The following is a 227,740-nucleotide window of genomic DNA, read 5'->3' as shown; positions in this document are numbered from 1 at the left end:
GAAATGTCTGTTCTCATGATGCCTGTTGATGTGGCTACAGCCTAGGCCTTAATGCAAGCCCGGCTCTAAGAAGCAAATTGTCCCGATTTTTTTTTTTTTTTTTTTTTTTTTTTTTAAGATGGGATCTTGCTCTGTTACCCAGGATGGAGTGCAGTGGCGCGATCTCGGCTCACTGCAACCTCTGCCTCCCGGGTTCAAGCAATTCTCCTGCCTCAGCCTCCCAAGTAGCTGGGATTACAGGCACCCACTAACACGCCCAGGTAATTTTTGTAGTAGAGACGGGGTTTCACCATGTTGGCCAGGCGGGTCCCAAACTTCTGACCTCAGGTAATCCATCTGCCTAGGCCTCCCAAAGTGCTGGATTATAGGCGTGAGCCACCGTGCCCAGCCCTGATTGTTTCTGTTTGTTTGTTTTGAGACAGGATCTTGCTCTGTCACCCAGGCTGGAGTGCAGTGGCATGCTCACAGCTCACTGCAGTCTTGATCTCCTGGGCTCAAGCAATCCTCCCGCTTCAGTTTTCTGAGTAGCTGAGACTATAGGTGTGTGCCACTGCACCTGGCTAGTTATTTTTTATTTTTTTGTAGAGACGGGTTCTATGTTGTGTAGGCTGGTCTCAAGCTCCAGGGCTCAAATGATCCACCCTCCCCAGCCTCCCAAAGTGCTGAGATTACAGGAGTGAGCCACCATGCCCAACCTCAAGTATTTCATGGTTTATATATGATATCATTGTCTCTAAAGTCCTCTAAATTCTACAACATTCATTCATAATCACCCACATCCCATAATAAATAGTAGATGGGAGGCTTTAGTGACATTCCATTGACTAAAGCAAAGGTGAGCAAACCATGCTCTCCACCAGCCAGGCCAGATCTGGCCCACTGCTTGTTTTTATCAATAAAGATTTATTGGAACACAGCCATGTTCATTTGTTTACCTATCATCTCTGGCTTTTTGTGCAACAATGGTAGAGCTGAATACTTGTGACAGAGATCACATGGCCTGCAAAGCCTAAAATATTTACTACCTGGCCCTTTACAGAAAATACTGCCCTTTGACCCATAGCATCTCCCTGTGAGGTACCGTCTCCAGAGTCGAGGGAACTGGAAGGAAAAACTCTTCCTTAGCTGACAGATCACCTAAGGTCGGAAGTTCGAGACCAGCCTGGTCAACATGGAGAAACCCATTTCTACTAAAAATGCAAAATTAGCTATTGCACTCCAGCCTGGGCAACAAGAGTGAAACTCTGTCAAACAAACAAACAAACAAACAAAAAACCAAAAAAAACAAAATAATTTTGCCAAGGGAAGAAGCCAAACAAAAAGTATATACTCTATGATTCCATTTACATACAAATCTAGAATCTGGGAACAAATTTCTTGTGATGGATATATGCTTGTCTGGGGATGGGACAGGCAGGATGGAGGGGTCACATAGAGGAAGAAGGAAATTTCTGGGAGAGATGCTGATATGGTCTGGCTGTGTCCCCACCCAAATCTCATCTTGAATTAGTAGCTCCCATAATTCCCATGTGTTGTGGGAGGGACCTGGGGGGAGATAATGGAATCTTGGGGGGCGGTTTCCCCCATACTGTTCTCGAGGTGAATAAGTCTCACGAGACCTGAGGATTTTTTAATGGGTTCCCCCTTTCACTGGGTTCTCATTCTCTCTTTGCCAGCCACCATGTAAGGCATTTCTGTGGTCTTCTGCCATGATTGTGAGGCCTCTCCAGCTATGTGGAACTGTGAGTCCATTAAACCTGCTTCCTTTATAAACTACCCAGTCTTGGGTATGTCTTTATCAGTAGTGTGCAAATGGACTAATACAGATGGGTATGTTCGTTCTCTTGTAATGGTTTCATTGGTTATCCCTGTGTCAAAACTCTTCAAATTATACATGTATGTGTAGTTTATCATGTAATTTCTACCTCAACAAAGTTGTTTTAAAGAATCATAAAAGTCTTTATATAAATGGGTTCTTATGGAAAAACATGGACCAACATCACAGGAAAGAAGCCATGGTTGAAGTTGGGATGGAGGATTAGTGGCTGGAGGGAAATGCTTGGCTTCTGAGGGCTTCCATGAACTAGTGAATGCACTGCTGATTATAACGGTGTGGCAGTATTTGAGTGTCTTGGTTCTGCTTATAAGTCCTTTTTTTTTTTTTTTTTTTTTTTTTTTTTTTTTTTAAGAGCCAGGGTCTTGCTCTGCTGCCCAGGCTGTAGTGCAGTGGCACAATCATAGCTCACTGCAGCCTTGACCTCCCAGGCTCAAGCCATCCTCCCACCTCAACCTCCCAAGTATCTTGGACTATAGGTGTGCACCACCACATCTGGCTAATTTTTGTAATTTTTGTAGAGATGGGGATCTCACTGTGTTGCCCAGGCTGATCTCTAATAAGTCCTGGACTCAAGTAATCCTCCTGCCTTGGCCTCCTGAAGTGCTGGAATTACAGGTGTGAGCCACTGTGCCCAGCTTCAAGTACATTCCTATATTTAAAGGGTATTTCTTCATGGAGCAAAACATCAGCACTCTGTTTCTGCTATTCAGAGTTAAAATGTCTGGAATGTATTCATTCCTGGATTCAGCCATTCAACAGATATTTCTTAAGTGCACATGTGTGCCAGGCAGTGTTCTAAGCTCTGGGGGGTTAAACAGAAAGTGTGGCAGGTCTAGCCTTACTCTTGGGTCTTCATTCTCACTCTCTCTAGGGGCTTATTCTCCCAGCCTAAGATCACGATGCTGCAGTGTTTCTCAAATTAAGAGCTACACACAAAGGCTTTTCTGACCTCTGTCTCCCTCTAGCTGCTGCACTGGCTCTTCTTTCCCTCCACAGATCAGTTCCTGATAGTCTACACTTGCCAGTCCCTCTGGGATGCACCCGACCTCCCTGCAGGGTGGAGGCATTCACTGCATGTCTACCGGGACAGTGTGGCAGCTGGCTCCCAGCTGAGTCTCCCCAAAAGGAATTGTCCTTAGCCAGAGGAAGAACAATTCCCAAATCCACAGTCTAAATCCAGTGCTTGGTCAGTGGGGAGGTCCCTGTCCTTCCTTGGGTGCAGAGCATATCTGAGGGGCATCCCAGCTGCACAGTTCCCCGAGAGGTTGGCTGAGGCCTCTGTTGCAGCCTTACTGCAGCTCAACTTCTCCCTCTGCCCTGTCCTGCCTCCCTTCCTCCCTCACCAATGTATTCTGAGCATATTTTCCAATAAGCCACCTCCACTCAGATCTGCATCTCAGAATGTGATTCTGGGGAAATCCAACCTACACCACCATCTTCACCTCCATCATCCATTAACCCCTCATTCCACTGGGATCCAGCATCTGCCTCTACCCCAAAAATGATCTCCACTGTCACAGATCCATGCATGGCTTTCGCCTAAGATTTTATTTCTTGACAGGCAGCATTTCAGACTGTGACTTTCTCCTTCCCTGAAATATCCCCTCCCCCCAGATCTGAGACTCCACTTTCTCATGGTGTCCATGCCCAACGCTCACCTCATCAATGCCTCTTTGAATCTTTGACTCTTCCTGCTCAGATCTCTAGTCTCCTTTCTTCTTCTCAAATGATATTTCCTGAGCCCTCATTCTACATGCTTACGTGTTTCCATGCCTCAGCCATCACCTGTGATTTACAAATGTGATTTACCTGTGATTTACAAATCCCAAATTGATATCTCTATTATTGGTTTCTTCCTTAAACATGCATCTGTCTATCCATCCATTTATCCATCCATCCGTCAATCCGTGCATCCGTCCAACCATCCAGCCATCTATCCATTCCTCCATCCATCCATCCATGCATCCATCCATCCATGCATCCATGCATCCATCCATCCATGCATCTATCTATCCATCCATCCATGCATCCATCCATCCATCCATCCATGCATCCATCCATCCATGCATCCATCCATGCATCCATCCATGCATCCATCCATGCATCCATCCATCCATCCATGCATCCATCCATGCATCCATCCATGCATCCATCCATCCATGCATCCATGCATCCATCCATGCATCCATCCATCCATGCATCCATCCATCCATGCATCCATCCATGCATCCATCCATCCATCCATCCATCCATGCATCCATGCATCCATCCATGCATCCATCCATGCATCCATCCATCCATGCATCCATCCATGCATCCATCCATCCATCCATCCATCCATCCATCCATCCATCCATGCATCCATCCATCCATCCATCCATCCATGCATCCATCCATGCATCCATGCATCCATCCATGCATCCATCCATGCATCCATCCATGCATCCATGCATCCATCCATCCATCCATCCATCCATGCATCCATCCATGCATCCATCCATGCATCCATGCATCCATCCATGCATCCATCCATGCATCCATCCATCCATGCATCCATCCATGCATCCATCCATGCATCCATGCATCCATCCATGCATCCATCCATCCATGCATCCATCCATGCATCCATCCATGCATCCATCCATGCATCCATGCATGCATCCATGCATCCATCCATCCATGCATCCATGCATCCATCCATCCATGCATCCATGCATCCATCCATCCATGCATCCATGCATGCATCCATCCATCCATCCATCCATCCATGCATCCATCCATCCATCCATCCATGCATCCATCCATCCATCCATGCATCCATCCATCCATCCATGCATCCATCCATCCATCCATCCATGCATCCATCCATCCATCCATCCATGCATCTATCTATCCATCCATCCATGCATCCATGCATCCATCCATCCATGCATCCATGCATCCATCCATCCATGCATCCATCCATCCATGCATCCATCCATCCATCCATCCATGCATCCATCCATCCATCCATCCATGCATCCATCCATCCATCCATGCATGCATCCATCCATCCATCCATGCATCCATGCATCCATGCATCCATCCATCCATGCATCCATCCATCCATGCATGCATGCATCCATCCATCCATCCATCCATCCATGCATCCATGCATCCATCCATGCATCTATCTATGCATCCATCCATGCATCCATCCATCCATCCATGCATCCATGCATGCATCCATCCATCCATGCATCCATCCATGCATCCATCCATCCATCCATGCATCCATCCATCCATGCATCCATCCATGCATCCATCCATCCATGCATCCATCCATCCATCCATCCATCCATGCATCCATGCATCCATCCATCCATCCATCCATCCATGCATCCATGCATCCATCCATGCATCCATCCATGCATCCATCCATCCATCCATCCATGCATCCATCCATGCATCCATCCATCCATGCATCCATGCATCCATCCATCCATCCATCCATCCATGCATCCATCCATGCATCTATCTATCCATCCGTCCATCTGTCCATCCACCTGTTCATCTGTCTGTCCATCCATCCATTCATCCATGCATCCAACAAATATTTTCAGAGTACATTCTATGTACTCTGAGCTAGGTGCTAAGGATACAGTGGTGAAAAAATATAGTGTCCTCACCACTTAAACGCAGCTACCAACTGGACAGCTCCACTGGGCTGTTTCCCAGGCTCCTTGACACATCATATTGCACACCCAACTGCCACTCCCTGCACCAGGAAACTCACTCTTATCCTCCAGGGTCCTCTCCCTTGGCTAGTACTGGTTCACCAAGTCAGAAACGCGAGATGGTCCTAGACTCCTCTTCTTCACTCTCCACAGACCCCAGCATCCATCTCATTGGCTCTTCACGCATTCAGCTCTTCCTTGCATCTCTATGCTACAGCCCTGATTCCGGCTTTTATAAATTCTTGCCTCAACTTCCAAATTAGTTTCCCAGCTAGCCTCAAGGCCCAGACCCTTCCGGTTCCTGCTCCACACCCTCCTAGAGGGGATGGTTAATATTCACTCTTGAAGCACGTCACCCACCTTGGATCCCTTTTCTACCCTTCCTGACTGTGCTTGGGTGCCCCATGAAGCCGATTGCTGTGGTTTTTAGGTGATATCACCTGGCTCTCCTTGCTTCCTGGCATCTAATTAGGTTTGACCAATAAGAGGTTCAAGCAGGCTGGGCGTGGTGCCTCATGCCTGTAATCCCAGCACTTTGGGAGGCTAAGGTGGGAGGATCACTTGAGCCTGGGAGGGTGAGGTTGCAGTGAGCTGAGACTACACCACTGCACTCCAGCTTAGGTGACAGAGTGAGACCCTGTCTCAGGAAAAAAAAAAAAAAAAGACACCTCTTGATAGTCTTGATAGCAGTTTATATAGATCTCATTGTCTTGGTGGCTAAACATTCCGACTTCCGGATGAATATAGTTTATTTAACTGTTCCCTTCTTAGAACCAACACTACTAGTTGTTCCCCAATATCCTGTCTCTCCTTCCCCAACAGCAGAAGCGTCACATCTAAGCTGGGGACAAGACATTCAGGATAAAGACTACGAGTTGCAGCCTCCCTGCTCGTGTGATTTTCTGCCCAGTGGGATGTGAGCATAGCTGGGGGTCACGCCCTTAGTGGGGAGAAGCATGCTCTCCCCATCCCTCTGTCTCTCTCCCCACTGGCTGGGATGTGATTGTGGAAGTGAGATATCTGTGCCTATGCAGATTAAGACAGTATTGCAGGGATGGAAGGCGTCTTAGGTCCTTAAGTAGAGCTAGGATACCAGCCCTGGACTCCTGACAGCTAGACAGTACATGACAACAGGTTGGTCTAACTCCAAAGACCACATTAACCAATAACCAGTAGCAACGCCCAAGGTAAAGAAAGGCATGTGGAAAGAGCTCAACCTCTGTCATGCTCCCTGACCTCCAACACTCACAACTTTTGCTGTGTCTGCACATTGCCTCAACTCTTATTTACCTAACAGCTTCTTTCAATGTAGCCCTCTTGTAAAATACAACAGAAATGTATTTATTTAAAAGGAAAACTAGCTGGGCACAATAGCTCATATCTAATCCCAGCACTTTGGGAGGCCAAGGTGGAAGGATCTCTTGAGCCCAGGAGTTTGAGAGCAGCCTGGGAAACATAGTAAGATCTCATTTCTACAGGAAAAAAAAAAAAAAAAAAAAAATTAGCTGGGCATGGTGGTGTGAGTCTGTGGTCCCAGCTACTCAGGAGGCTGAGGTGAGAGGACCTCCTGACCCCAGGAGGTCGAAGCTACAGTGAGCCATGATCGTGCCACTGCACTCCAGCCTGGGGAACAGAGACCCTGTCTCTAAACAAACAAACAAATAAAAGGAAACCTTGGCCAAGCATGGTGGCTCATGCCTGTAATCCCAACACTTTGGGAGGCCAAGGTGAGTGGATCACGAGGTCAGGAGTTCAAGACCAGCCTGGCCAAGATGGTGAAACCCCATCTCTACTAAAAATACAAAAACTAGCCAGGTGCCTGTAATCCCAGCTACTTGGGAGGCTGAGGCAGGACAGATGCTTGAACCCTGGGGACAGAGGTTGCAATGGGCCGAGATCACACCATTGCACTCCAGCCTGGGCGACAGAGAAGACTCCATCTCAAAAAAAAAAAAAAAAAGAAAGAAACCTTAGCAGACCATTGCCGTTTGCCATATCCAACAGGAGGTGAAGAAAAACCCAATAAAACCAAACAATGTTATTAAATCAAAAATTAAAAACAAAATGAAATACAGGTACATGAAAAACAAGTTCCCAAAGAGAAGAATGGGCCTTTTGTTGCTTATGCAATAAGGACCTGTAGTCATTGCTAGTACCCATAACCTTTAACTTTATGCCTGAAAAGTCTCATTTTAATCACTTAGGATTTAATCACGTGATCTCATTTTCATCACAGTGACTCTAGAAAGTGCAATGATGGCAAGGGGCTTGGGTTCTGGTGTCACAGCAGAACCCGGGGAAGCCTGCACCTCGGGCCTCCAGAGATCAATGGCCAGGCACTGGGGACTGGAAGCCCCGGCACCAGCAAACTTCACTACAGCACTGGGTCCTAAAGGGTCTTGGGGTCACTTGCTGAGATGACTTTTTTTTTTTTTTAACCTTTTTGTTGTCAACTTATTTACTCCTTTGCCAATATTCAAATGGGTAGGCATTCATAAAACAGCGAAAAAAAAAAAAAAAAAAAAGGAAAAATCCTCTAAAACGGCCAAAGAATCTGTTGTACTTTACTTTTTAGAAACCTGGAAACCAGGAGCTCTGACATCTGTGGAAGAGCAGCATTAAAAATATCTACGATAGGCCGGGCTCAGTGGCTCATGCCTGTAATCCCAGCACTTTGGGAGACTGAGGTGGGCGGATCACTTGAGGTCAGGAGTTTGGGACCAGCCTGGCCAACACGGTGAAACCCCGTCTTTAATAAAAATACAAAAATTAGCTGGGTGTGGTGGTACATGCTTGTAATCCCAGCTACTCAGGAGGCTGAGGCAGAATTGCTTGAACTGGGGAGGTGGAGGTTATAGTGAGCCGAGATGGAGCCAATGCACTCCAGCCTGGGAGAGAGAGCGAGACTTCCTCAACCCAGTTCCCCTCAATAGTCACATCTTGAAAAAACTGTAATAGTACAATATCACAACCAGAAGATTGACAGTCATCTGTTTCACTGCATTCAGATGTCCCAGGTTTTACTTGTATTCGTGTGTGTGTGTGTGTGTGTGTGCATGTGAGAACATGTGCATTTAGACATAAAGCAGGAAAACAAAGTGATAGCAAATTGTAATATGCTATAAAAAAGTAAAGGTTTTAAAACATGCTGGGGCCCTATTAAATTAGACTGTCTGGGGTGGGGCCTGAGCTTTGGGATACTTACAAGTGATTTTAACAGGCAGCCAGGCCTGGGAAGCATGGTCTTAGCCTTGGAGCCCTGCCCTCATTCATTCTCTGGGGGTCTCACTATATTGCCCAGGCTGGTCTCTAACTCCTGGGCTCAAGTGATTCTCCTCGCTGCCTCCCAAAGTGCTGGATTACAGCAGAGGGCCACCGCACCTGACCCAGTGGCCGCCTTTCACTGTCCCCCTTGCCCAGTCTGTCTCAGACACCCTGGGCTCCGGGCTGTTACCTGAATTGTCCTTTCCCCAAGCTGGGCTGCTGCTTCCCATCTTTCAGGTGTCTGCTTGGACACCACCTCCTCAAAAAGGAGTATTTTACTCCAATGCTCAGGCCATCTTTGGTGGGTTCTGAGCAGCGGTGACCAGGGATTGCCAGTGTGCTGCGGGGTCCCACTGCCCCCATCCATCTCCCAGCCTCGTCTTCACAGCCGTTCTCTGTAGAGATGGGGACAGTGGTTGAGGGGTGCTTTCCATAGAATACAGAGCCAAAGCCCTAAACAAGAGTCCCCCCACCCCCGAACCTCCCAAAGCCAGGGCTCAGCACTCCTGGGGGAGGGAGGGGTCTGTAGAGTACAGGAGAGGATTAGATAAGGCAGAATCACAAATGCATAGAACTCTCCCTCTAGTCTCAGCGTCCCTGGGGCACATCTGACCCCATCAGGCAGGAAGTCTCCACATGGTGAGAGCACACCTTTAACCTCTCCTGAACCCTTTCTAACCTCTCTTCTCACCTTTGATAAGTAAATCTACCCAGAATGGAATACATTTTACTTCTTGTATAGCTCTCTTTTATATATGGACACTGATTTTCTGTATAAGGCAATGATATCCACTTCCCTTTGTAAAGAAATTGGAGAAGTTGATTAAACAATTTTTTTAAAATTTATTTTTGATCTGGGTGTCTCAGGTGGAACATGTTGCCCAGGTTGGTCTCAGATGCCTGGGCTCAAGCAATCCTCCTGCTTCAGCCTCAGGGACTACAGGTTCATGCCTCTATGCCCAGCAGAAGTTGATTTTATGACTATGAAACTGATAGAAACCCGGGTGGTTCAGGGATGCGGCAATATTAGAACAAAGTCTATGTACTGGGTTCAGGTCTGCAGATTAGGTCCTGGCATCACTTGGTTGGAACTGCACACTGCAGTCCTGCTCTCCCCACAGGCTGGAGCGACCTGGGGTCAACTGTTAGCCAGTGGGGCTCACTCTCTTGCCTCTTTGCCAGGGCTCAGCCAATGACTCCCTGCCACCTGTGATCTGTCAACACAGCTCTGAGGAACCTCTTCAGTCCTGCTTCTTAGAGTGGAACTGGGTCCTGACTGCACCCTGCTGTGGGGTGGTTCACCTTCCGAAAGCACCAGACTTTTTGAAGAAAAGCAATTTAAGTGGCTATTTAAAGCAGTATTTTTAGATGAAAAGATGTGGAGCAGAATGCAACATTTACATGCAGCTTAACCTAAAATTCCAAGCTTTAAACTCTGCCCCTGGATCCCAGGGGGGTCCACATGCTGTGTCCTCTAGCTTTGGGGATATGTTGGTGGACAACTTGAGACACTGTCCACCAGTGCAAATGGCGCTGTGGTTTTCTATTCCTAGGGCCAGGCTGGAAAACTCTGAAAATAACAAATGCATAAAGCACTTGGCAGAGCCGGGCACGGTAGCTCACACCTACAATCCCGGCACTTTGGGAGGCCGAGGCAGGCGGATCACTTGAGCCCAGGAGTGTGAGACCATCCTGGGTGACATGGTGACACCCCATCTCTACTAACAACAACAACAACAACAAAACCTTAGCTGGGCATGGTTGCTCACACCTGTAATCCCAGAACATTGGGAGACTGAGGCGGGAGGATCACTTGAGTCCAGCAATTCAAGACCAGCCTGGGCAACATGATGAAACCCCATCTTTAATAACAAAAAACAAAAACAAAAACAACAAAAAAAACTTAGCTGGGCATGGTGGCTCACGCCTGTAATCCCAGCACTTTGGGAGGCCAAGGCAGGTGGATCACTTGAGCCCAGCAGCTCGAGACCAGCCTGGGCCACATGGTGAAATACTCTGACAACAACAACAACAACAACAACAAAATAGCTGGGCATGGTGGTGCACGCCTGTAGTTCTAGCTACTTGGGAGGCTGAGGTAGATCACTTGAGCCTGGGAAGTTGAGGCTGCAGTGAGCTGAGATTAAGCCACTGTACTCCAACCTGGGCGACAGAGTGACACTGTCTTAAAGCAGAATAAAGCTTTTTTAAAAAGTGCCTGGCATGTAGAGAACCCTTAGCACACCAATGTCATTACTCTCCCTTCCCTTGGACCGTGTAAATACCTATTCAGGTCAAGTTCCACCCGGGTTGAAGGCCTGGTCTCTGTCAACATCCATGTGGGTTCCAGTTCAGACTCTTGTTCAGAGACACCCCTCTCTGCACATTTGGAATCAAAGGATCAGCAGGAAAAGATCTGAACTTTGGAGAAGAGGGAAAACCAATTAAGTCCCAACGCATGGAAATGATGCCTTAGCCAAAAGTTAAGACGGCTTGCTCAGTGCAACCTCGATTTGTCATCCTCCCAACTTTCTGAGACTGGGTCTCAGTATATTGCCCAGGCTGGTCTCTAACTCCTGAGCTCAAGTGATCCTCCCACCTCAGCCTCCCAAAGTGCTAGGATGACATGCATGAGACCATCATGCCTGGCCATCCCTCAGTCTTGATGCAAATACTCCTTCATCTCAGTCCCTACCTTCATGCTGTTCAACCTGAATCTGATCCTCTGGGTCAAGGATCCCACTTTGACCTTAGCATCATTCCCCGGTTCATCCACCTGCACAAGCCAACAGCATGGCCCTACCACAGTCTCCTGTCCTCAGGTGTCAACAGGTGACAGCTCAGCTATTATTCCTTGCAATATTCAGCCACTATCATCGATCTGAGAAGGTGGATTACAAAGACTAGTGAGAGCCTATTCAGCATGTGGTGGCCTAGCACAGTTCCTTGAAATGGCGGAAGGAGCTATTTAACTCTTGACTGGGGAAGGAAGTCCAGGGCAAGCTATCCTCCTGCCTTTGAGGGTGGAAAGCATAGCACTGTGGAGAAGCTGAGGTTCATCAGAGCTGGGAACACACCCAGGGGAGCAGAACAAGGAGGGATATTTGAAAATGTATAAATGCCTGTGAGGCCAGGCGCAGCGGCTCATGCCTGTAATCCCAGTACTTTGGGAGGCTGAGATGGGCAGATCGCTTGAGCTTAGGAGTTTGAGACCAGCCTGAGCAACACGGTGAAACCCCATCTCTATTAAAAATACAAAACTTAGCCGGATTCAGTGGTAGGCGCCTGTAATCCCAGCTACTTGAAAGGCTGAGGGACGAGAATCCTTTGAGCCTGGGAGGAGGCGGAGGTTACAGTGAGCCGAGATCCAGAGTGAAACCCTGTTGAAAGAAAAAGAAAGAAAGAAAGAAAAAACACAGAAAGAAAAAGGAAGAAAGGAGAAAGAGAAAAGGGAGAAAGAGAAAAGGGAGAAAGAGAAAAGGAAGAAAGAAAAAACGCGTTAAGTGCGTGTTAAAAAGTTTACCCCGACTCTTGGTGGCCCTGAGTGACTAGAAAGCCCCGAGTCAGGGGCACAGCATGGTCAGCTGCACGTCTGTGCCAGACAAAGGGCAGCACCCAGGAACTGGCAGTCGGGATTAAGAACGAGAAGTAATGGTGGCTTAGGGAACAGAGCTGTATTTATTTAAGGACTAGGCAAAGATCCAAACCACTTTAAAAAATTTTAAATCAAACACTTTATTTCCACATAACAAGCGCAAAAAACTCCCAAACACTTTAACAATACAAGTAACGCAGTTATGAATTATATACTACTCAAAGCCCCAAGGTCAGAAGGTCAATCAGCTTAACGCTCCAAACATTTCCAGACATGGTTTTTCAAAGCTACCTTTGGTTTTTGGAAAAACCAGTATGGAAGTCAATATACATTGAACGCACTGAATAACATTTGCTTATAGTAAGGTGTCCGACAACATTAGCTTACACCTGGCAAGTTGGAGCATGATCTGAAGTCATACACTGAAATCCATACACAGGTTTCGCCCCCGAGCTCCTGCAGGGAGAAGCGAGGGCCGTGAAGGGGGAAGAAAAGGCCAGTCCGGGTGTGGCGTTTCTCGCTTTGTAACAGAGGTATGAAAGTTTAACACTAGTACACTGTCAAGTCATTAAGCTTCATGTTCCACATGGTTTCTTGCTGAGGCTTGAGATGGGCACAAATGGTGGGGAAGATGAAGTCACAGAAGAGTTTTGAGCAACAAGATCCCAAAGATGCTCAGAGAGGGTGGGAAGGAGCAAGCTACAGTTTCCCATTGTTCTCACATTATTTCAGGGTGAAATTGTGATGAGTTCAGATAAAATGTTCAAATATTTGCTTAAATTTTTAATCGGTTGCTCTATGAGAACCCTCATACATAGCAACTTTGAAACTTTCATTATAAAAAAGAGCCTACAAATAAATTCACAAAAAGGAGACAATTAATGTTGAGCAGCCAAAAAGTCATGGTTTATTATATCCGAAGAAATTTCATAATTCAAACACAACCAAACTGTACATTTTACAATCACATTCTATTTGTAAACAGTTAAAAGCCACTGACTTCTTTTGCATCTTAGGACACAAACAGTTAGAATCAAGGCAATGAAATGATGGCAAATTCTGTACTGTTAAAATTTTTACCCTTGTTTAGTCTCTCTTCTTTGACTAAGCAAGCATTATAATACCATTTGTGGGCAAAAAAAGGGGGGGAGGAAAGAAAGTTTAAAATGGTGTAACTCGTTAGTTTGCAACAACATTTAAAATTTTCTTTATACAACAAACAACTCTGTAAGCCCAATACCTTGGTTACAGTATGCATAGTTACTGATTTCGGCTTTAAGGTACAACAGTTAAACATTAACACAGTCACAAGAGAGCAGAAACATATGGAGCCACTTGATGGGATTACAAAAAATTATTACCTACTGATTATTAGCAAACCATCATCACTCACTAATAAAAAGACAGCATCTGAAAGCAGAATGTCAAACTCCAGCTTTAAGCGTTTTTTTGTTTTTTCTTTTTTCTTTTTTGGCAGAGAAAATTCTTTAACAGAGCAATATGTAGGATCAGTGCTAAAAGTTGGGGTTTTTGTTTTTTCCTATAAGAAACTACAAGGAGTTTTTTTTTTTTTTTTTTTTTTTTTTTTTAACTGGGGAACTGGTTTTCCTGAGAACCATGCTCTTTGATTTGGGACAGGAATAGAAAAACAAAAGAACATGGCCAAATGCTGCTCCTTTTTCCCAGAGATAGAAAGCATCTTTTAAATCATCCTCCATTTTTTTTTTGTCTTTTACATTTTTTTTAAATGATGGAAGAGTAAACATTTTTTTCTCAAAAAACAAACAAAAAAATCTGTAAACAAGAAGGTTCAACGTGGGAACCTCCAAAACAAAATGGAAAGCCTATTCAAAGTGCAGGGCCCGTCCTGGGTGGCAGGTGGGCTGCAAGTCACAGCTGTGGCCACAGTTTTTCAAACTGCAGAGCGAAATTCTTTAGTTTTACAACATGAAAAAACTGGTGCAACACTTTCATTAATAATCCTAAGTCAGTCCTAACTTGATCTTTTAAACTCCACGATACCACAATAAGGTAGGCAACATCAAGGCATAGTAGAGAGCGCACGCCTCCTAAGAACACCCTTGAGTAAACATTGACACTGGGACAGCTGCCCCCATACTGCCGATGAGACGGAGAGAACATCATTCAGTGCAAAGGGAAAAGCTCATACGGTATCAGCCCAAAAAATGGTTTTGCAAGAGAGAAAAAAAGGGGAGGGGAGGAGGAATAGAAGAAAAAAAAAAAAAAAAAAAGAATCCAAAGGCTAAACATGATGAATAGACACAAGCGAGCTCATTCTCTACGGTTTAGCATGTATGGCGCTATTTGGGAGTGTAAATAGAGTAGATACCTTTTCACATTATAATATTGGCCTGCATGATTCAAGTATTCAAACTGATATGTTTTGGGGAAAACAAAGTGGAAAATGTGCAGAGAATAGCTGTTCCCACAGGCGGCCCCTGGCTGCAGGCGGCGAGCCCCACTTAGTGCTCCTTTCCCTCGCGTCTGAGGTCCCGGTCGGTGAGTCTGCATCTACACTGTTACATGGACTCTCCACCCCCACCCAGGTGGTCAACAGAAAGAAAAGCGTTAATGGGAGATGGGCTGCTAATTCCTCGGGGGTCGCTGCTGCTTGGAGGACCCCACAGGCTTGTGGAATAATGCGGGGTCCCCCAGAGTGAAGTGCCGTGAAGGTCTCCACAGTTAGTTCCCGACAGCCCAGCACCATTCCAGTGATTGAGATCGGTCCGGCTGGAGAATGAGTGGGAACAGTCGAGGGAGCCCAGCCGGCTCTGGCTGGACCCGAGAGACTGCCAGCCGGGAGAAGGGGTCAGAGACTGGCTTTGTGCAAAGAAACGACTGATCTCCTCTTCACTGGCAAACTCAGCAAGAATAGTAGTGTTCCCCAGTACACACCTAGAGGAGAGAGGCACCGCAGACACATGAGGACAGCGCGCCAGGCGGGCTTCATTCACTCACAAGTGAGGGTGCAACTTGTCTCTGCTAGAAAAGCCACAGAAGGCGCAGAGGGAGAGACCACACCACATAACCTGAGCGCCCTCCCTTCACCCGAGCGTGTGCGCACAGCTCTTCAGGACCGTGCCTTGACCAGAGTGAACTTCCTGTGTCTCCCATGGGCAATGTAAAGCACTTTCTAGGGCCATTTGGCCAGGTCCGATTCCCCGCTTAGGAGTGCTGACCTTGGAATCAGGGCACTACTGCAGCCCACAGGAGCCACCCACACAGGACCCCGTGCGCTGCCCCGGGCCAGGCTGTGCTCCCACACAACTCCTTTCCCTAGACTCTTCCAACTGGGAGCCCAACAGCCAACTTACATGTGCAGAGACTTTTGTGCCTTCACTACCTCTTCTTTTGAACTGTAGCGGACCAGAGCATTTCCGTGAGGGAGGTTCAGGTGGAATGTGATCAGTGGGCCATGCTGCATGCACAGAGTGCGCAGAGTTGAGCCATCGATCTAGGAAACAGTGTGGAAACCACCAGTGAGAGGCATCACCGCGGGCCCTCCAGGAGGCCGTTCCAGGCTGCACTGCTGCCCCTCCTCTCTTCCCTGAGGCTCTGTGCTCCTGGTACCACTCTTCATTGACACTCTGATGTTGCTCTGACGATGTACAGAGCCACCTTCCCCACCTCCACTGCTCTCAGAGTCATACTGCTCCGGCCTCTAGACTCCTGGACACTCCCCAGAACCCCAATTCCTTATGAAGCACTGCCCCTGCTGTGTGGCTCCACGTCATCTCTCTTCCCTGCCCTGAGGACAGCAACCATCAAGGTTATGCTTCCTGGGGGAGGAGGGAGGTGGGAGCTCAACACCCAGCCTCCAGAGGAGGGGGCGGGCCAGGGGCTAAGAAAATGCTCTCAACTCGGGGACAGACCAGGGTTTCTCCACGTGCCAACAAGGATCACCTGTGTCAAATTCATCTGCAGGCCCTCATACAAATGCAGAGTCCCAGCTCCTAGCCCAGATCTACTGACTCAATCTCTGGATGAGGCCTGGGAATCTGTATTTTTGTTTGCTTCCTAGGCACATTACAGCGTGAACCACCAGATTTGACCACATCCTGCCTGAGGTCTACAGACCACTCCTCTGCCAGGCCTCCCTCGTCTCACACCCAGACCTGAACCTCTGTTCCCATGCTCCCTGGCGTAGCCAGGGTTTATAACATATAAACCAGTGTTATCTGATATCCTTACCTGAGGTGTAAGGTTTTTTAGAACAAGCCAATTTGTTATTCTCCCTGAGCTGCTCTCACCCCAGCTGGAACCTAAGCAAGGAAAAAAAGGACAAGTCAGTTTTCCAGGACTGAAAGAGTCCAACTATAGTTACTCAGCAGATCACTTGGTCTCTTGGCTTCCTTCACATCCTTGCACCTCTACACTGGAGGCTTTCTCCCTAGGCCCAGAATTTGAGTTTGCCCTAGCCATGGCGAGGCATTAACTCCCACGGCAGGGGGCTCTGCCTCTGGGGAGAGTGAGCTCAGAATGGCTCCCAGCTCACCACACAGGAGGGCAGTGAGCCACAAAAGGCTGCATCTCTTTGAGATCTTCTCATTGATAGGAGCTAAAATCATCTCAAACGGTACCATCTGGGGAAGACTTCAGTAATGTCTGGTCACTCTGCATGTGTGTCCTTCAGGGCATGAAGCTTTAAGGGGATTCCAGAGCTTGCGATCGCACAGACGCTCCTTGTTTTCACCTGGGTTACCGCAGGGGCTCCCCATCTGGTCTCTACTCTGGATGAGTACAGCCCTCATCCCCGACCCCATCTACAACCCAAGGCACCTCACAAATGCTTCAGGTGCTGGGAAAGACCGTTCCATGACACAGCTCAGGCCTATCCACCTCTCACATGGAATCCTCCCCACGCCCTGCAATCCTCTCCTCATTCCATCGGGAGCCTTTGTGCTTTCTCAGGTGTCTGGGCCTTGGCAGAGGCTGCCCCTTGGACTGCTTGGCTTACTCCTACAGGTTTGCTGATTCCACTCAACTGCACCAAGCCTCTCTGGGGTGGGCTCCTGGGCCACGTTCACTAGCACCCCTCGCTGTGTGCTGCCAGTCTCTTAGCTGGCATCCAGACAGACGTCTGTGGCCTGCAAAGACCACTCACACCACACCAATTACGTTAACTTACATTCAGTAGCTTGGCATGTACTTTAGTGTTCTTTTCCTATAATTAACCCCCACCCAAAGGAAAAGCTGCAAGTTTTCCTACAGCCAGTCACTTGTCTAAAGATCAGAAATTACACATTTAATCAGAAATATCAACGAGGTTTTATTACTCATTTTCAGCTTGAAGATGGGAACGTTTGGTACAGTTTGCATGCAAGGTAGAGTGAAGGATAAGACTGTATTTACCGGGGAAACTGCTAGGCTCATCTGGGGCTGTGTGTGTATATGTATGGTGTGGGAACGGCACAGGCAGGAAATGATGCCAGTACAAATCCAATGTTAGTCATTTATAGAATGAGGAGAGGCAGAGGAACCAGTTTGCCGGGGCCTTCTGGCTTATGCCTGTTGGCTGCGTATGATTAGTCTTTCACTCTAATGCTATGATTAGCACCCTCTTTCACTCTCAGATGTCCTCGTTTAATACAGGCCAAGCTACTCCCCTACTCTTCAAGGCCCAGATGACCTGTTCCCATGTTCCCAGACTTGCCCAACACTGCTTCTGCTCCATGTTATGTGTTTTTTTTCTGCCACGAGCAGGAAGTTACTACACATTTTAAGATGTAGTCTTGAGGAACTTCTGAGACAATGGAGCTTCCCAATGCATTAACGTTACTGCGGCCTGTTGTTTACCTTTGGGTGGATAATTTGTTTACTGAAGTTCTCATTCCCCCTGATGGAGGTGAGGCAATAGTTTACTGTTCAGGTCTCTGTTAAACTCGACTGTTGGCACTGTTAGCGTTTCACAAATAAACCACAGAAAACCACCTTAGGTACTGCATCTTACCTGGGGTATATCTGGCGTCAGAATTTCCCCATCCTCCACCTACACGAAGGGGAGAATTATCCCACGTAGACAAGGGTGGCTTCTGACCAGTCAGTCCCGGAGGTGGACGGGACGGAGCAGTGATGTTTTTAGGTGGCAAAGGGACCTTCCACAGCTCATGAGCCAGAGAGGTGTTTGTAACTGAACCAGGAGACCATGTCAATTTGGAATCACTATTTCTGGCTACTCAAAGGGGGAAAAAAATGGAGAGGGGAGGAATAATGTTTAAGAAATGAGGAAATTTAAATAATGACATCTATTCTCCCACAAAAAGCAAATCTAACAAACAAAAGAAACTATTAAAACCCCCAAATCAACTAAACTGCCAAAAAAGAAAATCAGCCCAAAGGAAACTGCTTTCCATCCCTCCAAACACTCAAGCCACTGATCTGTTATTAACAGCTGTAAAGACCTATGAAATTCTTACGCCAGTGTCCAAAACTGTACTCGAACTGAGATGGGAAACAATCTGAATTGCTCTAAAACTGCAATTGTGAACTTCTTACTAACCATAATTGAGTCACTCAAGAAAGTCAGGTAGGCCATTTAATTGAATTTTAGAACTCTGTTGTTTACTCAAGGAAAAAAGGACTGCAAAAGAGCCCCAACTTGGGAGCTGCCAAAGGAGATCTTCACAGGGTGCCTGCCTCTCTGTGCTGAGCATTGGCTGCTGGGCATCTGGCATGCGCTGTCTGTGGTCCTGACACAGTCTACTGAGGACAGACTGGGTAAGTAATTTGCCTATGGGTCTAATGTAGAGCCAGGATTCAAAACTAAGCCTGTAGGGCAAAAAAAAAAAAAAAAAAAAAAAAAGAAAAGAAAAGAAAAGAAAGAAAAAGAAAGGGAGGAAGAAAGGAAAGGAAGGAAAGAGAGAGACAGAGAAAGGAAGGAAGGAAGAAATAAAAAGACAGCAGGCCCAGATCCTGACGCATACTGCCTCGCAGCAATGGAGACATGAGTGGGTATGCAGGGACCAGGTATACAGTAAACTACATCAACTATCATGCTAAAAGCCTGAGGGGGACAGCAAGGAGTGGAACCATTCCTATCTTCCATCACTATCAACTGTTTTTCTTACTTCACTTACAAAGTGCGTGTGCATCAGGTCAGTGCTACTCAGGGTATGGCTGGAAGAACACCACAACACAGTTTCATACTAATCTGCTGCAGGATGAGTCCAGAAATCCAGAGTGCGCATGTATAGACACACAGCAACCTGACATTCCTGTAGCTCTAAAGTGTGCCATTATTTTCCTAGCAATTCAGAATTCATGTTTACCGTATTTTACAAAAGTATCAGTCTATGAGGATGGGCAATTTTTTTTTTTTTTTTTTAAAAAGATCCTTCGCTGCAGATAGTCTGACAACTAGTTTGGATTAAATTACATTTAATTACAGAGGTGCTGGGGCTCTGATATGAGTGAAAGCTGTTAAGTAAAAACTGATTTTAGTAGGTGACCGCTGGGTACAGTAAGTTTAAAAAGGAACAAGTGATGTTAAAAATAATTTCCCAGGCTCACAAACAGAATCTCCTAACTCCCTGAGAAGACTGGACAAAAGAAGAGAGCATTAAAACAACAGCCACGGCTCTGGCTGTGACCAACCCTCCCTTCTGAGCGAAGGCGAGGCCCACCTGAAGTGCTTTGTGCTGTACTGCTGAGGGGAACGTTGTAGTTGGAGGCACGAATGGATGACCAGGCACTAGTTGAAGGCAGCGTGGTGTTCAAGGATGAGGATGACCCTGTGTCGGGGAAGAGTCCAATCAGCCACCAGAGCAAGGGACGTGGAGGTTAAGAAAAAGCAAAAGCTTCCAGAGAAATCGAAGCCTAACAGTATGCCACAAGAAAGGAAACAGGCCCACTCAGGGTAAGATGGTGCCCGAGACATCTTCCTTCTTGCCTTCAAAAGAGCATGCTGGGCAAGCTTGCCAACTGTCTCTGCCTTGGCTCAGCACAGGCATTTTCCCTCTGATTTTGTCCTCACTGGCTGTGAGGATGTGCTCTAGCAATGAGGTCCAGCCACCATGACAGCACTCGGCTCTGCTTCCCAGCACTGGGTCTAAAAGGAGGTTCGAGTCTTGGTATTCCTAACTCACCCCTGAGCTCCAGTGACTTCTTACTGGCTATCCTGCTCTCCAAGGCGCCCCATCACAGACACTACCAGTGAACAGGCCCTTCAGTCTTCTCCATTATGCAATATATTCAGGCTCCCAAACCTGGTGTGCCTTCCCATTTTCAAAACCCCCTTGACCATTACTAGTTGAACTCTAGACCCCAACCACCATCTGGATTACTACAGCAGTTCCCTGACTAGTCTCCCAATCTAATCCACTCTGCTCACCACAGCCAGATTACCCCATCTTAGAGATTCTTCCACTCAAAGCCTTCAATGCTCTATTTCCTTTAACATCAAATCCAAACTCTCCTGACTTTCAAAGCCATCGGATCCTTCCATTAACTCCCACACCACGAGAATTTATGCTTGGCTTAGTATCCCCCACAGGGGGCAGAGCTGTCTGTGAAACTCAGCCACTTCACAATGCTGAGGACTCTTCTCCGCTGGTGCAGAGAATTACACGTCTAATGCAACATGGTGGCTGCTTCACATCTGCTTTATAAACTGTGTAAAGGGATAGACGGTATTTTAAAAAGACAGGAAATATTTTTTAATATTTAAAAAATTCATTTCATTAACACTCTTCTGGTACAAAATCATGGATGAAACACATGTAAATGCCTTGAGGTGAAAAGTAACCCTGTGGCAGGTAATAGGATGGTTTTATTTGCTAACCAATTAAAAAGTACATCTGGACTGCAGGGATCCTTAAACTGGTCTTATTCTTACTCTCTGAAAGACAGCCTAATTTGCTCTTCCTGGTGAAAGTCCTTCAATATTCAGAGTATATAAGCTTTTTTTTTTTTTTTTTTTTTTTTTTTTGAGACGGAGTCTCGCTCTGTCGCCCAGGTTGGAGTGCTGTGGCCGGATCTCAGCTCACTGCAAGCTCCGCCTCCCGGGTTCACGCCATTCTCCTGCCTCAGCCTCCCGAGTAGCTGGGACTACAGGCGCCCGCCACGGCGCCCGGAGTATATAAGCTTATATAATAATAATGTCTGTTATAAGAAACACCGATTTTAAAAATAACTATCTTGTAACTCAGTATAAAGTTAGTAACAACCTTCATTTGTTGTTTTTTCATTCCGTTAATACAACCACTGGAAAGCAAAGGTTTGCTGGTCCTTTGTGTTAACTTATTAAATTAATACACATATTTGCCATACTAAGGGATGATAAAATCCTCATCATTTAAAAAGTAGCCAAATTAAAGAGCCACCTATGGGAACAGAGAGAATTCTGTCTGCCATTCTTCTTCTTCTTCTTTCTTTTTTAAAGAGACAGGGTCCCACACTGTGTTGCCCAGGCTAGTCTCAAGCTCCTGGGCTCAAGTGACCCTCCTGCCTCAGTCTCCCAGAGTAGCTGGGTACTACATGAGCCATTCTTAAACTGTGTTGTTAAGTGTCACTCAGAAATTGATTTGCACCTCCTACGTACCACTGTTCCTGTCCCTGAGGTGGTCAACTTCCCGCACAGTATTAATTGAAAGATTGTTTATGACACTGCCAGGAGTGACGTAAGGGTCAGTTTCAGGGTCAATGTTTGGATAACCTTTCCATGGCTCACCAGGACGAAATTCTGGAAATGGAAATTTAAAATTAGTTCAAAGCTTAATCATTACTTTAAAATCCATTAAAAAATATCCAAAACCTTTATTCCTAAATCCTATGTAACTCTCAAAAACTTTCCAATTTATACTAACACTCTTTTTTTTTTTTTTTTTTTTTTTTGAGACGGAGTCTCGCTCTGTCGCCCAGGCTGGAGTGCAGTGGCCGGATCTCAGCTCACTGCAAGCTCCGCCTCCCGGGTTTACGCCATTCTCCTGCCTCAGCCTCCCAAGTAGCTGGGACTACAGGCGCCTGCCACCTCGCCCGGCTAGTTTTTTGTATTTTTTTTTTAGTAGAGACGGGGTTTCACGGTGTTAGCCAGGATGGTCTCGATCTCCTGACCTCGTGATCCACCCGTCTTGGCCTCCCAAAGTGCTGGGATTACAGGCTTGAGCCACCGTGCCCGGCCTATACTAACACTTAAGAGGAAGGTTCAATTAGTATCATAGAAGCTATTCTTTACAAATAACTTGCAAGTTTTAAAAACTGAAATCATCTCTCATGTGAATATACACACCCACACATATAATATATACACATATATGTGTGTGTGTAAAAAATCATATATGTATGTATGCATGTTTGAGACAGAGTCTTGCTCTATCACCCAGGTTGGAGTGCAGTGGTGCAATCATAGCTCACTGCAGCTTTGAACTCCTGGATTCAAGTGATCTCCCACCTCAGCCTCCCAAAGTGATGGGATTACAGGCATAAGCCACCGTGCTTGGCTGTGATTCGTGTATTTTTTATTTATTTATTTTTTTGAGACAAAGTCTCACTCTGTCGCCCAAGCTGGAGTGCAGTGGCGTTATCCTGGCTCACTGCAAGCTCCACCTCCTGGGTTCACGCCATTCTCCTGCCTCAGCCTCCTGAGTAGCTAGGACTACAGGTGCACGCTGCCACGCCTGGCTAGGTTTTTTTTTTTGTATTTTTAGTAGAGATAGTGTTTCACCATGTTAGCCAGGATGGTCTTGATCTACTGAGACCTCGTGACCTGCCCGCCGCAGCCTCCCAAAGTGCTGGGATTACAGGCGTGAGCCACTGCACCCGGCCAGATTCATGTATTTTTAAACAGTACCATTTAAAAGTGCTTTAAGCTTTAAGACAAATCACAAAGCTACTGCAACTCAGGTAGGAGAAAGCAGGCCACAGAAGCACTTCTGGTAACTCCATGTATGAATGAAAATACTGTAAGTTACTCCCTGACACAATTTAAGAGAAGCAGTGAATTAAAGTTTTTGTTGCTGTTGTTTTTTTTGAGATGAAGTCTTGCTCAGTTGCCCAGGCTGGAGTGCAGTGGCACAATCTCAGCTCACTGCAAGCCCCGTCTCCCAGATTCACGCCATTCTCCTGTCTCAGCCTCCCGAGTAGCTGGAACTACAGGCGCCTGCCACCACGCCTGGCTAATTTTTTGTAGTTTTAGTACAGACGGGGTTTCACTGTGTTAGCCAGGATGGTCTCGATCTCCTGACCTCGTGATCCTTGCCTCGGCCTCCCAAAGTGCTGGGATTACTGGCGTGAGCCACTGTGCCCGGCCTAAAGTTTTTAATATAATTCTTCATGCTGGTCAATGGGACTCACTTGTACCTCTGCTGCTTGAGCATAAAGGTATAGGTGACAGGCTGACACACTCACTTGCCCAAGACTTCATGCTTAACTTTTCCTCTATCACTTCTGCATTCCTTCTCATCCACACACGTCAGTCTAAGAACGCCAATCTGGGCTACATCAGTATTAAGTCCAGATGTAACAAAACCTTAATGGAAACACAGTCTCATGAAAGAAAGTGTTAGAAAAAATTTTACCTGGTGGCCAATTAACACTGCTAGAGCCGTTAGGCGATTTGGCACGTGGCCAGCCATCTCCTATTGAACCTGGAGGACTGGCTGGTGAAGTACTGCTGTTCATAAAGTCATAGGGAACAAATGGAGACTCTTCCAGCCTGAAACCACTTGAAATAGCACCTAACAAGGGAAGAATAATAGAGAAATGTGAGCAGAATACACAAAGGTTTACTTCTTATAGCTTCTCAAATGTAACACGAACACTTTCCATTAGATCTGTGGGCTCTAGGCTGTGTTCTCTAGAGTAACTCTTTTATATTGAGATTCTAACATCTCATTTGAAGAATGTCTGAAAATGATCATTGTGAATTTCAAGTTTATGAGGGGCATAAACATCATTAAGTGACCAGAATATGAGCACAAACTTATTTCCAAATCATTAAAACAGTTGTATGGTGGAGGGCTCTGATAACTCAGGGGTTTTTTAAGGCAACAAAAATGTTTAAAAATGGATTGCGGTGATGGCTACACAACACCGTGAATATACTAAAAGCCACTGAATTATAAATAAATTATACCTCAATAAACTGTTAAAAAAGAAAGAATGGGGCCAGGTGTGGTGGCTCGCACCTGTAATCCCAGCACTTTAGGAGGCCGAGGTGGGTGGATCACAAGGTCAAGAGATTGAGACCACCCTGGCTAACATGATGAAACCCTGTCTCTACTAAAAATACAAAAATTAGTTGGGCGTGGTGGCAGGCACCTGTAGTCCCAGCTACAGCTACTCAGGAGGCTGAGGCAGGAGAATCGCTTGAACCCAGGAGGCAGAGGTTGCAGTCAGCTGAGATCATGCCACTGCACTCTAGCCTGGGAACAGGGCAAGATTCCATCTCAAAAGAAAAAAAAATAATAATGTCTTGTTTTCTAGCTTTGATCATTTCATGGGCGGAGGTACAACCCACTGACACTGGAAGGACTGAGTCTGGAAGGGAAAACCAAGTCTCTTCCATTCAAGTTGAGTTTGAGGTCGATGTAAATAGAACCTGGCTTGCAACTCCAGCCGGCCCCCACTATGAACATCCATAACACACAGCCGGGCCCTACATGCCACTCCAGCCCCCATTCTTTCCTCTGGCTTCAAGGCACAATGTGCCAGCATGCACATGGGTAACTCAGGGATGATGGAGCTGGTTCCCGACAGGGCCTCGCACCTCTCACTGGTGGGCACTGACCTATCCCTGACTCAGTGCGTCTCCACAGCTTCCATTTCCCCTTTGGCTCTGGCGTCCTCAATCTTGTCACTCTGATCTGTGTCAACTATGTATCTGTTCTATAAGCGGAATTAAAGCCACTTGGGAGTGAAATGGGACATAAATGAAGTAATGGCTGTACAGGATACATGAGGCAAGCACAACTGCCATATTTCAAGTGATTAATTCTTATACCTGAGATGATAAACATAATTATGTACTTTTTTCTAGTAAGAACAATTTCTACTTATGAAAACTTCATTTAATCAAAGGCAAATAGATATAACGAGGCAGCAAGGGTGCAATTTTATTTCATTAATCAATACAAGGGGAACATCAGGAAAATGAAATGTAAAACCTATGTGATAGGTTCAGTTTAAGCAAACGGAACTAAATGTACAGTGGAGAAATATATTTGTCTTGGAGGCAGGGCACCTGATGAGATAGTGATAAAGGCAGTAACGGCAATGATGGCTATGATCTGCTGACCACTGATGTGTCTAACCCGGTTCCAGCACCTAAGTGCCTGAGATGCATTGTCTCATTCATCCTTAAAACATCCCAAGAGGGCCACCATAAAAAAGAATGAAATCATGTCTTTTGCAGCAATATGGGTGGAGGTGGGAGCCACTACCCTACGTGAACTAAAGAGAAAATAAAATATTGTATGTTCTCACGTTTAAGTAGGAGCTAACCAATGGATACCCAAAGATGGAAATTATTAATAGACACTCGGGATTCCACAAGTGGGGAGGGTGGCAAGGGTTGAAAAACTACTTATCGGGTAAAATGTTCACTATTTGGATAATGGGCTCATTGGAAGCCCAATCTCCACCAGCATGCAATATACCTGTGTAAAAATATGAACATGCACTCCCTGAATCTAAAATAAAATTAGGCCGGGCACGGTGGCTCACATCTGTAATCCCAGCACTTTGGGAGGCTGAGGCAGGGGGATCACTTGAGGTCAGGAGTTTGAGACCAGCTTGGGCAACATGGCAAAACCCCATCTCTAGTAAAAATACAAACAACTAGCCAGGCGTGGTGGTGCACGCTTGTAATCCCAGATGCTCGGGAGGCTGAGGTGGAGGCGGATCACCTGAGTACGGGAGGTCAAGGCGGCAGTGACCTGAGACTGTGCCACTGCACTCCGGCCTTGGCAATTGGGGTGAGATCCTGTCTCAAAAAAAAAAAAAAAAAAAAAAGCCCAAGAGGTACTATTAATTCCATTTGGCAGATGAGGGACCTGAAGTTCAGAAAGGTTAAGTTACTTGCCAAGTACCTAATTACAACCACGTGTCAATTAACAGGGCTACATTTGGAGAAACTAGGCAATTTCATTTTTGTGTGAACATCAGAGTGCCCTTACACAAACCTAGATGGTACAGCCCACTACACAGCAAAGCCCTGTGGCCTCGCCTACTGCTCCTAGGCTACATGTGTGTTAGAATAATTTCTACTTATGAAAACTTCATTTTCTACTTATGAAAACTTCCTAGTGTTAACACACTAGGCTACTGCTCCTAGTGTGTTACTGTACTGAGTAATGTAAGCAACCGTAACAGAAGGGTGTACCTAAACATAGCTAAACAGGAAAGGAACAATAAAAATATGGTATTACAAGCTCAATGGACCCACTGTTGGATACATGGCCCATTGTTTACTGTAACATTGCCACTAAGTGGTGCACGACTGAAATAGCAGAGTCAATTAGTAGCAGAGCTAAGTCTCAAACCTAGGATTCATATTTATTTTGCCATTTCCCCATTGTCTCAACTCCCTGTTCTCACTCTTCAGGTCAGAAAAATTCCCAGCTGGGCCTGGTGGCTCACGCCTATAATCTCAGCACTTTGGCAGGCCGAGGCAGGCAGATCACCTGAGTTCAGGAGTTTGAGACCAGCCTGGCGAACATGGTAAACCCCGTCTCTACTAAAATTACAAAAATTAGCCGGGTGTGGTGACACACACCTGTAATCCCAGCTATACTCAGGAGGCTGAGGCACAAGAACCACTTGAACCCCGGAGACGAGGGTTGCAGTGAGTAGAGACTGCATCACTGAACTCCAGCCTGGGTGACCGAGTGAGACTCTGTCAAAAAAAAAAAAAATCCCAAAGTGATATTCCTCTGAATGGCAAACCAACTTAGAATCAAAGGTCTGTTTGGTTTATGGGCTAATGGTTCCTTCTATTACACGACAATTTTAATTTCTGAAAATCATTAGTCCAATGTGTACAATCTAGAAATCTGACCCTAAAGTTTAGTTAATAAACTTTCAAAGTATAATTCAACAGACAAAAAAAGGAATGTCACAAAAATATTTAAATAGCAATCATAGATTTGAGGCTGCTTAAGCTGGAATCACCAAGTCCTGTCAATTCCACTTCCTCCACAGCTCCTGGATATTGACTCTACTAGATCTACTCCAATTCTCCACACTGCACCTAGAGGCATCATTCAAAAGTGCAAATCTGATCATGTCATCTCCTGGCTTAATTCTCTCCAACACACAAAAGACAATGTTCAAACTCTTCAATAGTTTCAACAGTTTACAATAGTCTTCAATAGTTTACAGTAGTCCAGCCTCGCCCCAGCACTCATGGTTTCCCCTCCCTTCACCCCTGCCTGCCTAACTTCTGTTTATCTTTCATATCTCAGCTTCAGAGATCATAAGCCTCCTAGAAGCCTTGCCCAACTGTCTCCAACCAAGGCTAAAATAAAAAATCTCCTTCTATACATGTCACCAAATTCATCTGGGTGCTGAGGTGAAGGGATTTTATAAACTGCCTGGAAGTCACAGAATCTCAGGGCCATAGGGTATCTCAGATATCCAGTTTAACCCTTCTGTAATGCAGAATTTCCTAGTCAAATGTGCTTGCCTCCACTCCCCTTAACAAATCAGACTTTTCTTACTGTAGGTGTGCAGCCAAGGGTTAGTGTGGCAGACTGGACTGCACATTCCAAAGTGTGCTAGGACTGTCGCTTGTTCAGCTCCTGTGTTTCTCCAAGCTCATGGACTACTCTGCCAGTTAAGAGTGCCTCTGCATGCCTTACACCTAGGCCACTCTAATGATATGATTTACGGTGAACGCCTATTCTTTTCTGCCTGAGACTCGGGTCCATCCTGTATTTGTCTGACCTCTGAGGGGTCTGTCTGGAGGGGGCTGGAGACAGACTAGCTGATCAGTTATGCAAGTGTTTCAGGCTTACACTGCTGAATGAAAGAATGAGTTAAGTGAATTATCAAGCTTTTCTGCTTTTAATTTTTGAAACTCTCTTCAGTGCACTCCCTCTCATGTCCACTGACCTCTCTCTTATCTAGACTACTTTAAGTCTTAACTGCCTCTAGGCACCCATCACTTTCATGTTTAAAATCATTCATGGCACGAAAGTTTTCCATGATTTCCACCACACCTACCATTCCATCTTCATCTACCTCCTTTCTGTCATTTTCATCTTCACCCCCAGATATGCCCAGATACAGAAAGAATTCACCTGGCAGTCCTCTTTGAACCCTGCATGTGCTATTCTCTCTTGGTTGCTCTTCCTGTTTGTTTGGTAAACTTACTCTTCTCAAGGTAAGTCTTTCTCACCTTTCCAGACCCACCACACCTGCAGTTATTCCTGACTCATTGCTCCTAAAGAACTTTATATTATTAAACTATTATAAATATTAACTTTGATATTACCTATTGCATTGTACCAAAGCTGCTGATATACTTTCATTCACAATGAACAATTTCAGGGCAAGGATTTTTACATACATACATACATACATTCAACTATGAACATGTTATGTACATATGTGTCTATGTATTCCAGGTGCTAACACAGCCTTGGAAAGCAGAAGATAATCAATTAATATTTGCTGGGTGAATGGATAATACTAAATAACATGAAAATGGCATTTCTAAAAAAAAAATGTAACTGCTGAAAGACAATACTGTTAAATCAATGACTTACACATAGCAATAAGATATATAAAGAAAATTTGTCCGTATATAAGGAATTGATAGAAATAAAATTTATGGGCCAGGTGCAGTAGTTCATGCCTGTAATCGCAGCACTTTGTGAGAGCAAGGCGGGTAGATCACCTGAGGTCAGGAGTTTGAGACCAGCTGGGCCAACACGATGAAACCCCATCTCTACTAAAAACACAAAAATTAGCCGGGCGTGGTGGCTCAGGCCTGTAGTTCCAGTTACTCCAGAAGCTGAGGCAGGAGAACTGCTTGAACCCAGGAGCAGAGGTTTCAGTGAGCTAAGATCACACCACTGCATTCCAGCCTGGGTGACAGAATGGGACTCTGGTAGAAGTTTTAAATGTACTACTAAGATATATATCAAATTAAATCCAGTAAATGTTAATAAGTGTAGTAATATAAGAATAAAATCACTTAGAAAAATTTAAAAAGCCAAAGGGAAAATAATTTTTAAAAATGCATCATCTGATCTCTCCTTTATAAAACAGAGTAGAGGTAAATTTTGCTTTTCATCTGAAAGTCTCTTATTTTAACTGACTTAATAATAACTTTTTTAAAATGAGGAAACGTTCTAAGATAATTTGGCTTTGAAAACATATTTAAAATAAAATAAAGGCCTAAATCTAGTATTCTGCAGGTGTGCTTTGTGTTTTTTTGGGTAAGATTGTTTAACAATCTTTTGTACCATGTTTGCTGGAGTTTTGATCCAAAGATGTGTTCACAGAAATGCTGTCCACTGTCGTCCATTTCCTTAGTCTTGACTGTGGCTCTTTAATACTGTTCATATCCATATTTACATTCAAGTTTGAGTTCAAGCCTGAAAAATTAAAAAACAAAACAAAACCTTAGAAAATACAGCACATTTTCTTTCTAGTAGCACAACTTTTATTTCCTAGAAAAACATGTAACTACTCTAATGTTTTCAAATCATATAACTGTTAATACTATAATTTAGTTATATGTAGAAAATATTTCTCCATAAAATTTTGATGATTTTAAAACTCCTTGGCAAAATAAGAGGGAGAAAAGTTTTAAGGAAGCCAGATGTGTAAGTTTACTTGGAATACAATGTATCTGTTTAGCTATTTCCCAAGTGTACCATGCATGAAGATCTGTGGTCACTTTCAGTTGCTATCTTTTGCTTGCAAATTCTAAAGTAAAAATGTCCTGCACTAGCAATTACACCTAAGTGGGGGACTGATATATCTTAAGGCACAATTTATTTGACCTTTGCTGATGAGGTCCCTCAGACTTGGATACTCTCTTGGAACAACAATGGAAATTTCAACCTTAGATACAGTGGTTACAAAACTATTAAGCTAGTTTTTCTTAAAATAGTAATCTAGGGACTATTAATATTAGAATCACCTAAAACGCTTATTTAAAAATGAAGACTTTCCAGTGGGAGCCAGAATCTCTATTTCACAAATTCCCAGGAGGTTCTTATTCTAAAGTTCCAAATTAAATTGTTTTAAATTCTCTGGTCTGATGAGTCCATGTGATGTTAAGGTCTGTCAAACCTGAAAACTTTAATAATATGAATTCTCTAATACTATACCTATTTTCGCAGAGAGCAATTAAATTTGCTACTCTTGGACCCATCGATCAGATCAGGAGTTGACAATTTTTTTCTGCAGAGGTTTAGCCGGTATCTCAGGCTCTGTGGGCCACATGGTCCCGGTGTCTCCATGCAACTCTGCTGGTGCAGCACAAAAGCAGCCACAGACCCCATGTTAGAGAAAATGTGGCTGTGTCCAACAAAACCTTACAATAGCAGGCAGTGGGCCAAATTAGGCCAACAGGCCGTAGACTGTTGCTCAACTTAGATAACTGTATCGGTGTTTGCATGGGCTAAGCAGACTTTCTTAATCAAGAAGTATCCCTCACTGAAAAGCCGGCCAGGGCAGGAAATCCTATACTTAGAACTCACATGGTCCAATTTATATGTCAAGTGTATAGTCAAATAGGAAGAGCCAGTTCCCTTTACTGGTGAGACAGAAACTTCTCCCTGTACTTGGGTATCATTCTTTTAGTACTAACTGTTGTCTCTGACATCACCTGGCCACCAATAAATGGCTTCTAGAGTATTTACCCACAGTAGTAACTGACAAGGGAACTGTTTTTGGAAATGCACAGAGATTACTAACAATCCTAAGGACTCAAAGTGCAATTTATGTCCCAGGTGAGATTCTGTGGTAATACCGGGGTGAGCCAAACCAGTTCAGTCACAGAGTGAGGCAGCAGCAGGGGCAACAGCATGCCCCAGCCTCTGCCCACAGCCCGGAACACGCTAGTTAACTGATGGTCTTCAAATACTCTGGCTAACAACCAACAAAGCTGGTTTACAAGAAACCACTGTATGGGAAAAGAGAGAGAAAAAAAGCAAAATGAACAGGGCATGATCAATCAAGGGTCAACATATAATCAAGGGTACAAGAAAAAAAGAGACCTAGGAAAGAGAAAACATGCAAGCCCAAAATCTCCATCCAGTGAATAAAAGCCTGGAGGTAACATAGAAAAAAAGGAGTGGGTGGGGGTGGGGAGTTGCATGTATAAGAAAGGCAATCCCCTTTCTTACCTCCATTTTCTTATTTGTATCAGTAATCATTTATACACAGACAATAGTTAAAACTTTAAGTTCTGAGAGCTAGCAAATGTGACTGTGACCCTTCCCAGCTGTTTCACCAAAACAGCACTGCTCAAAAATTCTCTGGTGTACTGTTTCTAATAAGAATATCAGCCTTCTCACCCTTAATATCCTACGATTAAGACAACTAGTCCTTTAAAAAGTGAAATGTTTCCTTTATTCTAATGCACTTTAAATGAGTGTGGAGTTTTTGAAATAGTGTGATTTTCAAGGCTGGGCATGGTGGTTCATGCCTGTAATCCCAGCACTTTGGGAGGCCAAGGCAGGCAGATCACCTGAGGTTAGGAGTTCCAGACAAGCCTGGCCAACATGGTGAAACCCCAACTCTACTAAAAATACAAAAATTAGCTGGGTGTGGTGGTGCGCGCCTGTAATCCCAGCTACTCGGGAGGCTGAGGCGTGAGAATCCCTTGAACCCAGGAGGCAGAGGTTGCAGTGAGCCGAGATCTCACCACTGCACTCCAGTCTGGGGGACAGAGCAAGACACTGTCTGTAAAAATAAAATAAAAAATAAAAAAAAAAACAAACAAACAGTGTGATTTTCTTGAATGGAGAGAGAACTTCCTGAACATGGAGCAGGTTAAAACTAGGAAAGGGGATGGCAACTCTCTGAGAGGGAACAGCTAAGAGATCAATGTAGCTTTCACGAAGGAACAGAGCTGTAAGGGTACATGTGAAGGAGGCATGCTTGTGATACCTAAGCATCAGTCCAATGCTTGGACCAAGGAGAAACCCACCTATAGGGAAGTTGCTGAAAGCATTTATTGGTGATGGCCCTTTTTGCAGCTCAGGTGTAGTGTGGGGCATGACATTGTCAAGGAAAGACTTCATGGCTGGCTGATGGAGTGGCTGCTGCTGAGATGGTGGAGTCTGCTGCTTCACCAACAGGTTTGGATCAAGTTGACGAGATTGTTGCATCATTTGCTGCTGCACGGTAAGAGGTCGACCCTTAAAACAATGAAATGATTGGAAAAAATTATTGGGGGAAAAAGTCTTTACAGAAAACTACATATTTCCTCTTCACTTTTGAATTCACTTTCTTCACAGCAGAAAGGTGAATAATCACTGTATAATGTTCACATAACTCATGGGCAACCAGCAGACTCAATGCACAACATACTTCATTATATCTTAGTAAGATTGTTTTAAGAAAGACACTTCTGAATCTCTTGCTAGAATGGAGATAAGCAGAGTTTATTAACACAAAGACAGCACCACGAGTTGGAGGGCTGGCTCTACCTGCTGGTCTTGCTGCGGCCGGTTCCCAGAAGGCACGCTTCTCTGACTCTGCGCCCTTTGCTGCTGCGCTAACAATCGCTAGAGGAAAGATGGCGAGAAGGTTGTTACTATCACACTATTACAAAGTCGTGTGCTTCCAAATTACGACAGCAGATGGACCTACAGAGGCATGATGTGATCTAGCCAATGCCAACACGTCTAGCCTAACAGTCTCTTCCTTGGACTCTCTGGCTTCTAGTCACTGCTGAAATTCAGTTTTTAGTTCAATCTAAACTTCCACTTCAATCAGAGAAACTTTTCCTAAACATCCAACTCTCACTAGCACCCCAGACTTGGCTGAGGCCTCCTCTCACAGCATTTTGCACTTCTTCAAAACATTCTTCACAGATGTTCATGATCTGTCTTCCCTGATAGACTGTAAGCTCCATGAGGGCTATGACTATGCCTGTTTTGTTTAGTGCACTATGTCCTGCACAGAGTCTAGTGTTTGGTATACAGAAGATGCTCCATAAATATGTACTAAGAAAGACTATGACTCTGCTTACCTGTAATTGGGAGATCTGAGAAAGCTGGTTTAGCTGGGATAGCTGGTTCAGCATGGCTACCTGTTGAGGGCCAAAGAGTGGATTCAGGCCACCGTTGTTTGGTGCATACTTCAGCAATGAAACTGGAACCTTAGGATCACAATGGTAAGTTAATGATCTTGATAAAGTAACTCCCACGCGCTACATGTACTGTGTGTTTTAAGCTGCCAATAGAGCAGTTAAATCTGTGGACTATTCATTGGCTTCATAGTCTTTGTCTCTGCCTTACTCACTGACCACTTGTACTTTTTCGTGGGTTAGGTAAAAGATGACAGAGATGCATCTTAAACTAGCCAATTTTACTTTGCTTTTGTACTCAAGAATGTTTTATAGAAGAAAATGGTAAATTTCAGATTTAAATTATCCTTGACTTATCCTTAATACAACCTTTTGTAATATTTAGAACTAGCTAAATCTCGAAGATGCCAATAAACATGATAATGATTAGTTAGCCATTTCATTCAAACATAAAATCACGCAAGATCCTTTTTGCAGGTAAACAGGAGAACGTAAGGAAAGCTTATTTACCTGAGGGGAGAGTAATGGAGGAGGCACTTGAGCACGGAGATTAGGCTGAGATGAACTAAGAGGTTGTGCTGGAGGCTGCTGCATGCCCCGGGGTTGTGCTGCTGTGTTTCCAACACCAAACATACTGGGATTGCCATTCTACAAAAACAAACAGCAACAAGTAACAGTGGGATTCTTTAGGGACAAACATCTCATTACCACATTGTACTATGATTTAAACACAGTAACTACATGTAAGAGAGATCTTATTACTAATACAAATCATTCAACTGAGAGCCTAAAATACACATCTGGACTTACCTGTCTAACAGAATTCAAGTTTTGCATACCCAGCCCTGCTATGGAGCCAAGGGCCTGGTTAGGTAGTGCACTATTTGAAGGGGGAAGCTTCATGCTTTGACTGGACATAAACTGCATGTTTTGGGATTCATCTGCTACAATGCCATCCTGATTGGACAGACAGAAAGATGTGCAACACCAGCCAAGCAAACAAGTGGAAGGGAGAAATCATTGCAGGAACAGAAGAGAAGTCACATGACATTCCAGCATCAACAGGAAACAGGTAGAAAACAGAAGAGATCAGATTAGTGTTAATTCTAGAGCACACAAAAAGAGCCAAACATATTTCATGGGATTAAGAAGAAAAATATAAATGCAACCTCTATGCTAAATTGAGACATAAAAAGACAGTGAACTTCAAAATCCAGTAATAAGATTTGGCACTGGATTGCAACACTTTATATTATATAAAATGTTTTAAAATATTAGTGTGAAAATTATGCTATTAAGTGTACTGGTTCATCAAGTCAGAGGTAAAAGTAAAACACCTTACCTTATCAAAATAAGGATTGCGCTCCATGGAAGACTCTTTGGAAATCTGAGGCCGAGAACCAGGGCCTTTCCCGACCGTTCGATTGTAATCACCAATATTTAGGCTATGTTTATCTATCTCCATTCGTTTGTCTTGTAACATTCCTAATAAATGCAGGAGACTATGTTATCAAACAGGAAGACAACCCAATTGGTTTCAGATAAATTTAAAACAAAAGCAAAACACTCATTTGGCTGAAATGACTTCAGCCAAGACAAAGATATGTGAAAAATACACCTGTATTTCATAAATTTTGCATTCCTCACAAGTCAAGTCGCAATTAGGAGATATTATTTTATTGAAATAATTAACTTGAAATAGACTAGTAAACAGAAGGTGGCTGGCTGATAACCTCACCTTTTTTTTTTTGAGACAGTCTCACTCTATGGCCCAGGCTGGAGTACAGTGGTGGGATCTCGGCTCACTGTAATCTCCACCTCCCAGATTCAAGCGATTCTCATGCCTCAGCCTCTCAAGTAGCTGGGATTACAGGAGTGTACCACCACACCCGGCTAATTTTTGTATTATTAGTAGAGACGTAGGTTTCTCCCTGTTGCCCAGGTTGGTCTTGAACCCCTGACCTCAAGTGATCCAGCTGCCTCGGCCTCCCGAGGAAGTGCTAGGATTACAGGTATGAGCCACTGGGCCTGGACTCGTTTTAAAAGGACTCTTAGGCTACATAACTTAAGACAACTTTAGCCATCTCTAATCTGCTGAGTCTTATAATACAGGTAAGTTTCCATTAACAAGTAATAAAAACAATCAGCACCCACTGTGATAAACCACCATTTAATAAACGCTTGCTTTATGTCAGTCCTCATTATAAGCGCTTTTTTTTTTTTTTTTTTTTGAGAAGGGGTCTCACTCTGTCACCCAGGCTGGAGTGCAGTGGTGTGACCTCGGCTCACTGGAACCTCTGCCTCCCGGGTTCAAGCGATTCTCCTGCCTCAGCCTCCCGAGCAGCTGGGACTACAGGTACCCACCACCACGCCCAGCTAATTTTTGTATTTTCAGTAGAGACGGGGTTTCACCATGTTGGCCAGGCTGGTCTCAAACTCCTGACCTCAGGTGATCTGCCTGCCTTGGCCTCCCAAAGTGCTGGGTTTACAAGTGTGAGCCACCGCGCCCGGCCTATAGGTGCTTTATGTGTACTAATTTAATGCGTGTAACTATACTGTTATCGCCCGTTTAGCAGATGAGGAAATTGGATGCCAGACAGGGTAACATCTTCCCCTCTCTTAGGCTTTGCTCTGCCTGCTCCTCTCCTCATTCTGACTGCTGTGCAACAAAACATGAATTCTCTCATGGAAACTTTTTTCCTGCAAAATCTTCTTTGCTGGACATAGCCAGCTCCAGCCCAAAAGCTACTGTTCTATTTCAACAAATCTTTTAAAAGTGGACAATGTTCTCTACCACCCATCCTCACCACCTGCCCATTCTGGTTTCTCTTCCTCTATCCATGCTGAGCTCACCTGGGGTGCTTCTTCAATGCTGGAATACTCTGAGGCCGACACAGTAGACTCAGGGTCTCAGTCTTTTGACTCTCTCTGTAAACTTGCTTTCCTTAGACTTCATTCACTATCAAGGTATCAGCAGTCACTCCCATTCAAGTGATGCCCACATATAAACATGTAGCTTAGACTTCACAACTGAGCTTAGTCCCACATTTTTACCTGACTGCCATATCCACTTTGATGTCCCACTGTCACCTTTTTTTTTTTTTTTTGAGACAGTGTGTGGCTCTGTTGCCCAGGCTGGAGCGTAGTGGCACAATCTTGGCTCACTGTAGCCTGTGCCTCCCCGGCCCAAGCGATCCTCTCACCTCAGGCTCCCGAGTAGCTGGGCCTAGAGGCATGCACCACCATGCCCAGCTAATTTTTTTATTTTTTGTAGAGACAAGGCTTCACCATGTTGCCCGAGGGGTCTCCAACTCCTGACCTCAAGTAAACTGTCCACCTCGGCCTCATGAAGTGCTGGGATCACAGGCATGAGCCACTGTGCCCGGCCTCATTGTCACTGTTAACACAGGTTTTCATCTCCCTATTTCTCATTCTCAACGTTTTCTCAATCCGCAAATCTCATCCATCATTTCTCTGCAACTGCTGTTCTTTGAGACGTCTGCCACCACCATAATACTTACCTTTACTACTCTCATTCCAGGTAAGTGGAAAAGGAAAACATTTTAAGAGAAGGAAAACAATTCTTAAAGTAGCTAAAAAGTACTGTTCCAGTCATGAATCTGGTATCTGAAAAATCCACCTTTCACACTTGTTTAAGAGCCCTCTCCTGAATGTCAATAATCCTTACCACAGCTCCCTCCTCTGTTCTCTCTCCCTGTTAAGATGTCATAATTCACTGATAACACCCAAGCTAGCCATTGTGAACTCTTTCCCCCACTCTCTCCATCTAATCCTGTAACCAATTCCAACCAGTTCTCCTAAGTCTCTCTCCAAGCTGTTCCTTCTTGATAATTCACATTATTTTTGCCTATGCAATTATCTTTTGAAAGACTAATAGCGGCTGAGCATGGTGGCTCACGCTTGTAATCTCAGCGTTTTGGGAGGCCAAGGTGGGCAGGTGTTCGCGACCAGTCTGCCAACATGGTGAAACCCCGTCTCTACTAAAAATACAAAAAATTAGCTAGGCGCGGTGGGGGGCGCCTATAATCCCAGCTAATCAGGAGGCAGAGGCAGAAGAATCGCTTGAACCTGGGAGGCAGAGGTTGCAGTGAGCCAAGATCACGCCACAAGACTCCAGCCTAGATGACAGTGCAACACTCCATCCCAAAAACAAAACAAAACAAAACAAAACAAAACAAACACCATTCCCCAACACTTCTGCATCCCTTTATAAAGAAAATGTCAAATGTGGCAATCTCCCCTTAGTCCACCAGTCCTCTAGTAAGGTCCATTAGTTACCAATGACTACCCCTGAGCTCCATTGTCAAATCCATTCCCTGACAACCAGTTTTCTCTTTTCAAAACTCTGTACTCACTTGGAATCTGAAAAATTATTCTACTCTAACTTGTCCCACTTCTGCTTAGGATCACTCCCCTAAATATCATTATTTCCCAGGACTGTCTTCGATCCATTATCCTCCAACTCTCTCTAGTCAAACTATTCCTATAGCTTTCACTATCACCCACATCTAATTAATTACACTTCATATCTCCAGCCCCATCTATTCTGAGCTTCACATCCGGATTTTCGACTGTCTACTGGACGTAATGTCAGATGGTTTTCAGAGCACCTTCAAACTTAGTATCTATCAAGCCTGCTATTCCTGTATTTCTCACCTCAAATAACGACCATTTATTGATTTATTGTCTCTCAGCTCCAAATTCACCCTTTTGACTGCTCTATGAAAATATATCTGGACCCTTTACAATTTTTTCCTTAGCCAGCTGGTACTGAGGCTTTGTCAGAAGAGGGCGCTGGAGAGACAGGGCAAGAGGAAAGGTGTTGCTTCCTGGGCCAGCATGTGCTCTTGGTAGGCATGAGCAGCCTTTGCAGCTTCTCCATTGCCTGGTGGGTCAGCAGCACTCAGTGGGAGCTTCTCCCAGCATTCCCAGCATTCCCCTCCCTCTCACATCACAGTTGTGCTGCAGTGTCTCCCATGAGACACCTCTCCATGAATGCCTTTTCCCAGCACCCTAGAGGGCGTATTTCCCACAGGTTCCACCAGCATGACACCATAGCAACTTCCACACCATGCAGTGAGCCATGAAGGAGGCAGAAACTTGTCCTAACAGGAAGAGGCTCACATTCTGGACATGGATTTTTCTTGCCTGTAAAGCTTCTGTCATCCACAGCCTCACAGAATACCTTCTCCACTATCGTGGCACTCCTCACAGCCATCATGTCTTACCAAGAAACTCATGTCACAGCAGAGGAAATACAGGACTGTGTTCATGCCCATGGAATTAACTGGTCTTAACATATATGCCATTGCCTGAAAGTAGCTAATCAATTAACAGGCTTACTAAAGAATCAGTTACAAAGCAAGTAGAGAGACAACATACTAAAAAGGTGGGCATCTGTCTTAGGAGGATGCAGTATGTGTCTCCCCAACTACCAGAATTTGTAGGTCTTGAGAATCAAAAGGTGAAAGTGGGAGCAGCTTCTCTCACAATTATGCCTAATGGGCCACTTACAGAACACTCGTTTCCTGTTCTGACAACTGCTGATTTAGAGAACTTAGTCCTTGAGAGAGAAAACGCTTCCAACAAAAACCACAACAATGGTTCCACTGCCCTGGAAGATAAAGACTGCTACAGGGACATTCTGCGCTCCTTGAGATATGAACTAGCAGGCAAAAAACAAACAAACAAACAAACAAAAAACGACTCTACTGGCTGGGGTAACTGATGTGATTACAAAATGATGGCAGTGAAGACTGTCTGGAATCCAGGGGATTCTCTGGGATGCTTCTCAGTATATCCATACCAAGTAGTGACAGCCAATGAAGAACAACGGTAACCATAAAAGGCAAGGACAACTGGGGGCTCAGATTCTTTGGGAATGAAGGTTTGGGTTACTTAACTCCAGCAGCTAGAGAACCAAGAGCAGCTGAGGTTCAACCTGAAAGTGAGGTAAGTACAGAATATGCAGTGAAGGGAGGAAGGCACAGATACCAATGATGGCTTACGAGCAATTATGGAAATAACAAAGGTAGTAGATTTGCATATTTTCCTATTGTTTGTCATATGGATGTGTTAATTTGTATAGGCCAAGCATTTTCTTTCCTGCTTTTACCTTATTCAGAAGTTATTAGATGTTAAGTTTTATTATTCAGTCTTTAGGTAACAAACTGTGACTGAATTTCTGGGGTGATTATATAGCCAGTGATGAATACAATGACCCTTGGGGCTGTTCATCTCCTCAGTTTAGAGAGAGGATGAACACTTCTTCACTTGCAAGAAAGTAAGTTGTATCTTGTTAAGCAGAAATGCAGAGTTGCATTGCCATTGTACTGGACAAATGTGTGTAGAAGAGTACATATGGAAGGTGAGCAGTCAAAGGGTTGGGATGAACTGTGCTGATTACTGACTTATTTCCTCTAGCTCCAATTTCACCCTTTTTGATTGCTCTGTGAAAAAAAAGGGACTTAGGCCCTTTACAGATTTTTTTCCTTTGCCAGCTAGCACTGACCTTTTTTAAGTAGAAGGTGCAAGAGGAGAGGTTTGGTTTCCTAGTTCTGGTCTGCTCTCTCCTGCAGCACGGCAGCTTTGCCAGCACCTACAACGCTCAACTCACCAGTGGCTGGCAGCATCTATCAGCATGCCCTCTGGTAGCTCCGTAGTGAGTGCCTCCCATGAGACACCGCTCCTGTGCCCTGCCTTCACTGGTATCTTAGAGGGTGGATCTCCTGCACTCCTACTGACATGGCACCATAGTGAGAGGAAGGCGGCTCTTTCTTGGGCATGCTACGTCAGTCCTCACTGAGTGACTTCCCCTTGTAACTGCTACTCCAATTCCTTGTTAAGGTCTTGTATATTACATTTTTCCTGTTAGCAAATTACTGCATAGTTTCTTCTGACTGGACTCTGATTAACACAATAGCACTACCATCTATTAAACCATCCAGGTAAGTTTTCATCACCCTCTCTCCCTCAACCTGCCTAACAAATTGGTTCAAACTGGTTATCAACTTTTATTGATTCCAATTCCTACGTCTCCATGGAATTAAGATCATTCGTATCTACTCTCTTGGTTTGGAGCTTTGAAAATAATTACTGGCTACTGCAGCAAGTATCTACCTGGTTTTGCTATCTTTAGTATCTTTTCTCTATCTCCTGCTGCCAATGTTTTCTATCCTAAGATATTTTCAATCTATAACCAAGATGATTTTTCTAAAACATAAGTCCAAACCATGTCATTACCCTGCTTCACTTTAATCTCATATTTTAAGAATGAAGTTCAAATTCCCAAGCTCCTCATGACTCAGCACCAACCTGGTTTTCTAGCATCTTTATCCAGGTGATCTTTCACCACCACCACCACGGCTGCCCCCACCAAAACTGTTTTTCTTGACTTGTTCTATGGAACTACTTACCATTCCTCCAGTATAGTTTTAAGAGTCTGTCATACGTCTAGGCCCTTCTACATGCTGTTCCTTAATCAAGAAGACCAAACCCTCCAATCTGAGTAAATCCCTCTTGGCAGGATTATGTGTAAAGTAATCAGACTAATAACACCACTGTAATCAGACTAATAACACCACTGATGTGCACAGTGGTCTGCACTTCCAAGGCACATGCACTCATTTAACCACAGCATGTATACGTCTATTGGAGAGCACAGCCTCACCACCATCCTGATCTACGTCAGGGCTCTTTCAGCAGAATCATGTCATGGATGTGCTTGTCCCTCAATAAGGAATACAAACAGATTTAATTTTCTCTTACCTCCAGAAAGGTCCATTTTATTGCTTTGTACATTTTCCTCTGGTGAGTCTCTCTGAAGAAAGAAAATGCAGCATGTTAGCAGACCTTAATTTATCAATGAAAACAAATAAAAAATGAAGAATTTTACTGTATTTCATTATCTGAAAAATTCAAGTGGATCATAAAATTCATTTTTCACTGCCTAATGTAATTTTTTAAATGTTTTAAAATAAAACATGTGACTGAAGTTCTTAGCTAAAACCATAAAAATAAAGGTTTAAAGGCCAATTTTACTCCAACATCAAGCACATTCCTAAGGACTCGAAGATGAAAAATAATTCTTGAAAAGAGTGAAATCGAGATAAACCATGGAGCACCATTAAAAGAGGAAGGAGCTGCTAAGAAAACATACTTACCGAAAAACTGATATTTGAAAACTGTTTAACAAATGGATTTATCCACGCTTCTTCTTGTTTGTTTCCACCTTTCATCATTCCCTTTGTAAAATAAAAGAGTAGAAAAGATGCCATGGCCATCTCTGTTTATCTGGGTATAGTGACGGGTTAATAAAACTTAAGACAATCCCCAATTCTCATTTTTAGCCAATAATTTCTCCTCCAATCAACTCTTATCAGAGTTGTTAATAATTAAAAATCAACTTATTTGATTTTCAACTTCCTTTGCTCCAGTCCTCTGGTATAGCTGTAATGTACAGAGAAATCTCTAAAGGCAAGCAGTCAGAAGGAAAAAACAGAAGCAAAAGGCCTCGATGACCCAAAAATACGAAAACAGGGCCTCTGAGTAACGGAGAACTGTTAAGAGTAGTTATAATTTAGATTTCTGGAATTCTCACTCCAAACCAAAGTAAAAAAATAGTGACTAGGTCCTCAGGTTAGTCCCAAGAAGCCAATTTAACCCATAATTTAATTATGCTATGTGCATCCTACTGAAAACACACCATGTTTTCCACAGGAAAAGTATTTTAAAATTTCAATTTGTGTTGCCAAGAACACAACATCTCTAGCAGAATTGAACCTGGGATTCCTCCTGCTTAGGGCTGGCTGGCTCTCTGCAGCTGGTTGGGGTATGAGTGGTATGGAAACTCCATTGAGACCTGAGTTAAGAGGATGAAGGGTCTGTGATTAGCAGTCTGGTAGACAAGGAGGCTGGAAGCCATAGAGACCTATGTCTCTCATATGGTCTCACAGAACCATCCTCAGTTTGTTGCCTTCATCACCCTTTCCCATTGCTACTGTCTATTCCTTCTGACTGTGAAACAGAACACAGCTTCACAACTTCCCCCAAATGCAGGTCTCTGAAGCAAGCACCTAACTCTCTCCACAGATTCTGAAGTTGCCTTTGATCCCTTTTCCTTTCACCCCATCCATCCCCATACCTAATTAGTTGCCAAGTTCTTCTGTCCTTTCTATTCTGACTGAAATGCCTCTCAAATTAGTCCCTTCCACTATATATCCAGTCTCATTTCCCAACTCAAGCCCTCCTTTCTAGCTTGAATTAACACAGATGCTCCCTGAGATCCCTAACTGTGGTCTCCCCTCTGTGCCAATTTATATTTCATACTATCATTGACTAAAATTAATAATTTAAAAACCCCACTGATGTTGTTTTCTACTCAATTTCATTGGTTCCATATTTTACACAAAATAAAGTTCAAATTCTTGGCATGCTATTGAAGACACTACAATCTGCCTTAACTACAGAGCCAGATCTCCTGTCACTTCTTCCTAAAAATTCTACATTTTAGTTATGTTGGGCTACTATGTTCCTTAACACATCCCATCCCAAGCATCTTCCAAATTCAAGCTGACACTTCTATGAAGCTCTCCTAATGCCCCGTACTAGACTGTGAGCTCCCGAAAGGTGAAGCTCGTATCTTAGTGTATTTGAATCCCCAGCACCAAGCACAGTACCTGGCACACAGCAGAGGCTAAATAAATGTTTGCAGTTGCTTTCTAAAGATTTTTACTAGTAGAAACAAAGGAGAAAGAGTAAAAAGGCTACACACCCTTTCCCTTCTCCTTTTTTTGCCACTCAGACCCTGTAAGGAAAGACAAAGTCACAAAACAGCACGGTCCAGTGGGAAGAACACAGGGTTTGGAATTGGAAGACCTAAACTTAAGTCCTTACTCTGTCACTTACTAGTTATTGCAACTTTGGGCAAGTCACCACCTTTTCCAGTCTCAAATTCCTCATTAGTATCCTATCTTAGAAGGTTGTGAGGATCAAATGACTTATGTAAAACATGTAAAAGCATTTCATAAGCTATATGGCAAGGCAATAGGCAAATTCAGCCAAATGAAAAATTTTAAAAATGAAAATGGCAGGTCCTAGACTTAGAATCCCAGGATTAAAAGTGAGGAACCTTGGCAGTTACCTAGTCCAACTATCCACTGGTATTTGCCTTCTAAGGTCTCTCAAAAGGTAATCATTCTCAAGTTGGGTGGGATAGGATGTTATGTCAGAACCACCTGGGAGACTGGGCACCTATTTTGAAAATGGTAGTTCCCAGGAAGATCTGACGCCAGCCCCCAGTGCCACCTCTTACGAACCAGTGCTCTAAATCAGTGCTTCCCAAACCTGGCTCTGCATCAGAGACATTTGGGGAGTTTCTTCAGGATAAGAAACCTGGTCCAATTTCCAAAACTTCAGTAGACCTGAGGTACAGGAAGCTGCACTTTTAACAAATGCCATGGGATTCCGATGTACAGCCAGCTTTAGGAATATGATTTGTCCACACATAAAAGCCAAATCAAGCTCAGATCATTCCTAGGGATTTCTGTCACAGGACCTTTTGGGATGGGATAGGGACAAAGATGACAGGTGAATAAGGAGGATGGTGACTCTGGGTAAGGGGGTGGCGGGGGACTCCAGGTGAGGAGGTGAGATGGGAGATGAACTGGCAGTGGGATGGAGAGTCAACATGGAGATTTGCTCTTCTCTTCATCCTCACCGCTGCAGGCACCACCCTAGGATGAGGGGTTGTCCCAGGCAGCACTGGTGGAGGGGGAGGAGGAGAGAAATCCCAAGCTGTAGCAGTGGGGAGAAAGGAAGTTCCTGTGGTCTTATGTTTCTCTAGGTGGCTGCCCATACAAGTGGCTATACCTAAGGTGGGGGCTGCCTGGACTGTACTGACTGCCAGAAATGGGCAGGCAAAAAATTAATTTTCTGTGGGTAAACTACCTTTGGAATTTAAAGTTTCAAGGGCTTTGCCCTTGAAATGTTTACCTTCGATGACATTTTCTTTGTATATGGTGGCCAATTTAAAGATGAGTTAAGCTCTTGAGACGAATTACTATTCCACATTCCAATCTCTACATCCTCTTCCTCTTCCCAGCCAGTGGGGCGATTTCCAGGCAATGGCATATCATCACCACACCAGCCATCTTGCATAGATTTTGGCCCTGATTGTGGATTTGTGATATAAAGAGAAACATACTTTAATAAAAGAATTCCTTCTGGAGAATAAGCATACATTAAAAATTGGGTAGAGAACCTAAGAAAACACACACGTACACACTTATTTCCCTTCCTGCATCTGCACAGAAGGAATGTATGTTTTATATTGAGCTAAAAGTTCCACGAAAAAGAATACATTCTTGGCCAGGCACGGTGGCTCACGCCTGTAATCCCAGCACTTTGGGAGGCCGAGACGGGCGGATCACAAGGTCAGGAGATCGAGACCATCCTGGCTAACACGGTGAAACCCTGTCTCTACTAAAAATACAAAAAATTAGCCGGGCGTCGTGGCGGGCGCCTGTAGTCCCAGCTACTCGGGAGTTGGGAGGCTGAGGCAAGAGAATGGTGTGAACCCTGGAAGCAGAGCTTGCAGTGAGCCGAGATCACGCCACTACACTCTAGCTTGGGCAACAGAGCAAGACTCCGTCTCAAAAAAAAAAAGATAAAGAAAAAGAACATATTCTTATTTTAAAATCTAATAAAACTCCTCCATGCCTTTAACAAATTATGGTTCTTAAACATGGACAATGGTAGCACTCTTGTTTGTACCCACTTAATAATCTGCATAGTGACACACAGGACGAAGATGATGAATGAAATTTGAAATAATCAGTTTTTGTATATATTTTCAGGGAGAAGGGCCAAAGAGTATTTCAAAGTCATAAGCAGAAAGCATCTTATCTTCACACATGGCCCTTGGGATTCCTATAGGGTACTTTGTACATAACCTATAGGATAATGACAATGTTAATTTGAATCTTGGGTCTTTTCTGAACTATGCTAATTGTCTGTAACTTTCAGGGAATCATCTGACAGTCTGAATATGTGTCCTCATGGCTACACTATTTAGCCTCTCAGGCTGGATGGCATGAAAGTTGCTAGTAGACTCTTCCTAGATAACCTAATTTGGTAAAATATAATTTAGATTTGATGAAGTATATGCAAATTAACAGTTACAATTCTAAGAAATATGAGAAAAGAGGAAAATTCAGAAAGAGAATAAACCATGTTACAAAATCAAAGAGCAAAATACTGAACATCATCTATCGTGCCATATTATATGATTATAAATAACACAGAAACCTTATCTAATTATTTAATTATAGTCAGTGAGTGATCACCACTGCTACACAACAGCTACCAGGCATTGTCAATAACTTACCAGATTTGCTTAATGCTTGTGGACCAACAGAGCTGGAGCCCCACGTGGATGTGCTGGATGCCGCAGCAATGGGTTCCCCCCAGCTGGGACCACTGTCTATGGGCTTACCCCATGCTGAAGTACCATTATCCACAGTTGTGGCTGGAGTAGAAGGCTCCCCCCAGGGCTCACCCCAGCCTTTAGAAAGTGTGGGAAAAGAAGTCATCAGCATAGAAGGTAAGGAGGTGCAGTGGAATAAGGGACAATAAAGAATACTTAGGGACCAAGGATGAAGAACCTCATGTTTATGTACAGAATAATGATACTGTGATAGGCAAAAAGATGGCATCGTTTTATGTTAAAAAAAAAAAAAAAAGACAAACTATTTCCCATTAATATAACTATAAGGTGAGAATTTTTTAAACTTTTTTCATAATTACCCTCTAGGCATAGAGCTGATTTTTGCATAGTTATGGGAAACCACTCTCCTTTGAGCATCAATTTAATTCCTGAAAAAGTCAAGTCATTCTAAACCAAACCTTGTGAACTGGAGCAGGTGATAAGCTGGGTGACAGTGTATGTATAACATTTGTACCAGCTGGGTACAGTAGCTGATGCCTGTAATCCCAGCACTTTGGGAGGCCGAGGCAGGTGGATCAGCTGAGGTCAGGATTTTGAGACCAGCCTGGGCAACATGGCAAAACCTGGTCTCTACTAAAAATACAAAGATTAGCTGGGCATAGTGGCACACATCTGTAGTCCCAGCTACTCAGGAAGCTGAGACAGAAGAATTGCTTGAACCTGGGAGGTGGAGGCTGCAGTGAGCCAAGATCATGCCACTGCACTCCAGCCTAGGTGACAGAGCAAGACTCCATCTCCCCCCACCCAAAAAAAAAAAAAATTGTGGCACAAGTGTACCCCTTCCACACCACATACACTGGAAAAACAACGTACTACCCAGCTAACAATAATGGGTCACCTACTTTTAACACATGCTGAACAATCCTTATTTTAAAATCTGAAGCATTAGGCTGAGGTTGTCCAAAGCAAAAAAAAAAAAAAAAAAAAACACCACTACCACAACAAAAACAAAGCCATAAACGTTTCATTAAGAAAAAATAAAAGCCAACAGGCTTCATCTTAGATACATACTTCTTCCTTTTAAGAATCAAACCTAAATTAATCCAACAAACTATACTTAGACTGAAAAAAAAAAAAAAAAATTAGGCGCCGAAAAGTTAGCTCATGAAAGCACTCCCATATCCACTTCCAATGAGACTATTAAGTCAATAAAATTTTTATTAACAAAGACAATGTAGCCAATCACACTTAATGAAAATGTTGTCGGGATAATTTGCAGAGATAGGAATTAGTTCATTGTAAGAGAGGAAAGTAAGGATATACTAGAAAGGTATTATCAAACATTTTTAATACACAAACATATATACTGTATCTAAGTAGAGCTGGATTTCTCACCTACTTAAAAAAAATCCCTTCTAGAGCCAAATATAGTACCTAACGTTTAGAGAGTACTGTATTTATGAGATACCTGTTTTATTTCTGGAGATATTTTAGTCAAATAATAAAACCACAAGGCCTAACTCAAAACAACTTAGAGAAGTGTACAGCATTTCCACTTGACCGCCCTTGTCCAATTCACCTTCTGTTGCATTTCTAATAGAGAATGAAGTGTGCAGGACTCAAACAACACTGCCAAAAGTGGAGCTCTGTTCTCTGGTGGTAAACATCACCCCTATAATTTTCTTCAAGTTGCTTCTGGATTACAGTAAGGAACAGCCTTTATGTACATATCCAAGCACTTTGTTATACAAATCTTATAACAACAGTAAGTTAAAATAAGGCTTGATTTCATAAAATAGAAACTTACCAGAGCCACTGCTTGCCTCTTTGTTTGAGATGGCACTTGCAGGCGTTAGCAGCTGATGTACCTGTGCTTGCTGGTCTGAACGGCTGTTGCCATTTGGGACGTTTTTGTTCCACATGTTCACATTTTTGTAGTTGTATTTGCTTGGATCTCCCCAAGCTGAAGTTCCATCATCAATCTCCATTTTGCGACGTATAGATTCTGGGGATGGTTCCTCCCAGCCTGTGGGTTCTTCTTCTTTTGTTGGGGCTGGTATAGGTCCCCCCAGCCAGCCTGTACCAGGAGGTTTGCCTGTAGCTGGTGGGATTCCCCAAGATCCAACAATGTCTTGTTGCTTGTTCCAGTCTGGAGAACTGACTGGCTTTGACGAATCTCCCCAACCTAGAGACTGATTAGACTTTGGAGGGTCTCCCCATCCCTGGGAAGGAGTAGGTTTAGAAGATTCATCCCATCCTGATGAATTATTTGGATTTATGTTGTTTCCCCAAGTAAAAGAACTAGTTTTACCAAGTTCGTTCCAACCGGAAACGGACCTGTCGCTGTCACTACCTCCTGAGCTGGATTTCTTATTGGCCTCACCCCAATGGTTACTCCTTGAAGTTTCTCCCCAGTTATCACTGGCAGAAACAGACCACCCTTGGCTTGATTTCTGTCCATCACCCCATCCCTGTTTGTTCTTTTGCGAGTCATTCCATGCAGCCTTCTCCTCTTTGCAATTCCCCCACTGATTGCTCTTGACCATTCCTGTAGCAGCAGAATCATCTTCCCACCCCCCCTGGCAGTTTGAGCCTTTGGAATCTCCCCACCTCAGAGCAGGTTTGGGATCGCCCCACCCTGATACAGATGAGGTATCATTACTATTAGGGCTAGTCTTATCTATACATGCCCCTGAGTTAAAAGTCTGTGTTGCAGAGCTTCCCCAGGCCTCTGTCCCATTGTCAGTCTTTCGTTCCCCTCTAGGTGATGTTTCTGTATCCCAGGCAGTATTCTGCTTAATAGGAGTCTGTCCCCAACCAGAGTTGGACAGGACACGTGGATCTAAGTCAGTTCTGTTTACAATGCTTTGGAGTAATGTGTGCTGATCAATTTTTCTTCTGTCTCTACTCTGACTTTCTCCAGTTCCTTTTTCCTCAAGGCGTCCAGTGCTTTCTGTACTACCATCGCTCTCCACTGTACCTCCTGTTTTGGCCCACACACTGCTTTGCTCATTTGTCTGAGATGTGGCAGAACCCTGATCCTCTTCCTCAGTAGATTTCCATCCATTTGTAAACTTCTTACCATTGCCATTTGCACTGTCATTGGAATGCTGATTGCTAGGCAGTTTGTTCCACTCACCGCTGGGTAAATTAGTGCCAGTGTTTTGTGCAGGGGTTCCCCATCCTCTTCGACTTCCTCCAGAATTCGCGCCATTTCCACTTCCCCATGATGCACTCTGGGAATTTGCTGCACCAGATTCCCACACACCACCTCCTTTGTTTGTGTTAACTTGAAAGTTAGTGCCCATAGGCCCATTTACGCCAGGCTGCATTAGAGTTGCATTCACAGTGTCACCATTAGCTTGGCCATTAGGGCCTGAACATTTGTCTCCAGAGTAATTAGAACCATAGGCACCCCATGTAGTACCATAAGAGCCTCCACTTTTTGACTCTCCATTGCTAAGGTGAGAAAGGGAAGTGCCATTCATACCTGATGGAGCCTGCATCTGAGGATGATTCATTGTGCTCACACGCCAGGCCCCTGTATTACTACTAGGCAGCTCATTATTCTGCACTGAACCGGAGTTTGGTAAACTAGAGGTCATAAAGTTAGTAGTGTTATTTGGTCCAGTCATTTCAGTGGTAATATTCTGAGGTTGACCACTGAATGAAACCTTCTGTGTACCACTTACTTCAGATTCACAAGTTTCCTGAAGGCTTCCCCAGGTACCATGGGTAGAACCACCACTCACTTTAGAGTTAATACTCTGATTGTTAGGCATCTGGCCTATAGTACTGCACTGAATATTGATGCCAGAACTACCACTCCCTACAGGCCCTTTTAGGGCAAGTCCATTGTTCTCTAATACTGGCCAGGCACCATGGTTGCTAGCTGAATTCAAAGTGCTTGGATTTAACCCTCCATTTGATGAAGAACTTACAGTGCCCCAAGCATTCATTCTATTGTTGCTACTTTCAGATTTGCTTTCAGGAGCATCCACAGAGACCTGACATGTGCTTATTATGGCTCCATGGGAAAAACCCCATGGCCCAGTACTACTTCCATGGCCCACATTATTGCTGCTGCTACCAACTACAAACTTGTTTTGGGAACCAAGTCCAGTGCTATTCCGAAGGCCATCTTTTTCACCACCTGTGTTCCCTGAAGCCATGATAGTGATGTTTCTTTCCGACTCAGAACTGCAGGCAGAATCAGCATCCATACATTCTGAAGCCAACTCCGAATCACTGCCAGGGACTGAGGGCCATGCTTCTTTTTCCGACAAGTCACTTACAACAGCATTCTTACAGTTTGTGCTAGAATCGCTTGTAGAAGACACAAGTCCCCGCTGGGAATTTTCATAATGGGATCCTGAAGTACTGTGGTTTATATCTAGGATAAAGGAGAAGTACAACTATTTATAAAAAGTGTTAGGCCATTTCAAAATGACACTAAAATTTAAGAAAAATGACGAATATGTTATAAATAAACGTGGCTCCTCAAATTTAACAATGGTAGAATGGTTACAAGGGCACTGGTTATCTTCTAGCCACCAACTTTCCATGTTCAACTGATATTATCCCAAGATCCTAGAGGACACAACAGCCCCTTGATAAATACTTGCTGAATGAATACACTGTTAACATGTCAGCAAATAAAAGAATTTTGGAGTCAAGAAGGTCTAGGAGGCAGCTACACATTAGGATAACAGAACAACCCAGGTGTAGAAGCCTGACATGGAAAGATGGGTAAGGAGAAGTGAATAGCCAAAATTTGATAAAATGTATCAGAAATATTTTTCCACCCTGTTTTCTACTATAGCTTTTCCAAACAACTGTTTTGGGCATTGTAACAAGTTTATAATTTTTTTGTTGCTGTTGTTGAGAAAGAGTCTCGCTTTGTCACTCAGACTGGAGTGCAGTGGCCGGATCTCAGCTCACTGCAAGCTCCGCCTCCTGGGTTCACGCCATTCTCCTGCCTCAGCCTCCCGAGTAGATGGGACTACAGGCACCCGCCACCTCGCCCGGCTAGGTTTTTGTATTTTTTAGTAGAGACGGGGTTTCACCGTGTTAGCCAGGATGGTCTCGATCTCCTGACCTTGTGATCCGCCCGTCTCAGCCTCCCAAAGTGCTGGGATTACAGGCTTGAGCCACCGCGCCCGGCAATTTTTTTTTTTTTTTTTTTTTGAGATGGAGTCTCACTCTGTGCCCAGGCTGGAGTGCAGTGGTGCAATCTCAGTTCACTGCGAGCTTCGCCTCCCGGGTTCATGCCATTCTCCTGCCTCAGCCTCCCGAGTAGCTGGGACTACAGGCGCCGCTATCATGTCCGGCTAATTTTTTTTTTGTATTTTTAGTAGAGACGGGGTTTCATCGTGTTAGCCAGGATGGTCTCGATCTCCTGACCTCATGATCTGCCCGCCTTGGCCTCCCAAAGTGCTGGGATTACAGGCGTGAGCCACTGTGCCCAGCCACAAGTTTATAAAAATTTTTAAGAATGGTAAGAATTTGAAAGCTTTTATCATTACATTCCATTTCATTAGTATCCATCTTCAACCTGAAATATTACATCCAAGTAACAGTATTTTCAGTTCAACTTCCTCTCATAAAATTTTCTTAATTTACCTTCCTAACCACATTTATATAAAAGGACAGAAAAGTAATGGTTGTTATGCTGAAGATCACAGAATTATTATGATCTCAAAAAATCAACTGCTGACACTGGAGCCATTTGATGACCAGTCATACAATCCTATAATCTTGGACTTCCTGCTATGTATTACTATCTAGCTATTTTACCACAGGTAGGGTGGTTCTAGCGCTTCTGATAGTTCCCCATATTCTTAACTCTCACTTGGTTTAAGGATCTAGTAGGTAGACATTCCTCAGAGGCATTAACCTGCATAAGCCATGTGCATTTCAACTGCCTTGAGGGGCAGGTTATATTGCAGTTTTCTACTAAAGTACCAATCAGAATCACATGTAGTGCTTTTAAATATACATGTTCAAGGCAATGTCCCAGACCTAATGAGCCAACCTTCAGGGGTTGTAGGCCTAGGAGATAAACAGAAGTCACTATTAAGGTGATTTGCTAAAATGGAAAATCAGATTCAATTTGCATCATTTTCTCTCAAAGCACAATCATTAAGCAGCAAAAGATGATGAGCTGGAAAGAGTCTGGAAAAGTGACTGGAGAGAGACCAGAAATGATATAAATTCATCAAATAATATACTTTAAAGTTCCATAGATGACTCTAATTTCCACTCCCTGTTTAAGAATCATTTCTTTAATGATTCCTAAAGCTGCCAAAGAAGATTTGCCATCTTTCAGTGCCCATGAGAATTTCTCATGAAATAAAGGGTAACAGTAAGTCAGACTCACTGGGTATAAGCAAATCAACACACTAACATCTGCACTGGCACCATCAACAAATGTTTGGCATTCAGGACTATGTCTGACAACTTTCTGTGCACTTTTATCACCGAATCCTTATAGCTACCCTAGAGGATAGGCATTACCTTCACTTGCAGATGACAAAACTGAGGTTCACAGGTTAATTTATGGAAAATTAAGTGAGAAAGGCAGGATTCATCAGAATCCTTCATAAAGCAAGGTGCCTAAGAACGTAGACAGGACTCTAGAGACACCCAGATTCAAGTCTGAACTCTGTATGACCAAATCTGCAAAACCAGAATATAAACAATACTTCTTAACCTGGTTCTTTTGTTAATTGTATCATATGTAAAGCATTAAGCTCAGTGCTGGCTGCAAATAGGTACCTTGTTAGGGTCAATTTGACATAGTGATTAACAGCACAGATTGGGTAGCCAGAATGCACGGGTTTAAGAGACACTCCTACCATTTACTAGCTGTGTGACCACAGTAAGATCCTCAATCTCTGTGCCTAGTTTCATCTCTGAAGTAGAAATAGTATTAGTACCAGGCCAGGCACAATGGCTCACCCCTGTAATCCCAGCACTTTGGGAGGCCACGGTGGGTGGATCGCGAGGTCTGGAGTTCGAGACCATCCTGGCCAACATGGTGAAACCCTGTCTCTACTAAAACTACAAAAAATGAGCCGGATGTAGTGGTGGGCCCCTGTAGTCCCAGCTACTCGGGAGGCTGAGGCAGGAGAATCGCTTGAACGGCGGAGGTGGCAGAAGTTGTTGCAGTGAGCCGAGATGGCGCCACTGCACTCCAGCCTAACGACAGAGTGAGACTCCGTCTCAAAAAAAAAAAAAAAAAGAAACAGTATTAGTATCAATCTCACACAACTGTGGTGTGGATTATTAAAACTGTACTGGCCAGGCGCGGTGGCTCACGCCTATAATCCCAGCACTTTAGGGGGCCAAGGTAGGTGGATCACAAAGTCAGGCGATGTTAATCATCCTGGCTAACATGGTGAAACCCCGTCTCTACTAAAAATACAAAAAAATTAGCCGGGTGTGGTGGTGGGTGCCTGCAGTCCCAGCTACTCAGGAGGCTGAGGCAGAATGGCGTGAACCTGGGAGGCAGAGCTTGCAGTGAGCCAAGATCGCCCTACTGCACTCCAGCCTGGGCAATAGAGCATGGCTCTGTCTCAACAACAACAACAACAACAACAACAAAAAAAGGTACTCTGTACTATATCTGATCCATATTAGGTGCTTAATAAATGAGGTCTATTATCACTGATAAATGCATGCTAATGATTATCATCTTTTAGTCCTATCTCCAAAGCATGTTTTTCATTCCACCACGACTCCCTTATGAAGAACAAAGTGAGAAATCATATAACTTCCTTACTTAAAATTTCCACTTAGATACCTAAATATTCTACCTTAGATACCTTATCTTAGATATCTTAGATATTCTGAAAGCAGAATCTTCTAATTCTGGATTTACACTCCAACAGAGTGTAAACTCCTCTCCTCCCAAAGGGGGCAAAAACTGCTTCTTTAAAAGTTTTTCTCATCTCAGTAAGTTTCCTAAAACCTAGAATTTATCTTCTATTCCTCCCTGTGCACAGCAAATCCAAAACAACATCAAGTTTAAAATCTATACACCTTTTCTCCAAATCTAAGACAGTCCAGCCCTTGTCACTTTCTTTTCCTGAACTACTGCAAACGTATTTCTGCTGCCACTATTTGCATGCATAAGAGTGTGTGTGTGTGTGTGGCCACTTTCATAAAGCAGCAGTAAGAAAACAAGATTGGCCATCGAAAACAAAACTACCCAAATGGAAAATAAGAAATGGATCCAGAATTCAAGAGTGAAACACCAGAAGCATTCCCATAATGACAAGAAAAAGACAAAAATACTAGTCATCAATACTACTATTCGGTCCAGTGTTAGAACTACTAACTGAAAAAATATGACTCAAAAATGGGAGGTAAAGATAATAGAGGCAAAAAAGATCAACATGAAAAAACAATTTCCTTTCTACATGCCAAAAATAATCCAGGAGAAAATGTTGATGGGGAAAGATCTTAATCATTAAGAGCCATAAAGTAACTGGAATAAAGCTAGCAAAAATATTTAAAGTTGTATATGATTATATTTTATTGCAGGCCATAGAAGACACTTGAAAGTAAAGACACTTGTTACTGGATATGAAGATGTAACAATGCTCTAAGTTTAATTCAATTATAAGAAATTGCTAACAAGAGTCTGTAAAAAATGATTATAAGTGATTTAAAAATTCTGTAAAGCAAATGGGAGAGTAATCCTCTAAAAGATTTCAAAAAGAAGAGGTTGTGAAGAAGAGAATCTGCATTATCAGGAAATAGTTGAACAGCACTGTACTGCCAGACAGCACTTTGACTGAACAGAAAAAGTAACCCAGAAACAGATCCAAGTATATGTCAAAGATACTATTTCAAGGATTAGCATTTTAAATCAGTGGGGAAAGGGGATATTCAGTACTTGAAAACTTTTTAAAATGAGATAATATATTTTAAAGAATCCCAAATGATTAAAACATTAAAAGATGAAACCATGAAGCTATCAATGAATAAGTATTTTTTATACATAAACCATATGTGACAGATTTCACTGTTAATGTTAGAATACATCAAAAGTAAAGCAAAAAAGCAAACACTTGAATATATTCTGGAAATGAGTTCTATCACCTTTAATGTTAGTGAAAAATGTTCTCAGATTCTGGTCATGACCTGGTTTGGTGGCTAAGTTTGTCTTTTAAAATATTATTAACTAAAATCCCATTTTTAATCTAGAAGCCACTTGATCAAAACCTAAATTAAAGATTATTTTAAAAATTGGGTTACCAATGGTGAGTTACAAGGCATTCTGGGTTATAAAAAAGGTTTTAGTTTAGGGAAAAAAAATTCGTTTGGCATTCTAGCTCATGCCTGTAATCCCAGCACTTTGGTAGGCCGAGGCGGCAGTACTGGTTGGGTCCAGGAGTGAGACCATCCTGGGCAACCTAGCAATATCCCATCTCTACAAAAAATAAAAAAATCAGCTGGGCGTGGTGGCATACACCTGGAGTCCCAGCTCCTTGAGAGGCTGAGGCAGAAGGATCGCTTGAGCCTGGGAGGTTGAGGCTGTAGTGAGTTGTGACTATGCCACTGCACTCAGCCTAGGTGACAGAGCTAGAGTCTGTCTCAAAATGAATAAATAAATAAAAATAAATAAAAGGTGTTGGCTGGGCACAGTGGCTCACTCCTGTAATCTCAGCACTTTGAGAGGCTGAGGCAGGTGGATCAACTGAGGTCAAGAGCCTGGGGCCAGCCAGGCCAACAGAGTGAAACCCCATCTCTACTAAAAATATAAAAATTAGCCGGGCATGCAGCAGGCACCTATAATCCCAGCTACTCAGGAGGCTGAGGAAGGAGAATCACTTGAACCCAGGAGGCGGTGGTTGCAGTGAGTCGAGATCATGCCACTGCACTCCAGCCTGGGCATTATATAAGAGTGAAACTCCATCTCAAAACAACAACAACAACAACAAAAACAAAATGTATTGCAGGGGATGGGAACAGACACTATTATAACGGAAAGGGTAAAAAGAACAGGATTCCTCAGGAATCATTACTAATATGTTTCAGAGTCAGAGATTATTTCAGATTTGGAAGAAGTCAGATAATTTATTTTGCTTATAGACACACAAGACCCAGTGCTGTAAATGATCTGGAAGATAAACATAGAGAAGCATCATTAAGTAGAGTATTATCACTCAGCTTTTCCAGGAAATAATGAGAAATAGTAAATCTCTGTGCTAGTGGGAAGAAAGGGGGCGGCTGAGTTTTACTGAGTGTAATGTAAAATGTTTATACACTGCAATGCTGTAGGCAAACTTAGATTTGGAAGGTTGCGCGTTATTTAGAAATATTTGAAATCCAAAGTATCATTAACATCCTACTTTCATACAAAATGCCCACAGAAGTGTGATCACCAACAGTACCACACTAAAAAAACATAAATAAATAATCGTACATAATAGAACATCTATCCAAAAAAAAAATCAAAGAGGTTATGTGGGGGCTGAACAAAGACTGGTGATAATTCTAGTGACATAAAAAAACAGCATCGGCTGGGCGTGGCAGCTCAGGCCTGTGATCCCAGCACTTTGGGAGGCCTAGGTGGGCAGATCACCTGAGGTCAGGAGTTCGAGACCAGCCTGGCCAACATGGTGAAACCCCGTCTCTACTAAAAATACAAAAATTAGCTGGGCATGGTGGTGGGCGCTTGTAATCTCAGCTACTTAGGAGGCCAAAGCAGGAGAATTGCTTGAACCCGGGAGGCGGAGGTTGCAGTGAGCCGAGATCGTGCCACTGCACTCCAGCCTGGGCAACAGAGCGAGACTCTGTTTCAAAAGAAAAGAAAAGAAAAAAGAAAAGAAACAGCATCACTTATTCAGGAAGAATTTAGATCCATGGACATTCAAATATTTTTCTTCTAAATATACAGCATCTAACAAACAAAACAGTTAAATATTTATTTTCTACCTTAAAGACTTTCAATTTCACCAGAAAGGGAAGAGCTTCAAAAGTAAATATTTATGTTTTACAATGTTTCCAAGGAGTATGAGAGAGATGGTACCACTGGGAATACGAGAAAACCTTAGATGCACAATTTCAAATCACTCTTTTTTTTTTAAATGGAGTCTGGCTCTGTCACCCAGGCTGGAGTGCAGTGGTGCGATCTTGGCTCACTGTAAGCTCTACCTCCTAGGTTCACGCCACTCTCCTGCCTCAGCCTCCCGAGTAGCTGGGACTACAGGCGCCTGCCACCGTGCCTGGCTAATTTTGTTCTTTGTATTTTTAGTAGAGACGGGGTTTCACCATGTTAGCCACAATGGTCTCGATCTCCTGACCTCGTGATCTGCCTGCCTTGGCCTCCCAAAGTGCTGGGATTACAGGTGTGAGCCACCACGCCTGGCCTCAGATCACTCTTAAGTACAAAATTCAACATGTCTCTTCTGGTTATTCTTGCCTTTGATTCAGGGTTTGGCAAACTTGTTCTACACTGGTCCAGTTAAACATTTCAGGCCTTGCAGGCCAGATGGTCTGTGAAAACTATTTAACTCTGCCATTGTAGCTTGAAAGCAGCCCACAGACGATATGTAAATGAATGGGTGTGGGTATCTCCCAATAAAGCTGGACTAAAATAGGCCCAAATCTCTGTTCCAGAATAAAAAAGACAAATGTAATATCACAACCAAATGCAATGCATGAATCATGACTGGCTTCTGGTTTGAGAGATGGGGTGAAGGTGACAGGGAGATGGATACAAAAGACTTTCTTGGGGATGTTGCTCTAGACCAGATGGTGAACACCTCAACCAGGGCAACTGGTAGCAGCAGTATCAAGGGGGGAGACGGAAAAGTGGAAGGTATTTAAGAGTTAAAATTGGCTGGGCGCGGTGGCTCACGTCTGTTATCCCAGCACTTTGGGAGGCTGAGGTAGGCGGATCACGAGGTCAGGAGATCGAGACCATCCTGGCTAACATGGTGAAACCCTGTCTCTACTAAAAATACAAAAAATTAGCCAGGCGTAGTGGCACGCGCCTGTAATCCCAGTTACTCGGGAGGCTGAGGCAGGAAAATGGCGTGAACCCAGGAGTCAGAGCTTGCAGTGAGCCGAGATCGCGCCACTGCACTCCAGCCTGGGCGACAGAGTGAGACTCCATCTCAAAAAAAAAAAAAAAAAAAAAAAAAAAAAGAGTTAAAATCAGCAGAGTACAGTAACCCTGTGAGACATACAGGAGAGGGAAGAGTAAAGCATGATTTCAAGGTTTCTAGATGGGCGACTGGATGAATGGAGCGGCAACTATTTGAGCAAAGGAATGCAGGAGGAGGAAGTGGTATGGGGGCAACACAAAGAGTTCAAGTTTGGACATAATGAGTTTTGAGGGGCCCAACGTCAACTGAAGACTTCCAGAAGAGGACCTAAAATATGGAGAGATCTGAAACAAGGCCTTGGGAGGGAACAAAAAGGTTTGCATTTGACATTCAGAAGATCAGTGACTTCAGCAATAGAGTTATTTTAGTCAAGTGAGCAGAAGCCAGATTATGAGACACTGAGGTGATACATTAAAGACTGCAAGTACAGACCATTCCTTCAATAATACTGAAAGGCGGGAGGGAGAAATTCTGTAATAGCCTCAAAAGACTATGGGGATTTTGCCAGGCATGGTGGCTCACGCCTCTAATCCCAGCAGTTTCGGAGGCCAAGGCAGGCAGACAGCTTGAGCTCAGGAGTTCAAGATCAGCCTGGGCAACATGGCAAAATCCTGTCTCTCTACAAACCACACAAAAATTCACCAGGCGTGGTGGCAAACGTCTGTAGTCCCAGCTACTCAGGGAGACTGACTGAAGTGGGAGGATCATTTGAGCTGGGAGGTTGAGGCTGTAGTGAGCCGTGTTCATGCCACTGCACTCCAGCCTGGGTGACAAAGTGAGACCCTGTCTCCTCAAAAAAAAAAAAAAAAAAAAAAGAAAGAAAGAAAGAAAGAAAAAAAAAAAGAGTATGGAGACTTAACGAAATTTTTTTTTAAGGATAGAGAAGATATGAGTTTGTTTATCATCCAAGGGGAAGGTGCAAGTTCCAAGCAAGCAGAAGCTGCAAGACAGCAAGGATGTACACCGTGCTAAAAGCCCAATGCAAGAGCACAGATGGATGGAATGGACAGCATTTTAACCTTTAAACATTTCCAGAAACTTTAATGTTAACATTTTTGGTTAAAACATCCCAATTACTGGTCATTCACCATTATGCCTCAAATGTCTTCTTCTTTAAAAAAAATAACTATTTCAAAAATAGAAAAGTCCATAAAAGAGTAATATAAAATATACCCATACACCTTAAAAAATACATTACTAGTATGGCAGAAAAAACTCGTATTCTCTCTCTTTCCTTCCCCAGTGGGTATACCAGTGGTAATCATTCATGTAAATCTTTATATCTTACTACATTTGAATTCATCCCCTAAGCAATACATAGTGTTCTATATGCTTTATATTTTACATAAACGCTAGCATACTCTGAACAAGCAAGCAATACATTCTTGGGACCACTAGCAAAAATGTGGACACAAACTATTAGAAGATATTGTTGTTGTTCTTTTACTTAGTGATAATGGTATTGTGGTTGTACAGGAGACTATGCTTATTCTTAGGATAATTACCTGTGAAGTATTAAAGTTGAAGTGTCAGTGTTTGCAACTTACTTTTAAGTGGTTCAACAATAATGTGCACATGTATGCATACATGAGACAGAGAAAGAGATGTATGTCAAGATGGGACAATGTTAACCACCACCAGATTTGGGTGGAGGGTATATGAGTGTTCACGATTCTAGTCTTCTTAACTTTTCTGTATGGATCATGTCAGGTGGATAAAAAATGGGATATAACACTTTGGCCTATAAGAACAATATTGCTCCTGTTGAGCCTACTGGTCCCCCCAAAGCCTTCACTCTCACTACATGGTTTGTGGGCCCCCATATTAAAGAGTTATTTCACCCCTTTGGGTTCTAAGTGGTCAACTGCAAAAAAGAGGTCTCAAGTCTCAAATTAAACCATCAATAAATGTCTAAGGCACAGCCCCAAACTGGCAGCCCAGGGCTAGTCTGCAGAGTTGTCTAGTTTGACTAGCACAGGATTCTAAAAAAATTAAAAACGAGAACATAAAAAAGCCAAATACAAATTGATCAAACAAAACAAAACAAAACAAAAAACCAAGCTAACATTACGCTTCCCCAATTCTGAACTACATGTAGTTCACAACAAAGAATGCTCATGTTTCTGGGCTACTGTGCACGCTGTTTATACTATCTAGTACCCGGTTCTTCACTGGCCTCTAGGCTACTTCCTAATCTGTAAAATGAAGATGATACTATCTACTCTGTAAAAGAAGCATTAAGTAAGTTAGCAGTGTGTGGGCACAGTAAGCACTCCATAAGGATTAGCCACTATATCGTTATTAATATTAATAACTTGGTAGGAGCTGGATATACCTAACTCATAAGAAGCCTTCACTGACTCTCCTGGTCTATTTTGCAAGCTAAAGTTTCTATTACCAATCCTAGTAACACCTAGAAAGATGTTTTAATGTAAATATGTAAAATATGCTGGTAAGTGGGGATTCACAAATTTTTTGAGAGAAAAAAATACAAATCTGGCTCTTCTTTGGAATGCCTTGGCTTCATCATCTGCATTTTCTAGTTGTTTTTTGAGATTGAATCCAGGCTTCAGTTAGATTGCTGCACCCTCCTCACTTCCAACTTAGCCTCCACATCAATGCAGTCCACCCTGGTAAAATTCTTTTAGAAACAGGCAGGATGTTTTTCCTTCTCAGCCTTTTTTTGAAGACTTCTTCCTATGCCCACACCTGAGGCCTTCTTCTCATCTGAACGCACACTTGTAACACTTTTGATATTTTTGACTCAGAGTTATTTTTGAGAAGCAAGATTCTTACACTTTTGTTGTTTCCATTTCAAAAACAGGTACCTTTCATTTCCCCAAGTGAAAAGGCATATTTGACATATTTTCTAAATATACTATCCCACTTCACTGTTTTGTTCAGTGCCATTCCACCTTGCTTAGCTCACAGCAGGTACTCCATCATTTGTTGTATAACTAACCTCTCCCAAAGTTTTTAACTGCATTTTTCATCATGCTGATGACCAATACATTTACTTCCAACCTGATTTCCCAGGTGAACTTCAAATTACTAATTGCCTACTACTTGGCACTAGATCTAGTATGTCTAAACCAAACTCTTCTTGAGAAGTGCAGGTCCTTCTATAAGAGTTATTAGGAAGATAATTTATTCGGTACCTAGATATCAGACATTAATCTAGCTCCTTTAATAACATGCCATATAATTAAGTCCCCACAGCAACCTTATAGGGTTGGGTACTACTGTTTTACAGATTAGCAAAGAAGGTCAGATGTGTTATGTGGCTAAGCTCACACAGGTAATAAGGTGCTGGGAAATTAAGGAGTAAATATTAACTCAGGACAATGACTTAAATTTGTATCCTTTCCAATAACAATGTGCCTATGCTAGAAAACTCACATTTGTGTCCTCTTCCTCATTACCTATCACATCTTGTATGGTGCCAAAGCACAGCATGGTGGTTACGAGCACGGCTTTGGAGTCAGACATATCTTGATGTGAGTCCAGGATCTGCTACTTATTCACTGTGAATACCATAATATATTACAATGTACAGAGTAGCTCTTGGTATATAAAAGAGAGCACAGGTGTAGAAAGTGAGTACAACCTGGGACAGTTAGGAAAGACTGCTCAGGCACATGGAGCAATTAAGTAACCTGCCCAAAGTCACACACACTGGGATATGGGGGCACCAGGATGCAAGGCCACAGACTGATTCTAGACTTCCTTCTTTATCAGTATGCTATACTGCCTCTAGAATTGTATTTTTGTATGGGCACCTTGATTCCCCCCTCAACCCTAGCACCTAATTCTCTATCTGGCTTGTGGTAGAACTTTAAAATAGTTGGATAAATGAATGAATGGACAGACTAATAGACCATCAAAACTTTCCAGAACATGTTGAAACAAACTGGGCTTTGAGAAAACTTGTAATCACATACTAGATTTATTTTCTGCCTCACAATCACTACCAAGCTCAGAGAAGTCACTCTGAGGCAAATAACTGAATGCATTTCCTCTGTTTGAATATAATTTCCATGAGTGCCAGTCTTTTTATGGCATGTGGTAACTGAGTGAGCTTGGGCAAGTTATTTAATGTCTTGGTGTGTCAGCTGCTTCTACTGAAAGTGGAGGTTAAGAACTCTGTCCACAACGTTGTTGAACATTAAATTGTAATAATATGTACAACTGCTCAGCACATGGCCTGGGGGGAAGGGTGCTCAATTTTAGCTACAGTCTTACAGTCAACTTTAGCTATAAGCTCCTTATTAAAATGGGCAGAACCTGAAGGGAGAATAAGTAAAATAATCATTTTAAAGTAGGTAACTTACAGGAAATATTTTAAGATTCCCCATTCATAACTCCCTATAAGGAACTCTTATATTAAAATCCAGATACTGATGAATACCAATACATCACCAAAAAGCTACAAATTTATTAACTTGCTATACAGCTAATGATGATAAGGTGTGAGTCTCGTAAGAAATGCCTTCTCTCACCTGACTGGTTTTTGCTGTTCTGCACCTCTCCGTTATTTTGTGGCTGTTGATTTGTTAAAGCACTGCTTTCTGACTGGCTGTTTAACACTTTAACAGCAGATCCAAGGTTTGCTGCTATGACAGGAAAATGCTGACCCCTCTTTAGAAGCTGTTTGTGTTCCTGGTGGCGAAATCGTGGAGGTACTTCACGAGGATACCGAGGCAAGGCCTGTGGCTGCTGCTGTGGCTGCTGCTGCTGTGGCTGCTGCGGCTGTGGCTGCTGCTGCTGCTGCTGCTGCGGCTGCTGCGGCTGCTGCTGTGGCTGCTGATTGTTGGCTGTAGCTCGCTTGGCATTATTATTAGTGCTGGTTGCTGTGGAAGTGCCGTTATTAGAGTTGGCAGGCTGAGGCTGGCTTACACTGGGCTTTATCTGTTCTGGCACTAATCCCAACAAAAGAAAAGGGGTGGAAAACATTAGCCAGTAAAGTGTACCTCCAAAGTAAGCCATCTAAATTCAAAGGCACTAAGAAAAATAATCCTAAAAAAACCCAGAAGCTTTCCGTGAGCAGGGATATCCTCATTTACAGGCTCAAATTTTGTTAGGAGATATCACCGCCAAGAGTCAAATTTCACTTCTGCTAACTACCTATCCAATAAGGGCCCAAGGACTTTTGGCCAAGACAACAACTCATGTTCACTACCCCTTTTCCCACATTATACTCTGGTCAAAGACATCATCTGATCATTACAAAACCAGCGAACTTGCAATGACTCAAAGAACAAATGTGGCCAATTTTCAGTAGTCCTAAGAGAATCCTCTATTCCCTGGCAACTGTTCTTATTCTGCCTCATGGTTAATGTGTTTGGTCTCTATTTTTCATCTTTGGAAGACAACACAAGAACAACACAAGGTTAGAAAACAACCTGCTGGTTTTCTTACAAAAAGCCAAAGTTAACAATGTAAAAATGTAAAATCTGAATCGTATAAGACAAACTCAGAACGTGGAAGTAAAGACAAAGATAACGTATCTATGAGATGAATCAAAATGAGAGAAATAATCTGGATGCTTTATCTTAAATCTGAAAACAAATCAGAAACTGCAAATAGGGAAACTGTTGACTCATAAAAGAGTGTAAAGAAAGAAAACAGATGGAAATGCCTGAAGTCAGTGTAAGTAAACCCAGCTGGAGAAGTACAGAGATGCATGGTGTATGAGCTTTTGGTGCCAGGTTTCAACCCCAGCTCTGCCTTTACAAGCTTTGTGTCTTTGGGCAAGTTGTATAAACCTAACTGAGCCTGCTGTTTTCCTGGTAAAATGGAGATAGTACCTACACCTTGCAGAGCTATCCTAAGGTTAAATGTCTTCATATTTATAAAACACAGAACATAAGGCTATATAAACAGTGGCTATTCGTTAATGACTGACATAATACCACCTTATACTTTGGTAGCAGTTGAATGTTTCTATGAAATTTTTAAATGTATCCTCACAGATACCACTGTCAGATAAGTGAAGTGAAACACCCCCATGTTACTGGTGAGGACACTCAAAAAAAATCTCCATTCAAGCTCCCACCCTGGAATTAAAACAGCCCACCATTCACCATCTGAGTTACCTCTGTGTCTTTCTCCTCTATAAAGTAGGAACAGTCTTGGTCAAGTGCCCAGGGTGTTGTAACCACTCAGTAAACAGAAGTGAAGTTATTAATTGTGTCCAAAAGAAATCTTTATCAAATGCCTACAATAGATATGATGACGTCATTAAACCCTTGGTCACCTGAGTTTATAATGACCACCAACTTCCTCTTCCACATTCTCAGCTCTAGCCCCCCCTCCACCTAAGAAACTGGTCTCCCCATTATCTTCTTTCTCTGAACATCTGGTAAATTTACTCTATGTCATTTATACTTTTTAAACATAATATATGATCTTGGCCTTTTATTTTTTTTGTGTCACTTCAATTTTTCTAAAGTAATATGAACTGTAGTTCAGGAAGAATTACAGTGAAAAATTACAAACATTCCATCTACTGTTTATAATGTTTTCATTCTTGATGCTCACTGACAAGTCTCTTACTCATAATTGGGGCAAAGTGCTTTCTAGGCCTAATTATGGGTGAAAATTTTGTCTCCCAGACAACATAATGCTTCTAATATGTAACAATAACATATATTCCTTTGTGTGCCTCATGCAGTAACAAGCAGATACTGGCTATCAAAAACACTTCATGAGGACAATACGGCACTAGAATATTCTAAAGTACCTCTGAAACCTAAGGAAGATAAAGTACAGGCAGCCCTCCACATCCATGTGTGCCCCACCCACAGATTCAATCAACCATGGATCAAAAATACTAAGCAAACAAACCAAAAATAAAAATACAAACAAACACCAATGCAACTATTTACATAGCATTTACATTATATTTGGCATTGTAAGTAATCTAGAGATGATTCAAAGTATGTAGGAGAATGTGTGTAGGTTATATGCAAATACTACACCATTTTATATACGGGACTTGAACATCCATGGATTTTGGTATCTGTTGGGGGTCCTGGAACCAATGCGTCACAGATACCAAGGGACAACTGTACATGTAACATTATAAGGAACATAAAAATGTTTACTTAGCTTTTACATGCTTGGTACTGGACTCAGCGTGGCATTTGGCAATTGAACACCAACTTAAGGTGGTAGCTACCTGCTGCTGCAATACAGGTTTGTTGCCACTTCATTACTTTAAAAATCTAAATATTAAAAAATAACATTGTGACAATTTTATGCCCAAACAAGGTGTGTGAGAATGGAGCAGGAAGATGCTTTTTATCAAAGAACCAGAAGATAACCTATATACAAAAACTGTGAATGATCTATATGAAGGCATGTATAAGAACCCTAACACTAAATCAAAGGTGACCAGAAGTTCAGAAGCAACATCAATATTGGTCACCCAGCAACTTCACCTCTACCTCAAACTCAAGTAACTGCTGTATTTCTCATCAGTAAAGTACCACGTGGAAAACAAAGCTGAGATAGGTATTCATTTCTGGGGCCAGAAAACTTCATTAAAACTACTAAAGACATCAAGATAATGTAACTATTGATTATTAAATAAAGCTAATCTGAAGTACAATCTTAGATATAAAATAAGACACAGAAGTAATGAGTGAAGGATTAAAAAGTGAACATAGGTGGGGGTTGCTAAGTAACAAATACCAACACTGACTAATACTGGCTATGGTGTATGTGTAGTTAAAATGTTAATTATGTTCATAATCACCCAAACCATTGGAAGGGGGGGAAAAGGAAAATTAGAAAACTTCATCTATTCAGCAGACATGTAAAATGGAATTTAAAAAAATTTCAAAGTTCTGGTTAATGCAAACTAGGATGCTAAACAGAAGCCCCAAAATACCTGTGTCACAATAAATGTGAATGGGTTAAGTGCACTTGCTAAAAGATAAAGCTTCTTAAACTAAGTTAAGAAAGGAAAAACAAACTCAATAAACTTTGCAAAAAGCACTCTTAAACAAAACAACTCAGCAAGGTTTAAAAAAACAGTAGAGAGGAAGATACACAACCAAGAAAGGCTAAGAAAATTAAAATGAAAACAATACTGATATCAGACAAAATAAAATTCAAAGAGAAAAGCATTATAAAGGATAAGAGAAATTTCATATTCATAAGAAACAACTAAAAAGACATGATTAAGCACTTTTATATGCCAAGTCTCATAATATCAAAACATGTAAAGTAAATGGAGACAGAATAAACCAGAAAAAAGCAAAGCCATGTACCTTGAAAACAAGTAACATCTTTTTGACAAATACCCATGAAACAATCATAAGAAGTTAACATGCACATACATGCCATACAGCAGCAAAGAAAACATCAATAAATTGCAAAGGCTAGAAACAATACAGTGGATATTTCAGGATTACAATGTAATGTCACTAACATCATAAAACTAGCAAATAAAAATCTGCCTTAAATTTCAATTGCATAACACAAATTTTTCAGCTAAAAACAGAAAAGAAAAAGAAAAAAGTACATTTCAAGACGAAGAATAAACACGAAACTACAGGGTTACCAAGAAAATAATACTGAAAACACTGCATACAATACATTTTGAGATCCAGCTAAACCAGAGCTCAAAAAAAAATTCATAGCCTTATTTCCAACAAGAACATAATGCATCCAACTCAAGAAGGGGGAAGACACCCACACACACTAAAATAAACAGAAACAATTAGTAAACATAATAGAGAGATCAATGACTTTAAAAGTAAATCAATAAATCCAAGGCATGCTTCTATGAAAAATAGTTAACTTTATTAAAAAATGAAAATGGAAAAAAATAACCTTCTGAAATTAATATATTTCTTTATGTTCAAGTCTATAAATATGAAAAGCTGGAGGAGGGAGTAATTTAACATTGACCATAGAAGAGGCAGGAAATCTAAATAGATTAACTAGTTTACATAGAAGAAATAAGAGAAATTTATGAAAGTGTCTATCATGATCAGATAATTTCCCTGATTAATACTACCATACTTTTTTCTTTTTCACTAGTGTATACTTATTTTTGGAGACAAGAGTCTCGCTCTGTTGCCCAGGCTGGAATGCTGTGGTGCAATCTTGGCTTACTGCAACCTCCACCTCCCTGGTTCAAGTGATTCTCATGCCTCAGCCTGAGGAGTAGCTGGGATTACAGGTGTGTGCCACCACGCCCAGCTAATTTTTGTAGTTTTAGTAGAGATGGGGTTTTGCCATGTTGGCCAGGCTGGTCTCGAACTCCCGATCTCAGGTGATCCTCCTGCCTCAGCCTCCCAAAGTGCTGGGAGACACTGCACCCAGCCTTTAATAGTTTTTTTTTTTTAAAGACAGGGTTTTGCACCTGTTGCCCAGGCTGCAGTGCAATGGTGTGATCTTGGCTCACTGCAACCTCTGACTCCAGAGTCTTGCAACAGTAAGACCCTCTTTCAAGAAAAGAAAAAAGAAAAAGAAACATGTATCTCTAAACCTAATGGCATTTAAATTACTGCAGAGCACAGTAAAAGATGGAACACCAACATAACACTGTTACCAATAAGTCAGGCTAAATTTTGGTCATCCCAAACAACGTGAATAAAAACAAGAGATATAAATAGCACTGGGAGTGAAAAAGACACAAATTCAAATGTGGAGATTATCAAAAGACAAGAAAATACTATGCACAATCTATCCCAGTAAAACAAAATCCAACTAAATTGAACTATGTTGTACAACAGGGGTTGGCAAGTTCTTTCTGTAAAGATGAGACAGTAAATATTTTGGCCTTTGCAGACCATAGAGTCTGTGACAACCACTCAACTCTGCCACTGTAGCACCAGAGCAGCCACAGACAACAGGTAAACGCAAACAAATGGATGTGACTATATTCCATAACACTGCATATGCAAAACCAGGCAATGGGCCAGATTTCACCTGCAGACTGTAGTTTTCCAAACCCTGCTTTATCAAATGTAATTTACCAAAATAGGCTCACAGAAGAATAGAAGGTCCTACAGTGTAACAGCAGAAACTCTGAAAGGGTCTCCCAAGATTTATCCCTCCAAAACACACCAGGCATACAAAAATACAAAAGCCAGGCACAGCAGCACACGCCTGTAGTACTGAGGCAGGAGGATTGCTTGAGCCAAAAAGTTCAAGTCAGGCATGGGCAACATGGTAAGGCCACAACTCCTGAATGAACGAATGAATAACATAACATAACATAACGTAACATAACATAACATAACATAACATAACACAACACAACACAACATAAAATGCACCAGGCTCAGATAACAGGGGGTGTGTGTGGATGGGTGTGTATCCCCAAGAAACATGTAATATTAATCTTACCTAAACTGTCCCAGGACAAGAAGTATAGGTTCAAAAGACTGGATGGAATCAAATCTCAGCTCTGCAACTTACTAGTTATATGACCATGGGCAAGGCACTTAACCACACTGCCTCCACTGACTCACATATCAAATGTTTTGGTCTCAAGGTCCTTTATACTCTGAAACACTGAGAACTCCAAAAGGTTTCGTTTGTGGGTGTTGTATATACATTTACCATAATAAAAGTTTAAACAAATATTTTAAGTGAGTTAAAAATAAATTTATTACATATGAACATAGATACATTTTAAAAAAATTATTGTATTTTCCAAAACAAAATTAGTGAGAAGCGTGGCACTGTTTTACATTTCTGTAAGTCTCTTTAACATCTGGCTTAACAGAAGGCAGGTGGATTATCACATAAGCACCTGTATCCAATTTGTTGTGATATCCCATACTGCATCACCTCTGGAAAACTCCACTATATACTCATAATAAAAGTGAAACAGACAAATAAAGTCTTCCTGTTATTATGAAAATTGATTTGACCTCATAGATCTCATGAAAGAGTTTCGAGGAGCCTCCTAGGGATCCTGTCCTCAGGTAAACTTTGAGAACCACTGCTACAGGATATGCACACACGGGATGCAACTGAATTTATGGTTCTGGAGTTCAGAAAGTTTGGATTAAAAATATGGATTTAAGATTCAACATACAGGTGAGAAAACAGTTGTAGGAGAAGAAATGACAAAACCTCAAGAATGGGTTTAAGCAGCAGACAGAAGGAGCAAAGTAAAGGCAAGAACAAGTTATAACTGTCAGTGACGGGAGAGAAACCGTTCATTTTAGGTAATGGCTTAACTATCTATGCAGTTACTCAAGCAGGAATTTCTTCCTCAATTTTTCCCTACCCCGCTGTACCTAGTCAGTCAACAGGCCCAACAGATTACCTCCTTGATAAAATTCAAATGCATCCTGTGTCTCCAATGCCACTCCTGTGATTTAGGCCCTCAACAATTTACTCTTTCAAAAACCTCGTAATGGGACTGCCAGCCTGACTCAAGTCTTGATGCCTGCCCCAACCACTTTCACGTCTCCCCAAATCTATCATCTATCTGCCCCAAATTATCTGTACCATAAAACCACTTTTGGAACTCCTTTCTGAACTCCTTGGCATGGCCCCTCTCTACCTTTTTCCAGATTCATATCCTGCTATGTCCACATTCATTGCATTCTCTTCTACCACATCAAATACCTGCAATTCCCCAAAAGGTATCACGCTCTTTCATGCTATTTCTTTTGCCCAAAATGCCTTGATACCTTTCTTGCAAATATTTTTGTCCATTTTGCCTAGGAAACAACTAATCTCCCCCACCCCCAGACTGGGCGTATCTTAGAAGCATGTTATGTTATGACAACCAGATTGCCCTCCTCTATTCTGATGAAACTCTTACATATCCCTTACAATGCAGTCAATGTGCTCTGTAAGTGCTGGTTTCTTATTTCTCCTTCACTTTATCACTAGCATTTCCTGAACCAAGCAAAGCAAATGCTGGTTGAATAAATAATCCAGGAATTGCCAGGCATACACAAAGTGACTGGATCTATACAAAGTAAGATAGAACAGTACTGAGGATTAAACACTGTGGAATATCAACATTCAAGAGGTGGAATAATGAAGAACCAGTAAACAAAAGAAAGAATGATCAAGAGAAGGAGTAAGAATGATGGTCACTGGTTAGTATGCTTCTGAATGCATCAATAGTTTTAAATAAATCTCTGCTCTAAAAAACACCTGCAGCCAGCATGTAGAGAGCAGGACAGGTCCAGCCATTGAGATCATTAATGTGAGAAGGTTCTCTAATTAGCCGTGAGATTGCACTGGTCCATAATATCAGAAAAAGATTTTAATGGAAAGGAATTTCATTTTGCTAGGATAAAACATATTTATCTAGTAAAGAGTTCTATTTTTTTTTTTTTTTTTTTTTTTGGTCATACTGTGACGCCACCCATCTATTTCACAGTTTTAAAGAAATGGGAAAAAATTTTAACTGGTCCAAAAATGAACAAGTTTAACTTTTAAGAATGGAAAAATTATCTATTCAAAGAATTCACCCTACATTTTCCAAGTTTGTGTTCCAAATCAGGACCCCCCACTTTGTGAAACAATGAAATCAACCAACAAGACAAAGAAATTAATTTTTGCTATGCTTTGCTATTCTACAAGCTTTCTTGATATTTCTTATATAAAAACATATCATTCTGTAAGTCTAAAACTTTTTAAAAACAGCTTCTTAATTGAAAAAAATAGATAGCAATTGTCTCATATTCACATGAAAACCTAAGAATAGACAATATAACCAAAGTTCTAAATATACCAAGTTCTAAGTTTGTAATACCATTTTAATTGCTTCTTTAAATGTCTAAAATACTTTGTCACCTTAATACATTGATTTCAGAAAATATTTAATGAACTTCACTTTGACTATCTACAAGTTTAACAGAAAGAATTTAAATGTGGACCAGCCAACAATCATCTTTGAATACTACCAACCCCCAAAACATCAATTTCCATGCCTTAATACCTGAAGCCCTTACATTACTCCTATCCATCAAAGTCTACTATTTAACTTTGTATAATAGTTTTCATATTGGCTACATTGTAAATCTTCTAAAATACTGGCAGAAATACAGTACACAAAATGCTGCTTTAACACTTGATGTCACTTTAACAGACTGGAGTGCTAAGTTGACCTCTAGAAAATATAACTTAGTGAATACCTACAAAATATAAAGTGCTTTTTAATACTTCTCTTGGCAAACTTTAACTTTACCTAGAATTACTATTTCTAAATGTGTCGTTATATAGGAAAACAAAAAACCATCAGCTTAAGCTCCTAGAAGACAAGATGGAGTGTACCAACAAAAGCTCTTCGGTTAGAAAATGTTATTCTCAAATAAGAGCAAAAACATAGGATTTTCCTAAGTATCTTTCACTGTAATTAAGAATTTTTTTTTTTTTTTTTGAGACAGAGTCTCGCTCTGTCGCCCCAGGCTGGAGTGCAGTGGGGCGATCTCAGCTCACTGCCAGCTGCGCATCCCAGGTTCACACCATTATCGTGTGTCAGCCTCCCGAGTAGCTGGGACTACAGGTGCCTGCCACCATGCGGCTAATTTTTTGTGTTTTTAGTAGAGACGGGGTTTCACCGTGTTAGCCAGGGTGGTCTGGATCTCCTGATCTTGTGATCCGCCCACCTTGGCCTCCCAAAGTGCTGGGATTATAGGCCTGAGCCACCGCGCCCGGCTAAGAAAATTTTTTTTACCTTCTCAAATGAGATTAGGCATTACCACCAAGACAAAGGTGTACTCAAACAATTCACTAACAAATCAAGGAGGGTTTTTAAAAATCACAAGACAAACTTTCTACCGCTCAGTCAGGTTAACTCTGAATGCCTGATGCTTAAAAAATCCTTAAAGTACCAACTGTTCAAATATTTTTAAAAGTGTCATCTACAGATTTTTTTAACAAGAATTCTTTAAAATCTTACAGGCAAGTATTTTACATTCTTAGGAGCCAGAAAATAAAAGCCTTATAGATAGAAGTTAATATATAACCTAGGACATTTAAAATTTAACTATTTATCAGGCAACATCACTTATTTTTCTTCCCTATTGTTAATTTCTAATATCTAATTGTATTCTCTTTAATCTTAAACTCTGAAATCAATGATTCTAGCTGTTCCACTAAAATACTAAGGTAGCTTTCAATAATTTTTCACATGAAAGAATCTGCCTAATCCTCAGAGGGAGAGCAAACAAGTTTGGGTGCCATCACTTCTTCCAGCTTTCCTGAACAGCAGCAGCATTATCACACTGCGACAGATTTTCAAAAGTCACAAACCTGATGAAACTTCAAAGTAGATTAGAAAATTCCTACATCAAGAAAATTCCAAAGAAAGGTGTTTCCAACTTCTGTTGCTTTCCCACTCTGCAGCTTTCAGGAGAAAATGGAGGAAAAGCATAGTGTCATTTTACTGCTCTGAAAGTACTGCTTGCCAGCTTCTTCCAACCTGTATTTGAGGCCCAATAACTTGAATTCTATCTCATTATATTTTAAGGAATTGCAAGGGACAGAGAAGTAGCTGAACAATGCAAAGTGCAGTTCTATTCAATAAAAATGAGTTCATAAATCAAACTTATTTAAAACATGGCCAAACACTGTACTACTATAAAAAATCTTCTTGCTCATTAATAAGCATACTGGATGATTTATAACATACTTCCTCTGTATAATATACATCCCCTGACCAGTACTAACTTCGGTCGGTTGTGGAATGCTGAGAGGCACAGAGGGGAATTCTAGTTTTTAAGGTGATACATGTAACATGTAATGTTAGAATTTCTGTTGCAGTACATGGCTGCAGCTTTTTTTTTTTTTTGAGACGGAGTCTCGCTCTGTCGCCCAGGCTGGAGTGCAGTGGCCAGATCTCAGCTCACTGCAAGCTCCGCCTCCCGGGTTTACGCCATTCTCCTGCCTCAGCCTCCGGAGTAGCTGGGACTACAGGCGCCTGCCACCTCGCCCGGCTAGTTTTTTTTGTATTTTTAGTAGAGACGGGGTTTCACCGTGTTAGCCAGGATGGTCTCGATCTCCTGACCTCGTGATCCGCCCGTCTCGGCCTCCCACAGTGCTGGGATTACAGGCTTGAGCCACCGCGCCCGGCCAGCTGCAGCTTTAAGTGCTAGTAGTTGATCTGGAAATACTAAATGTTTGCCAATCCATTAACTTTTGCCAATTCTTAGCAAGTCATTTGAATTAAATGGCTAAAAACTAAGGTTTAAAAACTGATATCAAATATAACTGTATTTATATTTTACACAAACAAGTCTTAATATTTCTGTTGAAAAGTTCCTAAGAAAAAAATGCCAAACTGCAAGATATCTTAATCAGTTAAAAATTAGATACCAAATTTAAAACAAATATTAAATTGAAATGACTTAGTTTTAATTCACTTCAGAAATGCTAGAAAATCAGGAAGTATATATTTTCCTGAGCCTCAGGGAAGCACCTAGCTCTGCTTCCTCAAGGGACTCTATCTTTTTTTTTTTGAGACGGAGTCCTGTTGAGTCAACCAGACTGTAGTGGAATGGCGCGTTGCAGTCTCTGCCTCCTGGGTTCAAGCGATTCTCGAGCCTCAGACCTCCTGAGTAGCTAGGACTACAGCCGCAAGCCACCAAGCCCAGCTAATTTTTTTTATTTTTAGTAGAGATGGGGTTTCACCATGTTGGCCAGGCTGGTCTCCAACTCCTGACCTCAAGGGATCCACCCACCTCTGCCTCCCAAAGTGTTGGGATCACAGGCGGCCAGCGGGACTCTATCTTCTACCCAAATACTAACCACCTTAAATTACCAACACAAAGAGAAACTCAGCTGATTTGTCTTGATACACTCCTCCAGGTCAAGATCATTGAATAACATATTTCCCAGAGCTTTTTCACTAATGAAATTCCAGATGAAATGGCCCAACTACAAAAATTCTGCTCTTCAACAAAATGAGCAAGTTACGTCTGCTGTAAAGCACTGAGATGGAGGATACCCACAATATTCACAATGTGCTATTTTCAAAATCTTTGGTTTACGGAGTCATTGAGTCTTGCCCAAATATGTAATTCAGAAAACTGTGATGATCAAAGGTCTCTTTCCCAGGTTGAGGCACACTTTTTTCTTTTTCTTTTTTTTTTTTTTTTTGGGACGGACGAAGTCTTGCTCTGTTGCCCAGGCTGGAGTACAGTGCCACAATCTTGGCTCACTGCAAGCTCTGCCTCCTGGTTCACGCCATTCTCCCGCTTCAGCCTCCTGAGTAGCTGGGACTACAGGTGCCCACCACCATGACTGAATAATTTTGTTTTTTGTATTTTTAGTAGAGATGGGGTTTCACCGTGTTAGCCAGGATGGTCTCAATCTCCTGACCTCATGATCTGCCTGCCTGGACCTCCCAAAGTGTTGGGATTACAGGCGTGAGCCACCATGCCTGGCCCAGGCACACCTTTTAAAAGAAAAAAATTCAGACTGCCTATTAATCTCTCCTCCATAACATAAAAGTACAGAATGGCCCTCTTCAAATTTGCTTATTTGAACTGTTTAGAAGCAAAAGATTCTTCAGTCTTACACTTACTAATCAGAATCCATATATTTAAAAACAAGTATCACATGGGGTTCCCATGTCTGAGTAAGTCTGGAAAACGGTTCTCGAAGACACTGTAGCAACCTCTAGAGAGCTTCAGCTTCCATTTGTGACTCAAAATTTAAAAATAAGAAAAAACATAAACATAATACCTGAACATTCAAGTAGAAGTTAGTTCCCACTGAGTTTTTAATTCCCTAAAGTTATATAATAAAGGAGCTGTCATTAAATCACTGAAGATATTAATTAGTTAAGAAATACAGAATGGTTAGTTGATTTTTTTAAATTAGGAAAAACGTCCCAAATATACAGTATAAAAATAAAGTTCAGCTAAATTAAACAATACTGGCCAGGTGCGGTGGCTCACACCTGTAATCCCAGCACTTTGGGAGGTCCAGGAGGGTGGATCACGAGGTCAGGAGATCAAGACCATCCTGGCTAACACGGTGAAACCCCATCTCTACTAAAAATACAAAAAAAATTAGCCAGGAACAGTGGTGGGCGTCTGTAGTCCCAGCTAATCGGAAGGCTGAGGCAGGAGAATGGCATGAACTCCGGAGGCGGAGCTTACAGTGAGCAGAGATCACGCCACTGCACTCCAGCCTGGGCAAAAGAGCGAGACTCCATCTCAAAACAAAACAAAACAAAACAAAAATACTATAAAATGCTACAGATTTTAAAAGCTTTTACAAAACATGGGCAAACTATTTTCTAAATCTGGAAAAATGGCATGTTTTCTCAGCGTAGAAATTAGTCAAGAACTCTAAAAATAAAAAGTACGTTTGATAAAATAGAGAAAACACTGATGTGTATTTTTTCAAGTGTGTATATTCCAATTTAAAAGGCAAACTGGAAAATACTTGCCCTTTAGAACAAATTAAAGGGATCCATTCTGTTTCTTCCCAACCCTCCTCACCTCGACTTTCCCTAATCTAACGAAAGATATGTTTTAGTTTAAGGATACTAAACCTAATGCAGAGAAGCATTCAACACACTAGCGTTTAGGACTGAAGTCTAAGCTAACAGTATAAATGTGATTTAATTGTGCTTTCCTCCTTCTGAACATGTATTTGCATCTTCAGCGTATGTATTCCTGATAGGGTGCCTGGGATTAGGCAAAATTTAGATATTCTTGCCTCGTACCTCATCCTCAGAATGACTTCATATATACAATATGGTCCATAATGTGGGAAATATTTGCATCAAATACATCTGATGAAATGCTAATGAACTTATTATAGAAAGAGCTCACGTAAATTGTTAACAAAAACGCTAGGCCAAAGAACTAAACAGGCAAATAATAAGGATGGGCAATTCATAAAAAGAAAAAAGCGTGGCTAGGCACGGTGGCTCACACCTGTAATCCCAGCACTTTGGGAGGCTGAGGCAGTTGGATCACTTGAGGTCAGGAGTTCGAGACCAGCCTGGTCAACATACTGAAATCCCATCTCTACTAAAAGTACAAAAATTAGCTGGGCATGGTGGTAGGCACTTGTAATCCCAGCTACTCAGGAGACTGAGGCAAGAGAATCACTTGAACCTGGGAGGTGGAAGTTGCAATGAGTTGAGGTCGCGCCATTGCACTCCAGCCTGGGTGACAGAGTGAGACTACATCTCAAAAAAAACAAAAAAAGAAAAAGAAAAAAAGAAAAAAGTACAAGTGATTATGCATGGTAAACAAATACATACACGTCAAAGAAAACACACCAATTTTGGCCTGCCAAATTTATGAAGCTGATAGATCCCATCCTTATGTTTTAAGACATATTCCTTGCACTGCACTGTGATTCACCTTTGTTGGGCTGGGTTCTACTTTAATGAGAAGAAAAAGCAAATCACTTCTGGGTGTGGAGGAACCCTGAATTAACTGGAGAAACTGCTAGCATGTCATTTCAAGCGGCTGAAAGGTTGCTACGATATTGCAAAACCACAGTGGTGGATATTAAAATTTACCAAGTATCAGCTAGGTGCCAGGCAATGTATCTGTTATCTCTTAATTTTCATCATGATTCTATAAATTTGAAATATTCTTCCCATTTTACAGATGAGGAAAATACAGTTCAGAAAGCTATTCATGCTCAAACGTCTAGTAAATGGCAGAGGTGAAATTTAAAACCCAATCTGACCCCCAAACAAGTGTTCCTTCTAGTATATATTATTTTCATCTTAATTATAAGGGCAAAAACAAACTCTCTAAAAATAAAGGGCTAACTACAGATTAACCACTTTAAAAATTATTTCACAGCCATTCAACTAATTTTTTTTCATATCTACTTCCTGTTTCCTTTGTACTGCAGATTAGTCTCATCACACATGTGAAGGTATAAAATCTTTCTTTTCTACCAAATTTAATAGTTTATTAGTATTTAAAAGCAACAAATCTACATTTGTTAGAAATAATCCTTGCCTAAAGCCAAAAGGGATCTCCTTAGCATTCTTCATAGCTCCCTGAGTACCTAAGTCTAGACTTACATGTATAAATCTATGGAAATCATTTTCCTTTCACAATAGTAGGAAAGAAAAAATGGTGACTTTGTTACATGATCTACCTAAAAATAATCATTTTATGAACTATTTCCCATGAAAGTAGAAGGCCATTTTTTTTCATCCTGCTAGTGCAGAGCTACAAATCTTATTTGTTACATAGCTTAAAGGCATCTTCCACAGGAAGAAAAACACCTGCCATTAGTAAATTTTTAATTGGTATGAACCTATGCTTCTATTTTAAAGAGGTTAGTGTACATGTGCCTTCTAAATATCTCATAAAAAACTACTGTAGCACATTTAGAATCCTGGTATTATTACTTAATACCACCCAACACCACAAAAATCATTTCTACTACGTAGACTGTGGAGAACAACAGTGAACTAAGCCCCAATCCTAACAGCAGAACCACCCAACCTGTGTGATGCAGGCTATGGGGAAATGGGTGACTAGACTCGACTCTCTGGGATTGCCATCTTCAGTTGTGAGTGGCCTCTTCTGTTTATCCTAATGGCCTCACAAGTATCATCTTCTCTGTGTATCATTAGGTTATGTGCTTGAAGTTACAAACTACTTGAGCCTCAGTTTTCTCCTCTGAGAATCTAGGCAGTACAGTAACCCCAATGAAGCCATCAAAGTTCCTGAAATTCATTATAATAGAAGGCCTTATGATTGGGAAACTTAAAGTCTTATGGATTCCCACAAAAAATTAAAACTCAAACTACCATATGACTCAACAATTCCTCTTCTAGGTATACAGTAGTCCCCCCTCCTTTTCCAAGATTTCACTTTCCAAAGTCTTACTTACTCCATGGTCAGCCACAGTACAAAAATAGGTGAGAACAGTACAATAAGGTATTTTTGAGAGAGGGACCAAAATCTGATAACTATTACAATATATCGTTATAATTGTTCTATTATTTTATTATTAGTTGTTGTTAATCTCTTAATATACCTAATTTATAAATTAAACTTTATCATAGGCATGTTGTATAGGAAAAAGCATATTATTAATAGTATATATGAGGTTCAGCACTATCTGAGGTTTCAAGTATCCACTGGAGTCTTGGAACGGATTCTCTATGGATACAGGGGGATTGCTATATACCCAAAGGAAATGAAATCAGCACCATGTAGAAATATCTGTACTCCCATGTTCATGCCAGCATTATTCACAATGGCCAAGATATGGAAACAACCTATGGATGAATAAAGATGAATAAAGAAATTGTGGGCCAGGCGCAGTAGCTCAAGTCTGTAATCCCAGCACTTTGGGAGGCTGAGGTGGGTGGATCATTTGAGGTCTGGAGTTCGAGACCAGCCTGGCCAACACGGTGAAACTAGTTTGTGTCTGTACTAAAAATACAAAAATTAGGTGTGGTGGTACATGCCTGTAATCCCAGCTACCCAGGAGGCTGAGGCACAAGAATCATTTGAACCTGGGAAGTGGAGGTTGTAGTGAGCGGAGATCATGCCACTGCACTCCAGCCTGGGCGACAGAGCAATACTCTGTCTCAAAAAAAAAAAAAAAAAAAAAGAAGAAGAAATTGTGGCAAATATACACAAAGGAATATTATTCAGCCTTTAAATAGGAGAGTCTGCCATTTGCCACAACATGGATGAACCTGGAAGACATTATGCTGAGTGATGTAAGCCAGACACAGAAATAAAAATACTGCCAAGATCTCACTTACAAGTGGAATCTTAAAAAAAAAAAAAAGTCAAATACACAGAAAGAGAGAGTAGAATAGTGGTTAGGGAGGGCAGATATAGGTCAAAGGGTACAAAGTTGCAGTTATGTGGGTAAGTCTAAGTATCTGATGTATAGTTAATAATATTGTATTGTATATTGGAAATTCGCTGACAGTAGATTTTAGGCACTTCTACCAAAAAAACAGGGTAACTGTGAGGTGATGAGTATATTAATTTGCTTGACTGTAGTATTCATTGCACATGCATATGCATACCAAAACATTATGTTGCACACCTTAAATATATATAATAAGATCTTATGGAGAAAATGGAGTGATAAGTTCAGATCACAGGTAAATGATAAAGGCCTTTAATCATATATTTACTTTTACCAAAATAAAGATGAGAATGGAAGTGCAGTGGGAACAGGAACTTGGGGGTTGTTTTGTTCATGCTTATTATCAGTGACCATAACATTGCATAAAACAGGGTTGGCAAACAGTTAAGTATTTCATGAATTATGAATGAAGGAAACAATGTCACTTTATGAAACCTGAGTTTAGAATAATGGATTATTACATAAGTATTTTTTGTTTCCTTTGTTTCTCAAGATGACCTCATGAGATAGTGAAACATGGATGATACTGGCAGTGATGACTGAAAGAAAAAGTAAAGAGGTGCTCTGTTTATTAATGAGAAGGGGACAAACTGAACACTTCTTTCATCAACACAAACTTAGCCATCTCAGTCACATTCCAGAAGCTAAACTGTGTGCTATGACTTTAACAAATGTATTGGTCAAGAGGCACACTGGAAAGGGATTTCACTGTTTTCCAAGTCCCTCAGAAAGGGTCCTCCACCCTTTGAAGAATGATGAAATGAAGGGTTCTTTTTTAGCAAAACTGTCATTACATCTCCCTTACAGTTGTAGCAAAAAAACACTTCAAACATAATTTAGTACTCTGGTTTTGCTCCACAGAAGGATCAGTGTTTACTGCATAGAGATCAAAGCATGCAGGAGGTTTCAGAATCAGCTGCTTGCTTGGCTCTCAAAACTCTTGTTCATTTTCATCAACAACCAAAGATGTAACAAACAATTTAAGAGCCAATGCCTCACCCATCACAAAGCTGTCAAATTCCCCCTAATTCACAAAATTATACTGGTGCTACAATTTTTTTAAAAAAAATTCTATATGCTTAATCAATAGAGAAATACTATAAAATCTGTTCCAAGATCTTTCTGGATTCCTTTTAAAAGATGAGTTGTTTTAGTTCCCTCAGTGACTATTGTTGCAGCATGAGCAATAGTGTGTCCTTCACATCTTGTCTTCCATGTAACTGTAGCCGCTGTTTTTAAAGAAACAGAAGCGGCAGAGCCCAGTCAAGTTCGTAGTCAAATTCTGGCTCAGGCACTTGTTAGCTGCATAACCTGAGCAAGTTAGTTAACTTTTCCTAGCCTCAATTTCACCTGTAAGTGGTGCTAATATCTACTTTCAAAGGGCTGCTGAGAGGATTAAACGTAAACTTACCTTGTGCTAGTATACACTGAAGGCCTACTCCCATATCAATTTTTAAATATAGACTACATGAGTCCCAGAGTACCCAACCTGCTGCCATGGACCCTGCCCTGGATCCCACAGATTCCCAAAATTCAGTAACTAAAGTAACTCTTAGCACATTAAGAAGCTTTTAGGACCTTGTTCTGAATTGCTGATACCCATTCATTATTAGTGGTTAAATATTTAGAATATTTTCCTTGATTAAATGAAATAAAGCACAGTGCCTGGCACATAGAAAGGGCTCTAAGTCAGCTCTCTAATGTCTACAATATGATTTGACATGCAGCTGATTTATTTTTATCATCCAGATGTAATAACAGTGTTTGATAGAAAAACAAATATTAAGGCTAGAACTGATAAAAATAACTGTGCCAACTGTGGCAGGAAAAAAAATGCGTAAATGTTGATTCAATTTCATGAGTTTTTAATTAACCCAGAAAGAGAACGGCAGTAATAAACTAAACTTCACTATTTATCACCCAAAAAATAAAATCTTAATCCTTTTTTCTCCATTGCTGTTTCCCACCAGGATCTCCCCGGGCTTCCCACAACTCCCTTAGGAGCTCAGGGGTTTGTTATTCTTTGGAAGATACCTTGCTCATGAAATCACTCAAAAAAAGCACTGGCACTGATATGAAGGAGACAGGGAGCGGAAGAGACAGAGGAAAAAGAGAGGAGAGAGAAAGAAAATTAGCTGTCAAAAATCAACAGTGCTTACTTACTCTTTTGAAAGGAATGTATAATCAACATGCTTCCCAAGAAAGCCAGTGTCAGCCAGCTGTGGTGGCTCATGCCTATACTCCCAAGTACTCAGGAGCCTGAGGCAGGAAGATCATGTGAGTCCAAGAGTTTGAGACCAGCCTGGGTAACACAGCATCATCACATTTAAAAAAAGAAAAAAAAAAAAAAAAAAAATAGCCTGCTCCTGTAATCCCAGCTACTCAGGAGGCAGAAGGATTGCTTGAGCCCAGAAGTTCAGGGCCGCAGTGAGCTATGATTGTGCACTACACTCCAGAGCGAGACCTTGTCTCCTTAAAAAAGAAAAAGTCAATGTCAGAGTTGAAAAACTTTTTAAAAAATTTTCTTATTCTCAACCAAGTTCCCAAGGACACTCTGAAGAGGGACATTAGCTCTTTCCTTGCCTTTACATTATATATACCACAGGGCATCTTAAAATGTATCCATCTATCCCTATACCTCACCAGAAGTTTTTTAGCACTTCACTCTCCTGGTGTTTCAAGGACATACTCGTAAGATACATATTTTAAAAGATTTTTTGAATATTCAAATATTTATGTTCTTCACAGTTTTTCAAAGTTGAAGTCACAAGAATAAAACTTTCAAGAATGTCATTATGTTGCCCATTATACTTCAGAGCTATGTTGCCCTGTAAGATTAAAAATTTAGTTCCTCAGTCACATTAGCCTCATTTCAAGTACTTGACGGCCACATATGGCTAAACTTGGTCTTTACACAGACTCTACAATACAGAAAGAGAAAAAATCATATTGACAGTACAAACTGCAAGAGAAGCAGCAATTCTGGAATAGGCAGACTCTTCTGATTTTTAAATGTTGGCAGTCATTTTAAAATGTACAGGATTATAATAAAAACAGTGCAGAAACCAGAGACTGGGGAGACCTGACAACTAAATGCAAGGTAGCATTATGCATCGGATCCTAGAATGGAAAGTCATTAATGGAAAAACTGGTGAGGTTAGCATCACTGTTGGTTTTTCAGTTTTGACAAATGTACCATGCTAATGTAAGATGTTAATAATGGAGGAAGCTGAATGAAGTGTGTATGAGAAGTCTCTGTACTATCTTTCCAACATTTCTGTAAATCTAAAATTATTTCAAAATACAGTTTAGTAAACACCACCACCACCAAGTGGGCCACATTTGCCCCTCAAGTCTCCAGTTTGTAATCTCTAACCACTGTGTGAACCTCAAACTATAAATACTACCTAGACAAATACATAGCACAGAAATAAAACAACACATTTCCATGAATCAGAAAAAATGTGAACAACTATGAAGAGAGACACCGTGAAAAGAAGGATGACGTGAGTGAAATCACTGGCAAAACAACAAAATGTATTCTGAAGTGACTTTCATATACTCAGCCTATCATTCTCAAGAGTTGTGGAAATATCTAAAACAAAAACAAGAAGACTAAAAATGTTCATATTTTATGTAAGGCTAGAAAAAAAGTACTTACATTTACAAATGATATAAACACTAGGTACTCAAAGATGTTGAAGAAACAAATATCCATGGATCAGTCAAAAATCTAAGAATATAAGCAAGTGCCCAAATTTGAGATTATAAAAGCCTAAGAAACTGGAAAGGGAGATATCTATGGTAGTTGGAGAGACCCATTCGAGGATGAACTCTGAGAGGTTTAGGAAACCTGAAAGGCCTGATAAAGACATCCTTGGCTGAGAAACTGGATAAAAAAGAAACAAGAACGAACATGAAAGAGATAAGAATGCTCTAAAAAGTATAAAGAGTGATGAGAAACAGGCTGGTTAGGTCAAGGGAGGTTAGATTAATGAGGGCCTTGAAAGCTAAGCAAAGGAGTTTGGTCTTGAAGCAAGAATAACTAGGGACAACTTACCATTGCTATGTGGGGGAGAGGGGTGGGGAAAATAGAGTTTTAGGAAAATTAATTTGGTAACATTCCTACTAATTTGGCAATGTTGCTCCCTACATTCCACATCCTTGTAACTATCTTAGACATTCCAAGTTCAAAGCCACAACAGCACCTTCAATTCCTCTTCTGATCTCATCACAGTTGCCAGTCCTGTCAATTATACCTCACACATCTGTCACCCACCTTCTACCTCTTCTGCCAAGACCTCAGTTCAAACCCTCATGACCCTCTCTAATCTCGCTTCTATTGGTGACTCTAGGCACTACTGGCAAAGTTAAGTTTCTAAAGCACAGCTTATGAACATGACATTCCAAATCCAAACACCTTTGCTGGCTTAACCAGCCTGAAACCCTGTGGCTCCCTCTATCTCCAAGCCTATATTCGGTCGCTTCCTCCCCAACTCTAGAGACAAAAGATGCATGTTGTATTCCCCATGCTGTCTACCTGCCTCCTCTGCTCATAATGCCTTTCTTCTCTTAGCTCTACCTTTCAAATCCCTACCTGTCTTCTAACCAATACTTTCCATGTACAATAGTTGATAGCTTTAAAAAATGGAAAGCAAAGTGAAACAAAGCACCATGTCACTCTGCTTAAGTCTTGAATGCCTCCTAACTGCCTGTCACATAAAAAGTCCAAGCTTGTTGGTACAAACAGCAAATAAATTAACCCACTTTTACCTGGCCATACCTATCTTTTCAGCCTCAACCCTGCCCACTTATCACTGAGTATTTAACACTCTAGGAATACCACCACTGCGTACCACATCATGTTATGGAATACCACTACTGTAAGCCACATCATGTTATTTCTTATCTCTTTGCTTGAATCATGCTTGAACCATTTCATTCCTCTTTGAACCATTTCATTCCTTCCTTCATCTTTTTTTTGAGGGGTAAGATTATACTTTTGATAGAGTTTAAAATAAAAATTCAGAATCCTAAGGCCCAACAAGTTCAGCATCTGAGAGCTTTACACCTTTCATTACCAAGTAGTCAACTCCTGGGAGGGTGAAGAACTCCTGATTCAGGATCTGAGAGGAATTACTCTCCTGTTTCCTGCGAGGAAGTAGTCTCCTGTTTCCTCATCACTCCAGTGTCTTTTCCTTGGGGTCTAATGGGTGCTGTTCAACCCGACACAATGTATAAGGTTTGCAATCTACTATTCTAAGTGATAACACAGAGATGGATGTCACTAGCTGCCTATAAGAAGGAATGGGGGACATTCTTCAGAGAACAAGATATAAATGAGGCAGAACTCCCAAGGGATAGAGTGGGGTCCTAGAGGTTACCCCACACAAGAAGACTTTTAGAAGGAAGACTGAAGGAAAGGTGCCTGTGCCCCAAGAGTCAAAACAAGGGAGTACATTAGGAAGCAGTGCTTACTCTTATCCTATGAGACAGCTTTAAGGCAGCTCTGAGGCAGTGCACTGTAACTGTGGTGACATACACCACAATAACCATGAAACCCCAAAGGACGACCCCAAGGTATGTCACTGAAGAAGTCTGAGCCCACCCGTTTCTTTCATGCTCTTCTCTCTCCCATCCTTGAGATGAATAAAAATGCATATAAACAACCTTGCTTTAATGAAAAAAGGGATAAAAAATAGCTTTAAACAACGTACCTTTGATTTTTTGTTCAGTGGCCTAAAATAAAAACAAACAAACAAAAAACAATGTAAATATGAAACTGAAAGAAATGGACTGTTATGACAAAATGTTCATATATTACTATAAGACATATATACCTTTATTAAATGAGGAATTTCTCAAACAGATGAACTGCACAGGAAAAGATATGCAAGGAAAGCATGCTTTTCCCACAGATGTGCCCCATTATCCCTGATACTGTGTTTATTAATTTTAAAAACCTACTTTTTGTGACACTAAGCATAGAAGACATCACTGTATGACAGTATATAATTTTTTAAATGAGAGGTGCACTTTTCTCATGTCCTTTAAAAATGATTTTTATATAAACTGTCACCTTTACATTTAATGGATTTAATATATTTTGTATGTTTAAATGGCTTCAAAAATTGTTGCAAGTGATAAAAAGATGAATTAAGTTTTCTGTAAGAAAAGCTGTATGTAATCACTTTAGCCAAATTAATAATAAAATTAACTCCTGGAGGTTAGGCTGCTATTGCAATTAAACTTAGTCAACTTTTAAGTACCTATGTATTTCTGAGTGGAAAAAAATTTCAAACTAATTTATCACTTCTGACACATCTGACAATCCGTTAAAATTACTGTGATCAGAAGCTGAACTGACATGAACTCTGCTTTCACTGCCTTCCAATGTCTGCTCTTCATTTTCTGACACCAAAACTGAGGAGAGGGGCTTGAGGACAGCAGGGTTGCCTCGAGGTGACTAGCTCAAACTCCCAAGGGCCTCAAAAAGAACCAGACAGAAAAGCCCAAGCAAAAAATCAACCTGTTGATCAAAATCAATATTATAGGAATCCTGAAAATAACAGATACAAGAACAGGAAGGCAGGTGAGAAATGACTATGTAACTGAATAACCAGGAGTTGTTTCTAAATGGCGATAAAGCTTTTCTTAGCTGCCATGGGGCATAATTCATTTTGCTTAGTTATATGAAATTACTGTTATCAAAGATACCATTTTAAATTATACTATTATAGGTATATATGGTAAAAGCTATAGTAATTACCCTAATATTGAAGCCACACCAAACATTAATCTTTCCCCAGAAAGCCAGGGAGTCTTAATCCACCACCTAAGTGCTTTGCTAAGTTTTAGAGCACTAGTGAAATACAAAATAATGGAGGCTCATCTTTTACTCTATGGATCAAAATTTAAATTAAAAAAAAATTTTTTTTGATGGAAAGACAATGCCAAACAACCAGTCAACTAGCTAACAACACTTTCTTTGTTTCTGGAAAAATCATTTTTAAAATCTGAGAGTAGAAAAACAAGTCTTATTAGACAGAAATTAGTATATGAACACTTTTAGGTATCAGAAATGTCTGTCAAACAATAAGATGCATAATCTTCTGAAGCCAAAGAATTAGCAGAAAATTTCTTTTACATGTTGAAAGGCTTAAAAAAAAAAAATTCAGATCATAGAAACAATAACCACATGAAAACCCAAAGTAGGCCAGGTGCAACTCACGCCTGTAATCCCAGCACTTTGAGAGGCAGAAGACAGGCAGATGCCTGAGGCCAGGAGTTTGAGACCAGCTTGGCCAATATGGCGAAACCCCGTCTCTACCAAAAAAACAAAACAAAACAAAGTATACAGTGTTGCTCTTTTAGGCCTTACAACATAAAGGATATATGCTACAAAACTTCTTTGGAAAAAGTTGCTTCAAAACAATGGTCAGCCTCATTCAGTATTCTGTCATCTACAGAGAATGGCCCCATAGAGACACCTAAGGTGTGTCTCCCCCTAAGAATCGGATTTAATGTACAGAAGGAATGAAAGTAATATTACAGAAACCAAGAGCTCTTCAGGGAATAGGAAGAAACAGAACTAAGAGTTCCACTTCTTTAAAACAGGTTTTTGCGGGCTGGTCTAGAGACCTAGTACATTACTCAAATTATTAAAAAGAATTTTCGAGGTAGGGTCAGTCATTTTAAGAGTAATTGTCTGCACTATCCAAAACAATAGCCACTAGCCACATGTGGCTACCGACCACTGACTGAAATATGGCCAGTCTGAACTGAGATGAGCAAATTACACACCAAATTTCTAATATTTGGTATTTTTAAAAGAAAAAAAATGCCTTATTAATAATATTTTATACTGACTACATGTCAAAATAGTAACTTTTTAGCTATATTAGGTTACATAAAATATATTAAAATTAATCTTGACTGGTTGTTTTCACTTTGAAATGATCTGATCATTTAAACCCTCTGGGTCTCAGTTTCCTAATCTCTCAAATGGACAAAATAATTGTCCTGCTTACCTTTCAGGGTTATTAGGAGGGTCAAATAATAAAATGTGAAAGTTTTTTTTGAAAAACTATACAATACCACTTCAAATGTGAAGTATCACTGTAAATCCTCTCACACGGATAATTAAAAGATTCTGGCCAATCTAGAAGCAAAATGATTTCCATTTTTAATATATTATTCTTTAAAAAAAAAATCTGAGCCATGGTTCCACAAGCAATGATCACAACTGCCTCCTTCATTACTGAAGAGAGCAGTGCAGTGGCAGAGCACAACACTCCACTTGCTTTGCCTGTCAGGCACTGCTTGTCCCAACAACATGGTCCTGAAGCACACTTCAGTGGTTAAGACCTCAGGATCTAAAGCCTGACCGCCTACCTGGCTCTGCCACTTACACTGTGTGACCATGGTCAAGTGTGTTAACTTCTCTAAAGCTCAGTTTCCTCATCTATAGAACTGTGGCAAAAACACCCGCCTCAGAGTTGTAAGGTTAAAGGGATTTAACTCATATAAAAGCACTTAGGACAAAGCCTGACATATAGAAAGCATCCAGCAGACATCAGCTGCTGCTGTGGCGCTGGTGGTTGCTACCTTCAGCCCTACCTGCCGGTGCTCTGGCTCAGTACCGGCTCTCACTGTTGGAAACAAGCTGACTCTACATTCATCCCGTGTCCAGGTCTTGTTTTTCTTTTTTTCTAATCATCTACAATGTCTTAACAGTGCCAAGTATTATAACCTGATATTAAGAATAAATAAATAATCTAGTTCAATTCACTGATTTTAAATGAGATACCTAGTGCTCAGAGAGTTTTCCTATGACTTAGCAATCACCACTCAGTCTAGAATCCAGATCTGTTGGCTAAAATGCGTTTTAAAAAAGAGGAAAAGAGAAGTGTAAGGTGCAACAAGGGGCAAGACTGTAAGAGAACACCTAACTGCCCTTGACGAGAGCACAACTCAGGCCTGGTCATGTTACCACCAAGGTTACTGAGAAAATTTACTAATGAAGCTGCTGAATATGATCCTCAAAAATGGCAATAAAGCTGGAAGCTCTCTAAAACCTAGGTCTCATTTAAACTTGAATTTAGTATATTTAAGTCAAGTCAATAACACCTGTAAAAATCCCTTCAGCTCTTAACACAGTAACAGCAAAAAGTCCATGGATGTTGAAACATTCTCAACACCAAAAGATCCCAACTTGTATTGTTGGTTCCCCTTGGCCCTCAACCATTACATGCTTTCTAGGAACTACAACAGCATGCTTAAAGTAAAGGCTACACTAAACTATCCCTCTATAATTAACCTATTTCTCAATCTCCATTTCCCTCCTCATTACATTTCCCTTAAGATCCCTTCAAGAAATTTCTTCTAAAAACAGAACCTGGAGAGAAATCCATGGTAACCTACTGCTACTACTGTCACCCCTCTCCTTTTTTTAAAGTATAGAACCTACATTTCCATGCTCTATCAAATTATTTTCTAAGCCCAAGAATCAGAAAATAACAACCCTGATTCTTAGATATGAAACAGAAAAGAGTGTTATACATAATCTTTGATTAAAAGGCTTTTCAAAAAACTTTAAAAACAAAAGTCATAGGTCTCCATGTTAATTACAAATGTATTGGGGTTGAAATATAATAAAAATCACCGTTTTTAACGTGAAAAAGCTCTTTTAAAGAATCTAAATATTTAAATTAATATTTAAATGATAGGATAATAAAAACTATCATAATGAAAATACTGTTGAAGGCCTTGATGGTGTCTAATTGTTTTTATAGGAAGTTATGTTATCTGGCTTTTTATTTAAAATAGAAAATAACCCATGGTGTTAATTTAAAAAAAAAAAACCACAGTGGCTACTGGGGACTATTAAATGTATGCATTTTCAGTACTCATGGCATAAGAACCTATTTTATGCCCTATTATAAAAATTATCACAATATATTATTTCCCAATTTTAAAGTTCACCTTTATATGACAAAAAACAAAGCAACGTATAAGCTAATGTTCTGCATGAAAAGGATAAAGTCATGGCACAGGGTTTTGGCAAAGCACCAGCTGGAGGAGAGAAATTTCAATTATATTCCTGGTTCTGTCACCATGATGAAACCAAGGTCAATCACTTAATTCATTCTAATGCTTAGGTTCCTTATATTAAAGATGAACAAATGTATTAGAACAGATAATATCTGGCCTTTTCAAAAATAAGAAAATATAAATTACATAAAATAGACTTTTTACTGTAGTGAGTTTATATGCCAACATTTATATAAATGGGCCTGCCCACCTGGCTCATGTAGATATCTGCCTGGATACACCTGCTGGCTCCTACTAGAGACAAAAAAAACAGTTCCAGGAAACCTGTCTTAAAAACCCTATGACTCACAATTCCTCATATGGGCTATAAAGTGTGCCATTTGGGGGTTTTCTTTTCTTTTCAAGAGCTATCTGGTAACACTCTAAGGAAATACCAGCTGTCCTCACTTCACCAACAGGTTGCATTCAAATTCAGTTGTAAGCTGATTATTTGAAATTTGGAGAACAGTCTAATTTACAGTAGTGGCCTAGCCTGCTAAACTTAACATTTATTAGAGGTATTAAACCTTCCTTTATATTGTGTTCATTGGGCAGATACTATTGATGTGTCTATGACACACACAGGAATACCCTATCAGTGCCGAAGATCTGGCAAAAGAAGGAAAAACTTCTTATATCCCTAAGCTTCTGAATGATGGTTCTAGTAAGGACATGGTTGAGGTGAGAGACTGGAACCACGGGGTGAGACAGGAATGAAGTGGGCAACAGTAAGAAAAGCTGTCACTTCAGATTTGGTGAGAAGTCAAATGGCACAATAATCACCATTCATGTGTTAGAGGCTTATTTATAAGCTGCCTACACATAAGTGACCACCTATACTGACTTAGTGATTTAGAGATTTAATTTATACAAGAATGTAAGGACGTACTTGTAACAAGTAGAGCCATTGCTGTATATGTTACAACTTTAAAATTATATTCGCAAAAACACAATATTTAAAGATATCATTCAAGTGACCCCTTTCTTAAAATTTCTCAGTAAATAGAATAAATTCCAAACAAATACACTTATATATTGTCTTAGGCCTCTTCTCTAGCCATTTCACATACATTCTGACTTATCAGCTAATTCTTGAACTCCTTAGACACAGGGACCAACAGAGCCTAATTCAACACTCAGATGCTTGCCAAACTACTGAATCTACATAAAGTATACCGAAGCATCCTTTTCAATAAACCTCTTAAGTTTCTTAGAAGCTCTTTTCATTGGACGAATGGCCTTTCACACCATGGAACAAGAGTCTGATAAGCCTTACCCCTTTACCTTTACTCAGATTTACAGAGGACACAACTTTCTCATAAGAAATCCCGAGCAATGACCAACCAGACTGCAAAGACTGTCCTACATAAACAGCCTCTGACAGAGGCCCAAGGCATCAGTCAATGCCAAACCATGAGAAGCCTACCAAAACCCTAACCATTTCATATACCTATGCATCCCTTCCCAGGCACCCCTAAGAGCAACCAAAAGGTAGGTGTCTAGGGCCACATTATCTCCTCTCATCTCATACTTAATTCCCCTCCCTAATACTTGCTGATGACACTCCTAGGCTCAGGACATGTAGAAATGAATTATTTATCATTTACCCTTTCCTTGTATCCTCCAGCCTGATTAACTCCTCTCAAATGTAGTCACTCATCTGGAACCTGCGAATCAATGTAAGTTGACTCTCCCTCTATATCCTTTAAACAAAGTCTGGGGGTTACTTTAATAGTCCCTTCACCAGTATTTCACACTCTGGTATCTACCCCTTCTAATCCAATTCCACAATTTTCCAAGGTAAACATACTAAAATACAAACTTTTATGTCACTCTACTAAAACATTTTCAGCATTTTCCCCAAAGCCCTGAGAAAACCTCCTAGCCTTTCCTAGCTCAACTCTTCAGAGTTCTACCCTTGGTACCCTCCCTTTCCCCCAAGCAAAACCCATCCTTTAACACATACAGGCTACCATGTATTTCTGAGTTTTCACTGTTTGGAATCCTTTTCTATTCTGCTCCTTATTCTCCTAATTTCAACTCTAAGGAAATTTCTCTGCTCTGCCCCATCTCAGCCTGAGTTATGCACCTCTCTCTCTGTACTGCAACAGTTCCCCATAAATGCCTCACCTGCCACTTTTATAGCCTGTGTTTTCCCCTATTAAATAATGTGGACATTATTATTTAAGATACTATAGTATCTTGCTATAGTCTACATTCAATTCCTAGCACAATGCGTGGCTCAAAAGAGGCATATATAAGAAATCAAAATAATTTTTCGTTAGAATAGAGAATTAAAACAGTAATTTCACTAGGTCTTTTAGAACATTTTAATGTCTTGAAACCTTGACATAGTAGGAGATGAGTGCCCATTTAGTTAACTATTATCAGCTTTTAGTATTAACAATTTGGAAAATTTTTAATAATTACAGATTTAAAAAAATTTTTTAACTTACTTTGCATTTAGTTATAGTTTCCTATACTACATTAGCTAGTTTAGAATTCCCTTGCAGTAAACAATGTCCTAGGTTTATTTTAAGGTTAATGTACACTGCAAACTTTAAAAATCAGCCCAGGTACTAAATAAAGAGGGAAAAAGAAACTGACACTTTACTTCCTATTATGTCTATTATGTTTTCCTTTAATACTCTATTTCTATATTACATATAATAACACTTAATTCAACCCTCATTTAACAACACACAAGGAAACTAAGGCCCAGAGAGGCTAAATAAAATTTAAGGTCACACCATTCTATGTGCTATGTGGGAGAGTGAGATTTCAAATCCTCTCAACTTGGCTACAAATTCCATGCTCTTCCCACTTATAAAACGATATTACTATGAAACACCTAGGAACAGCTATTTGAAAGATAAAGATCTATAAAATGTACTTACCTTTGAAAAACTATTGGCAAGATTAATAACTATGCATTACATTGTACAAACTCAGCAAGTTACTTTGTATGCATATTCAAAGACATTAAATATTAAAATGAATCTCCATTAAAACTAAAACATTAAATCAAATAAATGCCTTAAAAATCTGTAAGAGTAATTTTCTTTTTATGTTTAAACTGCTTAATATAAATAGTTTACACACATACTACCTTCTTTTGAGCAGCTTCCTTCTTTTTCTTGTCGTCTTTTTTCTTTTTCTTTTCTTCCATCAACTGTTCTTCTTCTTGCACTAAATCCCTGAACCACACAGTTGCAATTAACTTTCCCAAAATGTATTGAGAGATAAAAATAATGTTGCATACAGGTTCATTTTCACTTTTTCACTCTTATTAGAAGACATGGCAAATTATTATTTTATCATTCACTGAAATAAAACGCAACTTGCAACCTAACCCTAACTATATAGCCACTATATGGTACAATTCACTTTAATAAGCCACAATTAGTACAACTTTTATCTCAATATCATATCAAGGAAGAAAACCTAAAATTAGCAAATTTTACATTGGGAAACAAGCAATTTCCTCCAATCCTAGAATGTAAACTTCATTTAAGCTGGAGTTACCTTGCTTACTGGCCCCAAGTATCGATTAGTAGCTAATGGCAACGCCTGAGACCTCCTCACAATCCCCTCTCACCTAGGTTTCTGGAAGCTACCTTTAGTTTTCCTTGCCCTAAATAGCTCTGTAAATATTTTTAGAACATAACTTAATAATCTTAATAATAAATAGGTGACTTGTATTTCAGCATTACAACAATTTCATATTCCACAAACATTACAAAGTATTCTATCAATTCTTAGGGAACAATAATGTACTCTTGTTTGTTTTGAGACGGAGTCTTGCTTGTCACCCAGGCTGTAATGCAGTGGCGTGATCTCTGTTCACTGCAGCCTCCGCCTCCCGAGTTCAAGCGATTCTCCTGCCTCAGCCTCCCAAGTAGCTGGGACTTTACAGGCGCCCGCCACCAAGCCTGGCTAATTTTTGTATTTTTAGTACAGACGGGGTTTCATCAAGTTGGCCAGGCTGGTCTCAAACTCCTGACCTCAAGTGATCCGCCCACCTCGGCCTCCCAAAGTGTTGGGATTACAAGTGTGAGCCACCGCGCCCGACCTATTAATGTATTCTTCATATTAGTTTGTTTAAATTTTTAAAATCTCAAATGGTTAAAGTTGTCAACAGAACATCTGGTTCAGGATTTCAAAGTGACAGACTGGGCAAATGTGTTTCAGGAGACAAGTTATTACCTTTCAGGGAAAAAGGTTATTACTTTTTTATTCTATTCAAAGCTGATAAGCAAAAGCAAAAGCCACCCCACCCAAGAATAAACACAAGAGCAGTCTGAAATGGATGTTTTAGGTACCATCCTTTCTGGTGGAGCTCTAGAGAGGTTCCAGAAGATCAGAGCAAGCAAGCATGAGGCAAAAAGACTGTCTAAGGAATAGAAAAGCCATAGCTACTCAACCCCACCCACCCACTTTCCATTCAGATGCCTACACAGCCAACAGGTAGTAGCTGCTTCTAAATGCAGCCTAAAGCCAAATAAATACTCTCTAAAGAAACAAAACCTTCCACAGGAGTCTGTTAGGTGCTTGAATGGGTTTGGTTGTCCCAGAATAAAGCCCATCTTATTGGAGGCTGCTGCCACTCCCTCCATCACACAGTAAAGTAAAGCCTGCCAATCAACACCCTTCACACAGATCAGCCTTCCCATTCACGGAAGGAGTCAACTGGGCAAAGAAACCTTTGCAAAGGTGGAAGAAATTCACTCCAGCTACCTATAGTCATCACCCTAAAGTCTAGACCCTAAACCTTCATTCACAGTATCAACAACCAAAATCACCAGTTACCTAAAGAAAAGCATCACACAAAATGAAAATACCTAACTCTGCCCTGAGGAAGTTTTCCAGAGAGGACACTAAGAATATCAGGCAGACAAGGAGAGGTTTGGAGATATGAACTAGACATTTGGGAAGCTGCACATTATTTATCCAGGCTGGAATGCATATGGCAGTAGGGATGTCGAAGAAGACAAAAGGAGAAAGATAGGCAAGTGTCTAAAAAACTGGAAGGGTGCCACAGGTGCACTGCAATGAGATTAAACAAAATTTAAGTTGGCTCTGCTGATGGAACGGACTGAAAGGAGATGCAGACACTGAAAAATGAAATGAATGACATTATGCACAATTGATAAAAATTTAGTAAAGTATAGGACTACTAAAATCAGCTAAAAGGATAACTGGAAGAAGAGTATGATAACTGTTGCTATATTTCGCTGTCATTTTGTTACAAGCAGAACTGTCATGTGGCTAATGGAGTAACATAACAGATTCCTGCCAACTGTGGCCGTGACTCACTCTCTTTTGAATTCTGTGTGCAGGAGGTAGTAAGACTGAACAAGCTCACTCACATTACAAACCCAGGGAAGGCAAGGAGCAACACGGCCACAGCATACGAGAGCAGAAGAGTAAAATCAGTAAACAACGGCAACTAGGTTACACCACTGTCATGTTACCTACCCCGAGACATGCAGAAGTCAAGATTAAAAGCTGATTACTAGCTCAAAATACTTAATCTTCTTCAGTCTCTTGTTTCTTCATGAAAAAACTGGGGACAAATGACCATACATGTCAATGTCTTAGTATTTTTACAAGAATTAGGACTGCTTACTTAGCACAAAGCTTATCTAGTAAGCACTCGATTGCCTAGTCATGAACCCAACTCACCAGTCCTTAGTGGCACCCAAAAGGTTGTCTTTACCCTACTTGTGTCAAAATATCACAGGTACTTATTCAGAAACATCTAGCATCTGCAGCATTTGTTCTTCATGTTCTGCTGTGAATTACAGACATGTCCTTTTCTGATCTTCTATGTCACTATAATTTTACTCCATCTATTGGTCTCTATCTGGAGTATTTTGTCCTTTCTCAAACTTCATTTTCAAGACTTTCTGATGAGGTTACTAGCAAGTGTTTTCCTGGCCAAAAATATCCCCCTTAGTACTTAAAAGATGTACCACACATTTCTTCTCGAGGAAATATCACAGTATCAGTTGATACTGTAAGCACAGAGGGGAGTAAGTTCTGTTCTTCAACACCATCATCACAGCCAACCAGTCATACCTTTTCCCATATCTCCTCCTTCAGAAAGCCAACTGAAAAACAAACAAACAAACAAACAAACAAAACTTGTGCCCAAACACATCAGCTTCCAGGAGTTAAATGTTCATAGAGACTCAATTAAGACTATATCATTTACCACAACTATCAAGAGGAGTAAGGGCTGATGGATCTGAAAGGCCTAAGTGGGCCACTCTGTTTGATGCATTTGCCACCAAGACAACACTCCAATTAGCAATCATTCATGCCCTGAAGGCTACTTTGCAGGATACCTCACATCTGTAAGTTCTATGAATCTACCTCGTCTGTAAAAACGAGACTCCCCTTTTATCAGAACTTGACTTATGTCCTGCATCTCATGTATAAAACCTTTGAGGTGGCTGTAAAAGTCAATGACACTGAGGGAACTTTCTAGGAAGATGGAAATGTTTTCTAACTTGATTGGAGTTGTAGTTACAAGGGTGTATACATTTCTCAAATCATTCACCTATACACTCAGCGTTTAAATGTTACTGTATGTAAATTGTATATTAAAGTTGATTTCATACATTGACTAGGGGAAATGCAATATCTGGATCTGAAAAAACAAACAGATCAAGATTAGGATGGTACATTACACACAACAAATCAAGCTAAGCTTCAAATTTTGCCCACATCTTCCAGTAGCCACTACAAATGATTTACTTGTACTGTTCAAGAATGCGTTTCTGGCTGGGTATGGTGGCTCAGGCCTGTCATCCCAGCAGTCTGGGAGGCCAGGAGTTTGCGAACGGAATGGGCAACCTAGTGAGAGTCTGTCTCTATTTAAAAGGCCTGTCAAGGCGGCAGGGTACACCTGGGGGTGAGAATGCCCCTTCCTATTCTTGTGCTTCCTGACACTTGCTGGTCAATTTTTCCGACATTCCCAGCACTGAATATCATTAAAATTAATCCCTTCTGAAGGGTACTCTTGTACACACTATTGGATATGTATGAACTAGCACTAAGCTTCTAGTGAGCAATTTGGAAATATCTATTCACAACGAATTTTTAAATGTCACTATCTTATAATCCATCAATTCAAATCTAAGCCTCTGAAAAAGGAACTGTGCAAAGATAGACACTGCAGCATAAAATCATAACCAAAAACCAATCAATAGGGAAAAGTTAGATCATCCTGTAATCACACCAAGGAATATTACACAGTAATTTTAAAGTGGGGCAGGGGGTAGATTTCCATGGTGTACAGAACCAGCTCCCAATAGAAACCTCAAGCACTAAACTTATTTATTTACTTAAGAGATGAAGTCTCACTCTGTTGCCCCGAGCTGGAGTGAGGTGGTGCTGGTCTCAAACTCCTGGGCTCAAGCAACCTTCCTACCTTGGCCTACCAAAGTACTGGGATTACAGGGGTGAGCCACTGTACTCAGCCAGGAAACATGATTTTTTTGTAGGAAAAAAATTTCTACAATTTTGTAGGAACAACTGAACACATTTGAAGAAAACAAGCAAATATTTGGTACAGGTTGTAAACAAGAGTAGTGAAATAAGACAGATGTAAGAGCTGTTTCAACTGTGGAAGGCTTTATGGAGCAGTAAGAAGTTGATCTGGCTCTTGCAAAAGAGGCAAGATTTTTTAGGAGCACAGAAAGGTGTGGGCACAAGTGAAGTATGGAGACTTGTCAGCATGACAACTGCAGGGGCCAGCATTGACTGGAATTGAAAAAGGGAGGGAAAATGTTGGGTAAGAATAGACAATAAATTGGCAAAAACAGGGTGAGAAGACTGTTGCGAAAATCTAAGTGAATGTGTAGTTCCCCAAACTACCACGGTGGCAGTGAAAAAAGAAAGCAAAGAATAAATCTGAGATAATTCAAAATATCCTAACAATTAGCTGGGGGTGGTGGTGCGTACCTGTAGTCTCAGCTACACGGGAAGCTGAGGCCCAAGAATCAACTGAGCCTAGGAGTTGGAAGCTGCAGTGAGCTATGATTGTGGCACTGCATGCCACCCTGGGCAACAGAGGGAGAAATGACAATAATAGGACAAGGGGTTAGGTGTCTCTATTTTGCTATAGGAGACAGAAAACAGAAGGCAACTTTCCTGAGGGCCTATCAGTCAGCAACACACCACAAGCCAGCCCATCCTCACACACAAGTCAGTCCATCCTCACACAGAAGCCAGCCCATCCTCACACAGACGCCAAATGTACGTTACAAGCTAGAAATAAAAATACACTTCACATCTTCTGCCAAAAAACATTCTGTTCTCCTACTTTCTCCCCTGCAGATCCCACCTTCTTCTATTTCCTTCCAGTCTTCCTCTTTTCCCATTTGATTGCCACCCCCTATTCCTTTTCTCATTTTTATCCTCCTACCTAAATTAATCACCAAAACCAGTCTAGCACTACACAACAGGAAGTCACTGGTAACCTTCAAAACTATAGAATTCACCAGACAGTAGAGATGAAAACTGAACTGGAGTAAAAATAGGTAAGGCAGTTGGAGATTTGGATCAGTTTTTCAAAAGCTTCAGCTGTAAAATGAACAGAATAGGATAAAATGAAGTTTTGTATATTTTTTTAAAGTAAGGAAAACTAATAGTTATCTGGAAGTGGAAAGGGGTCATCGTATCGAAGGGTGGGGAACATGCTATTTACAATAACTGACAATTATCTGCAAATACAGTAGTTAAATAAAATGGATACATCCTTAAAATGGAATATTATGCAGCTACAAAAGAAAGGTCTCCTCTACATCCAGATGTGAAAGGATCAGGAAGGCTTAAAGTTAACTGGAAAAAACAAAATCTAAGGCTCAGTGTGCTATCTTTTTGTGTTGGGAGGGACACTAATATATATATTTACATGTCCTTGTATGTACATAAAGAAATTCTGGAGATGTATACACATACAAATTAACAAAAAATATGTATTTGTGACAGAGTATGACGAGAAAAGAGGACAACAGACAGAGTAGCAGTAATGTTGTATATTTCTTAGCTTAGATTTAGCTGGCATATCTTCCCCTTAGGAAGGAACGAGACTAGCATACAAACAGATAGCAGTAAGGATCCAGATGACAGTATGGATCTCAAAAAGTGGGAAGTTGCGCTTGAAAGGGGCTTCTACTAGCACCATAATTTGAGCAATAAATTATGTTAACATAAAATTACAAACAACTGAATAAAATAAGAACCCATGGGTCCATACTGATATGAATGAATGACTGAGTGAGTGAATGGGGAGAAGTACCAAATCTTACAGTAAAATATCAACTAATGTAAGAAGAATGGTTGACTTTAAAAATCACTATTTGGCCCTACTGGTTAAGGCAAGCACATTGACGAGAAACAAGACATGTACATACTCTCACTAAAGTATCTCCCAACAATACTGTTATTAATTACAAGGGGAAAAATACTAACTTAACAGAGATGAAACCTGACAGAGACCACCTTACCGAAGCAGTTGAAGTTAACCATCACCAATAATGGGATAAAAGGATATCAGGCAGCTCCTGACATGATGTACTGAGAACACCACATCAGTTCTGCACTATTCCTGCCAAAACAGCATAACCTGATCAGGTCATAAGGAAATATCAGACAAATACAGACTGAGTGACATTCTACAAAGTAACTAGCCTGTATTCTTCAAAAATATCAAGGTCCTGAAGAACAGAAACTAAGAAACTTCCAGAATGCAGGAAACTAAACAAACATGAAAACTAAATGCTACTTGTGATCTTGGATTGAAGACCTGACCAGGAAAAAATAAATTTTGTTTGGCTCTAAAGGGAATTATTGAGACAACTGGCAAAATTTGAGTAAGATCTGTAGATCTGCTATTAAGACCGTGCCAATGTTACCGTGCCCATTTTCATAATGGTACTGTAGTTACCAAGAAAATAACTTTGACTAAGTGTTTAGGAGTAAAGGGGTATCATGTCTGTAAGTTACTCTTAAATGGTAAAAATTAGTATATATAAAAAACAGAGGGAATAAAGTAAATGTGATTAAATGTTAATATGTGAGAATTAAGGGTTAAGGATATTCAGAAGTTCTTTGTTCTATTCTTGCATTTCTCTACATCTGAAATTAATTCAAAATAAAAAGCTCTGCAGGGCACAGTGGCTCATGCCTGCAATTCTAGCACTTTGGGAGGCCAAGGCAGATTGCTTGGGCCCAGGAGTTCAAGACCAGCCTGGGCAACATGGCAAAACCCTCTCTCTACAAATATAAAAAAATTAAGTGGGTGTGGTGGTGCATGCCTGTAGTCCCAACTACTCAAGAGAATGAGGCGGGAAGATCATTTGAGCCTGGGAAGCAGAGGTTGCACAGTGAGTTAAGATCATTCCACACTGCGCTCCAGCCTGGGTGACAGAGTAAAGCCCTTTCTCAAAAATAATAATAATAAATTAATTAAAAGCTCAGATTGAGGAAAGTTAGTGAGTTTAGAAACTTAGAAAGTAATAGATACTCCACCATAAGGACAAAAACACTTACAATTTACAAAGGATTCTGAGATATTACCCATTTTGAACTCACAACCTTGAAACTTGGCACTGGTATTATTCCCCTTTGACAGTTAAAGAAACTGAGGATCAGAAAGTCCTAATGCCTTGTTAGATGGTACAAGACTGTGGTAAGGTTGACCCAAAACTCAGTCTGCTAAATCTACCCACCCAAATCCTACTTTCTTTTAAGGCTTAATTACTAGTTCCTTCATGATTCTTTCCAATCCAAACAAATCTCACCCTTGACCTCTAATTAAACAATACTCATTTTCTAATTATTTTATTTGACACAGCATCTTGCTTTGTCACCCAGGCTGGAATGCAATGGCTCGATCTCCGCTCACTGCCACCTCCACCTCCCTGGTTCCAGTGATTCTCCTGCCTACTTGTACAATACTCCTGAGCAGCTAGGACTACAGGTACCTGCCACCACACCCAGCTAATTTTTGAATTTTTAGTAGAGACAGGATTTCACTATGTTAGACAGGCTGGTCTCAAACTTCTGACCTCAGGTGATCCACCTGCCTCGGCCTCCTAAAGTGCTGGGATTACAGGTGTGAGCCGCTGTGCCCGGACATTTTCTAATTATTTTAGATGTTAATCTCACTCTTCCAAATAGGACTAATTACTGCTCTGGGGACAAAAAACAGTCCTACTTGTACAATACTCCCTGTCGCTGGGCATTCTAATTCCAATTCCTGCTTCCTTGCCTTTACTAACACTGTAACCCCAACACGACTGCCAAAAATGCACTCTTTTAATTCTTACTCTTACCCATATGTTACTTCTCCTTTAAGGACCAGTTTAATTCCAATCTATTCAAACAAGCATTTCCTAGGCAGCATAGCATGCAGTGAAAACCCCTAGGTCCAAATGTCAAATAGAAGTGGTCTTAACCTCAATTCCACCATCTATGTGTGTAACCTTAAGCAATTTGTTTTATTTCTCTGAAGCCTTCATCATCTAATTTATGAGACGTCTCAAATTGGACCTCCCTCAATGGGTGGTTGTGAAGATTTAATTGGGTAACGCAGATGAAGTACTTAACAGATGCACATAAAAAGTGTACACTGGGACTAGGTGTGGTGGCTCACACCTGTAATCCCAGTGCTTTGGAAGGCCAAGGTGTGGTAGGATCACTTGAGGCCAGGAATCTGAGACAAACCTGGGCAACACAGCAAGACCCTCTCTCTACAAAAATTAAAAAATTAGCCAGGTACAGTGGCACATGCCTGTAGTCCCAGTTACTCAGGAGGCTGAAGCACAAGGATCACCTGAGCCCAAGAATTCAATGCTATAATGAGCCACAATCACGCCACTGTATTCCAGCCTAGGCAACAGAGCAAGAACATGTCTCCAAAAAAATAAATAAATAAAATGTAAAATGTGTACACTAATAGCTAGCCATGAGAGACTAGGTGCATAGCACTGCACTAAACTAAGGTTAGGATGCAAAGAAGGTTGCAACCAAAGGAGGAAGTGTATACAGTAGAAAATAAAACTGAATACATAAAAACAATTATTATAGCACAATGCAGAATTAGGTGGATGCAAAACCAACAGCTAAAGGTCCCAGATTGCAAACCAGAGCAAATCAGGTACCATGTACCAAAAGAGAACCAAGGTATCAAAAGATAAATCTATAGACCAATAACCCTTATGAATACAAACATAAAACTCCTCAACAAAAGACTAACAAACCAAATCTAGCAACATACAAACAGGACTACACAAAGTAGATTTATCCCAGGAATGCAAGGTTGGTTTAACATGAAAATCAACGAAATACACCATGTTAACAGAATAAAGGACAAAGCTACATGATGATTTCAAGAGACACAGAAAAAGCATCTGACAAAATCCAGTATCGTTTTGTGAGACATAAACACTCAAAATAGAAATAAAAGAAAACTTCCTTAACCTGGTAAAGGCTCACAGCTCACAATATACATAATGATAAAGACTGCATACTTTTCCTCAAGATTAGGAACAAGACAAGGATGTCTGATTTTGCTACTTCCTATTCAACACTGACCTGGAGGTTCCAGTCAGAAAAAAGAGAGTGCATGTGTGAGTAAGTATGCACCAAAATTGGAAAAGATGTAAAACTATCTCTATTCACAGATGACAGGCTCTTGTACACAGAAAGTCCGAATGAATCCATGTAAAGACTACTAGAACTAATGAACATATTCAGCACAGCTGCAGGACACAGTATCAACACGCAAAAATCAATTGGCTGACACACATTATAATATGGACAAATCTTGAGGACACCATGCTAAGTGAAATAAACCAGTCACAAAAGGACAAAAACTCTGTGACTCCACTAATGAGGATCTAGAATAATCAAATGCATAGAGACAGAAGGTGGAATGGTGGCTGCCAAGAGCTGAAGGCAATAGGGAGTTATGATTTAATGGGTACAGAGTTTCCATTTTACAAGATGAAGAGATGCAGAGATGGATGGTGGTGATGGCTGCACAACAATGTGAATGGACTTAATGCCACCAAACTACATCATTTAAAATGGATAAGATGGTAAATTTTACGTGTTTTACAATTTTTAAAAAACATTTTAAAAACTATTGTATTTCTATACAGTAGCAGTGGACAACCCAGAAAGTAAATCAAGAAAACAATTCCATCTACAATAGCATCAAAAAGTCTTAGGAATAAATTTCACAAAAGCACAATTAAACACTGAAAACTACCTAACATCTTTGAACGCAATTAAAGACCTAAATAAATAGACAAAGATTCCATGTTCGAGAACTGGAAGACTTAATATCATAAAATGCAATACCGTCCACACTGGCCTACATATTCAACACTGTTCCTATCAAAATCTCAGATGCCTTTTTGCTGAAATTGACAAGCTTATCCAAAAATTCACACAGAAATCCAACCAGAATAGTCAATGCAATCTTTAAAAAAAATTTTTTTTAAATAATTAGTCTCTGGTTATCCAGTCAATGCAGTCTTGAAGGAAGGCTCATACTGATTCCAAACTTATTACAAAGCTGAAGTAATCAAGACAGTGTGAAAGTGGCATGATGAACACATAGTATCAACAGAATAGAACTGAGAATCCAGAAATCATTTTTCATTTTATGATCAAGTGACCTGACTTTCAACAGGGTGCCAAGATGAAAGTCTTTCCAACAAATGAAGCTGGAATAACTGGATAGTTATGTAACAAGAATGAAGTTGGAGCCCTCATGCCATATGCAAAACTTAACTCAAAATGAATTACAGAACTAAACGTAAGAACTAACACTATAAAATTATTAGAATACAAGTAAATCTTTGTGTCCTCGGATTTGTTGCCAACACCAGTAACAGAAAAAAAAAATGGTAAACTGCATTTACAAAATAAAAAATTTCTGTGCTTCAAGGGACTCCATCAAGAAAGTGAAAAGCGACTGCGTGCAGTGGCTCATGCCTGGGATCCTAGCACTTTGGGAGGCAGAGGTGGGTGGATCATTTAAGCCCAGGAGTTCAAGGCCAGCCTGGCCAACATGGTGAAATCCTGTCTCTATTAAAAATACAAAAATTAGTCGGGTGTGGTGGTGGGTGCCTGTAATCCCAGCTACTCAGGAGGCTGAAGGAGGAGAAATGCTTGAACCTGGCAGGTGGAGTTTGCGGTGAGCTGAGATCATGCCACTGCACTCCAGCCTGGGCAACAGGGCGAGACTCTGTCTCAAAAAACAAACAAACAAACAAAACATAATAAGTAAAAAGAAAAGCCACAAAATAGGAAAAAATACCTGTAAATCATGTATCTAATAAGAGACTTGTACCTAAGCCATATAAAGACCTTTTTCAATGACAAAAAATATCACCTAATTTAAAAATGGGAGAAGAATCTGAATGGCCATTTCTCAGATCAGATGTACGAATGGCCAATAAGGACATGAAAAGATTCTAATCATAAGCCATTAGGAAAAAGTAAATCAAAACCACAATGAGATACCACTTTACATCCATTAGGATGGCTAAAATCAGAAACAAGAACCCTAACAAATGCTGGCAATGGAAAGGATGTGGAGAAACCAGCGCCTCCATACATTGCTGATGAGAATATAAAACTGTGCAGCTGCTTTGCAAACAGTCTGGCAGTTCCTCAAAAAGTTAAATAGAGGCTGAGCAACACAGTGAAACCTAGTCTCTACAAAATATACAAAAAATGAGCCAGGTGCGGTGGCATGCGCCTGCAGTCCCAGCTACCTGGGAGGCAGAGGTGGGAGGATGGCTTGAGCCTGGGAGGTGGGAGGTTGCAGTGAGCTGAGATTGCACCACTGAAATTCAGCCTGGGCAACAGAGGGAGTCCGTCTCAAAAAACAAAACGAAACAAAACAACACAAACAAAAAGTTAAACAGAGTTACCACATGACCCAGCAATTCCACCCCTAGGTACATAACCAATAGAATTGAAAATATATGTACACACAAACATTTGTACATGAATGTTCATAGCAATATTATTCATAAAAGCCCCAAAGTAAAAAACAGCTCAAATGCCCATTAACTGACAAATGGACTAACAAAATGGGCAATAGCTATACAACGAAATTTATTTGCCCATAAAAAGGAATAAAGGATATATGCGATGTGATGGACGAATCTTCAAAACATTACACTAAATAAGACAAGTCAGGTACAAAAGAATCATATAGTATGATTCCACTTAAATGAAAATAGGCAAATCCATAGAGTTACAATAGGATGTAGATTAGCGGTTGCCAGAGGCTGGAGGGAAGGGACAAATGGGGAGTGGCTGCTATTATGGGGTTTTTGGGTGAAGAGGTGAAAATTACAGAATTAGATGGTGGTGTTGACTGCACAACTCTGTGAATAAACTAAAAACCATTAAATCATACACTTTGTGGACTTTAAAGGGGTGAATTTTATCGTATGGGAATTTTATCTGAATAAAGCTGTTATTTAAAAATTGAGAGAGAAATTGAAGGGCATATTCAGAGAAGGAAGAATTGGGGACAGGGTAAAAGGTGGAAGGGATAGTGCAAAATTGATAAGCTGAGAGTCACTGGGGAAGAGCTACCAAAGGTTTCTAAGAAATAGTGACAGACAGGCCTCATAAACATGGCTTGAGGACGATTAACCTGCAGCAGTGTAAAGAATGCACATTTTAAGACTCTATCTTTAAAAGGTAAGATTTTCACTATATGCCTCACATTGCAAAGGGATTCACAAGTGGAATAACATACAAAACAGATTTCTCTTACATCATTTATATAGTCAATGATCAAGGAATAAATGATATTTAGAAGGACATTTAAAATCAGCACATACTTAACTACCATTTTCTCTTGTCTGTGCACACATGTGTTTTAGGGAAACTTCAAAAGAATGGGAGAAAGAAAGGACCAAAGTCAACAAAACACAGACGTCATAACTCTAAAAATATTCAATATTATTTCAGCAAACAGCTCAATAAATGCTCCCTGACTGAAAACCACTAATAAGAACAACAAAACAACTGAGTTGGTTTAATCTTGTTTGTTATTATACAAAATCCAATCAGTCACTGTTTGCAGAAAATATCTTGTAAGGTTCAAAGTATAAAATTCCTCAACCAGGTTTCAATCTGTTTTGAACATTCCATTTAAAATGGGAAGTCAGCTGAGTCATCATCACATAATATACTACTGCTAAAAATTCAAAATGCTTTTCCCTAGTTACAAGAGTGGAAATGCTAGGATTCCTGCTTCATAGCCAACTCAAACACACAGAGTATGCAAATCATTTTTAAAATAAGACATCTTAAATAGGAAATTTAAACTATATTTATTTTCATGGGTGGCTTTTTTGTAAGATGGAAAGAAGCTATGCCTTAGTCGAATATTACTTCCTTTTGAATCTCAAACATCTTCCTCTTATTGATACTATTCAGCTCCTCTGACAACCTCCTCATAACGAAGCAGTTTCTTAATCTTTGAGGAGTAATGACCCTTTGAGATCCAATGAGCACTAAGGACTGTATCTGCTTTTGTTGTGTTTTTTTTTAATTTTTATTTTAGCATACATTAAATTTTGCGAAATACTTCATTATACCTGTGGTCCCTCTGTGGAATCGGGATGAGAACCCTTGGTCTGGTGGCACCGTGCCCCTCTAATTTCAATGAGGCATTCTTTCAAGAAAGTGTATTACAAGCCCAGCCCCAATGTTTCATTTTCCTACCAGGGTTATCAGTTCATCACTGGTCAAAGCTGAAAACAAGCAACTTTTATGTCCCACAGTAAGGGAGCTACCTTCAGCATAAATCTTCATAAAAGCAGTAATCATTATGGTCGATCGATTTAAATACAAAGGCTTGTAATTACTGTATCCTCAAATACTTAAAATTACACCTCAGTTTAAACCAACTGTTTGGCATTTCCTAAAATGAAAGCAACACCAAGTCAGTGTAGAAGTGAGAGTACTGGATAACCTTTCGGTTAATTTACTTCAAAATGCTGTGGTGAGGGAATACTGAATCATCATCACCTATGGGATACTCCTGCCAAAAAGGGTCAACCTGAACCTTATCATACAGACAAGACCCAAAAAATGCAAATTTCAGTCTGCAAAAACTACTAGACTGGACTATTTCAAAATGGCATTGTCATGAGAGAAGCAAAAAAGGGCAGGAAAATGCTCCTAATGTAAGAGAAACTTCAGACACAACTAAATGCAACCCAGGATGCAGGAACTGAGTGACAGAACAAATATAACTTAAAAAAAAAAAATTGAGAAAATTGGGAAACTCTGAATAGGGACCAGACAGTATTGTAAAGTTAAACTTCCTGTGGGTGATCACTTGATTGCTGTTAGGATGCCCTTATTCTGTGAGATACCTACCGCCATATTTTGGTGTGCAATGTCATGATAGAACAAATGTAGCAAAATACTAATAATCATTAAAACTAGGTAAAGAGACACAGGTATTTGTTGCAACATTTTTGCAATTCTGCTTAAGGTTAGAATGATTATTTATTTATTTATTTGAGACAGAGTTTTGCTTTTGGGCCCAGGTTAGGCTGGAGTGCAATGGCGCAATTTTGGCTCACTGCAACCCCTGCCTCCCAGGTTCAAGTGATTCTCCTCCCTCACCCTCCCAAGTAGCTGGGATTACAGGCATGTGTCACCATGCCAGGCTAATTTTTGTATTTTTAGTAAAGATGGGGTTTCACCATGTTGGTCAGGCTGGTGTCGAACTAACTCCTGACCTCCAGTGATCCGCTCACCTCGGCCTCCCAAAGTGCTGGGATTACAGGCATGAGTCACCGTGCCGCGCCAATTTTTTAAAATTTTTAAATGAGATAGGGATTTCTGTTTTTTCAGTGAAAGACTTAATCATGCATTAGTCTGAACAGAATACATACAATGCATACTATTTTAGTCTTTCCAATCACAGGCAGTATTTTTGCAGTTATCGCTAAAATTGTAAAGATGTTTTGCAATTTATACTTTCAGACATTTCAGATGCCAGAAATCAAAAGAGCTTACAGAATGGCATTCTTTTTATGTTTATATTCAAATTTTCCACAGAGGGTTATTATACATTTTTAAATTAAGCTTACAGTTTGAGATTAATTTATTCTATCAAGTGATTTACCACCTATTTGCCAAATTAAGCTAGGAAAAAACCATATTAGGTTTGTGCATTAAAAATGGGCAAAAACTACAACTAACTTTTGCACTAACCGACAGCAATATGCATGTGCTGGCCTGCAAACCATATCACAGCAAAGCAAAAGAAAAGCTTAACCAAATCAGATTTTTTTTTTCAGACAAAGGTTGATGAATTGCATGAGTGGGATCCACCTTAGCTACAGAGACCTAATGCCTTGGGGTTTTACTCCTGCTGTCCTAGTTATTTGTTTTCTTTCGAAACGGAGTTTCACTCTGTCACAGAGGCTGGAGTGCAATGGCACAATCTTGGCTCACTGCAACCTCCACCACTCAGGTTCAGATTCTCCTGTCTTAGCCTCCCAAGTAGCTGGGATTACAGGTGCATGCCACCACACCTGGCTAATTTTTGTATTTTTAGTAGAGATAGGGTCTCACCATGTTGGCCAAGCTGGTCTTGAATTCCTGACCTCAAATGATCCACCTGCCTCGGCTCCCAAAGTGCTGGGACCGCACATGGCCTGTCCTAGTCATTTCTAATATAGCATTTGTCCCAGGCAAAAGCATCTCAGACAAGTGTCCCAGTTTAGATGCAACATTATATGGTATATAGCACCTTTAACAACTTTTGTTGTATGATGACATACAGTTGGTTTATGGGGGGGACAAATCAGTATAACGTGAAGTTAACTTCTACTTTAAACACATTTAGTACATGATAGTAAAGTCACCGCAATGGACATAACATATTGAGATAATGGCTTTCACTCTTTTAGGAAAAAAAAGGACAAAACAAAATTATATTTTATCTATTGTGCAATATAAAATAAAATACTGCACAATGGGAATAATGCTAGAATTAGAGTCAAAAGGCCTGTTTAAATCCCAGCTCTGTCACTTGATAGAGAATATAAACTTGTGTTAAGTTACTGAATCTGTTTCAACCATAGCTTTCTCACTTGAGAAATGAAGAAGTGAGAATGCTGGCTGATCTCCATCTAAAGTCACAGTCCAGCTCTAAATATTCAATGATTCTATGATTCTGGCCTCCAAAATATTTTTTCAGACTAGACCAGTTGAGTTCTACTGGTCTAGACCAGTACTGACAGATTTTTTTTTTACAATTGCAAAATGCAACTTAGCATCTTCTCTCCCCGAACTCCTATTTCTGCTCAGACTTCTATTCTGTTCAGAGGTTGGGTCAAACTCTCATTCACCCAAGATGAAGGTCCCTATGTATTTTTAACTCCTCTGACACGTAATCAGCTGTCAAATCCCAGATTCTTAACTTCCTCAGTATCTTATACACTCATCTTTTTTTCCTTTCTCTCTTTTTTTTTTTCCCTTTATTTTTAGACAGAGTTTCACTCTGTTGCCCAGGCTAGAATGCAGTGGCACAAACTCAGCTCACTGCAGCCTCAAACTCCTGGGCTCAAGCAACTTCCCACCTCAGCCTCCCAAGTAGCTGGGACTACAGGTGCACACCACCACACCCAGTTAATTTTTAAAAATTTTTTTGTAGAGGCAGGGTCTATCATGTTGCACAGGCTGGTCTCAAACTCCTGGGCTCAATCCTCCTGCTTTGGCCTCCCGAAGTGCTGGGATTACAGGTGTCAGCCACTGGGTCCAGCCTCACTCACCTCTCTTTGCCACCACTTCAATTCAGGCCTCCATTGCCTCTTGCCTAGATCACTAGTTTTCTCCAATAAATACACCTGGTTAGTAATTCCAGACGAGAAGATTATTCTATCACATCAGTACCCAACAAAAAGCATGCAATAGCTCCCATACCTAAAAATTTATGCACAAGTTCCTCAACCTGACATTCAAGAACCTCTACATCTGGCCTCAACCAGTTTGCTACAAATACCTTATATAACCTGAACTACACACTGCAATATCAAAATCTCCTATAGTTTCTGGATTTTTGTGTCTTTACTTCTTCTGTTGTTCTTACAATGCCCTTTTATCTGCCTTTCAAAATTGATTCTTCAAAGTTCAGTTATAATGGTATCGCCCTCACGTAGACATTATGGCTCCCATGATACTAACAGAATGTGACAATTTTAATGGCCAACTGTGAATTTTAAAATACAGTTTACCTATGATAGTAAACTACATTTATTACTTGTGCCAATGTTTAACTGGCACTTGCTACCAGCAGGCACACGGTCTTGAGGATTTGCAGCTTAGCAGAGTAAAAGGAGAATGGCAACATATCTTTGACATTCAGAAACCAGAGCTTCCAAACTGAGGATCTAGATAATAGGGTCTGGGCTTCCATGTTAATAAAAGATTTTTTTTCTTTTTTCAGACAGTTTCATTCTGTCCAGCAGGCTGGAGCGCAGTGGCACGATCTAGGCTCTCTGCCTCCCGGGTTCAAGTGATTCTCCTGCCTCAGCCTCCCGAGTAGATGGGATTACAGGCGCACGCCACCATGCCCAACTAATTTTTGTATTTTTAGTAGAAATGGGGTTTCACTATGTTGGCCAGGCTGGTCTCAAACTCCTGACCTCAAGCGATCCAACTGCCTCAGCCTCCCAAAGTGCTGGGATTATAGGTGCGAGCCACAGCATTTGGCCAAAAGATGTTTAAATTAACTCAACATCTGAAAGTCGGGGGCTTTCACATTACAATTCCTAATGAAGATCTAGAGCAGTGCTTCTCAGCCAGGGTCGATTTTTGCGCCACACCCAGGGACATCTAGCAATATCTGAAAGCATTTTTGATTGTCACAATTGGGCAGGGTGTGCTACTGCGGATGCTGAACATCCTGTGATGCACAGAACAACCCTCACAATAGTAAATTATCTGGTCCAAAATGTCAAGTGCCCAGATTAAGAAACGGATCTAGAAGTACTGCATGCATCTGTGGGTTCTGCCTACCAAAAGAAATTTTCCAATTTTTCAAGTTCAAAGCCTAAAAAGTTACTCCAATTACCAGTGATATGGTCTCCTCCAAGTTACTTAACCACCTTATACCTCAAATTCTACGTCTGTAAAATGGAAATAATACTACTACCTACCTCACAGGGTTTTTCAAGGATCAGATGAGTCCATGTAAAATCTTAGGAAAACTGTGCCAGGCACATAGTAAGCAATCAATAAATTTAACTACTTACTTCCCTGGCTTAGTGCCCAGTCCCGCATTTGAAATATCGAAAATGCTCAAAAAATGGTTACTCAATGAATACAATGCCTTGATTTCCTGGGGAGAGCACTAATGGGTAAAGACAGATACATACTTTTTTTGTGAAAAAGCAAACATAGCAAAAGATGGAGTTGAAGGAAGCATCTGCTCACTTAATCACTTCTCTCCTTCCTCAGAACACTTTTAACCTGCACGAAATGCACCCCCTCATTGGATCCTTAGTACACATTGCCTTACAATCTCTTTGATATTTGTTTTTCCTTTCATGCCTTCTGACCAATAGAATATCCTCAAGCACATGAATGGGATGGTATCTTTTGATTCCTACGTCATCTACCTAGTATTACTGTTATTTATGCACTTACGATAGTCTTTCTATTAGACTGTACACGCCCTCTGTGGACATGGACAGCACTTTACTCCTTTTTATGTAACCCAAAGGGCCTAACAGACCTCAGCAACTGGCTGGCCCAAGCCGCTCGTTTTATAGATTGGACAGAGAGAGGCTAAGTGACTTGCCAAGAGTCAAGGTCATATTGCAAGTAGCAGAGCTGGAATTCAAACTCTGATAAATAGCCAACCTAGAGACTCGAGTTCTACCTAATATTAAAATTATACCTGTGGTACAGACAATTTTTAATCAAGTACTAGAGCACCTTCATAGGAATTAAACTGATATAGTTACCTGACAAAACAAAAATGGAAGGGGAAATAGACCTCTAAGCTCTGTTCTGCTGATACTACACTTTAATGGCTCAACCTGTTTTCTTTAATGTTTCCATATCTTAACATTTCCTTACTAGATTTTGACAATAAAATTTATGTAAATATACCACAAATAGTCAGTGATGTCAGACTTAATTTCCTTTAAATGATCCCATAATTATTTTGAGTAACAGAGAATCCCTTACTGGGTAAACCAATGATGCCTATCCTTCACCATTTGAATATATTCTTTAACGATCACCTGAACAGATTAGTATCTTATGAAACTCAATAGGCCAGCAATTTGGAACAATTCTACACAGTGCAAAATATTCAGACGATTTGAAATGTGAGTGTTAAAAACCCCAACGTAAACCTAAAACCTGCAATAATCAAGAGCAAACTACATTAAAACCTGAGATAACAAATTTTATTTTATTCTCAACAAGTGAAAAAAAAATAAGAAAAAAAAAAGCTATTCACGGATTTGGTTAACTGGCTAAGTTTCCCTGAGTGTCCCAATATGATGCAAAAGAAAAAGGTGAATAAGAAAGGAAAAGACGGCAGGAAAGAAAATGAATGTGAAAAGGAGATAAATACAGTACAATTCCTTGATGCTTAAGCAATTACAGCTCAATGAAGCTAAATATTTCCATTCCATAAAGACATCGTTTAAAAAAAAAAAAAACAAAAATCCTCCCTCAGCGGTGATGCAAAAGCAGCAGGGCCCAAGAGGGCCCAACAAGAACGATAACCTCTTCTGGAGAAAAGATTTTTAATTATTTTACCAGCTGATAAAAAGAGCACACACCGAACACTGACAGAAATGGAGTTTCAAAGGAAAACAAAACGCAGCTTATGCTTGGTAAAGTTCAAGGACAAAACTGTTTCCAATGCAACAGAAAACGCCTGACTACAATGTGTTGGGGGGGGGGGGGGCGGGGGAAGAAAATGCGAACACATAGTATCTTTTTATAAAGGCAACAATTTGAACTACAAAGTAATAACGGGGAAGCCAAAACAGTTTGACAGCCCGCCATAAGGGCCGTCTCAATCATGAGTCACACAATGCCTGCAACCATTTACAATAGTAATTAATGCACAAGTCCCCTAATTAAATTCTAAAAGGGTGAGAATGCTTTAACTAAGTTTACAAGAATTGCTTTGCGCTTTTTTTTTTTTTTAAAGAAAGAAACACGCGTAATTACGCATCTCCCCGCAATCCCTCCAGTATTCCCCCCAGGCCGCTTCTCCCGAATGTCTGCTCTCTGGGTGCGGAAGAAAATGACACGGGGGAACTTCTCAACCCAGAAAGGGCGAATCGGAGTAGAAATACACGATTATCATGGGGCGGGAGATGGAAAGCTCGCCCATCTTACCTGCTAAGATTTCTTTCTACGTCTTTGGTAGCTTTAGCTTCCAATTCTCTGAAACAAAAAACAAAAACAAAAACAAAACAAAAACACACACACAAAAACGAGATGCGCGTGAAAACGGAGCTGCTGCGGCAGAGGCTCGCGCCGGGGCCGGATGGGGGAGGGGAGGAGACGGGGGGAGGGGGACTCACAAAGCTGCGGGGCTGCAGCCCGGACTGCGGTCCGGCGGCGCGGGCGAGGCGCAAAACCCGGCCCGGCCCCTGCGGCGCGGCGCGGCGCAGTGAGGCTCCCCCGGGCCGCCCGCCCGGCCTCCGCAGCAACGTAGCCTGCGCCCTCCCGCCGAGGCCCGAAGTCTCGGGGACGCCCGGCGCCGCCGCCTCCGCCGCCACCACCGCGGTTGCGGGCCCTGCGGCAGCGCCCGCGGCTCCTCTCGCCCGCAGGGAGGCCCTCGTTCCGCTCACCTCATGTGTGTAAAGTGCACGAGCAAGTGGGGCGCGGCGAAGGAGGCTCGCGAGCCTCAAGCCCTCCGCAGCGCCGCGGGGAGAGGCCCGAGCCGCTGCACCAGCGCCATTTTCTACACCGACCCGCTGCCGCCGCCGCCGACACCGCCGCCGCCGCAGGCCCCAGACCGGAAGTGAATGCCCCACTCGGCAACCCCTTCCGGGGGCGCCGCGGCCACTGGCCCCCAAGATGGAGGCCCTAGCAACTGGACCCGCAGACGGGCAGGTCCTTGGCAACCGCCCCGGCGTGGCACGCTGCACCCAGCCGGACCTCCCTGGGGGTCACAGCCTCCGAGGCGCCCCGCGGAGTGGCTGGGGGCCCTGCGGAGCCCCGAGCCCAACCTTTTTTGGTGCGGCCGGCTCCGGTCTGACCGAGAAGGAGGGGAGTCCCTCCCCTCCTCCTCCTTTGCTGCGACACAAGTTTCCTACCCGCCGCCCGGCCCCTCCCCCACTGACACACGCCAAAAAAAAAAAAAAAAAAAATGCCTAAAACGCAAATCCTACCCCAACCTCAGCCTGATGAGCCCGCGCTGCTTTTGAATTCAGCCACTTATAATTATTTTTGACCTTGGGTCAGTTATTTAACCTCTCTGCTTCTCTTTTCCTCCTCAGGTAAAGAATGCATACCTGAGGCGGGTTGTGAGGCTTAAAAGCGATTTTTATCCACCGACCTTTGACTCAGCAGTTCCGCCTGCACGGATTTTCTGCTCAGGAAATAATTCTGGGTATCTGCAAATATTTCACCCTCGAGATACTAAGCTGTGGTATTGATGATGGTGAAAAATTGTAAACAGCCAAAATGTCCAGCGCTACTAGATGGCTTCGAAGACAGCTACTGGCATGTATTAGGACACTGTAAAAATGATGTGGAGGAATAATCCCGGCATGAGGGAAATGGTTGCAATAGAATAAGTGAAAAAGCAGGTTCCAAAGTAGCTCACACAGTAAGAAACACCTTAGTGCAGACACAGTAAGATACATACATGTGGATACACTATGATATGTATATATGTAGACGCAGATGCATATGTGTACATTAAAAGTATACATGTATACCTACATGTAGATAAAATAAGACATACATATCTGCAGGTAGATACAATATATAATACATGTAGATACCGTAAGATACATATTTTCACTTGCATGTGTTCTTTCCAACCTTTCATCATGCTTTTTCTTCTAATTTAAAGATAATTCCTCCTCTGTGCTTAAAATCTATAACCTTTATACTTCCTCAGAAACCCCACTCTGTGGATCATCCTATTCTCCTTTTTCTAACCTAAGTCCTTCAACTGGCTTTATTTTTTTTATTTTTATTTTATTATTATTATTATTATTATTTTTTAAGTCAGAGTCTCCCTCTGTCTCTCAGGCTGGAGTGCAGTGGCGCGATCTCTGCTCACCGCAACCTCCGCCTCCCGGGTTCAAGCAATTCTGCCTCAGCCTCCTGAGTAGCTGGGATTACAGACGCTCACCACTGCACCGGGCTAATTTTTGTATTTTTAGTGATAACGGGGTTTTGCGATGTTGGCCAGGCTGGTCTTGAACTCCTGACCTCGGGTGATCGCCCAGCCTCAACTGGCTTTACGACATGCTTGAATCTCTCCCATTAAAACAAACAAAACTTCCTTAGACATACTGGGTTCCTATCCTCTCCGAGAGGATAAGCTAGTAAGTGAATGCACAGTCATGAAACATATGCAGCAAAATGTTCACTGATGATGCCTTTTTTATTTTCTTCTTTTACTGTATCTGTTTTGTTGTTTTTTGCAATGAGCATATAAAAAACACTTTTTTAAAAAAAATCAGGTTTACAAAATGTAAAACGTAGTGGGCACCGAATAAATGCTAGTGACTTTCCTTTTCCCGCTATCATCCCTGAGGTTCACTTACCTATCCTCATATTTGTTTTTCTTTCGTAATCCTTTCCACTTAAAATGTTTAAAAAGTTACTACGGTATTTCATTAGGAGTTTAAAAATATGAACATATACTTATGGCACAATATGCTTTCGTACCAGGTTTAGGAATAATTTTTCACAACAGCATAAGGCAATGAAAACAGTCATATTTATCAACATTTGCACAGCTGTTGAGATTGGCTGATTTTTTTATTGGACTTTTTTAGGTTTTAATAACTCAGTGATTCTTAACTGGGACAATGTTGCCCCCATCCCTACCCCTGGAGACATTTAGCAATGAACTTTTTGGTTGTCACACTGGCCGCTACCGATTGGTATCTAATAGCTACAGACCAGGGATTCTGTTAAATATTCTACGATGCGTAGGACAGTCCCCTACAACACTGGAGTATCTGAACCAAAATGCCAATAGCACCAAGGTTGAGGAAGCCTGGAACTAATTCCCAGCTCCAGAGAAGCTAATAAGATGTGACTTCTTGGCCTGGTGCAGTGGCTCACGCCTGTAATCCCAGCACTTTGGGAGGCCAAAGTGGGCGGATCATCTGAGACCAGCCTGGCCAACATGATGAAACCTGGCCTCTACTAAAAATAAAATCTTAGCCAGGCATAGTGGCGCATGCCTGTAATCCCAGCTAATCGGGAGGCTGAGGCAGGAGAATCGCTTGAACCCAGGAGGCAGAGGTTGCAGTGAGCTGAGATCACGCCATTGCACTCCAGCCTGGGCAACAAGAGTGAAACTCCATCTTGGGGGGAAAAAAAAAAGATGTGATTTCCAGAAGGTTTGTCGACAGTGATTGGACGTCGCATCTGAGCCTTCCTGGGCTGCGGTGTAGAGTGTTCTGTATGAGGTCATGCTAGTCACTTTTAAATTATCTCTTTCTTAAACTTGGTGCATACATCAAAAAAAAAAAAAAAAAAAAAAAATGACAATATGAGATCAGCACTGATTCCTTATGTGGGACCCATTAAGGGATCTTTTCCTGTTACTATCTTTTCTTTTTACTAAGTAATCATTCTCTCTACTATTTCCCATCACCATACAAACTCATTAAAAAGCAAAAAGCCCAAACCTCCCTTGATGCATCATTCCTCTCCAGCTCCATTTTTCTGCTCTTGTTCCCAACAATGCTTTCTTGGGAAAGTGTTCAACACAAGCACCTTCACTGGCTCTCCTCCGTCTCCCAGCAATCTTTAACCTGATATCCCCATCCCTCCTCCAAAACTGCTCTTATGAAGGCTGCAAGTGACTTTGAGGGTGCCAGACTCAATGGAAATAGGTCTGTCTTCATCTTGATTTACTTCTTAGCTACATTTGCCACAACCTAACCCTCCCTCCTTCTTAAGAGAATCTCTTTGCTAGGACATCTTAACATTATATTCTTCTGGAGTTCTTTTTACCTTTCTAGCCTTTTCTTTTCTTTTCTTTTTTTGGTATGTTTTGCTAGCATCTTCTGTTTTATATCAAATAAATATTGGAGATCCCCCCACTCCCAAGGCTTTGTTCCAGACTTCTGTCCTTCCCTCTTCTCTACTGTCTCTTTAGGATAGGTAATCTCATTTATTCTGTTGTATTTAAGTACTCTCTGAATGCAGATGACTTGAAAATGTAAACCTTAAATTAACCCTTGTCTCACCTGTGTACCCTTGAATGCCAAAATGACAATTCATTCACACAATATTTATTGAGCACCTACTATGTGCGTGCCAGGCACTGTGCTAGGACTGCCTTCAACGCAGACAGATTTTTTTTTTTTTTTTTTTTTTTTTTTTGAGACGAAGTCTCGCTCTGTCGCCCAGGCAGGAGTGCAGTGGTGCAATCTCGGCTCACTGCAAGCTCTGCCTCCTGAGTTCACACCATTCTCCTGCCTCAATCTCCGGAGTAGCTGGGACTACGGGTGCCCGCCACCATGCCCGGCTGATTTTTTGTATTTTCGGTAGAGAAAGGGTTTCACCGTGTTAGCCAGGATGGTCTCGATCTCCTGATCTTGTGATTCGCCCGCCTCGGCCTCCCAAAGTGCTGGGATTACAGGTGTGAGCCACCACGCCCAGTCTTTTTTTTTTTTTTTTTTAGACATAGTCTCATTCCATCACCCAGGCTGGAGTGCAGTGGCATGATCTCAGATCACTGCAATCTCTGCCCCCTGGGTTCAAGCGACTCCCTTGCTTCAGCCTCTCCAGTAGCTAGGATTACAGACTGTGCAACCACATCTGGCTAATTTTTGTATTTTTAGTAGAGACGGGGTTTTTACCATGTTGGCTAGGTTGGTCTCGAACTCCTGACCTCAAGTGATTCATCTGCTTTGGCCTCCCAAAGTGCTGGGATTACAGGCATGAGCCACTGTGCCTGGCCGATTTTTTTTTTTTCTTAAGCAAACAAAAAGTGTATAACTACAAACTATGGCAAGTGCACCGAAGGATAGGAATGTTGCTCTAAGAAAGTGTAAAACAAGGGAACACAACATTGACTATGCAACAAAGAACGTTTCTTTGAAAATGTAAAGCTTCACCTGAGAATGGAGAGAGGAGCTGGGGAGCAGGAGAGGAGCGGGTCTCCGGCTGGAGGGTTACATTTATGGTTACATTTGTGGGTTATCAGTGCAGAGGGAAACAGGCTTCATACTGTATTTGGCTTTGAATCTGCCAGACCGAGGCAAATGGATTGCTGGAGCGCAGGAGTTCGAGATCAGCCTGGGCAACATGGCAAAACCTCATCAATTTAGCCAGGTGTGGTGGTGTCCATCTGTAATCCCAGCTGCTGGGATTACAGAGCCTGGGCCGAGGGGTAGGTTGCAGTAAGCCAAGATAATGCCACTGTACTCCAGTCTGGGTGACAGAGTGAGACCTTTTCTCAATAAATAAATGAATCTGCTAATGTTGTCATTTTCATTTTACTTGCATCAATCCATTAGGAATGGAACCAGAAACAAGGTCCTATAAAGAGAAACAGGCTGTACAAATTTAATTTTAAATAAGCCCTTTTTCTCCGTTTGTCTTTGTTCCTATGGCTTTTGAAGTTATCAGGACATAAATGTTCTCTAACTTCTCCTCCTTCTCTTACTAAGAAGGGCAAATGATGAGCCTAACACTTTGGAAATTACGTACTTGAAAGAAATGATTTTGTTTTCCTCCCAAGGCTTTACCAAACACCATTGTGAGATATATAAGTATATTTTTAGGCAAGGTTTGTGCATAATATTTTTAAATTTTAAATTTTTTTCACAATAATGTATAAATATGAACATGGATATGAGTTCCTGGAGAGAATGTATTTATTTATTTATTTATTTATTTATTTATTTATTTATTTTAACAAGGTCTCGTTCTGTTGCCCTGGCTGGAGTGCGGTGGCACAATCTCAGCTCACTGCAACCTCCACCTCCTGGGCTTAAGCGATCTTCCCACCTCAGCCTCAAGTAACTGAGGCTACAGGTGCAAACCACTGCACCTGGCTACTTTTTGTATTTTTTGTAGAGATAGGATTTCACCATGTTGCCCAGGCTGGCCTCGAACTCCTGAGCTCAGGTGATCCACCTGCCTCGGCCTCCCAAAGTGCTGGGATTACAGGCGTGAGCCACCGTGGACAGCCAAGAGTATTTATCTTATTTAACTAAAATGTATTTGGAAGTTAACATATGCCAGTCAGGCTCTGTTCTAAGTGCTTCACAAATATTAATTAATTATTAATTGTTGTTTTCACATAGCCATGTGAGATAGAAATATTACCCCCACTTAGCAGATGAGGGTAATTAACTTACTCAATGTCATATTAAAATAGTAAATGATAAAACAAGCAACCAACCAAGTGATTTGCTTCCAGAGTCCGCTACATTGCAGAACTGTTTTTCTTAACCATATTAGATCCTACACCCCTTTTGATAACAAATGTTTTGTAACACCACCTCTTTCTATCCCAACATGATAATCATGGATAATTATGTCTTAATTTACCTAAGACATAATTTTAAAATACATGCATATTGACATCTCTGACATAAAATAGAAATAAAAGTAACCATAATAAAATAAAATGTCTTTCATTATGTAAATGTTTGGAAATGGTCTACACTAGAAGACACAGTGGGATAACTAGGTATAGACACCTATGTGTAGTATCATTACTATAAATAGTCACAGCAGTGATTAATTGATTACTCACACACCAAGAACTGTAGTTATGCTGGAGGTATAATTTTTCTGCAATGGAGAACAACTCTCAGTCAAGTTCTGAACAAATAGAAAACAGTTCTCTCTCAATGTATGTGATAATTGCATTACTGGAAATTTTGCAATAATTAAAATGGAACAACAAAAAAAGTTAGGTACTCAGATAATTATAAACATCTCTTTTACCTATGTGAATGTCCAGTGTGAGGGGAATTCCTCATTTTGTGGAATTAAGTCTGTCCAGCATCCACAATTCCTAGCCACCGACTGTCTTTTTTTTTTTTTTCTTGACAGAGTCTTGCTCTGTCACCCAGGCTGGAGTGCAGTGGCGTGATCTCGGCTCACTGCAACCTCCACCTTCCGAGTTCAAGCGATTCTCTTATCTCAGCCCCCCAAGTAGTTGAGATTACAAGTGCATGCCACCACACCCAGCTAATTTTTGTATTTTTAGTAGAGACAGGGTTTCGCCATGTTGGCTAGGCTTGTCTTGAACCCCTGACCTCAGGTGATCCTCCTGCCTCAGCCTCCCAAAGTGCTAGGATTACAGGCGTGAGCCACTGCACCCTGCCGCCATGGACTCTTAATAGCACACATCTCCCCTCAACCAAAAACGCTTCAGCCATTTCCCCCAAACCCTCTGGGGAGTGGAGGTGAAGTGTTACTTACTGAGAACCATTGCTGTGGAGGATAAGAAGAGCCAAGGAATGAATCCTGGAAAATCTGATACTGTAATGAAGAAACCAGCAAGGCAAGAGAGAAACAGGATGATTGTGGCATAATGGGCCCACGTAATATCTCCTGGGTATTTCAGGCTGACACGTCAAAATTTAGCCTCCTCATTCCTCCCCTGATGCAACCAATATCCTACATGGACCTGACCCTTTCCCAGTTTTCCCCCAGTTCGGTAATAACACCACTAGTCACTTAGCTGCCCCAGCCAGAAACCTAAGCATTAGTTCTGACTCTTCCCTGCCTCTCATGCAATGTATCAGCAAGTCATCTGGTCTCTAATCTGCTTTCTTTGTCTTCTCTCCCTCTGTTTCTCCACTGCCATCCCATAGAACACCCTGAAAATTCCAAAGATTCATTCTCTTTGCCTCTTTTTTGTTGTTGTGGTATAATTCGTATACAATAAAAGTCACACTTTATTTAAGAGTTGGGTCTTGGCAAGGCAGAGTGGCTCACACCTGTAATCCCAGTACTTTGGGAGGCCGAGCCAGGTGGATCATTTGGGGTCAGGAGTTCAAAGCCAGCCTGGCCAACATGATGAGACCCCGTCTCCAATAAAAATACAAAAATTAGCTGGATGTGGTGGCGGGTGCCTGTAATCCCAGCTACCTGGGAGGCTGACGTAGGAGAATCACTTGAACTTGAGAGGTGGAGGTTGCAGTGAGCCAAGATTGTGCCACTGCACTCCAGCCTGAGTGACAGAGACTCTGTTTCTAAATAAATAAATATTTGGGGTCTTGCTCTGTCACCCAGGCTAGAGTGTAGTGGCACAATCATAGCTCGTTGCAGCCTCAAACTCCTGGGCTCAAGGGATCCTCCCATCTCAGCTTCCCAAAGAGCAAGAATGACAGGTATGTATCACCACACTCAGCTAATTTTTTATTACTTTTTATAGAGATGGGGTCTCGCTATGTTGCTCAGGCTGGTCTTCAATGCCTGGCCTGTAATGATCCTCCCACCTTGGCCTCCCAAAGCACTGGGGTTACAAATATACTTACACATTTAAAGTGAAAAATGTAATGTATTTTGACCAATAAATATACCCACGTAGCCATTACCACAGTCACTATATAGAACACTTTTAGCACTCTAGAAAATTCCCTTGTGCCCCTTCTCAGTGACTCACCTGTTCTCCTCCCACATACACCTACCACCAGGAAACCACTTTTCTGATTCACATCACCACAAATTAGTGCTGTCTGTTTTAGATCCTCACATAAATGAAGTCATACTGTGTATATTCTTTTGGGCTTGACTTCTCTTGCTCAACATGCCTGTGAGAGTCATTCATACGATTGCAGGTATTAAGTTCGTTCCTCTTTATTGCTGCCAAGTATTCTATTGAATGGATATACCACAGTTTGTTTACTCATCCTCTTGTTTTAAAATAATAATAATAATAATAGTTGTTTTTATTATCATTTTGATACAGGGTCTCACTCTGTCACCCAGATTGTAGTGCAGTGGTGCCATCCAGCTCACTGTACCTCCACTTTCCAGGCTGAAGCCATCCTCCCACCTCAGCCTCATGAGTAGCTGGGACCAAAGGCATGTGCCACCAGGCCGGGCTAATTTTGTACTTTTTGTAGAGTTGGGTTTTTGCCATGTTGTCCAGGCTGGTCTCAAACTCTTTGAGTTCAAGCAGTCCACCTGCCTCAGCCTCCCAATGTGCTGGGATTACAGGCATGAGCCACCACACCCAGCCTCTTCCTTGTGTTAATTGACATTTGGGTTGTTTCCAGTTTGGGGCTATTATGAGTAAATCTGGTATGAACAGTTCTTGTACAAGTCTATTTTTGTGGACAGTGGGCATGTGTTTCTATTTCCCTTGGATAAATACCCAGAAATAGAATTACTGGATCACAAGGTAAGTGTATATTTGACTATATAAGAAACTAGAAAACATGTCTAAAATAGTTGTACCCAGTTGCATCTCAACCTCGTCAAGAGTTCTAGTTGCTGCCCCTCCTCAGCAGCTTTGCAGCTGTTCATTCTTAGCCCATCAAAACCATTCTCCATACAGCAGCCTTAATTCTTTGCTCTTCTTGCCCAGGCTGGAGTGCAAAGTGCAATGGCATGATCTTGGCGCACTACAACCTCCGCCTCCCGCGTTCAAGCAATTCTCCCTGCCTCAGCCTCCTGAGTAGCTGGGATTATAGGAGCCTGCCACCATTACAGGAGCCTGCCACCACGCTTGGCTAATTTTTTTTTTTTTTTTTTTGTATTTTCTGTAGGGACGGGCTTTCACCATGTTGGCCAGGCTGGTCTCGAACTCCTGACTTCAGGCGATCCACCAGCCTTGGCCTCCCAAAGTGCTGGGATTACAAGTGTGAGCCACCACACCTGGCCTCTTTTTCTTTTTTTGAGACAGGGTCTAGCTGTGTAACCCAGACGGGAGTACGGTGGTGTGATCACAGCTCAGTGCAGCCTCCAACTCCCAGGCTTAAGTGATCCTCCTGCCTCAGCCTCCTGAGTAGCTGGGACTACAGATGTGAGCTGCCATGCCTGGCTAATGTTTATTATTATTATTATTATTGTTATTATTTGTAGAGAGGGCCTTGCTATGTTGGCCACACTGTTAATTTTTCTGAAAATGAAAGCTGGATCATCTTCTTTTCTGCTTAAAATAGCAGAAAGGATTTCCAGGGTTCTCTGTTTAAAGCCTGAAACCTTTCACATGTTCTATAACATCTCCCTGATGTTATCTTATCGTCATTCTCTCTTGCCTGCCATGCCTCAGACGTGCTTGCTCCTCCCCATCTTTCCCCTCTCAACCCAGACGTAACTTCCCCAGGACTTTCCTGACCAGCACCTGCCTTGACTCAAAAGTTCTCCCTCCCAGTTACATATTCTAAAGACATCCTCTACACCCTCATAGCATTAATCACATTTCTAATGAAATGTTACTGTTGCTTGTTTAAAGGCTCCGCCTCCCGGGTTCACGCCATTCTCCTGCCTCAGCCTCCCGAGTAGCTGGGACTACAGGCGCCCGCCACCTCGCCCGGCTAGGTTTTTGTATTTTTTTTAGTAGAGACGGGGTTTCACTGTGTTAGCCAGGATGGTCTTGATCTCCTGACCTCGTGATCCGCCCATCTCGGCCTCCCAAAGTGCTGGGATTACAGGCTTGAGCCACCGCGCCCGGCCTGTTGTTGTTTTTTAAGACAAGATCTTACTCTGTTGCCTGAGCTGGAGTGCAATGGTGCAATTATAGCTCACTGCAGCCTTGAACTCCTGGGCTCAAGTGATCCTCCTGCCCCAGTCTCCTGAGGTGCTGGGACTACAGACTCACACCATCACACTCAACTAATTTTTACTTTTATTTTATTTATTTATTTTTTGAGACAGGGTCGCATTCTATCACGCAGGCTAGACTGCAGCGGCATGATCGCAGCTCACTGCAACCTCTGCCTCCCAGGTTCAAGTGATTCTCACATCTCAGCCTCCTGAGTAGCTGGGATTACAGGGATCTGCCACTATGCTTGGCTGATTTTTATATTTTTAGTAAAGATGGGGTTTCGCTATGTTGGCCAGGCTGGTCTTGAACTCCTGACCTCAGGTGATCTACCCACCTCCCAAAGTGTTGGGATTACAAGTGTGAGCCACCATACCTGGCACCAACTAATTTTTAAAATTTTTCGTAGAGATAGGATCTCCCTATCTTGCCCAGTCTCAAACTCCTGAACTCCTCAGCCTAAATGATCTCACCTTGGCCTTCCTAAGTCCTATGATTACAAGTGTCTGTCACTGCCCCGGCTTTATTTAATCTTTGGTTCTCCTGATTTTTTTGTAAGCGCCAGGAGAGCAAAGGCCACATCTGCCTGTTCATCAGTACATTTCCACCTCTAGCACAATGCCTAGTACATATTAGGCCCTCAATAATACTTATTAAATGAATAAATAATTTTCCACAGTCTGCTTATCTCTTTTTCTTTTCCTTTCCTTTATTTATTTATTTATTTATTTATTTTTGAGACAGAGTCTTGCTCTGTCATCCAGGCTGGAGTGCAGTGATGCAATCTTGGCTCACTGCAACCTCCGCCTCCTGGGTTCAAGCGATTCTGCCTGCCTCAGACTCCCAAGTAGCTGGGATTACAGGCGCCCACCACCATGCCCGGCTAATTTTTGTATTTTTAGTAGATACAGGGTTTCACCATATTGGACAGGCTGGTCTCAAACTCCTGACCTCAGGTGATCCACCCACCTCAGCCTCCCAAAGTGCTGGGATTATAGGTGTGAGCTACTGCACCCAGCCTGCTTATCTCTCTCTATCCAGAAATCCACATCACCACCAAAGAGGTCTTTCTAACTAGTTAATCTGTTAAGGTCCTGCTGGTGCTATGAATTCTTTTTTTTTTCTTTCTTTTTTTTTTTTTTTTTGAGACAGAGTCTCGCTCTGTAGCCCAGGCTGGAGTGCAGTGGTGCGATCTCTGCTCATGGCAAGCTCCGCCTCCTATGTTCATGCCATTCTCCTGCCTCAGCGTCCCGAGTAGCTGGGACTACAGGTGCCCGCTAATACAAAATTACCACGCCCAGCTAATTTTTTTGCATTTTTAGTAGAGACGGGGTTTCACCGTGTTAACCAGGATGGTCTCAATCTCCTGACCTCGTGATCCGCCCGCCTCGACCTCCCAAAGTGCTGGGATTACACGTGTGAGCCAACGCGCCCGGCCTATGAATTCTTGAATGGCTATATTCTATAGAATTCTACCTGAAACTCCTTGTGTAGCGTAAAAGATTCTTCAAGAACTCTTGCTACCTAGCCTGCCATATTTCTCACAATCCCTATATTGTGCTTCAGCAATAGTGAATTATTACTAGTTTATTGTGTTTTTCAAAGCCTCTATGACTTGAACATGTTATTTCCTCTGAATGGAAGTCCTCTCCTATTATGTCTACCTAACTCCTGCTTCAAAGCTCAGTTCAAATGCTACCTCCCTTGGTAAGCCTGCCCTGAAATGCTCTGGATCTTGTAAGAATATAGATGTGAGTCAAGTACCAATAGTAATGTAGCTATCATTCTTGCCCCCTCGATTCAGGTGGAAACATAGCCCTCTGAAAAGAACGCCTTGAGCATTTAGGGCTGGAATCTCTCTCACGCGGTAACTCATTTTATCCAGGCAGTGCCAGCAGAGAATGCTTCCGGGAGTGGAGACTTGTCTGCTGCATTCAGTGTTGTATTCTCCAGTACCTAGAGTAGTGCCTGGGAAATATTAAGCTTGGAATTCATATTTGTTGAATACGAAGAATGAACGGGCTGACCGTGGGGGCACATGCCTGTAGTCCCAGCACTTTGGGAGGCTGAGGTGGGCAGATCATCAGAGGTCAGGAGTTCGAGACCAGTCTGGCCAACATGGAAAACCCTGTCTCTACTAAAAATACAAAATTAGCTGGGCGTGGTAGCACACGCCTATAATCCAGCTACTTGGGAGGCTGAGGCTGAGGCAGGAGAATTGCTTGAACCCAGGAGGCGGAGGTTGCAGTGAGCTGAGGTGGCACCATTGCACTCCAGCCTGGGTGACAGAGCAAAACTCCCTCTCAAAAAAAAAAAAAAAAAAAAAGGATGAACATTATCTTTCTTTCTTCCAAGAAGTTTAATGACATGACAACAAGCATCACTGCTCTCTAGTTTGTTAACCTGTTCGTTAACATCATGACTGCCAGCAAGAGTTGGATTCTCCTAGACTTCTGCATGGTCTCTGGGATCTCCTGGGTTTTGCTTTATCTGACGAATGCAAACAACATTCTTTCCATGATGCTCTGGCCTGCCGCCAGATCCAGCAGACATATTCATTGTTTCACTGAGGATAAAGTGGGTACTTCTGCCTCTTATTAGGTCCTTCGGATATTCATTGCTAAAATAATCATTTGTTGCTTCCCTATTTTTTCTGATAATGGTGCCCAGCTTTTCCTTAGAGGCTGTCCTCCTTGCTCTCAGCCTATGAACTTTGGTGGAGAAATGCTACATTAAGCATTCTTGTATTTAATGATTCTTATACTCACTGACTAAGTTAAAATAACTTGGACATTAAAATAAATAATGAGGCCAGGGGCAGTGACTCATGCCTGTAGTCCTAGCTACTCAGGAGGCTGGTCAGGGGGTTCACTTGAGTCCAGGAGATCAAGGCTGCAGGGAGCCGTGAATGTACCACTGCACTCCAGCCCTGGGCAATATTGTGAGGCCCTGTTTCAATAAATAAATAAATAATAGCAATTATTACAATAACGTAGGAAACTGTGTCTATACAGACAGAGATAAATGTATTTATTTATTAATTCATTCAAGTTTTCTTTTTCTTTTCTTTCTTTTTTTTTTTTGAGATGGAGTCTTGCTCTGTCGCCAGGCTGGAGTGCAATGGCACGATCTTGGCTCACTGCAACCTCTGATCCCGGGTTCAAGTGATCCTCCTGCCTCAGCCTCCCGAGTAGCTGGACTGCAGGTGTGCACCATTGTGCTGAGCAAATTTTTGGTATTTTTCATAGAGACAGGGTTTCACCATGTCTGCCAGGATGGTCTCTTATCGCTTGACCTTGTGATCCACCCGTCTCAGCCTCCCAAAGTGCTGGGATTCCAGGTGTGAGCCACTGCGCCCAGCCCATTCATTATATGTTTGATGAGGAGTAAGAGCTTCTGTTTCCAGCCACCATGAAGTAACTGGAACTGTATTTACCCCTCCCTCCTGAAATAGCTAAAAATACAGACAAAATTTATGAAACAACTGTTTTCAAAACGTTAGACATCAAGCAAAGGAGGACAGTGAACCCCAAGAGATGGGGAAGAAATGAGGTGGACCCAATGGTTGCCCTAGATTATTGCTTGAGGAGAGTTTCCAGGCACTGGTACGGTGGTACAGGAAGGGAAAACCCAAGCACAGCGGACTTCTTGAGTTGAAGCAATGTAGCTCAGTGTCTGTAGAGACCAAGGTGACTAGAGTTTGCAGGTCAGAGTACCAAAGAGGAGAGAACCACACAAATAGAGAACTCCAGAGATCTGTGGATGGTCATGCTTGGGTCTTTAGCTAAAAACTGTGTAGTACATACATGTCATAAAACTAATCAGGAATAGGCCAGGCACAGTGGCTCACGCCTATAATCTCAGCACTTTGGGAGGCTGAGGTGGGCAGATCACTTGAGGCCAAGAGTTTGAGACCAGCCTGGCCAACATGGGGAAACCCTGTCTCTACTAAAAATACTAAAAAATTTAGCCGAGCCTGGTGGCATGTGCCTGTAGTCCCAGCTACTTGGGAGGCAGAGGCAGAAGAATCACTTGAATCCGGGAGGTAAATGTTGCAGTGAGCCAAGATCATGCCACTGCACTCCAGCCTGAGAGACAGAGTGAGACTCTGTCTTAATTAAAAAACAAAAGAAAAAGAAAAAGAAACTGCTCAAGAATAGAAAAGAACCACCCAAAATGGTTAGAAGGAACAATATCTGGGACTCACAGAGAGCTTGGAATAGTTTCTGATCCCATCAGCCAGGGAAGAAAACCTTGTAATTCACAGGGCATTAGATATAGTACTCAGGAGGGTTTGCATCAGTGGTGGGACAAAGTTAACTCTTAACAAAGGTTGCTGTAGTTGTGCCCAACAAAGCTTAAAAGGAATTTCTGGCCAGGTATGGTGGCTCATGCCTGTAATCGCAGAATTTGGGAGGCTGAGGCAGGAGCATCGCCTGAGTTCAGAAGTTTAAGATCAGCCTGGACAATAAAGTGAGATTTGTCTCTACAAAAAATTTAAAAAATAAAAATTTTAAAAGGAAGGAATTTCTAAAAGGTTCGTTCTACATTCAAGTATTTAAGTGTATTCCAGAACAAATCTGTAGAACATTTATATAAATATAAAAACTACAATGTACCAGATAAGCAAAAAAGTAGGAAAATATGAAACGAGGAGAAAATTTTGCTATTTGAAACTGACCCAGAAATGACACAGGTGCTAAAATTAGAAGAAAAAGACATCAAAACAGTTATTAGAGCTGTATTTCATATATCCTAAAAGTTAAGCAGAGCCCTGAAAGATACTTTAGAAAGAAGACAAACTTCTAGAGGTAAAAACTACAATGTCTGAGAGGAAAAAAGCACAGAATTGGATAAGATTAACAGCAGGCCGGGCATGGTGGCTCACGCCTATAATCCCAGCACTTTGGGAGGCTGAGGCAGGTGGATCACGAGGTCAGGAGATCGAGACCATCCTGGCTAACACGGTGAAACCCTGTCTTTACTAAAAATACAAAAGAATTAGCCAGGCATGGTGGTGGGAGCCTGTAGTCCCATCTACTCGGGAGGCTGAGGCAAGAGAATGGCGTGAGCCCGGGAGGCGGAGCTTGTAGTGAGCTGAGATTGCACCACTGCACTCCAGTATGGGCAACAGAGCGAGACTCCGTCTCAAAAAAAAAAAAAAAGATTAACAGCAAATCAGGCACTGAAGAAGAAAAGATCTGTGAATCTGATGACATAGCAGAAGAAACTATCTAAAGCGAAGAAGATAGGGAAAAAAGACACAACACGAAATGAACAGATTACCAGTGAGCTGTGGAACAGCTTATGTGGGTTATAGGCGACCCTAAATGAGAGAACAAGGGACTAGAAGAAGAATTTAAAGAAACAATAGTGCAATTTTCTCCAAGTTTCATGAAAACTATAAACCACAGATCCAACAATGTCAGCAAGCCCCAAACGGATACACACATACCCACACAATGTGAAGAAAATGACACCAAGGCACATAATAATTGAATCGTTTAAAAACAATGATTAATGACTGACTGCACTGGCTCATGCCTGTAATCCCAGCACTTTGGGAGGCTGAGGTGGGCGGATCACCTGAGGTCAGGAGTTCAAGAGCAGCCTGGCCAGCATGGCAAAATCCCGTCTCTACTAAAAATACAAACATTAGCCAGGAGTTGTAGCACACACCTGTAGTCCCAGCTACTCAGGAGGCTGAGGCAGAAGAATTGCTTGAACCTGGGAGGCAGAGGTTGCAGTAAGCCGAGATCATGCCACGGCACTCCAACCTGGGTGACAGAGTGAGACTCTGTCTCAAAAAAATAAAATAAAGCGAAACTAAACTAAACTAAAATAAAAACAGTGATTAAGAGAAAATCTTAAAAGTAGCCAGAGACAAGGCATGTTATAGACCAAAAAGTAAAGGTAAGGATGACAGCAGACTTCCCATTAGAAACACTGCAAGTGAGTAAACAGTACAGCAACATATTTCAAGCATTAAAAGAAAAAAAAGGTAACATGTGTGTGTGTGTGTGTGTGTATATATATATATATATATATTTTAGACAGAGTCTCACTTTGTCACCCAGGCTAGAGTGCAGTGGCATGATCGCTGCTCACTGCAACCTCCGCCTCCCAGGTTCAAGTGATTCTTGTGCTTCAGCCATCCGAGTAGCTGGTACTACAGGCACCTGCCACGACGCTCAGCTAATTTTTGTATTTTTAGTAGAGACAGGGTTTTGCCATGTTGCCCAGGCTGGTCTCGAACTTCTGGCCTCAAGTGATCCAGCCACCTCGGCCTCCCAAAGTGCTGAGACTACAGGCATGAGCCACTGTGCCCAGTTGAGATATTTTATTACCTGCAAAAGTACTTTCAAAATTGAAATTGAAACATAGACTCTTGGGCTGGCACAGTGGCTTACACCTGTAATCCCAACTCTTTGGGAGGCTGAAATGGGAGCATTGCTCAAACCCAGGAGTTCAAGACCAGCCTGGGCAACATAACGAGAACCTCACCTCTACACACACACACACACACACACACACACACACACACACGGTGGCACATGACTGTGACCCCAACTTCTCAAGAGGCTGAGCTGGGAGGAGCCCTTGAGCCCAGGAGATTGAGGCTGCAGTGAGCCATGTTTGTGCCACTGCACTCTAGCCTGGGTGACAGAGTGAGACCCTTTCTTGAAACAAAATAAAACAGAATAAAAATAAAGATTCTTCAAGCATAGAGAATCTGAAGAAACGATCACCAGCAGATTGTATTACCAACAATAAAGGTAAAATGAACTTCTTCAGAGAGAAGGAAAACGATATGAGTTGGAAATCTAGGTATACATGAAAGAATGTTATCTACACAGGTAAATATGAAACATTTTTCTTATTATCTAAATGTCATTAAAGAGAATTGGCTGTTTTAACAAAAATAATACAAATGTACTGAGGAGTTTACAACATATACAGAGTTAAAATGTAAGATAGTAACAGCACAAAAACTAGAATGAGAGAAATGGAAATCTTGTCATATGATCTGTTTACCAAGGGGTATGCTATTGTTTAAGAGTAGACTATGATAAGCTAAGAATGTATATATAAACCCCACCACAACCAGCAAAATAACACAATATGAATTACAGCTGCTGGGTGCAGTGACTCATGCCTGCAATCCCAGCCCTTTGGGAGGCTGAGGCAGGAGGATTGCTTGAGCCCAGGATTGCTTGACGTTGCAGTGGGCTGTGATCATGCTACTTGCACTTCAGCCTTGAAGACAGAGGAACACCCAGTCTCTCTTAAAAACAAAAAAAGTTACAGTTAATAAACTAACAAAGGAATAAAATGGTATTAGCTAAGGATCCAACTTCATTCTTCTGCATGTGGATATTTAGTTTTTGCAGGACCATTTGTTGAGATTTTTTCCCCCCCATTGAATGGTCTTGGCACTCGTCAAAGGAATAAAATTGAATCATAAAAATTACTCGACTAAAAATATTAAGAAAGAAGCCAGGTGTAGCAGCTCATCCCTGCAATCCCAGCAATTTGGGAGGCTGAGGCAGGAGGATTGCTTGAGCCCAGGAGTTTGAGACCAGCCTGGGCAATATAGTGTGATCCCATCTCTATTTTTAAAAATTATAAAATAAAATAAAATGAAAAGTATGCAGAAACAAAAAAAGAAAAATAGAAATGAAGAACAAATGGGACAAACAGACAACAATAGCCAGAATGTTAGTTTAAAGTCAACTAAGTCACATAAAATGAAAGGTTCATGTAATGGAATACTACTCAGCAATAAAAAATGAACTATTTAAATACATGACATGGATGAATTTCAAAATAATAATACTGAGAGAAGGAACTCAGACTCCCCCAAAAGGATGGATTGCATGATTCAATGTATACAAAAGTCTAGAAAATGCAAATTATTCTGTAGTCATAGAAAGAATGTCAGTGGTGCCTGGGGATGGGGAGATTGCAGGGGAAGGGCGAGAGGAAAAGATTACAAAAAGAGAGGAAAATACTTTTGGGGATGATGGATATGTTTGTTTTCTTTATTGTGACGATGGTTTCACAGCTCTCTCTATGTATGTCGAAACTTATTAAATTACACACTTTAAATATGTGAATCAATAAAGCTGTTTCAAAAAAAGTCTGATGAGGGCCAGGTGAGGTGGCTCATGCCTGTAATCCCAGTAATTTGGGAGGCCGAGGCGTGGGGATCATTTGAGGTCAGGAGTTCGAGACCAGCCTGGCCAACCAGGTGAAACCCTACCTCTACTAAAAATACAAAAGTTTGGCCTTGTGCAGTGGCTTGCGCCTGTAATCCCAGCAGTTTGGGAGGCCGAGGCAGGCAGGATCACGAGGTCAGGAGATTGAGACCATCCTGGCTAACACAGTGAAACCCAGTCTCTACTAAAAATACAAAAAATTAGCTGGGTGTGGTGGCACATGCCTGTAGTCCCAGCTACTCGGGAGGCTAAAGCAGGAGAATCCCTTGAACCCGGGAGGTGGAGGTTGCAGTGAGCCGAGATCACACCACTACACTCCAGCCTGGGCGGCAGAGCGAGACTCCATCAAAGAAAAAGAAAAAAATTAGCCGGGCATGGTGGTGGGCGCCTGTAATCTCAGCTACTCAGCAGGCTGAGGCATGAGAATCTCTTGAACCTGGGATGCGGAGGTTGTAGTGAACTGAGATTGCACCAGCCTGGGCGACAGAGTGAGACTTCATCTCAAAAAAAAAAAAAAAAAGTTTGATGAGAAGCAAAAATATTTATGTGATTTCAAAACACCTCCCACAAAATGCTTCCAAATTAAAAGGGAAAAACAGATACCACCTTAATGAGTGATCAAAGCGAATGTCATCAGGACTAAAACAAATGAAATCTAGCACTGCTTAGTAGGACGCAATAAGAAGAGCACAGCATTAGCCCTGTGCCATTCTTGTCAAAGATGAAGAAATCTCACACAAACTACACTGCAGGACTACAGGCGTGCACCACGATATCTAGCCAATTTTTCTTTTTTTTCCTTTTTTTTTTGAGACAGAGTCTCGCTCTGTCACCCAGGCTAGAGTGCAGTGGCCAGATCTCAGCTCACTGCAAGCTCCGCCTCCCAGGTTTACGCCATTCTCCTGCCCCAACCTCCCAAGTAGCTGGGACTACAGGTGCCCGCCACCTCGCCCGGCTAGTTTTTTGTATTTTTTAGTAGAGACGGGGTTTCACTGTGTTAGCCAGGATGGTCTTCATCTCCTGACCTCGTGATCTGCCCGCCTCGGCCTCCCAAAGTGCTGGGATTACAGGCTTGAGCCACCGTGCCTGGCCCAATTTTTCTATTAGGGAGGGCACCTTTCTATGTTGCCAGGCTGGTCTTGAACTCCTGGGCTCCAGTGATCCTCCTGCCTCAGCCTCCCAAAGTGCTGGGACTACAGGTGTGAGCTACCATGCCTTGCCTAGCCGACAATGAGCTCTTATTTTGTTGAGGAAAAAAGTTATTTTTTTCTGTGCTTTGAACTTTCTTGTTAGTTTGTGTTTACAATTTTTTTTTTTTTTTTTTTTTTTGAGATGAAGTTTCGCTCTTGTTACCCAGGCTGGAGTGCAATGTCGCGACCTCAGCTCACTGCAACCTCCACCTCCTCGGTTCAAGCGATTCTCTTGACTCAGCCTCCCGAGTAGCTGGAATTACAGGCATGCGCTACTGCACCCGGCTAATTTTGTATTTTTAGTAGAGACAGGGTTTTTCCATATTGGTCAAGCTGGTCTTGAACCCCTGACCTTAGGTGATCCGCCTGCCTCGGACTCCCAAAGTGCTGGGATTACAGGTGTGAGCCACCACGCCCAGCATATTTACAATTTTTTAAAAAAATGTATGCCTTTGTTCATGTATTTAAGACACCTGTGGCAGAGATTCATAGAAGTGGAATAGCTGGGTCAAAGAATATAAACTTTTTTTTTTTTTTGAGACAAGGTCTCGCTCTATTGTCCAGGCTGGTGTGCAACAGTGCAATCATAGCTCACTGCAGGCTCAACCTCCTGTGTTTAAGTGATCCTCCTGCCTCCGCCTCCCGCATAGCAGGGACTACAGGCTTGTGCCACCATGTCCAGCTAATTTTTGTATTTTTGGTAGAGATGGGGTCTTTCTATGTTGCCCAGGCTGGACTGGAACTCCTGGCCTCTAAGTGATCCGCCTGCCTCAGCCTCCCAAAGTGCTAAGATTACAGTGTGAGCCGCCAGGCCCGGCCAACATAAACATTTTATTTATTTTTCCTCACTTAACCTTGACCTGAAACTCAATGAACATTTTAAAATGTGATTAAAAATGTTAATTTGCCTTTCAAATAGAGTGCGTCACTGCTGGTGAGAATGTAAATTAGTAAAACCACAATGAAAAACAGTATGGCGATTCCTTAAATTAGAAGTAAAAGCAGATTGACCATTTAATCCAGCAATCTCAATACCGGATATCCACCCAAAAGAAAAGAAGTCATTATATGAAAAAGGCACATGCACACTTTTTTTTTTTTTTTTTTTTTTTTGAGACAGAGTTTCGCTCTTCTTGCCCAGGCTGGAGTGCAATGGTGCAATCTCGGCTCACTGCAACCTCCACCTTCCAGGTTCAAGCGATTCTCCTGCCTCAGCCTCCTGAGTAGCTGGGATTACAGGCATACACCACCATGCCCAGCTAATCGTTATATTTTTAGTAGAGATGGGGTTTCTCCATGTTGGTCAGGCTGGTCTCGAACTCCTGACCTCAGGTGATTGCCCGCCTCAGCCTCCCAAAGTGCTGGGATTACAGGTGTGCCCAGCCGACACATGCACGCTTATGTTTATTGCAGCACAATTCACAGTTGCAAGGATATGGAACTAACCTAAGTGCCCACTGACCAATGAGTGGATAAAGAAAATATGGCATATGGGTATCATGGAATACTACTGAGCCATGAAGAGAAACAAAATACTGTCTTTTGCAGCAACTTGGATGGAACTGAAGGCCATTATTCTAAGTGAAGAAAGTCAGAAATGGAAAACCAAATGCTGTATGTTCTCAATTATAAATGGGAGCTAAGCTATGAGGACGCAAAAACATACAGAGCCATATAATGGACTGTGGGGACTCGAAGGGGGAGGTTGGAAGGTGGGTGAGAGATAAGACTACATATTGGGGACTGTGTACACTGTGCACTGCTAGGGTGACGGGTGCACCAAAGTTGCAGAATTCACCATTAAAGAACTCATCTGTGTAACCAAAAACCACCTGTACCCCAAAAACTGTTGAAAAAAGTTACAGGAACCCAAAACCCCCAAAAACAAACAAACAAAAACAAAGAGCATGTCAGTTTTCATCCTCACCAGCAATTTATGAAAGCACCTGCTTGCTCCACTCTCATTGTGTTTTTTTTTTTCTTTTTTTTTTTTTTTTTCTGCGGAGTCTCACTTGGTCACCCAGGCTGCAGTGCAGTGGCACGATCTTGGCTCACTACAATCTCCACCTCCCAGACTCAAGCAGTCCTCCCACCTCAGCCTCCTGAGTAGCTGGGATTACAGGCACGTGTCACTATGCTGGGCTAATTTTTGTATTTTTTTGTAGAGAAAAGGTTTCGTCATGTTGGCCAGGCTGGTCTCGAACTCCTGGCCTTAAGCCATCTACCCACCTTGGCCTCTCAGAGTGCTGGGATTACAGGCGAAAGCCACTGCGTGGGCCCATTGTGGCCATTATTTAACACTCTCTTTGCCAACTTATTATCTCACTTTAATTTGTATGTCTTTAGTCACTAGTAAGGTTGAGAAATTTTTTGTGTGTTTTTATGTATTTATGAGCAATTTATATTTTTTTGTGTGAGCTACATCATTCTTTAACCAATTTAAAAACTATTCATAGTTTTTCTTTTTAATTATAAGAGCTCTTTGTATATTAAGAACATTTATTCTTCGCCTGTTGGATGAATCATAAAAACATTTCTCCTAACTTGTTACCTACATTTTAATTTAGCTTATGGTATTTTTATACTGTGCAGCTATTTCGAATCTTATGGAGCCAATTTTTTCTTTTTAGCATCTGAGTTTTGTGTCTTGCTTAGAAAGATTTTCTTTTATTTAAGATGTGTGTGTGTGTGTGTGTGCGCGCGCGCGTGCGCGTGCGCGTTCATGTTCCCCTTTCATCCTGTTTTATTTATTTACATTTAAATTGTTTATCTGGCCGGGTGCGGTGGTGGCACATACCTGTAATCCTAGCACTTTGGGGGGCCAAAGCAGGTGGATCACTTGAGGTCAGGAGTTCAAGACCTGCCTGGCCAACATGTTGAAACCCTGTCTCTACTAAAAATTAACAAAATTATATACAAAAATTAGCCAAGTGGGTGGCATGCACCTGTGGTCCTACCTACTCAGCACGGTGAGGCTTGCATCCTGGAGACAAAGATTGCAATGAGTTGAGATCATGCTACTGCACTCCAGCCTGGGTGACAGAGTAACCTTGTCTAAAAATAAATAAATAAAAATAAGTAAATAAATAAAAAAATAAATTGTTTATCTGTCTGGAATTTATCTGGTGTAAGGAATTAGGTAGGCATCCAGCTCTAGCCAACTACTCTAACAGCAATTACTGCACTGCCTAATTTTATTTTTTTCTCTCTGACCATTTAGTAGCTTCTCAACTGTATTTGGGTCTATTTCTAGATTCTAGTCTGCTTCATTAATCTGCTTTTCTTTTCATGCACAAGTACCAAACTTTTTTTTTTTTTTTTTTTTTTTTTGAGACGGAGTCTCGCTCTGTCGCCCAGGCTGGAGTGCAGTAACGCGATGTCAGCTCACTGCAAGCTCCGCCTCCCAGGTTCACGCCATTCTCCTGCCTCAGCCTCCCGAGTAGCTGGGACTCCAGGCACCTGCCACCACGCCTTGCTAATTTTTTGTATTTTTAGTAGAGATGGGATTTCACCGTGTTGGCCAGGATAGTCTCGACCTCATGACCTCGTGATCCACCTTCCTCAGCCTCCCAAAGTGCTGGGATTACAGGCGTGAGCCACTACGCCTGGCCAAGTACCAAACTTTTGAAAATATAAATGTAACTTTATAATGTGCTTCAGTGCCTAGGAGGGTTAATTCTTTTTTTATTACTTTCCTTTTTCAAAATTTTCCTGGCTAGCCTCGCTTGTTTATTTTTCCATTTGAACTTTAGACTCAATGAGTCTACTTCCAAAAAAACCTCATTATGTATTTTTATTGATCTAAAATTAAAGGTTAAGTTTAATTTAGGGAGAATATGCATCTTTACATCATGAAACCTTCTAATTGATGAACAAAGTGTATTTTCATTTATTTCTTCTTTCATTTTCCTACGTTTTTGTTTTGTTGCTGATGTCGTAAGTGTGGGCGTTGGTGCTATTTTAAGTACAAGGTTTTCTTCCATTTTGTTTCCTAGCTTTTTTCCTGAAACAGAGAAGTGCTGTTGATTGTGTAACCAACTACGTTATTGACTTAACTCATTATTTACGAGACTTTCCAGGAGTACTCTTGGATTGGCTAGATATGCAATCATATTACCTGCAAATAGTCATTATGTTGTCTCCACTTTGTAATTCTTAAAATTCGTATTTTTTATCTTTATATACCTAGAATAATATTAAATAACAGCGGAAATATTATTGCTCTTACTTTGTTCCTGACTTTTATGGAAAATGCTTCTAGTGTGCAACATTAAATAAGACGCTGTTTTTTAACTTAAATATGTTTTTATCATATCAGTACTGGATACTGAATTTTGTTAAATATTCTTGTAGTCTCTAAGAAAGGTCATGTAGTTATTCTCATTTAACCAGTATTCAGAATTCACCTAAGACTGGGTGTGGTGACTCATGCCTATAATCCCAGCACTTTGGGAGGCCGAGGTGGGTGGATCACCAGAGGTCGGGAGTTCGAGACCAGCCTGGCCAACATGGTGAAACCCCATCTCTACTAAAAATACAAAAATTAGTTGGGCATGCTGGCATGTGCCTGTAATCCCAGACACTCGGGAGGCTGAGGCAGGAGAATCACTGAAACCCGGGAATTGGAGACTGCAGTGAGCTGAGATCGTACCACTGCACTCCAGCCTGGGTGACAGAAAAAGAATTCACTGAATGTCAATAGATAGTCTGTATAAGACAGAGTTTGAGAGGCCATCCTGGCTGGTTCTAGACTCTAGAAATTCTAGATGTGCCATGCATTAACTGTGTGATCTGGGCAAGTTTCTTGGCCTCTCTGTGCCTTGGTTGCTTCCTCTGTAAAACAAAATTAATAATAGCATCTAACTCAAGGGGTTGTTTCTGGATTTAAGTGAATAAATGTAAATAAGGTGTTTTGAACAGTGCTTGGTTCATAGTAAATGCTATGTAAGTACTAATCATTAGCATCACCTTTCTAGAATGACTCCACTTGTGCTAAGCTTTTTAAAAATTAAAAAAAATTTAAGTTCATTTTAAATTTTTTTGTAGAGAGACGGGGTCTCGTTATGTTGCTCATGCTGGTCTTAAACTCCTGGCCTCAAGTGATCCTCTTGCCTCAGCCTCCCAAAGTGCTGGGACAGGTGTGAACCACCTGTCCCAGCCCTAGTGTGCTGAGATTTTCTGTTATTATTGTTTTAAATAAAGGTATTTATTTGCTTGTGAAAGTATTACATGCACCCAGAAAAGTGCACAACTGGGGGGTTTGCTACAAAAGTGAGTACATAAATAATATAGCCCCTTATACTCAATGTCATAATTTTCTTTTTCTTTCTTTCTTTTTTTTTTTTTTGAGACGGAGTCTTCTTCTGTCACCCAGGCTGGAGTGCCGTGGTGTGATCTCGGCTCACTGCAACCTCCACCTCCCAGGTTCAAGCGATTCTCCTGCCTCAACCTTCTGAGTAGCTGGGATTACAGGTGTGTACCACCACACCCAGCTACTTTTTGTATTTTTAGTAGAGATGGGGTTTCACCATGTTGGTCAGGCTGACTGCAGGTGATCTGCCCACCTTGGCCTCCCAAAGTGCTGGATTATAGGCGTGAGTCACCATGCCCGGCCTTAATGATATAATTTTCAAAAGCATTTTATTTCACTGAAATATGTCACAGAATAATGTCACAATTTACGTTAAAAAATATGAATACACACATGCAATGCCCTCCCTCCCCCCACCAGTGTCTACCAAATACAAAAATTAGCCAGGTGCGGTGGTGCACACCTGTAATCCCAGCTACTTGGAGACTGAGTAGCTGGAGACCGAGGAGAATTGCTTGAACCCAGGAGGCGAAGGTTATAGTGAGCTGAGATTGTGCCACTGCACTTCAGCCTGGGCAACAGAGTGAGACTCTGTCTCCAAAAAATTTTTTTTTTTTTTGGATACACGGTGTCATGCTGTCACTCAGTCTGGGTCCAGTGGTGTGAACACATTTCACTGCAGGTTTGACCTCCTGGGCTCAAGTGATCCTCCTGCCTCAGCCTCCCAAGTAGCTGGGACTACAAGTATGCATCACCACGCCCAGTTGATCTTTCTGTCTTTTATAGAGGTGGGGTTTCGCCATGATGCCCAGGCTGGTCTTGAACTCCTGACCTCAGGTGATCTGCCCTTGGCCTCCCAAAGTGCTGGGATTACAGGTGTGAGCCACCACGCCCGGTCAAAAAAATTTTTTTAACATAGAATTTACATATGACCCATCAACTCTAAATCTAGGTGTACACCCAAGAGACATGAAAGCGTATATACACACAAAAAACTTGCATGTAAATGCTTATAACAGTTTTATTCATAATAGTGAAAAAGTAGAAGTAACTCAAATGTCCATCAACGAATGAAGGTATAAATAAAATTTATTTTTTCATTGGAATTGTCTCTCCAGAGATGATGTTTGTTTTTATATATTAATTTATTTTTTGAGATGGGATCTTACTATATTGCCTAGGCTGGTCTCAACCTCCTGGGCTCAAGTGATCCTCTTACCTCAGCCTCCTGAGTAGCAGACTACAGATGTGCACCACCATATCTAGCTAATGAAATTTAGCACATCCATTCAATGGACTAATATGTGGCATAAAAAGGAGTTGAATACTGACACATGCTATGACATGGATGGCCCTTGAAAACATTAAGGTAAGTGAAAGAAATCAGACACAAAGAACAACATATAATGTCATTCCATTTATATGAAATGTCTAGAATAGGTAAAGCCATAGAGAGAGGAAGTAGATTAGTGGTTACTGAGGGCCGGGAGTGAGTGATCTGGAGATGGGGGTGATAGTTAAAGAATGTGGGCTTTGCCGGGCGCAGTGGCTCATGCTTGTAATCCCAGCACTTTGGGAGGCTGAGGCGGGCGGATCACGAGGTCAGGAGATCGAGACCATCCTGGCTAACACGGTGAAACCCCGTCTCTACTAAAAATACAAAAAATTAGCCAGGCGTGGTGGTGCATGCCTATAGTCCCAGCTACTCTGGAGGCTGAGGCAGGAGAATGGAGTGAACCCGGAAGGCAGAGCTTGCAGTGAGCCGAGATCGCGCCACTGCACTCCAGCCTGGGCGACAAAGCGAGACTCCGTCTCAAAAAAAAAAAAAAAAGAATGTGGGCTTTTTAGGGGATGACTAAAATATTCTAAAATTGATTGTGGTGATGGTTGTACAACTCTGTGAATGTATTAAACACCAATGAATTGTGTGCTTTATTTTTTTAGAGTTAGCATCTTGCTCTGTCACCTGGGCTAAAGTGCAGTGGGATGATCGTAGCTCACTGCAGCCTCGAACTCCTGGTTTCAAGAGATGCCACCGTGTCCAGCCAAATTGTATACTTTAAGTGTGTGAATTGTAGGGTATGTGAATTATGTCTCCAAAAAGCTGTTACTGAAAAAACGACAATTTCATATGGTCCAATCTAATCTGCAATAGCTTAAATAGCATTGGTATACTATGATAAGCTTTGAAGATTTGATAGAGCCAGGCATGGTGGCTCATGCCTGTAATCCTAGCACTTTGGGAGGCTGAAGTGAGTGACTTGCTTTAGCCCAGGAGTTCAAGACAAGCCTAGGCAACATGGCAAGATCTCATCTCTACAATAAATACAAAAATTAGCTGGGCATGGTGGCACGTGCCTGAAGTCCCAGCTACTTGGGAGGCTGAACTGGGAAGATCACTTGAGCTCCAGAGGCAGAGGCTGCAGTGAGGAAAGATTGCGCCACTGCACTCCAGCCTGGGTGACAGAGCGAGACCCTGCCTCAAAAAAAAAAAAAAAAAAAAAAAAAAAAAAAAAAAAAAAAATAGACTGTACATGTGAAATGTGGACCCTGCCTCAAAAAAAAAAAAAAAAAAAAAAAAAGTTTACATGTGAAATGTGAAAGAGAAGACACATGGTCCCTACATATAGAAGAGGCAATCAGTGGGGTTTTTGAGAGGCTTGTTGGGTTTTTTTACTATAGGAAAGACTTGGGCTTCTTAATAGGAGTGTGAGATGTGGAAGAAATAGGAACAAAGTTGATGGATGGACTCCAAAGTCCATGTGGAAGAATTAACCTTGGAAGGAGTCCAGTCTCTCTTCCATAAGACCAGAAGGAAGGAGGAAAAGATGGGTTCAGATACCAATTAATGGATGGTGCAGAGAATATTTTTCTTACTGGCCTCAATTTGCTGAGGAAAGAGGCAGAATCACTTGTGAAAAGGACAGAAGGGGTAGCAGGGCCATGGGTTCCAGAAACCAGGAGGTTAGAAAAGTTAGTAAGTGACTGGGCACTGTGGCTCACGCCTGGAATCCCAGTACTTTGGGAGTCTGAGACGGGCAGATCGCCTGAGGTCAGGAGTTCCAGACTGGCATGACCAACACGGTGAAACCCTATCTCTATTAAAAATACAAAAATTAGCTGGTCATGGTGGGATGCGCCTGTAGTCCCAGCTACTCAGGAGGTTGAGGCAGGAGAATCGCTTGAACCCAGAAGGTGGAGGTTGTAGTGAGCTGAGATCGTGGCCAATGTACTCCAGCCTGAGCGACAGAGCGAGACTGTCTCAAAAAAAAAAAAAAAGTAAGTTGGGTGGGAGAAGGAACTCAGACTCAGAGACGCTTGGGAGCATTGAAGAACCAGATGCCAGTAGAGGAGTGAATTCTGAGTGGCAGTGAGCCCCAGCTCCTGAAGCTCCTCCTGCAGTCTCCTACAGCCTCATTTGGGAACAGTCTCCGCCTGAGTCATCTCTGCTTCAGTCCACATAACCCCAATTCTTTCAATGTTACTCATACATTTTGGCTTTGAGCCTCGTGCTCTCTGGATAAGTGCCTCTGAACTTAACTGCCTTTTGGCACCCTTCCTCCCAGAACTGAATGTTCTTCCCTGGTGAGGACTGACCCAAGTCCACCTCCCCGGTTCTGGGCCCTATACTCTCATTAATTCAGCCTGGGATAACCAGAGCACATTTGGCAGCCTCATTGCATTGGGTCAGTGACAGACAAATCCAAAGAGTGAGAGAAACCTGTCTGTGAATGCGTCAGACCACGTGGTGGGCATGGCAGAACAAGGGGTGGCAGGGGACCGGTGGTTTGCTATAAAGAAGCGAGAGAAAAGATGTTCAATCTGTTGGCTAGTGGAGAACGTCTACAGCTGTGGGGTCAGGGATGGGCTGAAACACACAGGTAGGCTATTGCCTAAGGACAGCATCTCACTGGCTAAGACAGCCAGACAGGCACAGCTGTCAGGCATTTTGAGCCTAGTTACTGAGCACAGCCAATATGGCACCTCTACCCCAAAGATCCATAGGTCATTAGGGTTCAGGGGTGCAGCAAGAGAAAGAGAAAAGTATGAGGGAACCCCATGGAGCACCATTTACTTATTTATTTAATATTCAGACATAGGCTGGGCACAGTGGCTCATGCCTATAATCCCAAAACTTTGAGAGATCGAGGGGGGAGGCTCATCTGAGGTTAGGAGTTCAAGACCAGCCTGGTCAACATGGTGAAACCTGTCTCTACTAAAAATACACAAATTAGCTGGGCATGGTGGCATGCGTCTGTAGTCCCCTCTACTTGGGAAGCTGAGGCAGGAGAATCGCTGGAACTCGGGAAGCAGAGATTGCAGTAAGCCAAGATTGCACCACTGCACTCCAGAGTGCAGAGTGAGACTCCGTCTCAAAAAAAAAAAGAAAGAAAGAAAAAGAAATTCAGACATAGAGTCTCACTATGTTGCCCAGGCTGGTCTCGAACTCCTGGCCTTTGAGTGATCCTCCCATCTCAGTTTCCCAAAGTGCTAAGATGACAGGTATGAGTCACCTCAACCAGCCTCTGGGGCACATTTTGATCCGAGGTATTACCAGATACTAGAGTTACTGTGGGTCAAAAACTCTGGGCACCTGGAACCACAGGGTCCCTGATTCTGGAAGGGGCAGATCAAACGTGGTGGAAGGAACATAGCCTTTGGCATCAGGGCTAGATTTAAAGCCTGTCTCTTCTACTCATTTGCTGTGTAACACTAGCACTTGGCACATTGCTGAGCCTCTTAGAGCTTCAGTGTCCACATCTGTAAAATGGAAATTAATAATTCTTACCCCTCAACTCCTCAGGGTTGACTGTTGAAGAAATGTTATCTGTGGCCCTTCAGCTCAGTGCTGTCTTGTCCATCTCTGGGCTTCTGTATTTGTTATCTTCTCAGAAGCTTTTTTTTTTTGATAGAGACAGGATTCCATTCTGTTGCCTGGGCTGGAGTGCAGTGGTGCAATCACAGCTCACTGCAGCCTTGGAATCCTAGCCTCAGGTGATTCTCCCACCTCAGCCTCTCAAGTATCTGGGATGACAGGTGCACTCCACTATGCCCAGCCCATTTTTAAAATTTTTTTGTAGAAACGGGATCTCACTGTGTTGCCCAGGCTTGTCTGGTACTCCTGGCCTCAAGCAATTCTCCCACCTTGGCCTCCCAAACTGCCGGGATTACAGGTGTGAGACATCGTGCCTGGTCTAAGAGCACATTTTACTCAACCCAGCTTTGCCTGAATATCTCCTAGTCATCCTTTTGGTCTTGTCTGGCTCTTTTCTTCCTCCTGAAAGTCCTTCTGGATTGATTGTCTCTCTTCTGGGCTCCCATAGCTGCCCACTTTCATACCACGTGAGAATTCTTTGCCTGTCGCTCTCCTCACTAAGTCTGTGGAGGCACGAGCAGGACCTAGTTCATCAGTGTATCCCCAGTTCATGGCACACACACACTGGTGCTCAACAGATATGATTTGATGGAATGAAGTTTTAAAGATTAAATGAGATAATGAATGTTTAACCCATGCTTCCCAAATCACACTGACTAGGTGGGTAAAAAACAGAAACATGAAACGGTTATCAATTCAATACCTCTCTGTAGGTTCTTCAGCTCCCTTAAAATTCTCCCCAGAGGGCCAGGAGTGGTGGCTCACCCCTGTAATCCCAGCACTTTGGGAGGCCAAGGTCGGCAGATCACCTGAGGTCAGGAATTCAAGACCAGCCTGGCCAAGATAGTGAAACCTCATCTCTACTAAAAATACAAAAGTAGCCAGGTGTGATGGCACATGCCCATAATTCCAGCTACTTGGGAGGCTGAGGCAGAATCGTTTGAACCCAGCGGGCAGAGGTTGCAATGAGCTGAGATCACGCCACTGCGCCTGGCAACAGAGCAAGACTCTGACTCAAAAAAACAAAACAAAACAAAAAACAGAACAACAAAAACAAAAACAAAAACAAAAACACTTCCCCAAAGACCCTGGGGAAACCTCCGGGAAGGGAGCACAGGCTCTGGAAATAGATGGCATAGGTTTCAATCTTGGCTCGGCACTTACCAGCTTTGTGACTTACTCTATCCACGCCTCAGTTTATGCACCTGTGAAATGATTCCTAAGGCTGCCAAAGAGACTAAATGTGCTAATATTTGCACAGTGCTGGTAATGGTGCCTGGAACACAGTAAAGAATGTACGGGCGTTTAGTATATCTCCAAGTGCACCACATACCAGTCTTCCTGGCTACTGTGCCGTGTTCCTTGTCTCTCACTCCAACTGCCTATGATCATTTCCCACTACTGCTGGTGCCTCAAATGGCATTTAATCCAATCTTGGGGAGTTCAGGTAGCCTATGTATATTGCTTGGACTGCATTCAACCACACTCCTGTAATACCCAAACCACCGCTTCTTCCACATGAATGTGCTTGTGAATCCATTGAGGACCTTGTAGATTCTGATTTGGAATCTGGGGCAGGCCTGAGATTCTGCATTTTTTGTTTTCTTTTAAAATTTTTTGTAGAGTCGGGGTCTCACTATATTGCCTAGGCTGGTCTCAAACTTCTGGGCTCAAGTAGTCCTCCTGCCTCGGCCCCTCAGAGTGCTGGGATTATGGGCATGAACCACAGGGCCTGGCCTGCATTTTTTTTTTGAGACAGAGTCTCGCTCTGTCACCAGGCTGGAGTGCAATGGCACGATCTCGGCTCACTGCAACCTCTACCTCCCAGGTTCAAGCGATTCTCCTGCCTCAGCCTCCCGAATAGCTGGGATTACAGGTGCCTGCCACCACACGCAGCTAATTTTTGTATTTTTAGTAGAGACAGGGTTTCACCATGTTGCTCAGGATAGTCTCAATCTCTTGACCTTGTGATCTGCTTCAGGCTCCCAAAGTGCTGGGATTACAGGCGTGAGTCACCATGCCCCACCCCATTCTGTATTTCTAATAAGCTCCTAGGTAATGCTGATATTGAATGTTTATGGACCGTATTTTTACTTGTTTTTGAGACAGGGTCTCGCGCTGTCGCCCAGGCTGGAGTACAGTGGTGCTATCTTGGCTCACTGCAACCTTCACCTCCTGGGCTTAAGTGATCATTCCACCTCAGCCTCCCAAGTAGCTGCGACTACAGGTGCATGCCACCATGCCTAGCAAATTTTTGTATTTTTAGTAGAGACAGAGTTTTACCATGTTGGCCAGGCTGGTCTCGAACTCCTGGCCTCAAATGGTCTGCCCACCTTGGCCTCCCATAGTGCTGGGATTACAGGTGTGAGCCACTGTGCCTGGCCTACATTGTTACTTAACAAAGACCTAAACAGTAAACATTTGTTTTTCTCGCCAATCTTTGTACTGAGGTGAAGAGAGACACAAGAGACATAACGATTCAGAAGAGGATTAGACAGAAAGATATCAAAAGATACCCAGACATAGGTAGTTTCTGTCATTGCTTCAGCATTTTTTCCTTTTATTTTTAGTTGATATGTAATAGTCGTACATATTTATAGAAGACAGTGATATTTCAATATGTGTATACAATGTGCAATGATCAAATTAGCATATTCATCACCTCAAACTATCATGCCTCAGTGTTATGAACATTCAAAATCCTCCTAGCTTTCTGAAAATATACAATAAGCTACAGTGAACCACATTCACTCATTAGTGCTGTGGAACAACAGAACTCATCTCTCCTATCTAGCTGGTGTCAGCATTTTAATGCTATCAGTTCTTGTGTCTCTGTGATATTCTGGGCCACAAAATGACTGCTTTGGCTCCGGTCATCACATCCATGACCAACGCAAAAAGAAAGGGAATGGCTAAAGGGAAGAGCCAGTTCTGAGTGTGCCCTTCTAATATGAAAGCCCTTCTTTCTTCCCTCCATCCCTCCCCCTCCCCTCTTCCCTTCCACCCTCCCCACCCTCCTTCCCTCCCTTCCCCCTCCCTCTCCCCCTTCCCTTCCTTTCTCTTGCCCCTCCCCCTTCCCTTCCTTTCCTTCCCTTTCCCTCTTTTTTTTGAGACAGGGTCTCTCTGTGTTACCAAGGCTGTACTGCAGTGGTGCAATCGTAGCTCTCTGCAGCCTTGACCTCCTAGTCTCAAGCAATCCTCCCACCTCAGCCTTCTGAGTAGCTGGAACCACAGGTGTGAGCCACCATGCGTGGCTAATTTTTAAAATTTTTCTAGAGACAGTCTCACTATGTTGCCTAGGCTGGTAGCAAACTCCTGGCCTTAAGCAATCCTCCCACCTTAGCCTCCCAATGTACTGGGATTACAGGGGTAAGTCACCTTGCCTGGCCACCCCTCATTTCTGACCCACTGTCTTTGAGCTGAACAAGCACCTTTTAGCACGAATTCTTTTCCAGGGAGTTCTCATACTTTCTTTTTTCTTTTCTTTTTTTGAGACGGAGTCTCGCTCTGTTGCCCAGGCTGGAGTGCAGTGGCGTGATCTCGGCTCACTGCAAGCTCTGCCTCCTGGGTTCACGTTATTCTGCCTCAGCCTCCCGAGTAGCTGGGACTACAGGCGCCGCCACCACGTCTGGCTAATTTTTTGTATGTTCAGTAGAGATGAGGTTTCACCATGTTAGCCAGGATGGTCTCGATCTCCTGACCTCATGATCCAACCACCTCGGCTTCCCAAAGTGCTGGGATTACAGGCGCGAGCCACTGCGCCCGGCCCTCATACTTTCAACCACATAAAAAGAGCAGTGGAATTTTTTTCTCCCCATCATTAGCTGTTCCCTTCTTGAGTCAATAACGTAGTAATCCTATCTTGAGGGACAGAATCTCGGCCAAATGCTAGGGGGAATCCGATTAATTCCCTGCTCGAGGGGGTTGAGCCTAGAACTGAGGGTGAGCCCATCAGTGCATTCCTTCTCCCTAGGCAACTAGTGACTGGTTCCGGCATGGTGATGTGGCCAAATCAATCATCAGGGATGAAAAGACTCAATCCCGTGTTTTGCTTGACACACTGGTGAAACAGACTTGCTTTTCCATGCTGAATGTCCACAAACACCGCCACAGCTGTAAAAGCTTTTGAAGGCCAGGCGGGGGTGGCTCACGCCTGTAACCCCAGCACTTTGAGAGGTCGAGGCAGGCAGATCACGAGGTCAGGAGTTCGAGACCAGCCTGACCAACATGGTGAAACCCCATCTCTACTAAAAATACAAAAATTAGCCAGGCATGGTGGCACACGCCTGTAATCCCAGCTATTCAGGATGCTGAGGCAGGAGAATCACTTGAACCTGGGAGGCGGAGGTTGCAGTGAGCTGAGGTCCCGCTACTGCACTCCAGCCTGGGTGACAGAGAGAGACTCTGTCTCCAAAAAAAAAATATATATATATATACATATATGTGTGTGTGTGTGTGTGTGTGTGTATGTATGTATACAAAGTAAAAACATAAAAGCTTCTGGGCTTTTATGCACTGGGCTTCTGTGACTTGCAGCTGGAAGGCACCATAGCTGACACAGGTGGCCATCATAACTTGGGATAATTTTATACACACCCTTCCATCAGTATCACATACCCTTGGAGTACAATTTCCTTTCACCACTGGCTCACTGCCTGACCTCACTTCCCAGAGTTTCTGTTTCTTCAGCTACCAGAGGAGGAAAACAGAAACACCTTTATTATGGGATTAAAGGAGATGGTGCACATGAAGAACTTAGCACAGGGCCCACCCAGTGCACTCCAGTGCCAGCGAGCAATGTCACATTATCCGATGTGGGTTTTCTGAAACAAATTAAAGCTGAGGGGCCCCAACAGCCCAACAGGTCTGGAGAAAGTTTCAGCTCAGCCATCAGAGGGCAGTGGCCCAGAGATGGCTCACAATTATTCCAAATTTGTTTTAAGAGGGTCTCGCTCTGTCGCTCAGGCTGGAGTGCAGTGGTGTGATCATAGCTCACTGCAGGCTTGACCTCCTGGGCTCAAATGATCCTCCTGCCTCAGCCTCCCATGTAGCTGGGGTTATAGGTGCACAGCACCACACCCAGCTAATTTTTACATTTTTGTAGAGATAGGGTCTTCCTGCATTGCCCAGGCTGATCTCGAGCTCCTGGCCTCAAGGGATCCTCCTGACTGGGCTTCCCTTGGCTCACTAGCCTTTTTTTTTTTTTTTTTTTTTTTGAGACGGAGTCTTGCTCTGTCACCCAAGCTGGAGTGGTGCAGTGGCGCGATCTCGGCTCACTGCAACTCTGCCTCCCGGGTTCAAGTGATTCTCCTGCCTCAGCCTCCTGAGTAGCTAGGACTACAGGCACATGCTGCCACACCCAGCTAATTTTTTGTATTTTTAGTAGAGACAAGGTTTCATCATGTTAGTCAGGATGGTGTCGATCTCCTGACCTCGTGATTCACCTGCCTCGGCCTCCCAAAGTGCTGGGATTACAAGCGTGAGCCACCGCGCCCAGCAAGGCTCACTAGTCTTATACTTGGATCACTGCAGTTAGGGTCATTGTGTCCACGTGTTGGGTTTTTGGAAATAGGGGACTTGGCTGCTATTGTGCTACGGGTCGGACACAGGAGCCTGGCTATGCTGGGAGCCTCAGGCAAGAGACCAAGTGTCCGCCATGAGGTCCTTTCCCTCTAAAGCACTGTCACTTTCCCAGGGTGTTATAAGAGGAGAGATGTGGATCCTCTATTCTTGTGGGGTCTGCCAGTCTCTGGCCCATTTCTAGTCCTGGGGACTCTTCTGCTCCCCCTGGCTGTCACTGCTCTGCCCTTCCTTCCTTTGAGATACTTGTGTTTCTCCTCTTGTCCTTGGGGATGACCCCATATATGTCCCAGAACAATAATATGTTGAAAAATAAAGCCAGAAATAAGCGTTGTTTTCGGGGTTACTTCTGCTTTCTTCCATGTTAATCAACCCTCTTTTTATTTTTTTTTTTTATTTTTATTTTTTTTTTTTTTTTTTTTTTTTTTTTTTTTGAGACGGAGTCTTGCTCTGTCGCCCGGGCTGGAGTGCAGTGGCCGGATCTCAGCTCACTGCAAGCTCCGCCTCCCGGGTTTACGCCATTCTCCTGCCTCAGCCTCCCGAGTAGCGGGGACTACAGGCGCCCGCCACTTCGCCCGGCTAGTTTTTTGTGTTTTTAGTAGAGATGGGGTTTCACCGTGTTAGCCAGGATGGTCTCGATCTCCTGACCTCGTGATCCGCCCATCTCGGCCTCCCAAAGTGCTGGGATTACAGGCTTGAGCCACCGCGCCCGGCCTTCAACCCTCTTTTTAAAAAATTTTTTCGAGATAGGGTTCCACTCTGTCACCCACGCTGGAGTGCAGTGGCGGTCTTGGCTCACTACAGCCGCGACATCCTGGGCTCAACTGATCTTCCCATCTCAGCCCCCTGAGTAGCTAGGACTATAGGCACATGCTACCATATCCAGATAATGTTTGTATTTTTGGTAGAGATGGGGTTTTGCCATGTTGCCCAGGCTTGTCTTGACCTCCTGGGCTCAATCAATCCTTCCATCTCAGTCTCCTGAGTAGCTAGGATGACAGGTGCATGACACCATGCCTGGATACTTTTATATTTTATTTGTTTATGTATTTTGAGATGCAGTCTTGCTCTGTCACCCAGGCTGGAGTGCAGTGGTGCTATCTTGGCTCACTGCAACTTCTGCCTCCCGGATTCAAACGATTCTCCTGCCTCAGCCTCCCGAGTAGCTGGGATTACAGATGTGCACCACCATGCTGGGCTAATTTTTATATTTTTAGTAGAGATGGGGTTTCACCATCTTGGCCAGGCTGGTCTTGAACTCCTGACCTCAAGTGATCTGCCTGCCTCGGCCTCCCAAAGTGCTGGGATTACAGGCATGAGCTACTGCGCCTGGCCTAATTTTTTATTTTTTGTAGAGACTGGATCTCACTTTGCTTAGGCTGGTCTTGAACTCCTGGACTCAAGCGATCTTCCCACCTCGGCCTCCCAAAGTACTGGAATTGCAGGTGTGAGCCACTGCAACCCTCTTCTGGTGAGAGAACACAAAGTTTGGTTTCCTTCTTAGAGCAGGGGAGGGAAATCCACTGGAAATAAAATGAGTCAATATCTCACTACATCATCTTAATAGTATGAATGTATTTATTATTATTTTTTATAGGATCATTCTGCTTATTAAATTATTATTTTAAGTATACTACAGTAAGGAATACATTACCAGTTTACCCGAATGTAAATATGACTTTGGCTCAAATCTGAGACCTCTGAGATTTGTGATAAGTAGTTTAGTGCAGTGTCTAGTGCCTACAGGAACTGTGATAAATATTAGTGTACCTGTTTTTCCTCCCGTAGTTTTCACTAAGAACAGCTCCTGGTGAGGTGTTAGATGTCTAGAATTGACTGCCTCTTAGACAAAGAGTGTAAATTTCAGAGTTACATGTATAGCATGAAACCATACACACACACACACACACACACACACACACACACACACACATAATTAAGACAGGGTCTTGCTCTGTCGCCCAGGCGGGAATGCAGTGGCACAGTCACAGCTCACTGCCACCTCTTTTCTATTTTATTTTACTTATCTCCCCTTTTCTATTTAATTTAATTTTATTTTATTTTATTTTATTTTATTTTATTTTATTTTATTTTTTTGAGATGGAGGCTCGTACTGTCACCCAGGCTGGAGTGCAGTGGTGCGATCTCAGCTCACTGCAATCTCCATCTCCCGGGTTCAAGTGATTCTCTTGCCTCAGCCTCCTGAGTAGCTGGGACTACAGGTGCCTACCACCATACCCAGCTAGTTTTTGTAGTTTTAGTAGAGATGGGTTTCACCATGTTGACCAGGCTGGTTTCGAACTCCTGGCCTCAAGTGATCCACCCACCTCAGCCTCCCAAAGTGTTGGGATTACAGGCGCAAGCCACCACTCCCGGCCTCCCTTTTGTATTTTAAAATTACAATCTCCAGAGGTTCCCTAAGGTTTGTTGGAGGCCTGAAATAGACCAAGAAGGGTAAAGATCTTTGCTACTTAGAGCCACGACTCAACCAGATTTCAGAGAAATGACTCCCTGTCTCTTTCTTGTACAAAAGAAACCCTGTAGCATGGAAACCCCATGTTAGAGACCCAAAGGTCGAAAAGCAAAGCCAAGTATACTTTGTGGACACCGTGACTTGGTGTTGCCTTGCTCCTCTCCTATTCACTCATTCTTTATTTTAAATTGTAAGTTAACTTGCTAGAAAATTATTTTATTTTATTTTATTTTAGTTTAGTTTAGTTTAGTTTGAGACGGAGTCTCACTCTATCACCCAGGCTGGAGTGTGTCATCTTAGGTGACTTTCTTTACATCACTGACTTTTGTTTCCTTTATCTATGAAATGGAGATGAAGTAAAATAATACTTGTGAACAGATTGGAACAATGCTTTTTGTTTTCATGTAGTAGGCACCCATTTTTGTGCATCTGATTTGTCATAGAATACAGAAAGATACCATCCCTTGAAGCTTTTTATTAAAAAGAAAAACAACAACTCTACTTTTGAAGACCATATACTGGGAACTTCTGGCTAAATAATTTCCCTTCCTTGTTATTTCCTATTCATTTTCCATTAAAATTTTCTTTTTCTTGGCCAGGCACGGTGGCTTACGCCTGTAATCTCAGCATGGTGGGAGACTGAGGTGGGAGGATCACTTAAGGTCAGGAGTTTGAGACCAGCCTGGGCATCCCATTAGTTGCAATTTTTAGAGGCAATTTTTTTTTTTAAACCAAAACATACCTCTGACTGGCTTAATCAATGTGGAAATTCACTGTATCCATAAAGTCCTGATTCTGAGTAGAGTTCAAGTCTGATGTGGCCCAGTGGTTCTGGCTGCACTTCCCTTGGTTCATTCCTATATAGGTCGCATTCCTAGGCTCGTAGAGAGATCTCATCTCTACAAATAAAACAACAATTAGCTGGGCGTGGTGGCGTGTGCCTGTAGTTTCAGCTACTCAAGAGGCTGAGACAAGAAGATCGCTTGAGCCCAGGAGTTTGAGACTTCAGTGAGCCATGTGCTCCAGCCTGGGTGACAGAATGAGACCCTATCTCAAAAAAAAAAAAATTTTTTTTTTACTTTGAGCCTAGGAGTTTGAGACCAGCCTAGGCAACATAATGAGACCCAGTCTCTACAAAATTTTTAAAAATTAGCCAGGCATGGTGGTAGGCGCCTATAGTCTCAGCTAACTGGGAGGTTGAGGAAGGAGGATCGCTTGTGCCCAGGGGTTTGAGCCTTCAGTGAGCTATGATTGCCCCGCTGCATTTTAGCCTAGGCAACAGACTGTCTCAAAAAACTTTTTTTCTCATAGCGTGTATCACCATATAACTGACTTTATATGTGTACTTATTCATTTTGTTTATTGTCTGTTCCTTCACTAAAATGTGCACTCTATAAGGGCAGCAATTTTTATCTGTCTTGTTCATTGCTGTATCCCTAGTGGCTAGCCCAGTGCCAGCACATAGGAGCTCGGTGAAAATGTGCTGAATAGATAAATGAATGAATAAATGAATGAATGAACGAATGAATGAATATTCCTAAATTTTCTCCAGGCCTGTCATGTGGTTTCATGGACTAAGAACATTTGGAGTCTGAGGAAGAACTCTCATCAATGTGTGGATTTCAGCCTCTACTCCTAAATGTCTTCTTCAATCTGTCCTTGATCCATGTCCATACCAGACATCCTCTTGCTGCATGGCCAAGCCTCCGGTCTCAAATCCTGTTCACCTTCCTGGCTGCCACCAGAGGGCTCTTCCTAAAGCGTTGGCTCTGATCGTGTCACTCTTCTCTGGAAGAACCTATGTTGCTTGCTTGTTTGTGTCTGTGTTGCGGCTTGATGGTTAGTTATCTCCAAGTGGTTGGATGCCAACCCTCTGTCCAGGTCAGATTCCCACGTTTATATCAGTTACGATAGTTCGTTACGTTGATATCAATTAGCATAGTTAGGATGTTCCCGGCTTTTTGTTTGTTTGTGTTTCTTTTTTGTTTGTTGATTTTGTCTTTTAGAGATAGGGTCTTGGCTCCGTTGCACAGGCTAGAGTGCAGTTACATGATTACAGACCATGACGGTCCTGAACTCCTGGGCTCAAGCGATCCTCCAGCGTCGGCCTCCCAGAATGCTGGGTTACAGGCATGAGCCACTGTGCCTGGCCGTGACAATTTTTTTTTTTTAAACCAAAACATACTTCTAACTGGCTTAACCAATGTGGAAATTCACTGTATCCATAAAGTCCTGATTCTGAGCAGAATTCAAGTCTCATTTGACCCAGTGGCTCTGGGTGCATTTCCCTTGGTTCATTCCTATATAGGTTGCATTCCTAGGCTGGTAGAGAGAAAGCAGCCACAGTGCTGGCCTCACTTCTACACTTAGCGAAGTCCGGAAGGGGAGAGATGTGTGCATCTTGAGGTTTCTTCTTAAGGATCAGGAGCCCCTTGTCTGACTTCCCTCTGGACCTCACTGGACCTAGTTGGGTCATTGCCCAGTCTTAAAATCAATCTTTATCTCCAGGCAAATGCCATTGACTTAAGCCTGGATTTCTGAATCAATCGCTGACACGGAGGATGAAATAGAATTGGTTTTATCTATCAGGCTCCACACTTTTCCTGCTTCCCTGGGGGTGAGGGTCAATGCCTCAAGTGGCTCCAGAAGGGTGGAGAGGAGGTGGAAAGGGTCCTGGTGAGAGGACACCATCTCATTCACAGTGTAGCTTGTAGAAGCCTGCACAGCATCCCTTCAATTATCACAATTGCTATTTTGATACAATGTGAGTATATGAATACAAGAATGAGTAGGGTTTCACCTACTAGCTAAGAAAAGAAGGATGTCCAAGAAAGTTGAAATAGCCTTCTCTTTCTCCTTCTCCTTCTCCTTTTTCTTCTCCTTCTTCTTCTTCTTCCTCTTTTTCTCTTCTTCCTTTTCCTCTCCTTCTCCTTCTCTTTCTCTCGCTCTATCACCCAGACTGGAGTGTAGTAACATGACCATAGCTCATTGCAGCCTGGATTCCCCAGGGCTCAAGTGATCTTCCTGCCTCAGGCTCTAGACTAGCTGGGACTACAAGTGCACATCACTACACCCGGCTAATTTTAAAAATATTTTTGTAGAGATGGGAGGGGGGGTCTCACTATGTTGCTCAGGCTGATGTTGAACTTCTGGACTCAAGAGATCCTCCTGCTTTGGCCTCTCAAAGTGTTGGGATTACAGGCATGAGCCACTTACCTGGCCATGCATGGCTTATTAAGGTTTGTTACAATTAGAGCCCAAGGCAGTAGGGCCAAGAAGAATTTCCAGAAATTAGACTAAGAGGATCTTACCCAAATTGTGAAAGACCTTAAGGGCCATGATAAAGAGGCCAGAATTCATCCTTTAGTCATTCATCATCCGCACATCCGTTGAGTTCCACCTGCTTGGGCTTTACTAGGAGGTGGAGATAAGATGGAGAAAGGAGGCAGACAAGATCTCTATCATCACTCAAGTCGGGGAGATGTAGACATTGAACGGATGCTATGTAAGTAGCTAATTATCTAGATTCTGCCTCCTCTGGTAGGGCCCATCCTCTAATTCCCCAGGGAGACCTAGTATCTCCCTCCTATGGGCTCACAGGGTTCCTTGAGGTAGCGGTAGTTAAGACAGGCAAGTCTAAAAGCATTGTTCTAAGTGCATGCATTCACTTATTTAAACCTCAAAAAGCTCTGTGAAGTGGGCACTAGGACAGTCCCCATTTAACAGAGAGGATAAGTAACTTGCCCAAGGACACGAGTTAGTAAGTGGTAGAGCTGAAATCTGAATGTCTGTCCCACTCCAAATGCAGACTCCCAACCATCCAAGTAGGTGCCATCATTACCCCCATTTTACAGATGAGAATACTGAGGCTCAGGGTAAGATTTACCTAAGGCCATGGGGTTTAGGAGGGGAATCCAAATGCAGGCAGGAAGCAGAGATCAGGCTTCCCATGGTGACGTCATATCACCCCTGCAGAGACCTCTGTCACGGCACTGATCCTATTGTGTAGTGCTTAGTTATTTACACGCCTGTCTCCATTTACCAAGTAGAATCTCTTTGAGAGAAAAGACAGATCTGTTTTCTGCCTCTTCAGCTCCAGCATCATTTTGGCGCTTAATCTACTATGCAAATGTTTGTTGAATGAATCAAATGACTGACAAATGAAAGAAAGAATGAGTAAATAATTATTTATGAAGCGCCCAGACACAGGGGATGGCCTGTGATGAGAAGGGTTTAGAAATATTCTTAGCAAATTGGGGATGTGCGTGAGCCTCTGTTTCTGCAGCCTCAAGAAGAAACAAAACCCTTGGAAAGGAAGAAAGAAAGAAAATGGGGCGTAACAAGGATTCCAGGCTGGATTCCATGATGTCATCCTAAATTGGATGTCTGGACTTGGTGAACAAAGGCTCTGGTGACACGGGCCCCGGCCAGGCCGGCCTCTCAGCTCGCGTCGGGGAAGCAGTTAAAGTGAACTGCCCCAGAGCCCGTCTCCACCCCAAGCTTTTGCCCAGACGCCTCTGCATTCAGCAGGTATCTCATCCAAGAGAAAACCAGGACAGGAAATCGCGTTGCCATGGAGACCAGAGAGGCCCTTCCAGACACAGGGGAAAATAAACACATTCTGGTTGGACTTAACCCCCACGAAGCCAGGTCCAAGAGGTCCTGGTTTTCACTAGAAATGTCAGTGAGCTCTCCTCCAAGGCCCCTCGACATCCTCAGCACTAAGGGCTGAATGGCAATGCTAGCCCACAAAGAGTTCTAGGGGTCGTGTCAATCCAGGGCCCAGGGCTGAAGGATGAATCCATTTTGTGCCCAGACCTAAGACCTCTGTCTCCTTCAGAGCTGGGAACTGAATAGACAACTGTTGTTGGGTCAGGTACATTTCTACACATTTTGGATCTAGAACTCATTTAATCCTCATAACAACTCAATAGAGAACACCTAGTTATTACTATCATACGCATTTTACTGATGAGCAAACTGAGGCACAGAGAGATGGAGTGACTCGCCCAAGGGCACCAGATAGTTGGTAGTGGCACCATAATTTAAGACATTTTCAGAGTACCTGGGCAATAGATCATTGTGCTGAAGAATACAATATGGCTGGGCACAGTGGTTCACGCCCATAATCCCAGCACTTTGGGAGGCCAAGGCGGGCAGATCGCTTGAGTCCAGGAGTTGGAGATCAGCTTGGGCAACAAAGTGAGGCTTCATTTCTATCAAAAAATAAACAAAATTCGCTGGGCATTGTGGTGCTGAGGATATCAAGGGGCCTTGGAGGAGAGCCCACTCACATTTCTAGTGAAAACCAGTACCTCCTGGACCTGGTTTGTGGGGGTTAAGTCCAATCAGAACTTACGCATGTGTGTGGCTACTTGGGAGGCTGAGGCAGTAGGATCACTTGAGCCCGGGAGGCGGAGGTTGCAGTGAGCCAAGATGGTGCCACTGCACTCCAACCTGGGCAACAGAGCAAGGCCTTGTCTCTCCCTTTCTGCCAAAAAAGAATACAATATGGCCTTGGGTAAGTTAGTCTTTCTGAGCCTCAGTTTCCCCACTGGTGTATACGCCACTACCTTGAAAGATTGTTGTGAGGTTAAATTTCCTGTACATTTTTTGAGCACTTGCCCTATGCTAAGCACTATGTTGGGCCCCGGAAGCATCATGGAAAAGAAGACAAACACAATTCCAGGATTACACAGCCTGTGGATGGGCAGGTGCTTCCGGTTCAGAGAGAGAGAGAGGACTCTCTGGAAGCCCTGAGTTTGAAGGATTTGGCCTGTTGGAAGAAGTGCAAGAAGGCCCGAGGGGCTGAAGTTCCCAGGAACATGGAGACAAGTGTCAGAAGCTGGATTCCGTAGGGACCAGGGCAGTTTTTATCTCTAAAAGGTCTTCCCAGGCCTGACTCAGAGTGAGTTCAGAAGAAAGTAAAGTTTCATGTGCATTGTTAGAGGGTCCGTCCTGCCTGACACTGGCTGCTTTTGTATGGGCCTCGAACTAAAAATGGTTTTAGTTTTTATTTTTATTAGAGACACAGTCTCGCTCTGTTGTCCAGGCTGGAGTGCAGTGATGTGATCACAGTTCACTGTAACCTTGAACTCCTGGGCTCTGGTTATCCTCCCACCTCAGCCTTCTGAGTAAGCGGGACTAAAGACATCTGTCACTTCACCCAGCCAATTTTTAAATTTTTTTGGAGTTGGGGGGTCTCACTATATTGCCCAGTCTGGTCTTGCACTCTTGGCCTCAAGTGATCCTTCTACCTTGGTTTCCCAAAGCACTGGGATTACAGGTGTGAGCTACTGTGCCCAGCCCTACATTTTAAATCACTGAAAAAGAATCAAAAGAAAAATACTATTTTGTGACATGTAAAAATTAGGTAAAATTCAAATTTCAGCATCTATAAATAAAATGGTTTTATGTTTTCGTTTTAAGACAGGGTCTTGCTCTGTTGCCCAAGCTGAAATGCGGTGGCTCAATCTCAGCTCACTGCAGCGTTGACCTCCTGGGGGTCAAGTGATCCTCCCACCTCAGCCCCCCAAGTAGCTGGGACCACACGCGCCACCACCACACCTAGCTAATATTGTTTATTTATTTATTTTTGTAGAGATGAGGTCTCATTATGTTGCCCAGGCTGGTCTTGAACTCCTGGGCTCAAGCAATCCTCCTATCTCAGTCTCCCAAAGTGCCGGGATTACAGGCGTAAGCCATTGTGCCCAGTCATATAAATAAAGTTTAACTGACACGCAGCAATCCTCCCACTTCTGTCTCCCAAAGTGCTGGGATTACAGGCATAAGCCATTGTGCCCAGCCATATAAATAAAGTTTTATTGACATACAGCCACACTCATTCATTAAGGATTGTAGGTGGGTGCTTTTGCACCACAATGGCAGAGTTGAATAGTGGTGACAAAGATGTATGATTCACAAAGACTAAACTATTTACTACTACTCTGTACAGAAGCTCACTGAGGCTTGGACAAGACACTCCTGGCTTTAGTGTGCACCGTCTAATTAGGGAGAGCTCATACATCAGCACCTTTGAAGGGGAAGAGAGACTGGGAAGCAACAGTTCCTTGCGAGTGAGTGTTGATGCCTATAATACCTTTATACCTACTAGGGCTCACTAGGTGCAGGGCACTCTCCTTATTTTAACTCATTAAGTCCTGAGGCCTATGGTTGTCCTTACTTTACAGATGAGGAAACTGAGGAACTGAGGACAGAGAGAAGAGCTAAGGAACTTGCCCAACGTTGCACAGCTAGTCGGCGGCCGAGACAGGACTTGAACTCGGGCAGTTTGCCTCCAGAATCTGGGCTGTTAGCATGGTGCTATGCCACCTCCCATGGGGAAGAGGGTGATTTATGTTGGAGATGAACACAGCTGTGGCTTGTCTGCTGAGCCTTGCCTGAGCTACCATCTCACATGTCATGAAAACCACAGGATAAGGGCTGGGCACGGTGGCTCATGCCTGCAATCCAAGCACTTTGGGAGGCCAAGGTGGGCAAATCGCTTGAGCACAGGTGTTCAAAACCAACCTGGGCAACATAGCAAGACTCCATCTCTACAAAATAATTTAAAAAATTGCTGGGCATGGTGGTGTGTGCCTGTAATCCCACCTACTTGGGAGGCTGAGGTAGGAGGATTGCTTGAGCCCAGGAGGTTGAGGCTGAAGTAAACTATGATTGTGCCACTGCACTCCAGTGAGTGATAGAGTGAGAACTTGTCTCAAAAACAATAGTAACAGCAATAAAAAAACACCAAAACTCAAAAAAACTGCAGGAGAGCCTTTTCCTGCCACCAGAGCTGTGCTGGGGGCTTCCAGTATCTGATAAGAGTTTGTGCTCATCATAGGGTCTCCTTGCTTTCAGTTCCAAGCTTCACAGCACATATGAGCCCAGGGCATTGGGGCCTCCAAAACTAGCCTGTGACCTTGGGCAAGTTAATGAATCTCTCTGAGCCTCAGTTTTCCAGTAGAACGTAAACAACTATCTTGAAGGATTATCGCGAGGGTTAAATTCAATGACGTATTTATTGAACACTGGTGTATGCCTTGTGTGTTGGGAGGCTGAGTGTATACACTGTTCAAAGGGCCCCCTTGTCTTCTGGCTTCCCATCGGTTTTGACCAATAGGGGGCCCCAGAAGATGATTGAGGGAGGGAGGAGACTGGGCTTGGGGCATTTATTCTCTGGCTGCTTCTCTGCGGTGATTCTGGGTGCTGGCTGCCTTAAAGTCACATTTCCCACCGTGGCGGCCCTCGGTCTGGAAGCTTCTCAGTCTCCAGGTTACCGTGGCCATTCTTCCCCTTGGCCTCTCAGGCACAGGGGTGGTAACAGAAGCCAGCCTAATTAGTCTTGTGGACCCTTGTGGTTTTCTGTCCTCCCTTTGTAGAGTTCCTCTATTCAGTCCTCCTTCAGCTGGGTGTGGTGGTTCATGCCTGTCATCCCAGCACTTACGGAGGCTGAGCCAGGCAGATCCCTTGAGTCCAGGAGTTTGAGACCAGCTCGGGCCACATGGCAAAACCCCATCTCTATGAAAAACAAACAAACAAACAAACAAAAAAACCCACAAAAAGCAAAAACCACAAAAACCACACACACACACACACACACACACACACACACACACACAAATGCTGGGCACGGTGGTGCACGCCTGTACGGGAGGCTGAGGTGAGAGTATCACTTGACCCTGGGAGGTTGAGGCTGCGGTGAGCTGAGATCACTCCACTGCACTCCAGCCTGGGTGACAGAGAGAGACCCTGCCTTAAAAAAAATAAAAATAAAAATAAAAATCAAACAAGTCCTCCTTCAATGACCTAATTTGAACGTGTCTTCTCTTTCCTTCCCCTGACTGATGCACTCTTTGTTTACGGTAATTTCTCAAGCAGATCTGGTAGACTCTATGCATTCTGCCCAGTTTCACAAAATAGCCACTCTCCAATTCCCCTATACAACATTTACAGACAGTTGACTCTCCTATCACAACTTTTATCAGAGAGGAATGACACTCATACTGGCGAGGCAGTGGGGAACAGAGGTGCTTTCATCGACAGATGGGTAGGAATATAATATAGTACAAGCTAAATGCAGAGGAGTTTGGCAACATGTTGCAACATTTTAAAACATGCATCCCTTTTGACTCAGCAGTTTCATCTTTAGGAATTTATCTCAAGGAAATAATTACGGTAGTGTGAAAATAGTAATGTACCGGGGTACAATCAAACCAGTTGTCCATCAGTAGTTGACTAATTAATTAATTCCCATTTGTTCAGTGCCTACTAAGTGTCAAGCACTGTTCTAGCCCCTAAGGACAGAGCAGCAAATAAATCTGAAAATGTCCTATTTTCATGGAGCTTATATTTTAGTAGTTGAACTAATTACAACACATGTATACAATAGAATGACATGCAACTATGCAGAAAAAATTAGTAGCTCACTATGAATGATTATGAAAATATGTCCACGATATATTACTAATAGAAAAAAACAGGTTAGGCCAGGTGCAGTGATTCACGTCTGGTAATCCTAGCATTCTGGGAGGCTGAGGCAGGCAGATCACCTGAGGTCAGGAGTTTGAGACTAGCCTAGCCAACATGGGGAAACCCTGTCTCTACTAAAAATACAAAAATTAGCTGGGCATGGTGGCACATGCCTGTAATCCCAGCTACCCGGGAGGCTGAGGCAGGAGAATCACTTGAATCCAGGAGGTGTAGCCTGCAGTGAGCCGAGATCGCACACTGCACTCCAGCCTGGGCAACAAAGCAACTCTGTCTCAAAAAAACAAACAAACAAAAAACACCAGGTTAAAAAACAGTAAATAAAATAGGATCCTTTTTATCTATTAGATTTAGAAAAAAGATATGGAAGAATGTAAAACAAATTGTTAATAATTATCAACTGGAGAGATGGGGCTAACATGTACTTTCACTTTCTGTTTGATACAGTTCTGAGTTATTTCGGTTTTATTACAAAAAGCTTTACTGTCTAAGCACTTTGGGAGGCTGAGGCAGGAGCATTGTTTGAGCCCAGAAATTTGAGACCAGCCTGGGAAATATAATGAGACCTAGTCTCTCCAAAAAAAACCTTTTTTTAAAAATTAGCTGAGTGGTGCACACCTGCAGTCTCAGCTACTCTGGAGGCTGAGGAGGATTGCTTGAGCATGGAAGGCAGAGGTTGCAGTGAGCTCAAATTGTGCCTCTGCACTCCAGCCTGGGTGACAGAGCAAGATCCTGTCCAAAAAAAAAAAAAAGCCTTCCTAATAAATAATATTTCCTTTTTTTATATGTTTTTATTTTTTTTAGATGGAGTCTCACTCTGTTGCCTAGGCTGGAGTGCAGTGGCACGATCTTGGCTCACCACAACCTCTGCCTCTGGATTCAAGTGATTCTCCTGCCTCAGCCTCCCGAGTAGCTGGGACTACAGGTGCCCGCCACCATGCCAGGCTAATTTTTGTATTTCAGTAGAGACGGGGTTTCACTATGTTGGCCAGGCTGATCTTGAACTCCTGACCTCGTGATCTGCCTCTTCAACCTCCCAAATTGTTGGGATTACAGGTGTGAGCCACCGCGCCTGGCCTCCTCTTTTTTTTTTTTTTTTTTTAGAGACAGTGTCTGACTCTGTCACCCAGGCTAGAGTACAGTGACATGATCATGGCTCACTGTAGCCTGGACCTCCTGGACTCAAGCAATCTTCCCTCCTCAGCCTCCAGAGTAGCTAGGACTACAGGCACATACTACCATGCCCAGGTACTTTTTTTTTTCTACATAAAGACGGGGTCTTGCTATGTTGCCCAGGCTGGTCTCGAATTCCTGGCCTTCAAGTGATCCTCCTGCCTTCAGCCTCCCAAAGTGCTGGGGTAACAGGCAAGAACCACTGCACCTGCACCTGGTCAAATATATTCTTCATGTAAAATTTTTAAAAATTGTGGACAAAAGCTAATTCCTTCTTAAGCACCCCCAGGAAATCACTAGCTATCAGGTGATATGTTTACCTCCAGACTTATTTAAATGCACTTACATACATTTATGTGTAGCTACAGAAGACACGTAATGTTTTAAGTTGTATTTTATTTTACATGGATGATATCCTGCAGTGAATATTGTTTTGAATCTTGTTTAAAGATCCAGTGGGCCAGGTGCAGTGGCTCACACCTGTAATCTCAGCATTTTGGGAGGCCAAAGCGGGAGGATTGCTTGAGTCCAGGAGTTTAAGACCAGCCTGAGCAACATAGTGAGACGTTGTCTCTAAAAAAATAAAATTGCTGGGTGCGGTGGCTCACGCCTGTAATCCTAGCACTTTGGTAGGCTGAGGCGGATGGATTGCCTGAGCTCAGGAGTTCGAGACCAGCCTGGGCAACGTGGTAAAACCTCGTCTCTACTAAAATACAAAAAATTAGCCAGGTGTGGTGGCTGGCACCTGTAGTCGCAGCTACTTGGGAGGCTGAGGCTGGAGAATTGCTAGAACTCAGGAGGCAGAGGTTGCAGTGAGCTGAGATCATGCCACTGCATTCCAGCCTGGGCGACAGAGCGAGACTCTGTCTTTGGAACAAAACCAGAAAAACAAAATTAGTCAGGTATGGTGGTGTGTGCCTGTAGTCTCAGCTATTTAGTAGGCTCAGGTGGGAAGATTGCTTGAATCCTGGATGTGGAGGCTACATTGAGTCAGGTGTGTGTCACTACATTCCAGTCTGGGCAACAGAGAGAGACCCTGTCTCAAAAGAAAAAAAAAAAATTCAATGTCGTAAAGGTCTTTTCATATTGGTACTTTTAGATTGACTTAGTCTCTCTTAACCACTGGTGTGTATATTAACACAGTTAATTCAAGTCATTAGAGGGTTTAGAGTTTGCAGTTTGAAATGGAGCCTTGGGTCATGTATTAGCTATCTATATCTGCATAACAATTTTCCCCAGAACTCAGCACCTTAAAACAGCAGATATTATCTCACAGTTTCTCACAAGGTTGCAATCAAGGTGTTGGCCAGGACTGCGGTCTCATGTGATGGCTCAAGTTGGGAGAATCTTTTTTGAGGCAGGGTCTCACTCTGTCACCCAGGCTGAAGTGCAGTGGTGTAACCTTGGCTTACTGTATCCTTGACCTCCCAGGCTCAAGTGATCCTCCCAGCTCAGCCTCTCAAGTAGCTGGGGCTACAGTCATGTGCCACCATGCCTGGCTGGGAGAATCCGCTTCTAAGCTCGTGCACTGGTCATCAGCAGGCCTCCCTGATGCCTGTTGGCTGGAGATTTCTCTTCAGATCCTTGCCAGGTGGGCTTTTCCATGGGATAGCTCATAGCATAATAGCTGTCTTCTCTCAGAGAGGGACAAGGAAGCAAAGGCATACACGACAGAAGCCTTTTATCATCTAATACTGGAAGCGGCATTCCATCACTTTTGCTATAGTCTTTTTTTTTTTTTTTTGAGACAGGGTCTCACTCTATTGCCTAGGCTGGAGTATAGTGGCACTATCTCAACTCACTGCAACCTCTGCCTCCAGGGCTTAAGCGATTCTCGTGCCTCAGCCTCCAGAGTATGTGGGATTACAGACATGCACCACCACACCTGGCTAATCTTTTGTATTTTTAGGAGAGATGAGGTTTTGCCATGTTGCCCAGGCTGGTCTTGAACTCCTGAGTTCAGGCAATCCACCCACCTCGGCCTCCCAAAGTGCTAGGATTACAGGCATGAGCCACTGCGCCCAGCCCTATATTCTATTTATTAGAAATGTTTCACTCATCCAGCCCACACTTACGTCACTGGGAGGGGATTGTACAAGCGTATGAATATCAGAAGGGAAGAATCCCTGGTGCCATATTGCAGGACACCTACCAAAGCAAAGATCATCCAGCAACCACACGGGCAATGGATATGAAAGGAGGGAACAGAGAAAACACAAACAGTTCAAGGGAGGAGGTGATAAACGATTATTCATTCATCCAACAGATATGTACTGACTACCTACTTTGCGCCAGGCACTATTTTAGGTACTGAGGATAAAAGGAGGAACAAGACGGACAAAGCTCAAACCCTCATGGAGTTTACTACAGAGCAGAGACAAGACAAGGCCACTAGGGAGATCATAAGCATAAGAAACAAGACAGTTGCCATGTAATTCATGAGCTATTTCACAGGTAGACTCACATGGTCTGCAACTGATTGCAGGCAGTGAGTGAGTGGATGGGAGGAGCTTGGGATGAACTCCCGTGTTTCAAGTTTGGGCAACTGGTAGATTCCGATGCCTTTCTATGAGCAAAAGAAAACTGAACAGGGGGCCGGGCACTGTGGCTTACACCTGTAACCCCAGGACTTTGGGAGGCCAAAGTGGGTGGATCACTTGAGGTCAGGAGTTTGAGACCAGCCTGGCCAAACTAGCAAAACCCCGTCTCTACTAAAAATACAAAAATTAGCTTGGCGTGGTGGTGGGTGCCTGTAATACCAGCTACTCAGGAGGCTGAGGCAGGAGAATCGCTTGAACCCGGGAGGTAGAGGTTGCAGTGAGCCGGGATTGCACCACTGCACTCCAGCCTGGGCAACAGAGCGAGACTCTGTCTCAGAAAAAAAAAGAAAAGAAAAAGAAAGCTGGACAGGGAATAGATGTAAGGAAGGATGAGAAGGCCAGAGTTGGACATGTTGAATTTAAGGAGTCTGTAGGACAACCAGATGACTTTCAGGAGGTAACTGAACATCAGCCCAGAAGTGATGCCTGAATTGGCGACAGACAATAAAAAGTTAGCGGCACGCAGTGATATTTAAAGCCATACCAGTGAAAGCAGAGAGAAAAGAAGGCTAGAGGAACCTTGAGGAATAGGAACTTCTAAGGCATGGGGAAAAGAAAACAGAAAGTAAAAGGAAAAAGTAAACATAAAAGATGAAAGAGCAGTCAGAGAGATACAAGTGGGATGTCATGGACTCTGCAGAGAAGAGAATTGGAAGGAAGGAGAGTGATCAAATGCAGTCAAGGAATCAAGAAGTCTTGGCCGGGTGTGGTAGCTCACGCCTATAATCCCATTACTTTGGGAAGCTGACTGGGGTGGATTGCTTGAGCCCAGGAGTTCAAAACCAGCCTGAGCAATATGGCAAGACCTCGTCTCTACAAAAAATAAAAAATTAGCCAGGCGTGGTGGCGTGTGCCTGAGTCCCAGCTACTTGGGAGGCTGAGGTGGGAAGATCACTTCAGCCTGGGAGGTTGAGGCTGCCATGTGATCACGCCATTGCACTCCAGCCTGGGTGAAAGAGTGAGAACTTGTCTTAAAAATAAAATTAGCTGGGCGTGGTGGTGCATGCCTGTAATCTCAGCTACTTGGGAGGCTGAGGCAGAATTGCTTGAATGTGGGCAGTGGAGGTTGCAGTGAGCCAAGAGCATGCCACTGTACTCCAACCTGGGCAACAGATCGAGAGACTCCATCTTAAATAAATAAATAAATAAATAAATACAATAAAATACAAAATGAAAGAAATCAAGAAGTCTCCACTGGTACAAAAAGGAGGCCTTTAGTGACCTTGATGAGAACAATTTTAGAAGCAGGGAGTAGGCAGGGAAGAAGGTTGAGGAGTGATTGAGAGGTGAGAACATGGAGATAAGTGGGTGTAAATCATTTTCGATTCTTTTTATCTTATTGGCACATATATGAATTCTGAGGCATTATCAGAATTAAATGTCCATTCTTGAGGTTATTTCAGTCTCTGGGAGGCTGCCAGCCCTTCCTTTTCCATTTAGCCCTAATGCATTGGTGGGGAACAGTTCCATTAGGCAAGATAAACAGGATTGCTTGGGACAAGTGGGAAAAGAGTAGGAAGAAAAACCAAGGGTGGGACATCCTGGACTCTGTGGTGATGAAGTTGTGTAACCTCCGGTAGACAGAGCAGCAAAGGTCTCCAGGAATGCAAAAGATAAGTGATATGAATTCCTAGACCCTATGTGGGTACTTGCATATCAAAATGAGTCCCCATTTAGATACTGAATAGTCTCCATATATATATTATATATTACACTATATATTGTATATAATAATATATGTGTGTGTGTGTATATATATATATATATAGAGAGAGAGTCTCGCTCTGTCACCTAGGCTGGAGTTCAGTGGCGTGATCTTGGCTCACTGCAACCTCCACCTCCTGGGTTCAAGCAATTCTCCTGTCTCAGCCTCCCGAGTAGCTAGGATTACAGGTGCGCACCACCATGCCCGGCTAATTTTTTCTATTTATAGTAGAGATGAGGTTTCACCATGTTAGTCAGGCTGGTCTCGAACTCCTGACCTCAGGTGATCCAACTGCCTCGGCCTCCCAAAGTGCTGGGATTATAGATGTGAGCCACCGTGCCTGGCCTGGATAGCCTCTTTTAAAGCGAAAGTGCATCTGTATCCTTCAGCAGCCTGAAATCTTAGGAAATTCAGGCATGCACTACGTAAGAATCACAGCATTTCTCATGCAAAATATCTTTCTGTACTTCTCTTGCAGTTCATTCCAATGTGTTCTCTCTGTCCACAACATGGCTTGTGTTTCTTTGATTATTTTCCCCATGTTGGGATTATAAAAGTACATAAACTTGGTGTTGGTTGGAGAATGTTTTTGATTTTTTGAGACAGGGTCTTGCTCTGTCACCCAGGCTGGAGTGTAGTGGTGTCATCATAGCTGACTGCAACCTTGAACTCCTGGACTCAAGCAATCCTCCCCCCTCAGTCTCCTGAGTAACTGGGACTACAGGCGCATGCCACCACACCTGGTTAATTAAAAAAAATTTTTTTTTGTAGAAACAGGGGCCTCAATATGTTGCCCAAGCTAGTCTTGAACTCCTGGGCTCAAGTGATCCTCCTGCCTCGGCCTCCCGAAGTGCTGGGATTATAGGTGTAAGCCACCACTTCCTGGTGGGTGGAGAATTTGCGTGGCTTGACAGAGATGGTTACTTTGGCAATGTTTCCATAATCTTTCTTGTGATCCTTTTAAGAAAAGTTTTTCTTCACATCATTGTTCAGACTTGGACAAAGATGTGTGTGTGTGTGTGTGTGTGTGGTGGGGGCAGTGTTGTAAGAGAATAAATAATATTTCAAAGGATTACTTTACGGAGCCTCAGCTTCTGTTACAATACATTGAATTTGCCTGCTTTTATGTGGAACTCTGTTGCAATGGAGAGGAAAGGATGGCCCACTTTCACCTAAAATCCAGATTCTATAACTTGCAAAGTCTCTTTCCAATTAGTTCCAGATTATTAATGCCATCCTGGCAAACTGATAACTCACTGTTTAGGGTACCCTGAATCATGTAATACTATTTTATTTTAGTTATATATATAGTTGGAGACAGAATCTTGCTCTGTCGTCCAGACTGGAGTGCAGTGGCATGATCACAGCTCACTGTAGCTTTGAATTCTTGAGCTCAAGTGATCCTCTATTGAATTTAAACTTAATTTAACTGAGACTAGCCTGGGCAACACATTGAGACCTTGTCACTACTAAAAATAAAAAAATAGCTGGCGTGGTGGCACAAGCCTGTAGTTCCAGCTACTCAGGAGGCTGAGGTGGAGGATCACTTGAGTTGAGGAGGTCGAGGCTGCAGTGAGCTATGATCACATCACCATAATCGAGCCTGGGCGACAGAACCAAATCCTGTCTCAAAAAAAGAAAAAATAAAAAAGATCATAGACTATAGACCATGGTTCCCAGCTTCCTTTCCTCAGCTGTAACTGTGATAGAAATGTTTTGGATGGTATCTGATGCCAAGCCCTTCTGAGAATGTTACCTGACGTGGATGCACCAAGTTGCACGAAGGTGAGGACTTTTGTCATTCACAACTGCATCACTTCGGCTAGTACCCATTATGCGGTTGTCTCACAAAAGTATTTCTTGAGGCCGGACATGGTGGCTTATGCCTGTAATCCCAGCATTTTGGGAGGCCGAAGTGGGTGGATCTCTTGAGCCCAGGAGTTTCAGACCAGCCCTGGGCTGGCAAAACTCTGTCTCTACAAAAATTACAAAAATTAGCTGGGCACAGTGGCATGTGCCTGTAGTCACACCTTCTTGGGAGGCTGAGGTGAGAGGGTTACCTAAGCCCAGGAGGTTGAGGCTGCAGTGAGCTGTGATTGCCCCACTGCACTCCAGCCTGGGTGACGGAGTGAGACCCTGTCTCAAAAACATAAATAAATAAAATAAATTTCCTGAATGAGTTGTTGGAAGATTGTTTCACTGCTTGAGCTGGTGGGATTCTCACACTCTGCCAGAATCTACTTCCTTATCTTTGCCTGGGACATGGCCCCTTGCAAAGTGGGCCCACTGGCATCCCTCAGTGAGTGAAGCCCTATATCTGGGAAGGCTGAGTTCCAGAACATAACTTTGAAGCCCAGTGGACCAGATTTGAGTTCACTTCGAAACCTGATAGCTGTGTGGCCTTCCATCTTGGGCAAGTTACTAACTTTTCTACCTATCCTCAGGACTCATAATTAAAGTTTCCACACATGCAGAAAAGATGAAAAAATAGTACTATCCTTTTTTATTTTTATTTTTAATTAAAAAAAATCTGTAGAGAGGCAGTCTTGCTTTGCTGCCCAGGCTGTTCTCAAACTCCTGGCCTCAAGCAATTCTTCCACATCTGCCTCCTGAGTAGTTGGGACTACAGGTGTGAGCCATCACGCCTGGCTAAGTTTTTCAAAATTTTTTGTAGAGATGGGGTCTCACTATGTTGTCCAGGCTGATCCTGAACTCCTGGGCTCAAGCAATCCTCCTGCCTTGGCCTCCCAAAGTGCTGGGATTACAGGTATGAGCCACCGTGCCCAGCCAGAATGGTACTATTGATGACCCAATGATGAGCTATCTAGGTTCAAAAAGTGTTAATATTTTGCTGTATTTATATGTAAATACATGTATATGTATGTAAGTATATCTACAAGTAAGTTATAGGCATCATGACACTTCTTCTCTAAATACTTCAGCCTGTATCATCTAAGAACAGGTCGGGCACAGTGGCTCATGCCTGTAATCCCAGCACTTTGGGAGGCTGAGGTGGAAGGATCACTTGAGCCCAGGAGTTGGAGACCAGCTTCGGCTATATGGCAAGTCTCCTGTCTCTACAAAAAATAGCAAAAATTAGCCAGGCGTGGTGGCGCACGCCTGTAGTCCCAGCTGCTCTGGAGGCTGAGATGGGAGAATCACCTGAGCCCAGGAGGCTGAGGTTGCTGTAAGCCGTGATCATGCCACTGCACTCCAGCCTGGGTGACTTAGTGAGACTCTGTCTCAAAACAAACAAACAAATAAAAAAAAACAAAGAACATTTTCCTACACAAACACAACTCCCGAATCACTCTTAAAGAAAATTAGCAATGATTTCCTAACACAATCTCACATGCTGTCCATATTGAAATGTCACCAAATGTCCCTCAAATGTCTTTTATGACTATTTTAATTTTTCTGGTCAGGATCCAATGTAGGATCAGAAATTGCATTTGGTTTTTGCCTCTTTACTCTTTTTTTCTAGAAAAGATTTCTACCCTTTTGTAAATGACACTGATTTTTATTTTTTAATTTTATTAAGACAGGGTCTCACTATGTTGCCCAGGCTGGTCTTGAACTCCTTGGCTCAAGCGATCCTCCTGCCTTGGCCTCCCAAAGCGCTGGGATTACAGGCATGAGCCACCATGCCTGGCCTGACGTTGATATTTTAAAGAGTTCATCCAGGCTAGTTGTCATGGAAACGCCTCACATTTTGGATTCGTGTGATTGTTTCCTCAGGGTGATTTCTAGGCTCGATTTCCCCATCTGTGAAATGGGTGCAGTGACAGTAGCCATCACATGGGTACCACATTCTACTCCCCAGGCAGTGCGAGAACTACAGGGCATAGTGCCTGCACAGTGCCTACGGCAGTGTCTGGCACATCATGGATGCTGAATAAATGAGATGTTGCCATCACCATCATTCCAACCAGCATCCTCCGCCTTATTACCACCAGCATCTTCAGCACCCCAGAGTCCAAGCCACATCGATGCGCAAACTTTTCTCATTCTTTCCTCACTCTTCTGGAATGTCTTATGCCCCTCTTGCTCAGTTCCCTCTCTACTGGAGAACTGAAGTGATGAAACTTAAGCCGTATGAATCTCTTAGCCCCTCTAGCAAATGGAGTTTAGCCTCACCCATCTTCCTAAGGACAACCTCTCTTTTTTTTAGAATCACAATTTTCTGACCCCAAATGGTTTAGACACAGTGAGGCATTAACGGTGTCATGTCCACCCAGGGAGCAGGCGGGTGCTTCGTCATTGCTGGTGCTGGTGGTGGGTGACCTTGGCGCGGAGGCTGTCGGTGCGGCAGCTGCTGCAGTGCTGTCGGAGGGTTGCTGGGGAAAGGAGATTGGCTGGCGAGGAAGATGAGGAATGTGCTGCCAGCAGACTGGGATCACGGCCAGATGCTAATTATGATGGCCTGGGGGTGCTGGTACCCCCTGTCAGCATCATCTAAGGAAGTGTGGGGGCTGGCGGGAGTGGGGGAGGTGAGAGAAACGGGCAAGGTGAGAGGGACTGACAGGTTGGAGAGATCCACTTGTTCCCCAAGGGTCCACCCTCCCTTCAGACCCAAGCTGTCTGGGAGAAATTGTGGCTGTCACCATAGCAACAGCAGCAGCTGATGCGTGATGCACAGTGTCTGTTAGAGAAGCTCGGTCAAGCTTGTACCAGTATTTTTCCACCCGAATCTCATTTCTTCAGTGAAATGAGAGATGGGAGGCTGGGCAGGGCACAGGTGGGGCCAAGCGGGTATTTGGAGAGGGAGTACAGATAGGAGAGTTCTCAGATAGTCTACTGAATTTGGAGAGAATACAGATTGAAGAGAAGCAGATTTTTACATTACTAAGACATCATTTAAACATCCAGACTGCTTCAGAATTCCCTTAAATTATACATGAATTGCTGAAGCGGCAGCCCCGTAGCCTCCAGAAAGGTGCAACGCATTGCATCTCGGAGACCCTTGCGGGAAGGGTTGTCCCTGTGGTCCTGAAGGGCACCAACCTGGGAGTGAAACTGACCTTAGACTCCCAGCTCTGCCACTTCCCAGCAAGGTGGCTCTGGGCAAATTATTTTCCCGCATTAAGCCTCAATGTCCTCATCTGTAAAATGGAGATAATAAGAATAGCTGGCTGGGTGTGGTGGCTCACGCCTGTAATCCCAGCACTTTGGGAGGCTGAGGTGGGTGGATCGCTCGAGCTCAGGAGTTCGAGACCAGCCTGGGCAACCCGGTGAAACCCCGTCCCTTCTTAAAATACAAAAATTAGCTGGGCATGGTGGCATGCACCTGTAGTCTCAGCTACTAGGGAGGCTGAGGCATGGGAATCACTTGAACCTGAGAGGCAGAGGTGCAGTGAGCCAAGATCATGCCATTGCACTGCAGCCTGGGTGACAGAGTGAGACTCTGTCTCAAAAAAAAAAAAAAAAAAAAGAGCTGCCTCATAGGGTCATAATGAGAACAAAATGAATGGATGCATACAGCGTTAAGCCTAATACTTGGCTCATATAATGAACTCAATAAATGGTTGCTACTATTACTATAACGACTACTCCTATTACTATTGGTGCTACTATTACTATTACTACTCTTACTACTGCAACAAGTACTGTTATTCCTCCTCCTGCCAGCACCATGGGGATTACACAATTCAGCTGAGGACAGGATGATGACTCACTGGCGACTCAGTCCTCTCCCACGAATGGTACTGGAGTGCTTGAATTTGCCAGCACTTTTGTAAGGAGCTGGGAGCAAAGGCTGAGAAGACACGGTCACTGCCCTAACAGACTGTGAATCTAGTGTCCAACAAAGGCATGACTCAAACAACCAGGGAATCCTATAGGAGCTATAGGATTTTTTTTTATTTTTTATTTTTTTTGAGACAGAGTCTTGTTTTGTTGCCCAGGCTGGAGTGCAGTGGTGCAATCTCAGCTCACTGTAGCCTCTGTCTCCTGGACTCCTGATCCTCCCACCTCAGCCTCCCGAGTAGCTGGGGCTACAGGGGCACGCTGCCACACTCAGCTAATATTTAAATGTTTTGTAGAGAGTATGTCACCCAGGCTGGTCTTGAATTCCTGGGCTCAAACGATCCACCAAACTCAGTCTCCCAAAGTGCTGGGATTACAAGCATGAGTGCCCGGCCAGGATTTTTATTAGGAGAGATTGTACAGCTGATGTATTCCAGGATTTTCCCAAACTCATCCCTCAAGTTTCCCCTCTCTATTTTGGTCCTGAGTACCACTCACATTGTTATTTATTTAAGGCTTTATTTCCCTTTAAGTTGATCCCCCTTTCATTGGTCAAATAAATGTGGTTTGAAGAAATCTGGATCGCACTGTGGAAAATGTGAAATTAGCATCACTTGCCATGAAAAAAAAAACCCATAAAAATAAAAACGAGACTAATTGTGCATCGTCGCATTTTAGCTAATATCCTTTTCCTGTTGAACTTTCAGAGACTCAGGCTCACTCTGTTGAAAAGGGAGGTTGGCAAGGCTCAGAGAGGTGTTTAAAGGCACACTAGCACAAAATGAAACTTTTTCCTTTTTAATCAGAAGTGCTGCAAAGCAACCAAAGGAAGAATGACTTTCTCACTGTGTAATTCAATGACATCAAATGTTCCATGTTCTTTCCCACCTAAGGTCATGGCTGGCCTTAATTAAGGGTGAATAATTACCTCTTCTCAGAGGGGGCGGGAAAGGCAGGGCAAGAAGTAGGCCCTACAGCAGAGCATCTCTGCTGCATCTAATTATTCCGGTGGCCAATGCCAGGTGGAAAGCACGGCCTTGGTGATAAAAATGGAGGCAAGCATGATGCCACTTTCAGACTGCTTAAGTAGTTCAGAGGCACAGAAGCCCAGAGGGGGAAGTGCAGTAGAGCCGAGGGACGGGTCCAGATCATGAAGGCTTTGTAAATTGCACTTATTCACTGAGTAAAGTGCAAGCACTGAAATATACATATATATATATATATGTATGTATTTATTTATTTATTTTTTCTTTTCTTTTCTTTCTTTTTTTTTTGAGATGGAGTTTTGCTCTTGTGGCCCAGGCTGGAGTGCAATGGTGCGATCTTGGCTTGGCGCAATCTTGGCTCACCGTAACCCCCACCTCCTGGGTTCAAGCGATTCTCCTGCCTCAGCCTCCCAAGTAGCTGGGATTATAGGCATGTGCCATCATGCCTGGCTAATTTTTGTATTTTTCGTAGAGATGGGGTTTCACCATGTTGGTCAGGCTGGTCTTGAACTCCCGACCTCAGGTGATACATCAGCCTTGGCCTCCCAAAGTGCTGGGATTACAGGCATGAGCCACCACACCCAGCCTATATATGTAATGTTTTAAGACACAGGGTCTTGCTCTGTTGCCATGACTGGAGTGCAGTGGTGCAATCCTAGCTCCCTGCAGCCTCAAACTTCTGGGCCCAAGAGATTCTCCTGCCTCAGCCTTCTGAGTACCTGGGTCTATGGGCATGTGCCATCACGCCCAGCTAACTAAAAAAATTTTCTTGGTATGTTGCCCAGGTTGATCTCGAACTCCTGGCCTTAAGTGGTCCTCCTGCCTCAGCCTCCCAAAGTGCTGGGATTAAAGGTGTGAGCTACCATGCCCAGCCTACTGAAATATATTAAACAGTGGAATGACGTGACAGCAATAATAGCTATCATTAGTAGTGCACTATGCACTCACCAGTCATTGAATCTTCATAACAACTCTGGGGTAGGTAATACCATCCCTGTTCTACAGATGAGAAAACTGAGGCTTAATGAGGTTCAGTAGTTTTCCCAAATGTGGTAGACTGACGACAATTCTCCTCTCCTCCCTATCTGTGACAGTGCGGTCACTTTGCTAAGTGACTTTGCAGTTACTCTTACTAAGAGAGAAATCCGTTGTCCTGCCCACTGGCCTTGTGATCTACTCGGACCACAATAGTGCAGCAGATGGCATGATGGGTCAGTTCCAAGTCTGGGCCTCAAGAGGCCTCATCAGTTTCCTGGGAATTCTTTGGGAACCCTGTTGTTGCCATGTGCACAGGGCCAGGCCTGTCTTCTGCAGAATGAGAGGAGTCCATTTGTTCCAGCTGAGGCCCAGGCATGGGACAGAGCCCAGCCAAGACCAGCAGAGCCACCACTCCAGCCTGCAGCTGATCACAGATACATTAGAAAGTCCAGATGAGACCAGAATACTCACTCCCACTGACCAATGGGCTTATAAGCGGTAAAGAGTGGTGTTCTTTTTATTTTTATTTATTTATTTGAGATGGAGTCTTGCTCTGTCACCCAGGCTGGAGTTCTGTGGCGCGATCTCGGCTCACTGTAACTTCCACCTCCTGGGTTCAAACAATTCTCCTGTTTCAGCCTCCTGAGTAGCTGGAACTACAGGCGCATGCCACCATGCCCTGCTAAGTTTTGTGTTTTTAGTAGAGATGGTGTTTCGTCATATTGACGAGGCTGATCTCGAACTCCTGATCTCAAATGATCCACCTGCCTCAGCCTCCCAAAATGCTGGGATTACAGGTGTGAGCCACCGCACCCAGCCAAGAGTGGTGTTCTTTTAAGCAATTAAGTTTTGGAGTGACTTCAGTTAGTAAAAGCTAATTAGACAACCAAGATAAGCCAGTGAGTAAATGTTGGAGTTGAGATTTGTTCCAGCTGTCACCACTGCCCCTGCCATATATACATATATATACTTTTTTTTTTTTTCTGAGACAGGGTCTTGCTCTGTCATCTGGGCTGGAGTGCAGTGGTGTGATCATAGCTCACTGGCAGCTCCGAGGTTCAAGTGATCTTCCCACCTACTACTGAGTAGCTGGGACCACAGGCACGTGTCACTATGTCCATCTAATTTTTAAAGTTTTGTAGAGATAGAGTCTTGCTATGCTGCTCAGGCTGGTCTCAAACTCCTGACTTTAAGCCATCCTTCCACCTCAGCTTCCCAAAGTGCTGAGATTATAGGCGTAATCCACCGCTCCTGGCCCATTTATTCTCTTGAACATCATTTCTCACAAACACTCAGAAGGTTTCCCATTTATGTTGGTATGTACCATTTCTTCAGTACAACCACTCACAACTTTCCACTGAAAAGGAACTGCAGTCAGTTGCCCCGCACCACCACCAACACCTCACAAAGTATGATCGATATACTAGCAGAACATAGATAGACGAGTTGCAGGGAAAGATTTGTCCCTGCAAGCAAATTTTCCACAAGTGACACCTTCAATAATTCTTGCAAGGCAGCAGTTCTCAACCAGAGGTGATTTTGACCAGCTAGGGGACATTGACAATGTCTGGAGACATTTTTTATTGTCAAAACTGGGAAGGGAGTGCTACCAGCCTATAGTGGGTTAAAGGCCAGGGATATTGCCAAAGAAACATCCTACAGTGTACCAAACAGCCTCTCAGAACAAAGAATTATCCTACTGAAAACGTCAATAGCGCTGAGGTTGAGAAACTATTTTAAGGTAATATGGAACAAGGCTATTGTTAAGACTGTGAAGAAAACACCTTTGAGCAGTGGGTCTTGACCCTGGTTACATATTAGATTTACCCAATGAATTAGAAAGCAATGAAAACCTAATGCTCTGCCCCGATTCTCTGAGTCTTTGATTCAACTGGGATGGGGCCATTTACCAATTCTCTCCAGGCTGAATGTGGTGGCTCATGCCTGTAATCCCAGCGCTTTAGGAGACAAAGGCAGGAAGATTGTTTGAGGTCAGGAGTTTAAGACCAGCCTGGACAACATAGCAAGATCCCGTCTCTATAAGAAAAATTAAAAAGAAAAAATTAGCCAGGTTTAAAAACATGTGCTTGTAGTCCCAGCTACTCAGGAGGCTGAGGTGGGAGGACGGCTTGAGCCCAGGAGTTCAAGGCTGCAGTGAGCTATGATTGCATGCACCACTGCACTCCAGCCTGGGCAACAGAGTGAGACCTTGTCTCTAAAATAAATAAGTAAGTAAGTAAATAAATAAATAAATAAGTTAGTTTGTCCTTCCTCCTCATCAGATCAGCCTCTTCCACTTCAAATCTTGCCCCTTTGATGTCAGAATCTGGCTGCAACCATCCTCGTGATCCTGCAGAGCCTCGTACCTTACTTCTCCTGGCTTCTGTCTGTTGTCACTTCTGTTCTCCACCACTCTTGCCTCAATCAAACACTTTTTCTCTGATGCAAAACTACCTGCTCACAGATTTCCGTAAGAACTTCATTTACAGAAAGCGTTTTGGGACTTCTTATAGTTTTTTTTTTTTTTTTTTTTTGTGGTGTGTGTGTGTGAGATTTGGGGATTACTGCAAGGCACCCTATACACAAGCGTCTTCTGATATCTCCCTACTTTATTTTTTTATTTTATTATTTGGAGGCAGGGTCGCACTCTGTCCCCCACACTGGAGTGCAGTGGCACGATCTCAGTTCACTGCAATCTCTGTCTCCAAGGTAAAAAGATTCTCCTGCCTCAGCCTCCCGAATAGCTGGGATCACAGGTGAGCGCCACCATGCTCAGCTAATTTTTGTATTTTTAGTAGAGACGGGGTTTTGCCATGTTGGCCAGGCTGGTCTCGAACTCCTGACTTCAGGTGATCTACCCGCCTCCGCTTCCACCTCCCAAAGCGCTGGGATTACAGGTGTGAGCCACCACCCCCAGGCTCCTTACCTTCATTTCCCCTTCTCTTCTGTTCACTACAGGGTTAACTCAAGAGCCTTGGGATGGTTAAACCCTGCACATCTCAGAGGAGGGACTGGCCCTTCACCTGTTCCTGTAAGATAACTGCTAACGGCTTAAAATATTCTGCCTGATAAGAAGACTTCTGTATATCTGGGGCCTTGGGCCATGCCAGATAGTTGATACTAACAACATGATTTATGGTGGGTGCCCGGAGTCATGCTGTATCAGCCTGACCTCTGGAGGGGCTGGATACTGGGTAACTCATCCCCAATAAAAGCCATGGATACTATGGCTCAGGTGAGTTTCCCTGGTTGGCGATGTTTTGCGTGTGTTGTCACACATCAATGCTGGGAGAATTAAGCACTGCACACGTGACTCTCTAGGAGGGGACATCTGGAAGCTCCTGCCTGGATTCTGTCCTGAGCACCTTTTTCCTTTGCTTGTTTTATTTATCTATTTATCTATTTTTGAGATGGAGTCTCGCTCTGTCGCCAAAGTTGCAGTGCAGAGGCTGGATCTCAGCTCACTGCAACCTCCACCTCCCACGTTCAAGTGATTCTCCTGCTTCAGCCTCCCAAGGAGCTGGGATTACAGGTGCCAGCCACCATGCCTGGCTAATTTTTGTATTTTAGTAGAGATGAGTTTTTGCCATGTTGGCCAGGCTGGTCTTGAACTCCTGAGCTCAAGTGACGAGGCTGCTGGCCTCGACCTCCCAAAGTGCTGGGATTCCAGGCATGAGCCACCGCGCCTGGCCCCTTTGCCGATTTTTAATCCATATCCTTCCACTGTAGTAAGTTGTAACTGTGAATACAACGGCTTTTTTGAGTTCTGCGAGTCTTTGCAGCAAATCGTCAAACCTGAGCGTGTCTTGGGGACTCCCCGACGCATCTTCCCACTCCCTCTTCTCTCTTCTTGCTTCCTCTGGAGTAAACTAAGAGGCCCCTGCTTGCCTTTTGCAAGGCAGTTCTGAACACACTGAGATCATTTGTGATCTCATATCCTCTTCTAAGCAATTCATCAAGAAATTTCTTTCAAATAAACCCAGTGCTCTTCATGGAGGTGATGCTGGTGAAAATGACTTTCTCCAGCTTATTACATATGTTTGCAGAAGCTCCTGTTTAAGAGTTTGAGCACGTATGTGTGTATGCCTATACACCAGCACATACATGCATGCTCACAGCTGTCATGCCTTCACCAGAACCAGGACGAGGAGTTACTCTTGCCAGAATTGAAGAATCATTTCCACATATTGTAAGGCCAGAGAAAGTACGATGAAAAATACACCTGCTAGCATGTCTATGTGTGGCCTCCCTTCACTACCTGCTCGCACTGCTAATGGCCCTGTAGATTCCACTGCATGGATTTATAATTTTCTAAACCATTTCCCCTAATGTTGGATACTTGGGTTATTTCCAACATTTTTACTTTTCCAAATAAGGCACCCAAAATGATTCTTGCAGAGTAATCATTAGGCTCTTCTATAATTATCTAATTATCCCTTTTTTTTTTTTTTTTTTTTTCTGAGACAGGGTCTTGCTCTGACACCCAGGCTGGAGTACAGTGACACGATCATGGCTCACTGCAGCCTCGACGTCCCACGCTCAAGTGATTCCACAGTCTCAGCCTCCTGTGTAGCTGGGATCACAGATGTGCGCCACCATGCCTGGCTAACTTTCTGTGCTTTTTATAGAGACGGGGAATTTTTTGTATTTTTTTTATAGAGACGATGTCTCACCATGTTGCCCAGGCTGTTCTGGAACTTCTGGACTCCAGTAATCCTCCCGCCTCAGCCTCCCAAGGTGCTGAGACTACGGGCGTGAGCCACCGTGCCCAGCCATATAATTATCTGAAGATAAATTTCTATACATGGAATTTCTGAATTAAAAAGCACAGATTTTTGTTTGTTGGTTGCTTGGTTTTTAGAGGCAGTATCTCACTCCATTGCCCAGGCTGGAGTGCAGTGGTGCAATCATAGCTCAATGCACCCTTGAATTCCTGGGCTCTAAGAGTCTTCCTTCCTCAGCCTCCCAAGCAGCTAGGACTACAGAGTACATACGTTTTTAAGATCTTTGATAGATTATACCTTTTGGGGACTGTATCAGTTAAAAACTCTACCAGTACTGTAGAAACATGATCGTGTCTCTGTTTCCTTGCCACACTGGGCATAAATTACTCGCTCCATTAATGAGTTAATTGCACCATCAATAAGAGTATGGTAAAGTGTGACACATTTACACTACAGAATATCATGCTGTAAAGAATAAGGTTGTAGGCCAGGTGAGGTGGCTCACACCTGTAATCCCAGCACTTTGGGAGGCCGAGGCAGGCGGATCATGAAGTCAAGAGATCGAGACCACCCTGGCCAACATGTTGAAACCCTGTCTCTACTAAAAATACAAAAATTAGCTGGGCGTAGTGGCAGGTGCCTGTAATTCCAGCTACTTGGGAGGCTGAGCCAGGAGAATCGCTTGAACCTGGGAGGTAGAGGTTGCAGTGAGCCGAGATGGCGCCACTGCACTCCAGACTGGGGACAGAGTGAGACTCTGTCTCAAACAAAACAAAACAAAACAAAACAAAACAAAGCAATTTAAAAAGAAAGACTTCTAGGTGAGGCAAAAAAGGCAAAACCTGACTTTGGTTGAAAACAAAAAAATATGCCATACAGTTTCTTAGGAAAACTGAAATTAAAAGTATAAGCAAAGACATACCTTATTCAGTGATACCATGAACTTGAGAGACTCAGAAGGGGAAGGGTGGGAGGGGGCTAAGGGTAAAAAACTGCACATTAGGTGCAATGTATACTCCTCCGTTAACAGGCGCACTAAAATCTCAGAATTCACCACTATATAATTCATCCACATAACAAAAAAACCACCTGTACCCCTAAAGCTATTGAAAGAATAATTTTTAAGAAGACATACCAGAAAAAGGTTAAGAAAAAGAAAGCTGAGGCCGGGCGCAGTGGCTCACGCCTGTAATCCCAGCACTTTGGGAGGCTGAGGTGGGCGGATCATGAGGTCAGGAGATCGAGACCATCCTGGCTAACACAGTGAAACCCCGTCTCTGCTAAAAATACAAAAAATTAGCTGGGCGTGGTGGCAGGTGCCTGTAGTCCCAGCTACTCAGGAGGCTGAGGCAGGAGAATGGCCTGAACCCAGGAGGCAGAGCTTGCAGTGAGCCGAGATTGTGCCACTGCACTCCAGCCTGGGCAACAGAGCAAGACTCCGTCTAAAAAAAAAAAAAAAAAATTGATTTAATTAATGTAGGAGCAAACTCTTTGGGGTGAGTTCGTTAGAGTAAAATAAATAATTGAAAAGTCAACTAATCAGGGGGGGAAAAAAAGGAAGAAAGCTCAAAAACATGACATTAGAAACAGGGTGGGTGGGGCTCTGTGGCTCACATCTATAATTCCAGCACTTTGGGAGGCCGAGGTAGATCGCTTGAGGTCAGGAGTTCCAGACCAGCCTGGCCAACATGGTGAAACCCTGTCTCTACTAAAAACACAAAGATTAGCTGGTTATGGTGGCACGTGCCTGTAATCCCAGCTACTTGGGAGGCAGAGGCAGGAGAATTGCTTGAATTGGGGAGCCAGAGATTGCAGTGGACCGAGACTGCACCACTGCACCCCAGTCTGGGCGACAGAGTGAGTGAGACTCTGCCTCAAAAACAAACAAGCAAACAAAAAAGAAACAGGGTGGAGGAAATAACATAACAAAGAGGAAATGAAATGACTTTGTATCTTGCAAACTGTGCAATTAAATTTGAAAATCTGAATGAAGTAGATTATTTTCTAGAAAAACGTAACTAATTGTCCACAGTTTTAGAACTCTAAAATAACAGTAAGCAGAAACAAAACCGTGAATGTTAACCAGCTTCCCACCCCAAATCCACCACACCAGACCCACAGGAGTTTTAGATAAAGTCTTCCAAATAGCCAAGAAATAAGCAATTCTGCTTCTATATAAATTGTATCCAGGCATGGAGAAATAAAAGATGCTCATACTTTTTGTCAAAGCCACATCAAAACCTGAAAATCATGTCACAAAGAACAACTATATATAAACAAAACTCACTTATGAATATCTTATCTTAAATAAGATATTACCAAAGAAAATCCAGCATATTTTAGGAATGTAGGAAACGCTGTTTTAGGAAATATACCAGTAAGCAACACTCACCATATAACTTGGCTTTAAAAAAAAATGCCATAGAATTATCTCAAAAATGTAATGTTATTAGCATAGAATTGACAAAATATTCTCTTACAGCTTTCTAAGTCTCCACTGTATTTTTGGCTAAACTCCCTTTTTTATTTCCTTTTTTTTTCTTTTTTTCTTTCTCTGTCACCCAAGCTGGAGTGCAGTGGCACGATCTCGGCTCACTGCAACCTCTGCATCCTGGGTTCAAACGATTCTCCTGCCTCAGCCTTCCAAATAGCTGGGATTACAGGTGCGCGCCATCATGCCTGGTTAATTTTTGTATTTTTAATGGAGTCGGGGTTTCACCCTGTTGGCCAGGCTGGTCTTGAACTCCTGACCTGAAGTGATCCACCCGCCTCGGCCTCCCAAAGTGCTGGGATTATAGGCATGAGCCGCCATTCCCTGCCTTTATTTCCAAATTTTGAAATATGTGCTCTGTTTTCTTTGATAAGTCTCTCTAGAGGTTTGCTGTTTTTTGGGGGGCGGGGGGATAGGGGCTCACCGTGTCACCCAGGCCGTAGTGCAGTAGTGTGATCATCGGTCACTGCAGTGTTGACCTCCCAGGCTCAATCAATCCTCCTGCCTCAGTCTCCCAAGTAAGTAGCTGGGACCACAGGCGTGCACCACCATGCCTGGCTAATTTTTGTATTTTTTGTAGTAGACAGCGTCTTGTTATGTTACCTTGATCTCCAACTTCCGGGGTCAAGTGATTCTTTTGCCTTGGCCTCCCAAAGCGCTGGGATTACAGGCATAAGCCATCACTCCCCGCCTCTCTAGAGTTTTATTTTATTGATCTTATCAAAGACACAGGTCATGGTTTTCTTTAGCATTTATTTATATTATTTGTTTCAGTAATGTCTGCTCTTATTATGTTTGATTCTGTCTACTTGCTACTTTGGGTCATTTTGTTCTTTTTCATACTTCTTTTATGTGAAACATTTTATTTTTAAAATCCTTTCTTAATAAAAATACTTAAAATAACAATTTGGCCTCTGATTACAGAGTTGTTTGCATCTTACCAGTTTTGAAAGACAGAGTTCCTGTGTTATTTTGTACATAAACAGAAACTGCCATTTGAATTTCCTCTTTCCCCCAAAATAATTTCTATAAATGATTTTTGAAAGTTCTAAATATTTTGTTTTTTTGTTAACCTGATGTTATTTATTTATAGTTTGTTTTTTATCAGATAATTTGACTTGTACAATTTCTGCCTTTGGAATTTTTTAAAGTTTTTATTTGGCCTGATATATTATCATTTTAAATATATGTTCTATGTATTTTTGAAAAGCGTACGTATTTCATTTTCTCTTTTTTTTTTTTTTTTTTTTTGAGATGGAGTCTCACTCTGTTGCCCAGGCTAGAGTGCAGTGGCATAATCTCGGCTCACTGCAACCTCTGCCTCCTGAGTTCAAGCAATTCTCCTGCCTTAGCCTTCTGTGTAGCTGGGATTACAGGCACGCACCACCATGCCCGGCTAATTTTTTTTTTTTTTTTTGTATTTTCAGTAGAGATGGGGTTTTGCCATGTTGGCCAGGCTGGTTTTGAACTCCTGACCTCAGGTGATCCACCTGCCTTGGCCTCCCAAAGTGCGGGGATGATAGGCCTAAGCCACTGCACCCGGCCTCATTTTTCTTTCCTTTTCTTTTCCTTTCTTTTCTTTTTCTTCCTTTCCTTTCTTTCTTTCTTTCTTTTTTTTTTCCCAAGTTCTTGTTCTGTCACCCAGGCTAGAGTGCAGTGGTAGTGCATGGCTCACTGCAGCCTCCATTTCCCAGGCTCAAGTGATCCTCCCACCTCAGCCTCCCGAGTAGCTGGGACCACAGGCACTCACCACTGTGCCTGGCTAATTTTTTAAAGTTTTTGTAAAGACAAGGGTCTCCCTATGTTGCCCAGGTTGGTCTCAGACTCCTGTCCTCAAGTGATCCTCCTGCCTTGGCCTCTCAAAGTGTTGGGATTACAGGCATGAGCCATGGCACCAGGCCTATGTTTCTTTCTGTTATTTAAATCCTGTTCTTTTGTATTTTGTTCTGTCTGAATGAGAATAGTTTGTTAATCTTTAGCTCAATTTTAGTTTTGTCAACAATTCTTATATTTCTACGGAAATAATTACTCTTTTTTTGAGACGGAATTTCACTCTTGTTGCCCAGGCTGGAGTGCAGTGGCACGATCTTGGCTCACTGCAACCTCTGCCTCCCAGGTTCAAGCGATTCTTTTACTCCAGCCTCCCGAGTAACTGAGATTACAGGCATGTGCCACCATGCCTGGCTAACTTTTCTATTTTTAGTAGAGATGGGGTTTCACCATGTTGGCCAGGATGGTCTCGAACTCCTGACCTCAGGTGATCCACCTGCCTTGGCTTCCCAAAGTGCTGGGATTACAGGCATGAGCCACCACGCTTGGCCAGGAATAACTCTTAAAAGACTTTTCTCCTTACTTAAGTCCTATAATAAAAATAAATGGTGATTAGAGTGAAAATACTTTAAAACCACAAAGCAGAATTTCATGTTTTTTGACAAAATATTTTTTTCTTTCTATCAGTGTGTTTTTCCCCCTTTTGCTTTGTTTTGTTTTGTTTTTGTGGTTTTTGAGACAGGATCTTGTTGTGTCACCCAGACTAGAGAGCAGTGGCACGATCACTTCTCACTATAGCCTCTACCTCCTGGGCTCAGGTGTTCCTCCCACCTCAGCCTCCCGAGTAGCTGGGAATACAGGCGTCTGCCACCATGCCTGGCTAAATTTTTATATTTTTTGTAGCGATGGGGTTTTGTCATGTTGTCCAGGCTAGTCTTGAACTCCTGGCTCAAGTGATCCACCCACCTTGGGCTCCCAAAGTGCTGGGATTACAAGCATGAGACACCGTGCTCAGCCTTTTCTTTACCTCATAGATGTTCATAAATGTTTTTATCTTTGGGGGAGATTATACCATTTACCGTGAAATTATATTCTGTCCAAAATGTTTTTGGTTATGTGTCTGATTTTGTCCAAAATTGGCGAGTTTTAGGTTAAAATTAGTAATTTAGTAAAATTGCTGAAATTTACGTTAAATTACAGGTGATTCTTTTTTGTTGTTACGTGTTTTTTTATTTTTTATTAATTTTTTTTTGAGAAGTCTCACTCTGTCGCCCAGGCTGGAGTGCAGTGACGTGATCTCATCTCATTGCAACCTCCGCCTCCTGGGTTTAAGTGATTCTCCTTCCTCAGCCTCCGGAGTAGCTGGGACTAAAGGTACATGCCACAGAAATTAGCACCACGCTCGGCTAATTTTTGTAGTTTTCAAGTATAGACGGGGTTTCACCATGTTGGTCAGACTGGTCTCAAACTCCTGATGTCAGGTGATCCGCCCTCCTTGGCCTCCCAAAGTGCTGGGATTACAGGCATGAGCCACCGTGCCTGGCCTACAGGTGATTCTTGTAGGGGCCATTATTAAAAATTTTCTGCAAATCATAAAGCTATATCAAGGTGTTGAGCTTAACCATTAAGCACAGTGTAATCATTCATTGAGCCTGTCCAGTTTGATTATGCATTCTGGCATTTTGTAAGCTGCTCTGCCTAGCAATGTATAGATTTATTTAATAGGTTAACATTGGCTAATAAGCCAAATGCAGTGGCTCACACATGTAATCCCAGCATTTTGGGAGTTCAAGGCAGGAGGATTGCTTGAGGCTAGGAATTTGAGACCAGCCAGGGTAACATATTGAGATCCCATTTCTGCAAAACATTAAAAAATCAGCTGGGTGTGGTGGCTATGCCTGTTGCCCCATCTACTTGGGAGGCTGAGGTGAAAGGATCACTTGAGCCTGGGAGGTGGATGCTGCAGTGGGCCATGATTGAGCCACTGCACTCTAGCCACAGAGAAAGTCTCTGCCCCTGCCAAAAAAAAAAAGGTAATAATTTTTTTCCCTAAGATCTCAGCTCAAAGTACTATCTCTTCAGAGAGGTCTTCAATCTAAAGTACAGTCCTTTAGTCTAAAGTATCACCTTAACTAGGCTTTTGTTTGTTTGTTTTTGTGATAGAGTCTCGCTCTGTCACTCCAGGTTGGAATGCAGTGGTGCCATCTCGGCTCACTGCAACCCGCACATCCTGGGATCAAGTGATTCTCGTGCCTCAGCCTCCCAAGTAGCTGGGATTACAGGTGTGCACCACCATGCCTGCCTAATTTTTGTATTTTTAGTAGAGACGAGGTTTCATCATGTTGGCCAGGCTGGTCTCGAACTCCTGACATCAGGTGATCTGCCCCCCTCAGCCTCCCAAAGTGCTGGGATTACAGGCATGAGCCACCGCACCTGGCCGTTAATAGAAGCATTTTTTAAAATTAGTATTACTGTTCTATTTCCTTTGTATTTCTGATGTATTTTAGATCACCCCCACTTTTTTCCCCTTAATGCTTTTGATTCACTGTGCATTAGGCTTGTCTCTTGGAAACAGGACGTAGCTAGATTTTAAAAATCTATTCCGAAGGGCTTTGTTTTCCACAGGGCTTGCTGTCCTTTTATTTTTGTTATCTCAGGTCTCATCATTGTCATCGTGGTTGTCTTCTCAGAGGTGAACGCTCCCTTGTTTATTTTTTCTTCCTGTCATTTGCAATGTGAATCACGCTGTCTTTGTCGGGGTTATGGTTCTACTGCTTTATAGATTTGTTCATTCCAGTTTTCTTCTCAGACACACGTCTTCTGCTTAGATAGTTCAGAGTTCCCATAAGCCTGTCTTAGAAAAAGGCTGTGGTCTTAGGGAAGCGGAATGCAATTTCAATTTAGAAAATGGTTGGAAGCGAATGCTCCCAAGAAGCTCCAATTTCAGGGTGCTTTTAAACAAAGTTCAAGAGAATTCTCAGGCCTCTCTGCTGATTGAATTCTCTTCCTTGGCTAATCTGTTTACTCAGTCAATGTCAGATAGTGCAAGAGTAATTTTGAGTTTGGGATAAGGATTAAATGTTCAATCCACGTCCTGTTGTCCCTGAGGTAAACTTGCTCTACACGGAGGTAGAGAACTAGCACTAGGCATTTAAAACGGGGTTTCTGTAATGGAATGAAGGGCACGTTGAGGATCCCAAAACACTCCTAGATCTTTCCCCCTCTTATTCCATCTTTCGTAGGTTGTTTGGGTCCAGTTGCCTAATAATTACCACTTAATCAGCATATGTATTTATGGGATAAAGGAAGAACACCAAAGAAAAGAACAGTGATTATGAAAACAAGTGCTGTAAGAACAATTGGTGTGCTGGAAAATGTTGCGGTCAGTGGGTTGGATGCGAGTCGGTGCTGAGGTCTGGAGGATTTAACGTAATAGCAGCTTGGGATGGGTAACCTGGATATTAGCCAAAACACTGGTGGAGAAAAGCCTCCTAAATTAGTTTTGATTACTAGCACTTCCCAGTTTCAGTTTACAGAAAGGCCACCATATAATTTCTGTATCTTCTTTTTGGAGAATTACTTTTGACATTTGCATTAAATATTACGCCATGGGATAACACTTATCTAGCCACCATATAATCTGGATTGCAGTGAATTCTACTTAATTGACTTTTTGTTCATCTTTTCATTTTGATTAACAGTTTCCTTTCTTAAGTTCTTTTATGCTAAATTAATTTTAATAATATGAGTAATACATACATGCATGCTTCTTATTAAATCCAAGTTCATCTAAGTTCCCTCTCTCCAAGTTCTTTTATTCTAAATTAACTTTAATTATATGAGTAATACATACATGCATTCTTCTTATTAAATCCAAGTTCATCTAAGTTCCCTCTCTCCTTTCATAGAGGCACAGAGAGAACCACTCTATGGTATCTTTCTGTGTCTCTATCTATCTATAATCAAAAAGTTAAAAAAAATATACATATATATATTTTTTTTTTTAGAGAGGGGATCTTTCTATGTTGCCCAGACTGGTCTCAAACTCCTGACCTCAAGCGATCCTCCCTTGGGAGCCGTCACACCTGGCATCTATCACCAATTTTTAAAATGACATCACATTGTACAACTTTCTCTTTTCCTCCCCACCTAGTAATATGACTTAGCAATCTAACCATGTGCCTATTTTTATTTTATTTTATTTTTTATTTTTAAATTCCTTTTTCTTTTATTAAGATGGAGGGGGGTCTCACTATGTTGGCCTGGATGGTCTCGAACTCCTGGGCTCAAATGATCTTCCGAATGCGGCCTCCCAAAATGCTGGGATTACAGGGGTGAGTCGCTGCACCAATGTGTCTATTTTATGTTTTTTTTTTTTTTTGAGATGGAGTTTTCCTCTTGTTGCCCAGGCTGGAGTGAAATGGCATGATCTCAGCTCACGGCAACCTCTGCCTCCCGGGTTCAGGTGATTCTCCTGCCTCAGCCTCCTGAATAGCTGGGATTACAGGCACGTGCCACCATGTGTGGCTGATTTTGTACTTTTAGTAGAGACAGGGTTTCTCCATGTTGGTCAGGCTGGTCTCAAACTCCCGACTTCAGGTGATCTGCCCAACTCAGCCTCCCAAATCTGTGTCTCACGCTGGGATTACAGGCGTGAGCCACGGCACCCAGCAAATGTGTCTATTTTGAACTGTGGCATACAATTCCTTAGAATAGATACACCACGATTTTTTTTTTTTTTTTTTTTTTGCTATACCCAGTTGGTGGATATGTGGGTTGTTCTCCTTAGTGACTATTATAAACAATGTTGCGGGAAACATCTTCCTACATACCTTCTGTGCACCGGGGCAGAGTTTCTTCAGAGAAGAAACTGAACAGTGGAATTGCGCAGACAATTTGTTGTTGTTTGATAGATCTGCACTGAGCTACACTGTTCAATCCAGTAGCCACTGGCCACGTGTGGTTAATGATCACTAGCAATGTAGCTAATGTGAATGGGGAGCTCAACTTTTTACGTTTCCTTAATTTTTAAAATTTTAAAACCAAACCAGTATAAAATATTTTTCTATTAAGTTCAATTTTGCTTTGGTAGGATTACACTTCTCTCTCCTAAGTGCATCACATAAAATATTCTTATATTGCCAGTGCACATGCCAGGCGTGTGTGTGTTTTCTCAGATCGTGTGTGAACCTATCACTCATCTAATAGGTGTCAATTCATTTGGTTTGAATCCTCTTTCTTTCTTTCTTTCTTTCTTTCTTTCTTTCTTTCTTTCTTTCTTTCTTTCTTTCTTTCTTTCTTTCTTTCTTTCTTTTCCTTTCTTGCTTGCTTCCTTCCTTCCTTCCTTCTTTTCTTTCTTCTTCCTTTCTTTCTTTCTTTCTCTTTCTTTCTTCTTTCTCTTTCTTTCTTTTGTTCTTTCTTTCTCCTTCCTTCCTTCCTTCTCTCTCTCCCTTCCTTCCTTCCTTCCTTCCTTCCTTCCTTCCTTCCTTCCTTCCTTCCTTCCTTCCTCCCTCCCTCCCTCTCTCTCTCTCTCTTTTTCTTTCTTTCTTTCTTTCTTTCTTTCTTTCTTTCTTTCTTTCTTTCTTTCTTTCTTTCTTTCTTTCTTTCTTTCTTTTTCTTCTCTCTCTCTCTCTCTCTCTCTCTCTCTCTCTTTCTTTTTCTTTCTTTCTTCTTTTCTTTTCTTTTCTTTCTTTTTGATAGAGTCTCGCTCTGTTGCCCAGGCTTGAGTGCAGTGGCATAATTTTGGCTCACTGCAACCTCCGCCTCCCAGGTTCAAGCAATTCTCCTGCCTCAGTCACCCAAGTAGCTGGGCTTACATGGGCCCAACACCGCGCCAGGCTAATTTTTGTATTTTTAGTAGAGATGAGGTTTTGCCATGTTGGCCAGCCTGGTCTCAAACTCCTGACCTCAAGAGATTCATCTGCCTCGGCCTCTCAAAGTGCTGGGATTACAGGTGTGAGCCACTGCACCTGGCCAAATTCTTTTTTTCTGTGCATTGATACGACATTGTAATGTGTTTACCTGAATATTTTATCTAGACAGTATGAATTGCATGGTACCTTTGCATCACATTGTTCATTAAAGAAAAATACATACTATTTTAATTATAATTGAATTATTTTTCTTTTTTTTTTTTGAGACGGAGTCTCGCTCTGTCGCCCAGGCTGGAGTGCAGTGGCCGATCTCAGCTCACTGCAAGCTCCGCCTCCCGGGTTCACGCCATTCTCCTGCCTCAGCCTCCCGAGTAGCTGGGACTACAGGCGCCCACCACCGCGCCCGGCTAGTTTTTTGTATTTTTTAGTAGAGACGGGGTTTCACCATGTTAGCCAGGATGGTCTCGATCTCCTGACCTCGTGATCCGCCCGTCTCGGCCTCCCAAAGTGCTGGGATTACAGGCTTGAGCCACCGCGCCCGGCCTGAATTATTTTTCTATACATGAACAAAATTTCCAATTTAAAATAAAGGCAGGCGACTTATGTAGAATGAAATGGAGATGCAAATGGTAGAGCTATGACAAGAATAGTAAATTAAGAGACTGGAGACTGGGTGCGGTGGCTCATGCCTGTAATCCCAGCACTTTGGGAGCCCAAGGCAGGCAGATCGTCTGAGGTCAGGAGTTCGAGACCAGTCTGGACAACATGGTGAAATGCCATCTCTACTAAAAATATAAAAATTAGCTGGGCTTGGTGGTGCATGCCTGTAATCCCAGCTACTCGGGAGACTGAGGTGGGAGAATCACTTGAACCCAGGAGGCGAAGTTTTCAGTGAGCCGAAATTGTGCCACTGTCATGGCTGGGCAACAGAGCGAGGCTCCATCTAAAAAAAAAAAAAAAGAGAGAGAGAGACTGGGGGCTGGGGGATGGGGAAATTGGGGAGATGTTGGTCAAAGGATACAAAAATTCAGTTAGACTAGAGGAATAAGTTCAAGAGATGCATTGTACAACATGGTGAGTATGGTTGGTAACATATTGTATATCTGAAAATTGCTAAGAGAGTAGATATTACGTGTTCTTACCACACACACACACAAAGAAGTATGTGAGAGCTGGATGAAGTGGCTCATGCCTGTAATCCCAGCACTTTGAGAGGCAAAGGTGGGAGGATCTCTTGAGCCCAGGAGTTCGAAACCAACCTGGGCAACATAAGGAGACCCGTCTCTACAAAAAATAATAAAATCAGTTGGGTATGGTGGTGCACATCTGTGGTCCCAGATACTCAGAGGGCTGGGGTGGAAAGATGGCTTGAGCCCAGAAGTTCGAGGTTTCAGTGAGCCATGACTGTGCCACTGCACTCCAGCCTGGGCCACAGAGTGAGACCCTGTCTCAAAAAACAAAAAAACAAAAAAAACCCCAAAGAAAACAAAAAGAGATATGTGAGGCAACAGGCCTATGTTAAATAGTTTGATTTAGCCATTCCACAATTTATACATATATAAAAACATCAATTGTGCACCATAAATGTATACAATTTTTATTTGTCAATTATTTACCTGTTTTGAGGCAGAGTAGGCTAATTTTTTTTTTTTAAATGTAGGGAGATGGGGTCTCACTATGTTGCCCAGGCTGGTTCCAAACTCCTGGGCTCAAATGATCCTCCTGCCTCAGCCCCCCAAAGTGCTGAGATTACAGCCATGAGCCACTGTGCCTGGCCTGCTTGTCTATTTTAAAAAGGGAAAAGCTCAAAAGACTGCAGGAAGATGCACCACTGATTTCACGATGGATGTCAGTTGCAATTTACTGTAGTAGAGCGAAACAAAAAACCTGCATGTTGGTTGTGAAAAAAAAATTTAAGATAATAAGATGGAAACTATCGAGACATTTTCAGCAAATACATAGTGAGTTTGATAAGTTTTCTCTCCATATTAAGAAAGAACCAAAGAAGCACGTGAAAAGATGCTCAACATACCTTGATGCTAGGAGAATGCAAATCCAAACCTCAGAATACCACTTCATACCCATTAGGATGGCGATTACCAACAAAACAAAACAGCATGGGAAACAAGTGTTGGTGAGGATGTAGACAAACTAGAACCTTTCCACCCTTGTGCCTCGCTGGTGGGACTGTAAAATGGTTGCTGTGGGCCAGGTGCAGTGGCTCACGCCTGTAATCCCAGCACTTTGGGAGGCCGAGGCGGGTGAATCATGAGGTCAGGAGATCGAGACCATCCTGGCTGACACGGTGAAAGCCCGTCTCTACCAAAAATACAAAAAATTAGCCAGGCGTGGTGGTGGGCACCTGTAATCCCAGCTACTCAGGAGGCTGAGGCAGGAGAATTGCTTGAACCCAGGAGATGGAGCTTGCAGTGAGCCGAGATGGTGCCACTGCACTCCAGCCTGGGTGACAGGGCGAGACTCCATAAAAAAAAAAAAAAAAAAAAAAAAAAAAAGTTGCTGTGGAAAGTGGTATGGTTCCTCCAAAATTAAAGAAATACCATGGATTCAGCAATTTCACTTCTCAGTATATACCGAGAAGAAGTGAAGGCCGGGACTTGAATAGATACTTGTACACTCAAGTTCATGGCAGCATTATTCTCAATAGCCAAAAGGTGAAAATTACTCCAATGGTCATCAACAGATGAATGGATATTATATGGTCTTAAGAAAGAAGGAAATTCTGACACTTGCTACAATATGGATGAATCTTGAAGACATTATGCTAAGTGAAATAAGCCCAACGCGAGAGGATAAATATTGTATGATGCCACACACATGAATTTCCTAGAGCAGTCAAATTCACAGATATAGAAAATAGGCCGGGTGGGGAGGCTCACGCCTGCAATCCCAGCACTTTGGGAGGCTGAGACAGGTGATCATTTGATGTCAGGAGTTCGAGACAAGCCTGGCCAACATGGTGAAAACCCATCTCTACCAAAAAAATTAGCCGGGCGTGGTGACGCGTGCCTGTAATCTCAGCTGCTCGGGAGGCTGAGGCAGGAGAATCCCTTGAACCCGGGAGGCAGAGGTTGCAGTGAGCCGAGATCATACCACTGCACTCTAGCCTGGGTGAAAGGGGGAGTTAGTGTTTAATGGGGTAACAGTTTCAGTGTCGGAAGATAAAGTTGTACAGATGGATGGTGGTGATGGTTCACAGCAGTGTGAATGTACTTAATGCCACAGAGATGTATACTTAACATATGATTAAAATAGTAAATTTTATGTTGTATATATTTTACCACAATAAGAAAATCCGATGAAATTAGTTAGTTGAAATCAGAATAAAATGTAGAGTAAAAACCTTTTAAATAGATTTTAGTTTATCCGGATTAGAGATTATAACTTTGGCTGGCTATAAAAATGACTCAGATTCTTGCATGCATGTGCGTATACACACGTACACAATTTTTTTTTTTTTTTGAGACGGAGTCTTGCTCTGTCACCCAGGCTGGAGTACAGTGGCCAGATCTCAGCTCAACTGCAAGCTTTGCCTCCCGGGTTTACATCATTCTCCTGCCTCAGCCTCCCGAGTAGCTGGGACTACAGGCGCCCGCCACCTCGCCCGGCTAGTTTTTTGTATTTTTTAGTAGAGATGACGTTTCACCATGTTAGCCAGGATGGTCTCGATCTCCTGACCTCGTGATCCACCCATCTCGGCCTCCCAAAGTGCTGGGATTACAGGCTTGAGCCACCGCGCCCGGCCGACAATTTTTAATGGAAATATGGTAAAAAAAATAATTTAAGTTGTAAAAATTTTGTTAGAAAATTATGAGGAAAAGACTAAAAAGATATTTTAGGCTGGCATGGTGGCTCACACCTGTAATCTCAGCACTTTGGGAGGCCGAGGTGGTAAGATCACTTGACCGCAGGAGTGTGAGACTATCCTGGGCAACATGGTGAAACCCTGTCTCTATGAAAAATAGAAAAAAATAGCTAGGTGTGGTGATGCACCCCTGTAGTCCCAGCTACTCAGGAGGAGGCTGAGGTGGGAGGATCACTGAGCCTGGGGAGGTCAAAACTGGAGTGGGGTCAATCCAGACCACCACACTCTAGCCTGGGAAATAGAGGGAAACTCTCGAAAATAAATAAATAAATAAATAAATAAATAAATAAATATAAAGATTTTACAGAAAGTGAATAATCTGCAATTAAGCCACCAAACAATTGCCCATAGAATGAAAGAACGTATTAAAGCTAAATGGATTCAAATTTTGGAAAATTGCACAATTTAGCTGAGTCATGCCATGAGATACTCTCCAATTAATAGCCCGGGTTTATTTATTCAGGAAGGGCTTCCCAATTCACGAAAAAACATTGCCAATTCATGGCTTACAAAAGTGTAGCACAGATTTTAAAAAATCTTTTACATCTGACCAAAAAAATTTCACTTAGACATGAAAAAATTAGTTTCTATCATGCCAGATGGTCCTCCAGCTATGTTTGGTCAAAAATCTGGTTTTATTGGAGTTTCAAAACAAGAGACTGATGTTTCCTTTATTGCTTCATCCCACTGTATGATAAATACTGAAAATATTTGTGTTGCTTTTGGAAGCAGGCTCCATGGAAAGTGTCACGGGTACAGTTGTTAAAACTGTTCAGTGTATACGTACAAATGCTGTGAATCACCACCAGTGCATGGGACTTTTGAAAGAAATAGAAGGCAATGAATGGGGTGGTCTTGGGTCTTTGCCAATGTTCATTGGTTGAGTCATGGAAGACTTTTACAAAGATTTACTGTACTGTCAATTCCAATTCAAGATTTTCTTGAAACAAAGGGAATGCTTGCCAAATATTTAATAATCAAAGATAAACATGGCAGCGTGATTTATGTTTTCTCAGCAATATCACAGTGTATATGAAATGAGATAAATTCCAAGCTCTAAAGAAAGAAAAACCTGTGATCTAGCTGGAAAAGTATAAGAATTTACATTGAAATGAAAACATTTCATAATACAAATCAATAATAATGATTTTGCATACTTTTTAACATGAATCAATATGCAAAATATATATTTTTAAAGACAGGGTTTTGCTCTGTTGCCCAGGCTGAAGTGCGGTGGCATTGTCTTGGCTCACTGCAACTTCTGCCTCCTAGGTTCACGTGATCCTCCCACCTTAGCCTCTCAAGTAGCTGGGACTACAGATGCACGCCCCACCATCGTTTGCTTTTTTTTTTTTTTTTTTTTTTTTTTGTAGATACAGGGTCCTGTCATGTTTCCAAGGTTGGTCTCGAACTCCTGAGCTCAAGTGATCTTCTCCACCTCAGCCTCCCAAAGTGCTGGGATTACAGATGTGAGCCACTGCGGCTGGCCGCAAAATATTTTTAATAGTAATCACCAGCATTATGTAAATTATCTGCAAAATTTACAAGAAAAATTTGAAGAATGTTGTTGATATTGATAAACTTTAGAATTACTTTTCAATTTATACTGCATCCCTTTACATTCCATGTTAATACTGAATTGATGTGAGGATTGGTGAATTGCTGTAAGTTGGACAGAAGTAGGTTTTTTTGTTTGTTTGTTTGTTTGTTTGAGACAGGGTCTCACTCTGTTGCCCAGGCTGGAGTGCAGTGGTGCCATCTTGGCTCACCACAACCTCTGCCTCCCAGGCTCAAGCAATTCTCCTGCCTCAGCTTCCTGAGTAGCTGGGATTACAGGCATGCACCACTACCACCCGACTAATTTTTATATTTTTAATAGAGATGGGGTTTCACCATGTTAGCCAGGCTGGTCTTGAACTCCTGATCTCAAATGATCCACCCACCTCAGCCTCCAAAGTACTGAGATTATAGGCGTGAGCCACTGTGCCTAGCCTGGACAGAAGTAGTTTTAAAACTGATTGGCTTTGCTTCAAAGTCAAACCGTTATTCCAATGAAGATGAACTAGCTTCGTCAATGTGGAAGCGAATAATACAGGAAAGTGATTTTTTGGTACTTGGAAAATATTTAAGTATCTTTGGAACAACCTGTGTATGCTGTTCTACTTTTTCAACTGTAACTATAAATACAGATCAAATGTTTTCAGTGACAGCTGTACTGTAATGTGTAAAACACACCTTGGATGTCAAAGATTTAGAGTAACAACAGGAAGTAAGGAATATACCTCATTACAAATTTTTATATTGATTTCAGATTGACATGATGATATTTTAGAAATGTTAGGTTCAATAAATTATAATGTTAAAATTAATTTCATCTGTTTCTTTTTACCTTTTAAAAATGCAGCAACTAGAATATTTACAGTTACGTATGTGTTATCATTCTATTTAATAGCGATGGGCCGGGTGTGGTGGCTCATGCCTGTAATCCCAGCACTTTGGGAGGCCGAGGCAGGCAGATTGCTTGAGACTAGGAGTTTGAGACCAGCCTGGGCAACATAGTGAGACCTTGACACTACAAAAAACAAACAAACAAACAAACAAAAAACCACAAAAAACCCCAAATTAGCCTGGTGTAGTGTCATGAACCTGTAGTCCTAGCTACTCTGGAGGCTGATGCGGGAGGATCGCTTGAGCCTAGGAGTTTGAGACCAGCCTGGGTAACGTAGTGAAACCCTATCTCTACAAAATAATTAAAAATTAGCTGGGTGTGGCGGTATGTGCCTGTAGTCCCAGCTTCTTGGCTGGGGCGGGAGGATTACTTGAGCCCAGGAGGTTGAGGATGCAGTGAGCTGTGACTGCACAACTGCACTCCAGCCTGGTGGACAGAGTGAGACCCTGTCTCAAAAAATGAAACAAGCTAACATGGTGAAACCCCATCTCTACTAAAAATACAAAAAAAATATATATATATATCTATCAGCCAGGCGTGGTGGCGGGCGCCTGTAGTCCCAGCTACTCAGGAGGCTGAGACAGGAGAATGGCTTGAACCCGGGAGGCGGAGCTTGCAGTGAGCTGAGATCGCGCCACTGCACTCCAGCCTGGGCGACAGAGCGAGACTCCGTCTCAAAAAAAAAATAAATAAAATAAAATAAAAAAAGTAAAAAAGAAACAAAACAAAACCCAGTGATGATCTAGAATTGCCTGCCCTCTTATTTGTACCAGTGTTCCCGCTGGGAGAATTATGCACTGTGATTAGGTCCGACAAGAGGGCCATCTAAGTAAGTAACTTGCCTCCCCTCTCATCATCCACTGTAGAAGCTGAAGGAGCCAGGTTCAAGAAGTTAGCTGTGAAGCTGAGCAATTAGATCCTTCCTCCCTGGACTTAGATTCTGGAGTAAGTGGTGCAGAGACAGAAACATTATTTGGAAGTCAAATTCAGCATCGGATCAGTGTCAGTGTGTGGCCTAGACTTGTAAATTCTCCCTCACTATATTGCTGCTACTAATGGGGCGGGGGGTGGAAGGGACAGTGGGGAATCAGATAGAATGTCCACTACAGAAGTATTATTAGAGGAAGATGTTGACTCAGGGGAAGATGGGGCCAAGCCTCAGGTCTGATGGGCTACGTTAGCCTCCAAACAGAAGAATAAGCAGTAAAGCTGGAAGCCAGGAAGATGGAAGAAAATAGAGCGTGCAGTGGAGAGTGAGCTGTGCAAAGAGGTGTCTGGACTAAGAATGAATGGTGGATGGGAGTGGTCACAGCTGAAAGAAACCACATAAAGCAAAAGATTAAGACATAGGTTAGAACCCTATGCCTGCCCTAATCCTCAGCCCTAAGAAAAACATTCTCTGAGTTTTGGAATGAATACCTGGGTTAATTAAAGAAGCAGCACTCTCTGGAAACCTCAGTGTCATGGCACTCATGGGGATTCCTGCTGACAAAAGGAAAGAAGCAATAGGCATGATTTCTTCCCTCCTTCCTTCTGCATGGGGCAGGAATGATGGGCCTTACCTGTTTCCTATCTCCGCATCCTACTTCCTCTATAGTCCAGGCCATGGGGTTCCCATGAATGGGATGGATGCTTTTTTTTTTTTTTTTTTTTTTAAGAAACAGGGTCTCACTTTCTTACCTAGGCTGGAGTGCAGTGGAGCAAACATAGCTCACTGCAGCCTTGAACTCCTGGGCTCCAGCCATCATTCCACCTCAATCTCCCAAGTAGCTGGGATTATGGACACACACCACCACGCCCAGCTAAGTTTAAAAAATTTTTTGTAGAGACAGGGTCTCGCTACATCGTCTAGACTGGCCTTGAACTCCTGGCCTCAAGCAATCCTCCCCCACAGCCTCTCAAAGTGTTGGCATTACAGGCGTGAGCCACTGTGCCCGGCCTGATCCTGTTCTTTTTTTTTTTTGAGATGGAGTCTCACTCTGTCACCCAGGCTGGAGTGCAGTGGCACTATCTCAGCTCACTGCAACCTCCGCCTTCCGGGTTCAAGAGATTCTCCTGCCTCAGCCTCCCAAGTAGCTGGAATTACAGGCATGTGCCACCATGCCTGGCCAAATTTTGTATTTTTAGTAGAGACTGGGTTTTGCCATGTTGACCAGGCTGGTCTGGAACTCCTTGGCTCAAGTGATCTCCCCAGCTCGGCCTCCCAAAGTGCTGGGATTACAGGTGTGAGCCACCGCACTCAGCCTGATTCTGTTCTTAACCTATTCCTTATCCTCTACTTCTGAGGTCATTTTCCTTCTTCCCTCCTGTGCCTTTGTCCTTATTTAATGCCTTGCATGAGATATAACCTACTTCTCCCAGAGGCTGGAAATGTTCCTTGAACATCAGCTCAGTGACCACATCCCTGCTTTCTGCCCACTGACCACTGCTGACAACTTGACAGGCAACAGATGCTCTTAGATTTTCCATGGCTTTCTCCCCACACCACCACGTTGGATAACCTTCGGCCAACATTGCTTGGTTTCTTGGAGTCTGATGACCTGCTTAACTGTTCCATTGTGCATTCTGTTCTGTCTACGGATCTGAGCCTCCTCACACTGCCTTTGCTGAGAGCCCCTCCCTTTGGTGCCTCTTTTGTTGCCGTTTACCCCCAGGAATCTGGTCCTGTCAGGAGACACACTGTCGTAGCCACAGATTCAGGTAGATTCTCTGAAATGATCAGTCTGCTATCTCAGCTCTCCCTGCCTGGAAAAATCCTTCCTCATGGGATCTAATCAAACCCAGCCTATCAATATACATCTTTCCAGCTTTTACTTTGATTAATACCATGTCAACTGAGCAATTTTCTCCTTAGCTTTTTCTCCCATTGTTTTTCCCAAAGGCTAGCTTCTCTGGCCACCTGCCGCTGATTGAGTTTTAGGAGTTCAATGGTATTTGTTTGTTTAATTTACCTGATGTATTCCAAATGTCCAGACCAATGCATGGCACATTGTAGACGCTCAATAAAGAATCATCAAATGAATAAAAAAGAAGCCATAACCCAGAATATTCAGAGGGGTTAATACACATTACCAATGACTTGGTGTGAATTTGTATGAATTACAAATAATTCATAGGGTATATCTTACTTATAGTACCAAAGGTAGATTTTGTGTGATCAATACTGGGCTTAAGAACATCCTTTAGTATAAACAGCAAGTAGACATATATAAAAACAGAAACTCTTTTCCTTCCCACTTTGATGTGGATTTCATTTCTACTCTAGCTTCTCCACCATCACGCTGATCAACTTCACCAACCACTAACCCAGGTGATGCCATATGGATCCAGCAGACCCCTCCTACCAGCCCTTCCTCTTCACTTTCCTCCTGGATCTCTCCAAAGGCCTCCTAACTGGTCTCCCCCTGTCCCTTTTTCTCCATCCTCCCACACATCCTCTGCAAGTGGCCATTGATTTTCCTAACAGTGTGAATTATATCAGACAGAGTATGGGTCGCAGAATGGCTGGAAGAGAACTCACCACCAAGCTGTTTAGAGATGGACATGATAGGGCCAGAGCCCAATCCACCTTCAGAAGGTGACGTGGGGTGATGGTACATTGGCCTCTGTCTCAGGATCGTGAGGTCTGAGTTTCAAACCTTGCCCCCTTTCTCTTGCCCAGTTCTGATTTCAACCCCATTCAACTTGTCAGAATTTTGAGTGGATGTTTCCTCTGGTTTCCTTAGTTGGAACCTCAGGCAGCTCTGGGCTGAGTGGACTGACCCCTGGCCCCCAGTGCGAGTGATACTACCTGTTCCATTCCTCGGGCAGCGGAATGTCTTGAGAGCCAGGACACCTGGCGTCTAGGCCTGGCTCTGCCACTAGTTGCATGACTTTAGGCAAATCACATCACCTCTCCGGGCCTCAGTTTTCACACCTGAGAAAGGAAGAGATTGCGTTAGATTAGTGATTCTCCACTTTTTACCTCATTCCCCTCCCAAACACAACCAGTGATGCCTATTTACCTACGAGACACATATCTATGTGCAACTCCTGGGTACAAACTTTAATTTCATCCCCCTGCGTTTTTTTTTTTTTTCTTGGTCACCAGGCCAGAGTGCAGTGGTTCGATCTTGGTTCACTGCAACTTCCACCTCCTAGGCTCAGGTGATCCTCCTGCCACAGCCTCCCAAATAGCTGGGACCACAGGCGTGCACCACCATGCCCAGATAATTGTTTGTATTTTTGGTAGAGATGGGGTTTTTTGCCACGTTGCCTGGGCTGGTCTCGAACTCCTGAGCTAAAGCAATCCACCCACCTCAGCCTCCCAAAGTGCTGGGGTTACAGGTGTAAGCCACTGTGCCCAGCCTCATGCCTTTGTTTTTCTTTCTTTTTTCTTTTTCTTTTTTCTTTTTGCTTTTTGTTTTGTTTTTGAGACAGGGTCTTACTTTGTCACCCAGGCTGGAGTGCAGCTGTGCAATCACAGTCCACTGCAGCCTCAGCCTCCCAGGCTCAAGTGATCCTCCTATCTCAGCCTCCTGAGTAGCTGATACTAGAAAGGCACACCACCATGCCCAGCTAATTTTTGTATTTTTTGCAGGGGCAGAGTCTCCCTATGTTGCTCAGGCTGGTCTTGAAGTCCTGAGTTCTAGGGATCCACCTGCCTTGGCCTCCCAAAGTGCTGGGATTATAGGCGTGAGCCACTGTGCCCGGCTGGCTGGTCTATTATCTTATACTTTTATTCAAGACTCCCCCACCCAAACTATCATTCTTGCTCTCACCTATGTCTGCAAATTCCCTCTTCTCAGATAGACCGTAAATCACATGAGATTGCGCCTATCATTGCTCTATTATCACCATCAAAAAACAGTGACTGGGCCAAGTGCCATGGCTCATGCCTGTAATCCCAGAGCTTTGGGAAGCCAAGGTGGGAGGATTGTTTGAGCTCAGGAGTTTGAGACCAGTCTGGGCAACATAGTGAAACCTAATTTCTAAAAAAAAAAAAAAAAAAAATTAACCAATGTGCTGGTGCATGTCTGTAAGTCCCAGCTACTCAGGAGGCTAAGGCAGGAGGATCACTTGAGTGAGTCTAAGGAGTTGGAGGCTACAGTGAGCTACGATCACACCACCGTACTTCAGCCTGGGCGACAGAGTGAGACCTTGTCTCAAAAAGAAAACAAAAAAAGTGGCTAGTAAAACAGGTATTTAGTAAGTAGTTGGTGAATAAGTGAATGATGAAAAGATTGAAAGCAGAAATCAATGAATGAAACTATTTCTGTCTACTGATTTCCTCCTTTAGCACATACACATGTCTTAGTCTTTCTCATGTTTTTTGAGACAGGGTCTTGCTCTGTTGCCCAGGTTGGAGTGCAGTGGTGTGATCATAGCTCACTGCAGCCTCCAACTCCTGGGTTCAAGAGGTCCTCCAATCTCTGGACTACAGGTGTGTGGCACCATGCCTGGCTAATTTTCTTTTCTTTTTTTTTTTTTAATTTTTTGTAGAGACAAGTTTTTTGCTATGTCATCCAGGCTGGCCTCGGACTCCTGGCCTCACGTAATTATCCTGCCTCAGCCTCTTAAAGTTTTGAGATCACAGGCATGAGCCACCACACCCAGTCGTCTTTCTCATCTTCTATGATAAACACTCATACAAACACTTAAACAATTTTCAACCCTATGTACATCCTCTTTTAACTTTAAAAGTCAAAGTACTTGAAATATTTGTGAGGATAGACTGCTTCCAGTTCCTCATATCCTATTTCTCCAAAATCTCTGCACTCTGGGATCTGTTGCCTCCACACCAGTGAAGCAATTTGCACCAACATCATCAATCATCAAGATTTTACATGTTGCCCAATCCAATGGCAACAGATTTCTATCCTTGTTTTACTTGACCTCCTAAGTCCTAACAGTATTTTGATGTTCTGCTGAGTTTATTATTCTTATATAACCAGAGGGGAGACAAATGATTTTTTAAAACAGGAAAATGACAGTAGAAATAGTTATTGCTTTAGTTTTCCCAAGGCAGTCGGTTTAAGGGAGACTAAATACAACACCATTTAGAGATTACAGGGATTCATTTGCGGTTTTGTTTTCTGCTTTTTGTTTTTTTTTTTGAGACAACCTTGCTCGGTCGCCCAGGTTGGAGTGCAGTGGTGTGATCTCGGCTTACTTCAAATGAGCATCCCAGGTTCAAGCAATCCTCCCACCTCAGCCTCATGAGTGGCTGATACTACAGGTATGTGCCACCACGCTGGGCTAATTTTTGTATTTTTGGTAGAGATGGGGTCTCACTATATTGTCCAGGCTAGTCTCGGACTCCTGGGCTTAAGTGATCCTCCTGCCTCGGCCTCCCAAAGTGCTGGGATTACAGTGGTGAGCCACTGTGCCTGGCCATGATATTGATTTTTGCCCCTGTTTTTGTACTTTGTATAAATGGCATCACAGTTGGGCATGGTGGCTCAGGCCTGTAATGCTGGCAGTTTGGGAGACTGAGGCAGGCAGATCACTTGAGGTCAAGCATTTGAGACCAGCCTGGCCAACACAGTGAAACCCTGTCTCTACTTAAAATACAAAAGTTAGCTAGGTGTGGTGGCATGAGCCTGTAGTCCCAGCTACTCAGGAGGCTGAGGCAGGAGAATCACTTGAACCGGGAGGCAGAGGTTGCAGTGAGCCAAGATCGGGCCACTGCACTCCAGCCTGGGCAACAGAGCCAGACTCCATCTCAAAAAAAAAAAAAAAAAAAAAAGTAATAATAAATAAATAAATAAATAAATAAATGGCATCATACGGAATGTACTCTACGTGCCTTGCTTCTTTCATTGGATGTGATATTTGTGAGATTCCTTGATACTGTGTTGTGTGGTTGTAGTGCCCTCATTCTCATTGCTGCCTGGGTCCTCTTTTAAGAAAGCTCTGCACCTCCCTGCATGGAACTTTCCTTCCCACAGTAACTATGGTTCCCTCACTTCCAGTAACATTTCCCTTCCTCCTTCCTTGCTTTTCCTCTATAGGTCTGATCACCATCTAATGTACTGTACATTTAATCTATTTATTTTATTATTTGCCCCTTGACTAGAACTATGGAGTCATGGTCAGATCAATGCTCAGTACTCTTTGAACAAGTAAATCTCAGTAACCTCCATGTGGCATCCAGCATGCCCATGACTGGAGGGAACGCCAGGCTGTCCAGACCACAGATGGCTCAAGAACTGCAACAGGCTGGACATGATGGCTCACGCTTGTAATCCCAGCGCTTTGGGAGACTGGGATGGGCAGATGGCTTGAGGCCGGGAGTTCGAGACCAGCCTGAGCAACATGGTGAAACCTCATCTCTACAAAAAATTTTAAAACTAGCCAGGTATGGTGGTGTGCGCCTGAAGTCCCAGCTACTAGGGAGGCTGAGGCGGGAGGATCACCTGACCCTGGGAGGTTGAGGTTGCAGTCAGCAGTGATGCCACCACTACACTCTAGCCTGGGCCACAGAGTGAGACTCTGTCTCAAAAACAAAAAGAAAAACAAACAAAAAAACCCCTGCAACAAAGTGTCATTTAGCAGGAGAGGCCAATCTGATGGGGCACCAGGTATGGCTCTGTTACTGTAATATCTATACCACAACCATGAATTAGATGTGAAAATTCTACATAAAATGCTTACAAATAACTTTTTCAAGCTTATGACAATTAAAAGGTAAAAAGGTTAACAAATATCTATTAATAGGGAATATCTGAACTTTCTGGATTTATATGCTTTTGCATCTTTTGAATTTTTAATAATAAGCATCCATTGATTTAGTAATTAAAAATTAAGGAACAAAATGCCATAATTGAGTCAAATTTATCTTACTAGTGTCAAAACAGTTCAATATTTACAAATTGATATAAAAATAAAACAAAGAGCCAGGCTTAGTGGCTCCACCTGCAATCTCAGCTGAGGTGAGAAGATCACTTGAGGCCAGGAGTTCAAGACCACACTGGACAACATAGTGAGATCCTGTCAAAAAAAAAGTTAAAAAATAAACTAGGTGCAGTGGCATGTGCCTGTAGTCCTAACTATTCAAGAGCATGAGATGGGAGGATCTCTTGAGCCCAGGAGTTTGAGGCTGCAGTGAGCTGTGATCACACCACTGCAATCCAGCCTGAGTGACAGAGCGAGATCCTGTCTCAAAAAAAAAAAAAAAAAAAAAAAGAAAATCACAAAGTCCTACAATATTTTATAAAACCACAAATCTAACGTTACAATAATAGAAGAGTGTCTGACTTATCATAGGCACTTAAGTTATTTCTCGAATGAATGAATGAAAATATATTAATATGTTAAATCATTCCAATAGGTCAAGTATTAAAAAAAAAACCCACAATGTTACTAATAAATGCTGAAAAGGCATTAAGAAAGAATCCAGCACCCATTCCTGATGAAAATCCTTGGCAGTCAGTAACGAAGAAGGTTTCCATCACATGCCTCCCTGCAAACCACTGCAATCTGGCTTTTGCTGGCACCCTGCCATTGAAACTGCTTTCCCCAAGGCGATCAGTGCCCTACATATTGCCAAATCCAATGCACTTGGATGGGTACCAATAAATATGTAACGAATTAAGGAATGGATGATAAATGAATCTCAGATCAACGGCATCATCCTTAACAATAAAACACCAGCGTTGTCTCTTTAAAGTCAGAAATAAAACCCAGGATGTGAGGTACCGCTATCATTTGATGATGTTTCTGGAAGCTCAGGCAAAAATAAAACAAAAAACCATGGAGATAAAAATATAAGGTACAGCTACTGGCAATAAGGTGACAAAAATCATCTTTCTTTGTGTAAAAACGTCAGAGAATTATGCAAAAAAACTCTCAGAAATAATAAGAGAGTTCTGGAAGTTTACAGATACACAAATGGTAATTGTTTTCCCTGAATACCAACAAATGTGATGTCTATCATGGGTGCTGAGACAATTGAGAAAGTAAAATTTTTTTAAAAGGTGCAGAATCTGGCCGGGTATGGTGGCTCGTGCCTGTAATCCCAACACTTTGGGAGGCTAAGGCAGGCGGATTACTTGATGTCAGGAATTCGAGACCAGCCTGGCCAACACGGTGAAACCCTGTCTCTACTAAAAATACAAAAATTAGCTGGGCATGGTGGTGGGCTCCTGTAATCCCAGTTACTTGAGAGGCTGAGGCAGGAGAATGACTTGAACCCGGGAGGCAGAGGTTGCAATGAGCCAAGATCGAGCCACTGCACTCAAGCCTGGGTGACAGGTCTCCAAAAATAAACAAATAAATATGTAAGTAAATAAATAAATAAAGGTGCAGAATCTTATGAATAAGAAGTAAAACAATCTAGGTGAAGGGTACAGAGTTCCGGCATTACAAAGAAAGAAAAAAAGAAGGAAAGAAGGAAAGAAGGAAAGAAAGAAGGAAGGAAGGAAGGAAGGAAGGAAGGAAGGAAGGAAGGAAGGAAGGAAGGAAGGAAGGAAGGAAGGAAGGAAAGAAGGAAAGAAAGAAAGAGAGAGAGAGAAAGAAAGAAAGAAAGAAAGAAAGAAAGAAAGAAAGAAAGAAAGAAAGAAAGAAAGAAAGGTGACTCACTCTTGTAATCCTAGTGCTCTGGGAGGCTGAGGCAGGAGTTCAAGACCAGCCTGGACAACATAGCAAGACCCTGTCTCAACAACAGCAAAACAAATGAAGAAAGAAAACTGTGTATGGAGAATAAGATTTTTTTCCAACTTGCTAAATGTGAAATGTACATGATGCTTAGGTTGTGAAATTTACATTAAATTCTAGGGAAAGACACAGGCTTGATATCCTCCACGGACAGGCCAGGTGCCACTGAACCATGAGAAAGGGCTAAGATTGGTAAGGTGGGGGCTGATACTACCCTACCCTGGAGAGCACATTCTGGATCCCTTGTTGCAATCTGGAATCCCCGAATGAAGTTCCTGGACTTGTAACCTCAGCTGACCTGGGATACCAATTCTGTTTTCTTAGTAGGGAAGCGACGTGACAAATACAGAAAAGTGTAAAAACAAGTATAGAGACGATGGGCAAATAAGTCATACCTGTGGTATTAATACTTTTGTATTAAGTTCAGCAATTCGTTTTTATAGTCCTAGTGATAATGTGTAGATTTTGCATATTACAGTATTTAAGGTGTGTGAAATGCTTAAGAGAATCTGGTATATTCAATGTGCATTTATTAATTAATTTATTTATTTGAGACAGGGTCTCTCTATGTCGCCCAGGCTGGAGTGTAGTGGTGTGATCTCGGCTCACTGCAACCTCTGCCTCCTGGGCTTAAAGGATCCAGCTGCCTCAGCCTCGCAAGTAGCTGGGACTATAGGGGTGCACCACCATGCCTGGCTATCTGTTTTGTATTTTTTTGTAGAGATGGGGTTTCACCATGTAGTCCAGGCTGGCCTTGAACTCCTGAGCTCAAGCAAACCTCCCAAAGTGCTGGGATTACAGGCCTGAACCACTGTGCCCGGCCCAATTTTGAAATTTATTGATCAAATGATCACACTGTTTTAGGCACTGGGCATATATAGTGATAAAAAACATAAATTTGGTCTGGCCCAGTGGCTCACGCCTGTAATCCTAGCACTTTGGGTGGCTGAAGCGGGAGGATCACTTGAGGCCAGGAGTTCAAGAGACCAGCCTGGGCAACATGGCGAAACCACGTCCCTAATAAACATATAAAAATTAGCCAGGTGTGATGGTGCATGTCTGTAATCCCAGCTACTCGGGAGGCTGACATGAGAATCCCTGGAACTGGGTGGCACAGGTTGCAGTGAGCTGAGACCACGCCACTGCACTCCATGCTGGGCAACAAAGTGAGACTTGGTCTAAAAAAAAAAGAGAGATAAATTCTATCTTACCTTAATAGATACCTTAACGGAGCTTAAATTCTATTGGGAGGAAGGTGTGTGTGTGGAGGCACAGAAAGCAAACAAGTAAAGAAATAAAAGCCAGGCGCAGTGGCTCACGCCTGTAATCCCAGCACTTTGGGAGGCTGAGGTGGGTGGATCATGAGGTCAGGAGTTCCAGGCCAGCCTGGCCAATATTGTGAAACCCCGTCTCTACTAAAAATACAAAAATTAGCTGGGCATGGTGGCACACGCCTGTAATCCCAGCTACTCGGGAGGCTGAAGCAGGAGAATCGCTTGAACCCAGGAGGCGGAGGTTGCAGTGAGCCAAGATCGCACCACTGCACTCCAGCCTGGGCAACAGAATGAGACTCTGTCTCAAGAAAAAAAAAAAAAAAAGAAAGAAATACACCATGAGTATAATTTTTGAAAGTAATCGATACTGTAAGGAAATAAGCCTGGTTAAGGTGACAGATTGCACTTTAGATTGAAGCGCTGTACTTTAGATTGAAGACCTATCTGAAGAGATAATACTCTGAGCTGAGTTCTAAAACCTACAAAGGAGTCAACCATGAATAAGTCAAGCGCTGCATGTATGGGAAACAGAGCATATAAAGGCTCTGAGACCAGAGCAAGCTTGGTAGGTTCAAGTACCTGCAAAGCAGCCACTGTGGCCGCAACAGAGCGAGTGAGAGGAAGTGCTAGAGCAAAGCAAGTGCCTGGTGAGGTAGGGCCTTGCACACCGTGTTGAGAAGTCTGGATTTTTTTTTTTTTTTTTTTAAGACAAGGTCTTGCTCTGTCACCCAGGCTGGAGTGCAGCAGTGTGATTATGACTCACTCCAGCCTCGAACTCTGGACCTTAAGTGATCCTCCCACCTCAGCCTCCTGGGTAGCTGGGACTACAGGCAGGTGCCACCATGCCTGGCTAATTTTTTATTTTATTTATTTATTTTTTGAGACTGAGTTTTGCTCTTGTCACCCAGGCTAGAGCGCAGTGGTGCCATCTTGGTCACTGCAATCTCCGTCTCCCAGGTTCAAGTGAGTCTCCTGTCTCAGCCTCCTAAGTAGCTGGGATAACAGGCATGCACCACCACACCCAGCTGATTTTTGTATTTTTAGTAGAGACAGAGTTTCGCCATGTTGGCCAAGCTGGTCTTGAACTCCTGACCTCAGGTGATCTGCCCGTCTCGGCCTCCCAAAGTGCTGGGACTACCAGCAAGAGTCACCGTGTCTGGCCCCAGATTTTATTTTTAATGTAAAGATAACTCATTGGCAGATTTTGAGTAGGGGTATCATGGGATCTGATTTATGATTTTAGAAGACTTTGGGGGTGACTGTAAGATGAAAAGTCTGTAGTGAGGAAGGTATGAATGAACGGAAGCTTGGGAGTCTTACTCAGTCTAGGTGAAAACGGTATTGGCTTGGAAGAGGATGGTGAAAGTGTAAACAGAGAGAAATGAATAGCTGGGAGATATGTTTGGAAGAGAGGGCCAGAGGAACTTGACTATGGATTGTGTGTGGGGTGTCAGGACAATAAGGAATCAAAGACTTCTAGAGTTTGGGACTAAACAACTAGGTGGATGTTGGAATTTCATCAGTTGGGAAAGATATTGTAGGTTGGGAGAGAGACAGGTTTATTTTGAGGGGAAATAAAAAATGCTGGTTTGGACCTGTAAAATTTGAGATGTCTGTTCAATAAACCACAGGGGGATGGTCAGCAGGTAGCTGGTTATGGGAGATAAGAAGTGTATAGATGATATTTACAGATATGAGACTTTCAAACAAGGAGAGAGTCTGGGCGTGGTGGCTCACACCTGAAATCCCAGCACTTTGGGAGGCAGAGGCAGGAGAATCATTTAAGCCCAGGAGTTCGAGACCAGCCTGGGCAATATAGCAAGACCCTGTCTATTAAAAAAAAGTAGCTGGGTATGGTGGTGCACACCTGTGGTCCCAGCTACTCAGGAGGCTGAGATAGGAGGATCCCTTGAGCCCAGGAGGTTGAGGCTGCAGTGAGCTATGATTGAGTCCCTGCACTCCAGCCTGAGCAACAGAGTGAGACACTGTTCCAAAAACACCCCAAACAAACAAGAAAAGAACTTAAGTGGAGTCCAAGTCTGAAGACTGAACCCTAGCATGTTCTTTTATTTATTTATTTATTTATTTATTTATTTATTTTTGAGGCGGAGTCTTCCTCTGTCATTCAGTCTGGAGTGTAGTGGCACGATCTTGGCTCACTGCAACCTCCGCCTCCAGGGTTCAAGTGATTCCCATGCCTCAGCCTCTCAAGTAGCTGGGACTACAGGCATGCGCCACCACACCAGGCTAATTTTTGTATTTTTAGTAGAGATGGGGTTTTGTCATGTTGGCCAGGCTGGTCTCAAACTCTTAACCCAAGTGATCCATTTGCCTCGGCTTCCCAAAGTGCTGGGATTACAGGTGTGAGTCACCGTGTCCAGCCCCTAGGATGTTCTAATATTTACAATAAGTGGGAGGAGGATTAGGAACAAACAAAAGGACTGAGAAAGAATAGGGGCAAACCAAGAGTGGGATGTCCTGGAACTTGAGAGAAGAAAGTAATATATTGTGTCAAATGTTGCTGAGGGGTTGAGAAAGATGACATTTGAGACTTGGCCACTGGATAGGCAAACTGAAGAGAATCTGTGACCTTCATCAGACAGGTTTCTCAAGCAGTTGTAGGGCATGGGCCAAAAGTACAAGTGGAGGTCTACTCACCATATGTTTAAATACTAAATGCTATCAGCCAAGCAAACTGCTAAATAAAATAGATGTTATCCTCCTACCTTGACAAATGCATATTCACCATATGTGTTTGGAAGGCAAGTTTCAAATTTAGAATTCTCTGATTCCAAGAGTTCTCCAGAATGAATTGGCACAGATAGGGCTGGTCCCTTTTTTTTTTTTTCCTTTCTTCCCTTCATCTGTATTTACAAGCATGGATCCTCTAGGCTGAATGTCTAAGCTCCACCAACACACTCCTTCCCACCTCCACCCCAGCAAACAGCCATCTCTTAGGTGTAGAGATACACATACCACATCCCTTGGATCTGGGGAGCAGCCTGTCCCAGGCACTGGGAACTGGCTTGGGGCCATTTAGACAGGGAATCCCAGGGTTTTAGGTACTCTGAGTAGAGTCTGTGAAGGGACAACTTCTGACTAGCCATGTTGGTTTGGCCCTGTGAATCCCTTGCCTAAAGGGGAGAGCACAGCTGTAGGATGACCAGTGTGGGGCTGCCTACAGCATGAGGCCTTAGGGCTGTATTAGAGTGGGTTAAAGAGAGAATAGGAGAATAGGAGGTGAGGTGGGAGGGAAGCACAGGTAGACAGCTCTTTGAAAATATTTTTCCTATAAAGAGGTAGTAGCTAGAGGGAGAAGGAGAGCCAAAGAAAGCTTTGTTTTATTTTTTGTTGTTGTTGTTTGCTTTTGTAGAAACAAGGTCTCACTACGTTGCCCAGGCTGGTCTCTAACTCCTGGCTTCAAATGATCCTCCTGCCTCAGCCTCCCAAAGTGCTGGGATTACAGATGTGAGCCACCGTGCCTGGCCCTTGCTTTGTGTTTTTAAAGATAGCACTTCCAGATGCTGATGGAAATGATCCAGTAGAGGGAAATGTTGATGATGAGAAGTGAATGGGAGCGGTGTTAGGACAAAGTCCCTGAGCAGGTGAGAGATAGGATCAGATCCAAGGCTTGAATGCAGGAATTGGCCTAAGGAGGTCCATGGACAATTCCTCCACTATAAAAGGAGAGAAAGCAGATTAGATTGGCCCAGGTATAGTTAGGTTGGTAGATCTGGTAGTGGGAATAAAAAATGTAACATCCTTTTCTAATTGCTTCTAATATTCACAATTAAATAGTGAGTGAGAATTAGGGAGGAATAAGTTATGAAAAGTTATATAGGACATTTAAAAATGGTTAAGATGGTAAATATTATGTTATGTGAATTTTTTTTTTTTTTTTTTTTTTTTTTTTTTTTTTAGACAGGCTCTCACTCTGTCACCCAGGCTGGAGTGCAGTGGTGTGATTATAGCTTACTGCAGCCTTGATCTCCCTGTGCTCAGGTGATCCTCCTGGCTTTGCCTCCTGAGTAGCTGGAAATAACAGGCACGCGCCACCACACCTAGCTAACTTTTTGTACTTTTTTGTAGAGTCGGGATTTTGCAGCCTGGTCTCAAACTCCTGGACTCAAACAATCCACCTGCCTTGGCCTCCCACAGCAGTGAGATTACAGGCGTGAACCACTGTGCCTGGTCGATATGTATTTTACTACCATTAAAAATAAATTTTTAAAAAAGGCTAATAAATGACTATCTTTCTCCTCCTCCAAAAATAATAGTTATCTGGGAAAACAGAAAAGTAAATATATTAGGGGGCAGTACTGGGCAGTCAACTAGAGATTTATGGACATAAATTTAAAGCAAAACCAAGAAGCACAACTGCTGCTCTAAGCAGAATGGTGAGTTAACAGTTTGATTGATATAAGATTTGTGACTTTAATTAAAAATATTTATGAGAATTTGATTTATTTAGGCTGGAACTGAATGTTTAAAAAATTTCTGGATTAATAAATAATTTCAGACTTATTAGGTTTGTAAATAGTGTTTAAGCACTTAGCAATTCTGTTTGTCAGATTTATAAGTCAACCTTGTCAGATGTTTGAAGCACTTAGGAGATTCAAATTTGTAATTGTGGTTAAAAATGACAAAGCTGAAGGAAAAGTTATTAAGCAGGCTTTTAAGTGATGTTAAATATTTAGGGAAATTTATTATGTCACATTTACAATTTAGCATTGATAGGAGAACAAATAAAAATATACGTAACTTCAGATAAGATATACTAGATTTATCAGTATAATAATATGATTCATGAGTTATGTTAAAGGCCTGGGGAAAACGAGGTTTTTAGATTTGCAACTTTAATAAATTGCATGTTAGTTAAAATACAAGTAACTGTAAATATACTTGTCTATGCACTAAAGCTCAAATTCAGGTGCTAAAATTATAGCTGTTCCCTGTGAAATGCCATTATATGCCAGTCTTACCGTTTTATTTTCTGAGCATGGGTGTCTGTCTCCCATGATCCCTCCAAACCCCATTAACGTGACAGAAAAAAAAGACAGTGGACCTTTGAACAATGTGGGAGTTAGGGGCACCGGCACTGAAAATCTACATGTAACTTTTGACTCTCCAAAACCTGAATTGCTAATAGACAATTGCTAATTGGCTGCAAGCCTTATGGATAACACGGTCGGTTAACACGTATTTTGTATGTTATATGTATTATATACTGTCTTCAATATTAAGAAAATCACAAGGAAATAAAAAATAGATTTACTATTCATTAAGTAGGAGTGGTTCATCACAAAGGTCTTCATCTTCGTCATCTTCACTTTGAGTAGTTTCACAGGGAGGAGGAAGAAGAGGGGTTACTCTTGGTGTCTCAGAGGTGGCAGAGGTGGAGAAGGTAGAAAGGGAGACAGAAGAGGCAGGCACACTTGGTATAACGTTTTTTTTTTTTGAGATGGAGTCGCACTCTCTCACCCAGGCTGGAGTGCGATGGTGCGATCTCAGCTTACTGCAACCTCCGCCTCCTAGGTTCAAGTGATTCTTCTGCCTCAGCCTCCCGAGTAGCTGGGATTACAGGTGCCCACCACCATGCCCAGCTATTATTTTTGGATTTTTAGTAGAGACAGGGTTTCACCATGTTGGTCAGGCTAGTCTCGAACTCCTGAACTCAGGTGATCCGCCTGCCTCAGCCTCCCAAAGTACTGGGATTACCAGCGTGAGTCACTGCACCTGGCCCTTGGTGTGACTTTTATTGAAAAAAATCCATGTATAAGTAAACTGTGCAGTTCAAGTCCATGTTGTTCAAGTGCCAACTGTATATTTTATATTTATACATGCATACAAATTTCACATATAAATCCAAAATTGCTAGAAAACAAGAAAGACGGCCGGGCCCCATGGCTCATGCCTGTAATTCCAGCAGTTTGGGAGGCCGTGGTGAGCGGATCATGAGGTCAGGAGTTCAAGACCAGCCTGGCCAACATGGTGAAACCCCATCTCTACTAAAAATACAAATAATTAGCCAGGCGTGGTGGCGGGTGCCTGTAATCCCAGCTACTCGGGAGGCTGAGGTAGGAGAATCACTTGAACCCAGGAGGCAGAGGTTGCAGTGAGCTGAGATCACGCCACTGCCCTCCAGCCTGGCGACAGAGCGAGACTCTGTCAAAAAAAAAAAAAAAAAAAAAAAAAAAAAAAAAAAAAAAAAAAAAACAGAAAGAAAACAAAACATGAAAGAGACCTCTCAGCAGATCAGAGATTGTGAGGAAATCCTGTAAGAACACACCAGGGGTCAAATCAATGGCAGAACCAGGGTAGAGAAACTCGATGCTAAACACTCCTGAGGGAAGGCAGTTCTTCCCCAGGAAACCTGCGGGAAATCCAAGATCAGAGTAAACAAATATTAAGAGCGAGAGAGGTCTCCCAGGGCAGTCATTAAGATCATTAATTAATTTTACAGAGCCCCAGCTGGGTCAGACGCCGCCCGTCTGCCTGGTAGCTTCAGGATGATCAAGCACACAGGGATGAAGACCCCAGAGCTACTTTTTGAACAAGGGCATAAATAATTTGCCTGGGGAAGGCACTGAACTTGAAAGCTGACCTGGATTGTGAAGCAGAGCCTTTCTTAATAGGGCCTCCGAAGCAATCGAGGCTGATGTGGGGTCGGGGGGAAGGAAAGGCTGTTACCAGTGACTGCGCCAGGTCACAGCCACATGTGTGGCCCTCCAAGGTAGGATGCTTCGGGGTAGCCACAGAAGCTGCAGCAGGTGAGCAGCACCCCAGGTAATATTTAGCCACCAAGAAGGATACAGGGTCCCATCTCTAGAATATAAACGACCTGGTTGGGCCATACCTTTACTCCTGAACTTTATAGAATTCTCATTTGGACGGATGCTTTAGCTTTTAACACTGCTGCAAATTCTAGAGAAAGGAATTTGTAGATTAAAACTAATAATTAAAAAAACATAGTATTTTAAAAAATCCTGGTAAAACATATGCTTTACATAAATGCGAATGTGTATATGTAAGATCATTTTTTTTAAAAATCTGGAGCTATGATTTCATCAGATTTCAGTGTTGTTCAAGCAGGAAAAGGCTTGAAAGTATGCTATGGCTTGAATTGCTCCAAGGAAGGCTACAGAGGCAGAATAAGTCTAGATTCTTATAGAAAGATATCTGTTATGAAATTTCAGATACATTGCAGTGAGTCATGTGGGCAGCTTCTGGGGTGCTGGCAATATTTCATTTTGCAATGTAAAAATGTTTAACTTTGTTTGCTATATGTTTTTTTTTCCTGTGTGTGTGATATTTCTGTACATATGGTATTTTATAATGAAACATTTTAAAAACAAAAACCAAGAGTGACCACTAGGTTTGTGATTCCGAAACCTGGTGGCACATTGGAGCAACCTGAAGAGGGTTTAAAAAATATTGGTGTCCACTGGGGAAGACAAGATGGGAGAGGGAGGAAGTGGGGCAAGAGCAAAAAAACTACCAAGTGTGTGCTATGCCCACTACCAGGACGTTCTTACTCCAAACCTCAGCATCATGCGATATACCTTTGCAACAAGCCTGCACATGTAACCCCTGAATCTATAATAAAAGTTGAAAAAAAACTATCGGTATCCAGAGTACAGTGCAGACCAAATAAATTAGAGTCTCTTGGGTGGGGTCAGAGATATGTATCTGAGAGCCACTGTACTGGAATAAAAATAAACTTATCACTCTAGCTCAGGCTGGAGTACAATGGCGTGATCTCAGCTCACTGTAACCTCTGCCTCCCGGGTTCAAGCAATTCTCCTGCCTCCGCCTCCCGAGTAGCTGGGATTACAGGCATGTGCCACCGCGCCCGGCTAATTTTTATATTTTTAGTAGAGACGGGGTTTCACCATGTTGGTCAGGCTGGTCTCGAACTCCTGACCTTGTGATCTGCCTGCCTCGGACTCCCAAAGTGCTGGGATTACAGACATGAGCTGCCACACCCGGCCTGGCATACGGTTTTAAAATATGCTCAATAATTGATTTATCTATCCATGGAATGAAGAAAATCAACTGTGAGGGAAGAGTCAATGCCTGCCAACAAAGCCTCGTGCATCACGGGTCAATTTCCTGATACCTTATCCTCAGCTCTGAATCTCCTATTGTGTTGGACCTAAAATGAGGGGTTCAAGGTTTTCAAGCCACTCGCCATAATGTGTTGACACGCCACTTGAAATCATAGAGATAACATTTCTCCACCAAAGAGATAATGACAAGGACAACAGGGAGCAGGTCTATGATTTCTGGCCTTTTATGGCCTTATTAGTATTACATAAAGAAATCTCATCACCTCCTTCAGTTATTCACATGAGCACCTTCCTCTGGGAGAGCTAGTATGCTTTGGTGTGGAAAAACAGTTTTAGCACACACCAACCATTTCTTTCCAAAACACTTAGAAAAGACCTCTGTTCGGTGACTGATATTTGATTGTGATAACAATTTTTATTACTTCGTCAGCACTTAAGGTCAGGATGTATGCTGTTGAACAACTGTCCTTTGCTGGGTTCGGTGGCTCATGCCCGTAATCCCAGCACTTTGGGAGTCCAAGGCAGGAGAATCACTTGAGCCTTGGACTCCCAAAGTCTGAGGCCAGCCTGGGCAACATAGGGAAGCTCCTATCTCCAGAAAAAATATAATAAAAAATTAGCCAGATGTGGTGATGCGTGCCTGTGGTTCCAGCTACTTGGAAGACTGAGTTGGGAAGATCACTTGAGTCTGGGAGTTCAAGGTTGCAGTGAGCCATGATGGCGCCACTGCATTCCAGCCTGGGCAACAGAGTGGGATCCTGTCTCCAAACAAACAAACAAACAGTCCTTAGCAAGTAAAGCAGTGGGCAATTTAGCACTCAGATGCAACTATTTTTGAGTAGTCAAGGAAGGTAGATGACAAAAATGGGCCTCCTTCTTCAGCCTTCCTTGTATTCATGCCCTCTGCTGTATAATGCTGTAGCACCTCCCACTTTTGCTCTGAGATGGCCACGTGTCCTGCCGTGACCCAACGGGATGTCAGCAAACGTGACGTGAGCAGAGATTTGGAAAGGGCGTGCGTACTTGGGCTTGTGTGCTCTTGCTCCTCTGCCTGTGTTGTAAGAAACGTGTGGGTGAGCCTGCTGACGGATGTGACCCATGGAATGGAGTGGACTTACCCCGAGTTGTCCCAGCTAGCCAACAGCCAGCTGATGCCTGGACAGGTGCAAGAACCCAGCCAAGAGCAGCAGAACTGTGACCTACAGCCAGCGCTGGCTTCATCACTGCATGACCTTTGCAATTGCATAGAGCCCAGTGCCAAGAAAAGATCCATTTGCTTTAATGCTGTTGCCATCCTCTTGAAATTTTTTTTTTTTTGAGACAGGGTCTTGCTCTTTTACCCATGCTGGAGTGCAGTGGTACGGTCATAGCTCACTGCAGCCTCCAACTCCTGGGCTCAACCAATCCTCCCGCCTTACCCTCCTGATAGCTGGGACTACAGGTACACGCCACCATGCTCTGCTGATTTTATTTTATTTTAATTTTTTTAGAGACGAGGTCTCACTATATTGCCCGGGCTGATCTCAAACTCCTGAGCTCAAGCGCCCACCTCAGCCTCCTAAAGTGCTAGGATTACAGGTGTGCGCCATCGTGTCCAGCTTTGAAATTCCTCATAATTTTTAAATAAGGGGCCCTGTGTTTTCATTTTATACTGGGTTCCACAAATTATGTAGTGGGACCTGCCCACATCTGAGCACTGACACCTGAGTGAGCCCAGCTGATAATGAAGAATGATCCAGCTGGTCTGCAGACTCATGAGATAAATTCTTATCACTTAACTGACTGGGTTGGGTGGTTGCCTTGCATTATTGTAGCAGTAAATACCGATGCACCAAACTTTCTTTGCTATACACACAGTGGTTCCTCTGTTAGCAAGATGTCAAATACGCTTCCAAACTGCATCATCTTACAAAACGTTAGATGAAACACAAAATTGCTTTTGTATTTTGGTTTTCAGTGATAACTGGAACTCGAAATGATCAAGTGTGTCTTTCTCATTCACCTACGTACCACACAGATAAAAAGATCTGGTTCTTACCTTTTTCACCAGTAGTTTCAGTCAACTGCAAAATATAATATTGGCTGGCATTGTGATAATAATGGTAGTTCCACCATATAATAGAACCATTATTGCCATTTGTGCTATGTCACATACAACCCTGTCACCAGGTTTGCTTCTGGCTAGTTTTGCTTTCTCTCCTAGCGTTGTTTGTCCTAAATTTGGGGCTGGTTTTGGAGGCATGTTGAAAACAACATGATTTGCATCTGTTTTTGCTGTTTTGTCTTCTTTGCAATTACTATTATTATTTTTTCTTGTTTGAGACACAGTCTCACTCTGTCACCCAGGCTGGAGTGCAGTGGTACGATCGCGGCTCACTGAAACCTCCACCTCCCGGGTTCCAGCAATTCTTCTGCCTCAGCCTCCCAGGTAGCTGGGATTACAGGCATGCACCACCATACCCTGCTAATTTTTGTATTTTTACCAGAGACAGGGTTTCACCATGTTGGCCAAGCTGATCTCAAACTCCTGACCTGAGGTGATCCACCTGCCTTGGCCTCCCAAAGCGCCAGGATTTCAGGCGTGAGCCACATTGCCCGGTCTTCTTTGCGATTAGAAATAACATTAATCAACTGCATACTAGAAGATATTCTCTTTTAAAATTTTTTCTTAGAGACAGAGTCTTGCTATGTTGGTCTTGAGTTCTTAGGCTCTAGAGATCGTCCCACCTTGGCCTCTCAAAGTGTTGGGATTATAGGCAAGAGCCATCATGCCTGGCCACTAAAAAATGTTCTTTTGTACTTGGTTCAGGTAAAAACACTGGTTGGCCAGAGGGGTTATTCTATTTTAGGAAATGATGTGAAATGTCCTACAGCATCAGGAAGCTATCTGATAAAGTTTTCTAATACAATATACATTGGAGACACTAGGAAGATAAATCCCTTGTTCAGTAAAAATCCAGTTTTCAGATACTCAGAGCCTTGCTTTCCATTCACACTTTCTCTTTCAGCTGCTGGGGAGAAATCATCATATTCACAGATGCCTTGTCCCGGTGGATCCTGAAGTCCTGTTCACTAATTATGCTTCCAAGTTGCAGTGTTTGTACTACTATTTTTATCATTGCTTTTATACTCTAATGAAACACTTTTTAGTCATTAAGCTATTTTTGTTAATCAGAGACATAACAACATAATAGTAACAGGAAAAAAATGCACACTTTACACATCTAAACAATAATATACCAATGATCTAGCTAAGAAAGTTTGGCCGGGCACGGTGGCTCACATCTGTAATCCCAGCACTTTGGGAGGCCGAGGTGGGTGGATCACCTGAGGTCAGGATTTCGAGACCAGCCTGGACAACATGATGAAACCCCGCCTATACTCAAAATACAAAAATTAGGTGGGTGTGGTGCCGTATGTCTGTAATTCCAGCCACTCGGGAGGCTGAGGCACAAGAACCTCTTGAACCTGGGAGGCAGAAGTTGCAGTGAGCCGAGATCGCGCCATTGCCCTCCAGTCTGGGTGACAGAGAGAGACTCTGTCTCAAAAAAAAAAAAAAAGAATGACCATATTCTAGTAACTGAATTTTAACTATACCTTGTTAAGAATGTGACCGGTTTGAACCATCTGTACCCTTGAACCATTATTTGAGACCAGAACAGTGTTTGGTAATTTTTCTTCTATTTCAAATTTGTGAAATGCTTAAGCACATGTTTTTAAAAATTATATAGAAACAGAAACTGCTAAACTACTTGAAGACTATTTTTCTTTCTTTCTTTCTTTGAGATGGAGTTTCACTCTTTTTGCCCAGGCTGGAATGCAATGGCACAATCTCGGCTCACTGGTTCAAGTGATTCTCCTGTCTCAGCCTCCCGAGTAGATGGGATTATAGGCGCATGCCACCACGCCTGGCTAATTTTTGTATTTTCGGTAGAGACAGGGTTTCATTATGTTGGTCAAGCTGGTCTCGAACTCCTGATCTCAGGTGATCCATCCACCTCGGCCTCCCAAAGTGCTGGGATTTCAGGCATGAGCCACCGCGCCTGGCCTGAGCCACCACACCAAGCCTGAGTCACTTATGAACAAACATCACATTTTAGAAACAGTACACAAGAGAGAACTCTTTGACTTGGTATATAAGGCATTCCATAATCTAGTTCCTTGACTAACATTATAACAACACTAACAATAAAACCACCTCCCTTTACTGAGACCTTCCCATGTGATCAGGCAGCATTGCAAACGGTTACTCTTATTTCAAACTCACAAGAAACCTAACAGGTGGGCACAAGGATTGTTATTATGAATTTACAGATAGGGAAACTGAGGCTTGCAGAAGTACTTGCTCAAGGCCACGAAGCTAGTATGATAATGATCCTAAGCTCATATAGTTCTTTTATTTCTTTTTCTTTTTTTTTTTGAAACTGGGTCTTGCTCTGTCTCCCAGGCTGGAGTGCAGTGGTGCAATCCTAGCTCACTGCAGCCTCAAATTCCCGGGCTCAAGCAATCCTCCCACCTCAGCCTCCCAAGGAGCTGGCACTACAGATATGCACCATCACACCTGGCTAAGTTTTTTTTTTTTTTCTTTTTTTTCAGACAGAGTTTCGCTCTGTCGCCCAGGCTGGAGAGCAGTGGCGCCATCTCAGCTCACTGCAAGCTCCACCTCCCAGGTTCACGCCATTCTCCTGCCTCAGCCTCCCGACTAGTTGGGACTACAGGCACCTGCCACCAAGCCCGGCTAATTTTTTTGTATTTTTAGTAGAGACGGGGTTTCACTGAGTTAGCCAGGATGGTCTCGATCTCCTGACCTCATGATCCACCCGCCTCAGCCTCCCAAAGTGCTGGGATTACAGGCGTGAGCCACGCACCCGGCCAATTTTTAATTTTTTGTACAGAGAGGGTCTTGCTATGTTGCCCAGGCTGATCTCCAGCTCCTGGGCTCCAGTGATCTGTCCACCTTGGCCTTCGAATGTGCTGAGATTACAGGCGTGAACCACCGCACCTGGCCAATTGTCTAGTTCTCAATGTTCATACCATGATTCCTGTCCAGCGTCTCTGACATCCACTCCCGCACTCTCTCACACACACCCCCTGTACAACTGACCTTTCCTCTCTGTACCCGTGGCTGTCTTGTTCCCCATGTCAGGGGCATTCTCTGACGTTCCTCTCCTTGTCATCCTGATGAACCTTCACTCACCCTTCATCTTCCAGTGCAAAAGTATTTTCTGTGAAATCTTTCCTTCCGCCCACATCCCAGGATTTTTACCTTGTCTGTAATACAGCTAAAATTTTATTTCTTTCCATTCTCCAGACAAAACTGTGAACATGTCTAGAGTGACAGCTGAGTTATTAAGAATTACACTATGACAGAACATAATTTACTACATTGTATCTGATTGTTCCCTGCTCTATCATTAGTTGACTCTACTTATTGACTTATGCCTCAATGAACAGGCAATTTCTTACCTTCAAATGTTATTCTCAGGCAGTGGGGGAGCAGAATTAATTCTTATTGCATCTATAATAGCAACTACTTAAATTCATGACACAAAGAAAATACATTCTCTATTTTTCCTTCTCCAATTTAATCTCTGAGAGTGAGACCTGCAATAATAGGTGAAGTTTCTAAATTCACTAACTGCAAGCAATGGTGGGGATATTGTCTATGGATACTCAGAAAACACGGCCCAATCAAGGCAGCAAGAATGTATCTTTAGTTCTCATGGCAATTAAGAAAGCTATAAATGAATCTGTTACATTCCCTTTGAAGAAAAAGTACAGAGTAGTGGCTTAGAGCAATGGTTTTAAAATTCTTTTGAAAATTCACTTCAGTGGTATACATTTTAAGCCCGTACCTCTGCAAATGTGTGTATTTATTTATTTATAAATTTATTTATTTTATATATGAACTACTGTACTATTCAGTATATTACCAAAACATTGGCCAGGAACCATAGCTCACACCTGTAATCCCAGCACTTTGGGAGGCTGAGGTGGGTGAATCGCTTGAGGCCAGGAGTTTGAGACTAGCCTGGCTAATATGGTGAAACCCCATCTCTACTTAGAAAAAAAAAATAGCCAAGTGTGGTGGCATGTGCCTGTGGTTCCAGCTACTCAAGGAGGCTGAGGTGGGAGGCTTGCTTGAACCCAGGAGTTCAAGGCTGCAGTGAGCCACGATTGCGCCAGTGCACTCCAGCCTGGGTGCCAGAGTGAGACCTCGTCTCAAAAAAAAAAAAAAAAAAAAAAAAAAAAAAAAAAAATTATGAAATGGAAACTAAAAAGAATGACGTAAGGAATACATATAAATAGAGGTCCCATTGTTTTCCTTCTTCACCCTAATAGATCATCTTGTGTACTTGCTGGGTGATATGTCACACTGCTATTGTCTACAGATCGTTCACTAGGCAAGTCAACTACTTGGAGCCTCAGTTGTATCACCAATAAAACAGGAATCATAATTATATTTACACCATAAAGCTATGGGGATTAAAATCATTCCACATTTACTTGACAAATAGTTACCGAGGGTCTGCTATGACTAGGGTACTGTTTAGAAAATAGGTTATACCACTAGGCAAAATACCTAGCTCAGTGGCTGGCACATACAAAGAGTTCAATTGATATTTTCTGTAATTACTCCTAACAGAGGGCAGCTCTGTCACAGCCTTGAAAAAAGCATAGGCTGGGCTCAGTGGCTCACGCCAGTAACCCCAGCACTTTGGGAAGTTGATGCGGGCAGATCACTTGAGGCTGGGAATTCAAGACCAGTCTGGGCAACATGGCAAAACCCCATCTCTACCAAAACAAACAAACAAATAAAAAAACACAAAAATTAGCCAAGTGTGGTGCCGCATGCCTGTAATTCCAGCTACTAAGATGGCTGAGGCATAAGAATCGCTTGGACCTGGGAGGCAGAGGTTATGAGCTGAGATCGCGCCACTGCACTCCAGCCTGGGTGACAGAGTGAGACTCTGTCTCAAAATAAATAAATAAATAAAATAAAAAATTAATTGAAATTAAAAGGCATAGATAAAATCAAATGTCTTCAACACATCTCCAGAACTGTGCAGGGGATAGGATGGATGCTCTCCTCATCCGTGGATGTGAACTGTTTCATTCTCAGCAGCCGTAGCTGAAGAACAGAGAAGAGGTAACGTAGCCTGGCTCGACCACTTACAAGGCACATGACTCTGGGTGAGTTATTTTGTCTCTCCATGCCTTAGTTTCCTCATCTCTGCAATGGGTATAATATCAATGCCTAGTTCCTGGGGTTGTCATGAGGATTACATGAGCTTTTAGTAATAACCTACTTGACACATGGTAAGTGCTGTATAAGTTTGCTGTATAAATAATACAATTAATAAAATAAGCCTAGTTCTTCATATTTGATCTTAGCCAAAAGGCCAAGAAGCAATAAAAGAAGCATAATTCTTAATCACACAATCAGACTAGGCATTAGGATTATTAAATTATCTCGGCCAGGTGTGGTGGCTCATGCCTGTAACCCCAGCACTTTGGGAGGCTGAGGTGGGAGGATTGCCCAGGAGTTCAAGACCAGCCTGGGCAACGTAAGTGAGATCCGGTCTTTACAAAAAAATGTTTAAGAAATTAGCCGAGTGTGGTGACACACACCTGTAGTCTCAGCTACTTGGGAGGCTGGTGTAGGAGGATCACCTGAGCCCAGAAGTGGGAGGCTGCCGTGAGCTGTGATTGCACCACTGCACTCCAGCCTGGGCGACAGAGTGGGACTCCATCCCCACCACCTGCCAAAAAAAAAAAAAAAAAAAAGCTCAAAAAAACACTAATAGATAAATACTTACAGTTAAGATTTTGGCACATTTCTGTCTCTTACTGAGAAAATAAGCACACACACAAAAGATCAAGAAGGTTAGAGAAGACTTGTATAATATGACTAATAAGTTTGGCCTAACATATGTAAAACTTTATACCCAACAACTGCAGAATACACATTTTTTTTTTTTTTTTGAGGTGGAGTCTCACTCTGTTGCCCAGGCTGGAGTGCAATGGCGTGATCTTGGCTCACTGCAACCTCTGCCACCAGGGTTCAAGCGATTCTCCTGCCTCAGGCTCCTGAGTAGCTGGGATTATAGGCATGTGCTACCATGTCCAGCTAATTTTTTGTATTTTCAGTAGAGATGGGGTTTCACCACGTTGGCCAGGCTGGTCTTGAACTCCTGACCTCAGGTGATCCACCCGCCTCAGCCTCCCAAAGTGCTGGGATTACAGGCGTGAACCACTACGTCCGGCCATACACATTATTTTCAAGTGCATATGGAAACTTTACCCACACTGACCATATGCTGGGTCAAAAGGAGTATCTTAACAAATATCAAAGAATAAAACCATATAGAGTACATTTTCTGACTGTCGTCAAGATAGAAATAACAGAATCTCATATTTTGCATGGCTTCTGTGTTTATGAACATTTATAAATTTGTATGCCTTTTTCTCCTAAAAAAAGTAATAAGCAAAAGAGAACTACCTTCCCTTATGTATTTAGGAGTTAAGCAATACCTTTTAAACAATCTTTTTGTTTTCTTTTCTTTTTCTTTTCTTTCTTTTTTTTTTTTTTTTTGAGAGAGTCTCACTGTGTCTCCCAGGCTGGAGTGCAGTGGTGCGATCTCAGCTCACTGCAACCTCTGCCTCCTGGGATCAAGCAATTCTTGTGCCTCAGCCTCCTGAGTAGCTGGGATTACAAGTGTCCGCCACCATGCCTGGCTAATTTTTGTATTTTTAATAGAGACAGGTTTCACCATGTTGGCCAGTCTCATCTAGAACTCCTGAGCTCAGGTGATCCTCTCACTTCAGTCTCCTGAGTAGCTGGGACTACAAGCATGTGCTACTACGCCTGGCTAATTAAAAAGTAAATTTAGAGATGAGGTCTTGCTATGTTGCCCAGGCTTATTTCTAATTTCTGGCCGTAAGTAATCTTCCTGTCTCAGCCTCCTAAAGTGCTGGGATTACATTTGTGCTACCATACCTGGCTAATTAAATAAAAAAGTTTAGCGCGTGTAGGGGTATGTGTGTGGGGGGTGGGTGGATGCGTTACTTTTTATGTTGCCCATGCTTGTCTCACACTCCTGGCCTCAAGGGATCCTCTTACCTCAGCCTCCTGAGTAGCTGGAATTACAGACATGAGCCAGTACATCTAACTACAACTTGAAACACACGCTCTGTGTTCTCAATAAGCACTCTGCTCTGCCTGGCAACCCTCTGCTCACTTTAGAATGTTCATTTCCGGGTCGGGCACGGTGGCTCAGGCCTGTAATAATCCCAGCACTTTGGGAGGCCGAGGCGGGTGGCTCACGAGGTCAGGAGACTGAGACCATCCTGGCTAACACGGTGAAACCCAGTCTCCATTAAAAATACAAAAAATTAGCCGGGCATGTTGGCAGGTGCCTGTAGTCCCAGCTACTCACGAGGCTGAGGCAGGAGAATTGCTTGAACCTGGGAGGCGGAGGTTGCAGTGAGCCGAGATCGCACCACTGCACTCCAGCCTGGGTGACAGAGCAAGACTCTGTCTCAAAAACAAAAACAAAACAAAACAACAACAACAACAAAAATGTTCATTTCCTCTCTCCAAGATGAAGATTTTATTCAGCATCTCAGCAACATTCGACCCGGTTGGTCACTTTCTCCTTCCTGAAATATTCTGCCCTCTTGGCTTCATGAGCCCATACTCTGATTTTCCTCCTCTTTCCACCTCCTGCCTGGATGCCGCCATTCTCTGATTTCTAAACGGTGGGCAGCCTGGAGTTCCAGTCTCACTCCTCTTTGATTTCTCTCTTTACACTCTCTAAGTGATCTCAGCTGGTCTCCAAACTTACATATCAAGTCTAAGCCTCTTTGAGCATACCCCACTGTCTAGGGTATATCTTTCTGGATGTCTCACGGGATCTGAAGTCTATTGGGCTCAGCATGGAAAGGTTGACATCTTCCTGCCCTCTCCCCTGACAAAATATTCTTCTCCTCTCCTAGTCTTTCTTTCCATCTTAGCACATGGCATTACCAACCTGTGAGCCTTCTCTAATATGTCCCTTTACTTCAACGACTCTATGTGATCCAGCAGCAACACTCGTTATTTCTACCTCTTACACATTATTCTCATCTGTCCACTCTCTTTCCATCTCCCCTGCAATTACTTTTTTAAAAAAATTATTTATTTATTTATTTATTTATTTATTTGAGACAGAGTCTCACTCTATCGCCCAGGCTGGAGTGCAGTGGGGCGATCTTGGCTCACTGCAACCTCTGCTTCCTGGGTTCAAGCAATTCTCTTGCCTCAGTCTCCTGAGTAGCTGGAATTACAGGTACCTGCCACCACCCCCAGCTAATTTTTGTATTTTTAGTAGAGACAGGATTTCACCATGTGGGCCAGGCTAGTCTTGAACTTCTGACCTCAGGTGATCCACCCGCCTCGTTCTCCCAAAGTGCTGGGATTATAGGTGTGAGCCACCATGCTGGGTCCACTGCAATTACTTTAAATTAAATCATCTCCCTTCTGTTTCCCAAATAAGCCCCAGACTTCCTGCCTGGGGGCCTTTGCAGGTGCTCTTGCCTTGCCTAGAACACTGAAGGCATTGAGTTCCATATGGCCTAAATTTCCTTACAGGGAACAATCTCAAAAGACTCCAAGTCATTCCCAAAAAACCCTGTGAGAAGAGAAGACCTTACTGGAAATGGGGATAGAAATAGCACCCTCTCACTGAGTCACTGGGCAGATTCTGCTCTGTCGTTGTTAAAAGTTTCTTGCTGAACAGATGTTGATACAGCTCAGATGACAGTGAATCAAAAGCTTTTGACACAGCCACCATCTCCTTTCTCTGGGGCTACAGATACTGCCATGATTTAATTTAATTTAATTTATTTTATTTTACTGAGATGGAATCGTGCTCTGTTGCCCAGGCTGGAGTGAAGTGGCCTGATCTCGGCTCACTGCAACCTCTGCCTCCTGGGCTCAAGTGATTCTCGTGCTTCAGCCTCCCGAGTAGCTGGGATTACAGATGTGCGCCACGATGCTTGGCTAATTTTTGTATTTTTAGTAGAGACGGGGGTTGTGCTATGTTGGCCAGGCTGGTCTCGAACTCCTGACCTCAGGTGATCTGCCTGCCTCAGCCTCCCAAAGTGCTGGGATTACAGGTGTGAGCCACTGTGTCCAGCCACTGCCATGATTTTAAAATTCACATTTGGCTTCCTCATGGTTCAACTAATATATGTAATACATCGGCAAGACTTGTTATTTCTATCCGTTAAACATTATTCTAATCTGTCCTCTCCCTGTCCATCTCCACTGCAATTACATTAAACTAAATCGCTCACACGCTGCCTCATTCTGCAAAGGTGTGGCCTTAAACTCGGAGTCAGCTCTACCAGATGCCTCTCGACGCCCGAACGCATCCCTGAGCATCCAGCGCTAGATTTTTTTTGCTCCTGCTTTGAGCCCTGGTTTCTCCCACAGAGAGTCAGACGTTTGGGGTCTGAGTGCCTTGTCTCCTGACTGCTGTAACTATGCCTCCTATCACTTGATCATTCCCTCGCTGAGCGGGGGTGTGGAGCCAAGAAACCACCTCCCAGGAAACAGTTCTGATCGCCCCAAGCAATGTATCCATCTCCCTTAACACATACTGGCACGCGTGTACACACAACAGGAACTGGGCACTCTACACTTAGTGAAAAAAGAATTTTTTTTAGAAGGTACATTTCCAATCACCAAGTCCTTAGAAGCTGTTCTTTCAGGTTCTGGACAGAAAGGACAAAAATCTAGCTATCAAAAAAAATAATTTTAAAAAGTGAGGTGAGAGGATGAGAGGAACTCCTAATAAAATCAGTGAGAGACAGAAAGGTGCGTGAATAAAAAAGAAAATCCAGCCGGGTTCAGGGGTTGATGCTTGTAATCCCAGCTCTTTGGGAGGCCAAGGCGGGGAGATCACTGGAGGTCAAGAGTTCGAGACCAACCTGGCCAACATGGTGAAACCCCAGCTCTACTAAAAATACAAAAAAATTAGACGGGCGTGGTGGTGGGCGCCTGTAATCCCAGCTACTCGGGAGGCTGAGGCAGGAGAATCGCTTGCACCTGGGAGGCAGAGGTTGCAGTGAGCCGAGATTGCGCCACTGCACTCCAGCCTGGGCGACAGAACAAGATTCTGTCTCAAAAAAAAAAAAAAAAAAAAAAAAAAAAAAAAAAAAAAAAAAAAAAAAAAAATTAAATAAATAAATCTGAGGGGAGGGGGTGGGGAGGGGGAAGGTGACAGGTGAGGGAGGTTAGGAGGAGTAAGATAGAGAGAGGAGAGGCTGGGAATAAGATGGGCTGGGGAGGAAGAGGGAGGACAGCGAAGGAGAAGCTCCTTCCACCCCAGCAGAGCCAGCGCAGCGCTGCTCCCTAGGAAGGCTGCGTCTGTTTGGCAGGGCCCGAGAGCCGCAGCTCCCCAGAGCCGGCAGGCACTTCCCTTCCAACGTGCCCAGTGAGGGTGCCCTGCGCATGCTAATGAGGCAGTTGAGGACAGCTTCGCAGATAATTGCTGAAAGTGTGCAGTAACTTACCAGGCTGGGAGTCAGTGGGCTGCAAAATGATGGGGCACCGCTCCTGGGGGCCCCCAGCAGAGGGGCCTGGTCTCCAGGTACCCGGCGCTCACAGGTTAGTGGCTGCAAGACGACGGGTTTTCCATTCAGTCAGGCACCGAACCCAGCGACGGGGAGAGCCAGACCAAAGGCAAAGGAGAGGAGGGGAACCTGCTTGTGTTTTTGTATTTAAATTGTTTTTGAACCCACGTAGCCCTGGGAGTCACATGCCGCCTCCAACATCACCGGAGCCATCACATGATACAGGTCCCCCATCATGTGATGAGACAAATCTGCCTAACTTCAGGCCCCCACCCCCAGCCCCCGCTCACAGACTGACAGATGAAGTGCTTCTGGAGGACCCCCCGCCCCCCACCCCTAGTCAGTGACAGAGGGAGGGACGCAGATGGAGAACCCTCAGAGCCCATGCAACGCGAAGATCTTGATGAATAGTTAATGTGCCTTTCTCTCTCCTCCTAAGCTACTGCGACTTGGAGCGGTGCCAGCCTCATTTGAATTCCAGCCTTTGTGAATAACTCAAGTGTCGCCACTGTTGCTCCAGCAATTGCAGGGCGTTTGAGCTCATACCATCTTGCCTCGTTCTAGAAGCCCAACTCGGCTGCCTCCCCTCCCCACAGCTTCCAAGCCTCCTCACAGGGCAGTGGGAGTAGGGGTTAGAGGTGGGGAGACTGGAGCTGCAGAAGGGGAGACCACTCCAGCTGAACCTTCTAGTGCCTCCACCCCCCAGCTGCAGTAGGAGTCAGGTGGGGCCCCGTCTGGGTATCTGATTAGCTGCCTCTGTTTTACTTAGTGATCATAGCTCTGTTCTCTCTGCAGAGGTTTCCCTTCTCTCTCTCTCTCTCTCTCTCTCTCTCTCTCTCTCTCTCTCTCTCTCTCTCTCTCTCACACACACACACACATATGTACATTTCTCCATTTCTTCCCTTAATCAGGATACATTTAAATCGATTGAAAAATCAGTTGGGTTTGGCCAGGTGCAGTGGCTCACGCCTGTAATCCCAGCATTTTGGGAGGCCAAGGCGAGTGGATCACCTGAGGTCAGGAGTTCAAGACCAGCCTGGCCAACATGGTGAAATCCCATCTTTACTAAAAGTATAAAAAATTAGCTGGGTGTGGTGGTGCACACCTGTAATCCCAGCTACCTGAGAAGCTGAGGCAGGAGAATTGCTTGAACCCAGAGGTGGAAGTTGCAGAGCGAGACTGTCTCAAAAAAAAAAAAAAAAAAAAAAATTGGTTGAGTTTGTTTCTTCCCATTGTAGTAGCCTCCTTTGCTCATGTTTTCATTCACTCAATCTTTTATTAAACAAATATTTTTGTAGAGCACCTAGCATGCTGCAGGTCTTGTACTAGGCACTGAGAAAGACGGAAGGGAGGGAAGACATGTTAAAGAAATGCATAAAGCCACATCTCTGTTGTTGAGGTGCCTGTCGTCTGTTAGAGGCAACAGATTCACAAACAGGTCTGGCAGATGCAAAATTCCCGAGTTACACAAATTCAAGTGCGCAAAG

General features: G+C 42.8%; 2 protein-coding genes across 11 annotated transcripts; one reads left to right on the top strand and one right to left on the bottom strand.

The window, feature by feature from the left end:
• Positions 1–12,527: 12,527 nt before the first annotated feature.
• TNRC6A (trinucleotide repeat containing adaptor 6A) lies at positions 12,528–226,475 on the bottom strand. Of its 10 annotated transcripts, XM_037989737.2 has the most exons (25): positions 226,194–226,390; positions 198,444–198,569; positions 92,254–92,341; positions 84,770–84,791; positions 62,729–63,148; positions 47,915–50,500; positions 46,048–46,224; positions 44,655–44,830; positions 43,435–43,467; positions 41,825–41,905; positions 41,430–41,481; positions 34,984–35,126; positions 34,452–34,598; positions 34,152–34,289; positions 33,585–33,713; positions 33,040–33,117; positions 32,538–32,748; positions 29,839–29,970; positions 23,947–24,105; positions 21,972–22,112; positions 20,056–20,163; positions 18,384–18,605; positions 16,625–16,695; positions 15,748–15,887; positions 12,528–15,328 (listed from the first exon to the last, which is right to left on the bottom strand). In XM_037989737.2, the coding sequence occupies exons 2-25, from the start codon at positions 198,521–198,523 to the stop codon at positions 14,953–14,955; spliced, it is 5,910 nt and encodes a 1,969-aa protein (XP_037845665.2). In that variant the 5' UTR covers positions 198,524–198,569; positions 226,194–226,390; the 3' UTR covers positions 12,528–14,952. The 10 variants fall into 10 exon arrangements, with proteins under 10 accessions (XP_037845665.2, XP_037845668.2, XP_072871346.1 ...); XM_037989740.2 differs by lacking the exon at positions 34,452–34,598 and having other exon boundaries at positions 226,194–226,475; XM_073015245.1 differs by lacking the exon at positions 34,452–34,598 and having other exon boundaries at positions 33,585–33,644; positions 226,194–226,389.
• On the top strand, positions 152,479–180,807 carry LOC103229952 (uncharacterized). The gene is given in 7 exon segments (XM_073015688.1): positions 152,479–152,623; positions 154,203–154,289; positions 155,190–155,314; positions 156,403–156,638; positions 176,972–177,334; positions 177,336–177,501; positions 177,504–180,807. Coding segments are annotated over 7 exon segments (1,275 nt in total). The 3' UTR covers positions 177,657–180,807.
• Positions 226,476–227,740: the final 1,265 nt, after the last annotated feature.

Source organism: Chlorocebus sabaeus, chromosome 5 (genome assembly GCF_047675955.1).
Source record: "Chlorocebus sabaeus isolate Y175 chromosome 5, mChlSab1.0.hap1, whole genome shotgun sequence".
Classification (NCBI taxonomy): domain Eukaryota; kingdom Metazoa; phylum Chordata; class Mammalia; order Primates; family Cercopithecidae; genus Chlorocebus; species Chlorocebus sabaeus.
The sequence above is the reverse complement of the archived record's forward strand: the minus strand, read 5'-3'. Positions and strand labels throughout refer to the sequence as shown.

Bases quoted from the DNA above. Each gene is read 5' to 3' on its own strand.
- TNRC6A (XM_037989737.2), bottom strand. From the start codon at position 198,523: ATGCAACTAGTGGCAGAGCCAGGCCTAGACGCCAGGTGTCCTGGCTCT. The intron at 33,118-33,584 runs GTAAGCAGAGTC...TCTTTCCTCTAG, and splicing joins CTCAGATCTCCCAATTACAG to CGATTGTTAGCGCAGCAGCA. The intron at 18,606-20,055 runs GTGGGCCTCGCC...CCCTTTGAGTAG, and splicing joins TACAGCACAAAGCACTTCAG to CCAGAAATAGTGATTCCAAA.